This window comes from Opisthocomus hoazin, chromosome 1 (assembly GCF_030867145.1).
Source record: "Opisthocomus hoazin isolate bOpiHoa1 chromosome 1, bOpiHoa1.hap1, whole genome shotgun sequence".
Taxonomy (NCBI): Eukaryota; Metazoa; Chordata; class Aves; order Opisthocomiformes; family Opisthocomidae; genus Opisthocomus; species Opisthocomus hoazin.
In genome coordinates, this window is record NC_134414.1 from 22730099 (window position 1) to 23002283 (window position 272185).

Consider the following 272185-nt stretch of genomic DNA (forward strand, 5'->3'; position numbering starts at 1 on the left):
GTTTAGAGCAAACATGTAAAAACAGGCCAGTGTGGAATGGTACTTCCCCCAGTAGACTCTCTTGCTGTGAGCACCGAGAGATTAACTGAGCTACAATAGATCAAGTATGCATCATCATTTTAACTGTCCTTCTGGTCTAATGCATGGACCATAAAATGGACTGATCATATAGTAATACATTTATAATTCTGTAGAAAGTAATTTTTATTGTTAAATTATGGATTGTTTTCAAAAGTACTTCTTGCTTAATTTAAGTCTGTTATTTTATCATTTCATCAGGTGCTTTCCAATTCTTATATTACTTAGAAGGATTGAATAACCATGCCTGTCCATGTTCTTAGAAAAAACTCTATCCTATACTTCATTCTTCAGCAATATCCATCCTAAGAGTTATAGCCCATGTAAGCCTTTTCCTATGGAAATCTTTGCATATTTCTAATCACTCACAGCAATTTTTATCTCTACCTTCAAATGCAAAGAAGAAAAGTGTGTGCTCCTGTAAGTGATTTGGAGTAACTTTTCCTTATATGTGATTATCAACCTCAATTCTATGCTCAGCATTATACAACATACTAAAAAATAGCTTTGTCATCATTAAAAGTTACTAACCACATATTTCAATTATTATTCCAGAAAAAGAACTCAGAAAGATGGATAAGTACATGTAAGATGAAGCACCCAGCTATGCCAGCCAAGGTAAACAAAAAGACTTTCTGTTCATTATATTTTCTTGTATTTTGAAAGGAAGTGAAACTTAAAATACATATGTTTTTCTGGATTCAACAAAAGCTCTGAGTGTATTAATTCTTATATGCTGTACACATAGCAGCAACACTTTACACTTTCTCAAACAGCAGATGTGCACCCAAAACCACGAACAACACAAAGATCATTTCTGGGAACAGTAGGTACAAGAGGCATACAATCATAGCTTTCTCTGGGACCAAAAACATTGTGTTTCTCGGATTTCTAATATTATACCTTGCATAGAGAGTGATAGATTTAAAATTAAAACACCCACAGTCCAGAGAATGTGCCCCACTTGCTTAGCAGTCTCTTTAAACTCAATTCTCCATTTGTCATTGATTTCATTCCTTTTTCTTTACGCATGAATAACACAAAAACCTTAAGACATTGACTACATTCTAATAAAATGCTTAAATATATTTCCTAGAATAGGCAGAGTTAATTTGATAGTAATTACAACGCCAGGGACTGGAATGGCTGTGGCACAGGGTGGTAATCTTGTTCATTTTAAACAACATCACTTTTACTGGTAAAGTAACAGAATTCAGAATCAACTGCATGTGATATTTTTCATGGGTATTAGAACACCTAATAGTTGTCCAACTCCTTTGTCTACAGCTTTGGACAAAACACCACAAAACAACCAAAGCGGACAAGGGAGCTGATGATCAAGCAACTAACTAACTCAAGGTCATACAAGTGGAGGATTACAATTCATTTCATCAGTTTCAATATTCAAGCTCATAACCATCACACAAAGCCTTATTAACCATACGAATAATCCATACTCTCCTTTCATCAATACCCATTTTCAATGGATTATAATGAACTCTATCTAATAAACCCTCTAAATGCCTTCTTAAGAAATCAACTATTTTCTGTACATTGGTTATATTGGTTATAAAAGACAAAGAAGCTAGTGGTTTTGTCTTACAGAGAGGTCCAGTAAAGGACACTAAAGCTCAGCAGCCCAGTGAGATGCTGAGAGGCTTATACAGACAGACATGGTAAATCGTATTTTCAACAATCTGCTGTGAGGGGAATCTCTTTGCATATTTGCATCTTGAACTGATGAAACTTCGTTTACAGGAACTGAAAGAATACTGATGATCTTCTCACTTTCATGTCGCACAGGTGAGTTCAACAAATCTTCTAATAAATTTGGTTCTTAAAAAAATAAGATGATTTGTTGCTAGCACTCTTCATCATAGCACCAGATCACTGCATTTATCTCAGCAATCTCAGTGCTCAGAAAGACCCCAAAGGAGAACTGAGAGAAGAAATGTCTTCTTTCTCATTTCAGGTAAGGCGTTCTGGCTACATATAGCCATTGCTTACAAAGTTCAGTGGAGGTCATGAGCCAAATCTCCCTTCAGCGTGGTTTCAATATGTAATCTCTACAAACACAAGAAGAGACCATGCCTGTTTTCCAGACTCTTCCTAAGCCATTGCCTCCACCACCTCCCACTTGTGACTGGCAAATCATTTTCATCTTTGTCTTTGAATAATCAACACACTACAGCAAGGGATGTGCTTGCAATATGCTTATAACCGCCCTGGATTCAATTCGTTGGGACAGTAATACATGAAAAGATGACATTGCAAGCCTCAGTGTGCACCATAGTGCTTACCAAGGAGTCTGATTGCCCAGGTTGCCACGTCTCGACTCTATTGCAAACAAGCTCCATAAAACATAGCTGGAGTTGTTCTTTCCATGCATGAGCAGAAATATGGCAGTCAAAACTACACACAACCTTTGCAGCACAGTGTATTGTACTACTTTCTGCAGTACTCTGTTCCACAAACTCTGGAATCACTATTAATATAGTCTATCATCTCATTTGTTTTCTGAAAGCAGTGGCACAGAGAACCATTCTGTTTTTTTTACCTGGAGAGTTTGCAGTAATTCTGGACCACACAAGCATGTATGCAGTTGAAATATTTGCTTCCAAAAAGCACTGCTTAGGATTTTTCAGTGTTGGGTTCACATGTTATTCAAACGGCGTTATTCCTTAGGCTCTAACAAAGTCTCCTGAAGACTCTATGTACCTCTAGTATTTTTGAAGCTGTGTTTTAAAATTGTCTAAGCAATAAAGAATGAGCTCTAAGTTACATTATATGATAGGGTAAAAACAAATAACAAGCCCGGTCACCACCGTGTTCTTCTCAGCTATGTGTTTAGACCCTAAAAACCTAGAATTTTTTTCTCCCCGTTGTACTAACTAAACAATAACTTATGCTCCAATAATTTGGACTAGAAAGAATATGTCATGAAGAATTTCAGATGGAAATTTGGCTGTGAAACCAAGTTTCTTGAAGATTTTAAGAACAAAAGAGAAAGCGTGGTTTGCTTAGAGACAGAATTTCACCTTCAATGAGCCTAAGAGTGACTGATCTACAACATGCATTTTGGAAAGATTTCAACATCCTTTATACATGTCCATACACATAAATGCAATTGAAAGACCCCCAAACAAATGACAGTGACTACACAGACCCTCCAGTCAGACTCCGCAAGATACCGCAGTCTATTTGATACTTCTTTCTGCATTAAGGCCCAAATCTGTGCCTTGCTACAGACATTGAGTTTCAGAGGTTAAAAGCTGAAGTCAGAAAAAGATTTTCTGCTTGTTTAAGAAGTCTTTATTTCACTTATTCCTATTTATACTACGTGGTCAAGGTGCATCAGAGTCTTTTCAGTAGTAAATTAAAATTGGGAATACATGCTCAGCCTTGCTACTGGCTGCACCTGGAGAGATGGAGCTGCAACAGCCTCACCTCTGTCAGGCTCCCAAATTTGGCAGTTGAGCACAACAGACGAGGCTAACTCACAATCCAACCTCTGGCTGCTATTTCCCTACACGCTAAAAAAGACAGAATTTAAACAAAAAGTACTGTGCTATGCTCACAGTAAAAAAGATTGTAAGAGGAATTTTAAAGGATGAAAGCTTGATTCAAGCATTAAATGTGTCTTACAAAAATCACAATAACATTTTAAATTAAACACTTTTATACCTATGAATTTTCATGTCATTTTTTTACTATTAATATATGTAAAGACAGACTCAGCAAATTCTTACACTGTGCTTCACACAGAAAAAAGATTCTGCAGAGAAAAGAAAGTAGTGTGAGTTCAGCACCAATGCCATGGAAGTACCTAGAACCAAACTGTTCATCATTACATTTACAGATACTTTGTTGGTTTTAAGCAACACGGTGGATGAGAAAAAAGTATCTGGCCCACTTTGCAATTAATTTCATTCGCAGAAAATTAGATAACTAATAGCTACTGAATATAAGCACCCAGTAACCACTGCTGTGAGGACTTGCCCATGTAAGAACAGCCACTGACTGCATTGTTAAATGCAAGGATCCAAGGCTCTCGGTATGAATTACAAGTGAACTAAACAGTTACCCAACAGCAACCTATAGATCCAGCTCACCATATGGCTGCAGAAACACTAATGGTAAGACAGGGAAGGGTGAACACACACCTGGGACCAGAATAATGCAGGACCCACCCTTTCAGCAACAGCACAGGGTTAGATCAACCTTAATTGGTTACAAAAAGTCATTTTAAACACAGTATTAAACAAACATATTAACTGCAAGAGTAGACAATAACTTTTACTTGAATGACTGTTGTCAGATACTATAGTTGTAAAAATTAACTATTTATAATGATAGAAACTTCACTGAATACAAACTGTAATGTTAGAGCAGAAATTATGCACACTGCGTAATTCTAGAAATCACTAACATGTACGTCCTGGCTAACAAAGAAACTGATGATCTTGATATGTCTGATCCCTTTCATAGTAAAAATAACCTAAATCTGGGATACTTCGGAAAGATAATTATAAGTATTATGAGCCAGAATCTGTAGGTGTGAAGTTGAGATTAAGAACAACTGCCTCAGGTATCAGTGTCTCTCTGTTAGACAACCACAGCATTTTGAGCTTACTTGTCCAACTCATGTAAACCTTAGAAACCAGATAATGGAGTTGTTAATGTTACACAATCAGCATTTCATTGATGAAATCATATTTCCTATACATCTCCATATCCCCTACCTACACATTTTTGTGAATCGTTGCATTTGGTCTTGTCTCCAGTAACACAATGGGATCTCCTTCCTTCTCTAAACACATATGAGACCCTCACATCACATTTAGGGGAAAACTACTTTTCTACTTACCATGTAGTTACATGGCCATACTAGAGAAAAAATCCAATAGCAATTATATACCAAATAACCAAGACCACAGAATCACATAATGGTAGGGGTTGGAAGGGACCTCTGGGGATCATCTGGTCCAAACCCCCTCCCACAGCAGGGACACCTAGAAGAGGCTGCACAGGACCTTGTCCAGGTGAGTTTTGAATATCTCCAGAGAAGGAGAATCCACAACCTCCTTGGGCAACCAGTTCCAGTGCTCCATCACCCTCAGAGTAAAGAAGTTCTTCCACATGTTCAGCTGGAACTTCCTATGCTTCATTTTGTGCCCATTGCCCCTTGTCCTGTCACTGGGCACCACTGAAAAGAGTTTGGCCCCATCCTTCTGACACCCACCCTTAAGATATTTATAGGCATTTGTAATGTCCTCTGTCAGCTTTTGTAAGGTCCTCTCTCAGCTTTCTCTTCTTCAGGCTGAACAAGCCCAGTTCCCTCAGCCTCTCCTCGTAGGAGAGATGTTCCAGTCCCCTCATCATCCTTGTAGCCCTCCACTGGACTCTCTCCAGTAGCTCCTCATCTTTCTTGAAGTGGGGCCCCACTGTACTCCAGATGGGGCCTCGCTAGGGCAGAGTAGAGGGGAAGGAGAACCTCCCTCGACCTGCTGCCCACACTCCTCTTAATGCACCCCAGGATCCCATTGGCCTTCTTGCAGCCAGGGCACACTGCTGGCTTATGGTCAACTTGTCATCCACCAGCACTCCCAGATATACATTTGCAGAATCTATCATCTAAATGACAAAAAAAAAAAAAAAAAAAAAAAAAAAATCCCAAACAACAACAACAAAACACAAACACTGGCCAGTTTTAGTGCACTTAGTCATTAAATTTTGAAGCAGAAATTCTTGCTGAGAAAGGGCAAAATACAGACGATGAGAAAGGAGGATGTGTTTGAAGAAAGAACAACTGCTACATGCTGCTGGCTGGAAATACTATCTAGACAGTATATCTGTGTTTTCAACCTACATTTGACTATGATTTTTAAACGCAACTACATTTTTCACACCAAAGACAACAATCTGCTCAGTATTATTTTTCTAGCACAGCGTGCTTTCTGCAACAAAGCCAGCGAAGCGGCTGAGATCACACTTGTGTAAGGAGAAGCCATCAGGACGAGTGAGTCCACCCAGGGTTAATTCATGCTGCCATCTTCTGGTTACCAGTCAGAAACTTCGACTTTGACATTGCATTTTAAACACTACCGTATAAAATTAAGAAACATCAGTAATGTTCTCTGAGTAGCTAATAGCATAGACAGAAGGTGTTGGTTCTTTTCTGGAAAATCACTGTTCTCTTTTCTGAAATAAGAAACCAAGTTGCCAGTTTTGTCTTCAGATTTTCAGAGTCATACAAGTGAAAAATTGAAGAGGTGCAGTGTGTTTATTTATTGTTCTATGTACAGGCTGACAGAACTACAAACAAACATAATATATGCATGCCATATAATATGTATGTATACCTTTTATAATTCTTTGTAAAGGCATAGAGAACAGAATCTGTAGGCATATTTCTATGAATTTTGACAAATTCATAAGCAGAAAATGATAACGAGCATTTGTTGCTATTGTTCACTTATTTATTTAATGGAGCTAAAGCTGAAATAAAAGCAAGGATGAGCTGTCTCCTCACCGGAAAGCTAATTAGGCCTAATTAGTCTTCTCATGAAAGAGCTAGTTAGGCTACTTTTTAGACAATCTCATACACTCCTGGTTTAAAATTGCACTCAAACCCTTAACCAATGCAGACCCTCCAATCATTTCCCTTTCTCTGCTACATCCACAGCAGGTCTGCCATCATCCACCCTACACTTTAACCTTCAGCCTTTATTTACTATGTTCTTAAGTAATGTTTAGAAGAGTTCATTTTTAAGTGGAAATTAACATAGAATATGAAAGATAAGGACAAAATTTTGGGTGCACAAGCCTTTCCTCACCTTTGAAATAGATTTCCAAGGTGAAATACAAGTTGAGAAAACTTGTGAGATTTTAACTTCATTGCAAAAACTGGCTGGATAATCTGCAAGAAAAGACCACTGGTATTTACAGAGCAGGAGAAGGGAGTTTAGCTCTTATGGGACAGCAAGAGAGACGTTTAATGTGTTGCCTGTGGAGCATGGGCTAGCTGAAGACGGGACAACGATAAGGTGTCATAGAACCAGTGTCAAACTTGAGTCTGTAAGTTTTAATGCCAAGGAGAAATCAGAATTTCAGTTTCCAGCCATGTCTTTTGACAGGAGACTGGAAACTGCCTTTTTTGATTTTGTAGGGCTTCTTTGGAGTTTTTTTTCTCAAAAACATATTACTGGTAACTGGAAGTTATATTGCATGTGCAAGTTCAGCCTGGTACATACAGATTTTTATCCTCACTAACAGGCTTTCCTAGAAAATTTCTGTAGGCCGAACCACACCAAACAGAACTAGACTGGGCACAAAGCACAGCTGTAAGATTTGACAACAGATCTCCACCAGGATTATATACAAAGCCAGGTCTAATCAGGTCCTGGTTAACAATGAGGGTAACTTCTGGAAAGATCTGCCCCTCACAAACAAATCATGCACATTCAAGTGCAGATAAACGAAACCAATGCAAGCTTGCCTGATTTGGGTGTTTTACCAAAAAGTAGGCGAGGACTTAGCTCCATAGAACTGGCTAATTTTTGAACTCTACTGCTCCTTTCTCCATGTTTTCTTCCCCATTACTCCTGCAATTCTTCTTTTGTCCTTCCAGCAGGCAGGACTGCAGTGTTCTCCTGTGGCTCTTCTCTCAACAGTTACCGTTTGCCTTGGCCACACCACTCAAGTACTCCCTAGCGTTAAGAAACCCTAGAGTTTGTGTGAGCTTTCAAACTCTGCCCTGTTACAGAGTCAAAACACCAGCCTAACAAACACTTGGTACATTTAAAATGAAAGCTTTGGGCTACAACTGTTTTATTGTATGAATAGTGCAAAAATACCAATAACCTAGGTTTTGTTAGGAAGCTTGTCTCTTGGAAAGCTGGCCTAGTTCAAGTTTTAGGGCAAAAGCAGTATATTTTTAATTTTAAAATGTAACTGTATTTTACTAGAGGTGATTTAAACACAAGTCTGGAGAACATCATGCTAAATATGACAGCCAAAACAGGAGTGGTAACACTGCAAAAACATCTCTTACTTGTCCTGCAAACAACGAGAATGCATGTAGAATAAGGTAATCCCAAAGCATGGACTTAACAGCTTCTAGCGCAGCAAACACCCTACCTTCAAAAAACGGACCGGGGCTCTCGCGGCAAACGCGGGGCGGGACGAGGCCAGGCAGCGCCTCACCGCTACCGCCAGCCCCGCCGCGCCTGAGAGCGCCAACATGGCGGCAGAACCTGCCCGCGCGGGCCGCAGCAACCACCACCCTCACCCTCCCCCTCCCGCCTCGCCGCGATTGGCTGCGATGGGAAAAGGAGTGACGATGCGCTCGGTGATTGGTGGCTGGGGTAGCTGGCCTGGCGCGTGGTGGGTCCTACTGTGTGCTGTGGGGGCTGTTGTGTCTTCCCGTCCCGTCCCCGGCGGTCTCGGCTGGTCCCTGCTTCAGCCTCTTCGCCGGCAGCTTTGTGGCACCTGCAGCGGCCCCTGGTGCTGTGGGCACTGGCTCGGAGGAGAGAGCACCTCTCCCGTCGAGCAGGAGGGGGGGAATAAACAAAGAAAGGCTAGCTAGGAGGCCGTAAGGAAAGGAATCGGGGTCAGTATACGTGGTGGATCACGAACAGGGTGTGGGCCTACGGTATTGAGATACTGCAGAAAAGAAATAATCATATTGAGAATGTAAGATGAGGAAGGATGTTGGAAGACCAATAATGGTGTCTCCTGCGTTGTCTGGTAGTGGTCAGGTGAGGGGCGGAGTAGTGGGATCTGGTGGAGCAGCTGGATAGTGCAAAACAGGCCAGCATTTTGTGGCATTTGAAAGATCTGCTTTTGAAGGAATAAAAATAGGTGTATGTTTTCTACGAATTTTGTCTTCTTCATTTTACCCTTCACCGAGTGATGTAAGCTGTAGTGTTTGCTTGAGTGATGAAATGTGTACGTTGTAGAGAACTTGTCTTTTATTTTTGATGTGAAGTACCATCATGAGTAGAAAGCAAGAGTGCTCCTTGGTGGATGACAGTAATGAAGAGCTTTATAGAAGAAAGAAAAAAGCTATAAGGTATGTGTATTTTGAGATTACTCTAGTGGTTTTATTATTTTTATGTTCTGACAGTGTAATTACCAGGAAATAGCATTGAGGAAATGTAGAAAATAATGTTTGTATTCTGTAGTGTTACAAGTGAGTCCATTTTTATGTGTTATGTGTGTAAAATACACAGTTTGTGGGAAGTTTTAGCATTTGGAGTACAGGGAGAAAGACATTTTAAATGCATGTTTGGATGTTGTCAAATACTGAATTGCTAGGCTACCAATATCTTGTATTGATCTGTATGTATATTTTACAAGTGGATAAATCACTGTTGATCTATTCAGTGTATGTTTAGTTAAATAACTGTAGAATGGATGTGATGAAAATTGATTATGTAACGATGTATTAGTGCTGGTTCTAGTTACCTTAAATGCTGGTTCTGCATACTTAAAAGCTGTAGTACTACCTTCAGGGATGATCAATTCAGTATCATAGAGGTAAATTGCGTCTCCTCGAGCTAAAGAGGATAACAATTTTTGTGTGGGTGCTGTGTGTTTAATTAACTGCACCTTCTACATAATGTCTTTTTGTAAAAAGTGGGCAAGCTTTCTTCTAAGAGAGCTGGAAGTCAGAATTCATACTTAGTTGATATCCCTAATAATCTTAAACCTTTACTTTTACTTCTGAAGGCAGTGTCTTAAGATACTGGAAGAGTGTTTTACAGAACCAACTCAGAGAAACAGTGATTTGTGCCAGATGTCAAAAGGTAAGAGTGTGAAAGGTAAAGCTTTTGGATTTTGACTTTTATTTCCAGCAATTTTGTGGTGTGCGGTACTGGCTGTTAATTTTTATTTTTTTTTAAATACGGTCTGTTAAAGATGATAGATGGGCTGCCAGGTTTGATTAACGCATTGTTTATTTACTATATTTCCATTACGTAGCAAGAACAACCAATTCCTTTTACTTCCCCCCCTGCTGTTTTTCTTGCCGAAGCTGCTGTAAAGTTTGTTTTACAAGAAACCTCATTTTTTTTCTGTTTTTTTCTGCTTGAGTGTCCTTTTTCCAAGGGTTGTGAAATTATATGGAGTGTCTAGTATTTATGGATGCTTTGCGAAATAACTTTTTTTCTTATACGGTAGGTATGCATTTTGAATGTGTGTTTTCTTTTACCTCTTTGCCTTCTATTTCATGTGTTTATATTGTCCTGAATGTAGCAGCAACATAATACAGCTAATCATGCAGATAATACTCTAATAATTAAATGCAAGTAAGTTTTTTGTAATTCCTGGATAACTTCCATATCTATTTATCTGGACTTCCATTCCTAGCTTTCAAATTCTGTCATTACAAAAGTCAATGTCCAAATTCCTGTTGACTTCATGAATGCTACCTAGAAGACTACTCCGGTGATCACATCCTCCTGTTTGTCTCATTGATTAAGATGCCCTACAGTTAACAACATTGACATTCAAGTGTTTCCTATGCTTGATTTTACAGCATTGTACAGTGATGTGAAGGATGAAGACACTGATTTTTTTGGTTCCTCTTCTACAGAAGTAAGTTGATCTAAAGCTTTCTGTTCACTAGTCCCTGTGGTGGTCTGAAATAGTGATATGACAGGATCTTTTGCGTTTTCATCGAAAGTGATTAAAGCAAGCTCAGGTTCCCTCTGAGGTAAGGGCCTGCATTTTATAACCACCTGCTCTCCAGGAAGTCTTTGCTAGCATTTCTTGTTATGCAGTGTGGCTATGTAGTGTGCATCTGATCTCCAAAGTCTGGTTTTAGGAAGGTTTATTTTTATAGTTCTCGTTAGTGCCCAGTGCTGTCAACTCCATTCCACGCTCTCATCTGCACCTAATGTGCAAGAAGGCAACTGGTGCATGTGTGTGGTGTTTTTTGGGGGTGTTTTTGTGTTTTTTTTTTTTTTTTTTTTAAATCTCTTTAGCTCCCAAATAGAAGGACTTAAAAGACTTTTTTTTTTAAAAAAATCTACTTCACTTTGCACAGTAGTGCACAAGTTATGAATATATCTCTGCATATAAAAAAAATGCTCTGCTTGTGAGTTTTTTCTGTGTTACGACATGCAAATGCCATTTGTTTCACAGAAATCTATGTTTTGGACAAACATTAAGTGCTTTTATTAGTTTTAAATAATAAATATGCAACAGATGGGGTATGGCCATTCTGTTTTTTCTGTTATGAAATTCAGATTTAGCCTTTATTGCAAAATGCAAGTAAATCAAATCTTTGGAATTAAGCCCTGTCATTGAACTTTATTGAAAAAGTAAGTTGTAATCAGGTTCACTAACACAGTATGTTAGTAGGTTTGCATAATAGCGGGAAAAATACTAAAAGCAAATAGGAAATCAACATTCATTTTACTAGGAATGCTTTCCATTTACCACAAATATAAAGTAAGAAGCTGTTTTCTTAGATCTCTGGTTGCTCAATTCAACAGCACTTGCTTTGAAGCTTGGTGTCATTGAAATGGGGGTGGAGGGGCTACTGAAGGTGAGAACAGGCTTCTAGAACATTTTTTGCTAGGGCTTGGATTTCTCCCTGTATTAACTTGCTTTACTTTTTCCATCTGAATTTAGACCAAAACTGATTTTAAACTCGGGCTGTGCTGTGGCAACTCACAAAGGCTAGCAAGGTAAACCTTTATTAACTTAACTGGTTTTTGTGTCTAGATGCCAGACTGGGGGAGGATTTGAATGAGCAAGCATTTCCAGCCGTTTTTAATGTTTTTTGTTTTTTAATGTGTTATTTTAACTTTACTGATCTGTTCTCAGTATGGGTGTCTAGTACTGTGGGAACACAGCTTGCTTGACACTGGAGTACAAATAACATTTCACTGAAAGGCAACAAGAAAAAGATTGGTTTGGCTTGAAAATGTTTGGAACTGGAAGTTTTAAACACTGTGGTAACTCCCTGGTAAGGGTTTGGAGGGAGAGTAGAAAACTGCTGAAATGCCAGGCTGTGATAGGAAGGAGTGTCTCATTGAAGCACCTCCTTCCCCCCTCTCCCTGCTGCTCCCATTGTACCTTCTGCTTAGATAACCAGTCACAGCTATAAAGATTAGATGCCAGCAACGTTCCATGGTAGTGTCGTATCTAAATTACATTAACTTGCTTATATGCCTAGCCTGCGTGAACTGGAAAGAAGTCTTAAAGTGGGTGTCTTTCCCCCCACTGCCATTGCTGTGCACATTCATGTTGATACAAACAAGAATAGGTCCAAATAATTCTAACAGATCTATTATTCCCCACAATCCATGGGAAGCAGCAAACTGAGCACAGGAAGAACACCATAGTGCTTCCTTACTGTAATTAGGCTGGCTTATGCAGACTAGTTTTGTGAGAGTCTTGACATCTGTTGAGATCCATGCTTATGTGGCAGAAGAGCAGGGATGGGTGACTATACAACAGAACTTCAGAGCCTTCCTAACAGGTAGTCAGTCGATGGTTTTTGTATAATCCGTCATGTGTTCTAAAGATTTGAACAGCCTGATCAGTATGTGATGGGGTATCTGGAAGAAAATACTTGGGCAACAAATGAAAAATGAATTCTGGAATGTTAATAGTCATACATTTTACTCTGAGGATAAAAATCACTACCACCTACTAAGGTTTTGTTGAGCCTTGCCAAAATTATCAGATGAAAATCAGTTGCTAAAGAGGAATTTTATGATTATGCTAGTAGAAAGGAAAGTTTTTGAGAAATGAGGTATCTGTAGTATATCACAGTGTGAATTCTACTGTGTTAAAAATATATGTGTGTATGTATTTAATAACACTTTTTGAAGCTGTCAGATTGTGTCTAAAGTATTTGTGGGAGGTTTGATATTTTATTTCAAATATGTAGGTTTTTTTCCTTAAAGTTTTGATTTGCAGGCCCTTCAGTTGCAATACTGAAGAGAAAAATGTTCAGCACCCAGTTCCGTCAAGTGGTGGGCTGAAAGTCAAACCGGCTCTAGCTGCATCAGGAGACATGGTGTGTTAATGTGCATTTTCCTTATCTTCTCACTTGTTATTTTTGTATATGCATAGTTAATACTGCACTTCTTAAATCAGAAAAAACTTGCAGCCTTAATAGTTACATGCTATTGTTCCATCTTACCATGGAATTGATGTGCAGCTGCAGTGTTAATAAAATAACTTGACAAAATGAGTGCTTCTGAAACCCAACCGGATCATAGCTGAGGAGGGCTAGTGTATTCAGCTGGCTGTGAAACTGCATTTTGAATTTAGCCTTTCTTAAAAAACATTTGAGGCTTCACAATATTTGGGTGTGGGGCTTTTTTTAATTTCTTTTTAAATTCAAGACAGCTGCAAGGCTCATGCAATACAGCCTTAAAGTAGTCATTCAGGGCAACAAGATAGTTGGAAAAATGGATCTTTCTTGAAAGGTTAAGTTTTCTAACGAGGTCTTTTGTGCAGTTTTAGGCCAGGTGAACTAATGTTGTGGATACTTTAAGATGACAGGATAAAATGGAAATGGATGATACATCCTGTCCCAGTCTTGTTTTCTTCTATGGAGATTGTCCTCTACAGTTACTTTAAAGGATTCATAACTTGTAAATTCCTGTCTTGGCTTCTTGGCCAGTTTTGTTACAGTGCCCATTGAAGTTTAAAAATTGTTTTCTTCTCTGATCACTTTTTTGAAAAGTCTATTTGAAATAAAGCCATATCATGTTATCTTTAACTTCATTATATTACTGTTGACAAAATATTAAAGGAAATAGCCTGAGGTTATCTTTGAAGTATCTGGAGTTTGAGGTCATAAGTAATATTTTGGTGGTAGTCACCTCTTCTGTTGACAAAATATTTCCTTTTTTTGGGGAAAGTTGTTGAGAGTGAGCTCATGTGAAAAGTCACATTTATTGAGATCCTAGTCTAACTGCTACTTACTTTTGTTTCTTATGTTTTTTTCAGACTCCTTTATTTTGTGGTTAGTGATTACTAGATCTTTGTCAGTGTCATTTCTTACATTACTGAGTGTATCCATGTCTTTTGAGTTTTGGAAGGATTTTTATTACTGCATCATTGATCATAACAAGAACTATGAAGTAGAGAGGGAGCAATGTGATTCCATGACATCTTCACCTCTTGCATCTCTTTGCATCTGCTCAAAATACAGTGGGAATAGTTGCCGTAGGGAAGTGTTGCTAACACAGTTAACATCTGAGTCATAATAGGGGGAAGGTTTTCTTCCCTTTTTCTGCTCATGGGAAGGAGGCAGAATGGGTCTGAGATGTTCAGATACATTAATTAGAAGGTTGTTCTAGAGATGAAAGTGACAACAAATATATTGAATAAACTCTGTAATGATTCGTGTCACAGGTTTCTCCCAGATGGTGGGTAGGACTGCCTTTCACTTACATCAGTGTCTGGTCAGAGGCAGAACTGTTTCAGGGTTTTGAACTCTAAGCTTTCATTTTTCTCTTGTTTGTGTTCTCCTTAACACTAGTGAGGAACCCTTTAGAAACTGGAGATGTTTGCGTGTTAGTAAAGTTGCCTTTTGGCGAGGTGAACTGGTTGCCTAATAGTGACATAATTCCACAGCACCATCCCTGACTTCTTGGGGCATCCCCAGTTCATGATGTTCTCATTTTGCTTTTAGCAAGATACCAGTACTCCTAACGCTAGCTTCAGTAGTGCCAGTGACAAAATAAGACATTTCTGTATGTACACTTGCTTCTGTGCCAATTCACACGCAAGTATTTTATTCTCTTTTCTTGTATCAGAATAATACTGGGAGCTTATTACTTTTTTATAAACAAGTTTTGTTGCCCCAGATGATATTCCTAAATATTTTACTTTTTTCTAGGCTGCAGTACTCCCATTCTTCAATCTTGCATGCTTTCTTTCCTCTGTATTAGTAACTTTATTTTGCTTTTCTTTCATGTACTATTTTTTCACTTGGTTTTTGTGCATGTGTGCAAATAAATTGCATGTGTTTAACAAAAGAATTCAGAATCCATGTTTCTGAACTACTACAATGTTAATGTTCTTAGTGAAATTCAGGTGAGCTAAGTATTTTGGGCCTGTTTGCAGCTATAGAGCTGCTCCGAGCCTTACTGATCATCAGTCAGTCACATGAAGTGCCTCTGTCAAAATGGCAAAGAAGTATAGCCCATCTTGTCTTCTAGTCATACAAGCAACTTTGTTCATTGGCAAATGTTTCCTCAGGACAGCAAAACTATGGAAGATATTGATGAAGCTTTGTGCATAGCTATTTGCAATCTCAGCCACTTACATGATGCAGACGAGGTGGGTGAAAATAAGTTAAATAAATCATGAAATATTAAATCCTGTTCTTGCTTGAAGCTTTTTGTTACGAGCAGTCACACATTATCATGCTATTTAAACATGCTTTTACTGCCTCTTTTTTGGCATCTTGTCTGTCCTTCAAATATTTGTTCTCTTTCTGTGAATATAGAGCTTTAAACTCCAGACTATAGTGTGTAAAGGAGCACATGAGCCTATGCGTAACTTAAAAGTTACTAGGTCAATCCATATGTTTAGCAGAACAATATATAAGCCAATTTTTAAGTACTAAGCTTGTGTTTCAGTGGATCAGGGTAAAATTCAGCATTTGTTTTTGCTCTAGCAACTATGCTAACTCTCTAGTTTTCATGTGCCTCTTTCTGGATTTAAAGGTGAAAAAGAAATTATCTGGGCAACAGAAGTAACAATATTAACAGACAAAGCATGCAAAATATGTAAGTCAAGTAATGCAATTTGATATGGACAATATGAAATACAGGAAGACTGAAAATACTGGATAATGCTGTTAACAAGTTTTACTGAACAATCAATGGCAATTATTTTATTTAAGCTTTGACGCTTACTAATTGTGCTGTGGAAAAGCTTGCAGTTGTCTTTGCCGTTTATTTATATTTTACATGTATTCTAAGATACCTGGGCATATAAGTGTTTAATGTTCTAAAAGCTTAAGGAAATTCATTCTAGTAAGTGTGGCAAGAAGGTTTCTTACAACCTGTTTTCCATTCCTATTCTAACTTGTTTGTTGCAGTGGCTGATCTGTCAGTTAAGCAGTGTTATGTTAAATACTTAATTCGTATACTGATAGCATCTTGTAAAAACCTGCCCTTTCAGCCGCTCTGATATAGTAACATGCATATGACTGTGGTCTTCCAACAGCTATTCAACAAAGACTGAGAATTGTCAAAGCAGTGTTGCATTACTGAGGTGTTTTTCCATAGTCTCGTTGTTAAATGTAACTATAATGACAAAACTGATGCTTACCCAGACAAGGAATATTTTTCTCCTTTCTGCTCACAATGCATTTAAAAAAATGGTGGAAATCTGTGTGTGGTACTACATTAAAATGTCAAGTAAGGAAAGTGGGGCAGTGGGTCCAAGATCTATGTGTTTCTTGCTTCATAGACGTAAAGACTTAGCTGACGGGAAGATCCAGACAGTGTGAGCTGACTAGATGTTAGAGAAAACAAAGGGATTAATGAGCTATAATTGGTTTAAGTGTCATTCTTAAGTGGTTTAGTGTCACTTTCTACTGGAGTATTGATTGCTGTCTTAGTATTCATTGCTTCTGAATTTAAAAAAAAGACTAATGAAATAATAATAAATAATGAAATAACTGCATGTTTGTTCAATACTGAACAAAATAGATGCTGAAATACTTGGAATTGAAAGTGAAGCAGGAAGGAGACAAAGTTGCAGAAACTGCAGATAGAGCATTTGATGAACTTATTACTTCTCTCCTCTCAAGGTAGTAATTGATTTGTTGGATGGTGGGGGCTGAGTTTTTTATCAAGTTGTTTCTAGTTCAGATAAAAAAACCCTCTAAATAAAATTTCAGTCTTCCTCATAACGCTATTTCATAATACCTGTCTTTAATTTTTGTGCACTGTTTTTGCCCTTTCATGTTGGCATCTTGGAGCTGTTTTGCATGGTTGGAAAACACTGGTGTATACAGCCTCTGCTCTTTAAAAAAAAAAGAAAAAGCTTGGGATAGTTTTAATGACATTAGTTTTTTGAAATAGCTCATTTATGAGGTTTTTTTGATATTGATATTAGTGAATGATCAATTTAACAGCAAGAATAACTTTTTTAAAAATTGACTTTTTAATTGTACTCATCTGGAGTACTGTGTCCAGTTCTGGGCTCCCCAGTTCAAGAAGGATGAAGAGCTACTGGAGAGAGTCCAGCGGAGGGCTACAAGGATGGTGAGGGGACTGGAGCATCTCCACTACGAGGAGAGGTTGAGGGAACTGGGCTTGTTCAGCCTGAAGAAGAGAAGGCTGCGAGGGGACCTTATAAATGCCTACAAATATCTGAAGGGTGGGTGTCAGGAGGATGGGGCCAAGCTCTTTTCAGTGGTGCCCAGTGACAGGACAAGGGGTAATGGGCACAAACTGAGGCACAGGAAGTTCCGTCTGAACATGAGGAAGAACTTCTTCTCTCTGAGGGTGACGGAGCACTGGAACAGGCTGCCCAGGGAGGTTGTGGAGTCTCCTTCTCTGGAGATATTCAAGACCCGCCTGGACAAGGTCCTGTGCAGCCTGCTGTAGGTGACCCTGCTTCGGCGGGGGGGTTGGACTAGATGACCCACAGAGGTCCCTTCCAACCCCTACTATTCTGTGATTCTGTGATTCTGTGATTCTGTGACTTTCTGTGAATTTTCAAGCTGATAGAAGCCCAAGGGTGCTTTATTTCTTCATGTTCGAAAATACTTGTATCTTCAGATTTAGGAGGGAGGAGGGTGTGTCAAAGCTTAGGAGTCCAGAAGAACCTCTGAGGGGGGAATCTGATATCTCAGTAGGCTGAATTGTAAAATCTAACTGTTGAGTTTTTGGTTGCATGTGCATGGAAATATCAGGAGGCTTGAATGGAAGAGTGCTTTAAACATTTAATAAAAAAATACTTCTGTGAATGAAGTGGCTTTTCAGTGTGAACTCTTGTGGTTCCTCCTATTATTGAATGTGTTTTCCATGCTTTCTACTTCCCACTGTTTGAGGAAAATGATATTTCTGTGTGAGGCGTATCCACTTGGTATTGTGGTATAACTGGCAGTTGTATGTTATAGTAGAAGTTTGAATCTGTACATCTGAGATGCTTATTAAATTCTGAAAAGTAATGTTTTTAACACAGGAAAAGGAATTTGTGTGCAGAATTAGTGAAGAACATCAACAACTACAATGCTGGTGTTGCAAAAGCTAAACAAGTCGTTGAGGAGAAAGAAGAGTGTTTGATTGGTGCCATTAGGATTACAAAGGAATTAAAAATGACACCTTCTGTAAGAGCCTATTGTGATCTTGAGCAGGTAGCTATATTCTTGCACTGTGAAATAATTTATTTAACAAATACATTCAAATTTTGATAGAAAATTTCTCTGATCTGTTCTCCAATTTACCAACTTCAGTACTGAGATTTTTGCAGTAGTGTATTCTTGCCCCACTTCTACACGTGCACACAGAGTTTATGTTTGGTCTTGGTCACAAATTATGGTCTGGTGACTGATGTGAAGCAAAAAAGTTGATCCTTGCCTCGAAGAGCGTGCTATCTGAAACAGCAAAATGGAGGCGGTGGGGACAGGAAAACTGACACGGGACTGAACGGTGAAAGGGCAGTGTCTAAAGCGTTTCCCATACCAAAGCTCTCCAGCCTTCTCACTGACCTACTCCAGAATTAATAGCCATGCTCCCCTGATCCTTTTGGTCACAGACCTTTACTTCCATTCTTCCTCCCCATCATATCTGCAGTTTGTAGAAACATACGCTAGCTGCTGTGCTGTATCAGACCAAAGATGCATCTTGTGAAGTCTGCTGTCTCTGACAACAGAGAGGAAAATATGCTTGGAGGAAGAATCTGAGAACCTGGGCATTTAGTGAGCATAGGAAGTTGAAGGTTAAGGATTTTTAATCAGTAGGATGCATCACAAAGTGAAGATTATCTCATTGTGTCATAAGCTTGTGTAACAGTTCCTTGCATGTCTTCATAATGCTTGTGGCAGTGTGTGCGTGTGTGTGTACATATGTACATTATATGTATGTATTCATATGCAGTGCCAGTGAGTTCCATGTTTCAGTATTTAAAATGAGGTCTATATAAAATAGCTCTGTTCTTTCTAAATCTACTACCAAGTTACTTTATTTGGAGACTTTGTAGTCCATGTATTGAGAAAAATAATGAAAATCTGGTTTTGTCATTGTTCGAAGTGGTGTGATTTTTAGACTGTCATGTTCCTTGCATCCAGTTGTCACTCTCCATGCAAAGAAACTTAGCCTTTCTCATCTGACCCGTGAGAGAAGTCCGATCACTCCTTTTTTTTTCTGGCATTTGCCTCCATCTTGCCCAGTGTGACCTTTGGGTGCTGACACCCACCACTGTCCTCCCACAGGCCTACCTTCTTAGAAGTCCCCTTCGCAGGAGCTGTTCGTACAAAGGGAAAATCTAGCTCCTGCTTCTGTGTGCATGCTACCATTTACAAAGTCCCCAGCCATCAGGTCTTAGCAGTGTAAGAAGGCATAATTGAGAATTGGCTATTGGCTGTTAATGAGTAAACTCTTGGGCTTTTTTCTTTCTTCATCATTAAAGATGTCATGCACTGGCTTTGTCATGTTGTAAATAATAGATGCCTGTATAATCTGCTTTTTATATAATAGAAACTAAGACTGTACTTCTTAATTTCAGGTTCTTTATAATTTGAAGTTGCCAGTTGAGGCTGAGCTCTCAAGAGTGAATAGTTTGAAGGAAAAAATATCTCCAAGGTAAACGACTGGAGTGGGAGGTATATTGGGAGGTAAATGGATGCACTGGTTATCTTAGTTACAGAGACTGTTCATGTAACAGTTAAACAGCAGAAATCAAACTGCTTCACTTGCGTTTTACTGGAAAACTTCTAGTTCAGACGTATATGAACTCATCACTAACAATGCGCAGTAGCCTTCATCTGAGGCATCAGGGAGATACGCTGCTAGGTAAATGTATATGTACATTTAAAGAATTCCTGACAGACTTCTGCTACTTTTAAACTTCCTCTCCTTTTCTTAGAAAGAAATTGGGGAAGTAATGGATTACTTATTTTTTAAAAATGTATTTGTTTCTCACCTTTAAGGAACACTTAAATGCTTTTGGAACCACGGATGTCTAAGAAGAAATTTGTCAAAAATACCAGTTACCAAGTTGCCCTCACTGGAATTGGAAAATAGAATTTCTGTACCAGAAATGAGCAAGAAAGTGTGTCATAGCTGTGGTACAGCTGACCATGTGCAGCTTGGTCATAAGGCTGGTCAGACTACTGTAATCCTAGTGTATAAAAGCCACATTCAGGAGCAATGAAGGAGCGATATAACAAAGATGGTGTTAGGTTGGAACATCTTGAGGATTACATTATATTTTAGGACATGGAACGACTCGGGGGGATAGAGTGGTTGTGTGCCATCAGATTCTGAATCGCATAGAGGAATGAAGCCCAAAGCTGGCTACTTGCATGCAAAGTGTGAAAAATTGTCATAGAAACATTTAGGTTGGCAAAGGCGGTTAAGATCATCGAGTCTAACCGTGAAGTTAACCCTGCCAAATCCACCATTAAATATGTTGTGAAGCGCCATCCATACAAGTCTTAAATCGTAGAATGGTTTGGGTTGGGGGGACCTTTAAAGGTCATGTAGACCAACCCCCCCCGGCAGTGAGCAGGGACATCTTCAGCTCAATCAGGTTGCTCAGAGCCCTGTCCAGCCTGGCCTTGAATGTTTCCAGGGATTAGACGTCTAACACCTCTCTGGGCAACCTGTGGCAGTGTTTCACCACCCTCATTGTAAAGCATTTCTTCCTTATATCCAGTCTAAATCTACCCTCTTTTAGTTTAAAACCATTACCCCTTGTCCTATTGCAACAGGCCCTGTTAAAAAAAAAAATCTGTCCCCATCTTTCTTATAAGTACTTCATTTTATTAGTACTTTAAGTACTGGAAGGCTGCAGTGAGGTCTCCCTGGAGCCTTCTCGAGGCTGAACAGCCCCAACACTCTGAGCCAAATGACTCCAGGGATGATGACCCACTTCCCTGGGCAGCCCAGTTCCAATACTTGACAAAAATCATGATGATTCCTGTCATATGTCAGTTGAGTCGTTAGAATATGGATAAAGGAATCTTTAAAACCATCTTTTAGTAAAGTTAAAGACTTGGTAGGTAGGGCCTATTTTGAAGATAATGTCAGAGATGGATGATAATTTCAGAGAAGCCTGTGTAAGTGCGCAATGTCAAAACTCACAACCTAGAAGAAAGCTAAAAAATGACAAAATCAAATACATTTGTATTGGGAGACCTTTTAAAAAGTTGAACAAAACAGGGTAAAAAAAGAGATCTGATGAAGGATTAGCATAAAGGCCTTGCATGCTGGTGCCACTCCAAAATAATACCGAAGGTGAAAAAATCATAGCTGGGAGGTGCATAGGAGTTGACACACAACGAAGAGAAGATAGGTTCCTGAAGGAGGGGGGGGGGGGGGGGGGAAGAAGGGCTGTTCAATCCTGCTTACACTTCAGTTTTGGCAAATTGTTCGTTATAATGGACAGCAAAGCTAAGGATTTGATTGAATTAAGTTATATTTACAGTTCTGTAAAAGTACTTAGAAGATTTTGCTAGCTGTCATCGGCAAAGGAAACAGCTGTTTATTAGTGTAAAAACAGAACAAAAAGAATGTACATTTTGGACTTCAGTTACGATTTTGTTCTTCAGGACTGTTGGAGAGCATTTTTTCTCCATACAGAATAATTTATTGAACTAAAATGGGTATAGGTGTGAAAACTCAGTAAGTGAATTATGGAGTACTCTCTGCATGAGAAAGAGAGCGAGCAAAAGGCAAGAGTTTTGAATTCTGAATGTGAAGTTAAATGAGCAGCCAAATCTGTTGTTAATAGGAGTAAAAGAATGAAACTGGAGTAGGTAATTAAATGTCTTATTTTGCCCCTCCATGAATATTGTGCTGAAAAATACTATACATCTCAAACTGTCAGAGTGACTCAGGTATTCATGTCACCTTCTGTAATGTTTCTTCTCCCGAGATTCTTCCTGAACACTGAGGAGATAACACCTTTGTTAAAAAATTTGGGCAAGATTGAGTGGGGAACAACAGGGCAGTAAGTATTTTTTTAATAAAGAGGGTAGGTCCAGTAACTTACCTGTTCTTCTAATGGTTAAATATTTATTGGAGATTAAATTAAAAAAAAAAAACACCACCACAAGAACTGTTTATGCTTGTGGGTTTCTAAGAGTACAATGAAACAGAAGAAAACTTCAGATGCTGGTATTTCAGTCAGCATTCCAGTTAATCCAATTAGTGTTTCAGTTCTGACATTTCAGTTTTGCTTATGTTTCACTCAACTATATTTCACTGTATCACTTAAGTTATCGAGATTTTTTTGATGCTGAGTGCTTTTCAGCTTTTGCTGGCATTTAGTGATACAGTCATAGAATCATTTAGGTTGGAAAAGACCTTTAAGATCAAGTGCAACCTAACACTGCCAAGTCCACCACTAAACCATGTCCCTAAGCATCACATCTACACGTTCATTGTACACGTAGTAGAGATGTTTTGTCATTCCAGCATATGAAAATTGCTGCTTGTAAGTGCAAATAAATCTGTAAAATCAACAGCAAATGCTGAAATTTATAGTATTTCCATTTCATAGTCTAAATACTGATCATGTCATATGCCAAAAGAAATGACTGAAGATTAACTTGAACCAGAAAAAAAATGATTTTTGTTTTTAAAATCACAAATTGTTTTATTTTATTAGTCACCTTTATTTTTCTCCACAGTCTTTGACAAAAACTTGAGAAAGTGGAATGGAGTTGCCATTAGGGCTGTTGTAGTTAGCACTGGTTATGCTAAAAAAGGCTTATTGCATACTGTAATACTTGAAAATACTGCAGATTACAGTGAAGAGTAACTGTTCGTACAAAAGCAACTGACATGCCTTCTGTTTTTAATGTGAACTATCTATCACATTATTAACATTTTTTTCAAATAGTTTGCATTTCTACCTGTAGTGTCTCTTTGATCATTTAAGCAGGGGTAGCTCTTGTACTGAGCTGTGCCCGAGAATATGTGCCACTTCTGTGCCAGTCCTTTTAGTTTTCGGAAATCAAGGTACTGTTTTTGTTGTCTTGGTGTACCAGCTCTTAACAAGGTGTTTTTTTAACATAGTGATACATTCTTAATAAAACCTCTGCTTTGACTCATGCTTTTCTGAAAACAGGCTGAATTATATTAATTTCTTTCAAACTAAATGTTTTCCCAAATCTAGTGAAGATAATGGACAACACAATCTTATCCTTGATGACAAAGAAGAAATGCCAGGCTGTGATACTCAATCATCTGTAGAGAATATGTTTCCGGCACTTAGCAGAGAAAGTAAAGTAAAGGCTCTTGCGAATCAACGTGGTGTTCACAAAGAAGTGAAAAATACTCAAGTAGAAGAAACACTTCCTATGATATGTCATCATAGTGTTTCTGCTCTGCCCAAGTCTCCATCCAGCCCTGATGTCATAATAGAAGAAATATTTGAAGATGACCTGGAAAGTAAGTTGCTTAATACCTGACGCTTTCAATGTTCCATTGTCAAGCATGATGTTATTTATATGTTTTGTATTATGTTGTATATTTGTAGTTATACTGGGCTCTCATGAATTCTTTAATGACGTCTGTATTTCACTTTATATTCCTTTGAGCTATCATCGTTTCTTTTTTGTCCTTCTTCAGCTTAGCTTAGTGAAAACTTTCTCATAAGTCCTTTCCAAGAGGGGTCATAAGTTCCTGTGTCTGCCTGAATGAGTCTCTTTGTCTCTTAGTTATTACAGTCCTCATCAGAGTTTCTGACATTGGCTCCTGGAGGGTGCTTTTCTGGCAGTTCACTTGGATTCCCGAGTCTTTTCCTGGGGCATTGTCCTATGTTAACTGGCAATATCAGTTAGGTTCTTCAGCTTGTCAGGCTTTTCCTGGACTGTATTAGTAAGAGTGTAGCGAACAGGTCCAGAAAGTGATCCTTCCCTTCTGTTAGGCTCTTGTGAGACTGAATCTGGAGTACCATGTCTGGTTTTGGAACATGCAGTACTGAAAGTCACAATCTAGCAGAACCTACCAAGCTGGTGTCCAGGAGGGGCTCAGGGCTAGGGCTGAAGGTGTTAGGAACAAGTTGGAACATGGAAATTCCAGTTAGATAATAAAGGTAGAATAGATAGATATACCCAGCAGTGTGATTAAGATGCTTAACTTCAGTGTTCTGTGTCCACAACATACCTAGAAAATCCCTATGATCAGTAATGCTTGGGGAGGAGGAGGCAGAGGGTGGGGGTGGTATATGAGAGTGATTGTGGTAGCATATAACTGTGATCAAGGTGAAGTAAATTTCAGAGCTTGGGCATGACTGTCTAAAATAGCATATTCCAGAATCCCAGTGGATTTTACAAAACTTGTCAGAACAAAATTCCTTGAAACTGCAGTGTTATATGAGTTTTGCATGTCTTGACCCTGTGAATTTTGATGGTAGTTTTGTAATCTTGGAATTAGCATGTGGACTGGTCATGTGCATGTAGTCACTGTGTGTGCATTTGTTGCAGTCACATCAGATGCAAGAATTTTTGTCTTTGCAGTACCCTTACAATGTATGTAATTTCTCTTTACCGCGTTTGCTGCTTTACTACGTACATATAAATACTTAGCTGACGTAATTCACTGAACTTTTCTCCTAAAACAATAGAGTTTCCCGCAGAATATCATGCTGACAGACAGAGGAAGAAACTCTTCAAGAAGGAAACACCTTCTCAACACAAAGCTGGTTAGTGGTTTTCCTGTCTGGTAAATGGGTTAGTTTACTAGAAGGGACCCATCCTCTAAGCAGTCGGAGAAGACAATGGTATTTGTTGGAGAGTTGGACATGCAAGTTAGCATTCTAGCTGCGATCAGGAAAGTACTAGCAAGCAGATCTCCTGACCGTCCCTACTTAGCATGTATTTGCTCACGTGTAAGAGCAGACTTGGGGGACATGGATTGATTTCCTTCCAGGGAAAACTGGTCTGCGAGCTGCTTACAATGCAGATGTCATTCTTAGCACCAGCAGTTTTGCTCTGCAAAAATGCTTCCTGTTCTGCTCTCCTTGCTAACGTAAAGACTATACCATCTTTTAAGATTTGCCATAAAACCACTTAGTTGCAAGATGCAGTACAGGAAGTCCCAAGTAACTTTCAGAAACTCAGCGTTGGCAGTTTCTCAACACGTGGCAGATATGTGGCATAATGATACTAGTGCTTGCTGTGTGCCCTGGGACCCATTGCTTAGGCCAGTCGTTTATATACTGAATTTTGAACTGTTCTCTTGTTCTCCATCTGTGTTTGGTTTTCTGAAATGTGAGTGAACAGATAAATCTACAAAACAGAGTAATTTGAGGAAATAAGTTACTTCTTTCAAAAATTGTGTCGGCACAATTTGTGCAGTGCTTTGATCTTTGTTCATTGTTGAGTGTAAATGGTAATAAAAGATGAAGAGCAGAGATAGCAGTATTGGAAAAGAAAGAAACTGACCTAAGAAGTTGACAGAGGAAGAAGCAGATGTGGAAAATACTGCTGCAAAAAGGTGCGCCTTAATCTAGGACACCAGATAATATTAGCATAGAAAAAAGATGAAGGAAGTTGCATTTTTTTGTTTTGCTTGGTGTTTGTTTTTTCATTTGTTTGGTTCTTGATTTTTTATTTGTTGTTTTTTTTTAACCCCAGAGTCATACAAATGTGTGCTCCCCTGACAATTTCCTGTCCAGTAACCTGTGAATTCGCTAGGTGCTCTTAATGTGACTTGACAGAGTATCACAGAATCTGAGCATTTTAAGTCCATAACAAATTCTGTGGAAAAAGTAGTTACCAGAGAAATTCTCCTAATGCTCATACTGAAGTTAGTATAGTCTGTGCTCACCATTTATTAGACGTCAATTAATTCATATGGAGAGAGAAACACCTCACATTTATCACCATTGTGTGATGTTTGAGCTTTTCCAGACACTTAAGTTGGAGTATCTCTCACATATATACTAGGAGAACAACATCCTAAGAGATTAAATGATCATAGAGTTACTTGATGTGATTGTTTTTATCAGTAGTATGCTAAAATACACATTTTGTGCAATAGTGGATCTGTCTGGAGTATGGGAAACATAATTTAAAGTTTCATACAGGGAAACTCATTCTCCCCTGCTAGTAGGGTTAGTTGTCAGACAAATAATGTTTGATAAATTTTTCAAATCCTTTTCAGGCAGCTGTGGTTTGTTGGGATTTTCTGTTTGCATTTAGTTTAAGGAGCATTCTCAAGCAGCTTAAAGACATCTCTTCTGGATCTATCTAGCTCTAGTGATCCAGAACTGTCCCAGCTCCTTCTTTGTTTTTTGGCTGGAGGTATCAGCCTCTACTGATCTAGTGAAGTGGCTGTTGGTAGGTGCTTTTCCTGGTCTGGCTAAGACAGACTAGCTGACTCATCACATCATTGGAGATGGTGATCAAGGGTGATCCGAAAGAGTTAATGTACCTATAGCTGAAATCTTTCAAGTCATTCAGACCTTTTACTCAGATACCATCTTTCCTGCTGGAAATGTCCAGGAGTCATCTTGCATCTGTTGTGGACACTGCAGTTCCTAAAAACTTACAAGCACAGCCCTGCGTACATACTCAGAATGTTTCAGATGCCAGATTCTTTGTACCATGTTTTGCCCACAATCAGTTGTAGTTCAAAGATGGGCAGAGATGGCAGTGCTTTAGGGCGCTGCAAATCTGTTTGCTGTGCACTGATCAGTCATGCAGGTGGCATTGGATCTAGATGTTGTTATCCACTCTTTGCAGGAAGTTTTGTGGTGTAAAATACTCTTGTAGGAATTGAGTTGTGGCGCTTCTAAAACCTTCTGACCTATCCACTACCTTTGGTGAATAGCTTCAGCTTCAGCAAGAGAAACTTGCACTTTGGATCCCAAATCAGGGGAGGTACCTGCAGTACAAAGGATTTGGATGCTTAGTCAGAACTACTGTCTTACATAAGGTCATCTCCTGGGTAGCTTTAGGCCGTTCCCTGATCTTTATGCATTATGACTGAATAACTATACAGCAGTGCTTAGCATACCTGTTCTTAAGGGTACGAGTCTTAATCTCTCTAATTTGCTTTTTAGAAGCTTCCTCTCTCCCATAACATCCTCCTAGGGAAGCTCAGGAAGTGTGGGCTGGATGAGTGGTCAGTAAGGTGGATTGAGAACGACTGAATGGCAGAGCTCAGAGGGTTGTCATCAGCAGCGCTGAGTCTAGTTGGAGGCCTGTAACTAGTGTTATCCCCAAGGAGTCAGTACTTGGCCCAATCTTGTTTAACTTCTTCATCAATGACCTGGATGAAGAGTTAAAGTGTACCCTCAGCAAGTTTGCTGATGACACAAAACTGGGAGGAGTGGTGGATACACCAGAGGGCTGTACTGCCATTCAGCGAGACCTGGACAGGCTGGAGAGTTGGGCAGAGAGGAACCTGATGAAATTCAACCAAGGGCAAGTGTGCAGGGTCCTGCACCTGGGGAGGAACAACCCCATGCATCAGTATTGGGGCTGACCTGCTGGAGAGCAGCTCTGCGGAGAGGGACCTGGGAGTGCTGGTGGATGACAGGTTGGCCATGAGTCAGCAGTGTGCCCTTGTTGCCAAGAAGGCCAATGGGATCCTGGGGTGCATGAAGAGGAGTGTGGCCAGTAGGCTGAGGGAGGTTCTCCCTCTACTCTGCCCTAGTGGAGCCCCATCTGGAGTACTGTGTCCAGTGCTGGGCTCCCCAGTTCAAGAAAGATGAGCTGCTGGAGAGAGTCCAGAGGAGGGCTGCCAAGACGGTTAGGGGACTGGAGCATCTGTCCTACGAGGAAAGGCTGAGGGAGCTGGGCTTGTTTAGCCTGGAGAAGGCTGAGAGGGGACCTTATAAATGCCTGTAAATATCTTAAGGATGGATGTCAGGAGGATGGGACCAGACTCTTTTCAGTGGTGCACAGCGACACAAGACAAGGGGCAATGGGCACAGACTGAAGCAGAGGAAGTTCCAGCTGAACATGAGGAAGAGCTTCTTTACTCTGAGGGTGACGGAGCACTGGAACAGGCTGCCCAGAGATGTTGTAGATTCTCCTTCTCTGGAGATATTCAAGACCCACCTGGACAGAGTCCTGTGCAGCCTGCTCAAGGTGACCCAGCTTCGGCAGGGGGTTGGACTAAATGATGCCCAGAGGTCCCTTCCAACCCCTAACATTCTGTGATTCTCTGATGTCTCTGTTAAATAGAGGGAATGCATACTCTGAATTAGCTACTTAAATTCAGGTGACTGCTTTGTAAGCAGTGAGACAGCCTTTTGTTTGCAGGGTAGCTTAAGGGATGTAGTTGAAAAGAGCGGATTTAACCAGAAAGCAAACAGGTAACTAGTTTGAAACAATTGTGAGTAGACTTCTCAGTTTAAAAGCTATTTGCAGTAATGTTATCATGATTAATGCAACATAAACCTAATCATGTGCCTGATAAAATTGGTTGGAGTCACTTGGAGAGTGTTTGACGATATGTTTTATGTCTTACTTGGGTTCAGCAGAGCTAGTGTTCATAAGCCATGTTGTAAATCCATGCCACTTCTACATTCGGAGATACTCACAGAAGAAAGAAGCAGGGGTTTTGGAGAAGAAATTGGAAAACTTCTGTTGTAACGAGAGTTCATATGTCTTGCCTTCAGATGTTTTGGAACTAGGTAAATTATTAATTTCGAAAGGTCTGTGTTAGCTTAAAATACTGTCTTGCAGTATGTCTTCCTTAGTACAATATTCTCTTTTTTTTCTCCTCCCTTCTCCCACCCTTTACATAGTAAAGCAGTCCTTATATGTTCTGGAATCTACAGTTAATGGTTTTTGGGAAGCAATGTACACGTTGTTCAGTAAAGTAGACTTTAGTGAAATCATAGGAACAAAAACTGCAGAAGTAAAAAAGACTGTAGTTATTCTCAACCTCAACAAATTGAGTGCTTACAGTAACCAGCAGTTGAAACACCTGGCTGTAAACTTGTTTGCGAGTATAAGGTAGTAATTATTAACTGATAGTTCTTTTTCAGTATACTAATGTTAATGACTAGCCTTGTTCTTTCATTACTTCAGCATATCAGCTTTCTCTCATGCAAGCAACATTTCTTTCAAGTGGATAGATTTTTTTTTTTTAAAGTTTACTAACTGGGTAGAAACCATTCTGGAAGTAAAAACGAAAGACAGTAATGCATTGCTTCATCATTAAATTTATTTTCTAGCCATCGCATTGTCAATGTTACTTCTAGAAGGTGTTTAGAAAACTCATAAAAAGTATGTAATAGGCCTCAACTTCAGTGTTTTTTTGCAACTTTTACTAAGATGTGTAGAAAGCTTGCCAGAAATTACTTCCTAATAGAAGCCAATCACCTCCCACCCTTACAGGCATAGTGTAAATGCATGTGGGTAGAAAGCCTCCGGTGGCTATTGAGACAAGATTTTTAATTTGTGTCTTTGTTTTAGCAGTAGCTCTCTTATTGCCTGTGTGGAAGATAGGCAGCAATGAAACATTATGCAGAACTGTACTAATACTTCCAGTGTGAAATATCTACAAATACTGAATTTAGTCTGTCTTTTTTTCATTTCCTTCTTATAGGTGCTAGAATTTTTATTAAGAACAAGGAAACTGGAATGTGGTGCCGTGGAACCATCACTGAACTAATTCCCCGAAAAAGTAAAAATGTGAGGAAGCACTGTAGTCCAATAAAATACAAAGTTCGTGATACTGCACTGCTGGAAGTATTCCTCATTGATTTTGGGAGCTCTGTAGTTCTAATTTTGTCAGGGTATGTTTACAGAGAGGTTTTTATCTGCAATTGTTGTCCTTGACTATTGTTACTCAATAGGATCTCTATAAGGAATAAGTCCTCCATCAGCTTCACACAAGCAGATAACCAGACATCCATATGACACTAATGTTCTGTACGTATGTATTTCACACAGGAAAAGTGGCAGTGTATGTAAGTACACAAGTGTAGAAGCCTTCACACATTAAACTGTTTAATTTAGACTTGTATTGCAAAATAGAGCACGTGAGTCCTCAGTGTTAAAAAAAAAAAAAGGCATTTCATTGAGATTTTCTCAATTTATTTCAGTGACATGACATTATGCCAATTATTGCAATAATGACTTTTATGTTAAGTTTGGGGTTTGGTTTTGGGGGTTGTTTGGTGTTGGTGCTTTTTGCTTTTCTTCTAAGCTAGTACTGCATTTATTCCCATTGACAATAGATACATTCCTGCAGAAAGGCCTGAACCTGCTACTCTGCAAACGATTGAAACAGATGACATTTGTTTGTTTGTAAGGAAGCCTGATCGGTGTATTGAGGCAGAACTTGCAGCTGTTCCTCCTTTAGCAGTACGATGTTCATTGAAGGATGTTGTTCCCAAAAATGCAGTGAGTAAAAGGCTGTTTGTGCTATTTCAGGAGATTTTTTTTTCTGCCTGAGGCTTATATTAAAGAACTGTTGGAGTGAGTCGAGAGGAGGGCCACAGAGATGATCAGAGTAATGGAAAGGCTGAGAGAGTTGGGGTTGTTCAGCCTGGAGAAGAGAAGGCTGCAAGGAGACCTAATAGCAGCCTTTCAGTGCTTAAAGGGGGCCTGTAAGAAAGCTGGAGAGGGACTTTTTGCAAGGACATGTAGTTATAGGACGAGGGGTAATGCCTTTAAACTAAAAGAGGGTAAATTTAGATTAGACATAAGGGAGAAATTCTTCACTATGATGATAGTGAGGCACTGGCACACGTTGCCCAGAGAAGCTGTGGGTGTCCCATTCCTGGAAGTGTTCAAGGCCAGGCTGGATAGGGCTTGAGCAACCTGGTCTAGTGGAAGGTGCCTCTGCCCATGGCAGAGGGTTGGAACTACATGATCTTCAAGGTCCCTTCCAACACAAACCATTCTATGATAATTTACAGTGATCTGATTCCGGTATAGACAGAAGGAAACTTGAGAGAAATACAGGATACATTTCATTTTTAAAAGTTGTATCATCTCTTGCAAAAAGATGGATTGCATTCGTTTCACTGGAAAGGAAATGAGCTTATAGCAGTCTGTCTAAAAAAGCCTCTGGGTTTACAAATACGTATTCACATGGGCTTCTTCAACTACATCAGCAGCAGAAGGAAGGCTAGGGACAATATGGGGCCGCTGCTGAATGAGGCGGGTGTCCTGGTGACGGAGGGTGCAGAGAAGGCAGAGCTACTGAATGCCTTTTTTGCTTCAGTCTTCAGTACGAAGGCAGGCCCTCAGGAATCCGAGGCCCCAGAGGTAAGAGAAGCCTACAGAGAGGATGACTTTCCCTTGGTCGAGGAGGACTGTGTGAAGGATCGCTTAAGCGATCTGGACATCCAGAAATCCATGGGCCCCGATGGAATGCATCCACGAGTGCTGAGGGAGCTGGCGAATGTCATTGCTGAGCCACTCTCCATCATCTCTGAGAGGTCCTGGAGGACAGGAGAGGTGCCCGAGGACTGGAGAAAGGCCAATGTCACTCCAAAAAGGGCAAGAAGGAGGACCCAGGGAACTACAGGCCGGTCAGCCTCACCTCCATCCCAGGAAAGGTGATGGAGCAGCTTATCCTGGAGGTCATCAACAAGCAAGTGGAGGAAAAGAAGGTTATCAGGAGTAGTCAGCATGGATTCACCAAGGGGAAATCATGCATGACCAATCTGATAGCTTTCTACGATGGCATGACTGGCTGGGTAGATGAAGGGAGAGCCGTGGATGTTGTCTACCTCGACTTCAGCAAGGCTTTCGACACTGTCTCCCATAATATCCTCCTAGGGAAGCTGAGGAAGTGTGGGCTGGATGAGTGGTCGGTGAAGTGGATAGAGAACTGGCTGAATGGCAGAACTGAGAGGGTTGTCATCAGTGATGCTGAGTCTAGTTGGGAGGCCTGGAACCAGTGGTGTCCCCCAGGGGTCAGTACTGGGCCCAGTCTTAACTTCTTCATCAACGACCTGGGTGAAGAGTTGGAATGTACCCTCAGCAAGTTTGCTGATGACACCAAACTGGGAGGTGTGGTAGATACACCAGCAGGCTGTGCTGCCATTCAGCGTGACCTGGACAGGCTGGAAAGTTGGGCAGAGGGGGACCTGATGAGGTTCAACAAAGGCAAATGCAGGGTCCTGGACCTGGGGAGGAGCAACCCCATGCATCAGTACAAGCTTGGGGCTGACCTGCTGGAGAGCAGCTCTGTGGAGAGGGACCTGGGTGTCCTGGTGGACGACAGGTTAACCATGAGCCAGCAGTGTGCCCTGGCTGCCAAGAAGGCCAATGGGATCCTGGGGTGCATTAGGAGGAGTGTGGCCAGCAGGTCGAGGGAGGTTCTCCTTCCCCTCTACACTGCCCTAGTGAGACCTCATCTGGAGTACTCTGTCCAGTTCTGGGCTCCCCAGTTCAAGAAAGATGAAGAGCTACTGGAGAGAGTCCAGCGGAGGGCTACAAGGATGGTGAGGGGACTGGAACATCTCCCCTACGAGGAGAGGCTGAGGGAGCTGGGCTTGTTTAGCCTGAAGAAGAGAAGGCTGAGAGGGGACCTTATAAATGCTTACAAATATCTGAAGGGTGGGTGTCAGGAGGATGGGGCCAAACTCTTTTCAGTGGTGCCCAGCGACAGGACAAGGGGCAATGGGCACAAACTGAAGCAGAGGAAATTCCATCTGAACATGAGGAAGAAATTCTTCCCTCTGAGGGTGACAGAGCACTGGAACAGGCTGCCCAGGGAGGCTGTGAACTCTCCTCCTCTGGAGATATTCAAGACCTGCCTGGACAAGGTCCTGTGCAGCCTACTGTAGGTGACCCTGCTTTGGCAGGAGGGTTGAACTAGATGACCCACAGAGGTCCCTTCCAACCCCTACCATTTTGTGATTCTGTGATTTCAAGTTTGAATCTCACTGCTCTTACTCTAGACATGTTCTTTTGTCAAATGAAAAAACAAATTACAGAACTGATACTCTTACAGCTATCTAGTAACTTTGTGGAAGTAGTAAGTTTCAAAAATCATCAAACAGAGAAGAAGGGGCTTCAGAATTCTTACGAGAATCTTCTTCAGGGATTGTCCTTTGATACTTAAATTTTTTTGCCACCTATTGAAAAGTGCTATTTGTTCTGTTTCAGTACAACAACAAATCAAGTACGGTCAGCCTTTATTCTCTTAGAAAAAGGACATATATTGCAGCATGATTTTCTTCATTGTTCACTTATTTGTTAGGCTATCTTTATTTTTGCTACTTTCACTTGAGAATGAACTATGTCTAGTGTAGCTATGCACTTCTGACAGCATAGCAGCTGTTTGGTTTTGGGGTTTTTTAGCAGTCTGGTGGTGTCTGAAACAGCTGTAAATAGGAAAGATCTGGAACAGTTTTTACAGGGGTGGGTAAAATGCCTTCCTTGTGTATGCTTTCATTTTTTTCCACATCTAGAAAGCAGAGATTTGCAGTATCAAATGAGAAATTCATGAACTTGATCCAAGTGAAAAAGCCTTGACAGGTTTTTTCAAGGCAGATAAAACATCAAGAAGGATGTTGTGGAGAGGAGGAATGTATAAATTGACCAGCCTATGTTGTATGTTTGTATAAAGACACAAAAAGATAAGAGTAAACTTTCAGATGAATTGGGAGAGCAGAAATGTAAGTCATGAGATGAAACAGCATGTGACAGTTCAGGTTTATCATTCAGAAGAATCAGAGGAGGAGAAATATTGATTCTTTAAAAGAAACATGGTTGAAACTGCAGCCCTTTGATCTGACTTAGTTTTATACAGTTAAAAACACGAGTCCATCATAGAAGAATACTGTTTAGTGCAGTGCTGGCTATGGACTAGACAGTCTTAACAGTGTGGTCAGTATTTCATCTGTTCAGACGCATCTGTGCTCCCTTCTTTGCTTCTATTTTGTTTTTAATTACTATTTGTGTTTTTTGTTTTAAAATCCTGTGACATCTTCAGTAACTTTTTCTTTCTTCCTAACACAGAGTGAAGGTTGGGGAGAGGAAGCAAAGACAAAATTTTTAGGGATGGTAAATAATAAAGTTGTTTTGATGGCGATATTTGGAGAAGAGGATGGTGTTCTCATTGTGGATTTGAAAAAACCTCCATTTACTAAAATAAGTGATACCATGCCAGTGTCTCTCAAGGATACGTTAGCTTTTTTAGACTTGGCAAGGTACGTGTTTTCCTTTTAGTTTATGCATTCATGCTGTAAATGATAACAGCATAATATTTACAAAGTGAAGTTTACCAAGCAAGTTGGTTTTGCAGTGTTTGATATATAAATGTGTGATATATTAATCTTAGCAATATGTGTTTATTTCCTTTTTTCACCTTCACTGATAAGCGCTGTGGCATACTTTTTTGTGCTGGTCAGGGATTTTTTTTGGATAATGAACTTTATGTTACAAAATGATAAAATTTAAATTTCTGTACAAGTTTGAATAACGGGAGTGAGAGGAGATGGCCTTATTGTCTGCCAGGAACATAAAAACGTAGAGAAATCAGCCTTGTATCTGTTTGGTTTGGCTGGTAGGCAGTGACAGGCTAGTCAGCACGTATGAACCAGCCATGTCACGTGATGCATGTAGCGCGACGAGCAGGAGAAACGACGATAGGGCATAAGGGGGACCTTGATGTTGATGTTAGGACAGAGGAGAGCTGCTTTGGAGGGAGCAGTGCAAGAGGCAGGAGATGGAGAATATGAGCATTTTAGTGTTTGGGTACAGGGGTACAGTGTGAAAATCTGTAGGAAATTATATTTCATTTGGCTGCACACAAAGAAGAGTCTTTGTTCACATTTGAGCATAACTGGTTATGATGGTGAGAACAGTAGGAGATAATTTTTTACTGCATCTGTGTTCCTCGAGTGATAGCGTTTTCTCAGAAGTGAGGAAAAGGAAATCAAAAAGAAAATGGTTTTGTCAATGTAGTAGATTCTAGCCTTTCACTTTATTTTTTTAACAATTAAAATGTACGCTGCTGTATGGCAAATAACAAAATCTTTTTGGAGCCAGCTGCCATAAATCTTTCTTCAATTGTTACATATGTGATGGGAGAAGCATTAGAGAGAATTGACTGCACCAACCGCAAGAAGGAAAGCTCAAGCTATTCATACAGACATGAATCAAGTTATTTTTATAAGACCATTGTGCATTTTTCCTGGGAAACTTGACATTTGAATATAAAAGGGTTCCTCTCACTTAGTTTTGGCAGAATTTATTCCAAATTTCATTTTGTTTACCTTAGGTTCAGATCACAGCTTCCCCGTCAGTTAGAAAATAATACCGTCTTGCAGTATAGTCCACCTAAGATACCACAAGAAAGAGAAGAAGTCTGTGTTGTAGTTGGTCACATTAATAGTCCAAGTGATTTCTATCTCCAGCTGGTAAGTTTAGAAATAAGCTATATTTAAATAAAACTCTGAACAAACATTTTAATGTTGAGCCACTTGTAGTCCACATTAAATAAGCTACGATTTCCATCAACTTCTGTTGCTTGTTACCAGTTTTAGGATTCCTAGACTTAATAGATTGGATTAATTCCTACAATCCTAGATCAATCCTGGATTAATTCCAGGAATTCTTAGAATTCCAGGAAGTTAACATTTTCTTGTCAGTTTTGTTACATGAGTAATTCCTATGTGGGTATGTAGTGGTTTACTGTTTAGAGTGGTGATTGAACAAGGCAATATTCAGCAGTTGCTAGGCTCTTTAATTCATTTTACATGTTCATAACTACTGTTTAATTTGGGGGGGGGGGAGTCTAGGAGGTATGCTACTATAAAAAATATCCCTTAAAAGAGCAATAATAACATCTGAAAATAAAAAAAAAGAACGTCTGGTGTGTATGTATGTTTTGGTCTCTTATTTTAGAGTGAGAGCCTGGATTCGTTAGCTCTTACAAAGAAAATTCAGGAGGTGTATGAACATGAGCATGGGAAAAACTTGGAAATTGTCTGCCCACTTGAAGGCCAAGCCTGTATTGCAAAACAGAAAGATGGGAATTGGTGTAGAGCACAGATTATAGGTGAAGTATTGATTCTTTCACTCTAATGCTAGGTTGCAAAATCAGATGTGGTACTAGATCAGAGTCACACCCTGGATATGAATGGTAACAAACAGCTGTTATTTTTACTAAGCATTCTTGTACTAACAAGTAGGTTCATAAAGTCAGTAGTACTAATTTGTATTACATTCTTTGCTATTAATGGAGTGTTTTATAAATCTATTTTTTTTTAATCGAGAAACCATATACTTAATTTGCTATATATTATTGAAATTCTATAATAGAATTATTTTAATTTGTATTTCACTGTTACAGCTTGAACTACAGATTTGTCTTTTATAGCCAACCTCTAAAGTGTGACTAGTGTGGGTTAGTAATTCCTCATAGTAATTCCAAAGGGGGTGTACTTGTGCTGACTTCTGTGTTGCCTGTATAGGCAGTGTAGCATGTCTGTGTGCTGACAGGTCTACTTGGCATGTATTTAATATGCAAGTGTCTCATGAAGTGGTTAGCTGGAAGGTGACCAAAATGCTGTCATTTCAGGAACCTGAAAGAGCTGGCTCATAAAGAATATAGGTTTTGAATTGGGTTACAGAAAATTTGAAAATGTGATATTTTGTGATTATATGATGTGAATGTGGATTTTACTCTGAAATTCTGGTGCTTTAACCTGAATCAGGTAGTCATGTTTCATTTAATAACTTAGGTTGTTTTTCTTAAAGGGTTGCCAGGTCATCAAGAAGTTACAGTAAAATATGTTGACTTTGGCAACGTTGCTAACTTAACTCTCGAAGACATACGCAGAGTGAAAAAGGAGTTTCTGAGCTTTCCAGAAAAGGTAAATTAGTGCTTGCTTGCATTAAATACTCAAAATGAATACAATCTCAGTGGATGGAAAGGGAAAGATAGGATTGTTAGCATTCTGAAGTAAATATAAAGCAAGTTCCTTTTCACATGGCTTTGTAATGTGACTTATATAGTATGTTTTGGGTGCATATTGAAAATTCTTATTTTTTTATATATATTTCAGTTTTAAATGAAATCTAATGTTACCTTGCGGTGAGGAGGTGCATATACATAGTGTGTGTGTGTGTGTCTTTAGTTGATATACTTTCTTGTACTCCATACTAAGCTGAATGAATTTTTATGTTCTTTCGGTTTCAAGTAATGATCTAATAATGGTATTTTTAAAAAATGATATTTTTGTTTGGTTTATGCCATTTAAAGTTCGGTGTTTTCCTGACTTTAGGTATTGTAGGAGTTTTCCACTTCTGACAAGGAGAAACACTGAGTGGCAAAGGAAATGGCAAAGTATTTCTGTCAAATAAAAAACACACATAAGTAGAAAATTGCTCTTTTTCTTCAGCTGTTCATTCAATAGTTCTGGTTGCCAACCATACTGTATGTTGATAGGGATTTTTTGACCAGTTGTAGGCACCAGAAGTAGTGATTGTTGTAGCTGAGGTTGGCCAGCATCTTTTACTGAAAATAGGATTTAATATTTTATATTTTGAACAGGTGTTTCTGGGGAAAGTTTCAACCAAAATAATGGACCCTTTTTGACAGCAAGGGAGAGGAAACATTCTGAAAATGGCAAAATGGTCTTGGAGTTGCAATGTCTTAATGCTTCAGAGCAGCTAATGAATAAGGGTGTTGGGATTTTTGATGTATGTTATCCTGTCGCTCTAACTGATGGCTTGCTATTGACCAAATATAAATCCTCAGAGAAATTCGTTAAGGGTTTGTCAGCTCTTGAGGACATACCACTAGGCCTCCTCACTTTGATCAGAAAGCAGAAGGGGCTAAAGAGTTGTAAATACAGATGGGTGTATGACCACTAGGGAAAGATCTAAATAAACTTTTAACTCATCACTTGTTCTCAAATTTCAGCATTCTTATGCTTATGTAGGTTATGGTGAAACACTCTAGTAAGGTGTTTACGCTTGAAGTTTGCATAAGAAGTAATAGCTTTCTGTTGCTTTTAGTTTTAGTGCAAGTAATAGAAAGATCAGTAGGCTTGAGTCTGCTTATATGTTGGTATGGTTTCAAATCTTTTCCATGTAAAAAAGAATCATTTTTAAGGATTTAAAATTCTTTGAAATATGAATGAACACAAGATTGCAAAATCAAGCATTCAGAAGTGCGTTTGCTTGTGCAGCTTTATCCTGCTACAGGTGAGCATTGGTAAGTCTTCAAACACAATCACATAGTGCATTGCCTCAAATGTAAGTTGCTTGTTTAAGAGATTGGAATTAGGCTGTTACAAGAGAAGTTGGACTTTTTTCAGCCTGTTAATACAGTTTGCAGGCATTTTAATGAACTTAGGTGGTACAGAAATCTTGGCCAAGACTAGGATGAGCGGCGCTTAATGTAGCATTGGTTTTGTTGTCCACAGCCCTTTCTTTTAACGGTTATTTAACCTGTCTGTCAGTCTTATCTTAGTGTTCCTGACTGCCTGTATCCTAAGAATATCTGCACAAAACATGCTTACTTCTGTTGTCTTTATTTCCTTTCTCTCGTGTTTCCCCCACCAGTGTTACTCTTCTTTCTGTGCAGTAAACAAGGAGGAAACAATAACATTCACAGTTAATTTAAAATTGGGCCATAGTGTAGCCGCCAAAGTTTGCAGTAAAGATATTAAACAAAAATTCTTTTAATCAAAGTACTAAATCTAGTCTGATTTGCTGTATGGTTTGGGGGTTTTTTTATGTCTGCTAGTTAATACCTTTCAAAAATCGGGCAGGATTTTTCCGACGTAGGTACTGTGGTACTCTGGTGCTTCTGTGTTTAGTCCTTCAGACTTCTAATCTTCGATGCTTTGCGTCTGGGTTACTACATCACGATAAGCAAAACAGGATGAAGGCTATCACCTCTCTGCAGTAATCTTGTCTGATCTCTGCACCAATTCTATGCCTAACCATAAAGGGAGGAAAGGAGAAGTAAGCTCTTGCAGCGAGAAAGTATCTGAATTTGAGATTTATGCTCATCTGCTGTCAGGGCGAATGGGGGATAATCTTAAATCAAATAGTGGTGATGTGGAACCAGAAGCGAAGGTCACGCTGTCTTGCTGTCCTGCATGAGTGCAAAGTAAAGGCTGTGATTTGGCTGTAAGAAGATAGTCTTGATACATAATTTGTGTTATTTAGGCAATCAGGTGCAGGCTGGCTTGCATTGAACCTTGTAAAGGGGCAGATGAGTGGAAGAGAGAAGCCAAGAAAAGATTTGAAGAAATGACTGAAGATAAACTTATGCTGTGTTCAGTTGTTGGTAAGTTACCAAGAGTGTATTAATTGATACTTAAATATTACTGACTTGACTCAAATGTAGAAACATGCGTTTTTCATATTTTAAACAGTAATTATTTGAAATGTTTATGTTCATACTTGTGACAGATAGCCAAGACTGAGAGTATCTAAACATGAACTGAATGGAGGAGACATAACAGATACAGCTTCTGACAAAAGTTCTGGCTATGTCTTCTCTTACAGACGACACCAGCATTAAGTGATACAAAGTATCCTGGTGTATTAAGATAGTCTTGTTTCTTAAACCAGTAGCTATCGTTGACTCTTCCTGACTTTATTGGTAGCTGGGAGTGTGATTACTGCTGCTCTAAAATATTATGGGGGGGGGGGGGGGGGTTCAGATAACACATAAATGCCCTAGTAGGATTTTTCTTAAAACCATTATTGTTAATATGCAACTAGTTATTTTTCAGCACCTCTGGAATGGTGGTTTGGAAGTCATCTAATAAATGAAATTACATGTCATTTCTTTGTACAAAAATACTTTGTAATTACTGGTGTAGTTTAAGCTAGTTTTACAGATACGTGCAAAGCTAAGCCTCTACATATTGTTTGTGTTCAGGATCAATTATTTTTTAAATCAAATGTAATTCTACAAAATTCTGTCTTTTAATACCATTTCGTGTGCCTCCAAAACCATAGTCTTTACACTGCTACTGATTGGCATTAATTATGTATATATTATTCTTTCACAGAAATCTTAGATAATAACATCTTATCTGTTGAACTCTTGGACTCCTCTGCTGTTCATGACAGAAGCTTTAGTATTAACTGCCAGCTAGTTAAAGAACACCTAGCATCCTACATACCTGGGTAAATACACTATGCATAACTTAAAGTATTTGGCAATACTGATGTTATGTAACAAAATTACTGACTTTAGTATGTCACCTCCAGTGGCTGGTGTTTACCACATCTGTGATAAATTCATTACAAACCACTTTTGCCAACTGACATAAGTTACAGAGTGTAACTCTGCAGTTTGGCATAGTGGAATTCTCAAACTAAATCTTGACTAACATAACGTATTGAAATTGTAATTGATTTAAAAGTTGGAGATTAAATGTTTGCATCATACTTGTAGTGCACGTAAGTGCCAAATCTTCCCAAAATGGCTAACATTAAGGTTCCCACTCCCTTGTAGTAGGAAAAGAAACACCACTTTTGTGTGTTTTAACCTGCAGCTAAGGTAAATGATCTCTTAGAAAGGTCTGTTAGAAAAGAAATACTCAGATAACCAGCTATGACAGCAACAGAAGGAGTTGGGAAGCCTGCTGGGCGAGATGAGGCTGATAAGGAGATAACACTGCTGCATTTTATTTTGTTGGCTTTTAAAAAAGATAATCCGTGGGCTGTATTCATGAAAATCAATAATTACTCTCTAATTAATGTTTTTTGAATGCTAATGAAAACAAAAAGGTTGTTAAATAGAAAGTTTTGATTCCAAAAGGGAGTTCCTGAATTTGCTTTTTTTCAGGAGGAAGCAAATAAGTGGATATTCATCTCTTAGCTCAGAAATCTAACTAAATCCAAGTAACACTTGTCTTTTAATAGTCACAATGTTTAGTAAGATTTTTGTAAAGTTAAACAGCTTTATTTAAATCTGAACAGCTGAATTGTTTTGCCACTGTTACTAGGGTATTTTGTTGTGTTGCAGCTTAGATGCCTGCTTCCTGCCTGCAAACAAGTGGGTGTATTACTTTAATGTAAGTTGCTGTGTAACACTGATAACTTTACTAATGTGGATTTTTCTGGTCGCTCGCTCGCTCTACCTTCTTTAGTTGGACTGGGGAGAAGATAGCAGAAACTGGAGCACAAAAACTCATGGGTCAAAATAAAGACAGGTAAGTCACTTACCAAGTACTGTTGCGGGCAAAACAGACTTAATTTGAGTTAATTAAGGCCATACTAATTAGCATAAATATTTAATTACTGATTCAGGCATTGGGACACAAAAGACAAACATTTATAGCACCTACCCACCCCCTTTCCCAGGCTCAACTTGACCCCAAGCACCTCTCCTCACCCTGCTACACTGCAGTTCAACTCAGTCCCTTCAGGGAGGCAGTGGGCAGTGCAGGGCTTGAGGTCAGGACACCGCAGTTTCTTTCTGCTGCTCCTTCCTTCTAGCTCTTTTCTTCCTGTGATCCAGTGTGGCCCTCCACAGGCCTTAGTCACTTCAGTAGTGTGCCTCTTCTCCCACAAAGGACCTGCTACAGATCTTGGTATTGCCTGTGTTATTTCTCTTCTGTTCCTTTTTCTCTCTCCCTGGTGTTTTCTGCCCTTCAATAAATTAGAGGTGCCACCAGCTTCATTGAAGGGCTCAGCCATGTCCTGTGGAGGGTCTGTTGCAGAGATGGCTGAAACGGGCTGTGTCTGCCATGGGGCAGCACCTCGGCTCATCTCTCAGAGGTTGCTTCTTGCAGCCCCTCTCCCCAGCTCCCAGCACCTTACCATCTACAGCCAGTGCACCAGGTCTTTTAGTTGGAATGACGTTTCCATTTGATGAGAGGGCAAGGAGGTTGTATTGTGGAGGTTTGGGGGGGTTTTGGCTTGCTTTGTTTTCCAGCGTGCATAGATCTCTGGCCCTCCAGAGCTCGTTTGTCACACTTTTCACTGAATTTCCCATTTGTGAAGATCAATGTCTGCAAAAAAGCAAGAGACTGGTGAATAACTTAAACCTACTTTAGGTCATTTAGAGTCACTTTGGGATTATGATTACTTTTCTGTGTTTAATGCTGTGGAGGGATGCCCAGGCCAGCTCTGAACTAGTGCGAGACAGTATAAGCACGAGAGCACAGCGCTCCGCTGAAGCTGACTTGTTGACAAGCAGCCACTGGTAACCTTACTCTTGCATTGAAACAGGAAGTAGTCCATACAGAATTCCAGGAAGAAACCTTGGAATCTGAAATTCATTCCAAATTGATTTTTTCTTAGGGATCTGCAATGATTGTGCTATACTGGAGTTATTAGAGAAGGGGTTGTAAGATGTATAACATGTATTTCACTTGGGAGAACTCTCCATGGCAGATTGCCTCTGTGCGTCTCATAGATCAGACTAGTTGTACGTGAGTTAAGCGTGTTTGTTAGCTATGGTGTTCATTTCTTTCCTGGTTCTACAAGTTAGCTGTTTTATTCAGCAGTTTCGAAATACCTACATCGGGAAGGTTTGCATAAATAATTGTGTGGCGATACGTAGTGGATGATTCAGTATTTTATGGAATTTTCTTTTGGACAGAGCAGTTTGTTTCCTTTCCATGATGAAGAGGATCTCTGAAGACAGAGAAAAGTTTCTTCCTGAAGGCCCAGAAATGGCCAGCAGTTAAACTTATGCTTGCTGTCTCCCTTAGTCAGTGATGTTTACAAAAAGCCAGTTCTTTTGCATTAACAGGTTTTTTTTCAAGCTGCAATCTCTCACGTCTCTAGTTGGCACAGTTCGTGCAGGCTTGTAGTAAGCTGGGCTGTGGCTCAAAACACATACCAGCCAACTCTTGGTTGCTGTTGGGCTTTATTCTATCCAGTTCACACAATTTAAAGAAGTTTTCGTTGAGGTGTTACTATAATCGTACTTCATTCTCTACTTAGGAAAGTGCTAGCACGAGTTGTGTTGTATTTGTATCCTCAGGGAATGCTGGAAAGGTAAAATGTTTCACTAATGTTAATATTCTTCACTTCTGAAAGGAAAATTTACACTTCTTAAAAGTTGAATATTTCAGCTTTCACTCAGAGGCAGCACTGATTTCCAGAAGCATGATACTAGTAATTTGATGTATTTTAAGACAGACACAAACATTAACGTTTGGCAGCCAATCTGTGTCAGGCTTGTTTTTCTGCTGGCAGTCTATATTGCATAGTGCTTTCATCTGTCCATAGAATGTGCAAAGATACCTTCTGAAGGAGAATAAAAATAAATTGCTATAATGAGTGTTTCAGAAGCAGCATTCAGAAATGTTTTTGTCTTTTACTGGGGTGTTTTTCTGCTTTTCGAAGTTACTCATTGTTCTTCATGCTTCTTCATGTTGAATGATTCCTGTCATGTTGAACTGTGATTACTGAGTTCTTTTTCACTTTGTTTAAAATGTGTTTAAACTTTCCATTCTAATTACTTTATGCTCTTTACAGGTACACTGAAAGTACTGCTGTAAGGCCCAATGAAATATGGGATGATCCTCTAGAAGAAATTCCTGAAACTTCAGAAGCTTTAAGTCCTGTAGACCTGGAATCTGTGGATGAAGGAGATTACAAATCGCTTTGTAAGAAAGAGCTTCAAGTGAGAATTAGTCATGTTGTGTCTCCTAGTAAAATTTTTATACAGTGGCTGTCATCAGAAAGCGTACTGAAAAGGTACTAAAATTCAGAGAACTTCTGTTGAGTTAAGGCATTCTTATTACAAACTGGTGAAGTATAGTTTAGAAAAAACTATTGATGAAGATTGCATTTGGCTCTGGTTGACGTGTCTTGCTTTGTTGAGGAAAGTGTAGGAACCAAAGACAGATTGGCTCTATGTTGTGGCTTATTAAATATTTGTGATTCCAAATTAAGTACATGATCTAACTCCTATTTCAAATCAGTTTTAGTGTTGTAAGCTGTTGTTGTAAGTCTGATAAATGCAGCACTGTCCAGAAAGATTAAATCTTTCTGCTCGCTCCTTTCTCCTCCTCATTCCTTCTTTAGAAATCTTGTTAAACAATACCGATATCCTGAGCTATGGAACTTCAAGTTATTTCTTTCAGCGTGATTCTAATATGGTGTTAGGAAAGTTTGAAGGCAATTTCTAGACATAGCGTATCAACCTTCCTTTGATAGCTATTCAGGTAACATTTAGGTAGTAGTGTGTACTGTTTGAAGACCGTTAAATGCACATATGAGGGCTACGAGGATGGTGAGGGGACTGGAACATCTCTCCTACGAGGAGAGGCTGAGGGAGCTCGGCTTGTTCAGCCTGAAGAAGAGAAGGCTGCGAGGGGACTTTATAAATGCTTACAAATATCTGAAGGGTGGGTGTCAGGAAGATGGGGCCAAACTCTTTTCGGTAGTGCCCAGCAACAGGACAAGGTGCAATGGGCACAAACTGAAGCACAAGAAGTTCCGTCTGAACATGAGGAAGAACTTCTTCCCTCTGAGGGTGACGGAGCACTGGAACAGGCTGCCCAGGGAGGTGGTGAAGTCTCCTTCTCTGGAGATATTCAAGACCTGCCTGGACAAGGTCCTGTGCAACCTTCTGTAGGTGACCCTACTTCAACGGGAGCGTTGGACTAGATGACCCACAAGAGGTCCCTTCCAACCCGTACCATTCTGTGATTCTGTGATACCATTGCTTAGCGCAAGTTTCTTATTTTCTGCCTCTTTATTTCTTCTTTCATCTTTTTATCTTCTTGTCTGTAGCTACCTAGAGTCCCATTGGATTAGTCATGACACTAAATGAGTACCACACTCAAGTTGTTGAGAAAATATCTTTCAAGTGGTGCTATACCTATGGGTCAGGATCACTCAGATTAATTTTGTTCTGTAAGAAAACATGATGGTTTTAGAGAATTTTAATCGGACTGCTGTGTTTTGAAGCTCCGTTTCATGTATTTCTAACGTGTCATGAAAAAAACTACAATACTGTGTGTCTGTTACAAACAGTTACTAGAATTTTCCTGCATGCTAGTTAAGTGGTTATGGACCAGATAAACCCTTTATTCACTGGATAATATTTTACCACTAAGAAGTGGTCTTTTGAATGTTAGTTTACAGGAGAAGATGGCTGCCATCTACAAAGAATCCCAACCACAGTCTGTGAAGTGGGAAAGTAGTATGCACTGTGCTGTTTACGTACATGATTTGAAACAGTGGCAAAGAGCTGAGATAAGCAGGATTGTGTCTGAAACAAGCGCAGAGGTAAACCTGTTGCCATAAGAGGGCTCATACTTTCATTTCTCAAGTGTGTAAGCATTCACTGATTAAAATAATGTCAAATCTTTGCTTGTTACTTCTGTGTTAATATTTTCACATAAAGCCTCAAGTTTGAGTTACGTTGTACATTGCTGTGTCCTGGTTTCGACTGGGATAGAGTTAGATTCCCTCCCAGTAGCTGCTGTGTTTTGGGTTTAGTATGAGAAGAATGTTGATAACACTGATGTTTTGAGTTGTCGCTATGAAATCAAGGACTTTTTTCTGGTTTCTCATATTCAGCTAATGAGCAGGTGTACAAGAGCTGGCGGGGAGCCCAGCCAGGCAGCTAGCCCGAGCTAGCCGACAGAAATGTTCCATACTATGGGTGTCATGCTTGGCTTATTAATGGGGGTTGGCAGGGGGGCAGGAATTTGGCTCTTCTCGTTTTCATGGGTTCAAATCCTCTCTTGTCTGGGAGCTTGAACTTTTCTGGGAGTTTGGTCTTTTTCGTGAGTTTTGGAAATTCACAAAATCCCTCAGTTTGGGGTTCCATGAGCACTGCTCAGGGAAGGACTGCAAATTGGTCATCGGATGGTGAGAAAATTGTATGTAGTTTGCTTTGCATATGCATTATTATAATTGTTAGTATCAGTATTTGCTTTGTCTTATTAAACTGTGTGTATCTGAACCCATGAGTTTTACCTTTTGTCCATGTCCCCTCCCCATCCCACCTGCTGGGAAGGGGAGGGGTGAACGAGTGGCTGTTGGGTCCTAGTTGCCAGCTGCCACGTTAAACCACAGCATTCTGCTGACAAGATTACTGTCTCATCAAAGCTCAGGTGCCTTCAGCAGGGAACCTGGTAGTTGAAGAAGGCTCAGGAGGTTGATTTTGTGTGTGTTTACACTACATTTTGCAGCATAGCACGGATTCCCAAGCTATAGTCCAACAGTTTAGCTTAGATTCCAGAAGATGTGTGAATCCAGGGGTCACATTAATTCAAACTTCATGATCCTTGCTGAGAGATGGAGGCAACTGAACTGAGTGCAACACCACAGGAACACATGTAGTCATACTGTTGTTTGAACCTCACACTGATGGTGATGCACTGCTATGTAGGTGTAACATTTTCCACAGTAACTTCTGACACAGTGCTGTTTTAAACGTGTTTTGTCGCACTCATTTGAAAAGAATAAGGTGCATCAGAAGAGGCATTTTGTGAATAGATAACTACTTGACTCAAAAGTAAGAGTGGCTTTTTAATCATACAGATAATCCAGGACTGGATTACCATTGGTTCTCTCCACCATCATTAGATTATGCCCATGGGTCTTGCTAGTAAGAGGCAGAAGTGGGACTTTCTATACTTCTGGTTTGCATCATCTGCTTTCTGAGGCTAAGAGCTCTGAAACAGCTATTTAACCACTTCAGAATAAAAAGCAAGGGGTAGAGGGGAGCTATTTCAATGTTTCTAGGTTTAATAATTTAAATGCACTGTTTTAACTGAGGCATGGCAAAAGAAATATTCCAGTAACAGCCTCTGTAAATTTGTTTAACCCCCTTTGAGCACATTTGTGTGTTTTATTCTCTCAGTACGCTGTGGTAGTCATTTGTGTTGTGTGATGGAGTACTTCAGTGCAAAGGCCATTCGTTGAATCCTGGTAATGTTTGTTTGAGTTCTGTTTACTTATTCAGACATGCTTTGAATTATAATCTGCTACAGATAACACTAAGAAAGAGTTTTTTTCTGTTTCATTGTGTTTCTTGTCTGCAATAGGTAATACTTTATGATTCCGGTGCTGAAAAAACAGTGGATATCAGCTGTCTAAGAAAACTTGAAGAAAATGTGAAGATAATTAGGACATTAGCAATAGAATGTTCCCTGGCAGATATAAGGTAGCCTTTCCCCTTTTACTGAGTAGCACTGTTAGAAATGCAATAATGACATAACTTAATATTTTCTGGTATTAGCACTGACTGTCTAAGATTTGGATGTGGTTTGCTTTTTGAATAAAGAAGAAATGGGATGGTGGCTGTGATTTATAAAGGGTTTTTTTTCTAAGGGTTATGCTATATACCAGTAAAGAAAAAATCATGCTTTAGAAAGAAAGAATATTTATAGGATTAAATAGAAAATACTGGACAGATGATAGAGGTTTTTCTTATTTCACTGAATGCTTTAACTTGGCTCGGAATTTGAGATGAATCAGATCTCATGAAAATGTACAGGTGGTCTCTTTTTTCTAGACTGTAGATAAGAGAAAGAACTGGGGTATTCTCCTGGACATTTGTTTGTGTGCTGTCTATACTGTGAAGAAAAAATAATCATGTCTGTAATACCCATTACAAAGAATATAAAAAGCCTAATTTGAAGATGAAATATGGATTTTGTTTTGTTGTTAAGACAGATGCCATACCCTCGTTTTGAAGTTTTGGGGTTATATTTTTGAATTCTTCCCGTCTAATATATCCAGAGATGATGATGTTTCCTTTTCCTGTTGACTGTAATGGACGTTGTCTTTTTTCCCTGACAGTTCAGACAGTTTCAAAAAAATCAAAATCTCAGTAAAGGGAAGGGTTTGTGGTTAAGCTCAGGAGATACCAACGTCACTTATACTAAAGGACATTATAATTTGTTCTATGTTAGACCAACAGGTGGAAGCACACAGTGGACAGCAACAGTGTGTGAATGTTTATCCTATTACCTAACTGGAGCACAAGTGAAAGTAATCATACAGGTTTGTAAGCAAAACCAGCAGCATTTGTATAATTTCTGTGAGGTTGTCTGTTAATTTCATTTTTTCCTGAATGTTTTCACTTTTCAAAAAAGTCCTGAGTGGAACTTGCTTAGATTGCTGTTTGCTGTAGGGGAAAAGATGGGATTTCTTTTTTCTGCTTTTCATTGGTCACTGGAGCATTAGAGCAGTTTGGCTACCCAGTATGGAAACAACACAGTCTTAGATACATTTAGCTACTGAAGAATAATCATGTTTTTGGGATCACTAGGTGCTGACAGCTTTTATGGACAGATGAGCGAGATGCTCGTGTTCTTGATGAGAATAGTTTCAGCAGGTACTATATTAGTTTTCAAGCCTCAGAAACTGAAAGAATGAGTCCAGTGTTGTACGAACGTCATTAGTGACTGATTTCTTCCACTGTTAAAAAAGAAAATGAATTATTATGAGATTTTGATTTGTTTAGTGTCAGTTGGCAGCTGCCAGTGAGGTTTTTACAGTGTGTCTGGAAATAAAAGCATTGGTGAGCAAAGTTGTTCATGAGTGGATTTAAAGCTCCTGCTAGAGGAATGTAAATATTTGGCAGTTCATTCTAATATAACAGCTTAAGGAAAGAGCAAGGTTTTATTCTGTTACTCTTTTTTACTGTCGTGTTTAGAACAGTTGGTAAAATGATGGGAACTGTGACATGGATTAAATAAGTTTTGTGTCTTCTGATGTGGGCATCAGTTGTTCAATGACATCTGATTTTCTGTCAGTACAATGAAAAACATGTCTGTAGTTTAGAGCAAATGTATGTTGTAATATGTTGTCTAGCGCTCTCATTTTTTGCAGGAAAGTGATGGGGCTTGTGCATTGCCTGTGAAAATTCTTTGCAAAGATGAAACAGGACAATTGATTGATATTTCAGAACACCTTATTAAAAAGGGTCTGGCTTTTAGAAACAAAAGGTTTGGATACTTTTTTTATTCTTTCAGACCCTTGTATTCACAGGGTGGTAAGCTAATAAGTAAGACAAAAATTTGGATTGTTCTTTACAGCGTATATAGCAACAGAACTCCATCTTTAGTAAACTTATTTGAGTATAGCATTATTAATCGTATGCATTACACGTTTCAGATCTCTAAGTTGCTAGATGCAATTAACAGTATTTTAACAAGCATTTGCCATCTTTGTTTTTTTACTTCTATGATTTTATTCTTTTGCACTACTCAAGTTCTTTATCAGTTAATGTATTGATACAATTTGGTTGAATCTGCTAGCACTGATAAAGCTGGTGTGGCATGCTCAGTCTCCAAGGAGCACCTTGAAGTACAGTTTAAGCAAGAGAACACACAACTGGATGGTTGTAATTCCAAAACTGCATGTGTGAGAAACAGCGCTGCTCCAGAGGAAAACATCACTGTTTCAGAGAGTGAACAAAAATCATGCAAAACATATGAGTCATTGCCTCGTTCAGGAATGGATGAAATATATAAATCCCCAAGTATACCTGAAGCAAAAATTTTTCAAGCTGTAGTAAGTTATGTTGGACATGATGGAACTATTTATATAATACCAAAATCATCTGGTAAGATTGCATGGAAGAAAATATGTTTATGTCTATGAATCTGATAGCTCTGGTATATCAGAACATACCAGATATGTGTTCTAGTATAGAAGTTCTGTATCAGAACACAGTTCTGGAAGATTCCTATTGGGGAGGATTGCTGTTGGGAGGTGATGAGGCCTTTGGTGTGGGGGGAGAGGGGTGTGTGCCCATGCACCTGTTTCTCTGCGGCAGTGGGGAGAGGTCCTGCACCTTTGTGGCAGAGGAAACCCACATCCCCAGGAGCTGGCATCCTGTACTTAAACCCATCAGTCGGCTCTCCTGTCCTTCCACACTCCCAAGAAATCAAAAAACCCCAAGTGCTTGGATGGGCAGGTTACTTACCTTTCTTCTCTAGGCAGTATTGGGTAAAGCACCAAGTGATTATAGTGCTGAGATTGTGATACATGTTACTAATAATAATGAATAATGATTCTCAGAAGTTAGCCTGGTTCTCAAATATTACTGGATTTTTTTCCTTCAGTGTGAGCTCAGTACCCAGTTTCCTTGGGCTCTTCATTTGTACTGTGATAGATTCTGTATCTCTTAGTATTTTCTATTTGTACTATTTGAAAGCTGAACACTTTCATATGACAGATGGCAGTGTCAGTCTTCAGTACCATAATATTATATTGTGCTTTAGAGAAATGTTTCCGTATAAGAACTCTACAAATACATTTAACTATTAGACATATCATAAAACTTTGAAATTTAAAGTACAGTAACCCTACTTGCCCAAGACTCTATTATTCTTGCAGTTGTTGCTGTAAACTGTACCTATAGCCGAAAAGAGTCTTCTGGACACCTGTATTTATAGACATTTCTTCTCTGAGATTAGAATCCAGAATTACTAATGGCTTCACAACTGGAAATTCAGTTTACTTTTTGTTTTAAGTAGTAACTTGTTTGCATATACTAGATGTTGAACATACATATTATATCAGCATTGGAAAATAACTTTTTTGAGCAGCACGTGTATTTTCTGTTTATACACGTCTTCATATGAATCTGCTGGGTTTTAGTGATTGAAATAATTTTTGCTAATAGGTTATAATCTGGTTTGATTTTTTTTTTTCAATTCATTTCCCCCTCCCAGAAATTGAATTAAACAAATTGATGACTGAAATACAAAGTAACTTCAAATGCCTTGATCTTCTGGAACCCTACTGCTGGAAAAAGGGAGAAGCGTGTGTTGTAAGAGGAGCAGATACCATGTGGTATCGAGGTAAAGTTGTAGAACTCGGTGGTAGTGCTCTCCAGGTAAGTTTGATTATATGTTGTGTGTGTGTGAACATAGGCACGTGTATGTTCAAAAGCCAAATAATGTAATCCTCTAAAATAAATACATGATCACACCTTTTTTTGTTCTGCTGACCTGACTGTCCAGATGCTGCTTCTGCTTAAAGTGTGGTAACTGTCCTGATTTTTACATTTATGTTAAAGATTAATTGTATCTGCCTGTTTCAGTTGTCACAACTTTTCCCATAGTTTTTCTGGTGATGATAAATGTTCTTAAGTAAAAAGCTACTCTTGATCACCTGTAAGTAGTCCCCTTTAGGTTTTTTTTCTTCTTTTGTTGTTGTTACCATATGTGGAATGCTTTGAAAGTATTTAGGTTTAGCTTCCCCTCGTGCTGTCCCCACCCAAAAAGTAGTCGCTGTCTGTTTGTTTTGAATTCTTTCTGCTGCACAGGTATAGAGCTAGTTTTTCTAACTGGCAATTAATCTTACAGATTCTTGAGTCCACTCGTGCTTTTATAATGTACACTTGCAAGTCTGACACTATCCGTGTTCACAGTGTTTTCATTTCTTTCAGTTTTAAACTGATGTAGGTTATTCCACAATAAGTAGGATCTCTTGCAAGACGAGTTTAAAAACTGAACTTCTAATGTGACATACCAGTTTTCTAATTCTTGCCTTCATTTCCAGGTTGTCACATCACCTACTTACCAGTAAACCATTGTTTTATCCTCCAGAAAAGTGAATGCTGTAAATGAATGCTTTCTCTTACTAAACTTGACTTAGAAAACAGGAATTATTTCAGGAAAGCTTTTCTTTTCATACAGGTACAGTACATAGACCATGGCTGCATAGAGGGGATTCCTCGGTGTGATCTGTATCCAACTACATTGTATACTGGTATTCCTCCACTTTGCATACCATGTCAGCTCTACAAGACAATACCAGTGAGTAATCGTAAATTTGAAGATGGTTTAGTAGGTAGTTACTCAAATTGATACACTGTTTAGTCATACAAATGTTGAAACTAATTGCTGGTATTTTTTCTTCACTATGAGGATTCTGAGAATAGCTGATGAAGGTCATTTCTTCAGCAAGGCAGCCTTTTGTCAGGAAATTCCAGGTTGCTTTATGAAATGACCATGCTTCAAAAGCAGCTGTCATTGGAATTAAGTCTTTGTGAGACAGGACACTGCAGTAGTTGGCAGGATGATACTCTGGAGTGGTAGTTCATTTTGAATAGCAGCAGCAAGAAATAAGGCCTGGATTTCTTAATGCAAAATGGCCAGAAAATTGCAAATCTTCAGGTCCTGCAAAAGTGTTTCTATCATTCTGAACTTAGCTGTGTGGGAAACAATCTGTTACGCTAAACTAACACAAGTGAATTATTCTAGGGGGTTTTGTTAGTAAGTAATTGATATGTAAATGTCTTCATATATCACATCTTACTCAGATTTGAATAGTGCATTTAGTAAATGTGAATTACTGAAATGACTAGCTTACTTCTAAATTTATTTTTAAAGAAAACCTTTTTATTGCTGGAAGCAGTTCAACTGATAGATTAAGACAGGCAGGCTTATAAGCCTGCGGGTTGGGAGGCAAACAGATATTGCAGGGAATAAAAGAAGTATTTAAAGTATCCTGTGTTCTCTGTTGTCTGTTATATTCTCTTTGAGTGCAATTCTGTATCTTTGGGTTATGCTTTGAATAATTGTGCACACATACATTGTTAGGTATTTAGTAAAGGTTAGACTTGGCAAGTAGCATCTCTAAGCCACATCAAGATCTGAAAATTGCTGATTGGCTTTGTCACACAGTAAATTCTAGTGTATGAAATAGCAGATCATGTTTAAACTGTTGTAGACAAATCAAACTAATGATACGTGTTTTCAAATACGTTTTTCAATAATAGGCACGTATTACTATGTTACGAAGAGTAAGAGCATTACTTGTCAGCATTTTCATGTGTGTAGGTTTCTTTTCACGAAATAGGTTGGAAATGTTTGGCAGCAGGATGCAGTAGATTGCCTTCAAGAACTACTGACAAATGAAGAGGTTGAAATACATGTTCAGGTAGCTTAATTTATTCATAGATGTGGAGTGAGGCTTGCTTTTTGTTCTCTTTTTTTTTTTCCCCTTTAACTCGCATGAAGAATAATAGTTGAAGGGGTATAGCAGTAAATTTATTTCTTAAACAAAACAAAATCCAAAGCTAAAGTTATTTCTCCTATGGCTTTACCTTTATCATAGTTTCAGGCCTTAAATTTGTCCTTTAGAGGTATTAATATTTTTGGTCCTGTTGTATTCTGTGGTGTCATTCTGACAAGCAGTTTACTTACCAACAGCATAAATTCTTCTAAAATCAATTTTAAGCGATTACAGTTTGGCATAATTAAGTATGGACAGGCTTAAATTAATATATTAATGTTATAGGGAAACAATCTGTCTTTCTGAAAACCTGCAATTTCAGATGGTTTAATTTCTAATGATAAATTGTGAAAGAGAAGGGTTTGCTGTTAAGTGAGCAAACATGGGATAATGTTTCAGTGTCACACGGAGTAGTCAGTGCTGCCATTCCAAAGAGATACATTTCTATTTGTGTCATAACTGATGTTCCTAGCCATTGGTACTGGGTTTGCATCTTTGAGTGAGTATAGTGCATATAGGAAATGACAGGTGTGAATTTCCTGGTCGCTATTTCTAAAACCTCAGTCATGCTATTACTGTGACAATCTCATTTTGTCTTGTGTAAGTAGGAATTACCAGATAACCCATGGGGCAAATTGTCCATCAACTTGTATTTTGGTGGAATGTCGCTTTCTTCCTTCATGGCATACCAGAAGTACTGTGTTGCTGAAGATTGTGAGGATATACGAGAGCTGGTGAGATTTTTGTGTGTGTGTCTCTTGCTGTTATTATTCTGACATGGAAACGATTACTCAGTTGCTTGTGGTGACCTTTGGTGATTTGTTACTTCTTTTTATATACATTTTTCTTTTTATATTTCTGTACAGTTTTGTGATGTAAACAGCAGTAAGAATAAGTACACAGCTGTTGTGGTTTTGCCCCACACAACAGCTCTGTAGTGTGAAAAGTGTAGATACGTGTTGGTAAGATTGTATGGAATAGTAGATTGCCTAGAATTTGTTCTTGGACTCCTTAATGAAAAGAGATTTTTGCATTTCTGTATAAAGTCAAATTAGTTTTTGTGTTCCTCTAAAACTTTAAAAGGATGGGAATAGAGTAGTATTTTTATCACTTGACGGGATTAGTTAATCGTAGAAGCGTATCCAAGGATGGAAATATTCAAAAGTAATTTTAATAAAGTGTTTCAGCATAAACCTAATGATATCCAAGGGAGTTAGCAAGGTTCTTCATTCCAGGTGTCTGGGATATTCATCTGGTGTTGAAATTTTCACCAAAATTCATTGTCTTAACACAAAAAAATGAGATAAATAATTTCTCTGTATTTAATTTTTTTTCTTGAAATCTGAGGATCAGGTTTATTTAAATTACTAAGGCTTGGTTGTTGTGTTTTTCTCATAATTCTGTTTAAGCCTGCCAATGTATTTTTCTTTCCAACAAGAGTGGTGATCTTAGAGCAGTGAATCCCATTCTAGGTGTATGTGTACATATATGTGTGTTTATACACACTCACTTGCATGCTAACCTGTGTATGTAAGACCATTATACTGTGGTAGTTTTTGATTTGGCTTTTTGGAAGATGGGGTTGGTTTGTTTGTTTTTGTTTGTTTCGCTGCTGAGTAGCCAGATGTTGCCTTGTGCTCATATATTTAGGCATGGAGAGACTATGACCTTGCTTCATTTGACAGACAAGTTTTTAATCTCTTCATTCTGAGCTCAGGCTTAACTAACAAATTTTTAGAATTACTTTTTCTACAGCAGTTGACTACAGACCATTTCTTTTTGTTGTGGGCATAATGAAAACTCTTCATAAAGTAAATGTGTAAAAATACAATGTATTTTAGAGCAATTGTACCTTTTGTTATGTGTCATAATAAAGTACAAGAGAGAATAGGAGATGTATTTGTGACCTATGATGCAGCTGAGCTGTATGCTGTACATCTTTAAGATGGCATAATTTAATGCACCAAGCTTTCTTTTGTTGTGAACCAAATGAGTTGATGGCTGTAGAACTGAAATTGTAAAATACATGTTTCTAGAACATGGCACACTGGAGCATGCTATGCTACTGAGAAAATACGTATTTGTACATTGCAAACTCTGTTAGCTTTTTGAAGGAGTGATAATTCTGGTGGCTAAGGAGTTAAATTATCCTTTGCCTTTCTCTTAAGGCATAACTTGCTTTGGCAAACTGTAGTAACATTGGGCATGACATTCAGGTTAATCTGTGCAAATTAATTGCTATTATTTCAGTTTTTCTTTCTAAATATTTTCTCTTTTTGAAGGGAATTCCGTATTTAATGCATTTTTGAATTAATGGCAATCAAGTTAGCAAATCAGTATGTTAGGACCGTTTCAAATATATTTATATTTTAAAAGTGTTAATTAACTAGTTCTGTTGTGTTACCTTTTAGCTGAAACTTTCTGAAAAATCTAATAATGGTTGAAAGGAAATGTTGATTAATTTTTTTTTCATCAAGGACACACTGTTTACATTATTAGATAACTCCTTTGAACCAGAAATCATAGCAGAGCTAGTTTGCATTTTGTTACTAAATATGGTGCTTGAGTAAAGTCTGTTTTGGTCTAGGAGCTACTTGAAGGAGACTTTCCTGCTTTGTCGTCATACTTGTTGCCACCACTACCTGTTCCAGGAGATACCTTTCCTGTCAGAGTTACCCATTTGGTGTCCCCTAAGGAGGTATGTTTTGTAAACATCTCATATATGTTGCAGACAGGAAATGTTGTGGTCTCATCATGCTGATAAAAAGGAAATTGTGGCTAATGATTTTAGATAGTACAAAAAATTAATAGTAAGGTTGAAAAATGCTACTGAGTTACTGAAACAGGTAGTTGTGCAGTGCAACTATCTGAATTAACTTTAATGTGAAATACCCTCTTGGGTGGGGGCAGAGAAATAAATACTGACCATTTTCCTTCAAGAATTACAATACTGCAGTCTGGTACTTACCTTGTATGATAATAAAATAGGCCATTGGATTTTAACTTGGCAGAACAGTAATGATTTCTCTCTTCTTTATGCTCCAAAAATTAAATTACTGAAATGTTATACATTAACGTGAAGATTTTGTGGCTGTTACAGTTGTATTTTACTGTCTTTGGTCCATGATTGATAATTTATTTTTGTGTAAACCCACACAGCTTCACTCTAGTAGTGTCCCAGGCAAAAAGCAGAATATGATGTTCATTGATAAAATAAAAGATTCATATGTGGACTTTGAATGTTGAATGATGAAAAAAGGGAACAGGAAGCAGTGAGAAGCTGATCATGTTACAAAATCTAACATCATCTAACTGGATTCATTTACACTGAAGTGCTTGTGTTCATTGTTTTGCTAAATCTGTAAACCAAATACTAGAGTTTATAGTACTGAAGTGATTGCTTTAAATTCAGCTTCATGGTCGAATATAAATTCACCCCGCTAATTCACTTGAGTATACACATCTTCAAAAAAAGGTTGTATAGTGTACATATACAACTGTTTTAACTAAATACAAGATGGAAGTGTTCTGGTATCTTAGAAGAGGGGTTCTCTTAGATAGTGTATTCTGTTTCCGCTTACAGGAGAAACATTATAATGAATACTTTTTGCTTCATTTTGTGCAAATTATTTGAACTCTTGCTTTTGAACGTGGTATATAATCGTTGACACCAGAGCCTGCTCTGGACTCCTGTAGATTTAAGAAACATTTGCATGATGGGGTTGTGGCTTGATTATATTGTGTAAAAATTGGAAAATGAAAATTAATTTTCGTCCTGACTAGTGAAATATATTGCTGAGTTTAGAAAAAATAATAACCCACTGGTTAATTTGTTTGGACTGTCAGTAACGTAGCGTAATGTTCTGAAATGGCTCTGTATGTTTTTTAAATAAAGGCATTTCAGTTAGAAGCTGTTACGTACATTTTAATTCGCCTGTGCCTGTTGTTTAAACTTTTGTTTCCTTGACCTACAGCATTATACTGATAATCCAGTTGTAAATTGTGTGAATGGAATGTCTTTGCATAGCAAACAAAACATCATTTCAAAAGTTCTTTCAGTAACTTCAAAATTAATCTTTGGTTTGATATTATGAAATGAGATTATTTACCATGTAGCAGGAAGAAGGAATCTTAAGAATACAGCTGTGAAATCTTATATGGGTGTATTTGCTACTGTATGTGTTCTGTTCATTCTGTATTTTAACATTGAAATACAATGTGAATAAATGATGACTCTCTTCTGCCTTTGGAGAAAATTTTGCGTCGATATGAAATTATTCATAAATTGAGGAAAGAAGAAAAGGGAGCAAGGACATGCTGAACCTTTCAAAGACGGGAGCAAGTAATCTTCTAATAATCCTTGATCACTGATGGAATTTGGAGGTTCTAAGTCATCTGCAAAAGTTGTAATGTGAGAGCCTTTTCTTTGGCTAGGTATATATTTGTGTTGATCCTTCCAAGAACCTTATGAAGCAGTCTAGCACAGAGGGAGATGCCAACTGTGACTCAAAGTTGGAGAGCCTTGATGAAGCCCTGAAATGGTGCAATGAAAGTGTGGAGTCTCTTCCTCTTCTAACACACTTCCAAAAAGGTATATTAGGGTGTTTATTTTCCCTGTTGTTTAATGTGGATGTACAAAGCCTGAAATTATTTCTGAAGAATAGGAATAATTATATTTCTCTGTATCTTTAAATAAAACTTGGAGAGTAAGGAGTAACACTACATTATAATCATATACACTATAATCAGAAGTGTAAAAAAAAAAAGGAGGCTCAGGGGAGACCTCATTGCTCTCTACAACTACCTGAAAGGAGGTTGTAGCAAGGTGAGGGTCAGTCTGTTCTCCCAAGTAAGAAGTGACAGGATGAGAGGAAACGGCCGCAAGTTGTGCCAGGGGAGGTTTAGATTGGATATTAGGAAAGATTTCCTCACTGAAAGAGTTGTCAGGCATTGGAACAGGCTGCCCAGGGAGGTTGGTTGAGTGACCATCCCTGGAGGTATTTAAAAGGCCTGTAGAGGTGGTGCTTAGCAACATGGCTTAGTGGTGGAATTGGCAGTGTTAGGTTTACGGTTGGACTTGGTGGTCTTAAAGGTCTTTTCCAACCTAAATGATTCTTCTATTCTATAATCATGTTTTTACTTTTCATGAAATTGAGACGTCTGTGTTGTTCTGCTACACTGGAAAATGACAGAAAGAACTCAGACTTCTGACACCTGTTAAGGTGATGAACTGAGTTCAGTTGCATATGGCAAAAATAAAACTTTTCCCTTAAGGTGACTGTCACTGAAGCTGTAAGTGTGAAAATCTTGCTATTAAATATTCAAAAGGCACAAGTTATGCGCAGAAAGTCATGTTAGCAAGAGTTAGAAATTATGTGCCCTAAAGAGCATCACTTTAATTCTGGATTTCTCAGTTTGAGCAAAAGATGGGCTTTATTTCTCTTGTCCACTGCTGTTGGGCCTAAAATAACATAAAGTATGTGGGTCTAGAACTTTGTGAAGAAACCAGTTATTGCAAGTACTTGGTTCTGTCAACTAGTAGAATTCTGATTGAGATTTTAGGCAGTGTCTGCCTTGTGTCCTCCAGACTATTGTCTGTTCTCTTACAGATTAATCTGTTTACTAACTGAAATGTGCACATGAGTCAAAGTTGAAAAGTTTAAACGTTAAACAGTTTGGATCACTATCTTTACCAAGCAATTTTCTGTTAATTCTCATCATTGCTATGTGAGGTAGAGAAACTTGACTTTGCATACTGATGATTGTGAATTGGAGTTCAGAGAGGATGCATAGAACAACAGAGTAGCATGAATTAGAGAGGGAAGAAAAAATCTTAATCTTGGTCACGAAGTAAAAAGTATTTTCAAGTTCAGTTAGTTTGTACTGCACTGTGAATGTATTTTGGGGTGGTGGTGTTTTTTTTTTTTCTTTTTACAGAAATGCCTTGCCTTGTAGAATACCAGGATGGTTTATGGTATAGAGCAAAGCTCCTCTCTGTTGAAGAATTTCACCCCGTTAAGATCCTGGTTCAGTTCGTTGACTATGGTAGTTTTTTAGTTGTCCCAACAAGCAGGTAAATACAGATGAAAAAAACGCATGTAAAATGTGTGTATGTATGTATACACTTGTGTTACAAAATACGTACTTATAAAAAGTGTATGTATTTTTACATTTGTTACTATTTTTATAGATTACATATTTAGAATAATTTAGCATTAGATTTCAATTGGAGAGAAAGTTGGTTGGCTGGCTAAATAATTTTTGTCTGCGTGGTATGGGGTTGTGCACCTCCTTCTCTTTCTCAGCTTGGTCTGAGAAGCCCATTATTATACTACCACATTTCTCTGTTATCTTCAGGTTACTTAACCTGTGAAGTAGGCTCAAGTTTATAATCTGCATTTGCACCCAAGAAGCTTACACAAAACAGAGACTGCACCCTCCAGGTGTACAAACAAATCCTCTTATCCTGTGTGACTGAAATCTCCATAAAAGACAGCTGGGGAATAAGATACGGGAGTATCCGAGTGCGACATACCCCATGCTGCTTGTGTGGAAATTGGAAGTTCAGATCACTGTTCAGATCCCTGTTCTGCCTGGTGCTGAGCCGCTCTAGCAACTGCTCCTGTGCTGACACAGAGATCGCAGCTAACTGTCTCAAACACCCTAGGCTTTTAGGGTCCCCTAAGCTTGTCTGAATTTTCTCTCTTGAAGCACTTTCACTTCATATATATTGCTTAATCACGCTGACATGCTCTTGAGCTCATTGAGGAATCTACAGGTCCTTGCTGAAGATGAGTTGCAAAGGGGATTTGAACAGATTTCCTGCTTCATGGACTACTAGGGTCACGGGGGAGAGAGTGTGCATTTTATTTCAGGATTGCACTTCCTGCTCTGCTTCCCCACTCCCTTGCTTCTGGGATAGAAAGACAGAAGACTGGGGAGATGATAATATAAAACTAAGGTACCTCTTTCCAGTCGTGTGTCTAGAGCACATCCAGGCATGAAGCACTTTGGACCACAAAGGTCTGTGTTATTTTTCCAGACACACCAGATTTGGAGCCTGCATTGCGATGACTTGCCCTTGTGTTCCTGTGCTCAAAACTGCATTGGGCACTTGAGATTCCTCCCAGGCATTGTAACGGGGAGCCGGTGTGCGTGGTGGGCTAAGGGGTCTGTATGATACTGGCCTGCTTCTTGATAGTTGCTGTGCTGAAGTCTTCAGAAGGCCTAGCCCTTCCTGCTGAATTGTTTGGTCTGACACTGTATATTATTGCAGAACAGGGACTCTGATTCCAGTTTCCACACCGTAAATCTGCTGCATGAACCATTAAGCTATCCTTATGTCCATACTGACAGTTTAGTTTGACAGGTGGATTGTTGCAGGCAAACATTTCTCGTTTTTGTTCTAGATTGCGTCACATACCTTATCATCTGCTGAAGTATCCTGTTCAGGCAGTGCGAGCTGTGTTGGCTGGATTTAAACCTGCTCTATATGACAAAAACATGACAAGAATTCCTTGTTCCCCAGAATGGAGTGTGGAAGCATTGTGGGCTATGACTGAGTGCGTTGAAGGAAAACAGCTCCATGCCTCCGTACTTGTGAGAAACACTTTCTTTTTTTTCTCCTAGTTCTTGCTCAGCTTAAAATTCTTAGTAGCACTCAGTCTGCTTTCTATTTGTTTTACTGTGAACCCTCATAATTTAAAATTATGAATCATTTGCCATGAAAGAATGCTGATGAAGAGAGAAAATCACACAGTGCTCTTAATGCTGCAAACAAAAAGTTTGTGAGCAATCCTGTTATTTTAAAACCAGTTTCACTCACTTTATAACAAATATTTTTTGTATATTCATAGTTTTTAGGCAGTGAGTATAGCCAGGAAAATAACTTTCACTATTGGTTAGCTTGAGATTTAAATCTGTTATTGTCAAAACTCTGTTAACTTCTGGTTTTCAGGCTCTTTCACCAGAAGTCATTATTTATTTATATGAAGATGACAAAAGTCTGGTTCATATGAAACTGATAGAAATGGGACTTGCAGATTTGGATGAGTGACATGTAAGTACAGTGAACATGAACTACAAATTCATACTGTTGCAAAACTTTCAGAAGTCTTAAGCAAAGTCTAAACTGTCAGTAATGTTGACAACTAGAATTTACTTGTTTTAAAAAAAATCCCTTCTGTCCACACTTCCACTATTTAATAAAATGTTCTTAAAAAAATTTAATTTCTTTACATACACATTACTGAAACCCACAATATAGCTTTAAAGATTAACGGGTACTGAAACAAAGAGCCCTAAAGCAATATAACAGAGTTTTTGCTGCTAGTAACTGAAGAAGGTAACTTCATGTGTGGCAGTGCACTCTGCCCAGACAATCAAAATTAATTGTTTTTCTTCATTTTCAGCATTTGATCTCAGTGTCCCGTGCCAGTTGTTCTCAGACAGATCCATGATAACATATGGATGTCCATACATCTAGTCAAACATGGAGTATTTAAATTAAAAGTTTGCAGTATGCGTTGTCTACAGAGAATACTGGAGACTTGGATTTTCAAATTTCTTGCCCAACTCTGCTAAGTAGTCGTTTTCCCTCCCATTTAATAGGTGTTTCTCTAAGTGATGTTTATAGATAGACAGTGTTCCCAACACTTTCGAATGTTGAAGCAGTGGAACTATATATTCATATCTCAATCTCTTGACCTTAGAGCCTTAAGCATTGTTCTGTGATAGCCTTTTCATAAGAATAGATGGAATGAATGTGTAGCAGAAAATAGGTAAAAAGCTGATGATGGGAAGACTTGTTCTAGTGTCTTGTCAGAAGAGTTGGAGGGAAGATGATAGTTTTATTACTGTGATGTAACTCTTGTTTATGTTTCAGACATATTTGGTGACAGACTTCTTGAGTACCAGAGTCTGGAATCAGGAGTGAACAGTTGGGGGTGGGGGAGTGTTACTATCTGTTCTGGAACATGTTTGTGTTGCTGCTGTGGTTTCTGTTTTCACTCATGATGAGATGATGTGTTTTGGGTGTCCTTGCACCTCCTTCCTACTCCTGGAGCTGCACTGTTCATGTGAAAGTCTTGGAATAAACAGGAGCTTGCTCAGCATTCATCTGAAATCTTGATTTCCTTTACTGCTATAGCATGTAAGGTTTCTTTGGATGTCTTTGCTGTATTAGTGTAGTACATCCTTTACAGTTAAAGCTCAGCCCCTTAGTTTCCCCATAGAGAATTTTTTCTGGATTAGCAAGGAAAAAACACGCATGACAAAGAATCCACAACCTCTCTGGGCAACCAGTTTACCCTCACAGTAAAAAAGTGTTTCTTGATGTTTAGAGGGAAGCTCCTGTGTTTCAGTTTGTGCCCATGTTTGTGCACATACACACATACCCTTATTTTCCCCAAGATCACACAAAAGCATGACCTCAGTCCTATTACTCAGCTGTGCTGCAAGGGTAGCTTGCCTGTCTATACTAGCTGTGGAAGGATCCTTTCACAGTTTTAGTACATATTCTGGTATTAATCAGACATGGTATATGCTGTTGCAAATCATAGAATCATAGGTTAGAAAAGACCTCTAAGATCATCAAGCCCAACTATCAACCCAACACCACACAGTGAGTACCTTCTGCTGTGCAAGAGAATGAAATTTTTCAGCACCTACTACAATGAAGAGTAGATTGTTGCTTGCAGATACTGCAGAATTGTAGAAGAGAAATCAGCTTAAAAATGCCTGTTAGGTGGAAGAATTGGATGAGATGACCTTAGTTCATTTCTGGTGTTTCCCTCCACGTCTCTGTGTCGTTTGGAGAATTAACTTGTCCCTAGCCTTATGAATATAGAAGAGCAGTTTACAGAACCAGACTTTGAGGTCTGCTAATGCTGTTGCCTCCTAACTGTGAGACGAATTGAAAATAAGATCATGAGGGAAGAATAGCCTAAGGCTAACTGGAAAGTAATACTGCCATTTCTTTATTCTTAAGTCAAGCGGTAAGTGAACTGATAACCAGACTCTTTGAATCTATCTACCTGCTGTATTTCACCACAGGGGGAGTTCCAACAGCTCAACTCTTCACTTTGGATTAAAGAGTCTTTCTTCTTAGATGTCTAAAATAATGTAATCTGCAGCTGTTTGATGAATTTTTACTGACAGCTGAGGATTTAAAAATAAAACACCACCCTTTAAACTACACATGACAGAATACTGAATAAACTGCTACACAGAAGTAGAAATGGGAAAAAAAAATCAGAAAAAGCTCTGATGTATTAACACCAACTGAAAAATAAATTTATTTCAGGAAAACTATAAACAGTATATACACAACAAACTTAAAGGGGTTTCTTTTCTTGTTTACAGGAATGTACATTATTTTTGATGATGTGCTAACAATTCCAATAGTTTTGACATTACCTACAACTTAGTGTCCATGATAATATTACCATCCTTGTCTTTTACTCTTACTCTGCCAGAGACATACTTTGTTTCCTGCTGTCCATTCATGTAAACAGTCTTGACAGTACCATCTGGATACTCCCGTCTCTTGAACTGTGATGTGTGTAGTTCTCTCTGGCCATTATTGAACTCTATAGTTTTGCTTCCATCTCTGTATTAAATAAATGTATATAAGTATTAAAAAAAAAAAATCAATGTCAGAACTGTACATAGGCTTAAGCTTAATCTCAGAAAAAGCATTAAATACACAAGCCTAAATGAAGGAAGAACTTCAAAAACACAGTATTTGTGAAAAGCCTGTGTTGTTAAATATCATCCCAGCTGGCTGGTAGTCAAAAACCTGTTTCTGCAAAACTGACGTGACTTCTTTGTACCTGAGAGCCTCTACCACGCTTTCTCTGCACTAAACCTATTGCTGCAACATTCCAAAGTTTAAAACTTAATGTTTTGAGTCCTATCAGTTAGCTGTCAGACCTGCTTGCTACATCAACTATGTTCTCACATGTTCTCTAGAATTATGCACAAATCAGAAAAACCTCTCAGGCTAGGGTATGAGAAAATACACACAGGCACTCAGTCTTTATGTCTCCTCCAAGCTACAAAAAAAAAAAAATACCAAACAGTAACTACATGTTCACAGTACAGTATATTCAAATCTAGAAATAGATCTGTCACCACATACAGCCTCTACCAGTGAGCCCTAACTGCCCCTTTCCTGTCAACAGGCTAGGGCGCCTAAAAAGGTAATGCTTACCGCTGAATACGAACAATAGTACCATCTGGAAAGATACTTTCTTCTTGCCCATCCGTGAATAAGTTTTTAATAGTTTGATCAGGGAAGGTAATTTCTTTCTTGCCATCAGGATAATGCTTCTCTGAAATATATTTTGAGACAGTATGCTTATTATTACATAAATACAGGTATAGATACGGGCAGCAATTTTGAGTTTGTTGGGCTGGATGATTTCTTTACCTATTTGTCCATTTGAAAACTGCAAGACCTCTAAGCCATCAGAGTATGTAGTATGTGTAGTCTTAGCATCGGCATAATAATAAATCTGGAGAAAACAGTTCAGATTTAACATGACTAGTGAGAAATTTTAGATGTGCATAAATATTTATAGAAAAATGCAGAAGATGCAGGATACATACGACTGTTTGATCAGGCATAACCTGCTTCACATCCCCATTGAAGAAGGTTATAGTTAACGTCTTCCCATCAGAACCCACTTTTTTGCATGTCCCATTGGGGAAAAATATGAGGTGACAGCCATTTTTCAAGACCTTTTCAACCTAATGAATACATTACAGAGAGGTCAGTATTGAGCCATCACACTCATTCCTCTTTCACAACAGCTGTCTTGTGGAATTTCAGAGTGCAGAGCTCATTTTACCTTTCCATCAGGATAAGCAGTTTCTCTTTGTACCTCGTCACAGTCTGTATATGCCTGTCCAGAGGCTAGTGACACATGAGCTTCATTAGAAGAGGTGTCCTGAAGTGACAACAATAAGCATAAACTCAAGTTGACCATTGTCTTTATACAATTTTTTTTCCTTAGGTTCACAGGTATTTTAGGAAACAAGGAGCATCAGGGAAGGAAGACATAAACATAATGTGGGTTGTATGCAACTCCTAGTATAATTAAAGCGGTAAGACACTGAGACTCAGCAATAATTGGTTGTCTGTGGTCAGCTGTAGTCTGGATGTGGAGTTCAGTGGTGTGTTGTAGCATGGTGTTCAACTGCCTTAAGTCATCCATGTCAAGGTAATGAAACAACTGATAAAGTTTCATAAAGCCTGAATTCTATCCACAGCAATTAATGCAAGAATTGATTCAACTATTTAAAAGATTCTTGCATGGTTACCCTACATGGAGCATATAAACATCCATCTTTTTCCCCTCTCTCAAAAGGTAAAACATTTTTTGAAATTCAAGGAAGGAGGAGATTAATTTTCTTTCCTCAGCCAGAGTGTTGCAACTACTAGACACAGGTAAAACAGTCTGCATGGACTACTACATAGCCATTTTCTGCTATGACAATAAAATCGCAGTTGAAGAACATAAGGTGAGTCAACAGCTTGACCAATCACCCTCCAGATGACTCATCTAAGCACAAGTAACTATCTTTTACTTTAGGCTTTTTCCTCCCCCTTAAAAAAAAAAAAAAAAACAAAAAACAAATCAACACACAGGACTTACTACCATAGAAGTCCTAGAAGGATCTTCTAGTGCTGTCATTGCTTCAGAGTTGCTTCTGTCACTAGCGGGTCCTGATGCAGGTGTTGTAGCAAGTTTTCCTACTGAGACACATGTAATACAGTTAATTTGGACAGCTTAGTGTTATATATGAGGTCAAGCTGTACAGGACACCTACAATTCTTATTAAAAGAACCAGCATAAGCCAGCTGGCTCAGGTATGTCATTGCTTCATGTGTCAGCACAAAGCCACAACTGAAGAATCACTGCAACAGGTATAACACCTGCACTTTCTCTCCTATTTCATCACTGTAGATTTACAAAGGAATTTTCCACATGCACCCCTAGGGATCTAGACAACATTATTAGTCATGCTTATAATGAATAATAGACGACTAATATAACCTTTTAACAGGAATAGAGTAGCAGACTTTTCCCATGTCTTTCCTAGCAGGCCAGAAAGACTACCAAAATAAAACCAGCAAGGGCTTCAGTTCTGGAACATGCTCCTCTTAACAGATAACATGACGACAGCTTGAGCTGTCAGAGGTGTCAGAAAAGTACCCTCCAGTTACTTCCCATACGGGATTATTCATTAGGAAGGGGTATAGCTGCCAACAGCATTCACTCCTAACTCTGAACAAGGAACACCCCCGCTACAACATTGCTAGTATGATTACAGATCCCGGTAACAGAAAGTTCTGAGGAGACACGGCAGTTCCAATGCTATCACCACAGCCATCTAATAGACATCTACATCTTGGGGAACACCAACGAGTGCCATTTTGGATTACAGAATGCAGCTTCTGGTATGCTCCAGAGCACCAACCATGAAGAACAGAATGGTCTCATCACAGCTTTCTCCAGAATCTTACCCTGGGAGGTATTTATCCATGTGCTCAAGTCCATTACGACTATTCTCTGTCTACTTTTGATATGGTAATGCACTCTTTAATAAAAGCAAAAATTCAGATTAATTTTCTTTTAAAGAGTAGCAGAATTTTCTGATTAGACAAACATACCTTTTGCCTGTGAATAACTTTTGCCATTTATCTTGCTGCACTTCTGTACCGGAGGAAGCAAAGATGCAGTTTGACTTTTTGGGCCTCTATTTGGTAGGCACTAAAAGAAAGGAAGTTATTTGTGGTTTACATGACATTCATTCATAACTGTTTATACATCAGCAACAAAATTTATACACCATGACATGAAATTTACTAGAAGTTTTCTTCACAACTAGACATTTTTGAGATATAGTCAGCAGAAGGGCTTGTGTGACATAGCCCAAGCTATACTTTGGGACTGGCTACCAACAACAGAGAATGTTAATTTGGTGCAAGCAATCCAGAATAATAGTTACAGTTTCAACACTAACTATAACTGCTTTATAAATGTAACTGCTTTAGACAGTCGTGAACTGCCTGGTTTGCCTGGCTGATCCTGAAGGTGCGGAGGTTCACAGGTTAGATCCGATCTAAGATTTTTCTCTTATAATTGCTTAATTTTTAATTTCTAAGATTAGTTCCTCAACAGAATGGATGCTGCGCATTGTGAACATTCACATTTGGAGACAATGTGACATTAAGAAAAATATGTGTCTGCCACCACGACTGGAGTCTCAAGATCAGTAAACTAAAAGTAAACATCTAGGTTGTAGCTATTGGATTCCAGGTTTATGATCCAAAACTCAGAGTATTCACACAGATTAATTTAAAACACCAAGATTAATAACTTACAGATTCTGCTCTTTTTAGAGTTATCCCAGAATTTTCTATTTTCTTCTTGCTTCCAGCAGCTTCTACTTTCTTCCAGGCTTCTAGACGAAACCTCTCCATAATTTTGACTTCCTCTTTTAGCTCCGTATTCTCATTTACTAAAGCTTCTATTTGATCTTTCAGGCGTCGATGGGTTGTTGACCATTTCGCTTCTTTTCGTTTTAAATCTTCCTGTAACTCTACAATCTGCTGTTTTAAAGACTTAGGAAAATACATGTTTATAAAAGAGCTTTCATTTTTAATATATTAAAAGATTTTAATGTTCTAATAGAAATACAAGCACACAAAAAATGCACAAGAGTGGCAAAAAAATAAGATCAGCTTAATGGGGCAGAGAGTGAAAGGCAGAAGTTTTCTTTCCTGGAAGAGTTATTATTTATTTTACCAACTTTATAAACTCAGCTTCAGTCACTGGAGTTTAATACAACTTGTCTGTACATCTCATGTACCACACATACTGACAATAAAGGAGCAAACAGATCTTGTTTCTTACATCTCTGATACCTAAAGACCTACAAGTAATAACAAAATATAACTTTGAAAGTTGTGGAAGATTACTACATTTACTGTACAACAGTTACAGACAGAATAAAACTCAAGTACAGTTCTAGTTTCCACTTTGATCCACTACCATGAATAAAAACTTACAACTTAATTACAGTGGACTAGAAGAATAACATTTTCATACCTGAATTTCATCACGTTCTTTTTTATCTGGAATTGCTCTAGCTTCTGTGGTATATTTTTCAAAAACTTTACGCTCCTTTTGTAGTTTTTTAATTTCCTTTTTTTTATATTCTTCTATTTCAGCCAGTTCTTGGGCTTTCTGCTGTTGAAAGTCTGCAATTTCTTTCCTGTAATTATGAAACAAAGTTGTTGTTTTAGCCCAAAGCTACTTCAAATCTGGATTTTAAGGAAGAAAACAAAGACTCTGAATTTTGTGGTCATTGATTCCAACCCAGCAACTGTTACCCTGAGGAAGACTTACCTATAAATTATATTACTTATTTAAGGAGGTCACAAATTAAACATTAGCCTACAATGTGATGCTGTTTCCAAACAAAACAAAAGTGACTTTGGTAGGAATAGGTGTGCCACATTTAAGTCACTAGAGATAATTGTCTGCTCCGTATCTCACTTATAAGTCCTCCAGTTCAAATGAAACTACTCTGCAACCCAAAGGGAGAGCATCAATCATGTCAGCATGAAGATCAGTTTTGCAAGGCTAATTTAGAACTGTTGTCACTCAGAACAAAAGTATATAAATTCGCCCAAGTATAGTCTTTAAGTATATCATATTAAACTGACAGGGGTTCTTAATATTATGATCTGTGCAATAATTACAGTTTAATATATACATACAGCAACAACAAGTTTCTTGACCTATGTTTCCACTGTAATGGAAACACCAATTATTTACCTGTGCTGTTGGTAACTGGACATTATGATAGTCTGGAACATACTACGTAAGTGAATGCACCAAAATGTTTCCATTAAAAGTTACCTGATATTTGCCAAGGCACACTCTCTTTCTTCACGGAGTTTAGTTAAAGCTGTGTTTTCAGCTCTGAATCTCTCTATTTCAGTTTCCAATTCACTGAGTCTCCCTCTCAGTACCTGGGATGGAACAGTGTTTCCTGTCAAAGAACAGCCAGATGCAAGTTACCTAAGCAGCATCAATAAGACTGAAGTAAACAATTATCACACATCAGTTAAAAAAAAAAAAATCAAGTGATACTATTTTAGAGATAGTAGTAGCAAAAAAAAAAAGATAGTAATAGCAAAAAAAAAATTTCCACTATTCAAATAACACAGAAGTGACATTTTAAAGCACTCTGCACTGTTTTCTCAAGTACCTCAAATATTGAATATATCTATCACCTTTGTAGACCTAAATATATATTAGGACTTTGAATGTGAAGGTCTTCATGTCAAGCTAGAAAAATGAAATGAAATTACAAGGGCCAAGCATCAAACAGGAAAGCTGATGGTGGAAGTTTTTTCCAAGATGTATTCCCACCAAAGTCTGTTCACACCCATCACTGATGTGAAATCTGTTGCAGAGACCACAGAATGGTAGGGGTTGGAAGGGACCTCTGTGGGTCATCTGGTCCAAACCCCTACCAAAGCAGGGTCACCTACAGCAGGGTGCACAGGACCTTGTCCAGGTGGGTCTTGAATATCTCCAGAGAAGGAGACTCCACAACCTCCCTGGGCAACCTGTTCCAGTGCTCTGTCACCCTCAAAGTGAAGAAGTTCTTCCTCGTGTTCACATGGAACTTCCTATGCTTCATTTTGTGCCCACTGCCCCTAGTCCTGTCGCTGGGCACCACTGAAAAGAGTCTGGCCCCATCCTCTTGACACCCACCCTTGAGATATTTATAAGGTCCCCTCTCAGCCTACTCTTCTTCAGGCTAAACAAGCCCAGCTCCCTCAGCCTCTCCTTGTAGAAGAGATGCTCCAGTCCCCTCATCATCCTTGTAGCCCTCCGCTGGACTCTCTCCAGTAGCTCCTCATCTTGCTTGAAGTGGGGAGCCCAGACCGACAATAGGATTTGTGGGATTTTTTTGCCATCCTGGTTTCCCATTGAGTCACTACTTAACGCTCCCAGGGTTTTAATAGTCCACTTCTGCATATGCAAGAGGAGAGCCTAAACACTGATGTTGTAGTGTAAGTAGTTGCCTCATTCACCCTTAAACACTCTGAGATTTAGTAAGAAAACCCTACCCCTCTTCCTGCAAACATCAGCATCTTTAGATAACCCTACAAAATCAATTTGCAACAAAACAACACCCAGAAGTAGCAGCTTTCATATGAACTTCTCATAAAAACCTAAACAAAATCCTAAACGTTCTTTGGAGCAGGGTTTGAAATTATCTCCCCACCTTACAGAAAAGAGATTTAAATGCTAGGCTATGCCATCATGCTTTCACAGAACAACTGCATTTTTAATGATCTCACATAAAAGCTCCTGGTGAAGCTGATCCATTTACAGGCAGCCCTTCCCCAGACTGTAACCATAAGGTGAAAATCAACTTGGGCAAAGCAGAAGAACAAATCCACATTTCCCATATTCCATGTGAATTCTCTAGATACTATACTACTGTCAGAAAATACGGACAGGGCTGCCACCTCCTTATATTTCATAAGAGGAACAAGCTAACCTAATGGTGCATAGCATTACCCTATTGTGGTGTAAATGCACATTGTCACTGGAAAGGGAGGTACTACTTAGTTTTCAGCATGCCTTTGACACATTCTTTCATCTGGGAACAGTGATCAAGCAGCTCCAGATCAAATTAGTTCAATGAGCTGGTCTGACAGAAAACTAGCCTCCAGGAAAAAAAAAAAAAACACTAAAATAAAAAAAATAAATGAAGTTTTCACTGATCATACTGATCCTGCAAGCTGCTCAGGTGTTAGATCTGACATCAGACATGCAACCAGGAGAGGTGAAAGGTGAGAACAGGGCCATTCCCTGCAGCAGGAGTCTGTACTTACACCCTTTGGTATAATCTCAGGTTGTAGCTTAAGCATTAGAAAGACAGACTTGTAATATATGCCTTCTTCAATACTTCCTAACAGTTGCTGTTCTCTCACCTCCTGGCTCCTGTTCCACGTTTAATTTGATTTTGTGCTCCAAATGACAGCCTGCCTTCTGTTTTGGTTTCAGTGAAGGAAACAGTTTCATCATCAGGTCTGATACAGGAGGTCCATTTGAATCACTGTCCACTGCAGACTCTTTGCACATTTCATCTCCCCTCTTTAAGGCAACTTTTCTCTTTATTGCTTTATCTGGGACAGTTATATCATTCTTACTGGAAAAGTTCATTTGTAAAGGTATTTTAGAATATTTTTCAGGTAAATCACTGTTAACATAATTTTCATCAAGATCACTCCATGTTCTTTCATCATCAAACTCAAACTTACTCCTATTTATACAAGCCATGCTTCTCTGATGGTCTGAAGCTTTTCTGATCTTTTGCTTTGACCGTGCACTGCAATCTTTGTCTGACAAGCCAAGGTCAACATCTCCATTTTTGCTTTCTTTGCTGATGTCTGTAACAGAACCTCTACAATCAAGAAATTCTGGATCACTTTCTCTATGGCTGATAAAGGATGTCTTAGCATCTTCATTTTCATGCTTTAATGTGGTCTCAAATTCACTCTCAGAATCTGTAGTAGTATCACCATTGCCCTCACCCTTATCTTCATTTACAATCCATTGATTACTTTTTAAAGCAGGAGCTGCTGTCATGGAAGAAGCTGAAAATACTACACTGTCCGTTTTATTCAATGGATCCTTCATTGTGAAAGCTGTTCCTGAATTTGAGACAGTATGCGTACCTGCTCTATCATTTATATTTCCCTGTGTCATACACTCTGCCTTCTTATTTTTCTTATTCGTAAGTTCAACAGCCAGTGCCTTTACTTGCTGCTGTTTTGCCTTGATAGGGGTAGAAGACATTCTACGGCCTTTTGAAGTTTGCTGATCTTGATCCAAGATCCTTTGCACAAATGAGGAATTACTTGAGAAAGATATTTCATCTGCAGCTTGTTCAAGAAACAAAAATTCATCTAATTCTAGATTCTCTCTTTCTTTTTCCTTTTCCCAGTTTTCCAGCTTATTCTGAAATGAAACTTCAAAAGACAGTTCTGGATCTTTTACAGGGTGACCTATAGGACATTTAGAATTAGAAAAGGCACTGGCCAGCTCATGAGACAACTGAGGCTTTTCTGTGCCAGGTAATTTGTTTTCAATTTGGCCAGTATTAGGCTTCATAAATTCTACTATGTTCTCTTTATTTTTTATTTTGTTTTTAATTTCTGATGGGAAAGAATCTCTCATCTGTCCATCATGATTTTTTCCTGGTTGCATTCTTGTTTCTAACAGTGAGATATTTTTTCCACTGTGATTCCTGAGTACTGGGGTCTTCTGAATAGGACAATGTTTTGCTTTATCAGGGTAGTTATATTTTTTACATGGTGCAAAAGGGTTCTCAGAAACCAGTTCTTTGCCAGGAGGCATAGTTTTCTTCTGTGTTTGTGATCTGTCCACTTTAATAACATGTCTGTCATCTGAAGCCCTTTGTGGAAGGTTTGGGGTGTCTTCTCCAAGTTTTGTAATTTTAGATTTAGCATTAGTGAATCTTGTTAAGCCTTCTCCTCTTTTCAGGAAGGGTCGTTTGATCACTTGTTTTTGAATGGCTGATCCATTTGACTCCTGAAAAGGGGTAAGGAAAAGTGAAACACAAAGTATTAAAAAGCCCCTTACACAATTTGAAGATTCCTTCAAATAAACACCACATATGACTAGGAATTTATATAGTACATTTCTACTGGATTTCTAAAGACTTCTTAAACAAATGAAATGTTTGGGGCTTATTGTTTTATTTTTAAGAATGAATATTGCATTCAGTGTTAGCTTTCGATGCTAGAATCCTCCTTGTAGATTTCTAAAGCACCTATCACACCTTGGCACAATACATAAAGAACAAGAAAAAAAAATAAATAACCTGTAACTTCTGGGTTTGCTCCAGACGCTGTTGTTCTAGTTGTATCTGTTCTTCCAGGAATTCTTCAAATGTCTGTTTTTTCTCATGAATTGCAGCTTTAATGGGTCTAATGTAAATTAAAAAAAAAAAAAAAAATCAAGCCTTACATTTCTGTGTAAAATAACTGTGTTTAATGTCACTGCTATTCAAAGACCTAAGGTGTAATTACATAAAAGATGACAAATTATGAGGTACTTTGGTCATTAGGTGTCAAAAATAATCTGAGAAATGCATTGTAACACTAATTGTTTATTATTTGAGAAATGGTTTATCAAATCCTTGATATAGTTAATACACATATCTAAAAGATACTGTATGCAGGTTTTGCTGTTCCTTCTTTCACTGCTTTTCTCAATGACCCTTTCTTCTGCCCAGACCTCCAAACTTTCACTCGTATTTTAGTCATACTGCCAATTACTGCAGTATCACCTTCCCACTCAGTAATGCTACTAAGACATGTCCTTATCTCCCCCTTTGATACTCCTCCTCCTTCACAGCCTTGTACCGGGTCTGGCCGGGATGGAGCGAGCTTTCTTCGTGGCAGTCCATATGGTGCTGTGCTTTGGGTTTGTGACTAGAACAGCATTGATAACACACCAGTGTTTTAGCTATTACTGAACACTGCTCGCACATCAAAGCTCCCCCTCGCCCCAGCACGAAGGCTAGGGATGGGCAATAGGCTGAGAGGGGACACAGCCAGAACAGCTGACCCAAACTGACTACAGGGATATTCCATGCCATACAACATCATGTTCAGCAGTAAAAACTGGGGGCTTGGTCTTCCAAAAGTCACTGTTGCTCAGAGACCAAGTGGGCATCGGTCTCCTTGTGGGAGGTGAAGAGTGACAGCTTTTGCATCACTTGGGGTTTCCCTTCCACCCTTCCTTTTCTCATTAAACTGTTTCCATCTCAACCCACAATTTTTCTCGAGTTTGCTCCTCTGATACCCTTTCCCATTCTGCTCCTGGGGACAGAGTGAGCAAGCAACTGAGTTCCAGCTGCTGACTAGGCTCAACCCACCACAGCCTGGAACAAGTATTTCTTCTCTTTGTGATGACCCCACAGACAAGGCAGAGCTTTAAAACAAGGCCAGTTGCTACTTTTATTCTAATCAGCTCCATAAACAAAGCCTTTACCATACATGAGAATGTTTCTGCCACAGGCACCATGATTACTTCTTAGCCACGTATAGATATTTACAGAAATATAACTCCTGGCAATAAACTAGAAAGTCACAGCCTTACACTCCTCCTTCACATTACTACTTTCACCACATAACAGGTGATAGAAGGTTGTAGTAAATCAAATTTGGAACAGTAATTATAACTGCTTATGTACTAAGACTATACTAAAACATGCTTCTAAACTATCATTACCCTACGTTGCACACGCATCTTCAGCCAATCCACAACATCACATCTTTCACAGCATAAGCAATTTCAAGCCAGAGCCTCTCTTAGTACAGGTCTCCACAGTACCTACCAAAATTGAAACCTTGGTTGAGAAAGCTACAAAAACTGAAAGAATGTGATATTCTCAATCAGGACTCAGAATTCAACCAAACTTATGTTATTTGTTTGATAAAATTTAGAATAATAATGGTCTGAATTACCTTTCTTCTGTATTAGTCCATAAATCTTTTCCTTCACTGCAATTTTCAGAGAGATCTGCACTTTCCACACATAAAGGATCAATGTGATTATCTTCACTCTCCATTAGTATTTCCATCTTTTGTTCTGGACACCACATGTTTTTTCCTATGAAATTAACAGAAATTTTTTTTCCTCCACAACAAAAAATCAGTTTTCAGCTCATACTTTAAGCAGCATTCAGGTCAGATTAAAACCAGAAGTGAGCTTCATGGAAATGTGGTCTGAATTTCTACATAAAATAGTCCTAAGGTTTCCCCAAATTAATTTTTATTTGAATAAAGGATCATCCAATTATGTATTAAAAATTTTCTACAGACCTGAAATAACCCATTCTCGTTGTTCATCTTATTTTTAAGCCATAAATTAACAATAGCAAAGAACTGAACAAATTTGGATGTCTGCGGTACTGAAAAGCTCTCTCATCAAGCTTCTGTTTCCCATATATATATATATATGCATAGATTAAGATCAATTTATACTTTCACATCCTCTTAGACCATGCCCTCTGATTAAAGCTTTAAAGCTGGTATGAAGTATGATGAAATGCAATCTCACACCTTTTCCCCAAAACCTGTACAGGTTTTCAGCAACCTTATTAAATTCCTAGATTAAAATCAAAACCACTATTCCAGTCATAGCAGCATAGTAGTCATGCTGGTGCCAATGGTAAAACTGAGGAGGAAAGATAAAGAATTCCAGTGCACTGCTTCTGATGTACAAATAATTTTTAGTCATATGATGGGATCTCTTTGTCAACCCATCTTAACTCCTAAATCCAGTGCAGTTACTAATCCTCAGTAGAGCTAGTCTGAAGACATTCTGTATCCCTGAATAGATTATTTTCCATTTGCCATGTGAAAATGTGGGTACAGTTCAGCCCAAACAATTCAGCTACCCAATATCTGTCATTATTTGCTATTTTTGCAGTCTTTATCATATATACGCTTTATCAGCAAAGATTCTGATTTTTACCTAAAACAGAGAAGCATTTCATACAGACAGAAGAACTTGGATTTTTTCCTCATGCTACTTCTAATAAAATTCACATAGACATCAACAAGACGACTCTGAGGTCTGCAAGCTGTCCCTAAAGCAACACTTGTAGAAAATCTTCAAAATAAGTAGTAGAAAATGACGCTCAGTAACTACAAGGTGAAAAAAACCCACCACAAAGTTCTCTTTTTATAAATGACTAACCAGTAACATATTTGTCTTCCTCATTTTTCAAACAATTCTGTGTTTTCAGAGGCACACCCAGACCTTGTTTCTCACAGGCAGACACTCCCAAAGGACTGTTCTTCAAGGATGAGCCACATTCTTTGCTGTTCAGCTTTTGTAAGAAATCATTGTCTTGTGTATGTGGAGAAACAATTGGAGCATAAGCTCTGTCTTCAACGATATTCGGATACTCAGACGATGGTAACTGGTGTAAAGTTGTTAAGCCCGCTGAACGCCCAGGTCTTAGCTTTTGACTGTCAGCCATTAGAGTACAGCCTTGAAATTAAAAGAAAAAAAATGGCTGCGTCATTGTGTTTGTATTACAGCACTACTGTTCCACAGAAGAAAAGAAGTGGCACTGAAAGGCAAGATCGATCACCCAGTCTCCATCCTTATGTTACTGATCTACAATAAGTGATCAGGCAATCTTGATTTTGTTCTCCTAATGCTATGCACTAAATTCATTTTCTCAGGTAGGCAGAGTGAAAAAGAGATATTCACTCAAGTCAGGCTGGACTGATACTGCCAACAAAAGAAGATACTCCTGCTCAACTCTGAAAGCTTTTTTCAGTCCAGCACTTCCCCCTCCCTTTGCACACAGCAAACCAGACTGGAAAACTGACACAGGTTAGGAGTGTTTGTTTTTCAAGAGAGATCAGCTCCCTAGTCTAGTTCAGTTCATTACCTGAGCAAGTTTGTGCTGCATGAGCAAAGAAGGAGAGACCACTGCATTTGGATACAGCGATAGCTTAAAGCATTCAAAAACTATTCTGAGAAACAGCTCATCAGAAAGAAAAGCAACTGTTTGTTTTACTCTTTTATACCTAAAAAATGTTCTTTGAAACAAGGCCTTCCATCATAGCACCTACTGATCAAGTTACAAGTACAGCTGGCCTTCTATAAGAACAGGATAGTATTCCTTCTACAGTAGCACTCAACTTTCAGGCACCGAAGTGATGCAGCATTTATCTTTGACTAATCAAGTAGTTATAAAATGAAGAACACTGAATACACTTTCAGATTTTAACTGAAAACTGAGATTAAATTCTTCAGTTTACTCAAAGTACATCATGTGCTTGCTTTCTCAACTTACCAAGAACTGCTGTCTGGCCAGATACCATGCTAAGTAGCTTCTGCTGCTCTTCCATTAGCCTTTGAAGTTGCTCCATCTGTTGTTTCTTTAGCTGCTCCTGTTTCTGTTGTTGCAATTCCTTCAGCTTCTCAAACAAAAAAATAAATGTATCAGAGGCCAGGTTTACTTAACATGTACCACAGGATTAGTGTCAAGACAACAGGTATTTCTTGTTTTAAAGATATTCCATTAGGAAAGTGTAACATGAAGAAAATTAAGAATATGAAATGCTATGCTAAATAACATTTTTGTTTTTTTTTTTTAATCTATGAATGCCCATGCTATTTCCAATCTGCCCAATTAACAGTTCCGGTAGTCTTTAATCAACCAATCTGCAAACAATAGGAATCAGAACACTCATTTCTACTGCATGTGAAGAAAAAAAAAAAAAATTGAATTCTGCTCTTTTAACATTAACTTCTACTATACTATGTTTTCAATAAAATGTGAAATACTTCACAGTAATTAAAGCTTTAGAAAAAGTGCGTGGCTTGGGGTTTTTTTCCCCCCCTCTCCAAGATCTCGGTTACAATGAACAGTACTGATACAAAGGACCAAAAGAGGGAGAAAAGAGCATCAGAGAACATTAAGACTCATGAAGCTGCCTGAAAAAAATAATTAAAATACTGATTCAATTCAGTAATCCAGTCTTCATTTTCTTGCGCAGCAGGAGTCCCTAGCCCTGCCTCAAGACCAGCCCCGAGGGCCATATGAAGGCATCCTGCACCCTACCAAAGCACAGCAATGGGTGGTGGGCCTCCGTGCCCATCTCTGTATCTCCAACACATACATATGTGTCTAGTTCCAGCTCCTCCAAAGGAAAGACAGGTGCCCTGACGAAATCCTTCCACAGATTAACAACTGGACCACACCTTTGATCTAACAGGTAAGAAAAATTTCCCTTGAATTTCCTTAAAATTCCTGTGAAAACAGAAGTAAGGCACTATATGTGTGTAGAAGCTGAGCTAATGATCAATATCCAAAGATCACCTAAGTCTTAACTCCAACCCCTTCACTTAATTTATTAAAGAAATCATACTTCTACCTGTTCTAATAATATCCTCAGAAAACCAAACTGAAAAAAATCTCATACATCCAAAACTACATTCGTCACTACAGCCATCAGATTTATTATATTAGATTGTCAGTAACTTTCTAAAACAGATTTAACAATTCCTCTTAAGATAACATTAAACTAGCTAGTATCTGTCATTTAGCCACTGTTTGATAATGCTGACTATACTGAAAAAGTACATAAATATTTTCCTATCATGTAAAATACAGGTGAAAACTTTTATAGCACCAGATAAGTTGTGGAATTCTACTCTAGAGACTTACATGCACACACACTCCATTTGAGTGAACAGACAGGGATTTGTGCAGAGGTAGCTGCTAGCAGAGCCCACAAGGAGGTAACCAAGTTCTTAATCCTTAACAGCAAGATCTATTAAAGTGCCTCTGAACGCTTTCAGCTAACATAATTTACATTTAGTAATTGGGAAGAGCCACAAGCAAACGTATAACCCGCTATAGTGGATTAAATGACATGCTTGCATTGGAAAAAAAACAACAACATCATAGCGTTGTAATTCCTGGCCTTTTTGTCCCAATGTCTCTGATACTTCATCACACACAACACTAACATCTCTCTATCTAAACAGAACCCGGTATATGGGTGTACATACCTACTTTGAGAAGTAACAGCAGATGTTACTATAGATACAAGAACATACAGCTTCACCATGTTGTGAATATGTGTGAAGTACTACCACTGTAATGACCAGCACCTCATTTCCACAGCTTCAGGTGAAGAAACAACGGAACACTGTAAAACTCTGTGCACGTTTCCAGGTAAAAAGATTTTAAGAACAAATGCACTGCCACCAAATGCAATTTCATTTTAAACTGGAACCTGTGCCAGCAGGAAACAACAGAAGTTAGACTCTCAGTAATTGGACATCATGAGGAGGACACCAACTTCTACGAATGCGTAACTGTGACGTAGGACTTACTCTTTAAGCTCCCTGTGTTCTATATGTTGCAAAGATTTTTATTACTTCCAGGTATGACAAATCACATGCAGGAACAAAATAAACCTTAATGGATGTACATCAAGGAATTCTAGAACTTTTACCTGTTCAAGCTTTTGTAAGAGCGGATCGCTGCGATCGGATTTATTCCAACCATCCACTTCACCACGGACAAGGTCTGTTTTAGAGGTTTCTACGTTACATGCTGCTGCTGGAAAAGATGTTTCAGTGGTATATTGCTGAAGTGTACATGAGCTGCCAGACTCTTCACACAAGGAGTCATCACTTACAGAACAGTTGTCTGAAAGATGCAACACTTCAGCAGGGAAAGCTGTGATGTTTTCAGGTCCAGATAACAGATTTTCTTTGTTGATTTTCAAACCAGTAAAACTAGGATCTAATAAGACTCCAGCACGGGAACTATCGGACATCCAATGTGCAATGAAATTTTGTTCACTACTCAGATCTTCAACAGTGGGCATCTTGTAAGTTGTATTCCAATTTATTTGCTGATGTAGCATTAACATAACAATATTATGTTATGTAGTGTCAGGACAGTAAAACTTTCAAAGTTCCAGGTATTTGGTGTGGATGGTTACCTACTTTTAGCACCTAGAAATTAAACACATAAAAATAAGAGAGTAACTTTTTTTTTTTACTTGGGATTCTGTTATTGTAGATTTCTTATTTTGTTTATGAATACAGTAGGTTGGTTTTAAGTCCCAATCTACTTTTTGCCTGGGCAACAGTAACAATTTAGACAACTAATAACAAGCACTTTCTGTGCAGGAAGTCAACATAATCCAACTTTTAATCTTATTGTTTATATAAGTGCAGCTAATATTATCTCAGATGATATAAAGCTGTGTATAATATTCTCTTCAGTAGCACAGACCGGGATTCTGAATTTTCCGGTTCCTGCAACAAGAGTTGATTTGGGGAGCTGAGAGAGAGACTTCCCGCACAGGACCTTTACGTTAATGCAGTTTCAAATATGTCCACCTAAATACAAACATTTACTGCACATATTTCAATTATCTTTTTCGTGTCACTATCATGGCACTTATTATTTTCATGTCTTCCTTAGTTTCTCCCAACCAGCTTTCTTTAAATCCATCCAAAAAAAAAAACCTCAGAAGGCTGACAAAGTTTCAGTGAAAACCAAATCCCTACAAGCATCATAAAACACGAATAAATTCAGGTAGATAGAGGACCCGAGGCGGTTTCCTCACTTAGGAAGAAAAAGAGAACTGCTGCCGATGACAACGTGGCAGCCAGAGCCCGACCACTCCACCCTGGCACCTCGAACCAGTCCCAGGGCAGTCAGCTCTCTGCCTGCGCAGACGGTGTGTCCCGGGAACACGGAGGAACGACGGGGCCAGGGGACAAAGGGCAGACAACCACATCAGCCCAAGCTTCGGCAGTCCTGCTGACCAGGAATTAACTTCTTAAAGCCTCCTCCTTCCTGAGGAGCCACCTCTCACCTAATTCTCCCGCTGTGAAAAGGCTTACACTGTCAACCAAAGTTTGAAACCCTGACTAGGAGAAACAGCGAAATACCCTTAGAAAATCGGTTTATTTCAACTGCCTTCTGTTCTGAGACGCCACTGGAAGCTTCCCAGCGAGGCACAGGTTCCCGCACGGGCAGACTCAAGCCTGCGGGGTTCACACGCCCTTTCCCCCGTCGCCTTTCCGAGACCCTTTCGAGGCTGCCCGCCAGTCTGAAGCTTCCCCTATAGCCTACGGCAGCAGCACCTTCGTGCCGCCCGGAAGAGCCGGCAGGGCTGAAGCTGACCCGCCCGGGCCCCCGAGATCGCGGGCGGGGAGACGAGCACAGCCGCGCTGGGGAGCGCGGCTGTGCTCGTCTCCCCGCCCGCGACCTCGGGGGCCCGGGCCCGGCGCTATCCTTCCCCCACGGCCGCACCGCGACGCCCTCGCAGAGGACGACCCGACGGCGCCCGAAACACCCTCACCGCGACCGCTCCGACCCGCGGCCCCTCGCAGGCAGTCCGGGCACCGCTCCTCAGGCCCCGTCCGCAGCAACGCTCCGCTCAAGCGGCCACCCCGCTCCTTCTATTACAAACCTGCCGCCATCGCGCAGCCTCCCGGCGCCACCGACGGGGCGGCGCCCCGGCGCCGAGCATGCTGGGAGTTGTAGTCCCAAGCCGCCGCCCTCCTCGCCGGGCTGCGAGGAGGTGCTGTGGCGCTCGAACTACAGCTCCCGGGAGGAGCGGCGAAAAGGCCGTTGATGGGCGTCAACAGCGAAGCAGCTCGCCCTCAGTCGCTGCTGCCCCGGTTCCTGTCGGAGGGCATCAGGGGCGGGAAGAGGCGGCGGGTACCGAAGCGGAAGCAGCTGGGCCTGCCCCTCGCTCCTGAGGACGGCCCACGGGTGGAAGCGGCTCCCGGGTCCTCCCCGCGTCGCCGCTGGTGGCCCGTTTGGGAGAGGGGGTTTCGCTCCCGAAAGGCGGAAGGCCTCGCCGCGCGGTGCTCTTCAGCGGCTGTCGCGACACGGTGCGTGAGGAGGTTCCTGTCCAGGGAGCTGTCCGCAGGCCTTCCGGGGTGCGGCGTTTTCTGCGGGGGCGAGCCTTTGGGCATTTAGTGTGCTTTTATTGCGGCTGGTTACACCCTTTTAATCTTTAAATAGCTGCAGTGAGGGAGGAACGGGAAGACAAACGGCAGATGGCATCCGCTGGCTTTCTGGCGTTTTGTGCTTCAGGCATGTTCGGTCTCACCGAGCGAAATCGTTGTTGTTCTCTGAACTCCAGTAAGCGGCAGAGCGTCGTGCCTCAGCAACTTGTGGTGCGTCCCAGGCTGTGACCAGCTTCTGCAGCTGTCGTGGGCAGGTACAAAACCGAGATCTAGGCTGTGTAAACTCAGGGCAGCCCTCCCTTTCGGTTGACTGCTGCTCGTTTTAACTTCCGCGGTTACTTTCTGTAGTTTGCAGGACTCTTCGTGCTAAACTTTCCGTTCTCCTTCCTGCACGTTGGTTTTGCCCGTTATGAATATATTGTCTACGTGGTTGTCCTCAGACTGGATTCTGTGTTAACAGTGGGAAGCTACTGTGCTCAAAAGCACAAGGATCCTTTTTTAGTCCCTTTGATATCCTCGGTAGGAAAATACAAGTAGGGGTTTGTTTTCAGCTTACCTGCACACTGAAGTCCTTACAGGACTACAGACTGTTTGTGGTCTATTGTAGGATGATAAAAATTTTTTTTTGTCTCCCTCTCTGTGCTAAAAATAAAATCCATTGCTAATGATGGTGTTGAATTTGTGGTTTGATCATGAACTACAAGCTCATGTACATGTGTGAAATCCTTTTGAGGCTATTGGAGTCTTACAAATCTCCACCAGCATAAATTAAAATTGTAAGAATTAAGCCAGTGATAATTGTCAGCAGTTCCACTTTGCATAACTTCCTTATCTGTTGCTGCAACAGCACGGTATTCTGGTTATAAAAGTGTCTATCAGCATTTAATTCTCAACACACATATTAAATACAATGGTTTTCTATTTTAATTTTGGAAATTTTGCCATTCAAAAAGAGTAAAGCCAAACACTTCAGAAGTTTGATCCTCTAGGGAAATAAGAGAGGCTGCTATTCAGTGGTAGCATTCATTAGCAATGAAAGAGAATAAAATCTTCACTCAAGGGAGAGAAAAACTGCAGGGGACAGACTCTGAACAAGTTCTAACTGTTTTTCCTGCTCTCTGTCAGGTGTTTCAAAGTTCACCTGTGCTTCAGCAGTGACAATTTCCTCCTCCTCCTAAGTGCAGTGAGGGTTAGTGCTCCTTATTGTGCAATAGAGTGCACTTTTTGATTTGTTTGATGGGGGTTGCTGTCCCTTTAGGCATTTTACAGGGAGGTGTGAGTGTGTCCTAGCCCTTCCTACCTACAACGTCTGGGCTCTCCAGTTGTACCTCACGCCGCTGGAGAAGCAGGAAGATCCTTAGGGGAGGGCAGCTGCCTGAGCAGGTAAACAATATGGCTCCCTCAAAATCTAAAGAGAGGAGTGGGATCAGGGGTCATTTAATACCTCTCGTGCTGGGAACAGGGACGAGGGGTGTCTTTGCAGACAGGCTCAGAGGAGATGAATCCCTCAAGTTTAAGCATTCCTTTCTGCTTGCTGGCTGACCTACAGTTTATTTACAGAGCAGTTCTCAGAAGACTTTTTTTCTCAGTTCTTAGCAACTTGATTTCATAAGCAAATGTAAGATCAAATACTTTTGTGGAGTTTTGCACCACATGTAGCTACCAATTTCAGTTGCTTCCGGTGTTTTGTGGGTGTATAGGCATGATGCTTTCAGTTGGTTGTATGTATTTTGTTGCCTTCTAATAAACTTTTCGTTATGGCTATGCAAATAGAGTTTGTTATTTCCTGAGGTGACAACTTCTGGTGATACTTTAGCAGTATCCAGTATCCACTTTAGAGAATATATTGAGAAAACTAGTGCACACAGCGCTCTAGTGAAGAGGGAGGCAGTGTCCAGAGCTATAGTGTGGTTATTAAAAGAAAGCCTTTGGCAGTGGCATGTTTGCCCTTATACATGCCTCAAATTAATCTATCTCATTTGTGACAAGATTCAAAATAAAGTTGATAAAAGCAGCTTAAAATATGACTTTATACCACAAAGTAGAGCTGCTTAAAGGTACGGTTTCCCACAGAGCCGAGGTATAACAAGGCTGCACCATAAAAGATTTTTATCACCTGAGATAACTTAATATCTTGTGAAAACCCCTTGGTTAAAATACGGAGAGTTGTTTTTTCTGTGTGAGAGTACTTTTATGCCAAAAGCACTGCTAATGCCATGAAGTACAAGAGCCACATACTACAGGTATATCATGACCTCACACGCCCTTTGACCTGCTGTCCGCCTGCCCTAAATGCACAGTGTAACTGTTACAGAGTTGCCAGATCTATCAGACCTAGAGTGCAGCAGATGATTCGGGTCCTTCCTATAGATTACCTTTCTGAGATAAAATTAGACTGACGTGTATAAAATTGTGTCTGGTAATGTTGATTTTCCAGGTTTTCATGAAACCTCAAATTCAAATGAATTATGTTCCTCTCTCCTTGACTAACTACTTCTCTTTTTTTAGCCAGTAATTTAAGTTATTCCACAGTAGCTGGCCATCTGATTACTTTTTTATTGCACTGGAGAGCAACTTTACTTGCATACATTGAAAATCAAATAGGCCATAGAGTAAGAAATGTAGTATAGGTTGCATACTCTAAATCTCTCCATGAAATTACATCAGGCTAATGTGTTTTATTTTGCTTTGTTTTAATATGAAACCTTATCCTAATCATCTGCTCTCGACTTTGGTCCTTGATAAATTAATCAAACAATAATCTTGTATTAGATTGTGAAGTGCTTTTGTCAGTGCCATATAAACATTTCCTCTGCATTGTTACTGTCTCTTGGTTTATTCTCTTTCCACACTGTAGTGGAATCTTTCTGCAGTATTGATGTAAAGGTTTTGTTGACCTTGTAAAGGCTTTGGTGCAGTTTGACCAATGCTGATTTTTAAGCCTGAAGAACCTATTGGGTAATTAAATTATTTGGGTTTAGTTGTAAGAAAATAGTAAAGAAACTGTTCTAATAAATTGTATCCTGATTTGCACGTACATGAATACTAAATGCAAGCAAGTAGTTCAAACAGCATCTGCTTTCCTTTTTGCAGTCTTTAATGTAGGTGTTGTTTATTATTACTATTTTTTTATTATTTTATTTATTATTATTTTATTTGTTCTGCCTCATCCTGTGAGTCCAGGATGATTTTGGAGAGGTCAAGTATTCTAGAGTATCTGTTTTGTCCAGTTATCTCACAAATACAACTATTTGGTGTTAAGTCACTGTGGAAAATTTAAATCATCAAGTAGTTTTTCCAGAAATACAAACAGATAGAGTAGAAACAAAGTCCTTACCCTCAGCAAGTTTGCTGATGACGCAAAACTGGGAGGGGTGGCTGATACACCGGAAGGCTGTGCTGCCATTCAGCAAGATATGGACAGGCTGGAGACTTGGGCAGAGAGGAACCTGGTGAAGTTCAACAAGGGCAAGTGCAGGGTCCTGCACCTGGGGAGGAACAACCCCATGCACCAATACAGGCTCAGGGCTGACCTGCTGGGAAGCAGCTCTGTAGAGAGGGACCTGGGAGTGCTGGTGGATGACAAGTTGACCATGAGCCAGCAGTGTGCCCTGGCTGCCAAGAAAGCCAATGGGATCCTGGGGTGCATTAATAAGAATGTGGCCAGCAGGTTGAGAGAGGTTCTCCGTCCCCTCTACACTGCCCTAGTGAGGCCCCATCTAGAATACTGTGTCCAGTTCTGGGCTCCCCAGTTCAAGAAGGACAAGGAACTACTGGAGAGTGTCCAGCGGAGGGCTATGAGGATGGTGAGGGGACTGGAGCATCTCCCCTACGAGGAGAGGCTGAGGGAGCTGGGCTTGTTCAGCCTGAAGAAGAGAAGGCTGAGAGGGGACCTTATAAATACCTATAAATATCTGAAGGGTGGGTGTCAGGAGGATGGGGCCAGACTCTTTTCAGTGGTGCCCAGCGACAGGACAAGGGGCAATGGGCACAAACTGAAGCAGAGGAAGTTCCATCTGAACATGAGGAAGAACTTCTTCCCTCTGAGGGTGACGGAGCCCTGGAACAGGTTGCCCAGGGAGGTTGTGGAGTCTCCTTCTCTGGAGATATTCAAAACCTGCCTGAATGAGGTCCTGTGCAACCTGCTCAAGGTGACCCAGCTTTGGCAGGGCGGTTGTACTAAATGATCCCCAGAGGTCCCTTCCGACTCATACCATTCTGTGAGTCTGTGACACTGATACTAACCCTCTGGAAGAGATATGGACATGGTGTACTGAGATCCAAAGAAGCACTGGTGAAAAGAACTTATGACCTGAATATTTTGTTGTACAAGTGTATGTTCTCTTCATGCTCGTTGCTGTAGCATTAGTAGTGTATCTGCATTAGCAGTTTGGCTTGGAGCAGCGATGCAATTTTAAGCCAGATCTTTTGGTTGTTAAGAGCTGCCTTACATGAAGTTCTCAAAGTGGCTTTGAGGTGTACCCTCTGAATGTCTTCCAGAGAAAACTAAGTGGGGTGCTGTGCTTCAAATAAGCTTAGTGGGAACATTGGTTTTGGCTTCTGTCTGAACCCACCCAGTCATAATGCCCTCTAGCTCGCACTTAACACTCATTTACCACTGAAGGGCTCTGAAAGCCCATGACATGCTGAGGAGCTCATATGCTAGATAAAGAGCTCAGTGCTCTGTGTAGTGTTCTCATTTACGCTGTAGTTATTATTCTCATCAGTTATTTTAAAATACCTTTATACTCATAGTCATCCAGGAGAACAAATATACGTTGCTGATACATTTTAGTCACTTAAACCAGACCCTGCCATTGTATTTTTTTGTCATAAATTCTACTCCTGTTTAAATAAAACTTTACTAGCCTCTTATATCTTAGCATAGTTTGTCACAAATGACATGCAGCCAATTTTCATTCAAGTTATTTTACACACAGTTTAGGTTGACACTGCTGAGAACAGAAGCAGTTGCTCCACTTCCATCTCTCCCCTACCTCTCCTTTGCTTCCACTGCTACCCTATTCCTTCTTGTAAATCTTTGTTGTAGGCCAGAGAGTGAATTCAGTCAGAAAACAGATCTAGATTAAAACTAGCCTTTTGGGTTTTGGGGTTTTGTTGTTGAGGGTGGAGAGGTTTGCTGTGTTGGCTTTAATCTGGGTCAGTTCTTTTTACATGTTGTGGGATGGGTTTTTTTTATATTTATTATTTTTATATTATAAATCAGTGAGTGGAAGCATGAAAAGCAGTTTACGTTCTTGAAAAAAACAGTTATTTTATAATGGTACGGTGTGAAAGGGGAACTGAAAGAGAAGTTGTTCCAGTCTAAATTAAGATAATTCCACATTACTAACAGTGGGTATGAGCAGCAGGAGATCAGCACAAGAGTTTGGTGCTTAGTTCAAGCCACGACTGAAACTGTAGGTCATGCTGAATTTTCCACGCAATTAAAAAAAAAAAATTTAACAAAACTGATCAGGAGATATTCTGGGTAGATTTGATTGCCATGCTGATAAAATGGCATTTGTTTTAGAACTTCCTAGAGCTGCAAAGAATACATTTGGTGAGAGACTACTTAGGTGGACAGTGGGAATGAGTTTTCTCAGCCAAAAAAAAAAAAATTTTCTCTTTTAACAGGAGGAAACAATGGCAATCTTTGCAAACTGTGTGTTCTTTCTTAAAGTGAAATACTTGCCCATTCAGGAGAAGAACAGACTGAAAGCATCCATAAAAAATAATGGTGGAGTAATTAATTTTGTGCTTAATCACAAGGTAAGTTCCGGATTTATTTCTGATATCTCAGTAGGAAAATATTCAGTGATGCAAGTGTTGTAGAGTGTTAATCTTGCCTCATGTCGAGAAAGAAGAACTGTAGAGATTATGTCTCTATTCAATATTTAAACGGAAATATTCAGTTTACATTTTTAATGCATCTGGCTCTGTAGTACTGAAATGTCACATAAAAAATTAAGAGCAATATTCTCCCTCCACAAAAGAACCAGGGAGATTTTTTTCCTGGGTAAAATTGCCATGCTGTTTTTCTTCTCTCATCATCAGAGAAGGGAAACTGAATAAAGAGATGCATCACTAAACTGTGTTTTGGTTATGTTATTGTTAATGCAAGCATTTGATTACAGAGTAGGGAAAAGACGGTTGTAGAACTAGAAGTCTGTGATATTGCATTTTTTTATTTAATACAGTTTTTTATTTTTAATATATGTTGAACATGCAGCGTGGATAAATCAAGGAGCCTGTTTGCATGATATGCACAGCAGTGAAATCTGGGCTGTGTTTATGCTGGTACGTTACATGCCTGGCAATGCTCGCAGGGACTGTGGCCAGCTGGCATGGCTTGGCCCACACCTATACTAGTGAACTCTCGTGGTCCTCAGGACTGAGTGTTCCTATCCAAACTACCTAAAGGGAATGGTCGTGATGGTGTTCTGTCTCCTAAGCCATGCCTGGAAACTAGGAGGATGTGAGTTGGCAGAAGCTTGAAGTGTGCCAAGGAACATGCTAATGCCTTAGCAATAGGTATTCCCATGCCAGTGACAGGGAATTATCTAACATTATCTAACTTAGTAGTGAAGGCATAATACCTTGTTACTTCTGCCACATGGAAGTGACATTTTTGTCCTTCTTCCCATAGGTAGCAGTTAGGGCAAGCTCATAAATATTGCGATATTACTTACTTCTGATCCACCTTGGGGAGAAAGTAATGCATTGTATTATGATTTCAATTTTTTGGTTTCTCTATATAAGTTTTTTTAATTTTGAGAAGAATATGATTAAGTGAATTAATCAAATTAATTTAAAAGAATATATAAATATATAAACTAATACATAAATAAATATAGAGGTTAACTAAATAAAGAACCTTATGAGGTTCAACAAGGCCAAGTGCAAGAGTCCTGCACCTGGGTCGGGACAGCCCCCAGTATCAATACAGGCTGGGGAATGAAGGGATTGAGAGCAGCCCTGCCGAGAAGGACTTGGGGGTACTGGTGGATGAAAAGCTGGACATGAGCCACCAATGTGCGCTGGCAGCCCAGAAGGCCAGCCCTATCCTGGGCTGCATCAAGAGCAGCATGGCCAGCAGGTTGAGGGAGGGGATTCTGCCCTTCTGCTCCACTCTGGTGAGACCCCACCTGGAGTCCTGCGTTCAGCTCTGGGGCCCCCAGTACAGGAAAGACACCGACCTGTTGGAGTGGGTCCAGAGGAGGCCACAAAAATGATCCAAGGGCTGGAGCACCTCTGCTATGAGGAAAGACTGAGAGAATTGGGGCTGTTCAGCCTGGAGAAGAGAAGGCTCCGAGGAGACCTTATGGCAGCCTTTCGATGCTTAAAAGGCGGCTTACAAGGAAGATGGGGGCAAACTTTTTAGCAGGGCCTGTTGTGATAGGACAAGGGACAATGGTTTTAAACTAAGGGAGGGTAGATTTAGACTAGATAGAAGGAAGCAAATTTTTACAATGAGGGTGGTGAAACACTGGCACACGTTGCCCAGAGAGGTGTTAGATGCCCCATCCCTGGAAACATTGAAGGCCAGGTTGGACGGGGCTCTGAACAAGCTGATTGAGTTGAAGATGTCCCTGCTTACTGCAGGGGGAAGTTGGACTACGTGACCTTTAAAGGTTCCTTCCAGCCCAAACCATTCTGTGATTATGTGACTAATTTCTTCGTCTCACTCCTGTGTAAAGTTTCCTAATATAACTTTGGGTGAGTTACTTTAAATCCTACTGCTATATATAGCTCCCATAGGTGACTGTCATTTTACAAACAGCAAAAATTGTAGACATCGTCCTCAAGGTTCTGCAGTATAAATTGTGCATAACATAAGGTGTTGACATTAAAGGAAAATTAAAGGAGTGTGTGAAGAAAAGGAATATTGTGGGTACGTTATCATCTTGTTCAGAGGCCAGCAGTTTCCTGGTGACTCTGACAATGCACATATTTTTAGGAGAGAAAGTGAAGAACTGAAGAACAACATCAAGAGTATTCCAAAGGTGTGACAGATTTCTTTGTGCGGTGAATTCAGGAGTTTCCAACATGTGTTGACACATCTCTTCGTGGTGGCTGTGATCTTGTAAAGAAGCAATGGGTGGACAATAATGAAGGCTTACATTTATCCCATCAAACTGCTGATCTCCATATATGATTTAGATTAAAAAAAGGTCAAGGAAATTGCCTCATTAAAAACAATAAGCTTTAAAAAAGGTTTTGCTTAAAAAAATTTATTATTGAAAATAGCAAATTAACTAAGAGTTAATGCAGTACAAATTTCTATTAATTGAAATCTGTATTTTGAATCATCTTTATAAATATAGTGGGAAGAGAGATGTTTCGATACGTAAATTTTGTGAGCTCTAGGATGCTGAGAACAGCTAACAAGTGGTCAACCTGTTCAGGGTAAATCGTACCCAAGCTTCAGAATTTAACATTATGATTAAAGATTAAAAAGAACCTCAGAGCAGATCTGGGCTCAGTGCTGCTGTATCAGGGACGAGCTGTTGTTTTTTTAAAACTGTACTTTTGTCATATGGGACAAATAAAAGTATGTGCATTTGTCATCCTGTTTCCGAGTAAAATAGATCTAATTGCCTTCTGATGTAATAACCTTTCATTTATATGTGTCTGTCAGTTCTTGCATGCTTCATGTTAGCTGTTTGAGGTGCAGAATCCACTGCCTTTTACTTATGACCATTTTATTTGATATGAGTTCTCTAAACATTTTTAATTTCTCCTAACTATACCAGATGTTTTAACTTTCAGTGTATATATGATTCCAGGAAAACAATGTGTGATTCTTTATAAGGCTGCCAAAACATATAATGATTATTCAGCAGTCTGCCCAGCTTTTTTTTTTTTTTTTTTTAACTCTCTTACCTCAAATAGCTTTGAGTTTGTACCACGTTGACCACAACACAACTTGGTCCATTATTGGACCTCCTATGTGCTGCTAAAAGCTCTGCAGAACATTAGGCACCTGGTCACCTTCGTATCTTCGTAGTTACTGTAGAAAGGTGGACACACTCTGAAGATACCCATATTTTAGTGGAGCTGAACTGTCACCTGAAAGAGACCTGCTCTCTCTGTTGTCTATGGATGAAGTGCGGAGGTACCTTATTTCTAAATTAGATGTTTCAATTAAAATATGGTCCAAAAAGATTGAGTGTTCTTAAATGTTTCCTTTGGACTCTAGGATTGTACCAATATGAATTGCAAATAAACAGTATTTGGATTAATATCATAGTTATGTGTGCATAGCAACTGTAATTGTAACCTGTCTTTCAGAGTACACATGTTCTTGTGGATAATGCTGATGTCCTCAGCTGTCGTGATCTAAAAAATATTCAGAAGTATCAGCTCCCTGTTTTACGTGTGGATTTCGTTTGGAAATCAGTTCAAAGGGGGAAGCTTTTACAGATTGATGCATACAAGGTTAATAAATCACAAGACAACACTTCTGACCCGAGGTCAGCCAGACAGGGTAGGTGTATTTGACATAGTTTATTCATCTATCAGTAACTTTGGGAAAGAATGTTTTAGAAGATGAGTATTTAGAATCAGCTTTTAAGAAATCAACAACCGTGGAAACTGGCAATAATGTTGATTAAAAAAACAGAATTTTTTTGAAAAGAAATCCTAGTTCCATTCTGATTAGTCTTCCCATAGATTTTTTTTTCTTTTAATGAAACTTCAAATAAGACTTATGGTTGGAAATGTGGGTAAAATATTAAAAATAACAGAAAAGCTATTCCAATGACTGTGTTTATTTGGCTCCACTGGAAAAAAAATGACAGTAACCTGGAAGTTTTAGTTAATTTCAACAGAATGCAGGGGGTTTTCAGTGCCTTTGTATGAGGAAATGTTATGTTTTGAAGTCGAAATTATGAGAAAATAAGATAGCTAGAGAACATGGGCTAGAAATATTTCATGCAACGTAATTAAAATAGAAGAACTTCAAGCATTCCAATACATAACGTGATTCAGATGCAAATGACTATAACTCTGTGTAGAAGGAAAAAAGACAAATGTTTATTTTAATGCTGTGAGACAAGCCAAAGATCACGAAAAAGGGGTGCGAAAGATAATTCTATTTAATGTGTACAGGCAGCAAAAAATTATCATCCTGAAAGTTACTAGTGTTTCATTTCTCCTTTTTCTCTTCCTAGTAACTACACTTTTTGTTTCTTTTTACTTTTGCATCGCTTGGATTTTGCTAGGTTCTAGTCTTTAAGTATTTCTAAAAGTAATTACTTTTGACATAATACATTTTACTTTATGAACATTGTCATGTCATGAATTAGTACAATTTTCAGAACTATGTAAAAGATTAAGAATCAGGACCCCTGCATCGTATATTTGCTGTGTCATTGAGTCTGGTGGATAAATTTGGTTTTGCACAGCAGAGACCATGGGCATGCATGGCTGAAGCTGGGTAGATCCATTCAGTAGCAATCCTAAGAAGTTTTAAGATCAAAGTAAAACTACATTCATACACTATATCTATACGGCTTTAAAAAAAAAAGGCAAATCAAGCAACCGAACAAAAGCACGCAAAACCAATGTGAGCCGTGGAGGGATAGTTCTCAGGCTCTGTGGTCAAGTGCCACAGCGTAGCTCTCAGCTACATACCCTAATTCTTTCTCCTCTTCCTGTCACAGAAGTCAGGGTGGCAAAGTGCCTGGAGGGAATAAGCACTGGCATAGTCCAGGGCAGTACTAATTCTAGCAGTGAGGCAACTGCAGCAGTTGCCCTTCAACACTTGACTCCATATCCTGCCAGTATTCAGTATGGCTGAATAAAATGTGACCTTAGAAGCTGTCAACTTGTTTCAGTCTTTAAGAAATGTATGCATATTAAGTAGTAGTATTGTTTTTACCAACTATTTGTAAGTTGAATTGGAGAAACCAGATATTATACCAAGTACATATATGTTTTGATTGCAGATGTGGAAGACCTGTCATCTTCTGAAAATAAAAATGCCACAAAGAAAAATGAAAATAATGATTACAGCCTTACTGTTATTAAAGACAGTGAGAGCAGAATTAAGTCCGACATGGGGACTCCTAGGTAAAATAAAATTAAATTAAATTAAATCTGTATTTTGATACATCTGTGTTAATATCTTTGTAAATTAGAGGAAAAAAAAAAAAACAAAACAAGAAAGCCTATTTCCCACTCTGTTTCAGTGATGTCTGGAGATGGGTCTTACCATCTTAACAATGTAGTGGAAGATAAAATTCTTTCTTCATTTTCTGTGTTCTGTGTGTATGAATTTATAACAGTTTGGGGATTTTTTTAACGCTCAGATCTGACTGCGGAAATTGATTTTACGTTTTTCCATCTCAGTGTACACCTACAGTCCTGCTCCCTAATACATGCAAAGCTTGTAGCAGCTCAGGAGGCATTAGTATGGCTCAAGCTTTATGATTTTCTGGTTGGAGCTCTGTTTATCATGACAATTTTTTTCTTTTCTTTGTTCATATGGGTTTTTGCAATCCAGTCCATGTCATTGTTTTTAGAAGTGCTGAACATCTCTTTCTCTTAGGAAAATTCTTGAGGGAGCTGAAAATCAAGATAACAGAAACTGCTCTTAGCTGACAGGGAAATAGTATTGTTATAACTGTTTCTAATTACTGAGTTAAAGAAACAAAACCATCTCCAGCACTCTTAAATCTATTAACAAGATGCTGTTCAGTCGTAGGGTAGTCGTAGTCATTTAGTTACTCTGTGGGAATGTACTAGAAGTTACACTTGGTCTAAAAGTGCTAATGCTGAAGGATGTGACCACAAGTATATATCCTAATGTGAAACTCAGGAATAAGGGAGGAGTTAGCTTCAGACAGCACAGGTAGCTGACCAAGCTATAAAAAAGTTACATGTAACCAGGCAATGAAAATACGTTTGTTGTGTTGCTTCCATAGTTTTTCTAAAGAACGAAGTTTGAAATCTAGTCTTCAGGTTCACACTAGACATTCTGGCCTGTTAGTGCAGCAGCTTATCTGGGTGTTATTTAATTTCTCAAAACTTTTTTCATTGTTATTTTGCTGCTGAAAAATAGATTTGTCTTCTTATATTAGTTTTTACTTTAGCGTGATGTTGCAGCCTATTACAGTACAGTATTTACTGGGCATATTTGATTTTAATTACTCTGATTCCATTCCAGATTTTACAGTGAAAATGATCAAGATATTCCTTTTTTCCCCCAAGATTTTGAAGTTGCAAAATACAGTGTCCTTGAAAAAGTAAGCCCTTCTGTTACTGTGAGAGGATATAGGAGGATCAGTAGATGAATAAAAGGTTTACAGTTTTATACACATCAGCAGTAACTCTTTTATGTTATCATGTACTGCAATGCAAAGAGGAGTATTGAAAAGTACTTCAATGCTTTCTGTCTTTCAGTGCAGCCTAATTCTACTCAAATAAAACTTCTCTATTATCACTGTAGTTGTCTCGCCAAAGTATTGCAGTATAACAATATGTTTGCTTCTGACAAAATACATGTTGTCATGGGTGATATGTGTTAAATCTAATTTAAATTTTAAATATTTTTATTAAAAATCTTTCAAAACACAAAAATGGTGGAAATGTGCAGCAATCAGTACAGTGAAGCCCTGAGAGGGGCTTCTGCTTGTTACTGTGATACAAATAATGAATAATTCTACTTCTTTTCTTAGCCAGTCATAATGTGCAATTCTAAATGTGGTGAAAAAAGAAGTCAGACAAGGGGAAGTACTTGACGTAATATTATGTGAATGAAACATACTTAAGCAATAAATTGAGGGTTGGGGTCTTTATTTATCTCTCCATTTAGATTAACTCCAAGGAAAGCAAAGATTTTGTAGTTATTGAATTACAGTGTTCCGATGGTCGTTACAAGTTTCCATTTCGACTATACGCAAACTTCAGTGCATCAAATGGAACAAAGGTATGAACCACTCATTGACATTACCTGTTTGTTTCTTTATGCATGTTGAACGTACCTATTGCAGAGCAATTCAGATGCTTTTCATTCTTATTTGCATGCGAATCCTTAGATATAGATAATAGCGGGTCATTCTGTTAAACTTTATCATAAAAAGTTTGATTTATAGTTGGCTCCTCTACTCTGTGTGTTTGCTTACAACTTGCTCAAAAGAACTGTTTTGGGACTTGGCAGCAACACAGCATGGTCCTGGATGCACCTGCTTTATATACTCACATATATTTTCATGGAAATATCTCAACTGTGTAATGACATGTTGAAATGCTATAGTGAGTGATATTCTGGACATACTATTGAGACACAGCAAAGCTTGTCTTGAGGGCAGCCTAAATGCATTTCTCAGCATACAGGTCACGTGTGTGCTCTGGTATAGAACTTGCAGATTGTGTCATTGTGACATTAGATTTGAGTCAAAGGCGCTGTATCAGGGATGAATTTCAAATAGTTCAATTGATAGAACAAGTTATTCCAGCACACATATAGATGAGTCTGTCTTGCCACTGTGGGGTTTGTATATGGAGCCCTGTGCTTGTTCTTTGTGTCCCATGAACCCTCATGATAGCATTGCCTTGGTGGAAGCCTGTTAACCCAGAAGTTAAGTGTGGATTGCCAGCTGTTAGAGCAGTGTCTGACAAAATTGATTAAGTCTCTATAGAGTTTCTTTGACTAACTTTACTCTTTCAATTTACAGGATAATAAGCAATTAATAACTAATACTGCTGAAGAAATAAGAGAAAAGTACAAGACTTTTATTGCAGACCTGAAGAGCCAGGATTACATGCTCAGAGAAACTTTGCCACCAGAAGCAGAATCTTTAGCTTCTACAAAATTGCAAGAGGCTTGTACAATTTGCATGTTTACACTTTTCTGTCCTTTATGATTTGTTTTAGTTTTCAGTTTTCTGAATGTGGTAAACATTGCCTAGAATTTTTGTGAGAATGGATTGTCAGAATTATTCTGCACACTATACAGATGTCACTGGCTTAGTGTAGATCATATTGGATCAGTAACAGGACTCCCCCCAATGGCAATAGCAGTTGGATTCTTCTTAAAGTACTCTTCAGGAAATATTTTACTGCTGTGGTTGTAGGGTGACAGACATTTTTTTCCCATTTACTTTCTCACTGTACTTTATCTACTTATCTTTTCTACCATGGTTAGCTTCTATGTAGGGCACAACAGGCACACAGATTATATCCAGCAATGTTGAAAGGCCCACATATGTTCTCTAGTGATCTCAGAAGCTGTGTGGTTGATGTGGTATAAACAAGTAATGTAGAATGTCCAAAATTGTGTGAGAATTGTTTAATGGCATGAAGTTTGATAGCAGCTTCTGGAGTTGTAGAACAGTGAGAAGAAGCTCAAGTAAATGCTTGAACAATGTTCCTCAGAAGAAGATGAGAAAATCTGTTTTTGCAACTCATTTCTGTGTATGAATTGCACTGATTTTCATGGCCTTTCTGTTCTGTAGCTTTGCTGCTCCAATTTTCTTAGTTTCACAGGAATAATGTCTTTCCCACCAGAGCTTTCTGAACTAGAGATCTAGTGTGGTCTGTTAGCCATTTTGAACCATCTGTTCTTCTACCAATTGTGCAACAAAGGAAATGACTGGGATCTGCAGACTATTAGTCTGTCTACCTGTTAGTACAATGTATTGATAAAGATATCAAGCAAATCAATATCTGTCACCTCCAAGACTTTATGTCTCAGTTTTCAAGAGAGGTCATGGCCACCTGCCTGCTGTGCTCTCCACTTGAAGGAATTTATAAAAGCAAACCTTTCCTTCAGTTTGATGGGACTGAAGGAATTATACTAAGCATGAATGAGCATTGCACACAGCATTGTTTATGAGAGTAGGAAAATTTAATTATCTGTGTGCCAATTATCTTCACTGCCATGACTTGCATCTTTGTCTTTTCACTGAATTGTGTTTATTTTACTACAGTTACTTCTAGAAGAAGCCATCCATTCAAGTGCTGTATGTCAGGAAGTTAGTGATTTTGTGGAATTGATCTGGGCAGAAGCTATTGGCCACCTGGATAGTTTACTACTTGGATCAGTAAACAACATAAGCCTAAATGATGTAAGTTAATTTTTGTTACTCTATGAGGATGAATACGTAAATGCTGTTAGAAGTCAATTTTTCCCAGCAAACCCATATGTCGTGTTTCAGATTGGGATTGTTAGTTACACTTTTGGTACTCCTGCACTTCAACAAATCCATGCTTCAGAAATTTTGATCTGAAATTTTGCTTTAGAATCACAACACTAAAAACACGCTGTACTCCCTAAAGCAGATGGGTGTCTTTTCCATTTTATAGCGATTTACACAGTTCTTATGGGAGGATCCCTTCCACGAGATAAGTCATTTAAGAAGGCAGTCACAGAAGACAGTGCATAACAGCAAGTTGCTGTCTCCTGCCAGTATATTTCAACCATACTTCAGTCAGTCATTCTCTTGTAATGGAAGAATAGCTTTAATTATAGTCTCTGTCTGCATTATCAGATGACACGTGTAATTAACACACAGCTACTCTGTAAGGCCTTCAGATATTACAGCTGTTATTAAAAATAACTGCCTAGCCACTGCTTTGTTAACTCTGGCTCATTTATTCCCAGTTTCCCACATACCTCAATTATTTTGCTTTGCTCCATAGACTTTTGAGAGGTTAATGTTTATTCATGTAATTTAAGTTCATATCACTTAACAAACAGCCAACAAAATGGGTGTTTAAGACGTGTTTTGTCTCTCTTATCACTGAAGGCAAAACTACCTGAAGATTATGTTGGTTTTAAATTGGAATAGCTTTGCCAGTAGAAGGTCCCCAATTCTGGAATGACTTTGGCCTAATCTTATTACATAAAACTCACTTTTGATGCCCTTTAATTAATATATGGTAGAAGAATATTGCTTTCACTTTTTAATGTGGAAATAATACACATTTATGTAGGTTCTGGTGATTAAGTAGTACATTAGTAATATTGTATACGTGTACTCAGAGACAGTAGTGAGTGCATTGCATAAATCAGCAAAGACATAAAGGAAATGCTGTTTGTGGTAAATGTGTTTTATGAGGTGCAATTGTTTGGATATTTAGATTCCTAACATATTTCAGGTAGATGAAATTTGGTAAATATTTGATAAATAATATTCAATCATTGGTAGCTTTTGCAAGGGCTGAACCGTAGACCTAAAAGACTATCTCAATGCATCAGTCTGTAAGGATATGATAAAAATGTTTTCACTAACTCTTCCCACTTACAATTAATCTGCAAGAGAAATAATAAGTACAAAAAAAAATCTCTGGATTTTTGAAACACAATAATGAAGAAGTGGGTTGCTGATCAGGTAGATTAACCCTCCATTTTTTTCCTAAAGGCATTTGTGAGGCAGAGAACAGCCTTGGATCAATATTGAACTGCAGTAAGACGTTGCTATACAACCTCTAATGTCAACATTTTACTAGCTGTTGCCTGTGCCATTAGTAGGCATGGTGGTGTTGGGCAGATGATTGGACTTCAGCATCTTAGAGGTCTTTTCAAACCTGTGATTCTATATGATTCTGTGGTTTGTGTAAATTAAAAAGCATTTTGCCTTTTCCTCTTGCCTTGAGAAGACATAATAGTATATTCTGTGAAAAATTTCCAATTGAGAAGGAGTATACAGATACACAAAAATCTATAGCCTGTCTGTCTGGACAAACTGTCTAAAATTAATCATTACTTTCATTTCATCTGGAGGTTGCACTTTATAAATAGGACTTCTACTCTGCTTTGTGTATTTTAGGATAAACTAGTGCACTTAGAAATTTGGTAAGAAATTTGTTATCCTTTACTTTCTATTATTTCATCAATGCATTAAAGCTGACAGTATGAATCGGCAAGATGTTAAGGAGCATTATCTTTCAATCTGATTCATATTCTGTTTTATTTCAGAGAGGTTATTTTAATGTCTCTTAGTTCTGCTTCTGGTACTTTGCAAGTAGCCCAGTGAAAGGGAAAAGTAATATCCAGCTTTTAAGTAGTGCTTTCATATCCGACCTGCAAGAAAATATTTTGTGGATATTGCACTAACAGGAGTTAAAGTTTTATTTCAGTGTGGAATTAAATAATCCATTTCAATATTCATTGCTTTGTGCTCTTTCTGCAATTTTGCAATAATTTTCAGTTTAATAATCTCTTCTTTTAAAGGTGAGCAAAGCAGAAGGTATTTTACTCCAAGTAAAGAATGCACTGGATGAGGGAGCTGACAATGTGGCGCTACAAGAGATGATGATGGAATTCTATCGAGTTATACGTCACAAAGCTGAAATAGACTACGAAGTGTCCAAAAAGCTGTTATCTAGAAAACAGGACCTATGTCAGGTAACTTTTCCAGATTGCTAGTGAGCCCTGATCTGCACGATGCTACATCAGTTTTGAACATGCTCACTAGATAAATTGCCGGGATACTTTGCACAGCTAATCACAGGCTGTCAGTTCAAAAAAAAAATAATTTATTGGGATCTTATGGATAGAGTAACGCTCATGGGGGGAATTCAGTGTGTTGAACAGGAGGACCAGTTGCTGTCCATATGGTGACAGGAGTTTCCATTGCAGTCATTGTCGTGATGGCATCTTCAGCTGGATCAAATGAGAATCACGGAACTGCTGTTATTATCCAGCTGACCCTAGCAACTACTCCAGCATATGCCTAATCAGTTTCTGTTGATTATCTTAAACTATATACAAAATATATCTAAGCTATTTTAACTACATACAAAGACTGTTCTGCGTACCACTTCCTTTTCTGCATATGCAGGAACAGTTTATAGAGACTATTTAAAATTACCAATCTATGTACAATGTGATCTGTTCATACATCTATAGCACAAACTGCTGCTTGAGGGAGTTCCCTGGGCAGCCTGGATTGTTAGTGCAAGAAGTTAACGGATAAGATCTATCAGTTTGTGTAAGCACAGCTGCCCTGGACATCTCCAAGGACCTCCCCAACAGCTCCCCCTCAGCTCCTGTGACTTAATTAGTCAGTTCCTTCATTTTTAAGCTGGCTAGGAGTTCAGTCAATCGGGAGTTCAATTACTCTGCTGCAACTCAGTCCCTTGTTTCATCTTTGCAGAAACTAGCTGGGAACTTTTCAGCCTGCCAGGGGGATTGCCAATGAGATGTGCTGAGTCTGCACAGACACAGCGATTGCACCAGCAGCAAGGGCTGGCTGCTCCGTAAGGGCAAGCGGATGGGGCTGGGGGTGAAAGTGAGCAAGGGCAGGGCAGTTACACCACTGGCAGGGGCTCAGTCCCACGGTACCCACATAGGAAGAGCAGAGCAGGTGACAGTGACTGGTGGTGATAGTAGCCAGGGTCAGTCCAGATTGACTCCTCATTATGGCTTGTCTGGCAGGTCCAAGGTCGAACCAGGAACTCGAGTCCAGAGGATGTGGGTCAGAACCAGGGAAGTGGAGGCTGGATGCAGGCATATCGGCAACATAGCTCAGCCAGGAGACCAAGGGCAAGAGCCTAAGCTCAAAGGCATCTCTTGAGCAAAGGAAGGGCAGTTATCTGCTGAGTCTTCTCACAGCTCTCTTTCAGGGCTCTACAGCTGCTCTGCCAAAGCTGGCCCTGAGCCCAAGCAGCCAGGCCCTCTGGAGAGGTGAGAAGCAGTCAGGGGTCTGACAGCTATATCACTCTTGTAACTACAGAGAAAACTCAAATTTCCTCCTTGTATTGCGATTGTAATGTAAATTTCCTGGATTCTGCTAGAGATAGCTCTTTGCACTGGCAAAGGATATCCAGAAGTCAGTCTTCTGTAAGATATAAAATATAAAGGGAGGGGAGAGGTAAGGAGGCTCCTTACTCTTCTAAATGGAGAAGTGTTAATAGTGCCTTTAAATCTGGAAATCTTTTGATAATTAAAACCTTTTCATATTTCTGATATAACAAAAAATTCCTATGGCTCATAACGCTTTCCCACAGCTTAGTGAACTGTACAATCTTTTTTGAAGTTAGATGTCCTTCTTTCTCCTGCTCTGAGAAACTTACACGGGTGCCTTGTGCTACTGCCCTAGCTGGATACTGAAGTCAGGGACAATGTGATGGATTTTAACAAGTAAGGATCACCTCATAAGCAAAATCAAAATGGTAACCAAGCACAAATACTGGTTTGTGGAGTTGTTATGAGCAGACTCCGTCCAAAGCTTGGAGTTGTACAGTAGCAGTTTAATGCTATTTCTCAAATATGTTTGTCTTCTGAATTGTTTTCATGGCATGCTAGAGCTGTTTGCTCTTGTTCCAAACTGTATCTAACAAGTGGAAGTGATCTTTGAAGTATTCCATTTCATTGTTACTACACTGTAACTTTATATAATTAGTCTGGTTTGCATGTTTGCTTAATTAAAATGTATCAAGTATTCATAAATTTTTGTCTGTATTTTCTAGCTAATCAGAGACATGCTTAATATACATGAAACAAATATGTCAAGCCGAAACCCATCGTCTTTGGCCAAATACCGGGCCCTGAGGTGCAAGATTGAAGCTGTTGATTCAACGAGTCATGAATTTCTCAATGTTAAACAACAAGTGTTAAAAAACAATTACAAGTGAGTGTTTAGTAGTTACACAATTATTTCAGTAATATTCAAGGTATAGTGCACAGAATACCTCTAAAGAGGACTGAATTGTCAGGTTCTGTTACTGTGCAGTGTTGATTGCACTAATAGGATTGCAGAGCTGACATATTTGCCATAACCTATATATTGCTCAAGTATGTAGGGAGCACTGTGCCAGGAACACGTGAACTTCTGTTTGTCTGCAGCGAAGTTCAGTAGTTGACTTTCACTTGGCATTTTATCTAAATTTTTAAGTCATTTAAAATTCATAGAACAGTAGTTTATGTAACTCAATTCCACCTTACAGTTCTTTATGATAGAAACAATTGAGTAAAGTTTTGGGGAATTTGCTATTATGTGAACCCACAGGACTGCTCTTTGTAGACAGCAGTTGTCTATGTTAGGGCCTATAATATAAGTCATAAACTAACTAATTATAAGCACAGGGTTTTCCCCAAAGACTCTGTCTTTACTCTTACACAATAGATAAGCATAATGACATTGCAAGAACTGGAGCATATTTAGCCCCTTTCAGTCTCTGCATTTGCAATCTTAGTTTTTAATCTAAAAACAATTTTAAAAAACTTCAACTGCAGTAGAAGCATGCTGAAGGGTCAGGGTCCAAGTAAGGTTCTTAAAAAAAAAAAAAACAAACCAAAAAAACCCTTCATATAAAAAAGTTCATATAGCAACTTCGTAAATTAGGACATAATATATCTCTAGTCCTCAACAAAAGAAACCACACAGTTTGAGTAAAGTGTTCAAAATTACGGAAGAGGCTAGGTCCTATGTACCGATATTATTTTAGCATTTAGGAACTCAAAACTTGACTGAAACTTATTGAATCCTGAAAGTGTGTTTGGTTTGTAAATGGGTCTTTTTGGTTTTACTTTCCAGGTATTACCTGCTTTCAGTATCTAAATGTAAAATGGTGATCCTTAAGTCCTCTTCTCAGTTGCTTTGTAAATCCAGAGGTTCCTCACTGTGTGACAGTTAGGAATCCTAGAATCCTAAAATTATCTTCTGGGTATTTCATAGGGTATCACTATCTTTCCACTATTAAGCAACTCAGTCCTTAGTCCAGAGTCTGTCGTCTGAGGAAGTATATTCTGAGCCTGCATACACAGCAGACTGCTTAAGCAGAGGGAAGCTGGTGAGCACACTGTTCTCCACTCAGACCTTTACACAATAGTTAAGTAGAGCATTCAGCTGGCAAAGATAAAGGTAAGAAGAAATAAAGAGAGAATCTGAATCTTTTGTTTAGTGTCATCACAGGAAGGGAAGGACACGAATCTTCATGACAGCCCTGTCCAGTAAATTTTACTCCATGTAAAATGCATAAATCCTGATGGAGGTGTGATTGAAACCCAAGTTTTCGTCCTCTCAAGTGTATTTCTTAGTTGGGAAGTCTTTATTAATTGGGAGTTACTACTTCGAGACAGCCTAAACTGTGATGCTAAGATGTTTGTAGTTGAGCCAAGACAGTGAGGTCTCTGAGTATTCTCTGCAAAAGAATTTTTAGTACAAGATAAATTTGCTGGCAGTAATTGATATACTTACAGACTCTGAGCTAGTTAGAGTTATATGGGGCTTTGTGTGTCACGTCTTTGAATTTAGATCTTGAAATGTCAAATAAGGTAAGTTCATATGACTTTTAAGTGTGAAAACACAGTTTCGGTTTCTCCCTAAATGTCTGAACAGGTCTTGAACTTAGTCATTAAGTTTTTAGTGTCTGTGATGATTGTTCTCTTATATTATTTTCTTTAATAATTGCCACCCAAATTGCTAAAAAAAAAGTTGAACATTACTTTGAGATTCAGAATAAGACTTTCTCTTTTAGCAGTGTATTGATCTTAAAAGCACTTTCTAATGCAAGAGATCTGAAAGATGATTTAAAATTTCTTGCAGTGACTGTCCAGTGAGAATTTTACAAGTGTTTAGGGTTGGCAGAAGAAGTGAAACAGCAGAATTTGTGAGCAGTCTTGGCAACATTCGATCTCTATTCCATGCATCATCTGTGCGCAACTTCATGGGAATTCTTTCAAGGTAAAAATTTACATTCCGTTTTTGTGACATTTAGTCCGGCTTACCTATATTCTTAAATATATTTTTACTTTTAATTTTTTTATGAAGTGCTTCTGCATTATATTTAACCTAGTTTTTATGGTTATCATTTATATGAACATCCGTATACTTCTACAGACCTCTGGAAGGAAAATCAGTCTTTTGTAATGATAAATTTAATTACTCTCATAGTAGATTAGAATTGAGATGCAACTATTTGGATATGATGGTGAGGAGTGTGGTTTAAATCCAGATGAAAGATGACAAAATTGAGAGAGCAAGACAGCAATGGCTGTGTGGAAAATTAATTCTGTTTTAGGAAAGAATTGCATTGACGATGTCCTCCTTTCACTTCTATACATTATTTCCCCATGACTATTTTATTTGGCATATATTTAGATAATTTCCTGGAATAACAGAATATCTGGTTCTGTGATTGAATATCCTGGCTGCACTCAAGCATGGTAATAATGGTAAAATAATATAACCCCTAGTAGCCTGACATGTTTAAATCCTCATCACAGTGTGTATGCAGTGAATACCAGCCACTGAAAATTGAAGGATATTTTAAAAAACGTATCTGATACATAACACCGTTTGAATTTAAACACCTCAAAAGTCATACTAGCATTCTGTTTTCCTCATAGTGAAGATTTTAATTGTAAGTTATGAAACTGTTGAACTTAAATAAGTATTGTGTCTTTTTACATTCTTTATATATAAAATATTTTCCGTAGGCATCAATCAGTAGTAAATCAGATGTCTCATAAACAGTCTAAAGATGGTAGCTCTACACTTCATAGGTTTGCAAATCAAACACTGGAAAAGTTTCCAAGTATCCATTCCCCAGCATTCTACCTTTAAAATTCATACTTTATTTTTCTTAGATACAAAAATTTTGTAGAGCTTTTTTGAAATTAAATACAGCACGGTTGCTGAAAATGTAGAACTACTCATCTAATAACCAGAAAATTATTCGAATGTTTGGCAAGTAATCTGGAAAATGTGTTGGTTTTGTGCTAAATGAAGAAAAGTGAACAGTCTTTATTGCTTATGTAATCAGTGTCTTTGTAATTAATATGACTTTGGGATTCATTGTTTTATGAATAGACTTTATTTTCCTTGAGTGTTTATGGATGGTTTCTGTAAAGTGTATTTTGTTTTAATCCTCTGTGGTTCGTAATTGCACCATGTGTATTAGCACACATGCTAGATGCAAAAGTATTTTGTACTTCATTCATTGTGTGACCTTCTTTTTCTCTAGAGGACTTCTGATGCCAAAAGTGGTTGTTGAAGATCATGGCCTGGAAAGAACTGACATTGGAAATCTGGGCAGTGGCATTTACTTCAGTGATTCTGTTAGGTCTGAATAATGACAATATCTCTTTACTTTATCCTTTGTATGTGTATTCTTTTTACTGTTCAAATGAAGTAAATATAATTTAATTATAAAGTTTATTCCTGTCCATCTGTTCAGAAGTACTTGTGTGTCCTTAAACTCCTATGATGTTTACATTAATATAATTTTTAATAAAATGTGTATGATCTTTCTTTACATATAGTGCCAGTATTAAGTATTCTTCACCCAGTGAAATGGATGGAACCCGGCTCCTGGCAGTTTGTGATGTGGCACTTGGATACTGCTTAGATTTGTATGAACGAGATTATTCATTAAATAATGCACCATCAGGTTATGACAGTGTGCATGGAGTCCGTAAAACAGCAGATGTCTCTTCAGACTTTGAGGTACTGATCCTGCAGTACTGCACTCTTGAAAAGGCACCAGATTTTGCATTTATTGTAACACTGATATATAACAGAATGAATGTAACTGGCATTTCGATTCAGACACTAAATCAGTAGAGAGTAATGCATAAAATCACTTTTGTCTGTCTTGCAGCCTGTAAAGTGCATATAAAGCCTCTAAGCCTCTGAATTGCTATTTGTAAAGAATTATTGCAAGAAAATGATACTTAAAAGATAAGATGTAAATATTATATTTTATTCTGAGTCGTATATTTATCTGGTCTGTGATACTTAAATTGTTATTTGGAAGCTATATTCTACTTTGTATGAAATAAGAAATCACTGCCATGGAAGTTTCATTGTTTGGTAAATAAATCCAGCTAATAAAAAATCCCTCTCTTTATAGGTTGGTACTCTAAAGCAGGTATGATAGCTGTAGTGGCATGCTAACAGATACAGTTGCTCTCTAGATGTCCGTTGGTTTTTTACTTCTTTTGTTCTTAGATACTCTGAGGAATGATTGTTCTTTATGGATGAGAGGAAATACAAGGTGTATGGAGAATACAAAGTGAGAAGATAAGAAATGCAAGTGGTGGTTATACAGAGAGATTAGGGGAGTGAAAATAAAAGCTGTCAGATATTATGTTTCAAAAATCATGTGTCATTTAGGTTCACCTCTTAATCAATTTGCATTGTTTTAGGTATTATCTGCAGCTTTGTTTTTATTATAAAATACCTTTCTCTGTTTTTAACAGGATGATGAATTTGTTGTATATAGCACCTGTCAGGTTAAAATCAGATATGTTGTTAAGTTTTGCCTTGCTGAAGATGAAATAAAACGATTTCAGCCTGCAGTTGGGGCGGAACCGGAGCAAGATAACAATAAGCCAAAGTCACAATGTAATTTACAGCATGAGAGTAAGAAATGTTTTCTGTTTGTATATTGACTTGCTTCCAGAGTTTCCTAAATACTTATCAGAACCCTTTTTAGAGAACTTGTGTGAAGATAACGTAATAAAAAATAATTTGTAGTGTATTTGCGGAGGTTACCAAATTAGTGATTACCATGCGGCATCTGTGTAGCATCTGTTCAACAGATTTCTTATAGACATAATTACCAGCAGCAGTTGCAACTCCTCTTGCACAGTGTGTTTCTGGAGAAGCACAGGAAGCACTTGTGTGCATAAATGATCAGATGGTCTTTAAATAATTCAAATGCAAGGTTCTAAACAAAGACCTTGTAAGACCTTAAAGAACTATCATGAACTCATGATCCCTTAGACAGACAGCCTACAGCTCAGCAATACAACTCAAGTATTCATAACGGAAACTGAGTGTTACTCTTGTGTTATGAATTGCGTAAATAAACATGGGCCATTGATACAGGATTAATTTTCTTTCCCCAAGGTATATTTCAAAAAATATCTTTTTAATCTTTTGTAAACTCTTTGTTTAGGCTATGCATTACCAAGTGCAAATCTTTTGAATCCTGTAAAAACTGGTCTTCAGGACAGACTGGGAAATCCTGTCCCTCTGGAAGGTGTTTATATCAAGGGGAGGATAATAGACTTTGTAGCACAGGTAGAGTATGCTATTTATTGTCCTTTTCCGTAACTTAGCCCTGAAAAATTAATCTGTTTGTTAAACAGTGTTTTAGTCCTATATCATGACCTAAGTCTTTCTGCCCTACGTCAAAAATGCTATTTAGTGTGCAGTTAATTGGAAAAAAAAAAGTCAATTCAGTCTCTCAGTGAAGGAAAGTCCTGAAACTGAGCGGAAACAGGTTTTTATCCTTAGACATGTATAGTCAAACAAATGCCAAAAGCTCTGTGGACACTGAAAGGCTTGGCTTTATTTTTAAGTTTGTTTTCTGCCTATATGTAATTAAGTCACTATTGTAGAGAAACTTTGTGCAGTAGTGTACGCATTCTGTTCCCTTTAAACGACCTTCTTGGTGACCTGCTTGCCAGCTGAATTAAAAACCAGTGAGAAATACCTAGGATGATTAAAGGTTTGTGGAAGTGGTTTTGTGTTTTGGTTTTGGACAACCTAAATTAGCTGTCAAAAGTAAAATGTCAGTGAATGCAAAAGAACTTGCTATTCTAACCTGAAAATCAGCTAATAAAAGTTAGCTAAGTGTCGCAGAAAGAGTGGCGGACTTCACTCATGCGAGAGAAGCACCAATGTATTTTATTGATATAAGACAGTGAGTTATCAAAGTTCAGTGGTAAATGCAACAGTGGTTTACCAAGATTTGATGGCAAGGTACACTTGATTATTTACTGCATAGAGGACAGGGTCAGACAAAATTGTTGGGGAGACTCTCCCGTTGAGTCTTGAGGTTCAGAGAGGACCCTCTTGCATTCTAAACTCCTTCTCAGAGAGGAGTCTTGGTGCCACTGGATCCAGACTTAGTCCCAGACTTGGTCAACAGTTTATGTCTAAAGGATTACATATGCGCAATCAATCCCTTGTATCACTTAGCTAAGATTACGAATCTTTACATGGGAAGTAAACAGGAGAGCAGATGCAAGAAGAAATTCAGGTGCAATCTGCTACCTCAGAGACAGAAATTCTGTCATTAGAAGATGGATACTATACAGTTAAAAGCAACAGGCTCTTCCAAACATCCCTTTTAGTATATAGTAAAAATAGACCAATTTTTTTGTGGAGGTTTACTCTTCCTTGTTGTTTAGTCCTTACTAGCTTTAAGCTATTACAGACACACTGCAGTGGTTACTTCTTTTGTAGGCAGTAGCTTGACAGCTCCAACTCTGCCAGTATATCAGATAACCTTTACAAGGTCACAGTTTACTCTTCTTCTGGAAGAGATTTGATTAATGATTTAGAGATTAAAAGTTATTCAGCTCCTTGCATGCTTCTGGAGATACTATTTGTCAACCAATGATGAATGTTATACCTTAATTTCTACGGTACAAATAGAAGTCCCAGTTGTGGCGTACCTATTGACGTTTTGCAGCGCAGAGCAGTTATGCTGTTACACTTAAAGTACTGATGTTTTAATCACATTTTAACATTACAGTTAACACAAAAAATACTCATTTCAGGTAGTAATATTTCAGACCTACACCAATCAAAACAGTAAACCAATTGAAGCTACATATGTCTTTCCTTTGGATGATAAAGCTGCTGTTTGTGGATTTGAAGCTTTTATCAATGGAAAACACGTCATTGGAGAGGTAAAATCTTATTGTACTTTGCCTTTGGTGCAGCTCCTTCAATCTCAAGATCTGAAAGCACTTAATTAGCAATGAAGATGTGCAACACTAATTTTGATTTCTTTCATGTCCTTTGTTGTTACCACTTGACTAGATTTCAAGGTGATCATGTCATTTAAGAGAATGTTCGTTAAGCTTTTCTGTCTGTAGAGATGAAATGACTTATTTTGGAACAATCTTTCATAGGTTAAAGAAAAGAAACAAGCGCATAGGGAATATCGGAAAGCTATCAGTCAGGGTGATGGAGCTTATCTAATGGACCAAGATGCACCGGTATGTTGAATATTGTGGTTTAGTATCTACTTGAAAATTTTGCATTTCTCCCATTACAGATCGTTTGATGAATCATGTCTTTGTTGGGAAGCTCCTTTTTACTAAAACTTACTTGGACCGTAAATTTGATGATTTTTAAAAATAACTATTGTTTCTTTAAACATGTGCTGTGGCTTACATAAAACAAATATTTGTCTTTCAAGTGGTTTCCTTTTTTTTGTAAAGATTGATTTATTCAGTTACAACTCATCGTTTTTTGTCAGAAATTAAGGAATTATAGAAAGTTTGACATTTCATATTATAGTCCTATTTTTCCTTACACTTCGCCAAAACCAAATAGTAGTTTCTGTGTTAGCATTTAGTTTCAGTGTGCCTAAACATCAATTAAATTATTGTTTTGGAAAACATAGGCTTTAATGATGTCATTTGGCTAGTTTGTATTTTTTGTTTTTTAGGATATCTTTGTAATAAGTGTTGGAAACTTACCTCCAAATTCTACAGTTCTGATCAAAATCACCTATATCGCTGAACTGAGTTTTCAGCATGGTTGTATCACCTTTCATATGCCTGCTTCTGTGTCACCATGGCAACAGGAGAAAGCATTAAATGAAAACACGCAGGTTTGTTAAAATAGAATTTTAAAATCTCCTTGTTTTGAAGCAAAAGTTCTGCGCCTAGGGGACTGTAGTATCTCAAGAGGCTTCAGTAAGTTTATGATTGTTTTCATGTCTTCTCTTTTGTTAGAAGATAATTGTTTCTAACCGTTCTTGTCAGCAATGTGAACACAAACTTAGGAATGCTGTGATTGGTAGATGGCTCTAACTATCTCAGGATGTATTTGCTCCTGCCGGACTTAGAAAGCTGACTTGACTTGTCACATGTTAGATCTCATAGTTTATGTGCTGTTTCTGTGCTGCTGTTCCGCCTTTGGCTTGCAAGGATGTTGTATTATCTCCATCATGAAATAGCAGCCGAGTGCCTGCTGAACACTCAGCTATTATCCTTCTCTGCTTCAGGGACAACATTGCCCATCTGTGTGTTTGGATGCCCTTGATGGCTCCTGAATTCTCCATGTTGGAGGGGAGGTCATCTCTGTGTTTAAATGCTGGCAAAGAGCTAGAGGTGGTCCTTGCAGTCCTGGTCCCTGTGAGATTGTATAGCTGTATCATGTGTCTGACTGTTCAACAATCACGCCTTCTGCTTCAGAGCTGTATTACACTGTGTTCTGAAGTTCACTGTGTCCTTGGGAGAGAAACCTGTGCGGATTCATCTGAATTTTAGCTGCTGTGATGCTCAGATAACAAAGCTATATGATCAAGTGAAGTAAAGACGGTTCCATGCAATCCCAACTTAGTGATACAATAAGACAAATGAGCTCCAGGGTGATAAAAGTGTCAGGAATGGCATACAAATATTTCATAACTAGTGCAGTTAAAATATTTTTTTTTCTTTGTAGGATACAATAAAAAAGGTTTGCGTTAAACAACTAAAACCACAGAAGAAGTAAGTTGCTTTCATTAATATTGTTACCTGCTTTATTTTATTAGTACCTTAAAAGATTAAGTTAAAACATTTAATTTAAAATTTTTCTATTTATATGGAATATTTGATGGTAAGTTGCATTATCAAGTTTAATTTCATCTTTCACTCTAATCTGTTGTTATCCTTAGATAGGTAACGTCATAGGGGAATAACTTTTAATTCTTACCTTCTTTTTCTTCACTAAATACTTCCTTTTGATTCACAAACATTTCTGTTATTAAGGATTATATATAAATTCCCAAGTCACAAAATTTAATGAGACCACGATCTTCATTTTTTTTCAGTATCGCTGCACTTAACCTTTTTTTGCATTTGCATTTTAAATAAAACTTTTCAATTGTCTGAAACTGTGATGTTGCTGGTGAAGTAAGACTTCTTGGAAACTGAATATTATAATTTTATTCCCAGTAACATTTCTGCATATGGCTTTTCTCAACCAGAATAACAAGCAGTGCAGGTAATAGTAGCAGTAAATGTGTCAAAACTTAATGCTATTCATATTTCCATATTGAAAACCATGAAAAGTGCTTTTTTAAAAAGTTATATTTTTTAAAGTTATATTTAATCTTGAAATAGTGTTTCCTATTATTAACTTGCTTTTATTCAGTACAATTAGTACTGGTTAGTGAAAATACTGTACTGATTGGCTAAAGATTTGATGCTATTTCTGCCATATATCACGAATAAGTTAACAAGTTCATACACATTGTAGAATCATACACTCATAGAATGTTTTTGGTTGGAAGAGACCTTTAAAGATCACCTAGTCCAACCTCCCTGCCATTGGCAGGGACATCTTTCACTAGACCAGGTTGCTGAAAGCCCCGTCCAACCTGGCCTTGAACACTTGAACACCTTGACCTCTACACATCCAGTTGTAGAAAAAGTATTTTAAATAATACAGTTTAATTTCTAATGTTAAGGGAATATTCAAGTAGAAAATATGACTGAAAATTGGGAAACACTTAAGAATAGTTATTGCGTGAGGATGGAAATCAGGTATCTCTATGTCTTTCCAGCTTGAGGTTCTAGAGGGAACGGTACAAAGATGTCCAAGTTAGCTGCAAATTTGCCAATACTATATACATAACATAATAAGATTTTCTAGCTGCAGGCTGGTTCTCTCTGCAGATCCTTTCGGGCTGTGCATATGTATTGCATGTTTTATCCATAAGCGTCATAAGTATAATGGAGATACGGCTGTAAATAGAAAATAATTGCTCATATGATATGCAGAATATACACAGATTCATGGTACATTAATAATAATTGAGGTTAGGACTTGGAATAGTCAAGGACATTTATTAAAATGGGCCCATGTAACAAAAGTGCTGTAAGACTGACACATGCAAGGCTGCACATAGATGAAATGATTGCAGCCCTACGCATCTACTTTTTGGGAGATTACATCCTGGACTACAGCAACTACCTATAACCCAGGGTTTGTTGTGCACCCAGTGAGTCAACAACCTGGAATGAACAACTATTGTGATATTGTGTCAAAAATGGCTAATGCAGTCCTAAAATATACAAACCCATAAGTAGTGAAGACAGAAGAGTATTTTACTTTGTCAGGTGAGACTGAAATTGGCAAAATACCAGTCTGGAGGCCTTAAAAAAAATGAAGAGCAAACCAAAACATAAAAAAACCTCAAACCCAACAACAACAAAAAAAACAGCCTCAAGGCCACACACATTGACCTCTCTCTGCAGACTGAGAGGTGATTCCATGATGTTGTGTGGTATCTTGTGCCTTTTATCTTGTTTTGTAGGATTGCACCTATCAAATTGCTTTTTCATGTCATTACAGAAATAAAGTAATGAGCAAAGACTGGAAATTAAAGCTGAATAAGAAAAAAGTACATGAAGTTTTAGCAGTGAGGTTTGGAGCAGTGAGCCAGGGACAACGATGAACTTGCCTTCACTAAAATCCAGTTTGACTGCCTGTTATGAAGCTTTGCTTTAGAAAATAAAACATTAGGTTAAATGAAGAGATAATTGGCTAAAATGTTGTCATGTGCTATAGAGGAGATCAAGTCAAATGACCTCTTGATCTCTTCTAACCTTTTAAACTATGAATACACATAGTGAATCAGCATGGTTATTCTTTGGGTATCCTAGGGACAGAAATTTGTCTAAGTAGTTCAGTATTCTCCACTTTCATCCAAACAGTTAAAAAGGACAGGAAACATAGCTTGTTCTCACAGAGATGTCATGGCATGCAGATTATACATCATCTTCCTTGGAGTGCCGTTCAGGTTTTTCTTTTTCTTTTCTATTTGTTTAGTGGATTTTCTGTGGATATGTCTATTGAGATGCCATCTAGTATTGAACGCATACGTAGTTGGACACATAAACTTAAAATAAAGGTAAATTAATTTCACTGTAGCTATGCCTCTGCCTTGGCAGTTCTGCTGTGTATTTAAAATGGAACTTTTATACTAGAAAGCACTTGTGGTAGGTCTGTCTGGCTTTGTGCACTGTTCGTTCGGCAGACAGCTTGGTCCTCTGTTTCTCTTGGATGAAAATTTCTGTTGCGCTTGAAGCTTTTCTGTTTTGATTGTCTTCTTACCTAAAAATACATTCAGGAAAGTGAGTGCTGTTTTAAAGAATGTAATATGTAAATAGAAACAGTACCTTGTAAACTTTCTATCACCTTTTTGGCAAAAACCCTTGGGACTACCTATTAAATATGCTGTCGTCATTCCCTGTCCTTACAAAGTAAGTAATATTCACTGCATTGTTATTAAATTAATATTTAAGTGCCTATTTTTCCCTTTTTCTAGCAAACAGACTGCAAGGCTGTAATTAAGACTGTGGAGAACAGCTTCTTGGACATTAGTGGCTTTGTTCTAGATATCTGGATTTCTCAGATCTACCTACCTCGAATGTGGGTAGAGAAGCATCCCAACAAAATGAGTGAGGTACTGCATAACTTGCACTGTTCGTGAGGTAATACTGAATATGCTAAAACATAATAAAGAGGAATAATTTAGTTTTGATGGGTGAAAGATGAAGAGCAATTTCACACCATGTGCAGTGGTCAATTTGATCTGTTTTATTAAGCTGCGAATTCTCCAGAAATTAGTTTTCAGTTGCATAGAGTCTTGCTGCTTTTGTTTTGTCCTTTGCCTTGTAAGAAACTAAATGTCTCAACACAGTGTCCAACCATTTCTGTTAAAACACTTTTTTCTAACTGTTGTGCTGCTATTTATATTTCATAGAAATGTGACCACAGTGTTTGATACAGATGTTGCATTTGCAGCAGTGGAAATGAACAAATAAATCATGGCTGAGGCTGGGACTACGTAGCTTCAGAGTCATGCAATCGCTTTACTACTTCTACTAAGCAGAATTTTAAACCATTAAATTTGTAGGGCTGTATTTACAGCTTAGAAATATTTACAGACTCTGTCAGTGGTTTATTTTAAGGCATCTGGCCTTCCCAGGAGATTTTGCATTCTGTTGTAGTTATTACTGCTGCAGTGATTGTTCTCAAAAGCATTTGAATCTTTTCACTAATAAATGAAAAAGACATAGCTAATACTTCTAGCACTGTGGATCACCCAAAACCAGAATCCAGTCACAGAAGAGCTCATTATCACTGCTGGAAAACATTAATAAAAGGTTAGGTAGGAAAGGAAGGAACCTCTTTTAACTTCACCCGGAGTAACTCCTTGCCTGAGAAATACATTTAAAACTTAAAAGTGTATCTTAAAATGTGGGATTCAAGGTTATTAGAAGCTGTTTCTTTCTCCCACATTTTTTGTGAAGTCCCTGGCGCTTTTGGTTATTTTCAGTTTCTTTTTTAAATTTTTTTTTTCCTTAGGTAAGAATCAGTGCAGCAGAGGTGAAATGTAGAATCTTGGTGTTACCAATCTGCCAATGTAATGTTGAAATTTATTAAAATAGGTAAAATGACAGATAAGATTGTTTTCTTCCCGACAATGATGTCTTTTATTTTTCTTCCCTTTAATCATAGTTGCTCAGTTTAAATGTATTAGTTTAGGGATTTCTTTCTAATGATTGCAATAATACTGGTATACCCTCAAGGAAAGGAGCAAGGAGGAGATTCCCATTTGTGTTTCCAAACTGCAAACCTTTCCTTCCCTAACACTTTTTTCAAGCATTTCATTGTTCTGCTTTTGAAAACCTTTGTTTTTTATAGCACCTCTCTTCATAGCAAGGACAGTGTGCACTTCTGATTTGCATATTTTTTTAGTTCTAGTGCTTCTCACAAACTGATGGTGGCGGTGATTGTAAAAGGTGATCTCTGTGATTTTTTTTTTTTTTAACTTGTAGAAGAGAATCTATTGTTGTTTGCAGAAAAGTGAATCAGATAGGAATATGAAACCACAAAATTCCTTTTTCAGTTTTTCATGTGAGACCTGGGATATAGGTAAATGACAGGGAAGTTGCACTTTTCAGGCATTAAGAGTAAATGACATGTATTTGTTAAAACTTTGAAATATGGCTATATTCTGCTCTCATTCCATAATAAGAAAATTGGAGGTGCTTGGGTACATTTCTGATAAAATGGTATTTGTCCGCTGTGCTGATGATTTTGTTTCTCTCTCTGTAGGCTTGTATGCTTGTATTCCAACCGGAGTTTGAAACAGCACACGAAGAAGTGCATCTGTCCAGTGAAATTATTATTTTATTAGATTGCTCGAATTCTATGGCAGGTTCAGCTCTACACCAAGCAAAGCAGATTGCTTTACGTGCTTTGGAACTATTTTGTTTCAGACAAAGAGTGAACATAGTCAAATTTGGCACAAGTGAGTTTCTCTATTACCTTTTTACGTGAGAGCTACCTTTCACCTTCTTGCTATGGCTTAATTTTATGCACGTCATTACTGTCAAACCAGCATAATACACTGAACTGCAGCCAGGAACGTGTAACTGTGTGGAATATTTCTGCTGTGATATTCCAGTCATAAAACTTAAACTTGTGTTTCCATATTGTTGCTACATGCTTAATATTTTAATACTCTTAATGTCAATGTTTATTCACAGATTTCACAGAATTTTCTTCTTGTTCAATGAACATTGTAAATGATTTGGCATCACAGAAGGAGTTTATTACAGTAAGTAAATCACTTTGGTTGTATTCTAAAGAATGCTTCTTTGTATGCGATGCTTATAATTGCAAAACTCTGTTATGCAACTTTTCCTCTTTCTTTGTTTTTCTTTAGGCCAGCTTCGAAGATTTTTCTGTAGTTTAGTCTGTTTTCCCTAGTAACAAGCACAGCCACATCTGAATATTAATTCCAGTTTGGTTTTAAGTCATTACTTAAGTTGTTATTTTGAAGCTGAGCAGCTATCAGTGTTAGGACATTTTTCAATGTTTCCCCCTAAATTTATCTTTTGGAGTTTCATACCTCTCATTGCTGGCTCACAGCAGAAAGAGCGGAAATGATTGACTTCCTTCTGGAAATCTAGAATTTGTAAGTGAAAGCAGCACTTAGGCCAGAGGACTTTCAGTGAAAAGGAAGATGCTTTTGGTGCCAAAAGATCAGATGTAGCCTACTTAGGACAGCAGGTTTTGCTTAGTACTGTATCTTGTCAGTGCCAGAAGTTAGTAGGCTTCTCATCTGTAACTAAAGGTCCTTGATGCTAGATAATGCATAAGATTCTAACACAATGGATGTCTTGGATGTGAATAGTCCTTTTTAAATGGTAGCCCAGTGTTCAGCAGCAGTCAGGAAGGTAAACACTTACCTAGCTACATAAATCTGTATTGCTATGGCATCCTGAGTACTGTATGCGCTTCTGGTCACTGCACTTCAAAGAGACGAGCTAGAGAGACAAAAACCAAAGGTGGCCAGATGCATGGAAGACCTGCTGTACAAGGAGAGGATTTGTTCTCATTTTTTTTAACCTCTGTTGAATCCTTACGCAGTAATCTCTTTTCCAGGATAAACAGAGGAAAAGAGGAATAGGGGGATGATTACTTTCTGTGTCTCACCTCTTAAGGATCACAGGACACCCAGCAAAACAAGCAATCAGCAGTTATAAAGCAAAAACCAAACAGTCCTTTCCATGCATAATAAGTAGTGGAACTTTTTGTCATGCTTGATGTTGAGGCTAAACTGTAATTCAGTTCAGGAAGTGCAGTAGGCAAATTAAGAGCTCTCAGTAGCTTTTAGATGCAATAGTCTGGATGAAAACTCCAGTTCAATAAGTCCCCAAACCACTGATTACTGCAAGCTCTGAAAACAATATAGGAGTAGAACTGACCATTTTTCTTACCTGTTTTGCCTATGCCTTTTGCCTAAGCCAGAGAAAATACAGGACTAGATGGACCTTAAGCTCTGTCTTTAACAGTAATTATAAAGAGGAGGAAGAAATAAAGCTTAAGAATTAATTATTTATATTTGTAAACCAGGAGTCATATATAATGAAATAAAGGTTAAATTATACATTATATGCTATTTTAGGAAAAAAAAAATAAATTAAAACTAAATTGTAATACTTTACTTTTCAGTCTGCTACCGCGACATTGGGAAACACTGACTTATGGAAGACCTTACGTTACTTAAGTCTGCTATTTCCTTCTCAAGGATACCGTAACATTCTTCTTATATCAGATGGACACATTCAGAATGAGAGTGTGACCTTCCAGATTGTGAAAGATAATGTCCACCATACAAGGTTATTTACATGTGGTGTTGGGTAAGTACAATAAGTTAGGTAGCAATTGCATTTGTTTAAAATCACTGATAATTTATTTGAAGTGAGAGGTTAATAAACTGAGAACTGTCAGGTGCCTGAGTACTGTCTTAAATACATGTGTATGTTTAGAGTAAATGCAGAAATGTTTGTCTACCATTAAAAGTGGAATGGAAGATCTGTAAGGCATTTCAAAGGTAAGATGCCTACAATAACATTAATTCCATGTCCATGTAGTCTTACCTATTCATATCTTTCTTCGTTACAACTATACTATTTAAGAATATAATTGGAAAATACATCAGTTACATTTTGAAACTTTGCATTTCATGTTTTGATATAGTCTCATTTTAGTAGTGCAATTTCAGTGCAACATTAGTAGGTGTATAATTTTATTATTTAATTTTCATTTGCTTTGTAAGGTAATTACTTATAGACTTCTCAAAGATTAGAGGAACAGGAAAAACCTCACTGAAATTCATTTCAATGTAGTTTGACTGTTTTCAGTAACAATAAACTAGAAAGATATGTACATGACTGAAATACTTAAAAAAAAAAAAAAGGGAGGGGTTATAGTTAAATATTTCAGGTTGTGAGGCATAAATGGGAAAGGGTCAGGGAGGTGTTAGGTTCTTACCAGATCCTGGGAGGACTGGCAAGGATAAATCAAAATAAAGATCAGCGGTGAGGGTCACATTCTTCTAGGACTGTTTTTTTTTAATGACACTTTAACCATAGCTCCCGCAGTATTCCCCAGATCTCACAGCTGTGGGCCCTCGCCCAGCACTGGGCATGCACACCCTTTAGGCCCCGTACCAGACATCCCAGTGCTTTTCCAGAGTAATCATATGCTATGACTGTAATAGAATTTGCATCCACACACAATAAAGAAGATGGTATATGTCCATTAGCAGCACACTGACACCATTTTCAACACATTTACATTGCTGTTATGTTCATGTTCAGCATATTTACATTCATTGATTATGGGTTATTGATATGATGGACCCAGGCCAGGCGATGGATTGCCTCAGTGCTGGTAGTCTGAGAGGTTATGGCTTTTAATGGTTCCTCTAGAGCACTAACATTAATGTGCTGATGTGCAACAATCTGCTTTCAGTAGGCAGGATCTGTATTTAACGTGTTACATTGATAAAGTAATAATGGTGAAGAGGTGTAAAAGAGAAGTTCGCTCTGGTTCGTACTCTTGTGTAGACAAAGACGGTGTTTTCTAGAAGGCTGAATTAATAGAGAATAATACACCTGTTTTATCTGTGATCATTCTCTGCAGGTAAATGAAAAAAAAATTACTAAATAGTGCAAGATTTGTACTTTACAGAATTGTGCAAGGCAGCAAAATCTATAAAAATATTTTTAAAAGAGCAGTAAACTTTCAACCCAAGATACCTTGTGTTCTTAGCACAGATACAAGTGTACTATTTAATTTTGCCTTGAGGGCTTTTGGTGAGGATTCACTAGGTCAGTAAGACAGTGGTATGGTCCTGTTGAGGAATGAGTCTGCTTTCTGTCCAGCAAAGATTCAAGACATTCTGTGCTGTTTCTTGCCCAGAAGAATTCTCACCTGCTTAACTTTAATCCTCTATGAAGCTCTCATTGGTATATATAGCTGTGAAGTAGCTTCATAGTGGTCTGACTGTTGGTGAGCAGAGCCTGCTGTTCTGTCAGACTAATAAGTGTTACCATATCAGTTATATCCATGTTGTTCAGACAGTAACATTCCCTAGCTGACACTTGACTTAGCCATAAGATAGCTGTGTCCATGCTAAATAGCTCTGCTGAGATTAAGGTTAATTAGTTCAAGATCAGGCTCATTTTGATGCAATCTTATTGGTGTTTGAACCTAAGTTAATTTCTCTGCACAGCTCTGCACTGTGACATGTAAAAACTCGTGTACCTTGTAATTCCCTCAAATATTGTTAGGAAATCTCTAATACAGCAGCACAGTCATTGGCTCAGTTGCTTTCAGTTGGCCTGTCCCCTGAAAAAGGGATAGAATTTTTAAAATTCAGGTTCAAAAAGCTTTCAGTACTAATTAAATCACAGAATCACAGAATCACAGAATAGTAGGGGTTGGAAGGGACCTCTGTGGGTCATCTAGTCCAACCCCCCTGCCGAAGCAGGGTCACCTACAGCAGGCTGCACAGGATCTTGTCCAGGCGGGTCTTGAATATCTCCAGAGAAGGAGACTCCACAACCTCCCTGGGCAGCCTGTTCCAGTGCTCCGTCACCCTCAGAGGGAAGAAGTTCTTCCTCATGTTCAGACGGAACTTCCTGTGCCTCAGTTTGTGCCCATTTGTTTTAAAAACAAAATATTTAGAAAGAGCATCAGGTGAACAGTTTAATTCCATAATTACATAAAGAATTTTTTTTGTTAGTTCCACAGCAAATCGACACATGCTGAGATCTTTGTCCCAGTATGGTGCTGGAGCATTTGAATACTTTGACCAGAAATCAAAGTGTAACTGGGAGGCAAAGGTACATTTATAAATCTTGAATATATTCGGTATGTGATCATTGTCCGATATATCAATATCTGATACTGCATATCTTCAGTATCTGAAAATGAGAGTTACTGCTTTTCACGGCATCACATAGCTTTGCTATTACAATAAGATGGTTCAAGAAGCACTTGATACAAGGTGGAAGGAGAGATGCTTGTCTATTAAGCCTTCTTTTATTTTTAATATAAATTGATACCAAGTGAGAAAGAGAACTATTTGGTTTGAGTATGGCAAAGGTGCCTTATATTCAGCAGGAACACGTGTGCTATAGGAAGAGATATGAGAGCTGTAGACGACCCTTAGTTCTTTGATAAGGGAGGGAATTTGTCACTGCAGTTGCCCTACCTTCTCATTCAGATTGGTCACTGAATGTGTAAAAGAAAACAAGGAAGCCATGACTTATTTTATTTTTTCTATTGAGAGAGCTCCTGTACTTTTCTTGGTAAGTGTAATAACACCAACTTGGAAAAAGTTTAAGAAATTAGAAGCTATATAAATAATTATCCCTGAATGGAAAAATGGGGCTTTATTTCTGCCATAGGTCATAGTCCATCTACAACATTGTCCTACATACTCATCCTAGTGATGCCTGTAGCAATTGTATTCTGTAACTTTTGGCTGTTGATACATCTAGAAGTTTCAGGCAATGTAGGACCCCATGTGCAATGCTTTTCTGCTTCCCTGTTATGTGTCTACAGCACTATCCTATGCCTTGAATCTGATCCCTCTGGGAACAGTGATAGTAGAGAAGGTGCTGCAGCAAGGCTAGTATCTGGCATATTTTTTCCTGGGGGAATGGATGAAAGCATTGATTTATGCTCTTGCTATTCTGGCTGTCATTTGGCTGATATAGGCAGAACTATTCAGAGCTGGCTGTGGAGATGTGCAGAACTGTTGATAGTTCTCAAAGTTCACAGGCAGGCTATGGTGCTAAGTGTAGCAGGCCATATGCCCCAGCCTGTTTGGCAGCCCTGTGAATAGAAATTTTACTCTCAGATTTCAACTTTCACTTAAAAGAAGTATCATTATTACAGAAGCCAGTACAATAATGGCTAATTCTGCTTAGTACCTCCAAACATTAGACTCATTTTTACCAGTAATAGTAGGTGACTTATTTTAGTTGTTAAAAAAAAGAAATTAGTTCCATTCACTTGGGAAATGTGTTATTTTTTATCAAGAGATTTAAATTTTCCTTTGAAAGCCTACTAACAAACAGAGCTAATGTGTTTTGCTTCTTTACACAGATACAGAGCCAGGTATCTAGAATATTTTCTCCAGGATGCAGTTCAGTTTCTATTAAATGGCAACAGTTTAATACAGGTGCACCAGAGCCAATGCAGGCTCCTGCTCAAATACAGTCTTTATTTAACAATGAGAGACTTCTTGTCTATGGATTCATCCCTCACTGTACTCAGGTAAAGACTGGAATACACATGCACTGCTGGATAGAAATTCACATGTAAAACAATCTCAAAGGACATATATTGTATTATGTATTCTCTGTGCAGCATGCATTTAGCTTCTTTTTCTTTGCTAAATGTAATCAAGTTAGTATGTAATTGTCATTCTTAGTCTTCCTTCTAAGTAGTAGAGAGGAAAATTTACCTAATTTAATGTTCCTATCATTGTGCTTTGATAAATTCAGGATTCCTTTACTTGTGACTGTCCCCCTGTTGTAAGGATAAATATTTATAAACCTAGACATGCAGAGACTTAGAGATTTGAGTTATATTCAGGAGACAGAACAGCATGCACGTGTGCTGGTAACATAGCATGGGAGAGAAGGAAACAGTATTATTTTTTTTTCTTTTAGGCCACCTTAAAAGCAGTAATAAATGACGAAGAGCTACAGACCATGGTGTCAACTACTGAACTACAGAAGACGACAGGAACAGTGAGTTTGGCCAACATTATTTGTACATGCCATAGTGAGATAAGCTGCTTCTAACAACTACCTGCTGCTTCCTGCTCTTTTGAAGGAATTGAAACCCCTGTTTTGAGCAGCTCTTGCACTTTTATTTTTGCTTCTGATGTTTTAACACAGACCTTCAGTTTTCAGACTTTTAAAGGGAAACTTTTATGTAGAAATGTCACCTTTCTCTGTGCTTTCGAACACAAAACTTAAGCTTCTAAGAACAGGAAGCGCTGCTTCTTATTTTGGCAGCCTGTTTGGGCTCTAGCTTTATCCTTGGGCTGGCTGTTCTTCAGGTGACCTCTGTGAAGAAGCTGCTGCAGCATTCTTTTTCAAGTTGTAAATTATTCCTATGTGGAACATCTCATCGCTAGTCTGTTATCTCTAGAAATGTATGGAAAAAGAGACAGTAAAGCGTGACTAGCCCTTTCCTCTGCCTCAGTGACAATGAAATGGGGAGTCTTTATGCAGAGAAAAGCACAGCACCCATCTTGAAAAGGAAAACAAGCTAGAAAGAACCATTTATTAAATCTAACAGGAGTCTATACTTGAAAAATCAAAAGAATAGTCAACCTTCAGTAATAACTCTGATATGACTGTCAGCCCTTCCCCACTAAGGGAAGCTGATTTGTTTTCAAATAGAAATTACTTTGCTCCCTATTTAGTGTAATCTACTTTGAAAGCCACTGTTGTGGGTTGGTTTCCATGGACATGTTGGTTGTGTTGGTTTCCATAAGGACAGTTGATTTCCAGGGACATGCCCTTCTACAGGCAAATAAAATTGGCAAGCAGAAGCAATGTATTTGCTTGCCATAATGAATTTTTGCTTTTACAAAAATACCTGTGCTACAAATTCCAAGTGCAGTTAAAAAAAGAAAGTTTTGAAAGGTGTAAACTGAAATGGCAAAATGATTAAAAAAAGGGTCAAAATTAGAAAAAAAATATTAATGCTTGATGCTTTAGATGAACTCTGAGAATCCCTATTTGTTTCTTTTGCCAGTCTGCCTTAGCTCAAAAAGTAACTGCTTAAGAGGTTTTATGCAGAAGTGGCTCTCTTTGGCATCTATCATATTCTTCCAAAAATGAGCCAGTGGGAATGTTTTGGCAATTGGAACTGGAATACAGCTGCGCTTTACCACATTGTCCCCACAAAGCTCCCTCTTTTTGTTAGCTTGAACATACCGAAGAGACCAAAATTGTTTTTCTGTTCTATGAAATACTGATTTAGTTCAAAAAAGTAATTTCTGGTTAGTACAGTTCAGTATTTCCCTTTTCTGTGTACAACCCCTCAGAGGTCAAAAATTATATGATTATGGTGATATGATGATTTCTTTTAAAGTTGAACACACTAGACTTATTTTAATTTTCCGCAAAATTCTGTGTTTTTAAGGACAGGATCAATTTACCTAATTTCACCTATATAGATATTGTTTAAATCTGAGCTAGTTGTCCAGGCTCTGTTTACAGTCACTGGAGAAAACTGTATACATCCAGAAGGGACATTCTTCATACCTGTTTTAGTTAGCTGTTTCAAGTTGGGATTAATTGTCTGGGGGAGTTTTTCTGTTTGTTTGCGTGCTTGCTTTTTTTTTCCTCACCCTTGACTCTAGAGAGAATGTGCACAACGAGTAGACTTGCATATTTTTTAGTTAGCTAAATTAAGTGAAATAAAATGTACCTTAGGTGCAGGTTGTAATCGCTTTTCAAATGGAAAATTAGCTTGACCCTTCCTTAGAAAATGGGATTCTGTGTAAATATGGAAGCTAACTGCCTGAAGCTGGACCTCATAAATGAAGCGAAGAATTTAAAAAAAGTTACTACTCTTTTGTCATCAGTTTTATTTTCTTTCCAGGTGCTGCACAAACTCGCAGCAAAAGCTTTCATTAATGACTATGAAGATGGAATTCTTCATGAGAATGAAACAGAACATGAGGTTTGATAATCTGAAATAAAAAGTATATGTTTAAAATGCTAAATAGCAAACATTTCAGTGGAATAGAGAAGATTTTCTTGCTTGTTAAACATAACTAGAAGGTTGCAATCCTAATACCATTTTAAGGTTAAAGTCACCATATAGTAATATCTCCCCAGATAAGATTTTGAAAAATTTTGGGACAATCTTTTCTTCTTCCCCATTATCAGAATGTCCTCTGCTGGAATAATGTGTGCATATTTTTCCTAATCTGTACCCTGTCATTGTTGGCCATTGATGATTCTTCTTTTCCTGTAATATCTAATGTTTTAGTTTCGTGAAGGTCAATACATAATAGTCCAGCAAAAGTCTGTAGCTTTTGTAGAGGATATGGTGGAAGATAATGACCTGTGTTTTACAGATAGACAGACTTAATGATGTGAGGATCTGTTGAAAAAAAAGGCTTTTAGCTAGTTAAAAACCTACCATATCATCATCTTATTTGACACTTTAGACTAATTCTTATAAAATACAGCTTTGTCTTACACTAGAAGAAGGATAGAAACAAAAGACGAAACAACTAGACAAAATGCATGTTCCTGCCCAAAGCTGAGTGAGGGAGTAGAGAAAGTTAAAAGGGAGTAGACAGTTAGGCAGGCCAGTATATTCACATGAGCTCTTCCTTTTACATATCCCTATTTAGAGTGCGTAAGTGTGTTTTTAGGAATGTGTTCCATTTTGACATCAACATTTCTTTTAGCTGATCATGTTTTCTCTGCCTGTTTCTTTTGTTAATACTTAACAATCTAGATGAAGAAACAAATCTTGAAAAACATGATTATTCACCTCAGCTTGGAGAACTCAATTATAAGCCAGTTTACAAGCTTCATTGCAGTTGAGAAAAGGGTATGTTTTCTATATAATGTCTTTTTGCCATTAGCTTCTCTGTCAAAAGACTCTAAATTCTGTAACCTTGTACCTATCAAAACCAGTCTTCCTTTTGCTGAACAATGATAATCCTTTTACAACAGAGCTAAAACTATTATTTTTTACATTGTTTTGGTTTCTTCTGCAATATAGCAAGTTATTTGCTTTTCTGTCTCTTATATTGCTTGTCGTTACTTTACAGTCAAAGTTTGTCAATCTGTGTGTTCCTGTTGTGATTTGCTACAAGGGTGTGTAATTCCTGATAGTGCTGTGGGAGCCAGACAAGTCAAAGGAGAAGGCCAGATGACGAGTACTCTTCAATCCTTGGTGCATAAGCCACAGAACCCTTTCTCATAAAAAGTAAGAATGACGAACTATAGCAAACTGGCCACTCTAGCCATGGATTGCTGAAGTAATGGATTTTGTATTGGCTGAAGTCATTCTAGGGGAGTCCGTGTCAGGTGGAAGTCACAAGAGAAGCAAAACTTGAAAAATCTCTCTTTAATATTGAAGTAAACTATGGAACTTTTTCATTTGTTTTCGATATTAGAACAGTGGTAGGAGAAACAAAAGCTTTGCAGCAAATGGCAAGAAATACATATAAATGACAACCCTGAAATTCAAGGGTGAGTAAGAAGAGTTTTCAAATGGAAAGCTGTATCATGATAAGCAAGATGGTATCAGTTCGATTAATTATTAGATGGGGCACAGAGAATGGGAACTCATCTGACCAAACACATGTGTGTACATTTAGCAATAAATCAGTCACATTTGCATTCCTCTCATGGTCAATGGAAACAAATAGCTATTTCTAGAGCTTGATTAATCTCTTCCTTAACTTAAATACCTAAAACAGTTCAGATTAATTTTCTCAAGAGGTCTTTTTCTCAGCACTGATTGTAGGGGTTACATATAGCCACTGTTCCAGGTTCAAGGATCACCTCCTCCAAGCTCAAGAGCAGTCTATCCCAATGAACAGGAAGTCAGGCAAAAATGCCGGGAGGACTGGCATGGACAAAGATGAACAAGGAGCTCCTGGAAAAACTCAAACATAAAAAGGAAATATACTGACAGTGGAAGCAGGGCCAGGTAGCCTGGAAGGAATATAAAAAACCTATCTGAGCATGCAGAGACACCGTTAGGAAAGCTGAAGTCCTCATGGAGTTGAATCTGGCAAGGGATGTCAAAGACCACATGAAGGGCTTCTCTAAGTATGTAACTGGCAAAAGGAAGACTAGGGAAAATATAGGCCTGCTCCTGCATGGGGCAGGGGAACTGGTGACACATGACATGGAAAAGTCTGCAGTACTGAACGCCTTTGTTGCCTCAGCCTTTACTAGCAAGACCAAGCTTTGGAAATTCAAGGCCCCAGAGAGCAGGGGGGAAAGTTTAGAGCATTGAAGATGTACCCTTGGTGGAAGATGATCAGGTCATGGAATACTTAAGCGAACTGGACATACGTAAGTCCATGGGCCCTGGTGGGATGCATCCATGTCTGCAGAGAGAGCTGGCTGATGTCATTGCGAAGCCACTCTCAGAAACCTTTGAATGATCATGGCAATTGGGAGAATTGCCCAAAGACTGGAGGAAAGCCAATGTCACTCCAGTCTTCAAAAAGGGCAAGAAGGAGGACACAGGGAACTACAGGCTGGTCAGCCTCACCTTGATCCCTGGGAAGGTGGTGGAGCAGCTAATCCTGGAAGCCATTTCCAGGCACATGAAGGATAAGAAAGTCATCAGAAGTAGCCAACATGGATTCACCATGGGGAAGTCATGCTTGACCAACTTGATAAACTTTGAAGATGAAATGACTAACGTGGTAGATGAGGGGAGAGCAGTGGATATTGTCTATCTGGACTTCAGTAAGGCTCTTGACACTGTCTCCCAAATGATGCTCATACAGAAGCTGGTGAAGTATGGGCTGGATGAGCAGGCAGTGAGGTGGATTGAAAACTGGCTGAATGGCCAGGCCCAAAGGGTGGTGGTCAGTGGCAGGAAGTCTAGTTGGAGTCCAGAGGCTACCGATGTACTCCAGGGACCAATACTGGAGCCTGTCCTGTTCAAAATCTTCATTGGTATTCTGGATGATGGGTCAGAGTTGTACCTTCAGAAGCAAGTTTGCTAATGATACAAAACTGGGAAGAGTGGCTGATACACCAGAGGGTCATGCTGCCATCCAGAAGTACCTTGATAGGCTGGAGAAATGGACTGACAGGAACCTTGAGAAGTTCAAAAAGGAGAACTTTTACAGCTTTTTGCAGTATCCAAAACAGTTCTTTCATCATCACAATTTGCTATTTCATGTGGCATATTAAGTAAAAATAGGCCTGAATGAAGAATTTAATGGAGATGCTGGATAAAACAAGGATACCTTTTCCTATTTTTACTGTTTCGTCTTGGTGTCAACATTATCATGAAAAAAACAATACCAGTAGCATATGTACATTATAAGAGTAAGATTTTTCTGGAAATACTGCTTTTCTGAGTAACAACTCCAACATTTGCAATTAAAGATCAAAAGACAGACATGCATTCCAAAAATACCATCTGATTACAAAGCAACTATAAAATGGAATGCTGTGAGGTTACTAGAAATTCCCAGGTCAAGGACTACTTTTCAGAATAAGATAACTCAACTGGGTCAATTTAAATGTCTTTCTGTAATGCCACCTGAGTATTCCATCTGGTACATAACAGAAGCAATATTCAGAAGAAAAAATGTGTTGCAGGTTAGCAAGAGAACACCTGTGTGATTTTGTAAGCTACTTGTTTACGAAGGGTGTCAACAGATTATTATCTGTCATTCTGATTTTTATATATCTGTTTTTGCAGTTTTTCAGGAGATTCAGTTTCCCTTTGTCGATATGATGCCTTTCAGGAGAAACAAACTTCTAGAATGTTATATTTGAATTACAACTGCAAATATAAGAGCTGTAATCTCATTTCTAGTCTAGGATGACTTTTTTAACCCAGTGGAACAAAACAGGAACAGTGGAACAAAAGTGGAACTTTTTTGACCCAGGAACAAAACATTGCAGACATCTTAAAGCAAAAGCACCTAGACAACACAGTGCAGTGCCATGTAGAAATACCCAGATTACCCCATTCAGCTTGGCACTGTATTAGGCTGTGTAATTTGAAGTCTTAACATGATTTTTCAGAATGCAATGTATTTTAAGCACAACTATAATAATGCTTATGTTTGCTTTCCTTTAAAGGGTGGCAATAGGATTCTGACAAAAAAAACTGCCTAAGATTTGGATTTCTATTTGTTATGTGCATTTGAACAAATCATACATACAAATATACAATGACCACCTTTATATCTCATGTGACATTAGTTACTCACAATACACTGTCCCTCAATACAGTAAAAAATGTGAAGTTAAATTTACTGGGTATTTTTAATGTGCTGCGTTATCTGCTTATTGCCTGTTTTCAACACATCTCAAACTCACAAAGAAAAATGCACTGATTTTCTCATGCCAGGGAATTTTCAGATTCGTAACTGTGATGCATTTTAATTTAGGATGCTGATGAAACTTGTTCTGCTGATGCTCCAGACATCCTGGAAATCATAGCTGAAGAAGATGTAGATTTTTTACCTTACATGAACTGGGACCGAACATCAGTGGAATCTGGCTGCTTATTTTCAAAAGGAGCTGCCTTTGGTGGCCCGGTAACTACACTTACTGCTAACGTTTTTGGTGTATTATCCAGTTGTGGTGCCGCATTGTATGTGTAACCATATAGTAATTGTGAAATCTGTTCAATTTTTAATTATTTTGAATGTAATTAATATCACACAAGTATTGTGTGGAATTTTACTATAAACACCAAAATTTGGAGGAACTCGTTCCAAAAATAAAGTGCACTTAAAAAATATCATGAGTGCAGCAGAAGTTTTGAGAGAGAATATGATAATACAGACTTCTTCTCCCTCCCAGAAGAAACTAACACCTGTTAGAGCATTCTGTCATAACAATATGCTAGTGTAGACGAAGCTTTAAATTCGACTCTAAGAGACTGGGGGGAGGGAGGGGGATTTTCAAGGAAAATCAAGGCATTTGTCCATAACTAAGTCCCCACTAGCAGAGAGGCACAGCCAAAGCAGAGAGACTACTGGGAATGGGGAGAAGCAATACTGGAAGACGAGGACATATTGATAGCATGCAATGGGACAACTGGAATGAGGGGGGAGCAATGAGAGAAACTTGAACTAGTGAAATTGGATGTTTGTTAGTTACAGTAGCTCTCTCGTGACTTTGGAAACTAAAAGAGATGCCTGCATCAGTTAGCCAGCAGCTATAATTCTGTCAGTCTGTAAGGTCTTAACAGACTAAAGCTTTACATCAGTTGTGTCGGGGACTCAAGAAAATCATTATTTGTCTATTGAGTCATGTTGTGCATGACTATGACGTGCATTTAATGTAACTCAGGAACATCATCTCAGCCTGTAGTCTGTACTGTATGAAGACTGTGAGCTATTTAGAACGGTATCTGGTTGTGCGTTCTGTAACTTAGGTAAACTCATATAAAGCCATTCTCCTGATCCTTTGGCCCAAAAATTCCTAGGCAGAAGAGTACCAGACATCTACATTGGTGTATGGTGGCAGTATAGCCCAGGCTCACTAGTTTGTATGCAGCAGCTATTGGACCTCAGCTGGTATGTGTGCCAGAATTGCAGCACAAGCAGGATCCATGCTTCACTTTGTGTAGATCTGTCTTGTGTGTATGTACAGCAGTATGTTACAGTGGAACTTCCTTGGCTCATAATCATCATTATATTAACCATTTTTATCTTAATAATGTAAAATACCTTTCTGCTCATATTTTGTCACAGTCAAATTTTCCTCTGAGTGTCCCCAATGTAAGGTACAATAGGGGAAGATATTTTTAGTTTAACTGATACATTACTTTCATTCTGAACATATGCATGACAGTATAATGGTACGGCACACAATATAAGAAGAACTACTGTTTTGATTAAAACGAGAAAAGTATCTTACTAATTCTGGAATTATTTTGTTTCCTTGTCATTTTACTAAACAGGCATGTTTCACACAAGTAGACAGTGTTTGTTCACCTAATATCCTAAGTCAGAAAGAGGAACCTGAAAGCTTCCAGCTTCAACATGAAGAAGTTCCTGTTAGTCCAAAGAGCATCTCACCACAATGCGTGGCGCAGGGCTTTGAACTTGCAAGTAGTAGTTGGAGTCTCGAATCAAATTTCCATTTTGATAGAGAAATCACAAAGGAGATATCATTTGGAACAAAGTCACCTTCACCATCTAACCTTCTTCGGCTGGAAGCTGCTGAACCTGTCTCGTTATTTGGTTTTAAACCTAAACCAGGAGGAGGAATTGACCTGACTCAACAAAAATCACTTCAGACACCTGCATGTACAAAACCAGCTGTTTGTGTGAATATTCCTGAACCTGCTCCTCCTGCTCTCCCTCGCATTTCTTTTCAAGCAGCGGTGGGAGGCGTGAAACCAGTTTATTCTTCTTGTGGTGCTCCAATGCAGGGTGTAGGACTGTTTGGTTCAGCTATCCCTCTGTGCGGAAGTTCTGGGAAGACTGATGTTGAAAAACAAGTTATTCCCAAATTTCGTTTGTTTCAAGCTAATGGAAAAGAAGCATTGTCAGAGTCAAAGTGTAAGAAAAAGGCAAAAAAGGCAGTATTTAAGTGTGATGTTACAGCTCCTGAAGAAGGATTTGCTGAGAAGTTCGAGGTTGTGGTAAGTCTTCCATCAGTAGTCTTTTATATATAGGATGCTACATGTCATGTTGAAATCCAAACTGCATTCAGCTAATGAAAGCTGCCTTAAACATCTGCATTTCAAGGTTCATGGATGTACAGCCAAAAAAGAACATGGTAAGGCTGGTAATGAGGCTGCTTTCCAATTCAAGAAATCTGAACCTGAAATGCAGAAAGCATTCTTTTTGGTCGGTTGGGTTTTAGTTATGCATTCTCAAAGTGATAAATATTATATTCTGAATTCTTCACTTGTTCCTTACTACTCTAATAGGTGACTTTAAATGGAATTACTTTGTATCATGAAGTAGCTATATGGGCAGTGGTGGTAGAATAAGATTCTTAATGAACAGGAACAATCTTCCTCTTTTATGCCAACGCAGAAGATTCAGCAAAGTCTTCTGTTCTGTTCAGTAAACAGGAATGAAATTCCTGAGCTCCAAAATCAGGTGCAGTTCCCATCCTCTATTCATGCATTACCTAAAAATAAAATATGAGTAGAAGGAAACAGTATCTTCAGCCCTGCCCTGAAATAAACATTTTGTAAATGATTTTGTTTTCTTTGCTTTATAAACTGATTGTTGAAAGAGCATGATGACATCAAAGTCATGCTATTTTTTGTTCCTTTCATGGGTAATCCATCATGCCTAAGTATAAAATCAGAGCCAACAAGTGGTGGTAACATCTCCAGAGTCAAATTTTACTCTGGATTTGCCCAGTGTAAGGTACAACAAGGTAAGAATTTTTTATTTTAAATATTAGATTTTTATTCCCATTTTGAACATGCAAATGTCAGTATAATTACAATGTGCATAAGACATACAGTTCTGATTAAAAAGAGAAAAAATGTCTCACTAACTCTGGAATTATTTCATTCCTTGTAATTTTTCTAAACAAGAACTTTCTCCAGCTGTAGCTGATGTTTGTACAAATGTTTTCCTAAGTGGGAGAGAATGAACCTTTTTCAACCAGAAAAAGAGGTTTCTTTTTAAAAAGAGGAGTGGTTTTAAAATTTGAAATGCAATTACTTTGCATCATGATGTAGTAGCTGTATGGGTAATGGTGGTAAGATTCTTGCTGAACATTATCCTCTCCAGGAACAATCAAGGCACTGTATAACAACAAAGAAAGAAAAGAATCAACAGAGAATTGGGTTGGCTACTGTAAACTGGAAAGAACTTTTTGCGCTTCAAAATCAGGTACAATACCCATAGTCTATTTGTGCATTACTTAGAAATAAAATATAGGTAGAAGAAAAAAATATTTATAGTTTGATCTTGTCCTGAGATAGAGTAAAATACATTTATAAAACGTTCATAAACAGATTTTACAAGTGTATGATGACATCAGTCATGCTATTTTATTGCTTTCACGGGCAACTCAACAATGGATATATAAGAAACAGTATAAAATCAAGGCCAGCAAGTAGTAATACACCTCCAGAACCTTTTTACAGCCTCCATCAGTTTGCAGCTTGGGGACTTCCTGTGACAAGTATAAAAAGATATAGGGGAAGCTAAGTGGAAGAAGTGTGCAAATAATGCATATTATGCAAGAAAATAAAAAGTAGTCAGGTTTTAGAAGATTGGATTGAGAGATGGTGCAGCAAGAACCTCCCCTGGCCAGTGAGACCAATTGCTCGGGAAACTGAATGAGACTGCACTGTCCAAGAATCCTGCAGGTAGGAGTCAGAGCAGGTAATGTTTAGCTTTGTTGGTTTTGGTATGTTCTTGTGGTGGGAGAAGTCCCTGTTCCGCATAAAGCATCGCCAGTTTCATGAGCGTACCAACTGAAGGGGTGAAGTTGTGATCAACGATCAGATTGTGGGTGTCACAGTCAGTATCTATCAGTAATAAACAGAAGGAGGTTTTCAAGAGTATTATATGATCCAAGTGAAGAAGCCACCATGGGATGCCCTCAGTGGAGACTCCTGATGTTTACTGGCAGATTGGCCATTCAGCATGGTGGTATGTTGAATTCTCTTTTGCTGGGGGTACACTAGATCTAGTAAGCCTCCCAGGTGTACCAGCTTCGTGTTCCTATATGCCGCAGAGTCCACCTAGTATTTGCATCCTCCTGGCTCTTTTTTTTAAAGCAGTACTTCATTCTGTGTGTAATTAACTTTATGTATGAAGTTCGTATGCGAAAGTAGTAAAGTATAGCCAACCTCAGCATTAAGAAAAGATACGTATTTTTCCTATATTTTTGACAGGACACTTTTATCAAATTATTTCTGAATATTGAACCATTACAATATGCCACGTATACAATGGGGATTAGAGTAGTAAACTTGTGGCTGACTCTTGTGGGAATTAACTTCCAACGTGCAGTTCAAGACTTCTTTTTCAACAGAGTTGTCAATTGTTTAATTTTAAAAATAAAAGTTTCTCATGTTTTTTTACACTAATTAAACTTAATGTTCTGCAGATTTTCACTTTTTACTTAATTTGGATAATTACTATCTAAACATCCTTTAAAAATCATGTACTATCTTCTCAATTACCTTAAATGAATGGTTATAAATTTTTGTCTGCAGTTAAGAGTTTTCTAAGACATAAAGCTGCAAGAACAGATAGAGTTTCAGAAGTATTTGATGTTGAAAAACTTGAACATCCTGTTGAAAGCCTGTCTTCCATCTGACCTGAGGGTAGCAAACCATTTGGCAGATAATTTTAATCATGAGAGTTGTCTAATCTTTGGCAGGGAAAGTCAGATAAAATAGGATTGGTTTTGTTAATACTGCATTTAACAACATATATAGTAAACGTAATAATTGTAAAGAGACTTTCCATTCTCAGCAGAAGAGAGGGATCCTTTATTGTTTCTTTTGAGTAAGAGGAATACTTATTTTTCAGCACATTTAAAATTATTTTCAGAAGGAATTTGTCTGAAATAAATTTGAAAAGGCTAGTGGTATATCAAGGGTTTTTGAAGTTTAGTATTTGAATCACCTAAACTGATGATGTGGATTTCAGGTTTTGTGTTTGTGTAAGCTTATTTAAATTAATTCTCGTGTGTCTGTTTTGTTTTTGCCAAATACATTTGCAGTGTCCTGAACGTTTGGCTTATCCATATCTTCATTTATTCCGTAGGATGGCTCTTGGAATCTCAGTCCACAGTTGGGAGAATTCTTGAAATTTGATGTTGATAATTTAATTAACAATTTCCTTATTAGAAAAGGCATTCAATCACTTGGTAAATACTTTTCTGTCATTAAAAAGCAGTATATTATGTTACATTTCCTATCTGTATGCGTTATTACTCTGTATGTCTAGTGGAACTCTCAATAAGATATGCTCAGAATTTAAACGGAGCTCTTAAAGTTTTCAAAAGTGCCTGGTTTTAATACTACAGTTTTTTCTCAGCTTCTCTCACAATATAGTGTCCTGACTGCTAAGCACATCTCCTGGAGAAATGTGGGGAGGATGTGAGGTAGTTGAAATAGCAATAGAGGTTCTTTTATCTCAATTATTGTATCTGCTATATTAATATCTACTGAAGTAAAAAAGGGAGGGAAAGTCTCTCCTAGGAGAGAGGTAGAAATCACGTCTGCTTTTCACATTTCAAATAATATAAATAATATTTATATAATTCTTTCCCCCCACAGACACACTGTCTGCAGCATTCAGTATGCACTCTGCCTATAGACGGAGTCTTTGTCAATTGGTGCTCTTCGCTGGCAGCATATCAGAAAAAAAAGGGGGGGGGGGGGGAATTCCTTCTTTCTAAATTATTAGTGGGTGCAATGCTTCATCAAACGGCAAAAATCTTTCAAGTTTCACATTCTTGCATGTATTACAATCAAAGTAGATTAGAACCCAAGCAAATACAAACTGCAGAAATCCCAACAAAGCATTACCAAGTTTAAGTTTGAAAGACAGGAGCATGTTTGTCAAATCACTAATGTGAATACTCTTAATAGTAGTGATTGTATGGTGAAACAATTAAATAGCATTAGGACAACTGATGTTTTAAAGTGATATGGAGTACTTTGCAGAAAGTACCTTTTCTGTTGTCAGAAATCATTTAAATAGTAATACCACTTCACTTTTCTTCTTCCTTAGGCCCAAATGGAAAAGAAAAGCTGCTGCAGTTGATCGCTACTCTTCTTGTGCTACAGTTCATACGCTGCAGGAAGGAATTTAAAGGGATAGTTTTCAAAACACTGATGAAACTGGATGATTCATCTAATTCAAGGTGTGCTTTTAAATAAGATCTTATAATTTAATGTGGTAATATAACCCTTCTCAACATACAGAAGATTAATTTCATTATGGAGAGTTGATGACTATACTACAGGATATGGCTGTAGAAAAGGGAATGGAAAGTATTAATCATATTGGTGGCACATGGTTTCTTTTAAAAGCATGGATGGAGGAAGGAATACTTTGCAAAATATGATGCAAAAATTGAGAAGTATAGAAAGTAGTAAAAGTTATTTTATACTTCTTATTAGAATCATTGAATAATTCAGGTTGGATGTGACCTCTGGAGGTAGTATCTTCCTTAAAGCAGAGCCAACTCAGGTGTTGGAGAATTTTTTCAGGATCTTGCCCAGCTGAGTTTTAAATATCTTTACGGATGGAGATTCATGAACCTCAGCTTTTTTAAGGGCAACTTTTTCCAGTGTTTAATATAACTTATTTTAGAAATTAGGAAAAAATGCTGTTGGACTTTTCCTTCATGTAACTTGTGCCTGTTGGCCTGCACCTTATTTAGGGTTGTATTTGTGGCGTGGTGTTCTTCAAAAGCATACACCATAAAATGTTCTGGACAAGACTTCTGAAATGATTAGAGCAGATGATTCTTCATGGCACAACTTCCGCTCTTTCCTTTAGCTGTGGGGAACCCTGGTACTGGGTCATTCTGAACACACACCTCCCACACACACTTCTGTATGTCCCAGTGCTCCATTACCTTTTTAATATAGGGTCCCTGCATCTGGAAATTCCCTTTCTTTGGGAATGAAGTGAATAATTATCAGCTGGCAATTTTTTTGGTATAGAGGAAAGACAAATGTCTTAAAAGAAGCATGAAGGAATAGGCCTCCAGTGAATCTGGATTGCCCCAGCCGCCAGCAGATTCCTTGTGCCAAAATGGGAGGCTTTATACACTTCATACTTTACAGGGCATGTAGGAACAGGATAAAGAAACAGGAGAGCCCTGGAAATCTTCCTCCCTCTTTCGAGACTCCTTGACAGAGGGAAAAATTGGTTGTATAATTTTGGCTACTCTAGTCAGGAATACAAATAAAATTGCATTGACTGCTGGATGAAAGCCATTCTAACATATGTGAACGTACAAAGGAGGAGTCAAGTTTGCCTTCATGAAATGTGTAGTACTTCACTGCGGTGATTGGAATAGTGCAAATAAATGCAAGTAATGATTATGAGGCTACATACTTCCCATGTGGAAGAGTCCAAAAAGATAGGGTGACTCAGATGATGAAGTTTTCTGCATCAAATGATACTTTATACAGGCTGGATCACTGTACTGTAGAAAATTTTCTCTTTTAAATAATTACCGTTAGAAGAAATTATTTTCTTCTTGCTCCTTCATTTCTACACACAGTGGTGTTCACTGGGCTTTTGAGGCGATCAAGAAATCAATAGAGTGGGTAAGAAGAGCTGAGAAGCGATTTCCATCTATTTGCTATCGACTTGAACTTGGGAAAGACTGGGATTCTGCCACCAAGAAGATACTGGGTATCAAGTTTATCTAACGTCAGTTCTCTTTCTACTTACAATATTTAATCACATAATCCTTTAAGATACTAGCAGTTAGCTTTCCTTGCAGTTTTACATAAAATGTTTGAATTGAGAACATTTGATCTTATTACCGAATCATAATTCTTATAGTCACAGACTTAAAGTTACAGAAATAAGGGGTCTTATAGTTACTAAGTCTTGATTTTACATATATGTAGTATTTTACTTACCTGTAACTCTGTTAAAAATACATTTTCATTTGTTTTACATTAACCTCTGGTTCATTGCACATTATAAAAGTACTTTTATAATATCTTTGATTTCTCCTAAAACCTTATATACTTCCTTAATGGCACAGTAAAGAAAGCGTAATGTAGTAATTCAGTTAAATATGGCAGGAGGTGTTTTGACAGATACAGGAATGTGATCAACAAAGAACTAATAAATATCTGCTAACATATCAGTGTTTTCAGTTGGATGATTTTGTAATTCCTACAGTGTGCCTTGAAATGCAAACAGCAGAACAGTTATTTTTCTCTTGGGATGCTATTCTTGTTGGTCATAGGTCAATTTCTGAATACATCAGTCAGTTTGTTAGGAGGAGTAAGTTCTCTTTTTCCTGTGGTTACTCTGTATTCTGATTTTATTCTGATGAAAAACTGATTAGTTTTATTTTATACTGGACCAAACACTGAAGCCTTATAACAAAATCAGACTAAAAGTGATTTATTTTAATTTAATGGGCTTTTCACGGGTGTTTGAGTGAACACATTACCTCTTCTAAATTAAGGAGCTGCACAGAATCACATTTTGGTAGTTTGTGATGTGAGGAAATGTAGTTAGAGGCTTGGTACAACTGCTTGCACTGAGGCGGGATACAGTGTGTACAGAACATACTCTACGCTTGCTTGTCCAACCACTGAGAACATTCAGAAGCAGGAGATTCCACAGCCACTGTAGGTAATGTGTTACGCTGCCCTCGACAACGGAGAATGCTCCCTAGCAGCAACGGGAAAGTGTTGTAAGAGGTTACTAAAGAAAACTGTGGAGTCTCTTCCATAGATGTTTCTATGAGAATATAAGCAAATGTCTGCCAAAGGGTGGAGTAGATACACTTGATCTTGTAGAGGAGGTTGCTAAGAGGGATAGGCTGGGGTCCTTCTGCTTCCACCGTGCTCTGAATCCTTGTCATGTGTGTAAGATACTGGCTCTTTTTAGTAAACAATACAAAGGAAAGATTTGTACTACACTTTCTATTTGAGAGGAGCTGGGATACCAGTTTCTTAAAAGCAAGAAAGACTCCTTAACGCGGACAATGATAAACTAGCTTCTACATCTGCTGTGAAGTCTTTGCAGGGTCAAGTGCTGCATTACTAGGGTTACCTTAGAAAGGAAGTGCTGGCACAAATATAAATAAAAGAAATATTTTTTTTTCCCCTTTCACTGCAGTTAATTATTCAAATAGTTTGGTGTTTTCACTGTTGCAAGGACACATCCCGTGCGGGTATGCATGAGAAGCCCGAGCTTGGAGTGCTGTGTGTTCCTTAAGGAGTTGTGTCCGAGGCATCTAAACGCTCCCCCTCTCGCAGAGGCAGTTGAGTAAGCAAATACGGGGTGTGGTTTATTTGCTTTTCCTTACAAGATTGTCTTTCTTTCCTCCTGCACGTTACATGAAAAAAAAGGCGATCATTTGAACGTGCAAAATACTACGAAATTCAAAGTGGTTGTGTTTCCTCGTGCGAAACTCCGTCGTCCTGAGGGGTCGGCGTGCCCCTCCCCCGTGCGGTTCCCCACAGCCTCACCCGGCGGGGGGCGAGGAACGCCTTCGCACCGGGGCACTGGCCACGCTCTGGGCCGGACCCCCGTCCCCCGGCGGAAAGGTCAGCGGCGTCGGGGTGCCTCGGGGCGCCCCGGTAACCGCCGCCCTCCTCGGGAGGAGAGGGCCCGCTGAGGCGCCAGGCAGCCGGACCCCTCGCCCGGGGGCCGCGCAGCCTTCCCTCACGCTTTCCCCTCGAGGCAGGGGCCCCCGGGACAGCGCGCAGACGGGCGGCCCCACCGCTTTCATGGCTCTGCGGCGGGCGTCGGGCCGCAGGGCACGGCAGCGCGGCACCGCCCGCCCCGGGGCGCGCGCACCCTCCGCAACGCGGGCCCGCCAGGACCCCGCACCCCCCCCGACCCTGCCAGCGGGCCGCCGGGCTCAGGGCACGAGGGCCTCCGGGCGCGGGGCCCCGCCCCTGTGCGTCATGGGCTGGCGGGGCGCCGATTGGCTGCGGCCGCCGCCTCTCTCCCTCCTGGCCCGGCGGTGGATGTCGCAGCCGCTTTTCACCGTTGTCGTTTGAAATTCGGCCCAAAATGGCGGCGACGACCGGGAGCGGGGCTGAGGCGGCGGCGGCCAGGCTGGAGGGGGCGGAGGAAGAGGAGGATACGGCGGCCGCGGCGGAGGAGGATGAGGAGGACGGGGAGGAAGACAGCAGCGGGGCTGGCAAGGCGGCGGGAGCAGCCGGCGGGGAGGCCGGCGGCGGCGGCGGGGAGAGCGAGGAGGAGGAGGACGTGTTCGAGGTGGAGAAGATCCTTGACGTGAAGACCGAGGGGGTGAGCGCGCGGCGCTGCCGCCTGTCAGCGCGGCGCCCCGGGGCGGCGGGTCCCGGAGGGAGGGAAAGAGGAAGGGAGGGAGGCAGGCGGCGGGTCCCTGAGGGAGGGAGGCAGGGAGGCGGCGGGTCCCTGAGGGAGGGAGGGAGGGACGGAGGCAGGCGGCGGGTCCCGGAGGGAGGGAGCCAGGCAGGCAGGCAGGCAGGCGGCGAGTCCCTGAGGGAGGGAGGCAGGGAGGCAGGCAGGCGGCGGGTCCCGGAGGGAGGGAAGCAGGGAGGCAGGCAGGCGGCGAGTCCCTGAGGGAGGGAGGCAGGGAGGCAGGCAGGCGGCGGGTCCCGGAGGGAGGGAAGCAGGGAGGGAGGGAGGGCGGGCGGCGGCTGCGCCCGGCGGCGGCGGGGCTGGCGGGCGGCCCGGCCGCCCCCTGCCTGGGGCCGTTGGCCGCCCCGGGGTCGGGTTTCGGGCCGCTCCCCGAGGAGGTGCCCGGCGGCGCGGGGTCGGGAGCGGGCGGCAGGGCGGGCCCCGGCGCGCTCGGCTGCTCTTCCCTCGCTGTCTGTGCGCGCAGGCGGCGCAGGCAGAGGCTGCTGCTCGGGCAGATTTTCCTGCACGATTCTTTTATAGCTGGACGAGAACCATGCAAAAATAGTGGCTCCGTTGTAATTGTAACTTAAGCCACGTTGTGCGTAATTTTGTAAGTAAGCTTTTTGACTAAAGAGAATAAATCTAGGGTATCTTCACTAAGTTCGTTGGTTGTTTTTTATGTCTGCATTGTTAAACTACTTGCTCTTACGGGTGGATTGCAGTAGTGTTTTGATGTAAAGTGCTTGCAGAAATGGACAGGATCGAACATAACAGAGAACTTGGAGGTGGTTTCAAAGTATGTGTAGTGAGAGTCTGTTTACTGGCGTATAAAGTATATGAAGACCTCTTAAAATAACTTCCAGTTAAAAAAAAAACCCTAGCTATAGTGATTTTGGCTTTGTTTAGACAGAAGTATCATACCTTCTTTCTTTGGAAGCAGCCTAGACTGGTTGAAGTTTTTCTAAAAATTATTTTTTGTATTTGAGGTTTAGGAAATAAGACAGCTATTTTTTAGTCTGAAAATAAGGGGGTTTTTTAACCTAATTTTTATTTTTCATTTTATGTTTCAGTCAGGTACATGATAGTATAAAATTCTGCCTGTTCAGTGTAAAACATAAGGGTTTTGGAAACCTTAGGTTGGAGAACCTTCAGATCAAGAATTTCTTATGTATTTGTGATGCTGTTGTGAGTAGGCTCTATCTTGGCTGAAATAATCTTGATGGCTTAAGAATGTTATGCTTTAGAGGTAATACAGTATTTGCCTCTATGAAAGTAAGTGTTGGCTGAAATAATAAGTCAGGCTTCAAAACAAGAGCACTCCATTTCTTCTTTTTCCTTTTTTCCGCCCGCCCCCAAATGATGGAACTTAAAATCTGTATACTGGGGGCAGCGTGGGGAGTTGCACCACTCCACACACTTCTGAAGAATACCACAATACATCAAGTACCATCTCTTAGAAATGCCATTGACGTGCTAGTGAAAAGGTGTCTTATGCTCCTTCTTGCTGTCATCTTCCTCTGAGCAGGCCATTCTGCAGCAGGTTCTGAGCTGTATGCACTCGAGGTTTCCAGACCAGGTCAGTGCAGTTAGCTTTACTGTGTGCCTGTGCCTTACCCAGTATGTGTTGGCTGTGGCTTTGTAGCAGGGCTCCAATTGCATCTGGTCACCTTTCTGTTGCTCTTAAATGGGGGCCGTGCTCCTGTGCTTTGGAAGCACAGGGCAAGAGAGATACTCACTCTCAGGCCTAACTTCTGAAATGTCTGAAGAAAGCTGTGTGTTACGTTCAGTGGAGTATGTTTTACTTGGTCTGCTTCAGACCAGTGGTTCCTAGCTTGCGGTTTCCCAGGTCTGATGCAACATCCGAGCAGATACAGAGTCTGCCACTGTCCAGCACAGCACAAGGCCAGTCGGTGTGTTGCTGTGTCACAGCTGCAGAAGCAGGAGAGCTGGAGAGCACCGCACAGAGAAGCTCTTGTCATTCGCAGTCCTGGTGTTGCTGGAACTGGTAGTAGTGGTAGCAGGAGAGACAGCACTCCTAGGATGGGATTGGGCTGGTGAGTTAAACCTGCTGATAAATGAAACAGTGACGTGTCCTACCTAAGAGATCGAGCAATAACAGTCTGGGAATGTTTCCTCTTGGTACACCTAGAAGGCCTTTCATACTGCACTAAAACAACAGACTCCAACGCAAATTGTGGCATTGCCCTTTCCATAGGAGTTGGTTCTAGCCCATCACTGGTTCTCGCAGAAGCTACAGCACTATAAAAATGCTTGGAAGTGTTCCATTATTTGTAAGTGGTAGGAAAGAAATAACAACGTTGAGTAAAATAGTGTTGACGGGTGATTGTAAGGCTGTGAATGTATCTTTAGTATGATGATCAATCTCCTGTCTTTACTTCAGCTGCATTTTTGTGTCAGTCTCTACATGCTGGACGTAGAGACATTGAACAGCCAAATAGTTGTAAATTTGCATTAGACTTTATTTTATCCAGCTGTCTTAATTAATTAAAAAAGGACTCCTCACTCATTTTGTAGCTGAGTTACAAGGGTGTTGAACGGTAACTCTGCAGCTCACTGAAGTCCTGCATCTGAAATAGTGTGACCCTGTACCACCAGACAGGTGAGAGGCCAGCTGGCTAGGAAAAACATTTTTGCAAAAGGAGTTGGGGGTCCCTGCAGACGAGTGAGCTGAACAGGAGTCAGCAGTTCTTGCAGCAAAGAAGGCCAACAGCATCCAAGAGTGTAGCCAGCAGATCAGAGGAGATGCTTCTTCCTCTCTTCTGAGCACTGCTGAGACGCATCTGGAGTACTGTGTCAAATTCTGAGCTCCCCAGGACAGAAGAAACATGGACACACTGGGGTGAAGGGTTCTGAAGACAGTTTCGGGAGCTGGAGCACAGGAGACTGAGAGCAATTGGTTTGCTGTGCTTTGGGAAGAGAAGAATACAGGGTAATCATAGTGGTATCTCTAGCTATCTAATGGGAGGGTGCAGCGACGACAGTGTTAGATCCTTCTCAGAGGTGCACAGTGAAAGGATGAGATAGGCAGTGGACACAAGCTGGAACACAGGGAAATCTGGATAGATACAATTTGACTGGGCAGATTTCTGAGCAGCCGGGTCTAGTTGGTCCTGGTTTGAAGAGGGCATTTTACTTGTTAGTTCTGGAGATCCCTTATAAACTAAATTATTCTCTGACTGTAATAAGAAAGTTACTAGTCACTTACTTGATGAGTAATGGCATTAGAAGAAAGAAAGAGAGACAGGTGAGCACGATTTTGAAAACTAATTCCTGGATCAAGGGTGTATAGTTAAGTTAAATTATAAGAGGAGATGCATTACACTAATGAGTCTGAATAGAAGCTGTTTATTTATATGTCTGTGAAGCAAAATGTAGAAGATTGTAGGTAGAGTTGATTGTTAAGTTTAATGGCATATATACACTTGGTAAAAGGTTACTGGTGCTCAGGCAAAAAGGTAAATTTATGGATATTGATACATTTAATAGTAGGTCAGATGGCAGTTCTTTTGAAGCTTTTCTTCTCCAGTCTTGGTTAGCAGTGTAGGATGTTTTAGAGCACTATCAATCTATTTCTGAAAGAAAAAAATACTATTATTTTGCCTCTCCAAAGGTGTTTTCCTTAGTACATTTGCTAATACTTTTTTTTTATTTAGAAAATAAGTTCAGGAACAGCTATGTTGGCTGATATCCATTATTAGCTTTTTTTAATACGGGAAAAGGATTTTCCTAAGCTTGGTGCTAGCTTTTGTCATACGCCTGTTTAAAGAGACTGCAAGTTTAATCAATAAAGGTGGCCACATTGCTTTCATAGGATGTATCTCTGCTTTTCAGTTAAGTTTGATGCAGGAGGCCCTGAGTTGTCCCTTGTCAGGCTAGATCAGCAGCATGCTGAGTCCAAGCTAATCAGTCTTGCCTCTCAGCAAGAAAAAGAGTGCATCTTGAGAAAGGTAAGGGTTCAGACTACTGAATTTATTTAGGAGAAAAGCAAGAGATAATTTGGTGGAAAGCTTTTTTTTTTTTTTTTAGTGGTAGAAGACTTACTAATCTAGTGAAAAAACAAGATAGAGACTAAAAGGTGCAGTTTCATCCTATGATTACGTTAAACACTGTTGAAACAACTGGTCTAGGGCTTTCATACATAATCTTTTACTGAAATCTTTGTAACTACCTCCATTGAGATGCTCACACTCAGATTTTGCAAGGTTTTTTTCTGATTGTTGGTATTTCGGTTTATCAAAAGTGACATTGATTACAAACCTAACATAAGTTATAAATTCCAATATAAAACTAGGTGAATGGTGTTTCATGCATTATAAATTTTAAGGTTTTATATCATCTTCTTCGGCAAAGAAAAGCAATTCAAGCTTGAAATTTTTAGAGATGATATATTAAAACTTTTTAAAAAAATTAATTTCCTGTCAGAAAATCAATTTCAGTAGAATGACTTTGATTTGTACATTGTAGCAGTGATTCTGAACAGATTTTAGGTATTACAAATATTTTGGATAAAACCACTGCAACTACTGAAATATTTTACGATCTGCTTAGTTCAGTATGTGATACAGATGGAAATAATTCTGGGAATTCTTATGTCAACATTGGATTGAGCTCCCAGTATATTAATTTCTATACACAAAATTATATATCCACTGCTATGCTGAAGAATTGGGTAAATGATGCAATGCTCTGCTGTATTGTATTAGATGTTTGGTTTTTTTCTTACAGGGTAAAATTCTGTACAAAGTACGGTGGAAAGGATATACCTCTGATGACGATACCTGGGAACCAGAGGTTCATTTGGAAGACTGCAAAGAAGTGCTGCTTGAATTCAGAAAAAAAATTGTGGACAATAAGCCTAAACCTGTTAAAAAAGACATCCAGGTGTGTTTTGCCTTCCAGTGTCTTACACTGAAGACATATTCGCTATTTAGGCTCTGCCAGTGAGGGGAGGGGGCAGGGAATATGTTTGGGATATGGAATTAAGAAGACTTAAAGAATCTCTTTGAGCTAAAAGTGTTTTGTTTCGGGTGAAACTGAATATTGTTGCTGCTCTCTGGTTAGGGATTTTTTGTTAGCTGACAAGTTTACTTGTAGGCTGTAAGTCCATCTAAACTTTATTTCAATTTTTAATGGGACTATATAAATGATGTATCGTCATTTTAGTTTATTTTTGATGACATAAATAACCCTCTTTCCCTGCTCATGTATTTTTTTGTTGCTGAAGCTGGGCACTGCTCAATTCACCCTCCTGCTTAGTGTAGCAGGTAGGTGAATTTTTGTATGTTAACCATTAAATTTGGTAAGACAGGAATACTGAAAAATCAATTGCAAGAAGGCAGCATATGACTTTTATTTTCTTTTTTTAACTGCTCAGTGAGTTTCAAAATCAAGCATAAGAATCTTTTTTGAAAACTGGTACCCCACTTCTGGGAAACCTATAGGTAAATTTTACAAAATCAGGTTAATTGGGGGGTTTTTTGTGTCAGTTCAGATTTCATTTTGCTCTGAAATCTGGTTGCTGGATGTCTGTTTGGTTTACTTGGCTTGTTTATATGTTGATTATCATTTAAGCAGTTAGTAATTTAATTTAAGTCAGCTAGAATCCTACTTAGGAATTCTACAGTTTGGCAATGAGGAATGATGTTTGCAGTGTTTAAAAAGAAATTTCTTTTCCCAGGCGCCACCAATACCATTTTTGTATAGTTTACACTGATGTGATACAGTTTAATGGGGAAAGAAATCTTCTCTTTTTTTCCCTACTTTTAGAAACTGTCTCTAAATGATGATGTATTTGAAGCAGAATCTGACAGTGACTGGCAAAGTGAAACAAAAGATGATGTTTCACCAAAGAAGAAAAAGAAGAAGTCAAAAGATGGAGAGGATAGAAGTCCAGATGATCTGAAGAAGAAAAAGTCTAAGCCCGCAAAACTCAAAGAAAAACCCAGAACAGAATGTGAAAATTCCTCAGATACTTTAGTTTCAGATTCAAAACCAAAAAAAAGGACTTCAGACACCAAGGAGGATTCAAGGGACCCAAAGAAGCAAAGAAAAGAAGATATTAAAGAAACCAGGAAGAGGAAGGGAGAAGTTAAAGATTCAAAAATTAAATCTAAGGATTCTAAAGAAAATAAAAAATCACGGAAGGAGAAGCATGGAGATGTTCAGTTTGACTCAGAATCAAGTACTCTGGATGATGTATTTTCTCAAGGAACTGATAATGAAAATTCAGACTTAAGTTCTGAAAATAAAGACGATAAGCAAAAGGTAATGATTGGAGAAGGGAGACTGGAACAAGAAATTGCTGAAAAAGATTCCATTGCTGATAGGCATCTTGATGGATCAGCAAGTAATGAAGATGATAGTATTGATGTTAAGTTTAAAAGAAAGAAGAAGAAAATTCAGAAAGCTGAAGATTACAAGGAGGAAGGTAGAAAAGTGGAAACTCAAGATACCTGTTTAGAGAAGAAGAGCATGCACAAAAGGCAAAAAGGTCAAGAAAAAGTAAAAATAGTACCAGGAGAGTTGGAGAAAGTGCCACCTGCTCCTTCACCAGTGCTGATGGGTATGAAATTGAGCCCTGATGAAAGAGGGCGCAAGTCCACTGATTCAGCTGGGGAGGTAAGTAATGTTAAGGCATTGGGGTGAGGTCTGGGGATTAAATCAAACATCTTTGAGGTACCGATATATCCAAAGTAGCACTGTTCATGATGGCAAAGAGAAAAATAGAAATTGGAAAGTTAATGAGGTGGATGAAGCGAAAGAAAGGGCACTGCACAATGTATTAGGAGGGACTGAAAAATTTCTGGATTTTGAGCACTGTGAAGGAGGGACACTTCAGGAGAGGAGGGTGTCTTTAAATGTGAAAGTATGAATTTCTCCTGTTTTCTCTGTGTACTTAGAATGAAATTTGCTGTTCCTCCAACGTGTGCTGTCATTTTTAGCTTTGTTCCCCCCACCTTCAGCAGTTGCCTCAGTTTGACTTTTTTCTACTTGTGTGGTAAGGCATTCAGTCTTGAGCAGCTATCCATCTGACACTGCACAATGAAGTGCACTTTTGAGCTGAAACACATGCCTGGTCTCTCTCGAAAGCCAGCCACTCTGCTATACCTTATGTGCATTAGCACCTTCCTGAGAATGGTGATGTTGCTTCTAAACCCAGGTCTCCCAGATAATTAGGCAGCTGGCTTGTCTTGTTAGAATTCCTGGGATGCTTACAGAAAATGCTTGGTTTCGTGAGGTGGTTTCATATTAATTACAAATGCTGTACTTATTCTAAGAAATGAGCTAAGCAAATACTGGATGTTTATTTTTCCTTATTTAATACAGTAGTGTTTTAAGAAGAGCAGGATGGTAAAGGTAAAAGAAAGAAATAATGGAAAAAATAAAACAATATTTCTGGAATGTTTCTGAGCATATAATTTCTTTCAGCTACTTCAGACTGTTCTAATACAGTTGGCAGTTCATAAAACCTTGGTTGCTCAGAGAAGCTGCTTTCTGATTTGTAACAGGGTTGCAGCCAAAATGCGTTGATACTTACTGGATCATATCCCACTTCTTCTGAAGCCATAATTCCATGGTGGCAAGTTTCTTCTGTAGGTTCAGCTGTGGTCCTCTTAAGATTGTTGTATGGATGGAGTAGGCCACTGTAAACATCAGAAAGTTGATTTTAGGGTAGAGAATTACATGGCATAATCTCAGAGTATTGCTACATGAAATAGTGTTTTTGCAGGAACTTAGTGGTGAAAGCTCTTGTAAACAAGGTTAAGCACTTACTATGAGGTATAACCCAGTTTCAAAGTTATTTAATGAACTGAAATGGTATAGCCCTTTATTACTCAAGTATTTCCTCGTAGTTCAAGGCTGTAGCGTTCCTGGAAATACTCAGGGTCAGGTTGGACGGGGTTCTGAGCAACCTGATCTAGTTGAAGATGTCCCTGCTCCTTGCGGGGAGGTTAGACTAGATGACCTTTAAAGGTCCCTTCCAACCCCAACTGTTCTATGGCTCATAAGAGAGAGATATCGGTGATGACAATCAGATAACTCTTTGGAATTCTGTTTTATTTACCAGTATTACTAAAATTCTGTCACCCCAAGCGTGAGGAAATCAACAGCAGATGAAACTTGGTTTGCTTATGGCTCTTCAGCCAGCACTCTTACTAAGTTATCTGTACACCTTTGTCATGCTCATGCTCCAGGGTACCAGGGAAGGCATTCTTCTCTTTGCTTTTTTTAGTCTGAGGCTTAAACAATGTTTTCTGTAACTGGTTGGTTATTCTCCAGAGCAACTGTGGACTTACTATATGGGTGGGTTTGGTGGAGAGTTTTGGAGGTTTTCACTAAATCGTTGGCCCAAGCAGATCATTCTTCTCAAGTAAAATCAGTGCGTATGTTTCAGCTACCTGTCTTTCCTTGTGTAGGTCTGATTACAGAGCACTGTCAATTGATAATACAGTATTCTCTGTTTGGAGTCAGTTTGCATGCCAAACCATACTTTCATTCAATTTCCTCTAAAAATAAATATGCAGTGTACGTAGTGCACCTGATCAGTATTGGAAATCTGGAATAGAATTCAGTATTACTGATTTTAACAGCCCCTCTGTGTAGCAAATACCTGGTAATCCTTTTAATAAGTTACGGGTCTCCTCCTGAATGCTGAGTATCTGCTGGTTTTAACAGCTGTCTGTGCTACTGGTTAATCATGTCAGTGATCAAAAGCTGACTTGGGGGGGGGCAGGAAAGGTGATTAAATGTCTCTGCTCTGCTAACACATTATACACCAAGTTCATCTATTTTAATTGAAGTTTTTCTTATGTAAAAGAAATGGTAGCATGTGATAATAGATTCAGTCTGTAGTTCTTATGGGGACTTGTTTTGGGGCAGTTTTTCAGAAAGCCAGTGGTATTCCATGTACCAGGTTAGTGTCGGGCTGGTACAAAGCTGTGCTGAGGAGCCATGTTCCACCTACTCTGCAGTTTGGAATTTGCTGGCTGAGCAGAGAGAGATGATTACAGGAGGAGCAAGGCAACCTTTGGTGGAGGCGGTTGAGTTCGATTTTGGCAAATTTGATTATGTATCTACATCTACCGTAAATTTCTTCCATGATATTGGATATTGCTAAGCTCAGTCTTCTGTGTGGGTAGGATGGGTTTGGGTGGATTTTTCTGAGTGCCTTGTTTTTCACAAATTACTATTGCCATACCATCCTGTATGTGCAAATTGGAGAACCGTTCTATTCAAGTTCAATATTTGGAACAAATGGAAAAGTATCTGCACCTCATGCCATAAACCACCTTGCATGGCTGGGGTGCAGTAAAAGTCTCAGTTGAAGTTGTTTTATTTTGGAAATAACACCTCTTCTCTTACAGAAAAAACCTTCACAGACCTAACCCCTGACTCACCTGTTTAATTTTTTTTTTAAGAATGTCCACAACTCTCTTATATACAGGTTTCAGTAGTATTAATTTTAAACGTATTCTATCGCTGTAGTGGTGAAAGGAGTTTATTTTCCATTTTTTCACTACCACTTTAATTTGATCTGTGTTCTCAATATCAGGAGAAAGAAGTAAAGAAAATTGAAACAAAAGAAAAATCTCAAAAAAAAGAGTCTGAAAAAGAAGAAAAGAGCAGAAGAGAACAAAAGGGCCTAAAAAGTAAGTGCTAACTGCTTGCAAGAGAGAAGGGAAGGGCCCTTCAGGACTTTCTTTTCTTATTTCTGCAAGAAGTGGATATTGTATAGTTTTATAACACGCACCAGAAACAAGAATTTCTGCTTCTATTTTAGAAAGCAAAAGTTTGCTGTTTAATGGCTTTGTTAAAATATGCTTCATGAGAATGCTGTATGTACTTTCATGTGTGAAGCATTGAAATACATAGAAATCTATTAATGTTTTTCTAGACAAATCAAGATTTTTGCCCTTTTTCATTTAATAGTGTCAACTGTGCTGCTGGGGCATGTAGCGGTAGTCTTTTTTTAGAGGAATTCATCTGACTATTGGCTATTTCCAGAAGTGTTCTGATGGTACTATGAATACACACTTTCTAGGTTTAGAAAGACTAATAGAGTTCCCATCAAACAAACTTCTTGCCTCTTGCTTTAGCCACGATAATGGGTTATAGCGTACAGCCCTTCAAATACCACCAGAACTGGGTAATTTGATACATGAAGAAAAATGTCTAGGTTGTATTTCTATTCCTAGTAGTGTAATCGAGTATTAATGTTACTACTCTTCATCTCAGTAAAATTTGGAATGATTTTATTGAGGATAAATTCCCTCAATGGGAATGGTGATAAACCAAGGAGAACTGGGTAACTCCACCCTTGATAATCATGAATGGATACAGGAGGAGCTATGATGCTTCAAATAGCTGTTGCTAGAGAAACATCTTTCACTGAAGGTAGCATAGATGCTTACAGTGCTTAAGAAAAGTAATAAAAAACAGAATGATTAATTATTGTTCCTTATACAGCGTGTCCTTTGTTCATCACAGATACTGAACTATTTTTTCAAAGTAGTAATTTATGCATAATTAGAAACTACATTTCTTAAGATGGTACCATGTTGAAAGCAGTCAGAACTCAGACATGCCAGGGCAGCTGAAGATGAACTAGTTCTCCTCAATTTTTGGCTTATGTTGCTAAGCTTGCTTCTACGCTTCAGCAATGATGACCTTAGCAAAAGGTCTGTTCTCTTTCTGTAAATGGACTCTGGTCACTCACTTAAACTTTGTTATGTAATAGTCTTTAGTGGCTCAAGTAGTCACTCTTGGTAACTGTCTTAATATTCTAGGCTTTAAGGACATCAAAAGTGCATTGGGCTTGTTTAATGTAGCTTCAGAAGAAAAAAGTGAATATTGTGAGAATAACTGCAAAAGAGAAGAATCTTCGCTAGAATATAAATTCGTAGAAGAATTAAAATCAAAAGACAGCAAGGTGTACAAGGAAAGGAGGAACATAAGAAACGAAACAGACACATGGACTTACATTGCTGCAGAAGGTGATCGAGAAGTAGTGGATGTGTGTCAAATGGAGAACTCTGGTGAGCAGTAGAAACAAATGCAGGGGAAAGTTGAGCACTGGCAGTTAATATTTTCTCCATTCCTTCTTGCATCTTTTAGTGCTCCAATTCTTGTCTCCCCACGAGGCTGAAATGATGTTTTCTTTTGAAACTCGCCGATAACTTTTCACTGTGTTTCTGCTGTTACAATAGTGGAGAGTTCACCATCTTCTGTCACTTCAGCCTAACTTACTACAACAAATAACCAGTTTGTTTCAAGTAAAAGCATTTTGTGTCCATCTGTAACGTAACTTTCATTGTTTGGAACCATTCCATGCTGACTTCCAGAGCCCATTTGAATGAAAAGTAGTAGTATGTGAAGCTGCTGATCATTGAAGCCACGGCAAGCAGTGAATGATTTGGAAATTTACAAGTTACTTATTTGATGTTTTTTCTTCCATAAAATCAATTAAATCATAGATGGCAAGCAACAAGTCTTGAGTTTGGGTATGGACATGCAGTTAGAATGGCTGACGCTGGAAGACTTTCAGAAGCATCTTGATGGAGAGGATGAGAATCATGTCTCAACAGAACCAATACCAAGTAGTGAGTAGTTGCTGGGAGGAAGGGACATTTCTTATCTGGTGTTGCAAAGTTAAATATCCTATAACTGCATTGAATTTATTTTCTAGCTCTCCTGAGGGATGCTGTTAAAAGTGGAGATTATATGACAGTCAAGATGGCACTTTCTTCAAATGAGGAATATAATCTGGATCAAGAGGTAGTTTTTTTGCAGTAGAAGTACTGGGGGGAAAGAGTGCAAATTTGGATTGTTTGTAAAGTTTTCCTCTCTTGCTAGTAGCAGATTTCTGTCTCACCTTGGGAAAAACGCACAAGGTGAGAAAAAGGAGTACAGAATTTGAGGCTTCAGTATTTGTTCTCCATTTCCTCCATAGAACAAACAAAGTTTGGTGGGAGTGAAGAAGTTTGGTGGGAGTATCCCCATAGTTGGATTTGCAGCAGACTTGCCCGCTGAATTTAACTGAATATTAAATTTAGAACTTTACATGGTATAAGGAATAATGATGCCCATCAAGTCCAGTGGCTAAACTATGTAAAACAACTGTACATGCAAAAAAAAAAAAAGTAGTTCTGTTTGGCAGACGGGGACCACTTCTGTCCATGAATAATGAGTTTTCTACCAGTTCTTCATCAGCTGCGTTCTTTACTGGTTTTTCTTTCAAGAATCTATTTTCCTGTTAAATACTACTATAGTTCCATATTTGAGGATTAAAATAGGTGATATCGGTATTTTCACTGGTGATCCATGTAGCTGCATTATGTAACATTTTGAGAACTGTACATTATGCTAAGCCTTCTGTAGCGTAGTATAAAAGATGCCACATGAACTACTGAGGCGTGTGTTCTTTGAACTGTAGTGTCTGATGACAAATGCAAGACTGAGTGAGGAGACTGCCCACCCACAGAAGGCTCTTCCTACTTCCACTCTGATAAAATCCAAAACTAGCGTTGTGGTAGCAGCTGACTTGAGCCATTGTGTTTTTCCCCCAGTGGCTGCTGATTTCTCTTTTCACTGTCTTGCTGTCTTACCCACCCTCAAATACCTTGCTACCTTTCTTCCTCAGTCATTCTGGTTTTCCTTCTTCTGCTCCTCGGGATGGTACATGTTTTGCAGATAATGGAGCTCAGAGTGTGAGGCCTGTGGACAGGAGAAGTGGGAGGTGATAGTTTGTTGGTAGCTGGCAGCCATGCATGTGTGAGTTCTTCCAGGGAGGGGAATTGTTGTGAAACCTGTTGACACACTTGCAGTTTTTGTCTTGCGGCTTTGATTTATCTTAAAGTATTTGATTTTTTAAAATTTTTATGTTTTATTATGGCAATGATTCTTGTTGCAGGACTCAAATGGAATGACCCTACTAATGCTTGCTGCTGCTGGTGGGCACGATGACCTTCTCCGGGTCCTAATCAGGAAGGGAGCTAAAGTTAATGGTAGACAGAAAAATGGAACAACTGCATTGATATACGCAGCTGAAAAGGTTGGCTTGGTTATTGTCGTGTTTGTGGTTCTTGGCTCTTTTACTTATGTTTAAAAGTGGTACCCGATTTTTTTCACTTGGATGATGCCTAGAAAGTAATTAGCAGGATATGGCAGGATGACCTTAGCCGCGTAATTTTAGCGGCTGTGGTTGCTGTATTGTAAATAAATTCTGATTACAAACCCTACCCTGTATAGGGAATATCATAGGACTACCTAGAGGGAAAGTGAAGGCAGAAGATACCCCTGGATTTGTCAGTCATGGGGCTGAAGTTCTTGAGTTAGAATTCCTTGTTACGGTCTCTGGCTACACGGGATCTACACTTGGGAGACTTTAAGAGCAAATCTCTGATTAAGCAGGGTTTACTGTTTGAGAGTTGGGAGATGGACACTGGGCAAGCTCTTCTCAAACTGAGACCAACTAGACGAGGAAGTTAGAGGGTGTTTCATGGGTGCGCTCTTTTGCTCAGGGTGGGTCGTGTGTTTTCCCATGTACGGTAGATACAAGGCCAAAAGGGAGCTTGATTCCAGTTTGGTGATTAATGCAAACGTACTGTTTTCTTCCTGTGGTGTTTACTATTGCAAGATTTAGAAAAAAAAAAAAAATTGTAAATACTCATGACTGTCTACTTGCCTGAGTCTGAATTGCTCTTTATTAGCCATGGGAGAGAACAGCGTGTCATGCCTCATGCTCTGCATTTTGCTGATGGATTTTAAATAAATGTCACTTTATATTCCGAGACAAAACCAGAATATTTTCTGCTTATTTGTCTTGTGATCTGTTTTTTTTTTTCAGAATTTTCTAACAACAGTAGCTATTCTTCTGGAAGCTGGGGCTTATGTGAACATGCAGCAGAGCAGCGGTGAAACTGCTTTAATGAAGGTAAAGTTAATGTTTGTCCTAACACAGTTTAACAGTAAATACTTTTGGTAATCTAATAAAACAAAAGCATTTTTGTAGAGCTGATTTAGGGACTATGTACTGTATTTGAAATACAAATACTACTCTTAGTTACTCTAGGCAGTGGTTTAATCCATTTTTTTTAATGTACTGTTATATCTAAACAGTAAATGCAGATGCCATCAGCATACAGTGCTAAATGTGGCTCATCATCCTCTTCCATCGTTTGGCTCTTAAAACTGAGATCATGTGGTTGTCAACAGTAAGAGAAAAATTCCAGAAAGGAGAATGTGGCACTTGAATATTGCTGTGATTGACTTTTGTCATTTCATCACAGGACAGAAATAAAATAACCAGTTTGCAGTCTCCTTCCCCCAGCCTGTTCTGCACTGTTACTCCCTCCCATCACGAAGGAAATTTAAAAATTTTTTTTAAATTTTGTTTTCTAAGACCCTTAAAACAGTCTGTCCTCCTGTTAATATGTTTTTGTTTATATCAAATAATTTCACCAGAGTTCCCCTTCCTAATAAGCTTGCTGTATTTATATATAGGCTGTTTTGTATGCAGAAGAGGTTACAAAAGCTTTTTTGTCCAAGACAATGTGGTATTGTTCATCTTCTATCCTCTGCAAGGCTTAACAAGTGTGGGAAATTCACATTTTCTGTAAAGAAAATTATAACACACTTGTGGCCTCCTCAGCCACTTCAGTCCAAAATCTCTTCATAATTTGGCTGCCTCCATGAACCTCAGTTTTGACCTTCATTGTTTTTAAAGGTTTTATTAGTACTTGGTGCACAGCTGTACATACTTTCTAATTGGCAGCCTGCGGTGACTTACTCCAGTATTTGTTTTGCTGTGCAGATACAAAGAATAGGGTCTTCATTTCCAGTAACTTACTGGAACAAGTTTAGCCATGTGTGGATAAACATGTAGATGTGTTTATCAAGTCATTCTTATTTAACCTTGGGAGTAGGATCATACTTTTTAAAAGAGAGAGGGGAAAAAAAGCCTTGGCACGTAATTCCTTTCTCTGAGGTGCCGTGTGATTTTGGGGAGTTTTTTCTTTGGGAGGGCCAGGTGGATTAATTTATTTATTGAAGATTATGGATAGAAAGCACAGATGAAAGTTCAGAGCTGAGACAGATTTCAGAAGTTAACTTCTGAAAAGCCTCAGGAAGATAGAAATTTCTATCTCTGGTGCCTTTCCCTAATTTGTCCGAGTGAAGTTTTTGAAAACAAGCGACCGAGAGCATGTGTTTTCAAAGTAAAGCTTTCTTTAGACTTTCATGTACTTCTGGCAAATCTTCAGCTGACATGCCCTGAAATTCTTGATGTAAGTAACATTGAGCAGCCTTGGACACTTAGGCAGTTGCTAACAGTGATTGTTTAACATTTGGGGCAAATTCTGTTTACTGCACACCTGAAGTACCATTTGAACTGAGATTCTTAGAAACAGACACTTGGAAGTGTTACTTTAGTCATTCTGAGTACTTCTGCAGAAACCCAGGTAAGGAATTGCAGAAAAGTTTACAGTTGCTGAGCACCAGTAGATCAGATCCTTTCACAGAACTTTGAGGTTTGTTTTATCTATTTATTTAATTTTTTTCAAATTAAGTCCACCTGGTAATCCTGAGTGGTGCTGCTTCTGTGGGATCACATGTAGTGTTGCCTCAGTAAAGATAAGATATTTATGGAGTGTGATGCTGAGTTTTGAGTTGTGTTAGCATTCGCAGAGAAAATACTTAAACTTGTTTTCTGAATTGTAACTTAGTTTGTGTTTTAATTCATTTCTGCACTTCTGCTTACTTTGGTGTTATGCTCTGTTCTAAAGGGGAATTTGTCGTTGTTCTGTCTTCTCACTTTCTGCACAGGCTTGTAAAAGAGGGAATTCTGATATCGTGCGGCTCATGATTGAAAGCGGAGCAGACTGTAACATTTTGTCAAAGCATCAGAACAGTGCGCTGCATTTTGCTAAGCAGTGTAACAACGTATTGGTGTATGAGCAGCTCAAGAGTCATTTGGAAACGTGAGTAAACTGTACTTTGAAGTTTGTTCTGATCAAGTTTGCAATACTAGGCATGTCATAGTTTTGGTTGGAGTCAAGGCAAAGAGGGGGAGGTTTCAGGAAACAAAACAGATGTGATTTGGACAGAAAGCTAATTAATAAATCATGTGAAATGAAAATCATTTGAGCTAACAGAATTAGCAGCAGACACTTACTTAAACACTGAGTAAAAACATGGAAAGGAGGAGAAGGGAATTAACTAGAAGTGAAAGATTCCTCAAACTAGAAGTATAGCAATCGGGAGAACTAAAAAGCATATAAGCACTGAACAGTTGAATGTAAAGTCTTATTAGGGCATGCCGAATAAAATACCTTGCCAAAAAGCATAAAAAAATCAGAAGCAAACACCAAACCATGAAGCAAAAACCACCATGAAAAGTCAGTGCAGATAGCTAGGGTGGTGTTGCAGCCTTAAACGTTAGTTGTAAGATGGAGGTGCCAGGGATAAAGCTTTCGTGCCAGTAAATGATGGAAATTAGAATCTTCATCATGCAGCAGAATGACTGAAGGACAGCACAGTGTGTTGTGAAGGGTTCATGTCATATGGTTATGTAAAAATATACTGAGCTGCTGGGTGCGGGTGGTAAATGGAGACAAACGTAAAGAGCAAGCTCTGAAATAACCACTTGGGAGGAATACTTAATGTATCAGGGCAGAAAATCGTAACCCACAATCTCTAAACTTGGAGATGACTCGAGGAGGGTCTCAGAGCTTGTGCAGCAGGTGAGATGTTGCCATGAATGCATAGTTAGTGCTGGAAGAACACTCTCAGTGTAAGACCCTTTTATTGGTTTATAATGATTTTATGCTAATGATTTGTCTATATAATGTAAGACAGTCTGTCAGGTACTTTGTAGTCCAAGTTCATTCTCTTCTGTTTTAGTGTGTAGAAAGCCCTGCTGTTCTGTCTTTGATGTCTTGTGTTTCCCATCAGCTAACATCCTAAATCTGTCTTGACAGAAACTGCCTTGTAATGGTCACTGATACATGCTGTACTACTACCAATGTTCTTGCTCTATTTTAAATAGTTCTCTTTCCTTCAGAAACTTATTAAATACTAAATTTAAGCATGCTAAGTCTAAAAAGTAAGATCTGTAAGCAAACACTCCCGTATGATCATGGCAGCAGTGGTCACAGTGGAGGTTAGGGAGCCCTTCTGCAAGGCAGAGAAATTTGTGGAACATTTGCAAAGTGAAATGTCAGGTAAACAATGGTTTTGTGCAAACCAGTAAAATATAAATTAATAGATTTCCAGGGCAAGGTTGTATTTGCCTATAAATTCTAAAGAAACCCAGTTATGAAATTACAGAATCACAACAAGACAGAATCATTGAGGTTGGAAGGGACCTCTGGAGGTCATCTTCTCCAGCCCCGCTCAAGCAGGGCCACCTAGAACCAGTTTCCCAAGGTGCTGTCCACAGAGCTTTTGAGTATCTCCAAGGGTGGAGACCTCATAACCTCTCTGGGCAACCTGTGCCAGTACTCCATCCCCCTCACAGTAAAAATGCATTTCCTGATGTTCAGAGGGGACCTCCGGTGTTTTGGTTTGTGCCCATTGCCCCTTGTCCAGTCTCTGGGCACCACTGAGAAGAGGCTGGCTCCATCCTCTTTGCCTCCTCGTGTCAGGTGCTTATTGAGATATACACATTGATACTATCCCCTAGAGCCTTCTCTTCTCCTGGCAGAACAGCCCCAGCTATCTCAGCCTTTCCTGGTATGTCAGATGCTCTGTTGCCTTCATAATCTTTGTGGCCCTTCACTGGACCGTCTCCAGTATGTCCATGTCTCTCCTTCGTGAGCAGCCTGGGCCTGGACGCAGCACTCCAGGTGTGGTCTCACAGTGACAAGTAGAGGGGAAGGATCCCCTCCCTCGACCTGCTGACAGTGCTCTGCCTAATGCAGCCAAGGGTAGCATTGGCCGCCATTGCAGCAAGGGCCCGTTGCTGGCTCATGTTTAGCCTGGTGTCCACCAGGTCCTTTTCTGCCAAGCTGCTTTCCAGCTGGGTGACTCCCAGCATGTCCTGGTGCCTGGAGTTTGTCCCTCCCCAGGTGTAGGACTCTGTACTTCTCCTGATTGAACTCCATGAGGTTCCTGTCAGCACGTTTCTCCAGCCTGTTGAGGTCCTGCTGGATGGGAGCACAACCCTCTTAGTGCATCAGCCACACCTCCCAGTTTGGTCTCCTCTGCAGACTTGCCAGGGGTGCACTCTGCCCCATCATGGCTGAGGCCAACTGTATGAAGTTCAGCAAGGCCAAGTGCCGGGTCCTGCACCTGGGTCACAACAACCCCCTGCAACACTACAGGCTTGGGGAGGAGTGGCTGGAAAGCTGTCTGGTGGAAAAGGACCTTGGGGTGTTGGTCGACAGCCGGCTGAACATGAGCCAGCACTGTGCCCAGGTGGCCAAGAAGGCCAATGGCATCCTGGCTTGTATCAGGAATAGTGTGACCAGCAGGAGTAGGGAGGTGATAGTGCCCCTGTACTTGGCACTGGTGAGGCCACACCTGAGTACTGTGTTCAGTTTTGGGCCCCTCACTACAAGAAGGACATTGAGGTGCTGGAGCGTGTCCAGAGAGGGGCAACGAGGCTGGTGAAGGGTCTGGAGAACAAGTCTCATGAGGAGCGGCTGAAGGAACTGGGTCTGTTTAGTCTGGAGAAGAGGAGGCTGAGGGGGGACGTTCTTGCTCTCTACAGCTACCTGAAAGGAGGTTGTAGTGAGGCAGGTGTATGGTCTCTTCTCCCAGGTAACTAGCGATAGGATGAGAGGCAATGGCCACAAGTTGCATCAGGGGAGGTTTAGATTGGATATTAGGAAAAATTTCTTTAGTGAAAGAGTGGTCAGGCATTAGAACAGGCTGCCCAGGGAGGTGGTGGAGTCCCCATCCCTGGAGGCGTTCAAAAAACATATAGATGTGGCACTTCGGGATACGGTTTAGTAGGCGTGGTAGTGTTGGGGTGACGGTTGGACTTGATGAGCTTAGAGGGCTTTTCCAACCTATGATTCTATGAATTTATAATCATCCGGACTATTAATGAGATGTTAAACAGGACCAGACCCGGTATTGACCCTGGTGGTACACCAGTAGTGACTAGCTTCCAGCTAGACTATGTGCCACTGATTTTTGCTGAACTAATGTGTTATGGTCCGGTTTCGTACTGGGAGGAAAATACTGTGATGCCAGTATTTTTGATGCACTGTAGAGTTTGTCTGAGGTATTGTAGATCACAGCATCTAACTTCTGTCCTGAGCAGACAGAAGCTGTAAGTAATGTTTTCTTCTTATAGCAGGTTAAATGGGGGGGGGGGGGGAAGTGCTAAAAGCATAAAAACTAATAACTTTTCAAACATAGAAAACTGGTTAAAGTGAGCAGGGGTAGATGAAGTGGATAAATGGAATGCGCTGATTCTTCCCCAGGGAAGGAAATCATGACTTGTGAGTTCAGGTTTTGAAGGCAACAGCAAGCATGCAGATAGGAGTGATCTGGTACCTGCTGTTCAGTGTGGTGAAACTGTGTCACTCATTCACTGTTTGATGCCCTTTCCAGTTTGTTTTCTATTTAAAATACGCTACCTTCAATTCTGGCTGATCTGCGTAATGAGTTCTGGAAGATTTTGAACACTAATTTTAACATGATCATTAATTTTACCAGTGAAATGGCAGTTGAAATTAAATATTGATAAATTAAGTGTTCAAAATCTTCCAGAACTCATTGCATGGGATGTCCGTGGGGTATCGCTGTAGTAGTTTTAATTATATAGAGAGTAGCACAGCTCTTGCCAATTGAGGAAGCTTCTAGACTCATTAGCTGAAAACAGCAGTTCAGCGCTTCTTGGCAGTCAAAAAGGAAGATAATATAGGAGTAGTGGAGCTGAAAATAGTGTAAGCCCGTGGTGTCCAAACACCTTAAATAGCCATTCAGTTACCTTGTTCCAAAAACACATGAAGGAAAAAGGTAGAAGGAAAGTAAAGATGATCAGAGATGTGGAGTAGCATCTGTGAGGATGGACTGGGAGAAGTGATACACATCATCTTGGGACAGATGAAAAGGCGAAAATTTAAAACAAAATTGGAAAACAGCAACAAATAACCCGAAGCCATGAGGCTCAAGGGTGGGTGTCAGGAGGACGGGGCCAGACTCTTTTCAGTGGTGCCCAGCGACAGGACAAGGGGCAATGGGCACAGAATGAAGCATAGGAAGTTCTGTCTGAAGACGAGGAAGAACTTCTTCCCTCTGAGGGTGACGGAGCACTGGAACAGGCTGCCCAGGGAGGTTGTGGAGTCTCCTTCTGTGGAGATATTCAAGACCCACCTGGACAAGGTCCTGTGCAGCCTGCTGTAGGTGACCCTGCTTCGACAGGGGGGTTGGACTAGATGACCCACAGAGGTCCCTTCCAACCCCTACCATTCTGTGATTCTGTTTGAAATGGAGGAATGTTCTTGCACAGTAGAACTGAATTGCAGATCTCATTGTTGCAGAATGCTGTTTTCACAAATGCTTGGGATTTTAGAAGGAATTAAGTAGATCTAAGGAGAGGTGCGACTGGGCTGCAGTCTCTAGTTTTGGATGCCTTTAAATCAGGTGGCTGGAAGCTAGGATGGAGAGTGTACTGAAAAAAGACAACTCTTAAATTTCCCATATTTGATACGGCTTTGTCTAGCATCTGGAAACTAGATGACTAGATGGGTTTCTGGGCTTGCTTTGGTGTGGCAATTCTTGTGGTTTCTTTCCAGTGAAACACTGAAGTTTTAGATTCTGCAGATGGTGATCATGGGTAGCGTGGAGGGGAAGTGTGCTCAGAAAGGTCTAAAGCTGAGGGAGTTGGGACCTTTGCCTTGTGAAAGCGTTTAAAACCCATTCGTGTCAAAACAGCTTTCTGAAGAGGGTTACTTAGTAACCTGCTTGTAAAAGCACCAAATACTGTTAGTGTGGTCTCTCTCCTCAAGGCTAGGCTGCTCGCTTAAACTGACACACACACACCCCCAACCCAGAAACCAGACAGAAAAGTCCAGTCTGGGTATTTAATGGTAGTGTTGATCTCTTTCACTGCATTTTAGTAGAGTTAATTGGGAACTGTGTTTTTCCAATAGTGTTGTCAGTAAAATTATACAGTGACTTATTTATTTAGTTTCACATTGTACTTGCAGTCAGGTTGATAAATCGGCCACGCTGGGGAGGTGGTTGGCCATTTCTGTTTAGCCAGTAGGTGCATGCTGATGTTTTGGGGACATCTGTCTGCATAAAGAGCCTTCAAAATAATGTGGCTAGTTGGAATTTTTTTTTTTTTTTCATCTGCTGCAGTGCATTTGTCTCAGCATTTTACTTTTGTGGGCCCAACAGATGAATTTCACAAACAGCTCACTGATAAAATGTTTTAGTAACAATATATTGGGACTTGGGGTTCATCTGTGCATAAACGCTAGCGATGAAGACATTCACCCCTGAAAATGTGGAACCCAGGAAGGTAATCGGGAATCCAAAAAGGTGATCTGGAATCCTTTTGTGCATCAGCTCTCATTAAGCCTGTCTGGTAAAGTAGTTTTCCTGAGTGAAGTGCAGGCCTGCCTTGTTTGGTCTTTCAGGCTCTCAAGAGTAGCAGAAGATACCATCAGGGATTATTTTGAAGCTCGTCTTGCTTTGCTGGAGCCAGTCTTTCCAATCGCATGTCATCGTCTCTGTGAAGGGCCGGACTTTTCTACGGATTTTAACTACAAACCCCCACAAAATGTGCCAGAAGGTAGGGGTTGTGGTGTTGTGGTGGGGTTTTTGTTTGTTTCTTTTTCTTAAAAAAAAGAGTAGAACAGTACTTTAAAAAACTGCCTTGTAAGTATGTCTTAAAGTATCTTCTATGCAAAATTGGTTTTGTATGACATTATATTGCGGTACATTACATTAAGGATGCTCTCACTATTGAATACAGGGAAAGGAGCAGTGCTTTGATGCATTGTGGGTGGGGTTTGTGTGTATCTTTTTATTTTTTTAAGAGGTTTTTTTCCCTTATCACATACACAGCTGCTGTCTTCTGTCATGGGTCACGTTGACTTTGTGAGGGTTACATTAGCTAAGTGACAGGTAACATAGGAAAGGAATGGTTTACCTTAGAATTAATAATTTTGAAAAATCTTTAAGAGGGTATGTAGAAAATCTGGTAGTGGATCATCTTGTTTTGTAAACCGTACCTGACACACTGGAGTCTTGGAATACAGTCACAGCACTGTCACAACACAAACGCAGTCTAGAAATACAGTGAAAAAGCAGTCAACTCTGTTGTGCCCACAGACCCTTTGGAGAAGCTGGGAATCAAATTCCCAAGATACTTGGGAATGTTACTCAGTTCTTTCAGGAATCCAGATACCAATCTCTGATGCGTGGCTTAGCCGAGTCATTTTTGTTCCCCTTTTGAGTATATCAGAGAAATACCTACTGATACTGATTTTTCTTGAAATAATACATTAGTGTGACTGAAATACTACTTAAATTAAGATTGAAAGTGGTTGTGTCTGCCCAGTTTACTGGTTGTTATGAGTTGTAATAGAAGTATTCCAGTTTTCATTATAGGTATCCTTTATAGAATTAAGACACCTTATTTAAGTTTATGTATTAAAATGAGGCATTTATGAGTGTTGAACATTGTTGAATTTCAGTGCAGTTCACAAAGATCTGTAATTGCATGGGCTCGGTTGTCACAACCAGGAGAATGGACAGTCCAAACCACATTAAATTCCGTAACTCTCTTCAGGTAAACCTAAAACCAGAGAGTGAACTGTGCTGACGATTGCCGTATCCATTTTGCTTTCCTTTCCAATAGCCACGTAAAATCATTTCCGCTGCCAGAAGCTCTCAGCTTAGCAACCAGCTCAGTTGTGTTCTGTGCTGGGATCCACTGGCGTGGGAGATTGGATTTCTGCTTGTAGCTTTGAAACTCCATTAGTGTTTAATATATACCCTATAATATTTATATATATTTTTATACCTAACTGTCATCAAATGTTCAGTGTACGCAGTTGTTCTAAATAACGGAACTTATTTCAAATTCATGTGACTGAATTGCCTTCCCTTTCAGGATCTGGAATTCTTCTCTTTGTTTTTCATGCCAATTTCTTTGGTAAAGAAGTTGTTGCTCGGCTCTGTGGACCATGCAGTGTACAAGCTGTGGTTTTAAATGACAAATTTCAGCTCCCTGTATTTTTGGTAAATATTTTCGTATGACTGACTGTAAAACTGCCTTATAAGGCCTTCATGGAGCAGCCTGGGAAATCTTGGTGCCTTAATTTGCATTTTGAGTATTGTGATGAAGCTTTTCTTTTATCATGATAGGGTTAGTTTTTTTAAAAAAGAAACTGAACTCTTCTTTGTATATAGAGAGAACTACAAACCTTGCATATACTGGACTCAGTAAAAATTTATGCCTTAAGAGGCAGGGACATGGTGCTGGACAGCCTGCTGCTAGGTGGCCGTGCTTGAGCACCAGATGGTCCCTGGTGGGACCAGATGACCTCCAGAGGTCCCTTCCAGCCTCGCCCCTTCTGTAATGCCGTGGCCTCAGAACTGAGGGTTTGGGGAGGCAGGTGAGAATGTGGAATTCAAAGCTGTTTTCCCTCCTCAGATTCACCTAGCCTCTCAAACTTTTGACCCACGTTTGTTCTTAAATATAACTACTTAGCCTTGTTTTGACAACCTACCTCATATTTCCAATGATTAATTTCTATTTTTTGATTTATTTTTTTTTTTAATCTATTTACTGCATCACCATGCACACTTTTTGAAGTCCTCTTCTTCTCTGTGTGGTTGCCCCGAAGGTTCTCTTCAGTATCCACAACTTTCTTTCCAGAAATGCGTAGTTAAAATGTTGTGTTCTTCTAGTCCACTCGCGTAGCACTTTCAGGCATATCCTGCCATTAACTTTGTCCATTTTCTTTTTCCTTTTAGGATAGTCACTTTATTTATTCCTTCAACCCTACTGCAGGCCTTAACAGGCTTTTTATACGGTTGGCGGAAGCTCCTGCTGCCAAGGTACAAAATGCTCTCAAAATTAAATGTGTAGGTTAAGTTGTTGTACAGTAACTCCTCCGTAGCCTAAATGCTTCCTCGCTTTATGTTGCAAATGTGAAACTTAAGACTTCCCAGTTCCCCTCAGTTACAGCTCCATCCTGTGGCATTGCCAGAACTCAGGAACATTCCCGAGGGTGTGTGTTCTGTCAGAATTAAGCGGGTTTATGCTGCAGTCAGAATAATTCATACACCAGAATAAAGTAATGTTACAGCTAAACGTGTTCCCCATCTATCTTGTGAATTTAATGACCAGCAGATACATGGAGTGGCAGTGATTTTTTTGCATAGAGATGTGTTTGCTTCTGTGTTTAGGAGAACTGGGAGGTGTTTAATAGAATGTGCAGTCTGCTGTTAGGTAGCCTGTGTAGTCTGTTGTATTTTCCAAGTGGTTTGGGCAGTAGTCCCAGGGCACGTTGCCAGATGAACAACAGATCTTGTTCTGGCAGCAATTATTTTTATCTTTGGAAGATGTACCTGTAAATTTTCTAGATTTTCAGATTTAAAACTTATTGTGCCTTTTTTTTTTAAGGGACAAAATGAAACTGATACTCAGATACAAGTGTATGTGTATGTCTGGTTCAGATTTGGGACTAACTTCTCTGAACACCACCTAATGCAGCAGTGTTCCACTTGAGTCCTTTTCCAAGCCTTTCACATTTCAGTAGGGCTGCTGTAAACAGATTTTAGTAAACACAGATTGTAAATGCCGCCTTTTCTTTCTTAGTCACTAGCAATTGTATGCCTTTTCTCGTGCTTTCCTTCTGTCAGAAGAAGTGTTTAACACCGTAGGTGGATGTGAGCAATCTTTACCTGAAACCTCTGTTTACTTTTCTAGGTAAAGCTGCTAATCGGCGCCTACCGAGTGCAGTTGCAGTGACCTCACAGCTGCGGACATGAGTAGTGGACTGACACTTTCTTGGATTTACTTCCAATTCCTCTGTTTAGAGTCCGACAAAGCAGTTTGGAACTTTTTGGCACCGTACTCTTGAGTTCCCATCTCAGTGTCACTCGGTGGCAGTCACATAGTGTGTGTTGGCGAGCAGTTGGGTGTGCTGCACTGGTGGGACAGGGTTGTCAGCTTTTTTTACTTTGTACAGATGTAGATGTAAGTATTTGTGCCAATACAGATAATTCTGGTTTTCCTTAACTTGTGGAGTCCAGACTGCGTATTTCAGCTTTTCCACAATGTGGAATGGTGCATATAAGAACTATTTAAGGTAACTACATGAAATGTCTTTTTTAATAGAAAGATCTTTTCCATTTGTAAACTAAAATTTTCTACTTACTCTAACTGTACTGTTTCTATGTAAAATGCAGAACTGTCATATTCTTGGAGGCATGGGCAGAAGTTACATTTCGAAGTCACTGCGTTAGACATAACGTTGAATGGCTGAGGGCTGTGCTCTGACACTGTCTCCCGGCGAGCGGGCCGTGACGCTTGGCGTGGTTCCCTTCGAACAGACAGGCCGTTCGGTCTGCAGCTGCGAACAAAGGCATCTGAACGGGCGCAGTTCGTAGAGGATCGCGCTCAGATTCCTAGATGTAGCTGTGGTTTAAAACTACTTTCGTTTTAGAGAACCAACTGATAGTTTTACAGACATCTTAACTTTTGATTTCTTAGTCAAGTGACATATGGGAAAAGAAATACAAGCTGAAAATAGAAAACCAGAAAACTTGTAACTAACTACCTTAAATGTGCAAGCAGTGCTTTTTGTAGACAAGAAGATGAGTAGAGGATTTCAGGTGTTCTCAGCCTGACAGATGAGGACATGTATTGCCCTTTAATTCAGAAATTCACTTCCTCAGTGCAAAAAGCTGCTATCTTTTTTTTTGTTTTCCTATTTAAATGGCCTATTTTATCAGATGACAGTAGTTCTGTAATGGTCCTGTGCTCTAAAATACAAATTTAACACTTCTGTATAAAGTATGGTATATTTTTTTTGTAAATTAACCAACATCTTGAAAAGTAAAAAAAAAAAAAGGGGGGGGGGGGGGTGGAATCCTGATTGTGCCTTTGCTGTTCTGGTTGCCACATGCAGTTTACATACCACTACGTGCCTGTCTTACTAGAAAAACTATCGTGGGTAAATTCTTAATGTATTTGAGTGCTCACCATCAAAATGGTGCAGGTGTACTAAGTAGAACTGTGACTTATTAAGATGAAGTTCAATTAACCAGTTTTTAATTTTTGGTTCTTGAAAGTTTAAAACTTTTAATATTTAACGGATGCCAAAGGAGTAAGTAACAAAGCACACTATTTCAATTTTGTGGAATGTCACATTAAGCTGTATAGAACTAGCACAGCAAGGTGACATACAAATACTCAGTTCTGGTTTGATTTGGAATAGTTGCCTACCTTTTCGCAAGCAGTATTTGACGGGATGTGAACAAGTCTGGGTTTTGGCCAGACTTGGCAGCTCTGCCTCTCTGAGCCGTGTTGGACACCTCATTCTGCTGAGTGTGAACAGCACTGGCTGAGCACCAGGGGTGTCACTCCAGCGCTTGGGACAGGGTGCAGCTAGGTTTCTAGTCACTGTGCATAACCAGGGAAGGTGAATGAAAGAAGGGTTTGGTTCCTATGTGTCCCCTTCTGGGGGAGTGATGGTTTTCAGGAACCTGGCTGCCCCTCCCTCCCTTACTCCTGCACTGCATATGCAGCAGCGTGCTGCAGGCATGGTAAGCTCTCCACAGCACGTCAGGGGCAAGTGTTAGAGCTGTTCAAGCTGGGGAAGAATGTCCACATAATGTAGACGCTGTTTGGAAACTGTTGTGGAGTCTAACCTAAAAATAGCTAGTAGTGCTCCCAGAGTTCACGTAGCACGTAGTTTGTCAAAGGATGCCTTCTGGGGGTTGTTCTGTTTGGGGTTTGTTGCGGTTTTTTTCCTTGTGGCATTTGGGGGAGAGGGAGGAGTTCTGCAGGACATGGGAATAACAGTTGGGTCCATGATACTTTTATTAAGGGATGGAATTTGCAGCCATCTTTTAGTTGGCAATACAAATTCAGAATCCCTACTGAAGATGCATAAAAGGCATACGAAAAGATGTTCAAAGCTGGTTTTTGTCTGATTTTATTATACGGTTTTTATCATATTGCTAAGAAAAAGATTTTGGTGGACAAAGGACGAAGAGAAAGCAGCTACAATAAAAAATGATCCTCAGTCACAGTGGAGAAATACCTTTGAATACTTGCTCAGTTTCTTCTTGCTGCTATCTGTCAGCAGGGTTAAGCAGCTGCAGTTACTACAAACTGCAATGGCAATAAATTGTTGTGAAGCCGTGGATTCATCTTTCACTGCTCCATCATCAGCGCTGGTGTTCCTGGCTTCTTTCACAGGTACTGGAGGTTGCTAGGTGATGTAGCTGACTATCGCAGGTCTTCTGTGCTTTCTGCACCCATTTTTCAAAAATGAGATGTTTTTTGATCAGTCTGGATGGAAGAAAGCTGTTTTAATATATGGAAGACACAGGTAGTACTGAGTACAGCTGCCCTCTGAGCCAGCTAGGAGGGGTCAGCGTGCCCGAGGGCTGTCTGAAATCATAGAATCATTAAGGTTGGTAAAGACCTCTAAGATCATGAAGTCCAACCATCCACCCAACACCACCCTGCCTGATAAACCTGCTCATCTTCTAAATGCCTCCAGGGATGGTGCCTCCACCACCTCCCTGCGCAGCCTGTTCCAATGCCTGACCACTTTCACTAAAGAAATTTTTCCTAATGGCCATTGCCTCTCATCCTATTGCTAGTTACTTGGGAGGATACCAACACCTGCCTCACTACAGCTTCCCTTCAGGTAGTTGTAGAGAGCAATAAGGTCCCCCCTCAGCCTCCTCTTCTCCAGACTAAACAGACCCAGTTCCTTCAGCCGCTCCTCATGAGACTTGTTCTCCAGACCCCTCACCAGCCTTGTTGCCCTTCTCTGGGCATGCTCCAGCACCTCAATGTCCTTCTTGTAGTGAGGGGCCCAAAACTGAACACAGTACTCCAGGTGCGGCCTCACCAGTGCCCAGTACAGGGGCACCATCACCTCCCTGCTCCTGCTGGCCACACTATTCCTGATACAAGCCAGGATGCCATTGGCCTTCTTGGCCACCTGGGCACAGTGCTGGCTCATGTTCAGCCAGCTGTCAACCAACAGCCCAAGGTCCTTTTCTGCTGGGCAGCTTTCCAGCCATTCCTCCCCAAGCCTGTAGCATTTCACTTGGCCTTATTGAACCTCATACAGTTGGCCTCGGCCCATCGATCGAGCCTGTCCAGATCCCTCTGCAGAGCCTTCCTGCCCTCTGGCAGATCAAATGCTCTGCCTCTCTGTACCTGCTGCAGTTCCCTTCTCCCGCTCCCCCCGCCTTCCCCCACGCTGGAGCACAGCCAGCGTAAAATCCCTTTCCTTCAGGCCAGCCTGTCAGAGCAGCACCAGTCCAGCAGCATGGGGGCTGAGACAGTGTAGCTACAGGAATGCATCATGCAGGGTCTCTGGCTTTGCTGGCATCTCCTGCTGTAGCATGGAGCTGTAATGGCATCTTTTACCTTTTAAGAGTGCAAGAGAATAATAGCTTTTTTTTAAGCTACTGGTGCAGCATGGGTATGTGCTGCAAGCCCACCGCTGAATCCTGACACTTTAAAGTTCCTTGGCTTTTCTCTGTCCTACATACATGAGAGAAATATTTTTCAGATTCTGAACCTGTGTTACAATGTTTGAGTGAAGAGCAAAGAGAAGGGCTAGGGAAAAAATAGTAAAAGCAGAGAAAAGACAGCATGTAATACAAATTTGTCCTGCTAGCAGTAAGAACTTGGACTAGAAAAGGGTCTCAGAAAAATAAAATCTCAAACACTTCAAGTCTAGCAGCCAGGAGGAAGGAACCAGGCAGAAGCAGCTTCTTTTTGATTTCTCCACAGCAGTCTCAGCTGTTACGCGAGATAGCTACAACTGAGTATTTTTCAGGAATTTCTGTAGTACTTCCTCACAGTTCAAATCATGTAGGAACATTGGCACGGTCTCATTTATAGCAGATGGGCCAGACCTCGCTCCTCTCCTCTCCTGTGTGTGGCACTCATAAAAGGGTGGTGGGCAGAGCTCTGGCCTTTAAGACAACCACACCTGCACATGTGGGAGCTGAGGACACAGTCACCAGACCCTGCTCCACAACCAGATTCATCACAACCGCCTGGGCATGCTCCAGCAGCACAAACGCTTTCAGCCAGAGCTGGACACCCTGTGGTGACATCTTCAGCCTGCATCACAAACCCTCACTTTCTGACAAGAAGCCGCATTCCCTGGAGCTGTCACCTGCAGAGACTTCCAGTAGCCAGGTGGAGAGAATATGAATTTGGGGAAGAAAAGCCCTGTCACCCCTGCTACAGCAGTTGCACATCATGCACTGAACAGAGTCATCTCCCTGCCAAGCACAGTAACCACCAGAGCCCCAGCCTGCAGAGGCTGTGCTTACCTGTGGGTTTTTTGATTTTTTTTTTTTAAGACTTTAGCAAGCTGGGTGTGACATCCTGTCTGGAGAAGCTGGCATGGGAGATGCGCATTTGAAATCCCCCTTGCTTTCCTGGATCTGTCAGCTCTACTGTCTTGATACTCCTCAGTTCCCACTTCTGTATCCAGCAGGATGAGGGTGCCCAAACCGCAAGGGAACATCGCCCCACACACGCCCCAGACTGGCTCCCCCGCACTGACCCTTCCTGAGACAGGAGGGTTGCCAGGAGCTCCCAGTGGTTCCGCAGTGTGGGGAGACCAATTAAGTACAAGACGACAGTACTGACTTGGGCTTTTATTAGTGGTATGAAGCAACACTTCACAAGACTTCCTCACTGCTGTGCACCTCTAAGATGAGCCTGGCTTTATCTCCCCCGCCCCCTTGCATCACACAGCTGAAGTGAGAAGATTGCCTACCCGCTGACCTCCTGTTTTCCAGACTGAACAACGCCGCTGCCTGTCCCCATGGCTCCTGTGCTCTAGCCTCCTGATCATCTTGGTGGCCTCACTGGACTTGTTCCCATATGTACCTTGACCAGAACTGGTCGCAGCGCTCCAGCTGCAGTCTCAGAAGTGCCGAGCAGAGGAGAGATGGCTTTCCTCGCCCCTGGTTCAGCTGTGCTCTTCTAAGGCAGCCCGAGGTGAGGTTGGACTCCATCTGCGCCGGCCAGATCAGCGCCTGCAAAGCTGCTTCGCAACCCGCCCGTGCCCAGGCTGCACAACTGCATCAAGTTCTTCAGTGCCCACTGCAGGACTTCGCATTTGCCTTTTTCGGCTCCGTGAGGTTCCTGGCAGTCCCTCGATCCATGTTTGCTGCCTTGTCGATCTCAGGAAATAAACATCCTGTTATTCGCTGATTAACTTGAAACAGTTTTACAATAGATACAGAAACCCTGAAACGAAATAGTTCCACTGGTGATATATTAGTGTGGAATGTTAAAACCTCATTGTATCAAAATTCATGTTGCATTATTCATTTCAGTCATGGGTTTTGTTTTTCATCTTTTTATTCAGCTGCATGAAGACAGCAGGCATTCTTATCCTAACTTCCAACTCAAACTTACCTGCATGGACAGTGACATCGTACTGCAGCTTGACTCTCCCCCTTGACTAACACTTCCTACCCACCCTTGTCAGCTGTTGCTGGCTCATACGATATTCTCTAGGGTAACTAATACTTCTGTGCTCTTTTAAACTCTACTGCAACTTAAACACAATCCACACTTATTTTTTCTTTAAATATAAACCCCACCATTTTCCCATCTTTTCTCACATATTTTATTGCTTGAAAATATTTTCTTACTCATTTCATTTAACTCTAAAGCTGGTTTTCACAAGTCCAAAAGCAATCATGTAGCCAAGGAGCAGTCTTTCAGTGTAGCACGCACTCCTCAGTTACACATCAGAGCTGGACAACGTCAGCTTTACTACAGAGTGCTCGCCTTCGCTTCGCACTGGGTACCACCGCCTTCTCGCCAGAGGCTGAAGAGCATAACGTCACCACCGCTGTAACTCCTCTCCTCGTACGGAAGAGGCCTCTGGAACCTCGCAAGCAGACGCCGTATGCAGGTGGTTCTGATGCCTCTTTTCCAGTCTGGGTTGCTGGTGGGGGACACCTGCTCCGTGCTGGTCCCCTTCCCATCCGTTCTAACAGCCGTATGCCCTCGGGCCTCGCAGGGCAGACCCGTCTACAAGCAGAACAAACACAGCTTAAGTGAGGGTCATTGATTCATCCCTCTTCACAGATTTAGCTGCCATTTTATTGGATAACAGCATTATTCTTGTGCCCAAGAGCATCGAGAGCAATGAAGAAAAAAGGACAAAGGAAATGCCACATGACAAAAATCACAACCACTGTTAAGTGCTTTAATGAGTGACAACATGATTATATTCTCACCCCTGATGGTCCTGGTAATTCCAACTTGAAGAGCAGCATTTTGCACGTGATCACGGTATGGCAGAAAGCCACCTTCAGTTCTGAGGGTGCGCAGCCACCAGCGGCTTCCATTAAAACCTAATGCACTGGAGAACCATAAATATGAGTCAGGCTGAGGAGCTGCAAGAGACGCTCACGCAGTAACTGCCTCAAAAATGTACTTTCCAAGTACAGCACACTGCAAGACTCGCGTAGCAAGCTACCGAGCAGTGCACTAGCAAATACAATTGGATAAAGAGCTGGGAGATGCTACCGCTGTTCCCAGACAGCCCTTCCTTCCAAGAGGTTCTCCGGAATTCCCTCACTGCTCAGGACCCCCGGCAGCAGGCAGCCTGGCAGGACATTTTGACCTGCCTACGAATTAAATCGGAGCCCGGCACATTTTGTAGTGCAACAGAACTGTATGCAAACTTATTTCAGCGCCGGAGAAGGGAACGCGGTGACACACCAAGGCCAGCTCTCATCTCTGCTCAGCAACGAGTTGGCGAAGATCAAACCGAGCAGCTGGTTTTTTATGCGACTGATTTGGCTCACTCTCCCAGAGTCTTTTGCAGCATTTTCACAGTTGCTGTTGCGCACACTGCCCCAAATACAATGCAATCCACTCATGTTTTTATCCAATCTTCCCTCAATTTTAAACGCAATTTAATTAGGCCATTAGGCTTTGTCAGTCAGGTTCACGGTGCAATCCAAAGCGCACACACACAAGTGAGTAACAAAGAAAGAGAAGGAAAGGATTTTATCACTCCACTGAGACAAGGAGTTATTATTCAGCCAAAGAAACGCTTGTATCTCCGAGGAACCCTGGCCATCCGGCTCTTCCCTTCACAGGAAGGAAACTGGAAGTTGAGGACAGAAAAATCCTGAGGCGCCTGGGAAACCTGCCAGACGCCGAGGCTCCCGAATGGCTCACTCGAACAGGGGCAGTCTGGTACGTAAGGACAAGCACGGCGGCTGAAATCCCAGGAGCTACCTGGTCATGACAAAATGTCATCTGGATAGAAAAATCTCCTTTGAGTCAAACTTTGAAAAAATCAATCAAGTGTTTTTTCTGTTCCTACTTCTTTCCTGATAAAAGAGTTTTATCTGTATTGTCTTTTTTAGATTTTGTGAGTACGTGCTTGTAGCTTACTTATTTCCATAGCCTGGTGCATCTTACACATTACTGTGTGATTATATTATGATTTTATTGTGATTTTACTACAACTGGAAAATCATACAACGCTTTGCGTTGGAAAGGACATTAGCGGTCATCTAGCCCAACCCCCTGCAGTGAGCAGGGACACCTTCAACTCGATCAGATTGCTCAGAGCCCCGTCCAACCTGGCCTTGAATGTTTGCAGGGATGGGGCATCGACCACTTCTCTGGGCAACCTGTGCCAGTGCCTCACCACGCTCAGTGTAAAAGACTCCTTCCTTACAGCCAATCTAAACCTACCCTCCCTTAGTTTAAAGCCATTATTCCCTGCCCTACCGCAACAAGCCCTGCTGAAAATATTTTCCCCATCTTTCCTATAGGCCCCTTCAGGTACTGGAAGGCCGCAATAAGGTCTCCCCCCTCAGCCTTCTCTTCTCCAGGCTGAACAGCCCCAACTCTCTCAGCCTGTCCTTATAGCAGAGGTGCTCCAGCCCTCAGAGCATTTGCATGGCCCTCCTCTGGACCCACTCCAACAGGTCCATGTCCTTCTTGTGCTGGGGGCTCCAGAGACAGACGCAGGAATCCAGGTGAGGTCTCAACAGAGCGGAGCAGAGGGGCAGAATCCCCTCCCTCGACCTGCTGGCCACACTTCTCTTGATGCAGCCCAGGATACAGTTGGCCTTCTGGGCTGCCAGCGCACATTGGTGGCTCATGGCCACCTTTTCATCCATTGGTACCCCCAAGTCCTTCTTGGCAGGGCTGCTCTCAATCTCTTCATCTTCCAGCCTCTATTGATACCGGGGGCTGCCCTGACCCAGATGCAGAACCTTGCACTTGGCCTTCTTGAACCTCATGAGGTTCACACAGGCCCACTTCTCCAGCTTGTCCAGGTCCCTCTGGATGGCATTCTGTCCTTCTGGTGTGTCAACTGCACCACTCAGCTTGGCGTCATCTGCAAACTTGCTGAGGGTACACTCTATCTCATTGTGTCATTGACGAAAATATTAAACAGCACCGGTCCCAGTAAGGACCCTTGAGGGACACCAGTTGTCACCAGCATCTGTTTGGACATCAAACTGTTGACGACTACCCTCTGGCTGTGACCTTCCAACCAATTCTTTATCCAATGAACAGTCCACCTATCAAATCCGTGCATCTCTAATTCAGAGAGAAGGATGTTGTGAGGGAATGTGTCAAAGTCCAGACAGATCACATCCATAGCTCTTCCTTTGTCCACTGATCTAGTCACGCCATCAGAGAAAGCCACCGGGTTGGTCAGGCAAGACTCGCCCTTGGTGAAGCCATGCTGGCTGTCTCGAATCACCTCCCTGTCCTCCATGTGCCTTAGCATACTTTCTAGGAGGATCTGTCCCATGGCCTTCCCAGGCACAGAGGTGAAGCTGACAGGTAACAACAGGGACCTCCTTAACAAAGGGCAAGGAAAAACCACACGACAAGGTGCTTATCAGTTTTCCCACCTCCTCAGCTCCCCCCACTTCAATATTGAACAGGTAACAGGGTGCAGGCTGGGGAACACAAACTGAACACACATCACGTGCACTGGGCCCAATGGGAGGCAGCCCCCACTGCGGAAGGAGCTGGCTGCTGGCACTGCGAGGCCGCTCACCACTGCTGAAAGGGCATGGCAACTGGGAGAGGTGTGCAAGGACCAGGGCAAAGCAAAAGTCACTCCTACCTTCAAGGAAGGGCAGGAAGGAGGACGCAGGGAACTACAGGCCCTGGAAAGGTGATGGACCAACTACTCCTGGAAACCGTTTCCAGACACAGAAGGACAAGAAGGTAACTGAGAGTAGTCAGCATGGATTACAAAGGGCTCATTTGCAAATCCGTACAGATCCTAACCTGACAGCCTGCTGTGATGAGGTGATCAGTTCAGTGGATATGGGGAGAGCAGCAGAAATTGTCAACCTTGACTTCCGGAAGGCTTTTGACACTGTCTACCCTAATATCTTCATTGACAAGCAGATAAAGTACAGGCTCAGGAAGTGGACAATGAGGCGGACTGAAAAGTGGCTGAACAGCTGGGCCCAGAAGGTTGTGATCAACAGCACAAAGTCCAGCTGGAGGCCAGAAAGTAGCAGCGTGCCCCAGAAATCAGTACTGGGGCCAACACTGTTCAACATCTTCATTCATGCACTGGATGATGGGACAGAGAACACCCTCAGCAAGTCGGCCGGTGACACAAAGCTGCAAGGAGTGGCTGCTATGGCAGAGGGCTGTGCTGCCACCCAGAGGAACCTCGACAGGCTGGAGAAACAGCCAGCTGGCTGCAGAGCAGCTTTGCAAATAAGGTCCTGGTGAACACCAAGGCCAAGAAGCACAATGAGCAAAGAACGTGACCTGGCCACAAAGGCAGCCAACAGCATCCTGCACCGCGTTACAAAAAAAGTTGCCAGCAGATGGAGAGAGGTGATCCTTCCGCTCTGCTCAGCACTGGTGAGACATGTGGAGCGTTGTGTCCCGTGTTGGGCTGCCCTGTACAAGAGAGACATTGACATACTGGACTGACTTCAGTGAATGGAAGATGACTGAGGGACTCGAACATCTTTCATGTTACAAAAGGCTGAAAGAGCTGGGACTGTTCAGCCTGGAGAAGGCGGGGCAAAATCTTATGAATATTTATAAGCATCTGATGAGAAGGTATAAAGATGACAGAGTCTTCTCAGTGGTGCCCAGTGACAGGACCAGAGGCAATGGGCACAAACTGAAACACGGGAGGTTCCCTCTGAACATCAGGAAACACTTTTTCACTGTGGGGGTGACGAAGCACTGGTACAGGTTGCCCAGAAAGGTTCTGAGGCCTCCACTCCGTGGAGACCAAACCCAAACAGACAGGGTCCAGGTCAACCTGCTCTACCCGACATCCTGCTGTGAGCAGGAGCTTGGATTATATCATCTCCATAGTGCTCTTCCAGCCTCAGATATTCTGGGATTCTGTGGAAAGCTTGCCCCAGTTTCAGCTGCAGAAGTGAGAACAGAGTTAGCACTGCAGGGCTCAGGGGAGGAGACGTCATTTCCAGTAGCCAGGGTAACCACTGCACGCAGCACGTGACTGGGGAGACCGCAACACCAGGGAGGGGAGCAGGGCTCCAACTCTCCATCCGCAGCACGCACAAAGAAAACTTTTTCTTTGGAAAATCCTTTACAAAGCAGTGCTACCTAAGTGAAACATGCAATGAGGCACAGCAGGTAGAGAGTAAAAGGTAGAAAAAAAGGAGACAGAGCTTCTGCGGACAGTATGATAGGATTCTGCCTGTCTTGGGTAGAAATTTTGAACTATTTCAGTCTTGGGAATCAAAGACCACACAGGCAAATTTTAGTATTAGTTGTAACTCACAGTACAGTTTAAGATGCATTACTGCAGGAAGGTTTCTTCTCTCATGTTGCCCTCCTCATGCTTGTTACAGAACAACAAAGGACCCCATCGTTTTTACACTTCCCATGCAACCCTGAAGTTCTACCACTTACTTCCCACACTTAATTCATCAGCTGACTTGGAAATCAGTAAAAGGACCCCTCTAATGAGCAGTAAATCATACAGACTACAACTATAGAAGAATACTACTATAGAATCACAGAACCGTTTGGGTTGAAAGAGACCTTTGAAGATCATCTACAGTCCAAATCCCCTGCCACAGGGAGGGACATATTTTACAGGTCATTAATAAATAGCTCAATATATCTTGTTCTTTGTAGATCTAGTTCTCTATTTATTGTTAACACAACTATAGAGACAGCTCTGACTACATTTACCAGCCACACAAACACAGAGGAGAACTAACCCAAATCCCTCTTGCTTTAGCAGAGCTTGCACACCTCAGTCAAAGGCCATCAGTGTTTAAAATTATTTTTACTTTATAAAAGCAACTGATATTTTGGAGTTTCAGAACTATCAGGACTACCAAACCAAGCTGCATAAATCTCCCTGTAAAACCTTTGTATCTGTCAGTGCTGCAGGTGACACTACGCACCCTACGTGTCCGCAAACTGAACCCTGCCCCAGGTTTCACGGAGTGCATGGCCGCAGCCTCGCGGACCAAAGCCTACCGGCTAATCCCGAGGAGTGTTCCGAACCAGAAACTGCAACGCTGACCACACAAGCTGGATTCTGAGTGCAAGGTATCAGTAACCTCCAGTAGCTCAGACACGTGCAGCGCCATATTAATGGGGCATCACGGTTTCTGGATGTAAGATGCATTATGGCTAGCTGGATTCTGAGCTGTCGGCCAAGAGGCTTTGTACATACACTTGAAGTTCTTTAAAAACATGTTAACATACAAGAGGAATTATGCGAGGAATTGCATTATCTGAAGGAAAGTTTTAGTTGAAGTACAGAAGCAGATTACATTAAATTGCAACTGTGAACAAAAAGAGGGCTCCTAATTTCAGTAACTGCTGAATAAAGCCAAATATCCTAATACATACCTTGTATGAACACTTGGTTTAGGATTCCCTTTTGTATGCACAGGACAGCAGAAGGATTCTGCACAAGCCAGTCTTCATCTGCATTTTAAGATTTTAATAGTAACCTAAAAAAATAAACAGACAGTAACTAACTGCAACACTTCAAGCAAACTACAAAATACAGTAGCTTCACTTTTCAAATACCCGTAAGTATAATACAGAGAAATAAAACATAATAAAACTTCACATCACCAGAAAAAAAAATCCATTTATTCTCTACCCATTCTCACCCTTCAGTTGTTACTACACAGATGTCTCTAAAGATTTTAAATTTAATTTTACTACCTCAGCAGTTAAAAAACAGCTGTTCCAAGAACATTAACAAGTTCCTAAATTTGCATACTTCTGCTTGGAGTAGATTAAGTGCAGTTCTGCTCCAAAGAGCCCTAAGTCATTTCTCTTTGGAAGGTTTTTGACACACTCACTTTAAACACAATACGGTCTTCTTCTAGGCCTGCCAGTGCATGTGGCCAAAGTGACATTCCACCCTCCTCACTTCATTGCCACCACAATAATTAGGATCCCAGCACACAACACAGAGTTATTAACGACACCTGAGAACTAACTGCTCTCACTGTAGTTGCACTGAAGGTATGGAAGCACAAATAGTCTCCTCCCTGTGCGGTACAGCAATTTAAGAGATTCTTAAAAGGTGCAAAGCTATATACAAAAATGATACAACTGAATTACACTGGAGTAAAATGTTGTCCTACTTGATAGTAACATCTCAGAGCAGAGCTGCACACAAGTCTCATTAAAATACATTTCAATACTTAAAAGCATGAGAAATTGATGCAAAAGTTTAAGACTTATTTCAAAAATTCTGCAGTAGACCTGCCTGCATTTGCAGTAAGTACAGACATTTGCAGGAAGAACAGACAGCAAGTCAGAGTATAATTTTATTCCTGCTACATTTATTAATTCAAATTATTGAAAACATATTTTTGAAGGCCTAAATAATAACTGAAAGAGTTAGTAAGGGTGTTCACCCTGAACTCTGTGTGTCCTTTTCCAGAGTCCATACGCAAACCATTATCCAAAGTGCTGAAAACAACAGCTCCCTGCCCCAGTCATTCGGGCTTCAGAACAGCTCTCGCCCACACGCAGACACTCCCTCCTCCCCCGCCCCCAACGGAAACCCCCTCCCACAAATACCTCCGACTTAAAACAACGTGCGAGCACTGCCATGTTGGGTGGGTTTAAGACAATCCATTCCTCAGGCTGGGGAAGCAGACAGACATGCACCGCGGAGCCAAAAAGCCCCAAAGAAACCCCTGTGGGGAAGAAGACTGCTGGGAAAGCCCCCATTACAGCAGCACAAGGGGACGAAGAGCTCTGTAGGCTCTCACACACAACTTCTTAAAAACAATTTACCAACATCTTGAAGTCCTGCTTGATGACCAGAAAACTTAGTACACCCTGCACAGTGTTTGCTACAGAAGGAATGACTTTGGAAAGCCACAGACAGTTGGCACCTTTCAGACTAGCTTCGCTTCAGGAACGGCCCCAAAAAGCAATTCAGGAGTGACACAGGTGCAAACACAACCACAAACATTTACCGTAAAGGTAACATTTACCTTATCAGAGAGAGCTGCAAAAAGGCTGAGGCTAGCAGCTCAGAATAAATACAGTTTTAAAGTTGGCACAATGTATTGTCTGAATCCTATTAACAGTGCTGTTAATTCATCAGTTCTCCCATTTGCTTCCATCTTTCCCCTCCCCCGTGGTGCAGCTTGCTATATATCCAATTTCAGAAAATCCTGTTATCTATTCCATAACAGACATTCAGCAAAATGGACACTTTCTTCCTAAAGCAGATGCAACAGCACACAGCCTGCTAACGCTTTGTAACTAGAGCTATAATTTTGCAAGTGCTAGTATTCAAAATCATTTAGGAGGTCAAATACAAAAATGGCCATAGTGATGACTGTCAGCCTCGGGGACCAGGCTGGAATTGTCACCTGGACAAACATTAGTGTCCTGGGACATTACCTCCACATGGTGAATCTAGTCCAGCTATTGGTAAGTATGTACCCATCTTAAGGGGAAGCTACAATCACAAACTTCCCACCTTTCAGTCTGTATTTTAATATTATGAAACAAACATAATAATTAGGTTGTCTACCCCCCCCCCCCAATCTACAAAGAGCAAGGCTAAGACTTCCAAGGGCCTAACACAGTCTCTCCAGTTTCCCTAACACCCAGTGTATGTTACCTTCTTCTCCTTGGCCACACAGATTTACCGAAGAGAAAGCAGTGAGCCAGGTTCTTGGCAACTAGTAGTGACAGAACTGTAGCCAAATAAATCTGGTAGGTTTTTGAAGACAGCCCCTAAAACCAGCCAGTAAGACGATATGGTAGTGTTACAAATTAATCATTTACCATAACTCAAATACTCAAAGTGATTTGGGGGGGATTTTAAACAATCTGCCTCTGCACTACTACTTCAGGATTCTCTTTCTACAAGAAATTAAGATCATTCCAACCTTTCTACCCTACATAAATGCTACCGTTTATGATTAACAGTAATTACTTTGTTAGACCTGAATGTAACCTAGCAGCTAGTGCTGAAAAAGGGGGATTTGTAAGAGTGAGCAGGAACACAGCAAATAGTTTTTCAAAGTAACAGACTCTAAATCATCTTCATGCATACGATAAAGCTTTTCTTTAAATTAAAGCTCAAAGTGGATACGGTGCCAAGCAAAATGAATCTGCAGTTTTGTAAAAGGCTAACAGCATGATCAACACGCCTCTTCTGATAAGAACAGATGCATCACGCACAAACTGAGCGATACTGTGCATATACTGTGCCATTGTCAAGGAAAACTGAAAACCAGCTCCTCAGTACAGCCTGTCTCAAGTAGCACACACTCAGCGTAGCACAGTACTCCCCACTACCGTCTTTCCAGCACAGAACTGCTATGCCAGACAAGCTCCAAGCTGTCCCAGCACCATACCAGGCAGCAACAGCCACGACAATCTACAACACTGACAGACGTTTTATATTTACCTTGCACACTGGTACTAGGCAGCTTCAGTGGCTTGACTGACAGAACAGGTTGGGGTTTGTGTTATTTTTTTTAAAAAGGATTTTTGGTGACCTCTGTAACAAAGAGCTTCCCCCCACCCCCACCCCGTATTTCCCCCTTTATTTTATGTCTACTTTAAGAATTACCTAGCAACACAGAACAGCAGCCTGGGTAAATTTTGCCTTCCACTGAAATGGACCACAGGACATTTTGCACCAGCAGGCACAGGTATCATTCTGAGAGTAGCAGAGCCACTATCCATCACACAGAAAGGAAGAACTCCTCCAATGCCGAGCTGTTCTCAGGAAAACACACAATCCCTTGTGGCCACTTATTTGGGGTTTCCAAAGGGAACCCGAGATGATCCGCAGAGCTGTGTTCATGTTTGCATTTGTTCAGGTCTACCTATCAAAAGGTAACAGATAACAATGTTGACTGCCGACATACTAACAGAAGATACAGCGCTAGACATTTTTAAACGCTCAAGCAATCTTTTCCTTCCCATTCTTTTCTTAGTTTTTACTCAAGTCTGGCTAACCCGCTCACCTTAACCATGAGTAGCCCCTGCTGAGGACAAAAGCACACATTTGCAACAATAAAACCATCAGAGAGTAAACCAGTTGTCCCCTCGGCATCACTGCATGGCTGCCAGTGATTACAGGAGACAAACGGCAATATAACCTTTCCCAGCCCTATGTTCCCCAAATTCTCTCCTTAAGAGCACACACTTGCAGACAGCCAGAAGCAAGTAAGTATTTAGGGGAAAAGTGAACATTACCAAATCAAGGCTCAAAAGGAAAATTCCTAGAAAACGTTCCTAGAAAAAAGTTCCTAGAAACAAAAAGGTAAATATTACTTGAACTGAGCCAACAAGGCATTCAATTTCCTTGACAAGACTATTAAAAATATTTTACATAGAATTTCACAGCTTTCAATTTATAAGGTAGAAGGTATCTGAAGTTAGCATTTTAAGATGAATGAGGTAAGTGAGTATTCCTCTTCTGGAATCAGATTTCAAAAAAGAAAAAACAGTGGCAGTTAGTAGTGTCTAGGTAATACACCCACACCAGTGACAATACTACAATCAAGGGACATTTATTTTTCTGTTTTGTCTGGATTGCAAAACTTCACAAGTTAAACTTTCTTCGGCATCTGGGGAATGATCAGCATGTCTGAAAATATTTAAACAGAAAGGACAAAGATTTCATCTGCACAGCTTAAGCAAGGTCTGAATTTGAAGACACTGAAATTTGTAAGTACTTTCTGAATGTAATAAAAATTGTTCATTTGCAAGTCACTATGTTCCCAGATGTAAGACTGCATTTAATGCAAAAAGAGTATTTTTATTTTTTCTTGTAGAAAAGATAGCAACTCAATTCCCTGTTTTTGAATACGGCCCCGTCCCCTATATTGCTCACTAACACTCCCATGTCCAGTTGAGGAACCAACAGCACCAGAATAGCTGGCTGATCAGACTGATTTTTGTAATTATCCATTCTGTGTTTGTTGTCATTAACGCAGCAGCAATGTCTTCAGATGCTCAGATTTCTACTTTCCATGACTCTGTTCATGCTGAGCAGCTTGGAAAAACATCCGAGCAGCAGTGTCATGTTCTCCATTCTGAACTCACAGGCCCTGTTACACAGATGCGAAGCTCCTGAGCGTTTTGATACTCTACCTTGTCAGGAAACAGCTAAGAAGTACAAAACTGTTGAAGGAGCAAGAGAGTAACCTTTAACCCTCATCACCTCTTTCACCTAGAAATAATGACGTGTAGATGTGACTTTACCAATTAACAAAGAAAACTTAAGAATCCTGACAGATCAGAAGCATCGGAAAGCACTGCATCACTCAGCATTGGAAGTTACAGTTAGAATTTCATGAGCTTGTTTTATGTCAGGTTCTAGAAATTCTGAGTGAGTTCACTTATCACAGAAACTTACGGCTTGTTTATATACAGAGTTTGAAACAAATTTAGAAAAGTCTGCTGCACACCAGATATAGTTAAACCAGCACAGCTAGCATAGTGTTAAGTAGCAGCAGTATTGCTCTACTTGCGTTACACACTGTGCAAGCAAGTTTACAACTATGCGATGAGAGAACCTCTAAGAAAATTTTAGACAGTTAAGTAGCCAGGCATTTAGTATATTTACTAATATCAATTTAGTTTGATTTCAAAATAATTTTTTTAATTGCTTTAAAGTAGCAAAAATGTGTATAGGCAAAGCCTAAGAGAAAGTCTTATCAGATTTTACCGTTTTAAAACTAAGGGATATCAGCATAAACTTTGTATTATAGAAAAATACTTATATATAGTTGAGATGTGATGACCTCACTAGTTTGAGGATAATTTGGATCTTTCAAAAACTAGGGGGAAATCTCGTTTCAAGGGAAACTTCCTAAAATGTGCATAATCCAACTTTCTCCAATTTAAAAAACCCAGCACTCCTAAGGAATCACAAAACTCACCAATACACAGGGCATTTGCTTCTGGAGTGTTAGCAATGCTGCTTTACACAACTTCACACAACGCTCCCCACTCCCTCCTGTAGGACTCCTTACCTGTCATTTCTGCAGCAGGTGCCAAGTTAGGCCAGTGTCCTAACCTCCTCTTCCAAAATAATGGCAGCAGAATTGATTATCTTTGTGGGGCTAAAATCTCTGAAGCCATAAGACTGTGCTGGGGGAAAGGGCAGGACAAGCTGTGGTCGCATGGTCCTTATAAAGAGCAACAACTCAAGATTCACTCAGAGAGCTTTCATCTTTGAAGTGTTTCACTTGAAAACGTAAAATTTAACAATACTAAGCAATGCATAGATCTATATGAAATGAAACCTAGTAAGGAAGCATTCAAATACCTAAGCACATAGTAGGATTTTAATGTTAATTCAAATAAAGTTCAATAAAGTCAAAGCTTTACTTAGATGACAGAATCACAGAAGGGTTAATGTGGGACCTCTTCAGGTCATCTGGTCCAACCCCCTGCTCCAGCAGGGCCACCTACAGCTGGCTGCCCAGGACCTTGTCCAGACAGCTTTTGATATCTCCCAGTATGGAGGCTCCACAACCTCCCTGGGCAACCTGTGCCAGTGCTCCATCACCCTCACACTAAAAACATGTTTCCTGACATTCAGACACAGCCATCTGTGTTTCAGTTTGTGCCCACTGCCTCTCATCCTGTCAGAAGACTTGGTAATTCATTGTGAAATTAAGTAATTTCCTTCCTATGCTAACTCTGCTGGGTGGCAATTTTTATCTCTGATTACTTCATGACAAACACAGAACACCAACTTCTAACTTCCAATAATGCGGTATTTGGTAGAAAAAAAGAAAAATATTACATTAGATTTGAAATACAAAGGAAATGGAATTTGTATTTCAAGACAAAGACAACAGAACAGCATTAATAAACTGCAGGGTATCTGCATATGCTTCATCACATATCGGTCTACTGACTAATGACTTACCTGTTTACAAAAAAACCCACCATAAACCAATGCTGAAAAAAGGTACCATTTCTCATGCAAACTTGTGGGTTTTAGAGATGAAGGCATTTACCGGTCTGTTTCAATGCGACATAACTAGTCCTGGCAACAACCAAGCCTGCACTTGCCCAGTCTTAAGAAGATTACTGTTCAGACCTGGGCTAAAAGTTGTGCACCACACTACCAAAGAACCTGTGAACATTTCTAAGGCAGAATATGTGGTGAACTCAACCGCACAGAACTGATGTGCAGAGATTCTCTACTTGCTACGGTTGTACAAACCTCATTGTCTGGCAAGCTGGGGCTCAAACTTGCCTTTTTGTCCTTCACTTGGACAACTGGACATACTGCTGATGCTGCGCTAAGATTTACCTGAACTTTCTACTAACATTTTACTTTCCTTATTTTAGTAGAAGTGGCTACTATGTGTAAGATAAAGTTATTGTTCCTACCCAAAATGATATGGCTTTCCGAGTATCAAACACTAAAAAAAAGCATTAAGCCTTGGCTCTCACCTACGCAGAGGTAAGGAAGCACCTGCTAACATGTAATGAAGAGGACAGAAAAGCACAGTATTAGGAATAATTTCATCTCTGAGTAACAGATTTAACTATCTGGCATCTCAGTGTATGTTAGGAGTATTAAAATTAACCCTTCCACCATCTACCCCCGTTAAAAGACACTCCAGTAGGCTACAGCTTTCTTCACTTGAGAACAAAGTACAAAGGCCTTAATGACACAACTACATTTGCACAGGACTAAGCCAAAATCACCTGGTAAGAAATAGGGAACTTCCTCTTGTTATCATCTTACATACAAAGGCAGGCACTTGGCATCATACTCAAGACTAAAATATTTTTCAATCGAAGAGATTGACTGTTGGCGCTATTCTTCATCATGGTTCATTCAGATTTCAAACATGCAAGCTCATACGACAATTCTCACATTAAAAATATGCATTTAAAAATATGTTATCAAAACTCTGTCAAGTGACAAATTTGTAAATGTCAACAAATTAATGAGAAAATGGTTATGAACATAGACTAGAACATAAAAATTACTTCAATTACCTGTTTGTGACTTCTGATGTACACAAAAAATCAATTCTAAGACACTAGAAACACCATCTGCATAAGCAAGCAGCAGCTTCTCCAACGAAGTCCGAATTTCAACCCGAAGTTCTGCACACCGATGCATCAATTTCTTTGAAAGGTTAACAGAACATTTACCTGTTACCAGGTTCTTCCACTACTTTTTACGGACTGTCTTCAGAGCTCACAGTTTGATCTCCTATTCTGCTCAAAAATGGTTCTTGCTTCTCACAGCTTTATTTCCACCTTACTTCAAAACCTATTTCGGTCAACTTACTTTCATTTTGAGCTCTGCAAAATCTCACATCTGATCAGCATCTGATTACCAAGTATGCCCTCACGGGGTATATTTATGCATACATTTTGAATGATTCTAGTTTACACCATACTGCGTAAACTAAAATAAATGCAGATATCGAAATAGGTTAAAGGGGAACCTCAAAACCTGGAGTTAGACCCAGATCTTCACATCTTTATTACAAAATTAGGGTATCAGACTGAAGTAATCATCCAACAGATTTATTTTCTGTAACACACCTTGAATTATTGAAGGAATTCGTTGTTGACAGTACAAGTGTAACCGGTTTGTATTTTTTTTTGTGTGTGTATTTCTTCAGGCTCTACTCCAGCTTGCTCAGACCAATACCTCATTTGAGAATACCACATTTATAATTACAGGTAACATTTCAAAGTGCACTGCAATGACTGCAAAGGTGTAAACTAAGACGACTGTAGCTGGGAAGAGCAAATGTCGATTTAAGCGCTCCATGACTACACCACCCAACCCCCAGCTGCAGTAGCTGCCATTGCGCAACTGATATTTGCTAAGCAGAAGAGATGAAGACTTTGAAAAGCATCCTTGTAGCCATAAAGGAACTTGAGGCAGGTGAAGCAACTGCTGCACCCGAAGCGACCGAAGGCAGCAGCATACTCAAAGGACTGGGAAGGCTACGACAGTCGTGGAAGGCTATGACAGTCGTGGAGCTGTATGCGCACCCCATCAGCAGACAAGCTACCCCAGGTGCTGACTGTTCAACCACTCAGATCACCATGGCAAGATAATCACGTTCTTCATAAACTTAAATCCTCACAGTCCTATTCTTGTTTTGTCACCATCAAAGCAAAGATGACTTTTTCCTGCAATGAGAGGAGGACGAGATTTGGGCAGCATTTGTTTTTAAGCAGGAGCTCTCTAAACTCATGACAGAAGTCCTCTACTGGAAGCATCAATAAACGAAGTTACACTTATTTGAACTTCAGTCCTTTCCCAGCACAATTTTGTCTTGTATATTTAGCCTTTCCCTGCATGCCACTAATAAAGTTCCACCTCTGTTCCTTTAAGGTTATGTAAACAAAAGCTAACAACATGACAAAATGTAGCCAACTCTCCAATAACATTACTCTTCTCCGTAACTTAAACACAGGCTTTCAGACTTTTGTCCATTAAAGCATGTATTTTATTTACATGTTTACATTGAACTAGTTTAACTTATAGCAGAACTCTGAAACAACATTTAAGAACTTTAGATTAAGCGTATCAAGAGTCATATTCAAGCTTTTTAATTCTATAATAGCTTTCAAAATTCTAGAAGAAACTGAAAGATGAAGTCAAACCACATCTTCACGCTTTTCCATATTAATATCTCCCCATCTATAAATCCATGAAGAGCACTTATCTACTTTTAATTTTCCATATTAGTATTTCCACGCACCTATAAGTCAAGAAAAGGTACCTATCTTTTTTTTAAGCGCTCATGTATTCTGTCACTTAATTATTGTGTATTGATTTACACAAAAGAGAAAGTTTAAATTAAATTAATCCAGAATGAAATGTCCCCCCCCAAAAGAGCCATCAATCTTTTTTCAACAACACAACAGGTTAAGAATACATACATGATATTCATATACTAACAGCACACATACGGAGGTATGTAATGACTTGCCAAATCATATAAAGAACTGTTTTTACTGTTCTTCTGACACCTGATTCTTTCCTGTAACCCATTTACATCAAGTTTAGTATTATAACTCCCAAAATAAAGATTTATATAGCTCCTGTCTTCCACATCATCAGGAAAAGTTATAGCCTTTTAACAACAGAAGAAAACCTGGAATACAGAATAGGAAAGAAAGTCCTAAATGGAATGGATGAGGACACCCAGTGACCATCTTCAAAGACGAATGATTTGGCCCAATCCTATAGTCAGTGCACCACATTACTTCCTCGCATCACTTCTAAAGCTTTGCAGAAGCTTGCAGAATTATCACCATAATACTAGCAGGATGTTAGGGCTGAGTCACAATGTCCTCAATGTTAGACCAGTGAAAGATTCAGGGCTCAAACGCTTCACAAATACATACTATCTCTAGCAAAACAAAGTTTTCACATCTTTAAAAACACACCAGCTTCCTTGACACTGGACAGTTTTGAAGATACCAGATTTTCAAACAATTTTGATTACTTTTTTTTTTTCACAAGAATACAAAGACGTTTCTACATTACCAGTTTTCCCACCTAAGGCCTCAAGAATTAAACAACATATAATAATCAATCCCTTGTCCTCCCCCAAAAATCTAAATGAACACTTTCAAACCTGTGAGTATTTCTGCCAGTATTACAGCAATAAAGCAGAAATGCCAGTGTAGTATATCAAGGTTCTGGGCCCAGTATTTTAAAAATAGTATTTATTTCCCAAAAAGGATCAGACACCTGGGAAATTCAAGTTTACGGTTAACTGGAAGAAGAAAGACACGTGAAAGAATTCATTTTGCAAGAAGTAAGAATAATGCTCAAGATCAGCTTTTATCCAAGCAGGATTAAAGGCACAACATGTTTGGCTTGAATCACTTGAACTATCCTACTTTTTGATATTCATACTACATGACATCACCTCCAGTAAAGTGCATGTGCCTAATTGAACCACGTTTATTTTTGAGATGCTAACAATAAATTAACACTTATAAGCAGGTAAAATACGACAAATTATATTTCTAAGTCTTTAGAACATTTTGCACAATGGTTCCAATTTAAAGAGTAAAAAAGTGCATGCCCAGTAACATAATGCAACTGAAAACAGGAGCACGATTTCTCCACAGATTTTCATTTTCCCCTGACCCCCAGTGGACTGGCTTACTCTCATTCAATACAATTTTAAAAGTTTCACTTTAAATATTATGAAACTCAAACTGGGTTTTTTTACACGTTTACTACAACTTGGGGAGTTACAGTACTATTGGGAGTAAACATCAAGTCATTTGTGATTAATTTACTGTCTTGTACACATGCTCATGATTAAAATAATATTATCTATGGAAACAAAACTTTGGAATTTTTTTATCTTTAATACTCAAATGGCTCATAAGCAGGAAAAAAATATCGTCATAATCATGCAGGAAAGTATACCAAGTGATTTTATTCTCTTGTGCCAGGTGCCATTTTAGAAAAAGTAAGAGGCATCCAGGACTCCCATTTACTTTCCTAATAAACACCTTTTCAAGACTTGCTAGTTTTTCCCCATATGCAATTAAAAAAAACTTACTTTGCTTAAAACATGCACAGTGAATACAAAACAGAAAGCAATCTTAGCAATGAAAAATGGTCCTAAACAAGTTACACAATACTAAACAAATGCTCTAGTACCCCCTTCTACAGATATTTGCATTCAGCAGTGTGAATAAAATACGAAACTGTACACAACTGTGATACAAGAACGATGCTGAACATGCATTAAGTGGTATTATGAAAACTACACAAAGCATAACATAGAAACGATCAACGGGCACATATACCAAAATGGTTCTAAAAGCATAGCCATCCCAACTGCCAAGTTGACATAATTTTCACTCTTAAACCAGTAATTCAATATATGACGATTATTTTATACATTTTCTTTCAAAAATCTGAACATTTAATTCTTGAAATGTAATAACTGAATTCTTCACACACTAAGGCAGAAACTTTATTCGTACTATCTGGCACAGCTCTGCTTCTGAAAATGTCAGATATGGAACTGCTACTGATACAATGCTGGAAGTTCTAGAAGCACAATGCACCACATTGGAACAAAACTGAAGATGAACTACTGTTTCATTATTAAACTTTTCCTTCTGTGAGTTCTGGAAAAGGTTTTTGATTTGAAGACGACAAACTGGAGCTGCAGCTTACCTTTCCATGCTCCATCCCTTAAAAGTGGAACATTATATATGTAACAATGGAGTGCTATTGTATCAAAGAGTGAAGAATGTTAGCATTTTAAAAGACAATACTTCCCATCTTTGCAACTGCAGTTTACATATTTTCTTCCAAGAAAAACTACATGTGAATACTCTTGCTTCTCTAAAGCAACTGTGTATGTCATCTTTCCTGGAGAAATCATGAAGGACACTATTTTGCTTATTTTACTGGCTTGCATGTAACCTTCTTGGCAACTGCAGAAAGTGAACAGACAGATCAAACTCACATATAATTTGTCTCAACATATTAGTGTATGTTTTTTCTTCATCACTTCAAATACATGTCCTCTTGGGCCAACTACCACTATGAATAAAAAACACAACCATGCTATTCAGGCATCTAAAGCCCTAAACACATTTCTTACCTATTCATGCTAAGCGATGTACTTCTTAAAAGTACTGAAAAGTCATCCAAACTCACTTAGTAAGAACATATACAAAACTACGTTCTCTATGTGGCATGTAGATAAAGTACAAACTAACCTATATCCATACAGTTATGAATCGTCTTGCTCTACTGCCCACTCCTTCCACACTGAAATGAGCAGAACTGGTAATTTTCACTGGGTTTCTTTTATTCTGCTCACTGCATGGGCACAGGGCTGCAAGGGGAGCACAAAGCAGGCAGGAAGCAGGACCAAGCAGCAAGCAGGGCAAAGGGCTATTCTATCTGCAGCAATGCATGTATGGAATTATTTTAAAAATGCACACAAAGATTTCAAAATTTCCATTAGCATACAAATATTTAAAACATTGGTAAGCAGCTTGAAAGACCACTTCCAGCTGGCCATTCAAATACTGCATTCTACAGTACTGCAATAGCTGGTTTATGAAGGGTTTTTTCCAGCAATTTTATACTAGATAAACATATTTGAAGCTTAGTAAAAGCACTGCAGAATAAATCCTTTTATAGCAAGTAATGAACAGTAATGGAGCTGTTAAAAAGAGAAACACATTAAAATGCCTAAAGCATCAAGAACAAACAGCTGCAAAAAGAATTACAATAAATCCGTGTGGCTTCTACATCTTTTCAGATTTATTAAATTTTTATTACATTTCCGTTTCCAACTTGCTTAAGTGTATGTGGTTATTTAAAGTGGGAAAGCCTGTTCTGCTGGGGTGGGGTGTTGTTTTGGTGTTTGTTTTTTCTTTCAAATATTCACTGAGAATAAAATTACTTTCCCTTTCACATATATAAAAACTGATTACAGTGAAATTAAGGGAAAAAACTAACAAAAATACCTTAATCCTATCCCGTAACTGCTAATATTCACTGCTTTGTTTTCCTTTACACCATCTTCTGTTTAGTGCTTCTCTGGCTATGACACACAGGTGTCAGACTGGATTCTCACTGGCTTGATGAGAGGCTAACCATCTTAAAATCAGCTGATTCATACTTACGACGTGTACGCTGTACACAGTTGCCACAGAAATCAAGTCCTACAGAAAAATTTCATAACAGCAACACAGAATAAACATCTCCACCTGCAGTGACCCCACCCTACATCCCATGAATGTTAAAATTTTTAGAACATGAATTCTTTTCAGTTTTTCTAATATTCCTTGCCCATCCACACAACACTAAACTCAAAGTTTAAAAAAATCAAACATTAATGTAACTGGTATTTCCATGTTTTTGATTAGTTTGTGGTTTTCACATGTAACAAGCTTTTAAGTAATTTTTGTGAATCTGCTGTAGATATAAAATTAAACCACATTCCTCCTATTTTTATTATGTTACTTTATTCCCCCTCCCCCCATCTTTTTTCAATTTATCTACAGGACTCTTCACAGTTGTTCCTGTTCAAGATTCTATGCAATTTTTTTTTAACTGACAAATTAAAGGCAAGAACAGTATCTTTATTCTCACTGTGGTTCTTCCAAGTCAAGCAATCAACGTCCCGCATACAGTTAGCATGTAAATTCAACCAAATTATACAGTTATGCTTTACAGAAATTGATATAAAAGCACACTAGTAGAACTATCAACATTAGCTCTAGACAAACCATTTACAAAAAAAAAAAGAAAAACCTTATCAACATGCAGTAACACAGTGAAGTTCCTTTTGAATCTCATACCTCTTACTATGAGCACTTTGTCCTTTATTTGAGGGACCACATACAAATCCAGTGGTAAGTTTTTACCCACACTTGTAAAGATTTATTTTTTCTTTTAATGTGATTTGGGTATAAAATAATCATTATATGCAAGCAGTTTTTTAAAATGGTTTTACCTATAAGTATTCTATTCATATCTATGAATTTAAACTTTCCTGAATAGTTCCTTCAATTAGGAAAAAATGCTGTTCTGAAGTGCTTTTCTAAAGAAACCCATCTCTTACTGCTTTTAGAAGTCAGGCTGAAGTTATTAATACAAATACCTCCAAATTTCAATTATATTAATTGTCATAGTAGTTTAAGGAAGTTCAAGATGGAAAAGACCTATTAAATCTATTTCACTGAGAATGAACACATTGAGGGCTTGTTTCCATGCATTTAAAATCATCAAAAGTATTGTTTTCATGAAAACTTAACGTGCAGTTTATCTATTCTACAACTCGCATTACAGACATGGATAACTTAAATTTGGTAAATTTCAGTATTTCATGGATTACTGTGAAAACAAACTTGAAACGCCTACTGCTATGATTTTTAAAATATTTACAGAGAAAAACCAAAAACTATTAACAAGACAGATTTCTTCATGACAGCAAAGTGCCAAATTGCCGAGACCACCTAGTAAGACTGAGTATATTTTACAGTATATCCCAGAGGAAACAAAAAGCCAATCCAATACAAAAAATTACACCTGACATTAAGTATTGCAAGTTTTTAGTCACTCCTTCTATTAAGTTCTCACATATCATTGAATGGATTTAAAAAACAAATGCTTTTGGGATAATACAGTCCAACATTTGCCAATAAACTAGTACTGAACAGCTAGTAATCTAAAGAAGTAATGTCCAACCTCTGTATTTTCCACAGGCCATGCTCATTCCCTCCTCACTATTCAAGAATCAAGAACGCTTGGACTGATACTCCCTCAGGCTAGAAGTGACCTAACAGACCAAGGAAAGTACCAAACCCCAGGATGGTTCTGCATCTTAATGACAGCACAGTGCCCAAATTAATAAATTCAGGGCTCCTGAGAAGAAAACTAAATGGCATCTGAAATGTGCTCTCTCAAGCCCCCCAGTCTTGGCCCCAAGTGCAAGCTAAAAAGAGATGCTGGATGCAGGCTCTGTAAAACTGCCCATGGATACACACCACTAAGTCTCAGGAATGGGATTGAGAATCCATTCACATTTGCAGTCCAATGTAAACTGATCCCATGAGTTGCCACCCAGCCTTCCCTGCCAGTGCAATAGTTAAATTACAGTTTATTTTGATTTGTCTTCACTGAGAAGGGAAGAATTATGATCCAGCCTGTTATAGGAAAAATTATATATTAAGAAGCTAAAAATTAGTTTCCACGACATGCTTAAGTAAAATGAGCTTCATGCCATCAGAGCACACCACTCATTTGCTGAGCATCTCACCTCAAAGCATATTCTCCCTTCAAAAGGCCTATGAGGTTTTGTTTTTCACTTGAGAATCTTCCTTTAGATGAGTTATTTCAGCATTTTGAACCAAGTTATCTTGAGGTAAATTGTGATCATTTAACAATCAGTACTTCATAAAAGTCAACGCATTTGTATTTAGCATCTTTTAAAAGAATTTGTGATTATAGATTAAACTATTTTTCAACTAAAAAAATCTGGAATCGAAAGTGGAAAAGGGGAAAATTAGTTTGGTGTAACATTTTAAAATATGACAGCATACTTTAGATCAGAATGCTCCTCAATGAATGCATAATATAAAATCCTATTGGATTATGGCTAAAATTAAATTAATCTAAGAGCTCATATTGTCTTCTTGTCATTTATGCTAAACTTTTGTTCCAACAAGAGTCTCCAGTTTATCGTATCTTTATGTCCAATTGGATAAAATAGATGCGGACAATAAATAAAATAACTGGAGGTCAGGAATTTTCTTTCTAGGTAATCCACAGTAATTTATAAGTATCTTTCTTAGGAAACAAATACAGTTAAGTATCTGAATCGCCACCACACTTCCCAAGATATCAATGTGCTTTATCTAATGAGCACACTAGACAGAACTACAAAGAAATTAATTCACAACCAAAATGAATGTTATTAAGTGCCAAACAGCTCTGCTTCAAATGACTGAGGGGATAAATGCAAATACAGTTAGACAAGCTGGATTCTGGTCGTGGTGTGTTTTCTTTTACTTAAATGGAATAGTAAGGCTTTGCTATCTTTAAGTATTAAAATTATCTTGTCACATTGAAATTAAGCAGTTTAGACTCAAATCTCAGGAATAATGCAAAAACTCAGTGAGTACAACCAAAAGTAAGTGCATTGTAGTAGTCAATTTCATACCCTTTCCAAGCTTATTTGTTTTACCACAGCATACAGCAGAAAGAGTCAGAACATCACTGTCCTTTCTAGTCAAACAGACTAAAGACAGTTAAAACCTTAAGTATGCAGAAAAAATGATAAACTGATCAGCCAGATAAGCAACAAGAAAAACTGATCAATTCCAGCACACGGACAGTGTGAAGATGTTGCTTGGCCAGATCTGTATACCCTTTTCAGTAACCAAATTAGGACCATCCCTTTTCTAACAAAATTCTGTGTTTATCATATAGCTAGTCAGTTGCTACCACAGATGGCAAAACAAAAATCACTGCATTTACCATTGAGCTGTACACAACCAACAGAGCCAGGCAGCCCTAAGAAAGCTTTTGTTAAGAGCAGAATTTGGCAGCCTATCATCAGCTACAAAAGGAATTGTTCATGAAATCTTGAAGGTGTGCCCAAATTCACCATATCAGTATTTATTTTTTAGGACTTTAAGGCTTAGTTCATGCATATTTAAAAAGAGATTACACAACCTTCTGCAGTAAGGACAGCAGACAAATTCACTGCTACCATGCAGCAGAGCCATCCAACCTAAATGATTCTATGATTTTCTAAGGGTAGCTCACAACTGTCGGATGAAAATCACTAATATTAATTAAAATCAGCAATAACTTCAATAACTTTCAACTCTGCTTGCTAGAAAAAATGCAGTGCAACAAACACGCACTTAAAATAGCATGAGGCTGGCAAGGAAAGAATGAACCACTTTTAGCATACTTGGTATGTTTAATGTACTTTCGAAACATACACAGATACTACAAGGATGAGGGTGTAAATATCTGAACAAATACACAGGAGTTAGCCAAAAGGCCTGAATGACACAGCCTTTTCCTTTGAAAAACTGAGCAGACCTCTTGACTCTAGTTCAAGTTATATTTAAAACATGTTCCCTTTACAACTTTACAGTTTAGAATTATCAGTTCACACCTGTACTTTCTCAATCCCCATTAAAAAAATGTCATGTACAAGGACAGAAAAGATGAGACAGAAGTTATCTATTATTTAGACATCTTACTAGACATTGATGTAAACTGCATTTTTTTCAACCTAATGCAGTACACCAAAGCAGAGAGCTTAAGTGGTTGCCACAGGAAAACACTAGTTTACAGCTAGGAAAAAAACAGCAATTTTCCCAAATGCTGAGTTTTAGCAATAGTGTGCTAAGCAAAACCAGTTGCAGGTTTTTTTTGAAGAACAAATGCTGTAATGTGATACATGTATCAGATAGGTGAAAGAGTATTTTAGACTTCAAACCTAACTCACTATTGCATTACAACTCTAAAGTGTAGCATGTATCTCCAGCTGAGAAAAAAATGGCAACATCAAAGACAGTCTAGAGGAAAACGCTCAGTAGTTACAGATGTGACAAGTGAGGACCTACATATATGGTTGAGTTCTGAATTGTATGAAAACAATCTCTATCTTAAGCTGCATAACACTGGCAATTTAAACAACAGTGCACTTCAAAAATGCCAGCAATGTTGCAATTTTCCCATTATCCATTTGCTCACAATTCAATTCACCAAGACCATCCCTGCTATATTAAGAAGTAACATATACATGCTCTCTCTGCTGCCTGCATCCCATGCTTTGAGCTATATACATACCATTCCGATCTAATTAGAGCATCATGTTCTCACAAATCAGTTATCAATCAATTTAGTATCACTATTCACGCAGATAAATTTTAGCAATTTCTATTTCTGAAAACGCGACTGAAGTGATAAAAACAGAACACATATTTTACACCTATCTTGCACAGGAAAAAAGCAATAGCAAACAAAAATATCCTTGCTTACTTTCTTGCCAGGAATAGAATCAATAGGCCTTTTCCATCATCTTCCATGACTGACAAAATCTGAATCATAAGCTTCCTAACAACTTTATCATTACTTTTATCTTGACTCAATCAGCAAATCTAGACTGAGTTGTATTGGAAACAGGTATTTTTCAAATTCACCATTCTGTAAAACAGTTATCAGAAATACTCTTGTGCAATCCTTCTAAATGCATATTACTCTAAGTGAACAATTATTTTAACTGGAGAACATGTGTTTGCCTCCTAATTAAACAGTTAATCATTGGTAACAGAATTGATTCTATTCAAACCAACCACTGGGGGAAACATATAATGATGATTACACAGTGGAAGGCTTTAAATCAGCTTGCACAACTGTCTCCTTCCTTGCAATGGCAAGATACTTCAACGATCAGTAGAACACACAGATGTCACAACAATTTTTCTTCTATAGAAGTATGATTTAGGTAAACTAATTTGTATTATTATTAATAAAGCATACATATAGATTCCTTTTCCAAAGTTGTGTCCGTCCCCCCCACCCCCAGTTAAATCTTCCAATAATTTGAGTAACAGATATACTCTGTTGATAAGCCTATTGTGACTAAGTTTGCAAAGGGAGACTGAGTTACAAGGACATAGTATCCTTGAGAACACTTTGTTTAAAACTTGGAGCTCAAAGTCGAAACATACAAAAGCAGTTGCGATATAAATTGTTCACAGTATGTACTGCAACATGCAGTTTAACTAAACAGATTCACTGTTGAGAATGGAAATCCACACATAGTAGAAACTACATGAGAATGAAAATGATGCCACTTATAATTAAGCATAAAATTATTCTCACTCAGTAATAACATTCCCAAAATCCTTTCAAGTGATTTTTATATTTTATTGTGATCAGATAACTGCACGTTTTACAGCATAGTCACACATTGAATTTCGCTAGTCACAAACACATTGCCTTACACAATGATCTGCATCATTTCTGCTCTATACTACAAAGCCTATGACTGAATACAAAAAAAGTTTTACAAAAGAAACTGTTTTAAAGACTACAATAACAATAAAACCGTTTCCAGATAACAGCTAAAATTATAAAGGCATATCACTGTATATTTCTACTGGAATTTCTAAACAGTAAGGAATGAAGTAAGTTTTAGTATCTGCGACGCTTGTTAGGTCCTTCAAAGTTGCCCCCTGGGTTTCCTCTACCAAAGCCACCAGGTCCACCACTCACGGCACCTACACCACTCATTGGTGGCTGAGGAGTTTCAGAGCCCGTTCTACTAACCAGAGGTGAACCCATCTGTGATGGACCTCCTTGAGGGAATCTCTCATTATGCTAATACAAGTCCATTTGGAACATGCCAAATGTGAGTTACAATAAAAACCACAAGTGATGTTGTCATGAAGTTCAGCAGATAGTCCAGCAGAATCAGGATCACACATAGAGGGAAGAAAGGAGCAATTCAATTAGTTATTATGGAAAAAGAGCTGAAAATTAAAGAGTGCTAATGTTATGCTCCAATTTTGTAAAGTAAATACTTCAATTTTTAATTAAGACCAACTCTGGTACTGAATGTAAATTCATCCTTTGAAGCATATCTGAAGCAATACATATTCTCTATGTAACAGAAGAGACAGCACACAATTTTATACGTGAGCCCTCTTCTGCCTTACATACGAACTATAATGCTTCTCAAACAAATTAGACACAGAAATATTGTCAAACTAGGAAAAACAAAAACCAGCTTTTGTATTTCTGGAGACTTCGGGTTTATTCTTTCAATAGCAATATAACCTGAAGACTTAGACACACACATACCTGTGGATATTTCAGTCCATACTACCTGGAGTCAGTCTTTTGTATGGCACTTTAGGAATCTTTAGACTCTTAAAACCCAGTCGAAATAAACTGACACAACTAGTGACAAAATGCATAACTAGACTACACTTAGTTTAAAAAACCTTGATAGATATATATATATCTCTAAAGCTTAACCTGAAATATCAATATAAGATGAAAATGCAGTTAATGTTCCACATTTATTTTCCTTAGTTCTGTGCCTAATGTTAACCAAGGTGTATGTGCTTACAGATTTATTTGGCTATAGCAACTGAGACCTTAAACAGAAAACATGCATCTGAGCACTTAATAGTTCAGAATTTAAGCAAGTTTTTTTAAAATAGAACCCCACACGAAATTTAAAACATCAACCGAACATAACATAAACCATTAAAAACGTAGATACATGGTACAATCAGGTCTTGAAATCACTCATCATTCACCTGTTGAGAACAGTTACACTTTCAGAAGAAATTCCTTCTGCAGAGAGATCTACCTTACTGCCCAGGTATTCAGAGTCCAACAAGAACACTCAAGACTAGCACTTCATCTGTATGACCGAATCGGAGAAGAAATCTTCTGGAAGTCTAACTCCAGTAATATCAGTAGAGCTCAACAGTTTTGAAGTCTCCTAATTCATATCTATATTATTTAAAAACAGCATTATATCCATATAGATAAAAATATTTGCAACTTAGATCTTGGCTATATATACATGCATTTTTTAAAATTTGACACTGAATAAGAAAAAAGTTACTTCAACAACTGCATGAAGATCTACTACTGCCCCAAAGAACCTTAAAATCTGCAGCACTGGTTAAAAAATGTTAAAAGAATTATCTTTAACTCTTTTCATCTTGTTAGCAATCGACATGAATTTCAACAAATAGCTTATCACATACTCCTGATCATTTTTATCATTTGACTTCTGGACAAAAAGTTAAGTCCTCTTTCCAACAAGGACCACTCTGTCCAGCCAACAAGAAAACTGCAGTAATTAACCAGCTACAATACAGTATTGGGAGAAAAAAAGCTTTTTTTAAAATGTTGTGTTCAAAGATAATCTATTTCTCCAATTCTCCCCAAAAAAGACTTCAGAAGAACGTTAAATTTAATAAAAGAAAACTGTATTTCTGATCTATAAAGCATATTCTCCATTTCTCTAAGTGGAAACTGAAATTAACTCTTACAGTGTTTTAGCAGACAGTCCTCAAAGTATGTCTAAAGCGTCTTTCCAACAGCAGCAAAAATACAATAAGGCTATGTCCTTCTGTAGGGGCCTGCCCCCCAAATTAAAAACCTTGAAAGTCCAAAATGAAGGAAAAAAAGGTATCTAAATTGTCCTTCAGTAGTATGCAGAAGAAAATGGAAGTAAAAAAAAGTTTTTTTTAAAAACATGCATTTTGACGTGCCAGTATATTCACTACATTTCCATATCTGGAATGGCTTTTTGTAGAAAAACAACCATTTGAGATAGGTACTATGATTTACGATACCATGTTCTTTTCCTGACACCTCTTCTTAACTGTCTATATAATCACAAGAGAATGTTCCCAAGGTGACCAGTAACACTGTGGTCTTCAGCAAAAGCATCTCTGAAAACAGTATTCTGTGAAAAGCACCCCCACACACACCTTGTGAGACATGACACAAGTGATAAAATAAGCTGCTTCCTACAATGTGAAGTGAGATCCTTTCCTTCCAACTGGTAAAGACCAGACTCTTCACATATTTTTTTGCTCAACATCTCATTTTCCTCTAAGGAACAAAGGATTTTGTCCAAACTTCATTATACAGATTGCTCAATCGCAAACAGATACTGTTGAGAAGGCATATATAAAAAAAATACAGGTACAAAATGCTTCTGTGTTCCAATAAAGCTGTAACAGAATCACTGTTTATACTATATAGCCCTTTATATCACACCACCACTAGAACATTCCCAAATAATTACTTACAGAATAATACTGAAAAATACGTAAAAATCAGATTAAAAATTATATAGTTGTTTCTCTACATAAGGCATTACAGCTAGGAAAATTGACTGGCTACGAGAACACAGCAAAAATGGCTAGTGCTTTAACTGCATCCCAGTGGCATATCTGCTCTTGATAAAAAATTACAGATGTACACAAGACATTCTCTACCACTCTTGGCAACTGAGCAATATTATTTTTCCTGTATTGATGAGAGAGTTCTCCCTGACAACTGTTGGCATATTTATTTTCTAAATCATGTAACTATTGTCATAATCTCATGCTTTCAACACTGTTATAAATACAAAAAAACACTGAAGTTGCTTTAAAAAAATTAAATCGTTTACACAAAGATATCTTCACACTACATCCATTCCAACATTTAACTGTTCATCAAAAGCCCCAACAAGCTAATACACAGAATTTAGTTTCACAAAAGACAAAACAGCAAATGCCTAAATTTACAGATTACTTTGATATATTGTTCATTCTTCATTTCAAAGTGATTTCCTTCTACCAATGAGTTTTTCATGACAGGTCATACATGCAGTTTTGCCACAAATGCTGTACATTCTAATCTCAATTTAAAGTCTCGTTACTGATCAAAGAACTCACCCGGTTCCTAAGGGAAGTAGGATTTTCATAGTAGTATCAAATAAAGATTTCCCTTCTGTGTCAAATTATTTGCATGAACAAATTTTATCAATTACTTTTAACAGATTCGTAACATGTTCTTACTCAGTGTGAAAATACCTTTGGTAACAAAAAAGGGCCATGAGACATGACAGCTATTCAAAGTAATTAAATTTGTGATACGTTACCACTGTTCCATTATCTGGCATCATTGGTGTTCCCATATTTGCAGCTCCTTCTGGTCCCATGGAAGGACCAGGACCCATTGCAGGGCCAGGTAAAGTTCCTCTGTTGCTCATATTCATACCCATCATTGGAGGAGGGCCTTGGTTACCAGCAGGTGCTGGGCTAAACGCATCTATGCAAAACAATCTACACTTAGAGCTGTCCTATCTTAATTTTACAAGAATAAACAAACACTTTACATATTTAAAAAGCCAAATGTACAAGACTTCCAATACTTGAAATAAAAAAAAAATCATTCTTTGAGACTGTACATTTATCTCAATCATCTGCTTTTAAACAGATTTTCATTAATTCCTATTAATTTGCATTACATAATCTGCCTCGTGTATTTGAAAATCCTGAACTTTACAGCTAAATATAGCTGTATGGTTTCTGCGCAGGAACTGAAGTGTTCATACAGCATATATATATATATATATGCAGCATACACCACAAATTAGCAAAAATCTCAAGTGATTTTTCAGTAGTTGGCAGCTATAAGGCAATTTGGTTCTTAGAAGATCATAACATATTAGACACATATTTGCAAGAACTGTTCTACCAGTATTATATCAATTCTATATAGTGTTACGGTCTATTAGTCTAATGTCTAAAAGCAATATCAAAGATGGTATTAAACTTTACACTAATTACTTGTAATATGGCACAAATAAATCTTGCTATTAAATGTAATTTATTATGGTAAAAGTACAAGAAAACTAAGGGCAGTTTTGTTAGAACTGAAAGTGACAGAACAGTCTCCTCCAAAATTCTGATTCACAGTGAGAGGTAGAAGAAAAGCTTAAAATTGTCTTTTGAGGAGATCACTTAGCTAGTATATTGAGCTAGGAAACTCCACTCTGCCAGTACACACTAAAGTACTGAACAGGTAGGTAAAATTGCCTTCGTAACATTTTCTCATGTTGTTATAAGAAAGAAAAAAGTCTGATTATATAAATCATTTACATCTGCTACTATGCAATATCATCAGCTTTAAGACTGGTGGTGATGCTTTTTTTTTTCCCCACACAATGATAAACCACGCTTTTTTCCAGCCAAAATCATGCATCCAGATTTGACAATGGAAGACAACATGCCTTCGGAATCTAGCCCGTGTTTCAAGTCACGACAACATACACGAACATCAGGAAATCTGACGTTGCTAGACTAATAAACTTGTTATTTTTCTTCAAAAGATCAACCTCTCATCACAACTGTAACTTCTTTAGTAATGAATATATAAATGTACATCATTGTAAGCAGGTCATTTAGCACAGATACTGTACTATCACTACCTACAAGTACGCAAAACTGCATCTTTATTACCTGCTCTGAGCAGACATATCACAGCAGTCAGTGAAACCACTGCATCCAAAATACTGCTGCTAGAATTGCAGACCTGGGCTTGATAATACATGTTATGCCAACTGCAAGCTGCTTAGCAAAAACAATCTTTGCAACACAATAGCACACGTAAAGTGCTACACAAGTTTATCTGAAGTAACAGAGAAAAATCTTGTAATTTTGAAAAGCAGAACTCATTTGAGCTTAGTAATGAGAAACTTCCAAGACCTCCCCTATGACACTGAGCCAATACAAAAGTAAGCAGTCAGGTGCTTCCTACCTACCCACAAGCATGATTATTAGTTCATGCAGCAAGGTAGGATGACTGTGCTACACTTCAAGATAATTACATCTGAATATGCCCTAAAACTGTTATTTAGTGTCCATTCAGTGACTAAATATGGAAGGAAAAGGAGAAGTCTGAACTGCCAATATAAGGAAAAACCTTTATTTTCAGAGGCTAGAAGGACTCTGCAGGGCTATCATGACAGCAGTGCTTTGTGCTGGTAGTAGTGCCATTAACCACATGCAGCCAGCGCTCAATTATCTGTCCAGGTTCAGCAACAGATGGAAAGCAGTCCTAAGTGTTCAGGCCACAACACAGACACTGAAAAAATGTATTTTTCTGCAATCTGGAGGGCTGAAAAAGTACAGTCTAAGTGTCCAAACTGCACATGCCAAGGTCTGGCACAGCAGCAAAACCATACAGAGAGAGTTCCCCAATAAATCTTTTTCTTCCACATTGAGGAGTTTCAGCTGCACTTAGCATTACAGATCCAGTTAAGTGACATGACTGAGGCACACAGACCCTTCCCAGAACTTGTTTGCAGCAGAAAAAAAATGCAGAACTGCGCAGTCCCGCACAAGTCAGCCCAACACTAATTAAATCAATCACAGAGGTACTTTGCTTTCTATTAACATTATCATGCAGGTATTTCCACTACTGAAGATACTCCAGCTCCCTCCTGTATCACATGATGAAAAGTCACAAATGGCACTGGTAAAGGCCAGTTAAAAATAAAGTTAGAATTTCAACAGAAATGTTGAGAAAGGATGCTAACATCAACAATTAAAATGTCTGCTGCAGGGTTTTGGGATGTGGTTTTTTTTGGTTGTAGTGGTGGGTTGTTAACAGGCTGGGAAAAAAAAAACCAAACACTCTACAGTGAGCTAACCTAAAATTCAGATACTGTGGCAACAAACACTATCTTTACTATGGATATTTTTCCCTTTTTAAAACAGCAGCTCACTGTCACTATAACTTCTTTTGGAATTACACATTTATTTCTAAAAGCATTTGTATCAAGTTTAAAATCAAGTCATAGCACAAAGCTTATAAAGCAAGACTATGATAAATACCACTGTTAAGCATTACAACTTGACTAGAAAAGGGCTGTAAACTGATTGCTATACATATTTAAAATCGGTACATAAAAAGTGTATCTTGCAGATCTGGACAACTGGCACAGTATCAATATTTACAAAGTCTCCTGATTCAATGAAATTTTCACATAGACTGAAGTAATATGCAAAAGTACAACAATAACATGAAAAAATCTAGTTACCATTTATGCTTCAGCTCATTATTTGTAGATAATCTCACAATGTCTTCCTTTAGAATTTTTTTTAAAGCTCTTCATCTTCACTGAAAGGAAAACCCTATTCCTATTTTGCAGCTATAAATGTGTCTCAATTAGAAAATGCAAGGAAATGGTGAATAATGTATTTTAAAATCTGGGCTGAGCAGATTCATTAGTCTATAAATTCACACTACTCAAAAGGTCGAGCAATAATGTTTACCAAGTTTTGTACATATTTTCAAATTTAAAATACGTAACAATAGTGTTAGCTTTCCTTTAAATTATCATCTTAATTTATTTTAAATGACCATCAGGAAGCTTCCAAGAGATGTATATCAACAATTAATCTAGTTTAGTAAGATTTGGTTTTCTTATAAAGAAATATTCTATGTTTCAGTCTTGTTTAAAAGCAGATATACTGGATAAGTAAATTCCAAATTGTTTTAAGCCTAGATATAGAGAGCAAGCACCAATTATTAAGAATGTAATTTTTCTAGACTTCACAGTAAGTTTTTAGCAGTGATAGAATTTTAAGTAACAAAAATGAACTAAGAATATTTGCAAATACAGACTTGCAGTAAATTAGTAGAACACCAACCAAATCATTCATTAATCTTGTGTCAGGTACATCAACAAGAACTTACCAATTTTAAGCTCTACATAGTTTCACTGCATGCAATTACAGTCCCAACTTCCCTGAACAGGTAGGTAGTCCCTCCAAAAGAATTACCAGACACTTGCTGAACAGAAAACTACTCTTTTTTATCAAAAAATTTCTCAAGCATCACCTTTCCCTGCCTTTTTGTTTCTCTTAACTTGCACATCAAGTTTTTCTCCCACAGGCAGTCAAAACAATAACAAAGATATACTTTGGAGAAAAAAAAACCAGCTGTTTGGAACAAAAATTGTGAGGGGTTTTTATTTCCCAATACTGTTTACTCGTTTTTACTAGTAGTTGTCAGTAATTAATAGTGCTTGAGTAACATGTACAGTCCCAAAGAAAAAGAAATTTTACATGACAGAAGCCTTTTTCCTTCAGATCCCTACCTCCCATGTTTATTGCTCCACGAGGACCCATATCACCCATTCTCATTTCCTGTTCTCTCTGAAAGTAAACATAATTTTCATGGTCAACCTATCATTCTTAGAACTTAAAACATTCCAATTTACTCCATGAAAATAAAAATTTCCAAGTTTCAAAATTTTCCATTGATTACAAAAACGTACAAGGAACAAAGTTAACTATACTCCCGTTTTTATAAAGTCAAAGTAATAATAAATTCAATACAGCAATGCTGTACATTTTTGCATAATGCTAAAGGTTAAATATCACAAGTTTCACTTATCAGATGCAGTGAAGTTTCCAAGTAGTCATGTGATCAACTGCAAATTAATCTGTCTTACACATTGTTTTTCATTAATGAGAAGCATATTTACATTTTAACTGTAAATAAAGAGGTCTTATTACAGAATTGCCTAAAGGCCATGGTTCAGTAATACAGTCAATCTGGCTTCATGACTCAAAAACGCTTGTGTTGATTGGAAATCAAGCTCTGATGTGTTATATTATAGCACATAAACTAAATCTGCCAGTTCATCTCTCTTCAAATAGTTTTGACATAACTTGGTGGTGATACATATTTTGATAAATGATACCATGCTATTGCTATGTCAGTTCAGACACTGATCATCCTTTTGAAACCAGCATAAAATGTAGTATCAACATAAACTATGTAACTGCATTTAAAGTACACAGACAAATAACATGACAAACTGATCCAGATTCAGTTGATCACTCATCCAACAGCAAGAGTTCTGACATTACTGATCATGAACCACGGCCTGCTGTGAAATAATACTCAAAAGATAGTACCCAGAGTGGGAAAAATCATCACTTAGGGGAAAACAAAGTAAATCTATCACAGATAATTCCAAGGTATTTTAGTATTGTTGTTTACATCAAAAGGATGAAATAGAAACAAATTCACAGTACAAAATGAAACTAATGAAACAGACCAAAAATTTTTTCTCATAAATTTTCTGCAAGAATGTTAATGTATATTTCACAAGTGAACACACATGTGCTGAGAATAAGCATATGCAAAAAAAATTTACCTGATTCTGAAAATCATTTCACTTATGACTTAAGAGCGTAAGTTCAGATGCACTTTGAAAACAATTCCATATACTAGGAAACTGAACCAGCCTTGCTAAAATCAACCTTTAAAATTAAATGCTAACCAAGTCAAAATACATTCATAGTATTTTTAGTTTCACAACTCCTTTTCATTCAATCACATCCGGGTTGCCAAACACGAGTCTTCTATCTTCACACACTTAAAGCAGCAGACACCTCCATTTGACAGAACCGAGTCAGTTGTTTTGTAAAAACACCCTGGTTTGGGAAAATGTCGTAAGATACATGACAAAAGGCTCTCAGGTCAGTAACTGTTTCTTGTAACTCATGCTAACCTAGAAAATGTACTTAACATAGGAAAATTCTACACTATTTTCAAAAGAATATGGCTTAGTGTGGAGAAAAAGCGAGGCCTTGTAACTGAAGGACACAGGCAGGTTTTCAGGTCCAGCTATGAAAGGCCACTGACAAACACACTAAGGAGGACCTCTTCTGACCCTAGAACCAACGTTCAACTTTTATAACCGAACATCCAACTACTTTGTCAGACCTTTCACAGTAATGTCAACTGACATTTTAAATAAAATCAGCAGCCCTGTTAGAATCACTCATACCCATAAACTGATACCAATAAGATAGCCACAAAATCAGTATATAACATTGTTGATACTAGCCTGCTTTTACACCTCAGCCCTGACATGAAGAAGTGGAAGGAAAAGTGGTGTATCATCCCTAACATCAGTCTCTGGCCCAAGATGGTAGAAAAACACTGTGGCAATCAGTTTACATCAATCAGACTCTGCATGCACGCATGCCTGCATACATGCATGTGTGAAAACAAGACATGTTACAAACAGCTGTGAGATACTCTTCAGCTACAAGGGAAAGTACCAGATTTTCAATTACTGCACATACTTACTTGATGCATCTCAGGTTCAACTGCAAGCTGGGGTTTTTTTGTTTGTTTTTTTTGTTTTTGTTGGTTTAGGGGTTTTGTTTAATGTCAAATGTGCCATATAAGGCAGGGCTGAGTACAACATCATCTAGGTAACAATGTTAAGCACAGAGCAATAAAGCTGTACTAGTTACTAGAACTCGTTTTCTTTGCAAAGGACAGAGGCATTGGCAAGCTGTAACATACACTTTATTTAAAAAAAGCACACTACACATCCTCCTAGCAATAAGTCACTGTTTCTCAGCTTCAAATGCTACCAGTCTTCCGTTAACAAGAAGTACAAGGGAAGAGAGGGCCAGAACCTGCAGTTTTTGTTTTTTTAGTCTAGTCTAACCTTTGTAACAAAACCCAAGTAATTACTTGCCATTTTGTAGCTTTAACTTCGGTGTTGAATTATTACCATATAAAAAAACATTACAGCTATAGACTCAAGATCCATAAATGGGCCTTATGATCTCTGTTGCTTGTTAACCTACCAACATGCCTACAAGAACTATTATTATTCCTGCTGTTGCATGTTCACAACTTACCACGTTCTTTCACATTTTCAGCACAGGGAAATTATTCTGTACGGTTAACACAGAATTTGCAAATTTAGGATAAATCCCCTGTCAGAGAACATACTCAATTTCAAATGTTAACTGATAGCATGTATCATTAATGTAATTAAATGCTTGACATACTAACTATAAAAACACGTACTTAAATAATTTGTCGAAACCTGTATTTGCAGGAGTCCAGGTGATAATAAAAATTCAGTCCTATCCCACACAAATCACGTCCTAGACAGCTATTTACTATGTGAGCATAAACAAGCTACTGCAGGTAAGTTAGGTCAACGCAACATGGGTTTTGCTCAAAATACAACAGAGAAAGGAATACCAACACACAGTTAAGACAGAGCAGCTGAATCAGTGCTGGCTGATAGTCCAGCCCACCCAAGAGCTTAGTTCTTGGATACTCAAGCCCTTTGCAGAACATAACAATGATAGCGTTATCTTCTCAGAGCTTCTTTTCCTCGCTATGCAACTGCCCATTCTTCTGTTGAGTAGCAGCCTGCTTCAGCCCCTTACCTGAAGCCACCCGTAACTTCCCACAACAGGGAGTTAAAATCGAGCAGAGAGAGAGGAGGGCTTAACTTTTACTAGAGAAATGTGTGGGGAGGCGATTAAGAACCTCCGGAGTCGCCCGGTACCTGGGAAAACAACTTAAACTGTAAGAGAACAATAAAAACGGATAATGTGCAATTACAGGGAGAAAAGAAAGCCATAAGACAAAGAATGGGTAGTAAAGTGTAATTTAAGCTTTACGAAGATTTAAAAAAAAAAAAAATCTAAAACAAAAAAAAAAAGGAAGCAAACAAAGAATATGTTATTGTAAAACGACAATTCTTCACACAACTCAAAAGAAAGCTTTCCAAATTACTTCCGTTGCAGGACTCTTGTAAAATACTTCAGAATTCAGTAATGTAAACAAACCTCAAAGAGGTCTGATTCAAGTAATCTGCTTGTAGATAAAACTGCTATGATGGCAACTATAGCATTATACTTGCTAATTGCTTTAGATACAAGACTTAAAAATTGTATTTCCTCACAATTCCAACTCCTTTCAATGTCAACTGTAAAAATTAGATCTACACAAAAACACTGAATACACCCCGTTTTCAAATTACATACATATTGTACATTTAATACAGTACGGATTCTCCCCTTTTTAGAAGTATTAGAAACAAGATTTCTTGAGCATTTGAGGTATATCATGCCCCATGTTCTTACACCTCAATCACCATTGATACCAGTAGACTAAGTATACAGAGAACTGTCAAAAAGATCCTTCATGTTTTTAAAAATACATTAGTATATTTTCAAATTCACTCTATAAAACCATGAAACTAACAGTTTGGAAAATACACCTAAGAATTTATACAGGAGAAGGTATCAGATGCAACTCCATTCTCACACTGAAAATAAAAATACAAGTAGTTATAAAACTGGGGGTTTTTTAAACTGACAAATCAATACTACTTTCTTCCCCCAGAACAGGTCTTGCAATTGCAGCGGCCTGAAGAAAATACAAAATCTTGTCTCCAAATGATGCAATATTCACGATTACAAAACTGTCCAAAAAAAATGGAATAAATATGGCATGGAATATTTTAGAAAAGCAAAAAAAAAGTATCAACAAATATTAAGGTGACAGATCATAGAGTTTTCTTCAAATGTTTGTAGCCAGGAGATGTACTCCAAATTAACACAGGACTATTCACTCACCTTTCAGCTAAGGAATGGTGACCAAAATAACATGCTAAGACACAGCATCAAAAAAAAAAAAAGAACACTTATCCCATAAACTTAAACTTGAACATTAAAATCAGTAACTTTAATTAGCACTTTATCTCGATCACATGTGCAGAGCAAAATGTAATTCACTCAGCTGTTGATTCTCACCTGTTTTCATTAACACAGAAACAGAATTCTATTCTCTAGCAGAAGAGATTTGTATTTGTCAATATAGGTAAGACATTTCTGTACCTCTTTCTAGAAACTCATTACTCCCTTCTAGAGTGGTTTATTTCATTAAGGTCTTTCTAGAAAAGAAAAAATATTTCCAAAGGCCTCTCCAGGAGGCATAAATCCCTTACACAAAATTGTAATTTACTGAGAGAGACCTGTATTTTAAAACCATAAATCATCCAAGCAGTTAAAATTGCTAGTCTGGCAGTCAAAACAAGAATTTGGGGGATACTTTTGATTGAGCCTTATTTGTCTTTTCCTCAGAATATTCTACTATTTGAATCCAATTACTAGCTTACAGAAAGTTAAGCTGCCAGCAAAGAGTTAATGTAATAAAACCCTTCTCTTCCACCCACCACTCAACACCTTTCCCTCTGGTTTATCCAAGTTCCAGTATCCCAAACCAATTTATTTTACTGCATCACATCCAGTAATACTAAATAATTTTAAATGAAAAATACTGATCTTCTTTCAAAATCCAAGATTTCTGTGTGTTCCTAAGCACTGCAACCTAAACACAGAGCTAACCCCTCCACTGAGATGGGCATCATACCAGATGATTCCAGAGATCTCTTCCAGCCTAAACTACTTAGGAATTCTACAAACTGAATGACAGCTTTGGAAAAAAGTAAGCTCTCTTACCTCATACAAAAATTACACAAGCAAATACACTAAACTAGATAAAACTAAAGCAAATGTAGCCATGAAACATGTAGTATACAGAAAACTACACAGCCCTATTTTTAAATACAAAGTCTAATGACAATTTTCATCAGGTTTAACAGATGTCAGTAGGACATCATCTTTGAGAAAAACGTTCTAACTGGGCTAGAGCAGCTAGTAAAAGCCAATTCCCTCCTTGGTGACTCAAGTCATTAACAGAGTTGATTGAGATGACTCACTAAATTATAGCATTAAGAAAATATATACATTAAAAAAAATATCAGTAAAAACAGGAACACACATTGCACAAAATATATGCAGATGCATATATTCCACTAAATGCTACAAGTTGGAAAAACATTCCTAATGGTAGTAACAATGATAATTATAGTTGTTGACAAAAGAAATATTATTTCCCTTATCAAAAAAAGATATATTATTAGTCCTGTGCATTTCTTAAATGTTTCCATCATTCCAGTAATATTGTAAAGGAAGAATCAATGTTATTAAAACAGAGTAATTTCTTTTAAAACAAATTAACTGTAGATGTATAGGAATGTACTTGGGAAACACCCCCATGCACTACACCTTTGTTCTCTACTTTTTGTTTCGGGAACAAACAAGAAAGGTCTTCAACTTGAGTGAGGCCTTCCGTCCTTTCCCTTCTATACATCTTCTGGATAGCACTCTGTTGCTGAGGGCAGCCCTCAGCATCTAAACCCCACAGTAAAAACAAGCCAAAAATATTTACTATACTAAACTGAAGTTATTCTTTAAAAATACAAAACAATATTTTACCTCAAACAATGTTTTAAAATCACAGATGTTTTATAATATAATACTAAATTTATATTAATGTGCAAGACAGCTACCACAGCATATTAAAAATGTCTTAACTTGTAACAAATACTAGCATATTTTACACAGAATTAATAAAGAATTGGGTAGGATAGTACTCCATTATACAACTTCATTAACTTAGTACTGAAAAGCCTCGCAGTGAATCACCTAACACATTAACACTGGAAAAGACAGAAATGGATTGCACTTCTGTGAGAGAGAGAACATACACTCAACACTTCTATCTTACAGATTCAGAAGAAACAGAAACTGTTTTCAAAAAGAAAGTTACATATTTTCTCCATGTCACCTTTACTTTAATATCAGCTATTTCTGATCTTTACAAGGTGGAAGAGAGTTTAAGATCTTCCTTTGTTTAGGTAAATCTAGCTTCTACTTTCCAAAACATGCAAGTTGTTGGGGTTTTTTTTCGGAAGTACAGTGTTAAATAACTGTCATCTTCCCAGTATGCTTTGTTTTTTTAAGTCATCCTCCTACAGCTGGATGCAAAACCCAGTCTGAAGAAAAGCTGACTTCAACACATCAATCCTCACATGATGTTTAAGTCAGGTCTACACTGACAGTTTTGGAAACGAAAGCACTTTATTTGCACTAATATTACTCAAATTTAGGGGACATTTCACTGTCCAGCAAACACTATTTAATATGGAAGAGACAGCCACTAAGCTAATGTAAAAGTGCTAAGCCCACAGGCCACCAGGAGGCCCCTCAAAGTCAAGGAGACTGCAAGATCCCAGCAACTGCAACACATTTTTACTAAACACTGTAATGTAAACCTCATTGTATGTGTTAGCACTCCAAAAGACTGTCCTCTGTTGCAGCTGCAAAGTCTTGGTAATGCAAGCTCATTAGTATTGAAAACATACAAAAACGAACAATCGTTACATTATTACTATTTACAAAAGATATTGCTGAAAGTAATCTTTTTTCTTAAGACTATTTCAACATAAGTTTTCCTCAAAATCTAAGTCAAAGGACACCTGAGTACATTAATGTACTTGCTGTTCTTGCATCTTGGCCAAGGAAAACTATTTCCTATTTTGCTGTTTATAAGGGGCAACAGCCCACATGTTCTTCTTTCCTTTGTAATGCAGAAGAACCATTATCTTACCTACAAGATTTTACTTACATTTCAGGTGTCCTTTTCTTTTTTTTTAATCCAAAATGTTCTAGTTAATTCCACCTCTAAGCAAGCACACCTGTGATATCCTGTAGAACATGAGTACTCACACAACCAAAAAGTAAAACTGGACCATAAAATGTGTTCCGTTTTTATAACATGTTGACCAAAACACCACCACTGAAAGAGGAAAGTAAATTTTTCACAACACAAAAGACTGCCAAACACTCCTGCTATTCATCAACCTACATATGGCATACCGGGCTTGTTCCAGCCTGGAAATATGTTGCAGCTACTACTTCAAAATTAGCTAAAGAAAACTAAAAAATCTTCTAGAAACATACTGATGCAAGAAGGCAAGTTAAGAGCTGGCTAAAGTTCTTCCAAGAAAGAGTCAACTGAAAATGGCTAACACCTTAGAGTGAAACCTGTCTGCAGTAAAGAGTTACTCTCAGTAAACTGCTAACATTTTGGAAAAAAACAATTTTTGACAGTATTTAAGTTTGGGGTAGAAAGTATACTAGAATAGGAAAACAGTTCAAAATACTTGCAACTGTTCCATAATGGAGACACCTTCTCACTCCTATGTCATGAGAAGCAGAAAATCACCACTGCTCTGAACTAGGAATATAGAAAACAATCTAGAAAAGACAAATGAAATAAAAAATTATATGGAAAAAAATATGAATAATCATTACTGGTTTTCATCTCAGAACAACTGAACAAAAGAATACTTACTGTCTGAGCCAGAAAAGGTAATAGTATAAACTTTTTTTTTTAAAATACATTCATGAATAGACACTTCATCATGGAGACAACTGAGAATTAAGTCACTGATGTGGATGCAGAGATATTCACCTGTCTTCAATATCAAAAGCTGGCTAACACTACTACAGAAGTTGTCTACATGCCTACAGAGATTTTTCTGAACGTCTTCATCTAGTGACCTTAGACACTGAACTTGAGAATCGCAATATTTTACAGAAAATATCCAAAATTCTCAGTAACTTGAATAAAAGCACAAATAAATATACTTTCATTAGAAAGCTTATGTGCTTTTCAAAGACCTTTTGTCACATAAGCTACTGCAGCTTTGTTTTACACAGAGAACTCACACTTTCAGAATGCTTTATTACAGGCCAAAAATTCAAATGACAATCTAACTGGTTAACAAAAAAGAAAATAGTCTAAAATAAGCCAAGATTTACCATAGAACCTACTCTGTTGATTATAGAACTCTGCTGCATATTGAGATTTATCTCTTTTCTGCTTCATTATTTTGTCTTCTTGTTACTTGCTGCTTCTCTGAATTTTAATACTGCATTTAAAACACTGCATTAATATACAATTATTTCTTGAGGTTTTTTTCCCACCTCTCCCACTTCCATTTGTTATAATACAGTAAAACATTGTATATACAACATCTACAGAACAAAACTGACTAAAAAGGTTCCTCATTTTCTCACAACCTGTGGAAAATGTTATTAACTAGCCAAAAAATTAATGTGTACAGAAGGTAAAATCTGGCCTATAAACTGCATAAACAGTAGCTAGGAATAAAAGCTAAAGATTTTAATTCCATGCCTCTCTATTCAATCATCTTTATGTCACCTGTTCAGGTAAGGGAAAATCCTACCATATCCCCTCACTGTCTACAGCTATACAGATGAAGCACTCTCTGAAGGTGTAACTGCAAAGACAGATTTTTTTTCTTCCCAAAACGCCATCGCTGTTAACCATTTGAGAGCAAACAGGAACAGAGGTATTCTGTCAAAATTTCCCCCTGATCTAACAACTAACAATCAAAAGGAAGGTAAAATTCTGCTTCTCAAATATTTTAAGGTAAAATTCAGACATATTTTTTCACAAGACAAAGGTGCTTAGAGAAGGTAACCACTTTAACAGATCTGAAAATCCTTTTCTAAAAAAACTATGATATCTATATATTAACTCTCTCAATAGCAACTTCATCATTACAACATTCTGTCAATTAATTTGGTTCCAGAGTTATGAGCCACTTTAGATCCATGGAACCAATACATAAAAACACTTCTCCTATTCCTATTAGCTTCAATTTTTTGAATGACAGTAATAAAATTAAAAACATGAAATAAATACAGTTCAACAGCTGAACATAACACAAATACTTTTTTCATTTGTAATCAGTTTAAGGCACTTAACTGTTCACTTACCTGCAAAACAACTTTCTGAAAGCAATATCCACCATATCGCCAAGTTCACAATTGACACATGTAATGTAACTACACACACAATACATTCACATCTTCAGAGGCATATTAGAGAATTTTATGCTGCAGTTTATTCTGTTTTTCTTTTAGCTAAAGAAATGCCGTAAGACTAGCTAAGTATCAAAACAGACATTCATGGGAGCATGAAGGACACCTCACTTTCACAGAACAAGTTGCAAATTATTTCATTTAAGATGCACTCCACAATTCACACTGGTGGGTGTGGAGTTGAAGGGCTGTTTAACTGGTAATGAAGTCTGGGCTAACTGTACCATCATGCAGAAATACACTAAAATATTTAACTGAAAATTGGATGTTATAAAACAATGCTGCATTTTAGATTTCACAAATGTCAAATTTTCCTTGCACGGGAAATAAATCCATGCAAATATTAAACAAAAGTGAACACTGGACTGATTCAAAACGACAGTTCTCCCCAACTGTAAGATCAAGGATGAGATGAAGTGAAAGTCATCAACGCTTACTTAGCAGAAAAATTAACCTGCCAAGAATATCCTTTATCATGAACTACTTGCATAAAAATCTAACTTCTTAATCAGAACGTTGAACATAACATTGCAAAATCAACTTAAAACACTTTAAAAGCAGCATTAGTTATAGCCACAGTATATGAAATATGATTCTCTGCCAGACTTCTGTATTAGTAATTTTTCCTCACCACAAAGACATTACATATGCTGATCAAATTGTAACAAAGTCCAATTGTAGTTGCTATCCCAAAACTGATCTGAGTTACCAAGCAATTAGAATATGCCAAGTATTTGCCAAAAGGAAGCTAAAAGACAAAATTTTTCATCACTCCCGAGAGGTCCTGTAGGAGAAACTTCTAAGAAACATATGCAGTCTTTTATGCATGTTATGAATGTTGTTTACAATCAGAATAGTTCAATATTTAAGATTTCCCCAACAAAGTTCTGGCCTGTCCACACATACAGCAGTTAAACACACAAAACCTGAATAAAGAAGTTTCAATGAACCTTCCTGGCATGAAACGAGGCTCCACCGTTTTCCAGCTAGTACTTTTATACAATCTGGAGGCCATTTACTGTGAAACAGCAGCAAGATGAGGTAGACTTGAATGAAGAAAGATGCTTATCATTTGAATAAACAGAGTTCTGACAGAGGAAAACAATATACATTTTACCAGGCAATTCTAGTATTTTAATCAAAAGTTTAAAGAAACTGATCACATGAACAATTCCAAGTAGATTAAGAAAAACTGCTTTCCAGTCAAATACCCCAAGTCCAGTAACTCTTAAGCTACAGTGTCTGCTTTCATCAAAAGATACCTTACAAAAACTACTATTTTATTTATGTACTACAGACCCAAAGGTCAGAATCATGTTAGGGACACAATGGGCATCACAATGAATAGGAACAAACAAGAATAGTTGGTCCTTATCTAAAGGACATACAAGTTCCCCTACAGATAAACAAATGTTTAATAACTCAGAAAGGGCAGGGAGGAACTAACACAAAAATTATGTAAACAAACCAAATTTTAAAAGGATTATAAAAACCAGCACTATATACAGAAGAGAAACAAAGCCTGAAGAATCTAATTCTGACATTATATTGTCTTTTTCAGATCTTTTGTATTAATATATTCAGAAGAGACACTTACCAGCTAACCTGCCACCAGCGTATCAACAAAACTGCATTCAGCAACACTAGTAAAAGCAGCATGCTCCGTATGTCATGTACAGAACAAAACTCATACAAATACTTTTTCATTCTACACAATGCTAAGCTTAAATTAGTAAGCCATTAGCCACTGTAGGAAATGATAACAGGGACAGACTTTTTAGCAGGGCCTGTTGTGATAGGACAAGGGGTAATGGTTCTAAATGAAAAGAGGGTAGATTTAGACTGGATCTAAGAAAGAAATTTCTTACAATGAGGGTGGCGAGGCACTGGATCAGGTTGCCACGGGAGGTGGTAGATGCCCCATCCCTGGAAACATTCCAGGCCAGGTTGGGTGGGGCTCTGAGCAACCTGATCAAGTTGAAGAGGTCCCTGGTCTTTGGGGGGGGGGGGGGGGGGGGGGGGGGGGGGAAGTTGGACTAGATGAGCTTTAAAGCTACCTTCCAACCCACACTATTCTATGATAATGTTTGGGAAAAAACATCTTTAAATGGTAAACCTTAAATATACTTAACTGACTCTTTAAATGTTAGTTTCTATTAATCAAGATATTAAATTCCCCATCTGAACAAGTAAACAAGAGCTCTACAGAAACCTATCTCATCTTTCTTTCCAAAAGACACTACTTATTAAAAATGCTAAATCATCTAACAATAACACCTAATTTCTGGAAAATTAAGAGTGGAATCTAAAGAAAGACTTGATGGAAGATTTAACTACCCACAAGCATTAGCTCTGGTAGTAAGATAAACCTACCTGATGCCTCCCCTACAGAAAGGAGGCTTGTGAAATACTAATGAGAAAAACCCTAAATATTTTAATTAAAAAATAGCATTTAGTCTGGTATCAAAAGACAGGTAACCTCACTAAGAGAAGGTAATTTCTATGTCTCAATTTACTGCATTACCACTATTAAAACTTTCCACTCTGTGAGAGCTACTGAAGCAAAATGTTAGAGGCTAAGCAAAAGATCAGAGGCTTACTGCTTGCACTAAGAAAAAAACTACTCAGAAGACACTGCCTCTCGAGAAGGAAACCAGATGTATAAATAAGCTTTCCTCACACTAAACAACAGACCCATTAACAAGTTTACTCTCATCAAAAAATACTACTTCTAGAGAAATTTCACTTATTGCTTCTCAGGTGTTAATTCTTTTCTTTAAACATAGTCCCCTTGCATAAAGACAAACTTTTCTAAGCAGAGGAACTTATTTTAGCTGCAAGTCTCAATGCCACCAAGTAAGATCTCAGGATTTAGACTGGTGGATGAGTCCAAAACAGGTACCAAGTAGACAACTGAAACTGAAAGACAGTTTCTTCTTAGTCTGGGTAAATACGCGTACAAACTCCAAGTCAAACTTAACTCCAGTAGCTGAGGAAGAAAAAATGAAAATTATTAAGGCAAACAATTTTAGCTTCTTCAAAAGACGTAAGGCATTTATCAAATACTTACAATAGCAATGGATTTTTCTAAACTATTTATAAAAGCCTCATTCTTACTTGCCAGAAAATGGAAAACTGAAGAACTCGGTATTTGAGGAACTTAAGTTATGCAAGTAGGTTTTTGGGGTTTTTTTTAAACTTGTGAGCAGTAACGATTTTCAGAAATTACATTAAAAAACTGGAACATAGACTTAATTAAATTCGCTCTTTAATAGATGTTTTCTTTTTTATCTGTAAAACCCATGCAATAGGAGAAGCTAAGTACACAAATGGAGTACTCTATAAACAAGCACACCAGATGCATATGAAGTCTTTCCATTAATAATTGAACAAAAATGGCATCTGCTACATCTGAGGCCTCAAGAAACACCAACAAAGACTGACGTCATTTTGCCACTGCATACGAAGTATCTTTAGAAAAGTATTCTTTTAGTTTCTTAATTCATCAGTCTTACTGAAAGAAAGTTAAGTTATAAATAAAAACAGACAGTCTAAAGAACACAGTCAAAAAATTCTTTATCAACTACTGTAGAAGAGAACAAACCTGGGAATGCTTACACGCAGTACTGCAACATGTTAATTCATACTGGAGATTTATGCCTATTTGACAGCACATTATGAGACAAAAATTATTTATGGTCACTTGTTCTATTCGAAAGTTCACATGAAGTAAGTATTACTATATTCTAAAGCACTCTGTGCAAACATTAGAAGATGATGGTAACAAGAGTAAAAGATTTTAGTCTCCCAAATACTCATAACATAAGGAAAATTTATCACATTACCCTAAATATTCACAGTTCACACACACTGAAATAGTTACAACTTAAATGTAATATTGTAATGATTATTTGATCCATTGGTGCAAAACTACCTGAAGTAGCATCCTTGACACACAAAAACATAATCTAGAAAGTCAATTATGAACCATCCTAAAACGATCATGAAATAAACACAACCAAAAAATATCTTATTCCACAAATAGCTTCAGTTTATGTATACAAATACATAATATACTACAAAAAGATGGCTGAAGTTCTGCATTGATTTTTATGCAATGTCTTTTCATACTAAAAGCAGATATGACAGTTAAAACAGTTTTGATATCTGGCAGCGTAATCAAAGGCTGAAAATAATTTATTTAGTTTCTGAAATCTAGTGTTACTGCCAAAACTAAGACCATTCACAAACTTCATATTTATCTTGCGCAAAGGCCTAGCCTATGTTGCTTTATACATAGCAAGAAATTTGATCACCGAAGCAAAACCACTGCTAAGAAAGCAGGAATGGTTTGTCAGGTTCGGTATTTTTAGTTCTGCATTTAACGATTCCTTTCCCCAAGCCTGTTTTACCTTAAACAGCTTTTAAGGTGTCAAACACGAGCTACTTCTTTGACAAGTATGTATGGTGGATTGCAATAAGGAGGTAATTCCTCTCTCAAGCAAGCTCTACAGAACAGCTTTTATAAAGCATCTTGGCTTTATAGCAGTTTGTTAAGAAACAGAGTCTTTATTCATACAACCTTACAAAACTTCACCACCATCAACTTCATTAAGTATGCTATGCTGTTAAGATAAAACAACCAAAATTTATTATTAGTAGAAAACAGATCCAACTTGAAAAGATCCTGCAAAATTTGTATTAATTTATTTATTATTGGAAAACTGCCATAGCTTAAGTCTAATTTTGAATAACGTAGGAAACAATTCCGCATTCAGTGAGAATTCAAACTTCTTGTATAAGTGGGGCTTTTGAGTATAATGGAATCAAAGACAGAAAAAAAAATGTACTTCTATTCACTCAAGAGCCAAACAGCGCAAAAAAACTATTCCTGAATTACAGAAGTCCAAGGAAATCCAACTGATAGTCTTGTTTTAAAAATGCCTTCTACTTAACTTGCAAGTGGATATAGAAGTGAGGGATAAGCTATAACTCAAGAGGCTCAAAATAAGAAAGAAATGGGAAGCTATGTTTATAAACTGGTCCAAAGGAGGACAAAACTCTTAGAACAAAGACTAAATATGGGTCTGTGTTTTTTCCCATCAAGTTTCTGGCATTACTGAAGCTATGTACTTTGTTATTGCTTTGGGATGTGCTTTTTCACTCCCTTGTTCTTATCTGTCCTACAGCTTTTGATCCAAGTCCGCTACAGTCTCTGCTGTTGTAGCAATCTCCACTGCTTTAGCGGTTACCACTTTGTGTTGATACACAACGAACTTGAGCAGCAGAGCTTCTGTCTAAGAAAAATTAAAGGAAAGCAAAACAACACCTATAAATAATTCCTGAAAAGACTAGGAGATAAAAAAAGTTAAGTATTTAATATACAAAGTCTTACATGAAAGAACTGTAAGCATTCAGAAGTTGAAACTGATGAACTCACAAGAAACAGTTTCCTTGGACGAAAGAGGACAAGGACACCCCAAAATCTCAAATCTCTCTTTAAACCAGAAGAGCTGTGAGCTGCAGGCCAGTATCACAGCTACTGTTTCATTAAATACAATACCCACCTGACACTGTTTTGCAGTGTTACAACAGAATTAAATACGTGTACCATAAAACCAAAGACTACAACTCCTAAATATTTCAGTCTCTTTTATAGACACATGAAAACTATTTTAATACACTAAATCCAAATTAATCTCTTTTCACTATTCTACGTTGGTGACATAAGTAAAAGTAGATCCTGGAACCGGAATTATTTAGTATATAGGCTCTGACTGAGATTTAACAATGTAAATCTCTAAGCCATTCACAACTGGATAGTAACCATTGCACAGTCTGAATAATTAATGTATTACTAGCACTCAGAAGTACTGCATTATTTAAAAAAGTATTTGTGCTGCTGAAAAAATATTGCTTCCAATCACCACCAACAAGTTCCTATTTTAGCAAGGAATATGTATGCAAAATAAAAATTAGCAAAATATTATAGGAAAACAAGTCTCCTGATGAAGCTATCGTGAAATCAGAATGCATATAGATTGAGCTGTAACAGCGGATTTCAACCACCCAACTTTTAGGAAGAAAGGGAAAAACCCTAACCAATACTAAAGTGTTTATCAACAACTTACCTACTAGACAACATACAACTAGATTAATAAACTGTTTAGGCATCACTAGGCCTAATTTTTATCACTAAATCACTAAATTTTTAACGTACAACTTCACCATGAACAAGAATGCTTCAGGAAGAGAAATCCCCACACAGAAAATATTTTTTTTTCACCTGTAACCAAATCGAGTAACTGGTAATTGCATTCAAATTGATTACAAGACGTTTTTCAAAAATAGTTATACTGAATAATCAAAGTTTAACAAGTTAGGGAAAAGATACAGAAAGAAACTTTAAAACAGGAAAGCCTAATACTGCAGCCTTACATGACAGGTTCCAATTCTGGTTGTCATTGCACTTACCATTTATGTCCTTTTATACTGAACAGTAAAAAAGGATAGGATATAAGTGAAGGAAGCTTACTTTTCAAAGCTTTCAAGAAACAAAAACAAGGATTAGAAACAATTATTATTTTCCTTCTAAATACATGGTTGGCAGAAGACTTTAATATGTTATAAGGATTACGCCAAAAGAGTTTATCAAGACCTAATATGGTAAAAACTATTCACCAGTATCATAAAATGCAATTTTCACCAAGAAGCAACTTTTAAACTCTTAAAACAGAGAATAATTTTTTTTCAGTGCAATCCGAAATTAGAAGTAATTACCAGATGGAGTCTGTTCACAGTAAATAAGTATTAGTAAGAATTAATTAAAAAATTTAGTTGTATAAGAAATCCTACTAACTTCAAAAAAGATTGGATGTATCATTTCGCAATCTCCAAAAATGGTTTACAATCCTTCTGCCACAAAATGCAAAGGTTTTTTCAATTCCCATTCCAACTACACAACTATGTACAGTTGTCTAAAGACATTATAATGAACACCTATAAAATGACAGGCCACGCTCAGAGTTACATAGCTGCCCTTATTAGAAACAGTTGCTAAAGTAAATACATCACTTCCAATTGTTTCAATTCTTCATCTTTTAAAGTTCGAAGGACACTAAAAGTAAAATATTAGTCAACACATGACCAGAATACTAAAGACTAGTCTGAAGACTAGAGAACACATTTTTTTAATATTATACATGCCACTTCAACTTCACATGACATTAAAAAAACACCACCTGCACTATACATACCTTTATGTAACTTGTAACACTTTTGGTAGGGTTGTCCCTGCACAGATACATCTATATATTCTCGCAGTGTATTAACTGATTCCAGATGAACACAGTCCCAGTAATGCAACTCAGTGGGAAAGCTACACTCTTCCAAAGCATTCTTCCACCTTTACCTTTCCCTCCAAAAAACTCCACCATACAAACATTGCAAAAATTATGCATAGTGATTGAAATGCTTTCCATTTGAACCATTCCTCTCCCCTTCTTACGCTACATTTTTGCCATGTCCAGCACACTAACTTGCACAGTTTCTATTCACATTAAGAGTTCAGAATTTAAAGATGCAGACAGGCACGAGGATGGCCAAACTATGGCAAGCAATTCAAGCACAGAAGCCAAGTAACATTATCTCAAGGCAGTTACAATACAACAAGTAGAAGTTGCTGGGGCCAACGTTATCCAGTTTTCCCAGCACCCCAAGCTGCAGGATATAGGCCACAATCTCCTAACAGCAATGGAACCTGAGGCAGCTGCTGCCATCTCAAGTGTGTGGGATGGCTCCCCAGCTTCCCCTTTCTGCAGCTCTCTGCAAGTAGCATGGGTGTCTCAGATCAGCCACAGGAGGATTTTGACAGGTAGCTTATAGGGTCAGAAAGTCAGGCCACCCCAAAAGATGCTACGTGAAGACATTAAGGTGAAACGAAATTTCGTATTTAGCACTACAGAAGTCACAATCAATAAGTGCTATTTCTAAATCACGTCAGACAATTGTTATACACTATTTCACAAAATATGTTTAATAATATGTGAGAACACACTAAAGGACATTATGAGTTTTGAATTCTTGATCTTCATCACCCCAAGGACAAGATATGCTGAAAGCAGTTTTCTTTTACAGTGTGACCACATAGGGAAATCAATGTTTTGTTGTTTTCTGCTGCAAGTTTCTCAAAACTCAATCAGCAAAATTAACTGATAGCTGTTAGTAACATCAAAGTAACAGTTTTACTCCCTCCGCATCTTTATCAAAAACACTAAGGGAGAAAGGATGGGAAAAAAGATGTCCTGCTGCTAACACCATTATCTTTTATTTGCTTACTTCTCTTAGGATGTTTCAGAACACACATAACATTCTTCTCAACCCTACAGAAAATGTTACAGTATATAATGTGAAATAGCTATTTCCTCCACAAAACTCAAAATCAGAATGTAGCTGAGAAACGAGCAGTTTATGTATCAAGTTGCACCCGTAAACGGGAGCAAAATCCACTCCTGCAGACTACAGTTGTTATAATAATATAAAACAGCATTGTGTGGATCTCTTATTCATTGCTTCCTCGCTAAGAATAGGCGTAACAGTAAAAGGTATCCATCTGACATGAAACTAAAGCATTCACAATACAGGTTGTGCTCATGTATCTGCTTTGGTTGGTAAAAAAAAAAAAAAAACAAACCATACCCTTGACCAAAATAGATCATCATGAAAATTTAGAAGCTGACTTCTCTGATACCACCATTTTGTTAGTCCTGCAGGATAAGTCTTCACAGGCAGAACACACCTAAATTACTAATATAAACAATCTAGAAAATATAGCAGAGGACATTTTTTCCCCCCACTTTTATCTTTCAGTCTCCTTTAGTAAAGTTTTGAGGTTATCCTCATCTAATTCTACAGTAGGATCAAAGGGAAGAGTGATTTTAGGCTCCATATGAAGTTAACACCATCTATTTTGTTTCTGAAGTACATCCTTCTTCAAAACTTCAGCACAAACCAAAACAATTCAAACTAGCTTAAGAGCCTGAACTGGTTTAAAATTTAAACCTTCAGTCAGACTAGGGCTCCTCCTCATGGAAACATCATTTATTCCCATGACTGCTCACTTAGATAAATACTATTATTTTATTGGCAAAATTCATTTCCCTAATAAAAAAGACAAATTATTACCTGAACACTTTCACTTAACTGAAGCATTACATCACCAGCTTGCGGGAAAAATAACCGTGATGCCATTGTACAAGAGATTAACTGCACTACTAAATCTATACTGCTCCACTCAGAACAATGGAATACTGAAGGAAAAACAGTAAACAAGAAGGCAGTAGCTCAATAGCTAGTATATAAATAATAATAAATAACAATAAAAAATGAAAACACAATTTGGACTTTTGTCATAGACTTTTACTTACATTGTCCATGAAATTTGGCTTAAATCCTCCCTCCTGCTGTCGTCGTAATTCCTCCTGTTCCCTCTGGCGCAGCATCTCTTCTTCACGTCGTCGATGTTCTTCTTCATGTCTAGAATATTTTTCAAAAACTATGTCAATTTAGACTCTTGACCTTTTCTGACTTGTACTCAGTCTCAGGAGCTAAGATCAAGCATATAAACAAAACTGCTCATTCTTTTATTTTTTATATAGTGTAAGTCACTAATCTACTCCACCTGGGTTTGAGTATTACTGATGTTTAGGGGTTTTTTTAATTTTAATACAGGTAATTACAATACCAGTACATTCTATATCTGTTCTTCCAGCTACATACTGGTAAGTAGGTTAAAATACTCCAGTTTTTAAAAAATCACTATGGATTATAACATTTAATTACTGCCAAAAGACACATTTTTAACTCTGAGAGAAGTTTGTGTTTCAGGGTTTTTTTTTCCTCATCTACATTTCTTGTGATATTTAACATAAAAAGTATTAACTCAACCAACATGACCACCCAACCAACCAGTATGTTTATTTTCTTAAATTTTAGCAGAGGCAGTGAAAAGTGAAAATACCCCCCAAAACCTCATGTAAGACTATTAAATTTGCAATGCTACTATTCCACATGCAGCTCACCTGTCCATAAATCTTAGAAGCATGTTCGTATCTATTACAGCTATGCTTCTCACAAGGTTAAATATGAAACAAATTTATGTTATTTCTACACTATTTAGAAAGCTCAGAAACTTACAACAGAACTAGTATCACTGAAATAAATTTTAAAAATCAATAAATATCTGAAACCATTCTTTTATATTAGTATAACTGATCACTTTCCTGTTCAAGAACATGAACAGAAATATCACACATTATGCTTTTGAAAAGTAACTTTTTAGAAGCAGAAATATTTTCATTTGATATGAAAAGCAAGCGCTACAAGCTAGAGTATCTAAATTCATGTAGGCCTACAGCAGCTGCATGTCACACCTTTGCACAGTAGAAGACAAAATACCTCAACTGTATCTGCTTCCGTTTTTGAAGTTCTTGATTTCGAAGTTCTTCCAAACGCCTCAATTCCTCTTGACGTCGCATCAGATCTAACAAGATTAAAAAGTGTAATAAAGATAAAAGCTGCCAATCAACAACGTGGCAACACAAAAAACTGCTATTACTGTCAGATTACATTTTTAACACTCAATTTTTAAAGAAATTTCTTAACACTTTTAACTGGTTTCTTCCCATAAACCGAAGTCTAGTATATGAAAAAACACACTGGATCCACAGCTCACAGAAACAGAGAAGTACAGGACTGGCAAAGCATCTGAAGCAGGTTATGGAAACAGAAATCTGAAGTCCTCAAACAACAAAAAAAAAAAAAAAGGGAGAAAAAACTCTCAAGCTCTTAAATCACATCCTAGTTTTACACCTAGGGCAAGGCATCAATTTTCTCACAATTCTGTGTATTGCTGAAGTCACACTAGCAAGAAAACTAGTACAATATATTTGGGCTTATATTCTCCACTACCTACTGCAGATGACTGCATGGCACACATCAGAAGAACAAGTCATAGGAACTTCAGGCGCATGTAGTTTGAGCCTCCATATTTATCAAAAGACTCTGCTTATCACGATATACAAATGACTGATCTCTAACACTACCAGAAAAGAACAGCCACACCCTCTTAAAAAGCAGGACACAACTAACAGTAACTACTTTTGCTGCACTAGTTTCTGACCAGGAACATTACTGATTTCTGCCTGGAAATTCATGCTTTCTTCAATGAATATTAATTCCGTCTTTTGTTAGAAAGCAGTTGTTTGCCTTTTCTATCTTCATAGAATATTGGGCACGTGACATTATCTACAGACACCACAAGGAACATTCCACTTTACCTATTAAATGCTTTTCATGCTTCAATTCAACTACTCCACACCACTTCTCTATGCATCTCTTCACTACACTAATCATCTTTTTAGCTATGCATATCACTGTCCTCAAACTTGCATCAGTATATATTATTACAACTTAACCTTTAATATCCAGAAACAACTATAATGATCAGTACTATTCACCAAAAAATCATGTGTTCTCGAACAAAGCTGATCATCAGATTTTTTCTCTCGCAGCATCCTTATCAACATTAGGAGTCCTTTCTCCAGCACATTTTGCAGGCTTGCTTTTCCAATCTCTTCTGCAAAACTAATACATTTCAACACTTTAACAGAGTATTATTACACTAAAGATTCACTCAAATCAAAGTCCGAGGGCTGCATCTTTCCAACTGTGCTTGCCATAGAAGGCTTGGCCACTATTATGCTGACACTTCGGAAGCGCCACAAGCACATTTTTGTTTGTTTATTTTCTTATAACCTTCAGATTATTTCAGAGTACAAGTGCCATTTCTTCTTTTGAAGTTAGCCTCTAGGTTCTTTCATAGTATTACCAAGATCAAGAACTGGCCCATTCTATGCTCAATATTGTTCAGTGTGGGAAAAGATGTTTCCTTGTCAGTTCTTTGTTCTTTCAAATTTACGTAGCATTCCTTTTTTCTTCTGCTAGTAGACTGGCACACAATTTCCCACTCTCTATCATTAGTTGTTACAAATTTATCATTTAGCCCCCTTTATTCGTGAAGTCGTCTAGAGTCCTACTTTTCCCAGCGTCCTCTCAACTTTTTTCCACAGGACAGTTCTGAGTATTGCCTTTCGTGAAATTATTAGTATTTTGAAGTTCCACATACCAACTTATGATCCAGTACCATTTGACAATGTCAAAATCTTGGCATAAAGCCTTACTAGCCAGATGAAAATACACATCTAGAGGCTCGGGTTGTGCACAGAGCTATTCATATTAAAATATCTGCAATGATGGTAATTCTGGAATGACCTATGTTGGACACAGGCCCTTTCTCAGAATACAAAAAGCCTGCACTAAAGCAGCTGTGAAAAAGACAAAAAAGCATTACTGTTAGCTTCTGCACTTTTCCTTAATTTTATCCTCAAACCTCTGCAGAGCAGAGGGCAGAAGATGAAAGTGTGCTTTCACCTCACAAGTTAATCCTACAAGCAGGAATACCCAGTCCAAAAAGATTTTTAAGTTGTTTTAGCTGCTGCTTTTTCAGGTTCTGAAAATGGAAAACAAATGCCCAGCTTCCATATAACTGATAAAGAATGAAGCTTGTGGTTAAATTCAGTCACTTTTTCCAACATTTTCATAAACTATTTAACCACCATTATGAGAGAACATTTACAAAAGTCTGAAGCATACCACCAATATGTAGATCAGAAATATCACACCAATTTACTTACACAAGGAAGCAGGTATTCTGCTTTACAAATTACTTGACTCAATCTGTCAAAACATGACACTTGAAATTGAAAATTACACATATCAAAAGAACGAAGTCTACCTTCAGTATTAATACTACACCACAAAAACCCGAGTACTTAAGCCTACATGTTCTAGTTCAAGTCCTACTAGCTCTCATAAAGCAATTTCTGTAAAACCTTCACCTGCAGGAGTACATGGACTCCAGGAAGCTCACCCTTCCCCTTTTTTTTCAGCTCCTGACAATTAATATATTGCAGTTCACATTTCAGAATAACTTATTCAATACACCTTTAAATCTGTGGTTTGTGCATCTGCTATTAATTATACATTCTGATGCCTCAAAAGTTTCATTGCATCTCTCAAACTCTGTGATGCAAACTCCTTAATATAATTAATATTCTTGGCATGGTCTGAACTTTTACTCAGAGACACTGTTCAGACCAGCGAGATTTAGAATCACCTAATGTCTGAAAACAAATACAAATGAGAAAACCACCTTATTTTCATACACACTGAAGCAGGAGAGCTGACAAGATTAAAACAGAGGGAAAGATTACTAACCCCTAGAGCTTGGCAAATTAAACATCTGCAGGTGAATAAGCAGAAATCTAATTATCTGAAGAAAATTTCAAGTTATTTCGTACCAGAGAAGTACTCTGATAACCAAACAGGGAAGGAAAAAACCCTCCTCCCACACCAACAAAAAGCATGTTCCCTCACTGCAATATTAGCACCAAAAGCATTCATATTCTAGTGGCTCTTTAACAGAAGAAGTAATTAATTCCTCTTCCATACAAAAGTGAAGTTTAATAGATATTCAAATAAGGAATATGTTTTCCTTCAGTGTCCTTAAAAGAAACCCTAATATCCACAAAACATACCTAAGCTGCTCTCCTGTGTTTTCCCATAAAGACCTTTTCTTAAGAAACAGGCCACTGTCATCTTGTCTCAGTTTAAAACATGGTAAAGGCATGATAATTTCAGAAAAGGTAATCCCTAACCTTGCCTTCAAGTACATGAAACAGGTGAATAAATTCTAAAAAAAATTACAGAACTAGATCATTAGCTCTACCAAATACTAACAACTAGTTAAATCAGTGGTAAATTTATCCAACCTGTATTTTCAGCATTGAACCATCTTTACCAATATCAGTTAAACATATACACATAATTAAAAGCGTGTGTCTAATTGAAAAGGGGGGGCTGTACTGTGTATTACAGGCATTGTCATTATATCACATTAACATTCACATTCCTCACCTGTAAGATATACCTATGCTTACATGCAAACCAAATGCTTTAATATTTTTTGCTTGGAAAATAAACCAAGAAACAACTTGACAGTTGTCATTTCAGGTGCTGCAATAACTATTTGGCATTTCAAAACAGGTTTTTTATTTTATTACACTCTGTATTTTGGTACAAGATCTTATGTAAACAGTATGGTTTCACACTAAAAGCAAGCATGTCTATTTAGAAAAAAGAAGGCTAAATAAACTTTTTCCTTATTACAACTTTCATTTGCAGTAGATTTAAGAACACTACACAAAAAAACAAATATGCTCCTTTTAATCTCTTTTCCAGTTATGAAAATGTTTTAAAACACATTTTAAAAGAATGCATGTTTACATTCTATGTATCCAAGCACTTGGGTGCTTTAATTCCACCAACCTAGTGAATACTCTTGTCCGGCTCACATAGATATTTTCGACATGTCATTCAAGTCAGCATTAATAATTAAGATAAACCAGCCTCACACAGGGAAGTCGTAGTACCAGCAAACATGTCCTTCCTTAAGAGTAAGCATTAAGTAAAGCCAAGTAATTGCAGCAGACAGCTTGTGTAAGTTATCTGGGTTTAAGTTTTGAGATGCATCCACTACTTAGACTCTCAAGAAATTCAAAACCCTTCAAAACGACAAGCCACTCTTATTCAGCCTATCAAGCTAGTTATTGTACTGTCTTATAATCTAACCCTTAGGGATAAGATTTTTTTTACGTAGCCATGATGTCCCTTAAATTAAGATTTAAAGAAACACCACAAAACTTCCATGTTTCATTCATTCAACAAACATTGAAATCCTGTCCAACAGATCTGCAATATATTTAAACTTTATCCACCAAAATCTCACAATTTAGCAGTCATACAGAAGGCACTAAAATCAAGTAGTAGCTCAATAGTCCTGAACTGGAAAGCAGTGACTGCATGTCCACACCATTTTGAAGAAAACGTATTTTGGGGAGAAGACTAACAAGCAGAAAGTACCAGGTACTTGCCCTGCTACTGTCCTCTCTGCCCAACAAACACAAGCTCCACCCAGCTCCACTTTTAAAGATAGGGCTCGAAAACAATTGCTACAGGGCTTTCCCCAACTCCAACACTAGCAGAAGACAAGATGTCCAAACAATTGCAAAAGAGGAATACATGATCTTCAAATTTCAAGGACGGCTGAAATCCATGGCAACAGTGAGTCATTTTGAGTTGTTACACACATGTAATACTACACTCGCATCAGACTTAGGTGGGTTTTAGAGGAAAAAAAGAAGTAAAATTAGCTACTGAAATATTTAAAATCATACCAGAGGTGCACAGAACAGCCAAAAGAAGTACGAGCTATCATTTTTTTATTTTTTCCTGCACATGGCCCACAAACAGTACTTAGTCTTATCTAGTACCATAAGTAACATCAAAAACGGAAAATAATTTTGCTGATGTGTGTAAAGCTACCAATTTGTTTATATAAACTACCTACGCTACACAAATTTAAGCAGTGAAGAAAACAGACCTAGACAATCACCTCTTTCTCAGTTTCTTAATCCATCTCTGCAGATCATCAAGGAATGTCTAATGAGAAATATTACTTCCTTTTTCTCAGTTCAATGCATTTCATTAAATAGCATCTGGCAAAATCTTTACGTTTAACATACAGTTCTATGCTACATAAAGAAAAACTGTGACAAAACAAATTTGATACTAGTAGATTAACTGATTTTACCTTGCCGCATCAGCATTAGCTGATGCTCATGCCTAGCTGCTTCCATTTCTGCCTCTAGTTTCTCTTTGGCTTCTCTAATGTTCCTGTCAACCTGTTCACGCTGTTGCTTTTCCATCTCATCAAGAGCCTTCCACCGTGAAGCATACTCAAATTCAAATGTTCCAGGCTGAGCGAAACGTGGAGGCTGTTCTCTTTCCCTAATAAAAATTTGGCAGTTAAAATGCATGGAAGGACACATTTAGATTAACAGCTGTAAAAGCGAAAGAATTGATAAACAATCACTTTGAGTGTAGGTCTGACTTTGAATCAATTTATCAGATTACTATATTCTAAACCAGTCAAAGCCTAATTCAGCTAAGACAAGTAGTATGATCAATCATTCAAATAAAGATCTATTCAATTTATATAATTTTAAAATAGAAATTCATATTACTTCAGTACAAAATACTAAGATGCAACAGTAGATTAACTGTGTTCAGCATTCTAAAGCAGTCAATTCATAAAACCAGTTATTTAAATAAATATCAAAGCTTACTAGACAGCTCAGAACATTAGCTAGAACCTCTAAACATTGCCAATACACCTTTTATTTCATATTCTAACATTAATACTGTAACTAACAGTGACACATTTTTAAAAAGTGGTATTCTACATCCTTACTGGAATAAGCATTTTAGCTTCAAGCATCATGATTTCTAAATGGCAATCAAATTTCAATATTAAAAATCAATATTATAAGGTTCAGTGACATCTCTTTCACCTCATGATCAAGACTCACTTTCTCATGTCATGCTTAACAAAGTTTTATCTGAACCATGGAAGCTGCAAAGATTTACACTCCGTTGACTTAAACAGTTAAGGGGCTATTCACAGAACAAAACAAAAAAAAAAACCCTGTGGGTATCCCAATCTCTGCATGATTAGACCACACTCCTAATCTGTAAAAGACTACAGCTTGGCTGGCAACAAGCTCCAACTGACTTCAGTGTAGGCCAGGAGTCTACCTACTTTGGAAAATGCAAAGAACGTTAAATCAGCAAGTCGAGTCTGAATTTTACTATGATTAGAAACTCTTGGCAAGGTCCTGTTTAATCCTTTGACACAAAACAGCACAATATACAAAACCCTACTTTGTTACACAAACTCGAAAACAGAAATGAGTGTATATTTACCAAGCTAACTGAGAAACATAAATCATGTTTTATAAAACAAAGCTAAACACAACTTACTTGTGATACTGCTGTGTTTTTTGCATTAACTTCTCTGGGAGCCCATCTTCATCATCAAATTGTTCCATTGGTTCTACAACAACAGGTCGAGGTGTTCTGGAAGACGGTTTCAATTGAATAATCGAATCATAAATAAAGCAGTTAAAACTTATTTTAGTATTCTGAGGAAACACTTCAGAAACCTAACATACATTATCTATAATTCCTGTGTCTTTCAAATCCTTCTTAAATCGTAAAATTCTAATGAATTCTGATTTTTAAAATTACTTTGAAAATAATTGTTTCTACACCCAAAACCAGCTATTCTGTCTAGAAATCACAATTTACTTGATGTAGTTCTGTTTGCTATGAAGCATTTAAAGATTTTTTTTAAAATCTCAAAAACCTTCTACAAAGAATTATTAAATATTTAGGCAGGAACTACCTTTTTGTTTCATCAGTGAGGCAACATGGTTATAATGGGAAGGCACCAGACAAACCCAAAACAGAGCAACACAACCTATTTGTATTTCAGCAGAATATTAAAAGTTATTTTGAAAGTTACTCTACAAAACAGCTTGATAATCTGGCATTAATATTCCAATGATAATTAGAAAAAAACATTTCTGCTTAAGTTATTTAAAACCCATTATTTGAACAACCATACCCTCTCAGAATCCTAATTTAACTTTGAAAACACCTTCCTTCAGTTCTCATTATCTGAAGTAATCAGGGGCAAGTATTAACCAGTACTGCCAAGGACAGCAGTATAAGGATCCTGAACTGTGTAAAAAGCTCTCTGCACCAGTCTTGGGAGAACAGCCTACAGCACACACCTTAAAGAAGCAAGGAAAGAGCTAGAGACACTGTTTTCAAGACACCAGCGCTTATTTACTGTGTTCCACACCTTTATTTCACTTTGTAGATCTTTTCAAGGTAAAAACATCAACATATTTTAACAACATGGACAGCTGAGAAAGAAAACTTTATGCACCAAGTGCAGATTAAAAAGATGAAGTCTGGAATCACAGCACAACTCAGCAAGTGTTTCTTCTGACGTTATCTACATGGCAATTACTGGCAGTTCTGTTACTGAAATGCAACTCAACAGTGGTGTTAAGTCGATGATTTAAAACAATTTTAAATCTCTAAAATAACATTTCAAATGCCTAGTTTTGATATATTTAGCCCATAAATTGAAAGATTTCTTTTTTCTGATCAGGCAAAGACTTTCAGATAAAAATGTAAAATTTTAGATTCTGAAGCACATCAAAGCATCACGGCAGCAGATTCACGCTAACTGTCTTTGCAGCTACTTACTAGGGAACATGTCATCCACCTAAGCTACACGAAGATCAAGTGCTTTTTACTCACTCAGGCCATGGCTAGACTGTCATTTCAATGCAAAGAATCTACCCAGCTGGTAAAACAAGAATACCCCTCCCTCATATCCTAGCTTCTTTTTCCCCTAACATGTGTCTCACACCAACAGTATCACGTAACACTGGACTAGATTAGTTCCCTGGTTTGGCTCACTGTGCTTCCATTCAAATACTCATGCCAAGAAAACCCAGAGGTAAGAGCAAATTGCTGGTGCCTACTGATAACAGTGACGTACACAGATTGAATTTACTATTAGCCACCAGGTCAGTTCAGTGACACACAAGATTTATGAGATTATCATGAGAAGTTCCAGACCCTTTCCCCACGTGCAATCCCCTCCTGGCAACACATGCTTAAACCACCAAAAAGGAACCCAACAAAAAACAGCTGAATACTTTTCTGTTGTTTTAGCAAGCACAAGTGGCTTATGGAAGTACCACAAACAGTTCTCCAGCAGATAAATGATCAACAGCACAGCAAGGGTAGGAAGGGAAAAGTTCACCAACTTCACAGCAGCAAGCTTCCATGCTGTGGAACCACTGCCTTGCTTTCCCAAACGAGAATCAGTAAAATAAAAAAAAAATCCTGAATACCTATAATTTCAAACAGTCTTTTAGAAAGCATTTGAAAATGTCACTAGTCAATGTGTTAAAGCACAGTAGTTAACAACTCTCTTCAGCAAGTACAGAAATAACAGATGCAAGAGAGAAGTGCTGTCATTTTCAAGCTTGCTTGCCCTTGAAAGTTTGTTCCAGAGACTGCTGCCATAAACTTCTGCAGAATCTAATTCTTCATTAAAAAAAAAAAAAAAACAAAAAAAAACACACACACAAAAAAAAACATACTTCTGGACTTTCAAGGCACAAATAAAATTTCTGAGATAGAAATAAACACAGGAACACTTTCCTGAGTTTACAGAAATATCAGCAAAAGAAACAGGAATATTCTTTTGTCACATTGTTACTGGGATCAGGGAGAGTGCAACCAATGAAAATAAACTCTCACTAGAAGAAGCCCCACTGTATAGAGAAGGAAAAGCAAAATGTTGCTATCAGACTGTCATACGTTAAGCACAAGTCTTACAAACAGTAAGAAGAAAAAGATGGTTTTCCTCACAAAAAAAATCACAAGTATCTGAGGTATTCATGTAAAGTATCTCAATCTCTCACCTCATGGCTTCCATAATTTGGAAATAAAGTAAGACCCAGGGAACACCCATGAATGCAGTTTTCTTTCACATCAGAAATATATACTCACACAAGTTCAAACAAAAGCCTGTGAACTTACGTTGTTAGCAAGAATGCCCCATCACTGCATCTTTCTAGAGCTTTCCGTGCTGGAGGTTTTGCTGCAAACTCTACGAAACCTTTTCCTGTAGCTCTGCCACGATCATCTACTACAACAACAGCTCTTTCCACTGGCCCAAATTGAGAAAATGCTTGTTCCAGCAGCTCATTAGAAACAACGGGTGAAAGATTCTTGACTGTTAGGGCAGCTCCATGTGTAGCAAATCGAATTCGAAGTGGTCTGCTCTTCAGAATAGTACCATCAAGTTCTGCCTTTGCTATTTCAGCCAGTGTCCTGGATTCCTTTTTCAAGATATAAAATATTTTATATATTATATTTTCAAAGACAACATATCACTTCTGTGCCACTGCTCCCTTCCCTCCCCCCCCAAAACCAGCAGATTTTTCTTTTTCCTCAATTTCAGCACGTTCGCATCAGGCTTATTCAACTCCCCCGTCCAAAAAAAAAAAAAAGCTCCTGCCGACTGACTGCAAAATAATCTGCATTTGTCTCCCCTATGATTTATTCTAAAAAAATTACATCGGCGCAATTTTTTGTTGCACATTAGAGAACTTTAATTCTTATTATGATAGATAGGTTTGTGCTGCTTTGTAAAGGCTTTCACTAGAGGCGATAACTTGATGCTTTTTCATCTTTACCTACTTCTATGTTTATATTCTGTATCACTAGCTCCATATACTAAGTATTTTCAAATATTACACTACAGGATCTAAGGTGTTTTGGGTTTTTGGTTTGCTTTCAAATCAGCAAGAATATCACACTTGCTCATTACCACTACTGGATGAACTCTATGGATGTTCAATTTGAATTTCACGAACAAACCATGAAATTACCTTCCTTGCTCATGTATTCATTCCTCTCACATTTACGGGCGTTCTGTACCCACATCCATAACAGTCTGTATCAGTAATTGTCTTTTCTCTCATTTCAGAGATTTTCACCCAGTTTGATATCTGCAATCCCTTATATTTAAAGAAATTATTCTTTGCATTATAGCCATTTTCTCCACAGTTCAACTGACTAGCTAAATTGTTAAAAAATAATATATTCCCTAAACATAACAGAAAAGGGACGTTCAGATAAAAGCTACATCTGATCAAAACTGAGAAGAGACATGTAACAACACTTCCTCCAGAAAATCACTGTTTCAGGCCGGGGAATTCTGGGGGTAAAAAATGTATAGCAGAATGCCACAAGCACTTAATCTTTAAGATGACAACCAAAAAGAATAAAATCCTAACCAGCAAATATATAGAAAAATGGTAACTAGAGACACCCAAAGCACTCTAAAGCTATTCCCAGAATGATACAAATCAGTGCATTCTAAACATGGTGGTCTTTAAAACTAATCCTAAACTTCATAAACTATCATAAGCTTTTCACATTATTCCTTTTCTGCATGCTCAAACTGAGCATATTTTATGATCAACATATTGGAGATTTTATCCCTAAAAGTCTCGTCTTATCCAGACAGACGTAATTTAGACAATCCAACGTCCCACTTCGTTGCAATTCTGAAATTACATGTTGTTTTCACGATGTGTGAGCAGTGGTATTTCCTAAACAAAACTATTCAGTCTTTAAAACTGTGTTTTCGTAGACCAAACCTATACTCATAATGAACTGTACAGGCTGAAATTTGCTTCTGCACAAAGAAGGATTTTCTTCTAGTCCTGAAATACGATAAATTGTGCCAGTTAAATAAGGAAAATCTTTATACAGGTACCACACGAACAAAGCAGATGGCGCAACCACATCTTCCGTTCACGGAAGAGGCTGCAGGAGTGTCCGTGGTAGCAGCACGTAAACGGTGACCGGCGAAGCGGCCCTGAAACCGGCCCAGTACCGCGTTAGCGGGAGGGGAACCTGAATACGAGGGGCTGGGAAGGCTGCTCACAGTGCAGGCCTCCGGCTTGGAGATATAGAGGCAAACACGGGAGGGGGAGAAGGCAGAAGAAGCTGAGAGAACAGCGCTAGCAGCAAGGAGAAAGAGAGGGAATGAGGGGCGGCTACTGTGGGGTTTTTACACGCGCCCGACTAGGAAAGGCGGGGCGGGGGGGGGGGGGAAGGGACAGGAGTCTCCCGCATACAAAGGCAGCCCCTGGGTTGCGGGGCAGCCACAGCGGCTCACGCGAATCCTCACCAGGCGAATGAAGCCAAAGCCACGGTCCCGATTGATGAAGACCTCGCTCGGCTCCCCATAGCGCTCGAAGAGGCGCTTGAAGTCTTCCTCGGTGATATCAGTAGGCAGATTCCCCACGAACAGCCGGCAGCGCTGCGTGTAGCTCTTCTCGCCGGGTTTGAGAAAGCTTTTGATATCGATGGTGAACCCAACCTCCTGTTCTTCATCTCCACCTTCTTTGCTCGGCACCAGCGCCATGGCCGCCGCTCCCTCACTCTCCGTTTCTAGGCCCCGCAATCCCTTCAGGTTGCCGCCGCCGCCACCCCCCACCATGCCCAGCGGCGCCGCCGGGGAGCTATTCTCGATCCGCACTTGCTTCAAGTTCCTATTCGCTGCCATATTCAGGCCTCGCTCCTTTCTCGCTGGTTTTCTCGGGGAACGCGGATCCCCGGCCCAGCGGCCGCCGCCTCCGACCCTCAGCCGATTCAAAATGGCGCCGTCGCCAACCCCGACGAGTTGTAAAGTCCCTGAGGAGAGCCCCGCCCACCGCCGCCCGCACCACCTCCCCGCCACCGCCCCTGCCCCTGCCGGGCGCGGGGAGGGGTCTGCGCGTGCGCCGTCCTGCGCGGCCGCGGGGGCGCCGCGTCCCTGACCCGCGGCCGCAGACGCCGCCATATTGAATTGGAGACGTGGTCTCAGAGGCGTCCGTCCCCAGGCGGAAGAGCCTCTTGCTGGGGTCTCCCCTGAGGGAAGGGCGGGCAGCCCTGGTGGGTGGCTGCGGGAGAGGAAGGCAGGTGGCAGGCGGGAGGTGCTGAGGCGGCTGCAGGGGAGCGGGCCGGGAGGGAGGAGGCCCTGCAGACGGCGCGGGAAGAGTGCGCACTGAGTTCGGTGTGGGAGAGGAATCTGCGTAGAGAGAGGCGGCTCTTGTCCCTTAACCAGGGAGCAGGGTCGTGCCCAGTGCGCTGGAGCTGACAAGCGCACGGAGTCGAGATCCCGTTTCTGGCCTTTAATGCAGTTGTGTACAGAAAAGGGTGCGGGGTGGTAATTGGCCAAAACTAGCACCCCTTTTTGGAGAAGTTGTAGGCTTTTGTACAGGTTACAACAGGGAAGAAGGTGCTCATTGGTCAACTTTAAATAACATAACTGGTATATTCCTGCGCATGTTCTGATTGTTGATTAGTTCATTACACAGAGTTGGTACTACATCAGTATGTGAGGTCTTCTCTCAGGAGTGTGAATTTTACCACGCTAAATAGCCTTAGGTTTCCTTCGGTCAACCTTATCCCTTCTCCTCCGTCCCCCTGGTCGTCCTTGATGACATTAGCTCGCTCTTGTCATTCCTGTGTTATCTTGATGTGATGCATGTGTGCATGGTTTCTCAGACAAAGAGCTCATCAGTCTGCCTGCTGCCTCATAGAAAGCTTGGTGATTAGTTCTTGGCTCTTATGACCACAATAGTCTGAGTGCTTCTGGTGCCTGTGTAGCTTTGCACCACGCAGAGGAACTCCTGGACAACAGAGCAAGACTTCAGGAGAAAATAACTATTGTTTGTTTTATTAATACAACTATAGGACTGAAAAAGTGCAGACAATGTTATGTGGTTAGTAGTTACTTCAGCTAGTGCATGGCATTTACTGTTCTTTTGAAAAAGCAATGTCAAGCATGATATCCAAGAAAAAGTTAATTCTACGGCAGGCACGAATCCATTGCTCAGGGATTTCCCTGTCCATTGGGGAATATTTTAAGTTCCTCTGTCTTATTTTTCTGTCTGAGGCACAAGAAAGATCTCAGTCCCTTTCCTCCTGTCCCTGAGCTTGTACCAGGATCTGAAGAAAACATGAATTCTCAGGCAGCATGAATTACTTTATCAGCTCACCTGTTTCTGAAGCAGATTCGTGGGTGTAGGGCATTGAACTAAACCCAGATTTAAACCTCTGAAAATCAGGAAATACAGACAGTAGAGGAAAGATATCTACTCACAGCAAAGGCAGGAAGTTGGGCAGTGTAGGAACATGAGGGAGGTCAATTAGAATATGGGATCCCTAAAGCTTAATCATCTTCACTGTCCAAAGAGCTGTGGTTTGTATATTTAGGATTCGATAACAAGTGTTAAGGCAAAAAATGAACTGACTTAGAGCAAACCAATAGCTTTTTAAAGCCAGTAAACATGTAAAGGGAGTGAAATATATGTTAGAAACAATCTAACTATACATTGTAGAGCATGAAAGCTCAGTAGGTGGGAAAAGGGAGATGCGTAGTAGTCTCCTTGTTAAGTTATTGCCAGTGCTGTGCAAGAAAATTGCCATGGTTTTCAGATGCAGCTTTACAAATCAGGTTAGTAATAAAAGTTACAACCATATACAAACATTATTTCCTGTGTACTATAAAAAAGTCAATGGGAGGAGCAAGGAGTGTTTAAAAATTCTATCCTATTCTTACCTTTCCTTAGCTGTATCAACATCTGAATAGTAAATTATAGTCTGGTAAAACAGATCAATAAAATTCCAACTTCCAGAAACAAGAAAGTAATTAATATATCTGCAAAAAAAGAGAAATATATGTTTAATTTGCTCATACAGCCATAGCTTACCTTTATTAGTCAGACTCACGGTATAACCATAATACACATACTTGCACTGGTTTTGAACTTTTTTGAGCAGGAGCAATTTGCACATGCCCTACAGACAAACGTTTTAGGGTGATGTACAAAAAGAACCTGATACTTGCTGTGCTAAATCACTTCCTCACCTTCATTTACAATGTATTATTTCACATTTTACTCATTCGTCAGGACAATCCCAGACTGTTCATCTCCTACCTAACCCAGACTGATCATCTCCTACCTAACCCAGACTGATCATCTCCTACGTAACTGCCCAGAATCTTTGTGGCTCAATGATTGCTACACCTTGCCACTGACACCAGTTAGCAAAAAAACGTTTTGAAAGGAGATAAAATGGATCCCTTGAACTTCTTGTTCCAATGCTTTCCTTCTGTTATAAACATTCACTTAAATTTTTATGATTTACTAATTGCAACTCGTATCACAGGAGGAGTTCTGCTAGACTGTTCCAGCCACTCTCCGTAAGTTTGGTATTTAATACTTTGCATGTAGATGAACTACGTGAAAGTAATTTCAGAGGAGTGGGGGAATAGTAATTTGCTTTCACTCTGTAATTCTTGAGGGTTTTTTTCTCAAGTTTGAATTTACTCAAGTTGGCATTCAAAAGGCCATAACAGACAACCCTAATTTTGTACTGACAAAGTTTGGTTTGGCCTGGAATTTATTTTAAGACCTTAAAAAGGTCACAACTTCTTCTATTAGTAATATACTGCCCTTACATGTACTACCAGACTCCCTTCTCTGACTCATGTATAGCATTCCATTACGATCTTGCAAACAGTTGTGTACTTAAATTTAGTAGCATAAATACAATATTCTGCATGTGCGTGACTGTCTGTAGTACAATTACCATTCCCCTGAGGACAAGAACAGTTTAGTGGCAGAAAACAGGAGCAGAATTGTGAAAATCAGTATTTTTCATTTTGTCTGCTACAGAGAAAGGTTCTGTTTGGTGTATGCTAAAGTATTAACACTATCAAGAGATTTGGGTATATTTCCAAAACACACACCATCCAGCCCTGTGCTATATGAGACACAATCAGAAGCAACCGCTCAAGCTTTTATTTTTCTGTACTGCAGCATTACTTCCCTACCCAATATCAGGATCCTGCTGAAAATCGGGGAGGCACCAGACTTGCAAAAGAAAATCATGAGAGCTTTTTTGTGCTGCAGACTTGTAAGTGCTACGCATCTTGATCTGCAAATAAAAATCCCAAACTATTTGTATTTACGCTTGAACAACTTCAAAGTGATTCTGAGATAACAGCACTCCAGTGGTGACGGCTGTATTAGTGTTAAAGTCGGCTTCTCAACAGAGGTCGTTGTGGCTTACTGCTCAGCTCGTCTCTGGGCTCCCAGGTTTGTTTCTTTTTACTGCCTAGAGTCTGCAACAGTTAGGATCAGTACTTGTAACTCAAGCTACAGTGGTAGATCATGACAGAATATATTAGGGAGCACTTGAACTGAGAGGTAAATTAGGGCATGGAGGGGGATGCTCCATTTGGGAGGCGGAGAGAAACAAGGGAAAGCACAAAATTCTGCACTGAAAAAGTAGGGAATGCAGTAGGCAGTGGTTGATGGCCTGAGGCTGGGATCCTATTCAGAAGTGAGGCACAACTCTGTGCATGACCTGACAAAGGTGGGAGCTGCTGCTGCTCTTCATCTCCTGCCATTAAAGAAAGCATTTGCCTGTAGTATTACTCATGGCAATATCTGGACAAATTAAGCTTAGTAAGCTTAGGGTAGGTTTTGTTCACCAGTACTGAGCTTTTCTTACAAAGTTAAATTGGCTAAGAATATTAAAAACACTAGCTGTCATAGCTATGCCAGCAAGCCTGATGGTATAAATGTAACGGTGTGGAGAAAGAAGGGCTTAATGCAATCTGAAGAAGTGATGCATCACTTAGTGATTATCTGAGGATGACCTCATTATCGTACTACTCGAGCATTGCGAGTGCTTACGGGATAATGTCATTGCAGTGCCATCTGGTGACAAATACTGGAATTATCACTGGAACTTTATAATAGACTAAAGTGAAAATAAAGATATAAAACCGACAATAAAATTATCTTTCTGGTCCCTGATGGACAGGATGACTTGGATTTGCTATTTTTAAACCTGGTGGGCAAGCCTCCTTTCTCTGTTCTCCTCAATATTAGCATAATTCAACAAGATACATTCATTGTTTTTACATGGAGAGAAATGTGTATGAATCACATTTATAAAATAATCTGTAAAATCTAACCTAATATGGTTATTACCCCCAGGGATCCTGGGGTGCATCAAGAAGAGTGTGGCCAGCAGGACGAGGGAGGTTCTCCTTCCCCTCTACACTGCCCTGGTGAGGCCTCATCTGGAGTACTCTGTCCAGTTCTGGGCTCCCCGGTTCAAGAAAGATGAAGAGCTACTGGAGAGAGTCCAGCGGAGGGCTACGAGGATGGTGAGGGGACTGGAGCATCTCCCCTACGAGGAGAGGTTGAGGGAACTGGGCTTGTTCAGCCTGAAGAAGAGAAGGCTGCGAGGGGACCTTATAAATGCCTACAAATATCTGAAGGGTGGGTGTCAGGAGGATGGGGCCAAGCTCTTTTCAGTGGTGCCCAGTGACAGGACAAGGGGCAATGGGCACAAGCTGAGGCACAGGAAGTTCCGTCTGAACATGAGGAAGAACTTCTTCCCTCTGAGGGTGACGGAGCACTGGAACAGGCTGCCCAGGGAGGTTGTGGAGTCTCCTTCTCTGGAGATATTCAAGACCCGCCTGGACAAGATCCTGTGCAGCCTACTGTAGGTGACCCTGCTTCGGCAGGGGGGTTGGACTAGATGACCCACAGAGGTCCCTTCCAACCCCTACTATTCTGTGATTCTGTGATTCTGGTTAGTAGTCACCTATAAACATGCCATCTTAATAGATTTTTTATGTGAATAAAAAACAGTATTTCAGAATTACATGAGTATGAGAAGTCAATATTATTCTCTAAAACAACACTGGTCTCAAGGAAGCAAGGACTGAAAATACATGAAAATATATTTTTCTATGAAAGTGTACTTGTCAGATGGACACATGTTGGGGTTGATGTAGCTTGAGAGTTAGCATGACTAGGCCGCTTAAGCAAAACAGCATAACTGAACAGGCCGCTGGAAAAGACAGCTAAGAATAGCCATTGAGAAAGTTCTGATAGTGCACATGGTGTGGGTTAGCAAAAACAAGATGTGTTCAAGGACGTGGAGGCAGTCTGTTGCTATTGGTGTTAGTGCATAGTTACCAATTATAAGGGAATGTGGGGCGTGTGAACAGCGTGTGATTTATGTCTGTAGCCTATCCAGATAAGCGTAATCGCATGTACAAATATGGAAAATGTATATAACTGCACAAGCGGAGTAATAAGGGAACCGACTGTGCATCGTATCAATGTGTGTGAGAGTCGTTCCTGTCCTTGCATGGATGCTGAAACTCGGCAGACACATAGGCTCAACAAAAGTTACTTAACTTTTCCAAAGCTACTTTCCCCACTAAAATAACCAAAGCATACAACAGACTTCATTTTGAATATTTTTCAGCCTACTGTCTTTGCCTATTCTGTAGAAGAGTGACAGTTCACTACTAAGGCAAGCGGGAAGTTAAAGCCTTAAGCATTCACTAAATATATTCAGCCCTTAATTTATCTCTAAACAGTCATTCGGTGTGCTGCCAGCACATCAAGCAGTAGAGCTTCCTGACAGACAGTCCCTAGGATTAGGTTAGGAAGAAGCAGCAGTTTGTGTGGAACAAGTGAATGGGAGAGACCCAGAAGGGCTGAGCTCCTGCCGCTGAAAGAAAGCAGTGCCACAAATGTGTTTTACTCAGGCCATTTTCTTGTGAGCATTTTAACGCAAACTCGGGCAGTGGCAATTTGCCACCAAGCTTGGCAATTAGCCCGACCCAAATAGTCCACAGGACCCAGAGGCCTTCCTGTTTGCTCTTCTCGCTGCATGTATCTGTCCTTCTCTGGCCCCAGGAAGCCTCCCTCTTCCTCTGAAGTCCTACCGTGACACATGGCACGCAGACAAACTTTAACCAGTCTCTGATGCTTTAACCCTGATACCAGAGGATGAAAACTGCCCTACCAAATCACAGAACCGCCTGCTATTCTTCATCCCATACATTGCGCACCATGAAAAGGATTCACCACCAGTCTGTCTGTGGTTATGGTCTCTGCATGGCAGCTACCATCCAAATAACCACACACAAAGGTCATGGAAATAATCTTTGCAGTGCAACCACTCAAAATTGACCCATGACATTGATATAGTACTAGGTGCTTAAAAATACTAAACCCTGCACTCACATATTTTATTCCTCAGTACTTGTGACACCATTTATGATGCAGGAAGAATTTGTTGTTGGGATCACAGGAGTAAGGGAAGAGCACTGGTTTGAAGATGAGTAGGCTACCAACTGTTGAGGATGACCCCTGTTAACTTAACAGCATGGATCCTGATGCAGAGCTAACACCTCTCCCCTGCTCCATGGTGAATATATGTACAGGCTTTTAACAGCGTAATTTAAAAGTCTAAAGAGTCAGTAACATTACAGAGAGAACCAGCTGTCTTTTAAAGGCTTCAAGGGACGAGTCACTTGATGTCCAGTAGGATGTGGTAGATGGCCAATGGTTGGTTGTCTTTTACTCCAAATCATCTCTCTTACAATCTCTAGGAAAATATATTTCTTGCATTTGACTATTTGTATCTTCTCTGATAAAGCTAATGTCTTCTGCAAATTTTCTTACATGATTCATCTTTGTACAGTAATTTCTTCTTTTGATTTTTCTTTCAAATTGGGGCATAAGAATTTTTCTCTGTGAACTGACTTACTCCTCCACAATGCCACTGGGGCTGAAAATGTTCTGTAATCTGAACAATTTAAGAACTCTTGCAATAGACGGTGACTATGATCTGGAAAAGTAAGAGACATTTCTCTGTGGTCTTTATTTTTGCTTTCCAGGTCTAGGATTGGGTTTTGTGTTTGGCAAGGGAAGGAGTTTAAACTGAATTACGAATGTGTGAACTCATTTTTCAGTAGTTTATCTAATACTTTTACCTAAACCTCTTTGATTTCACTCGTATTTGTCAATCATTCTTACAGCTAGACAAGATTTATATTTATAAAAATATATATTTATATATATATATTTATATATTTATATTTATAATCTTTAAGCATTTTCTACAGGTCAAAATATTTTACCATCCTGAAAATTCAATAACTTAAAAATTTTACCTAATCAAAATTATGAAATAATGAACAAATTAGGTGACCCTGCTTTGGCAGGGAGGTTGGACTAGGTGATCCCCAGAGGTCCCTTCCAACCCCTACCATTCTGTGATTCTGTGATTCTGTGAAGTGAAACATGGTTTTGACACACTTTTTAATATTCAATTTCAATTTTATTTTATTTAATTATTTTTAGGGTAGGATGTGGTTTGTCTGTAGTGTAGCACACAGGAATTCAGGAACTGCCATAATAAAGAAACCTCAAAGCCCACTAATTCATTGTACTATCTTTGACAGGTAGTTGATGCCAAAAATTTAAGAGAAAAGTGCTGACCTGTCTAGGAAGTAGATGTAGGCAGTAGATATACAGTTTTATTGTAAAAAAAAAATCAACAAAAATAATGGAAGATGTGTAATACCAAAGTTGCTAAATTAAAATTGGTATCAGAAAATTAATCTTCATGTTATGTAATGTGGCATTAAGCTGTTTTCAACTTGCTGTATTTACTATTCAATATTTGTTAATTCAATTGTATGTCTAAAATTATACTGCACATAGATCAGATTTTAAACATTTTATGTTTTAATCATTTTTGCAGAACTCTGAGAATCTAAGTCTTGTGAGTGTGGCTATGCCTGGAAGCACCACTTAACACTGGTCTGCAAAGTCTCTGCTCTGTTCTTTCCCCTGACACTTCTTACTGTTCCTGTCTTATTTCTTACTGCGTTTTTTTTTAACACATTACTCAGCCGCTTACACAGCCACGTGTGAACGGGATGGGAGAACTAATCCAGCTAAAAGCATAAAGCGAAAGGGAGAAAAGGAGCAAGTGAAGGGTTGCTTAAGCAAGCATTGATAGCTAATAAATGTGGTATCACATTCCATCCCAGTCTCAAACAGCATCTGTTAGAGGCTTTACCTTCCCTGAGGGGAGGGAAGAAACACTCCCTAAAGTACCATCTCCTTCGATATCTGGAATTTGTAGGTATCCATCTGTGTGAGCATGACAAAGAATCTGTCCCTGTAACAACCGCACCTGAGGAATTTGAGGAGGAAGCATAGCAGATCCTGTTGCAGTTTAAAATTTTTCTATCCTTGTGTCAGCCATCTCTCGTCTAAGTCTTGCCAGCTTTCCGGTACACTGCTCATCAAAGCGGACTTGAGCTAAAATAGTAGGCTGAACTGGAGTAAATGAGACATGAGCAGATATTTCTTGCTCCCAGCTCTTATTTCGATTAAGGTAAAGTTATCTTGGCAAGGAGGTAGCTCAGCTACCAGGCAGGCATCTGAGAAATGTAACACACTGAATCGTGATAGTAAAATTAGCCATAAACTTTTAGCTTAGTGAAAACGTTAAATGTAGACCTACTTTTTTTTTTTTTTTTTCCCAAAGATCTACTCCATGTAATAGTCCAGCATAGCCCATTTTACCTCTTTTCAGATCAGAATAAAGAAGGCTACAGGCTCCCCAGTTAATCTCTCAAGCAAGCTTTAATCCCAAAATAAATGAAAAGGGCAGTTTAGCTCATTCAACAAACAAACACAATAAACTGCTCTACATGCCTGCAGGTCAGGCAGCCTTGCCGCGATAGCCTGGCCTCAAAGAAAACCTCTTGCACTTGAAGACAACCCTCCTGTAGCCAGGCAGCTCCTACTTCTGTTGGGATCCCATTTAAACCCAGTAGCAGGGAACTGTCGCCCTGAGCACTTCCCTGCACCAGTGAATTGATTAGTTACAGGGCAGAATAAGCTGCTCCCACAGGTCCTCGTGGTGCTACTTACACTGTATCAGAGTTACTGCAAGTCACTGGTTAAATCTGTAGCATAGCAAGATTGCTTCGTTGCCCAGCAATGAAGAAATCTGTTAGGAATTGTACTGTCTCATAGAAATTTAAGACATAATGTCGCATCTTGCCAGCTTCTAGATAAGACTACATATATAAGCTCATTTTTGGTTTTGTTTTTGGTTTTTTTTTCTGGTATGTTTTTCTCCATTAAAGACTGTAAAGGGAACTAAAGTAGGGATTCTGTTTGAATGTCAGACCAAGCAAAGGCAGATACTTCCTGTGAACACATTTAACACATCATCCTGTGACCCAGGGCAATTTATTTAAGTCAGTGTTTTCAAAAGCAGGTGACAAAAGCTAGAGGCCAAAATCAGGGCAAGCCGTAAGTACTTACTACCTCCTTCAAAAATAAGGCCATTCTTGTATAGGTGTCTATGGGACACACAGTCTACAAAGTCTTGATCTTCTTAGTATCTCAGTTTCTGCACTGCGGGAAGTATTTACTTGCTTCACAAGGGTAATGTAATGTAATATAAATTAACTTCTAAGCACTTTGAATCCTCAGATGAAAGGAACTCTTCAAGTATAAATTCCCAAGATTAATAGTGTATTATCACACACAGAATCTCAGCCATCCTATGGCAGAAATGTAAGAAAGACAAATCCCCAAAGAAAGTGATGTTCATTAGGAGTTCCAATTCTGAGAAAAATTGGGACACTGTGGTCATTTTTTTCATCAAGCAGAGGACTGAATGTACTTCTTGTAGGAACAGGGCTGGAAAGAATAAAAAAAATTAAAGCCGGATACCCCTACTACAACTCTGCAGTGTGATCACCTGATGCTCACAAAGAGGCATCCTCGATGCAACCTACATTGCCGTGTTCAATGTGCAAAGCAGCCCACATGCAAAACCAAAAACCTGCAGCATTTGCACGGTGGGATGCACACGTGCCTGAGCCTAGCTAGGGATGAATACCTCTGGAGCCCAGTGACATTCTGGTGTCCTGCAGTGTCCAAAATCCTGTGTCCAATTCCTTTGGACACAGTCAAACCAAACTGGAACTATACGGTCACAAAAAGTCACTAATTCGGCTTTTTGGAGATGAATTTATTTGGTGGATACTAAAGGGAGAACTGTGACCAGAACACTGGAGATACTTTTTCTCACACTAGCCCAATCCTGACACATTGCCTTGAGTGTGACTGGATGCAGAACACAATGAGAAGAGCCTCCTCAGACACAAGCACACACTTTCTCAGTCATGTCAGACTTCAGTGAAGACCTAAAATGGAGAGGCCAACTGCGTGTAGGGGGGTGAACAGACTGGCTGGGGTCCAGGTGTAAAGGGATACTGCTACCTCTGAGCAATGATATTTTCCTATATGGAAAATAGGTCTGGTGAGAGAAGGTTGCTTTATTTGGCTACCAATAACTTGATGACTTTTGCCTGAGCTCTCTGTGACAAAATTTTTTTCTTTCTCGGTATTTGTCATGGCTCAAAAGAAATTGAGAAATAATAATCTCCTTGTCTTTATTTTTACTATTGCTTTCTCACATGACCAGGTGGAATATTTATGTGATCTGGTCCTGGACTAGGTCACCCAAATTTGGCTGGTGGCCACACTCAGGCAAGGTACTACCATGCTTTTCAGTTTTGCACTGCATAGAATTTGAGCATAGGTAAAACTGGCCATAAAGACAGCTGCAAGACTGAATATCAAAAGCTAACAAAGAGAACTGGAGTCCTGTTAGGCAATTTTGAACCATCAAGATGCGTCCTTTCAGGAACTAAACATTAGCTTTGATTTGGTAATCAGTGGACTGACTAGACAATGATTGTCTACTTTGAATAAGAACAGCGAAAGAACCGTGAATAGTATGTTTGAATTAAGAGAAGCTAAGACAAAGGAGACTCTGCTATAATCAGAGACAAAGACCTGATGTTATGTATTACACATAGTTAAGCATTTGGTGAGTGCAACCATCACTTTGTTACACTGAGGCATGGCAAAAGGCATCTTTGCAACCTGCATTGCCATATGAATCATAGGAGGAAGCTGCAGATACAGGTCAATAATAGGGACAAAATGGAAAATAACTGGAAGGGTGGTGGCATCCAGCACACCTATCAAGACAGAGAAGTCTAGAACATGGATGATTGAAAACCAAATGCAACATAATCTGCCCTGACATGGAAGGAAAGAAGAAAAAAGGTGCACAATCAATGCAGGGAACCAGCGTGTGCCAACCTGCAAAGCAAATGCACTGAGAGGATGAAAGTCTTCATCTGACAGTGTGGCAACATCACCCTCCACTTCTTCCTCTTTCTGCTGTTAGTGGGAGATGCCCAAGACAGAGTGCTTGGAGGATGAGGAGACGGTTGGTCAAAATGCCAAAATACATTGGGGGCTGAAGCTATTATCTCTGGCTTGGGCTGTACACGAGTACCCTCCACCCCAGAAAGCAGTGAATGTTCCCATAAAAGACAGAAGGATTAACAGTATTAAAAGGAAAATATACTGCAATCAGGACAAAAATTGGAGGTATCAGAGTGGGCAGCAGAGTGAGCCTGGAGAAGGAGCTGGGCTACGCAGACAGCAACAGATCTAGCTGCACTTGCAATAAGGAGCCAGTTTGGTTTTCAAAGTGTGAATTACTTTCATGCTGTTACCCTGTGTATGCTACAAAACACACACATTTTTTGGTATGTATGTGGTGACTCTTTTATTCTACATCCGTACAGCCTTGCATAGCATCGCACATTTCTTACTCTAATCTCTTACCATCTTTTCAGTAAATGTGCTACCATAGGTTGTCTTTTAAAATACTTATTTAGCCCTGATGGCCTAATTCCTTTTTTAATTATTACTTTTTTTCTCGATAACGGGAAGCTGATCTGTCAGCAGAGGCTAGCACATAAAGTCGCCTGTGAGGAACCTCATGAATCCCTTCCACAACACCAGCGCCTCCCATTCCTCCCAGTGGGGCCGAGATCACAGGCTGATGTGCTTTTCTCCGCCACTTTTCGGCCCGCCGCCATTGCTCCCGACGGGCCGAGCTCCCGCCCGACGGCCCCGGCTCCAGCCGCCCTGGGAGGCCCAGCCTGCCCCCCGTCCCCCGGCCACAGCGCCGTTGCCGCTCTCAAAATGGAGGCCTGAGGGCAATGGCGGCTTCACTCCCGTTGAGAACTACGTGGCTTGGCCACCATTTTTAAATAGGGCATTCGCCGCGGCGCGGCCATCAGCTAAGAACAGCCCCCAGTGTAACACTGAAGGGGTGCAGTGCTTGAGGTGCCAGTGGCTGTCAACAGTGTAGGAATCTGCAGTATCCATGTCAGTTCCGAAAACTTTAGATACAATCAGTTTTAACTTCTAGGCTAAGTAATTGACTTACATAGTCCTATCACTGGCTTTGTACTCAAGAAGAGAGTGCTGACACCTTCAGAAGTATATTTTCTGTTTTTGATATATAGTAAATAGTTGGCTCTACACCAGTATGTCTGCTCATGCCTGGAAACATTGGGGCCAAGTGCTGTCTCGCAGCACGGGACCTTCTCTGCCCATGGGACTGAGCATCACTTACCTTGGTGGTGGCTTGGCTGAGATTGCCCAATGTATATTTACTCTTACAAGATACTTCTCCAACAGTCAATACATTTGAAAGACAGAATCATAGAATCATAGAATCATAGAATCATAGAAAGTTTTGGGTCGGAAGGGACCCCTAGAGGTCATCTAGTCCAACCCCCCCGCAGCGAGCAGGGACACCGCTAACTAGATCAGGTTGCTCAGAGCCCTGTCCGACCTGGTCTTGAATGTTTCCAGGGATGGGGCCTCCACGACCCCTCTGGGCAACCCGTTCCAGTGTTTCACCACCCTCATTGTAAAGAATTTCTTCCTTATATCTAGCCTAAACCTACCCTGTTTTGGTTTAAAACCATTACCCCTCATCCTGTCACTGCTGTCTCTACTAAAAAGATCGTCCCCATCTTTCCTACAGGCTCCCTTTAAGTACTGAAAGGCTGCAATCAGGTCTCCCCACAGCCTTCTCTTCTCCAGGCTGAACAAGCCCAACTGTCTCAGCCTGTCCTCATAGAAGAGATGCTCCAGCCCTTGGATCATTTTTGTAGCCCTAATAATAATGCCATTTTACTATTTCTTTTTCCATCTAGCCTTTCTTACAGGGAATGTTTACCATATCCTCAACAGAGGTGTTGCAGTCATCCTTGCCCATCTTTGCCTTGTCACACCCAGTATCTCGGTGGCTGTGGATATTCTGCTGTGACAAAGAGGTGGTGCATGTGGCTGTAAGGGCAGGTGTCCTGCAGGCAGCACTGCCTGGGGCAGCCTGCTCAGGTGTTCCTGGTGGGTCAGGCGGACGGCAAAAAAAATACTACCTGTCTTAGAAAAATTATCATAGCGCAAACTGATTTATAAGAAGGCAGAAGAAGAAATATACTAAATGTTCCTTAGAAATATTTATCCAAAAAGCTAATGGGAACTTCATGCTATCTTTTTTTTTTTTTTGAGATAGCCTCAAGCTAATTCTAAGTGTGGAGGACAAAAGCAACATGTGTGCTAGGGAAGCTAAGTGGAACGTTTTGGGTAGACATGTATATCCTCAACTAATTACTTTTTTCTGAAGTCTGAGTTGGATATTACATGAATATGCATGCTTTCTTTTACACAATTTCTAGAATTTAATTTCATTTAAAACTATAATTGCAATATATTTTACAGCAGATATTGATTGATGGAATCAATCTCATGGAACTCATTTTAAGCCCAATATTAATTAGTACATTAGGACTGTATAAAGTTAAACTGGACATACTTAAAATGTAAATACTTTGGAACAGGTATTAGAATGTTTATAAAGTCATTGACACAGTGGGACTAAGTGGTACTCTTAAGTGATACCACAGTGTAAAACATTACATGTAGTAGATCATTATACCATTGGGATTATCTGTAACCAATACAACTACTGCATATTGCATTGTAAGATCTTATAACTTATTAAACTAAATTTCATATTAATAAATACAGAAGGATGAGCATTCAGTTACACCCTCTTACGTCACTACACATAATACTGGTTAGAAATTGCTGCTTGTTAGTAAGACAGCAGTTGCCAGGATGTAGGCTGAAAAATGCTGGGTTTAATTTAAAATTTTATTGCCAGATTTCACACTTTATACTTAGCAAGAACTGTTTCTTGCCAAATGAACTTTCAGCAGACCATACTGTGCAAAATGGGTGATACTGTATTTAAAAAATACACATAAATCTGTGAACACAGACTGCAGTCCATCCAGACAGTGTGAATGTTTAACCTAGAGAAGAGCTGCCTGTGAGAAGCACTGTATTTACTGTTATAAAACATTCTTTGTGTATTTCAAAATCACTTCAGGGAAGCCTACCCCAGCACCCTCAGATGCGAGTCATGTGGAGAGTGTGATAAGAGTTTTGGTTAATCAAGAATTAAAAATATATACTCCATATTCTGGTGTGAATCTCTTCTCCCAACAGAAATCTTTGAGGATCAGACAAGCAAACAGCACAAAAAGGAAAACCAAGCACATTGTAGAAGAGTGGAAAAGGCTCACATCATACAGAGGACTGGAGTAAGGCCATCAAAGGCAACTAATATTCTTTTGCTAAACTTGTGGAAAGAGACAAAACTGTAAAACTTGCTCTCCAGCTAGCTTAAATGAATGGATGAATGGCACAGAGATATCAAGCTTGAATGAAGTCTCAGTGAAGAAATACCTTTACAGATGACATAGGTCTTCTTGATATGCAAAGTTATTTGATGTAGAATGACAGGAATTACAGTGAAAAGTGGTTCAGAGGTCATCACTACACAGCTAGTTGTGCTACACAGTGAAATAATGATGAAGGAAGAACATCCATCAGCCCGATCAGCTGCTGCTCTTGGAGCCTAGAGCTGCTGCCAGTTGAGGTTTTTATAGGAGTATGTGTTCTGCCTTTGCAGTTGTCTGCAGTCAGCAGGTTTAGAGATCTATGTGTATCTGTCTGGGAGCTGGTCACAAAACTACCAACGAAGATGCCCTAGGTATATGTACCTAGTATCCCAAATACCAGGTGTCCCAGATAATGTGGGCTTTAAAGCTGTGCATTCTTCTTAATTACAATTACAAATCCACTTCTGCTCACCTCCCAGAGACTGTTAAGGAGTGACCACAAAGTAGAAAGTAACTGTGGTTACTTAATTGGCTGTTAAGAGGCAGAATATTAAATGTTCATTTTCTCAGCGGAAACTGGGACAGGTCTCCCAATTTCCTGATTGATTCAATACAACTCATTGGTTTTTACTGTAATTAAATGTGTAACTCAATTAGTTCAATCTTACCTATAGAAACTGTGCTGCCACGGGGTTGTAGAACTGTTGTCAGCACTATTAAGCCTCCATCTAAATTCTGTCTTTAGTCCTGTATTGTTTTATTTCAGTAAATTTGACTTGAAAAGTTGGACGGACTAGTTCTGAATTCCAGATGGAGAAAAAAGTCCTGGTGCTGCGCAACATTGACATGTATAGAATTGTTTCAGTCCAAGATACTGAAGTCAGCTATAGCCACTATAATCTTAATAGCAAATACCTTGTAGAAACTGAATCTTAGGATCCTCTAGTTCAAAGGGATCTATTTCTACATTACCTTGCCTCCCACACTTAAAACACCTGGAAAAATAATGAATGGGATGTTTTACTTGAATAGAGGTTGTAATTAAATAAAACTGTATATAATTATGATGAGTGCAATAAGCATCCTGGTCATTTACTGGAATACTTCTCCTGATCAAGTGAAGCCTTAGGATGTGGTTCCAAATTTGTACATTCTGGATCACCTTTCAGTACAGATTTAATCTAGATCAAGCATGAATACAGCACTGCATTTCCATCACACTACCAGAGCACTTCATACAGTGTTTATACCTCTTTCATAGCGGCTACAAAAGATGAACACCCCCTCTCCTTACCTCTCCACTTAAATACAACTGAGTTCTAAATGACTGTGTTTAAAGACCTGAAGTCTTCATACATGATTCAAGTTATGATCAAATTGGTAAAACAGATTGTATTATTTTTCAGGGAAATAGAATACTAATGGGTTAAAACCTATTGCAGAAGGACAGATAAGGAAATAAGCAAAGACTTTTCATTGCTATGCGCTGCAGATGGTAGAGGAACATCTTGTGCTGAAGATCTTTGGACAAAGAATAATGGAAATATGTATGGGTGTTACCACTGTGAGAACTTATTACAGGCCTGTCAGCCTCACCTCCATCCCTGGAAAGGTGATGGAACAGCTCATTCTGGAGGTCATCTCTAAGCAAGTGGAGGAAAAGAAGGTTATCAGGAGTAATCAACATGGATTCACCAAGGGGAAATCATGCTTGACCAATCTGATAGCTTCCAGTGATGGCGTGACCAGCTGGGTAGATAAGGATTGGATCTACCTCGACTTCAGCAAGGCTTTTGACACTGTCTCCCATAACATCCTCATAGGGAAGCTTAGGAAGTGTGGGCTGGATGAGTGGTCAGTGAGGTGGATTGAGAACTGGCTGAAGGGCAGAGCTCAGAGGGTTGTCATCAGCGGCACAGAGTCTAGTTGGAGGCCTGTAACTAGTGGTGTCCCTCAGGGGTCAGTACTTGGCCCAGTCTTGTCCAACTTCTTCATCAATGACCTGGATGAAGGGACAGAGTGTACCCTCAGCAAGTTTGCTGATGACACAAAACGGGGAGGAGTGGTGGATACACCGGAAGGCTGTGCTGCCATTCAGTGAAGACCAGGACAGGCTGGAGAGTGGGTGCAGAGGAGCCTGATGAAATTCAACAAGGGCAAATGCAGGGTCCTGCACCTGGGGAGGAACAACTCCATGCACCAGTACAGACTAGGGGCTGACCTGCTGGAGTGCAGTTTTGCGGAGAGGGACCTGGGTGTCCTGGTGGACGACAAGTTGACCATAAGCCAGCAGTGTGCCCTTGCTGCCAAGAAGGCCAATGGTCTCCTGGGGTGCATTAAGAAGAATGTGGCCAGCAGGTCGAGGGAGGTTCTCCTCTCCCTCTACTCTGCCCTAGTGAGGCCCCATCTGGAGCACTGTGTCCAGTGCTGGGCTCACCAGTTCAAGAAAGATGAGGAACTACTGGAGAGTGTCCAGCGGAGGGCTACCAAGACGGTTAGGGGACTGGAGCATCTCTCCTATGAGGAAAGGCTGAGAAAGCTGGACTTGTTTAGCCTGAAGAAGAGAAGGCTGCGAGGGGACCTTATAAATGCTTATAAATATCTTAAGGGTGGGTGTCAGGAGGATGGGGCCAGACTCTTTTCAGTGGTGCCCAGCGACAGGACAAGGGGCAATGGGCACAAACTGAAGCATAGGAAGTTCCAACTGAACATGAGAAAGAACTTATTTGCTTTGAGGGTGACAGAGCACTGGAACAGGCTGCCCAGGGAGGTTGTGCATTCTCCTTCTGTGGATATATTCAAGACCCGCCTGGACAAGGTCCTGTGCAGCCTGATGTCGGTGACCCTGCTTTGGCAGGGGGGTTGGACTAGATGATCCACAGAGGTCCCTTCCAACCCCTATCATTCTGTGATTCTGTGATCAGCAAATCAAACGTTGTAACTACCTGTGGGCAAGTAGGTAAGTGATCCAGAGCAACTATTTGATAGTAATGGAGATTATTAATTATGCTTATTATTTGTTGGGAACAGAACACAATGGGACAGAGACTGTCCAGCAAGGTCCTACAATGCTCGGATGAAAACTTTTTGATGCAGCAGGGGAAAGCACCTTGAAGAAAGCTTCTACAAGATACATTTTTAACCAGCTGAGGAGCTGGTTGAAAATGGGAAGTTAGAAGAACATCTAGGAAGGAGGGACTAGGAAATAGGAATTCAAGATCTTTAGGAAAATAAGGTCAAGCAGAAATTGGAGACAAGTTGCCAGTTCCTGAAAAAAATAATTTACGTACACAAATATTTGTGAAAGAAATATTTGTGAAAGAAAGAAATAATTTATGAGCACTGTTTCATAGTGTAGGAAAGACAGTAAGTGTACAAAGAGACCAATCTGGGTAAACCGTGAGTTCTTCATTCTTCATAAACAACAAGGAAATGCAGAGAAAGTATAACATAAGTCAAACTACCAACGAAGAAATAAAAATATATAGCATAAGTATAGAGATACAAAAATTGGAGAGGGCAAGACACACAAAAAATAAAAACAAAAAAGGAGGCAGTGAGATATGACCATCAAGGAATAGTACATATATTTAACTATATTAGTAATAACACAAATATCAATGAAAGCATTAGCCCACTAATCAACACATAAGAAAGTTTTCATCAGATCTAACAGTTCAATAAACTTCATTTGCATCAGCTTCCACCACCAAGGTCAGCTGCAATCAGCAGAACAATGTCATAGTTCAAGGAGTAAGTATGCACCCTACAATGAGAAAGAAATGATTAGAAAATACTTTGAATGGTGTCTTCTCAAATTGTCTGAACCTGAGGAACCTCAGTCTAGGATACTGAAAGAACTGGATGAAGTAGTTAGCAGCTATCTTTGACAAACTGTGAAAAGTAATGAGAGATTAGAAAAGGGAGAACATTGTACTTATAGTTAAAAAGGGGGAAAAGGGAAACTGGGAGATCTAAACCAATCAGTCTAATGCACTTTCCTGTACAAATTTTGGAACAAACTACTTATAAGAACTAGAAAGAACAAAAGTTACAGCCAGCATAAAGCAATCATATTAAGCTAGTTTAATTGCTTCCTATGTGAGGTTAATGGGTCTTATAAAGGAAGAACCAGTTGATGTTTTGTATACTGACTTTAGTAATAGTTTTGATACTTAGGTATGTGAAAGTCTAATAAATAACCTAGAGAAACATGACCTAGATGAAACTACTGTAATGCAGAACTGTACTAATAGAGTCGTTATTGATTGTGCTCTGTCCAAGTTCAAAAGCGGAGAGCATATGGACTGGAGTCCTGCAGGGGCAGGGTCCAGTATTGTCCACTACTTCAAAAGGTATCTGAGCAGTTAAATAGAAAACCCAACTTTGCAGATGACACAAAAATTGGAGAAATTTTAACTATTTTTAGTCGGGATTAGAATTCAAAAGAGTAAATCAGAGAGATAACCTGGAGAAAAAAGGATACAACTCAACAGGGAAAAGTACAAGATTCTACCTTTGGGCAAAAATAATCAAATGTAGGATGGAGGACAATTAAATGCTCAGGATACAAAGAAGGACGTGGGACTCCTGGTGTGTTACCAACATACAATGGTGTTACCAAAAAAACCACCAATACTGGGATGGATAAACAGGAATACAGTCTACAAGACACAGAGAGTAATCCCACATTATCTGGCACTGGATACTCTTTAGCTGAAATACTGTGTCCAATTCTGGGCACTCAACAAAGTCGTACATCAATTAGCAAGTGTCCAGAGGAAAACATGAGAACAGCTAAAGCTGTAGAAAATATGGTCTGAAAGAAATTAGGACAGTAGTGTGGGGATATTTGTTCTGAAAAAGATATGAGATCTACCATAAGATTTCAAATAGATTAATTGGAAATATTTGGAGTAGGTAATATGCTGTGCTTCGTGTCCATTTTTACAAGGTAAGAAATAAATGGTCTTGATCTTCAAGAAAAATTCAAATTGGATGTTAGGGAAAACTTCTGAATGTTGAAGGTGTTGTGTTGGAATAAAATTCATGAGGTTGTAGAGATTGTTTAAAACCAAGCTAACTAAAGTTTTAAAGAGGAGGTCAGGAATGATAAAAATACAATTAATTTTGCATTGGGCTAAAGCGATGGACTACATGACCCTGAGAGATCCCTTTCAGCCTTAGCATTCCATCTCTTCTCCACCACCTAATTAGTTCTATGAGATTTTAGCCTACTGAAGCAGAGGACCAGTCTCTGTCCTAATTACTCCACTTTTCCAAATTGCCTCAGAAATCCCTTCTTTTGTTAGCAAGAAAACTGCTTGCTAAGGTGTTTTTAGCTGTGACTATTCAGTCATAATATTTATTTTCAGTATCCTTCTGCAGATTAAGGATTAGGACATCCTGGCGAGGTCTTAAATTAAGTCCTATAAACAATAATCCTAGAGTGTGTTTCTACAGACAGAAGATTATTGTGTTGTTAACTCACTTGAGCTAGCTAGCTTAATACCATACGGGAATGGAGCACAGATTGCTTGCTCAAATGGCTGAATGAATCATTTCACTAATTCATTCGTGGCAGGAGGGTGAGAAGCTGATGTGTCACTTTGATACCATTTCTTCAAAAAGCAGCTGGAACTCTTCATATGTGAACTGAGCCATTGTCACGGTCTGTTCACGGAATTCTTCTTCATGGGCCTTATTGCTTTCACTATTTCTAGTTCTTTGCATAGAATACTTAAGACTATTTTAGACTCCTTTTGCACCTAAAGATACAGCACCATGGTTGAAACTGAATTAATTATTCATTCTCCAATCAGTATCTGAAAAGTGCCAGAACATGTGTTTGATGTCCTGAAAAGGGCTGGTATGGCACACTGTCACATGTCACCTTCGGATCACTCGGTGGGCACAGACTGCTGCAGAGTAATTAGCCACTCCCAAAGGTGCATGACAGTTTCTTTTGTGTGTGTTGTGGCTGTCGTTCTCCTTGACTTTGTAATTTTTTTTTATTTGTGGAAGATACTACACTATGTCTGTAATGATGACTGTCATTTTTATCATTCCCAGTGATAAGTGTCCCTGGAATAACTGTTCTGGTCCTTCACACTATCTTTGGTATATTCTAAACTGTAATTTTAAGCAAATAAAGATGGAAGAAGTTGTTCACTTAAGCAAGTGCGTTTTCTCATTATAATACCGTATACGTTAGCCAGCGCTAGCACACTTTCGGTTTCATGTTGCATCTTTGTTTCCACAGGATTCAGTTTATGTCATACACAACAGATGAGCTGCTTCTAGTTGTGTGTCTTGATAGTCTTACCTGCCATCATTGATGGCAAATGCGAGAAGTTCAAATTACGCTGCTGGTTGTTACTTTTTATCTGTGTACCTTTATCAGCAAGTGTCCAAAAATGTTTGTTTCTCTAACTGGACATCTGCCATTCCAGGTATTCCTTTTTCTGATTACAAATCAGGGTAGAAGGTCCAAGTCACATCCCTCCTAGCTTCCCTCCCAGTCTCACATTAGCACGCCTGCTGAGGTTCATTCTTTCTATCATGTGAGGGATAAAAGAGGACACCTGGATCCAGCTACAGCTATAGGGTCTCCAACCCCGAAAACTAAGATTTGTAGATGTTACCTATAGGTGAAGTAAGTTGCTTTCCATAGCGATACTGGTGATATTTTTCTAGTTCTCATAACTGCTTATCAATGCAAACATGGTTGTGGTTGTTGTACAGAGGTAAGAGGTTTAGAGTTAAAAATATAAAAGCCTTCAGTATAATCTTAAGATATTTAAAAATACTGCTTATCTTGTCTCCAGAGGAGAATGACAAGTTATATGCAGACATATGTTATGAAAGAATCATTTAAGATTACCTAAATTTAATGACAACTGAAAATTTTGGTCTGCTGAGACCAACTCAATTTTTCTCTGCTGTGTAATGTTTCTTTTGAATTTAGCTGTTCTGTGCCAGTGTTAGACAATGGAGCTGCTGCAATGACTAAAATTCCCAGAAACAAACCTAAACAAATTGCACTATATAGTCAAAATTACTAAAGACAGCTTTTTGTTGATGGAATTAATCTTTATCAGTAGTATTGCCACAGTCCACAGTGGAAATTCTACTTTGTTTTCTTTGAAACCCTTCGCTCTTTTTGGTCTAGGACCATACTCAGCTGCAAAGTATATTTTGGAGCTGAGAGGTGCTGCTTCTCACTTGTGCCACTTAGAAATCCAAGCAGCATAAGTGCGCTAAGGGTTATATCCTGTGGTGTCCTGCAGTCTGATTGCTCTAGGAGTCACTTTCTGGGCTAATAGCTCTGTAGCTGATCACAGCAAGTCTTGGCAAGCTAGAAGCTGACCCAGAGCTTTGCCCCCTGTATTTAAAGGAGATCCACCCCATACATTTCATGTGCACTGGAATTCTTTGCTGTTCTTTGCATTTCAGTTGTAATTATGCTCCTGACTTTTGCTGTTGAGTCCTTACTGATATTCTTGAAATCTGCTTTCTGGTCCTATATTCTTTCTCCTCCCACTCCAGTAGTGGCACTTGCTTTTGACTGGATCACCCCAGCCCTCTGCATACACTAGAACTTTCTTTGGTTCTTTTTAGCTTTGTCAGTGGACACTCTTGACTGACTACTTAATTTGGTAAATCCTTTAAAATTTCTGGCTTCCAGGGTTCAGCATCGTCTTAGTTTACAGTGAAAACCTGTGGGTTTTGCTGTGGCTTATTTTGCATGGTCTACTGCTTGTTGAGAAATAGTAGGTGCAAATATTCTCAGCTATTAGAATAGACTAGACAGAATGGAATGGAACAAACTATTTCAGTTGGAAGGGACCTACAGCGATCATCTAGTCCAACTGCGTGACCACTTCAGGGCTGACCAAGAGTTAAAGCATGTTGTTAAGGACATTGTCCAAATGCCTCTTAAACACTGACAGGCTCGGGACATTGACCACGTCTCTAGGAAGCCTGTTCCAGTGTGTGACCACCCTCTCGGTCATCTGCTTCTTGATGACCAGTCTGAACCTCCTCTGGCACAGCTTTGCACCATTCTCACACGTCCTGTCAGTAGATCCCAGGGAGAAGAGCTCAGCGCCTCTCTCTCCATGTCCCCTCCTCAGGAAGCTGTGGAGAGCAATGAGGTCGCCCCTCGGCCTCCTTCTCTCTAAACAAGAAAAGCCGAAAGTCCTCAGCCTCTCCTCATAAGACATGCCTTCCCGCCCTTTCACCAGCGTTGTTGCCCTCCTCTGGGCATATTCAAGGACCTTTACATCATTCTCAAATTGTGGGGCCCAGCACTGCACACAGGGCTCAAGGTGAGGCTGCACCAACGCTGAACACAGCGGGACGATCCCCTCTTTTGACCGGCTGGTTGTGCTGTGTCTGATGCACCCCAGGGTGCGGTTTGCCCTCCGGGCTGCCAGGGCACGGGGCTGGCTCCTGTGGAGCCTGCTGCCAGCCAGCACCCCCAGGTCCCTTTCTGCAGGGCTGCTCTCCAGCCACTCCTCTCCCAGTTTATACTTGTGCCCGGCATTACTCCATCCTAGGTGCAGAATCTGGCATTTTGACTTGTTGTATTTCATGCTATTAATCCTAGCCCAATGCTCCAATCTATCTAGATCCCTGTGCAAGGCCTCTTGCCCCTCAAGAGAGTCAACAGCACCTCCCAGTTTGGCGTCATCGCCAAACTTGCTAACAGTGCATTCAACTCCTGCATTCAGATCGTTTATAAATATATTGAACAGCATTGGCCCTGGAATTGAACTCTGGGGAACACTGCTGGTGACTGGTCACCAGCCAGATGTAGCCCCATTCACTGCAACCCTTTGAGATCTTCCCTTCAGCCAGGTCTGCACCCAGCACACCATGAACCCACTCATCCCACAGTTGGACAACTTGTCCAGAAAGATTAAAACATATATTAATACATATATGGTTTAAAGTGATGTAAGTTCAAAATTTTTCTTATAACCACTTTCAGTATCCATTGGCTTGGGCTAGATAAATCTTGGAACAAGGCTTTTCAACAGCTAATAAGGAAAACAGATGTGATATTTTAGGCAAAGAGGGTTGATCTCAAGACAGTATTATTAACCTTGCGTATAAAATGAGAATTCTCCAAACGCTTAACTTTTACGTTTCTTTCTCTATAATGCAAAATATACTGATTAGCTTTGCTCCATATTCAAGCAATATTGCATTCCTGTGCTTAAAAGTCCTATGCTATGCAGAAAAATTCATAGCGATTTTTTCTAAAAGATTAGCTAATTCTGTTTTTCTCTGGAGTCTTTTTTTAAATGATGGTCGTAGTTGAATATTCCTCAATCATTTAGTAGAATAATCAAATAGCACATGATTCCTTCCCTTCATACCAAAGAAGCATACTCATGGTTCCCTGGGCCAATGCCAAGTGTACAAGACAACCACTACCTCTGGTAGGCAGTAGCTGGCATATGCCGGGGAATATTCAATACGTCAACTGTTAAGTGACAACTAGAAAATGAGAATGCTAAAACAGGAAAATGCAGCAGCATCTCTATATTTTTTTGTTTACATGAGTCATATTTAGTCTAAAATTTAAAAGTGAGCAATGCCCAAGAAACACCTGCTTTAGAGTTCCTAGAACTGAGGGAATTGGGAGAGGTAGGAATTCTGTGAAGCTTCTGAATCTTCCTCTGAGTCAGTGGAAAAAGGAAAATCAAAACACTTCCGACTTTTACTCCATATACTGAGAAATGTTTACTACTAAAGTGCACATCTTACAATATGGAAATGAAGGGTTTGCTTTTAATTTCATTTGCACCAGCCAAATTCCTGTTTATCTCACTGCTCCTTCTTCCAGTAAAATAGTTTCATTTTAATTCTGAAAGCATCAGATTGGATTTGTACATTTATTGTGATGGTGATACTCCCAGCAGTGGCAGGCTTCATACAAACTGCAACAAATTCTGAATGCACCCATTAATCCACACAAAAATGTCTGAATCAGAATATTTTCTCTAGCACATATAGACGTTGACAACAATGTAATTATTAATTTTAAATATCTATCAGAGTTTGTATCTAGGTAAATGTGAAGAAAATTAAGTCCCTTGCTGTTTGTTGCTGGAGGAAAATCAGAATTAAGAAATGCAACCCAATTCAGGAAGAATAACTGATGAACTATTATTAACTGTTCTTTGTAAATAAAACATGTTTTTCCTGCTATGCTTATCTTAGAATTTAATCATCCTTGAAACAAGATCTCTTACCAAAATGAGTAATTGCTACAAACAACAAAACCAACAACAAATAACAAAAATCTCTTTAGTGGAAAATGCAATACCTCTGTTTAGTTTCAGTGGCTTTCCCAACTTTAGGTATTGATTTGTTTCCTCCAGAACAAAAACTGATAATAAAGTCAGTTGTTTCTTGATGCAACCTCTCTTACTTCCAAAGAAATAAAAAGGTATATATTCTGAATAATATACAAACAAATTTATCTTTCTTTTGCAGCAGATGGGCAAGAAAGTGATTGTAACTCTTCCTTTCTCTCCAGTTCCTTGATGTGCCATCTACTGATGTATACTCACATCTAAATAAACTGTAACAATATACTCATCAGTCTTCTTTAGGAAAAAAAATACAATTGTGATTAAAACATTTCTAGTGATGAAGAATCCATATCAAAGCTTGATAAGTAGTTCCAGTGTAGCCTGTGCCTTTTTTTTTTTCTGTCTGACTTCAACATCTAGGCAATAAACAAGGAGCTCTAGTACTACCATATTTCCCGTGGGAGAAATCTTAGATAAAATTACGGTTTGTACAAAGCTAAAATCACCTGAGCTTCTCAGTACAATGGCGTCTCTCACTACAGATTGGCTTTGCTCTCTTCAGACATCCAAAAGTTCGGCATTTAGAATAAATAAGCATCAAGACTACCCTAAACAGTCAAGAGAGAAAAGTATGTGCAGAAATACTGTACCATCTACAGAGCAGTGCAGTTGTTGTGAGAGGAAAATCACATCGTAAGCCTCTCTTAGTTATTCTCCATAATTTTTCTCATTTATTTTGTCTATTTTTTCATGTTTTGGACCATATACTTCAGTACTGTTTCACAACTTTGCCAAGTACAGTTGTAATGTAACTTCCCTACAACTTATACATATTTTGTTCTTTATGTATTTAAGAATTATAACGGTCCTCTTGCCTACAAGACAGTGCTGAAGGATCATATTTCACTGTAACCCAGTTAGCACTGGCCAGGACAGAGCCACCTGGGCTCTTTTAAAGATAGTAAAATTTCTTCCCAACTGATGAGCTTGCATGTAGAAATATTAAAATGCCTGTTTCTTCCTTGCACTCTCTTACTAAATGATTATATCATTCTATGTGAGTGACATGCCCTCACAGATTATATTAATTAACTGGCTTATAGTCAGAAAATAAGGAAGACTCACAATTATGTTTTATAAATATATTACTGGATCACATCTTGGTATGTGCTGCTCCTGAATACAGTGGGAAGAGACTTTCTCATCCCTGACTTTTGGGTCCCAACAGAAGTTAAAGCAAGAGTTTCTCTAAATTACGCCACTGTAAGTTCTGCTGTTATTATCAGTGACCCATCAGGTATAGTGTAAGAAAACTTTGATACTAATTTCCTTCCCATTCCCAGATTGCATGAATTACATGGTTATATGAATTCCTGCTCTCCGATTCCCTAGTAGTCTGCTGATGGAGAGCTCTTCATAATGAGGATCTTCCACTAATTATGTCTATCCATTTTAAATTGTGTGTGTTGAAAAGTGACTTTGTAGAACAAAGATTCCAGCCTAGGATCTTTCCTCAGAGGTGTCTTCATAGTTGTACTTCTGTTCCATACTCTGTTTTACCAACAGAAGTAGAAATAGAGTCAAATACTCTGTTTGTTTAAATCAGTAAAATGTATCTGTTGACACTTTCCCGTTAAATTAAAGATCTATAAACTGCAGAGAGTTAAAAATTATGGCATTTGGCTTTGTCGTAAGAGGGTTTATAATAAAGTATATTTTAAGTTCAGATGAAGCTTTCTCCTGTAGGTTATCTGGTTCTAAGCTTCCTCTCTCACGTGTGACATCGAAGTTCTACCTCCTATTTGTCTAGCAACTAACTGGTATCTCACTTCTATCTGAGTAGAGGAACAAGCCACCTTTCTCAGTGGGTCATCTATTCTCTAGCAGAACAATGACTTTGGGCTGGTTGGGGTTGTTTTGACAATATGGTCAACGTTAGGTATCTTGAAATCCTGAATCTTTAAAATGTGGCACATGGGTAACTACATTATCCAAAAGCCATGGGGCAAAGGCCATAGAAATCCATAAATACCTCCTGTTTGTTCCAAAAGAAACCCTGAAACTTATGTATCAAGAAGTATCATCCATGGTAATACATGCAACCGGTTGTTTCCCACCTTTCTCCTTCCTGATTTCTATCCACTAACCTACATTTCGAAAGTTCTAAGCTGGAAGCAGAGAGAGTATTTGGGGAGGTATGACTCTATTTCTGTCTTCTGCTGTCCTCTAGATGTCCACCATTGGCCATTGCGAGAGATGGGATCCTGGGCTAAACAGACCTTTGGTTTGACTGCTTTTATGTTTCTATGTTCCTGTAAACCTGAAAATTCTCTGTTTGCACAAGTTAGTTTGTGATTGATTGAAAAATTCTTAGATTCCATCCATACTGATACACTCCAGTCTGAGGTGCAAGCTCTGTAATTGTTCCTGGACAGCTTGCTATAAGGACAAGAACTGAGAGCAGGGAAGCTCTGCTGGAATGTGGAAATGTGAGAAAATATGCTGGAGGGGGGATTGAATGATCACTGAGATAAGGAAAGGATGGGAGCTGGAAGAAGGTTTCAAAGAGATAGAGGGGCTGGGATATAAACCTCAGATGTGCCAGGATGTGCATCTTCAGACTGGAAGTTAGGACATATGCGAGAAAATGGAAGACTGAGAAACAGGCTGCAGGGCAGGTAGTGATGGAGAAGAAAAGCAAATGCATGGTCCTTTTGAGTGCAGATTCAGATCCGGGATTCCAAAGTTAGCTGGTAAAGAGACAACATAAAATATTAGTTTATCTCTCCCTAATGATTGAGCTGCACAGAATTCAAAGATGATAGTTTTCTCCTGCTTTTATTTGCTATTTAGCTCACATCACCAGAACTTGCTCCATAAACTCCTGAGTTTTTAACTTTTGGGATGAGCCCCAGGGATGTAAATTTGCTTCAACAAGATAGAGTTTCTGGTGGTTGTTTTTCTAGACTGCCTTTTAGGAAGTTACCTCCTAAAAGTAATTTGGAGAGTTTAGGGTTACAGAGACTAAAACATTCAAAAAGCAGAGAGCACCCAAACTCAAGCTACTTGGGAAAACTTAATTCAAACTCCTGGAACATACGTACTGTGGTACAGTCTTTGATTGATGAGATCACATACTGTTTTTACCACAGGCCATTCCTTCCTTTTGTACACAGGATACCTAGTGTTCAGAGTATGCAGTCATGAAGTGGCTTGTTGTTTGTATGACCCTTTCCTCATCTAGAACAAAAGCTACACAGTGCAGTGACCTAGGCAGAAGATTTCAAGAAGAAAAAGTTGGTTGTGTGTTTTGGACAGAAGAGTATCTCCTGAACAACTGGATTCTCTCCTTGTCTCATTTTAATGAATCATGCATGAGGCTGAAACTCATTTAATTCAGATTTGGGATAAGCAATGAGAAATACGTATTTTTCACTTCCTGGGTACTCTGCCTCATGCTCTGGAGACTTCTCAACTGCAAACGAAGTTGATGTTAGATGTGATTGACAAATGAAGTGTAAAAATAAATGCTATATCCTTGACAAACGTAGCCATCCAAAACAGACAGACAAAATAGCATATATTTTTGACACTAATATAATTGTACCTTAGTTCTCATTGTATAAAATGGGGGAAAATGGGCTAATGTTTGTGAGACTGTCATCTGCCAGTGATAGGTGTCAAACGAATCATGGAATCATAGAATATCCTGAGTTGGAAGGGACCCACAAGGACCATTGAGTCCAATTCCTGACTCCACAGAGGACAATCTGAAAGTTAAACCATGTATCTAAGAGCATTGTCCAAACACTTCTTAAATACCAGCAGACTTGGGGCCATGAGCACTTCCCTGAGGAGCTTGTTCCAGTGCTTGACCACCCTCTCAGCAAAGAACTTTTTCCTAATACCCAATCCGAACTTACCCTGACACAGCCTTAAGCTATTCACTTACGTCCCATCACTGGACACCAGACAGAAGAGATCAGCGCATGCGTCTCTGCTCCCCCTCACGAGGAACAGCAATGAGGTCATGCCTCAGTCTCCTCTTCTCTGAGCTGAACAAACTTAGTATCCTCAGCCACTCCTCATAAGTCATGCCCTGTACTCCCTTCACCATCTTTGTTGCCCTCCTTTGGACACACTATAATATTTTTATACCCTTCTTATCTTGTGGGACCCAAAACTGTGCACAGTACGCAGGGTGAGGCCATACCAATGCTGAGTGTAGTGGGACAATCACTTCTTTTGTCCAGTTAGCTGTACTGTGCCTAATGCACCCCGGGATACAGCTGGCCCTTTTGGCTGCCAGGACACATTATTGACTCACATTGATCTTACCATCAACCAAAACCCCCAGATCTCTTTCTGCAGGGCTGTGCTTGCACTCCAGGCTCTTGTCCCCCAGTATATAGGTGCATCCAGGATTACACCATCCCAAGGCAAATTATTTAGAGCACGGAAAGGTGTTTCTTAAAAAAAGCATGAACTGAATACCCTAACATAGGGATAAAACAAAATGTTGAAGGGTATCCATGAATGTCCCCAGAGAGGTTGTGGAGTCTCCTTCTCTGGAGATATTAAAAACCCACCTGGATATACTCCTGTGTAGTCTGCTCTAGGTGAACCTGCTTTGGCAGGAGGATTGGACTAGATGATCCCCAGAGGTCTCTTCCAACCCCGAACATTCTGTGATTCTGTCAATGATGTCATTCACCTTATATGATGAAAGAGACAGAGGTGATATTAAAAAGGAGTATTAGTGCAATTTGGGAATATGACATAATGCATACGCTTTGGGCACAAACTGAGGCACAGGAAGTTCCGTCTGAACATGAGGAGGAACTTCTTCCCTCTGAGGGTGACGGAGCACTGGAACAGGCTGCCCAGGGCGGTTGTGGAGTCTCCTTCTCTGGAGATATTCAAGACCCGCCTGGACAAGGTCCTGTGCAGCCTGCTGTAGGTGACCCTGCTTCGGCAGGGGGGTTGGACTGGATGACCCACAGAGGTCCCTTCCAACCCCTACTATTCTGTGATTCTGTGATTCTGTGAAATGTACATTGCCAATTAATAACTAGTTTAAGAGGTGTAAAGCATAGGAGCAGGTCTGAAGGTGAGACCACAGGGTGAGGATTCTTGAGTCTGACTCAGCATAAGCTGACAAACTGGGAGAAGGAGCTACCTGTTGAGCTGAACGTAGGCAGTGAGACTCAATGATAGGAGACAGCAGCTCCTGGGAGTGGAGAGTATGGGAGGCATTTCTCAAAAGCCATGTCATGCAGTGGCTGCGGTTTTCACAGCTGGCTTTTTAGAACTGAAGTTGCACAGGCATGTAGGGAATTTTGCATTTCCTAACCTATAAGAATTTGACTTTGAAAACTTACTATTGCTTCTATTACTTGTTCGTATAGAAATGTTGATTTATAGTGGAGAGCACAAGAACAGTTTACAACAAAATGAAGTGTCTGTGAAAGGTTATAATTTTAGAGTGAGAGTAAGGGATTGAAGGGAAGGTACCTTAGGAGACACTGGAAAGTTAAAAGGGAATGATGGACCTTTGGAGGAAGACAGCAGTAAAGAGAAGACCACAACAGACTCAGAATTGGGGGTGGGAGGTGCACAAGTGAGGGGACTGAACATGAGGATCAAGCACTGGTTAATGCAACAAACAAGGAAGAAATATTTTGGGTATGTCAAAAAGAGGCTGCAATAGGATGACAGATGTTTAAAGAACAAGAATTTTAGTTTCCTGGACGCAAGTGAAAGTCTCATTTTGCAGTCATTCTAAAGGAAGAAATGGTAAGGTCAGTAAGGAGTCTTATGAGAGTCTCATCACACAATCTTGTCTTTGTGGAAAGTAGGGTTGGATCCCTGCCATTTGCAAGGCTCTGTGCAGCACATATTTTGAGTCTCATGGCAAGGTAGGAACTGTGCTGTGCTGTTCAGAGTACTCTCCCATCCACCTTATAGTTCAGTGAAGCCCTGGTGGAAAGATCCTGTAGTAAATTTCCTGACTGTGTCCTGCCCTAAGTAATTTTTCCAAATGGCCTTTTAGCATATAAACCAGTAAATTCAATCTGAAGGTGCTGATGACTATGGCACAGTCCTCATCCCACAGGAAAGGACAAAGTTGCCTAAAAAAGCAACTCTGTTCATTGCTAGAACTGGGTCAGACACTTTGAATGAAACTGAAGAAAAATGGCTTTGCTTTGAAAATGAAAAGGTTTGAAAAAAATTACCACTTTTTCCAGGTTTTGTCTATGAAACATGTGTCAAAATATTGTCAAAAGTATCATCAGAGTAATTTGCAGTATGGGAATCTTCTTATAACTTTCAATAATTTGGTTTTTAAATTCAATTTCCTGCAAGAAATTTCTTAAAGAATGTTTTAAAAACTGACCAAGTTTAAGCCTTATGAAATAGAATTCATTTCACAATTTCATATTTTGCAGCTTTTTTTTTTCCTCTCAGCCAGCTCTAAACAATGCTAGTAACCAATCAAAAACTACGTTGTTTGGATCTTACTGAGACAAAGCAGAAGCCAGATCACCAGTCAGAAACTACTCTTTCCTTTTCATATACGTAGCATCGCTTTTATTCAGGCTAGCAGTGCAGTTTCACAAATAGGACACACATTTTTCCCCTGTGCTTCCCACTGCATCCCCTCATCTGGCACTATCACTTGTCTGGTTGCACATGCAGCGAGATCAATGTGTTGGTCCAACTGAAGATCATCCAATTTTTATCCACATGAATGCTCACATCAGCATAGAAAGGTGACAGAAATGTATAGCCAGTCACTGAGCAGAGGACAGGACCGCTACTTTTGGCAGCAGCTTTATCATGCAGCAACTTGCCCGTGGTGAAACCACACACTAAACTTCATGGAGCCTGACCTTATCTAAGCTCCTCAGTTTGAGAAATACAGGGAAAATAAAGGAATATCAGATGCCAGATTTAATGGAAAGAACAGAGTTGAAGGTTCCTGTATACTGAAGCCCCTTCTTTCAACACCGTTCTTACAGACGCCTGCAGGAGATCTTCAACCTGTAAGTAGAAAGATCTTGTTTAGGAGGAGACTAGAAAAGGTTTGGTTTAGGAAATCCGGTACTTGATGGATATTTGTGATCAAACAGTTTTTGAGATCCACTAATGAAAACCTAGAAAGAAACTGGATTTTGAAAGAATAATGGATTTTCTTTATATATACAAATACATACACAGATGCGGCTCCAAAGACAGGTTACGGTACGATGAGAAGCTAGGTTCATGCAACAACACCCTCCTGCTGAAATGGAATCATTCTGTCCTCCTTCAGGCTGCACCCTCTTCAGTGCTACCCCTGTGGGGGCTTCGGTACCTGTTCAACGCCTAAGTCACTTCAACTCACTAAGGTGGCAAAAAGCTATTTGCTTTTTTTTCTCCTTAATTGGTTTAGTAGGTTGGAGAACAAATGTTATTAATGGTGGCAGGGCCCCAAATATAGCTGAATGTCATAGCTGACAGCTTTTCTCAGCAAAATGTCACTAAACCAACATGAAATGATGCTATTTTAGACTTGGACTTCTAGTTTGAGGACAGTATAGAAAACCTAGTTGTAGAAAATTACCCTAAAGTTGATTTGGTGTAAATTGCATGGAAAAAAACCAAAAGCAGGTCTGTATCTAAGCCTCTTGATTTCATAAGGCAAATTTTGGTAAACGAGTCAATCAAGTCAACTGAACTGAGGTAGTCAGGAGTTTGAAATGGAAATGATTTGCTGCTTCTTCAAGGGGCAGGTGCTCACACAGTGCATAAAAAGGATAATGAGAATAAGTAGAGAGCTTTCAAGGAAAGAGGGACTGACTAGCAAAAAAGCTTTGCTACACATCGAGAAGTACAGAGATAAGATGGTATTTTCCAGAGCAGAATGAGGGAAATGGCAGCAGGTAGTACCAAAGAAGAGAGTGTCTGCTAGTAGATTTCTTAGGCAGTTATTCTTGGGATTGACCTGGTTATTTGGCAAACAAGAGAAAATAAGCTTATTGCATTGGCTAGTTTCATAAAATTAGGTAGCATCATCAACACAGCTGCAGTGGGTTGTCATACGGAAGAACAATTAATTACCTTGATGACTGAACTAATGGAAACAAACCAAACTGCTATAATACAAGATGCAAAGTCGTGCACTTGGAGGCTAATAAAAATTTTGCTCCTAACAGAGAACTTTCCCAGTAAATGAGTGCTGTAGAAAAGAACATAGGTACTACTACAATAGATGGTGGTTGTGCAAAAAGGCAACTGCGCACCCAAGACTGTGATATTTCATGGAGATATGGAAATACTAATGTACTGTACAATGTAGTCATCCAATTTAAATAGAATATTACAGGAATCTGAACCCACATTCAAGACAGATGAGTTCAGACTGGGACAGGTGGCAATAAAGGCTAATAGAATGACCAGGTGAATAAAGATCTGTTGAGCAAGAAGAGACTAAAAGATCTTTGTTTAGTCTAGCAAAAGGAAGGCTGAGAGGGAATATGATTACTGTCTATAAATATATCAGGGGTAAGCACCAGGGAGGGAGATGAGCTATTTAAGCCAAAGGACGAATACTGGCACAAAAGCAAATGGATTCTTGAATAAATTTAGCCTGGAAATTAGAAGAAGGTTTCTAACCACCAAAACAACGAAGTTCTGGAGCAGATTTGCAACAGCAGTAGGGGGTAAACATATCAAACTACCATTAAGATGGAGCTTGAAAAGTTTCTGGAAGGGATTATATGACAGTTTCCTCTAATAGCAAGAAACTGGACTCAGTGACCTAGGGAGTCTCTTCTAGTCTTAAAGTCCTATATTCTGTTTTGCACTGTCATTTCTTCTCCATAAAGACAAGAGATTTATCCAACTAAAATCCTCAAATGTTTAGAAACTAATAAAAATATTTTGCAAGTAAAATTGATTATTGTAAACTTACTGCAAGTGATTTCAGAATAACTATTTACTGGATATTACATTCTTAGTCTTCACTGTATTGGAATGTCTTCCGCGGGGAGGCTGCCCAGTTTAGAGCAGAAGTTATTCTTTACTTTTTCAAATCTGAAATATGGGATGTGGCATAAAGGTCATTTAAAGACATATTTTATCATGCAATGAACAGTAATCTTACAGGGTAGTGTATATTTTCTCATTATTTGACCTTTTGAAAGATCACTGTTGGTTAAATAAGCTGCAAATTAAACAGCTGAATGCAATTTATTTATAGATACATATTGATTTGTTTATAAATATTATTAAAAGTATATGTAGCTCAACAACCATAATGAAAATCACAGGTAATGTCTTGTAGAAAACATTTTTTTTCAATTTTTTTATAGTATGGGTTCTGTTATGTACAGTACAAACATATACACATATGGTATCTTTTCATTAAGAGCTTTAGTCTATAAAGAATAGCTGCAATGCCTAATAAAACTCAAAAATTGGAACACCAGTAGAGGGGAATGTTATACAATAAAACCAAAATGATCAAGGTGTTACTGATCATAGGTGTTTTAAGATTCTACTTTTTTTGTTTGGTTTTGTTTTTTCAATCTTTTTCCTTCCACTACTATTTCTTGAACTTGTGTTGGGCAACCAATTAGTAGACCAGAATTCAATTATGCCATGACCATGAAAACACGGTATGTTCCATCAACCAATACAGTTTGTCCACATCTTTCTTCTTTGTGATGGCAAAGGGGGATTGAGGCTAAACAGACAAAGAAGGGAGATTGAGGACAGAAAAGAAAGAAAAATATTGGCAGACACGGTAGGGGAAGAAAGTGGAGAAAAGAGTAAGATAAAGAGGATAAATAAAACTGCAAGGCAGAGATGACAAAGTTTTTGGGGCAAGGCAGTATAGAAGTCAACAATGACATGCAAGAAATTTTGAGGTCACGTACTTTACAAAGGATTGCACTCCATTTGCACTTCCACAGGTGTTGGTAATGCACAGACATTTCTATAAACATAAGTTTTATTTGCATTCCAAACACAACTTTTTTCCAAGCCAATCTTCAAATCAGTTGTAGTAAGATGTGTTCTAAAGGGTTTCATGAACCTCTACTTTCCAAGTGTTACATATATGAAGTAGTGAAAGACATCTTGTTGAAGTATTTCCTCTTCATTCCTCAGAACTCTGTTCTAGACACACAGACAATTAGACTGATGTAAACCTAAACAGTGTTCAGGCTGAAGAAGTCCTTCAGTCAAAGGAATATGTTTCCTTCTAATTCTGGAACAAATGCCACTATTCTTTATCATAGATAAATATTGCTGATAGCAGGAGATAGGTTTAAACTATGTTCATTCTGTTCCTACAGTATGCTATGCATTGGTTGAAGGCTGGCTTGGTAGTGTTCTTAAGATTCCTGCTCAAACATAAACTCTTTAAAATACATCAGATTACTCCTTCTCAGTTCAAATACAGTTGACTGCTTTTTGAGACAATTTTAATCCATGACAGATAGAAGGATGTCACTGTCCTTGTAAGTCATTGAGGACAGAAAAGGTTATTTTTAAGGTTACTGTTGGTTCAGGTTTGTTGAATTTATCTCCTGCCAGTCAATAAGTTTGACATTTTTCAGTGAAGTTGCTGACATCAACCCCATCCATGAAAGCAGTGGTGTGGAGCCTATAAATACATCCATTTCAGATCTCTGGTGTTCATGAAGAGATTGTACTGCTTAGTGTTTGAGCTGATGCTAACTCTTTCAAACCATAAAAAAGAATTACTCGATCTGGAGTATCCTTAAAAAAAATCTGAATTATACATGGTTTTACAGATGAAGAGGAATTTACATAGGTGTCTGAACATTTCCTCCTTTCTCCACATTAGTTGAAAAAATAATGGAGAAAAAAATGGTGGTTTTCATTATTTTTGTCTACAATTGAACATATGAATTGAAAAAAACGGTTACACGTCTATAGGGGGACAAGGGTTCTCTGGAGTTAGACTTTTATATATAAATATATTTCAGTACAGTTCCAAAATTGCAAGTAAAACCATTAAAATTTCTGTTTGAACTGTATAATCTAAAACATTAATGAAAATGGTCTACTGCAACATTGCTACATAAAAGTCCTAGATAACACTGTCAGGTAACGTCTATTGCTAGGGCAGTGCTAAGAGGAAGGTGCTCTTTGGTTAGTTTTTTAATGAGTGACAGATTTCACTTAATGTGTTCTAAATTAGAAAACCACTTGTTTTCTACCATCCGTCCCTGGATGCATCGAACCTCTCAAAAACAGGTGCTTAAGTCCTCTTGAATTTCTTACTGAACTTCATCAGAACTCAGTTATGGATAAGCACTGTTGTAGAACCAAAGACGTCTTCCTGACATGTGTGACTGGAAAGGTTGGAAAATACATAATGTAGACGATGACTTTATGTGGTTTTGACTTTTACCAACCTAGAATATATTCAAGGCTAAATAATGGAAATGGTCAGGAGCTAGCTGACCTGATGGAGCATATGAGATTCAGTGTTGACATTTCAACAGCTGTCTGGTTACTGTGAACATGATCAGCTGGACGCTGCGATGCTGTAAAACAAAATTTAAGAATTTAGAGGGCAACTTTTGAGGAAACCTTCAAAACGGCTGGTGATTCATCTCCATGGCACTTTCTTCCTTGGCAGTGGTTGTGTTAGAGCTGTTTCGCCATCAGCTCACCTTTCTTGAAGGCACGAGCGACGGTGGCGCAAGCTGCCACCAGCCTGAGGTAACTCTCTCCCCCCACACCAGGTACCGCTTCCAAGCTTCATCTGATGGCTCTGATGGTGTGAAAAAAACCCACATTAATTCTCATCAACAATGTACAGTGACAGTGTTGGAGAAGCTTTTGGCTCGAGTCGTTGACTGGAGCACGTCTCTCGGGGGGGGGGACCCCTTAGGAAGGCATTAGATGTATTGCCACGACAATGGAAGACAGAAAATTTCTGGTCTCTCCAACACTTAAAAATGATTAACCAAAGAGACATCGAGGGCGGTGGAGGAAGGAGCAGCCAGGCTGCCCCCCGGGCCGATCCCAGCCGCGGGCTGCAAATGGCGGCATCGGCCCGGCCCCGGCCCCCGCGCGGGGAAGAGGCGCGCTGCGGGGGCCGCCGCTCCGCGTGGCGGGCGCGAAGCGGCGCCGCCGGAGGAGGCAGGGGCGGGCGCCCGCGCGCTCGCTCTCCCTCTCCTGGGCAGGGGAGGATGAGGGAGCGGGGCAGAGCGGGAGCGGCGCGCGAGGCGGGAGGATGGGCTCCCCAGGTCCTCGAAGGAGCGGGCGTTGGGTGCCATGGCCAGCGCGGGGGAAGGAGCCGCGCAAGGGAAGTGCGCATCCTCCATTTTGGCGGAGGGCGGGCGGCGAGTTTGGCTCCCGCCGCCTGGCCGCCGTCGCCGCCCGGAGCACTGCTCCCCACCCCGCGGCACCGCCGGGGGCAACCCGGCTCCTCTTCCTGCGGGGAGCCGGGCAAAGGCGCTTCAAATGGACGCCCCGCTGCGCCTCACGTTGGTTCGAACTGGTCCCAAGCTCCCCGCAGCAGCTTCCGACAAAATGGAGGACGTCACCACTGCCACCACCACCACCACCACCACCAGCTCCTCCAGGAGCCATGTCGGCGGCTGACATGGCGCCCTTCCCCGCCGCGGGTGGGGGCAGGAGGGCGTCCGAGGACGAGGGCGGCGAGCAGGCGCCGCTCGGCGGGGCAGGCTGCGGGGGCGCGGGCGAGGCGCCCTCCCTAGGGTACGCGCGCTCCCTCCTTCTCCCCTTGGGGAGCGCTTCCATTATCCACGCTCTGTCCCTCATGGAAATGGCCCCAGGTTCAAAGCCCCGCTGAGGGAAGGAGCGAGGCTGCACCTCTCGGAGGGCCACCGAGGGGCCCTGCCAGCCCCATGGCCGGGCGGCGGAGAGGGGACAGGCGAGCCCACGCCAGGAGCCGTGGCGCCCAGCGGGACCGAGCGCAAGGCTGGGATGGGCAGCGCAACCTCTCCGCCTGCGGCCGGCCCGGAGCGGCGCGGCGCGACCAGGCGGCGGCGCAAACTTCTGCAAGTTGCG

At 39.2% G+C, this 272185-nt stretch overlaps 5 protein-coding genes across 28 annotated transcripts; 3 read left to right on the forward strand and 2 right to left on the reverse strand.

Annotated features, from left to right (window-relative positions):
- The first annotated feature begins 9074 nt into the window (after positions 1–9074).
- RNF17 (ring finger protein 17) lies at positions 9075–77840 on the forward strand. Its single transcript, XM_075418579.1, is given in 37 exon segments — positions 9075–9151; positions 9811–9887; positions 10619–10677; positions 11719–11774; positions 13015–13114; positions 15313–15393; positions 16776–16876; positions 18259–18430; positions 19801–19877; positions 22174–22248; positions 23419–23693; positions 24871–24963; positions 28738–28893; positions 29814–30003; positions 30448–30613; positions 34190–34380; positions 35454–35592; positions 36080–36233; positions 36935–37050; positions 39359–39479; positions 40213–40330; positions 43640–43861; positions 45250–45400; positions 47170–47288; positions 48040–48130; positions 48962–49077; positions 49390–49697; positions 50812–50975; positions 51781–51900; positions 52946–53026; positions 53710–53835; positions 55689–55799; positions 57536–57692; positions 59039–59174; positions 60511–60700; positions 61059–61160; positions 77757–77840. Coding segments are annotated over 36 exon segments (4785 nt in total). The 3' UTR covers positions 61158–61160; positions 77757–77840.
- Positions 63424–81251, reverse strand: CPAP (centrosome assembly and centriole elongation protein). 13 transcript variants are annotated; one of them, XM_075418652.1, is made up of 17 exons: positions 81204–81251; positions 79224–79731; positions 77051–77174; positions 76000–76233; positions 74700–74844; positions 73049–73154; positions 71133–72756; positions 69037–69169; positions 68221–68386; positions 67494–67733; positions 66780–66879; positions 65761–65858; positions 64954–65052; positions 64712–64852; positions 64533–64617; positions 64314–64434; positions 63424–63710 (listed from the first exon to the last, which is right to left on the reverse strand). In XM_075418652.1, the coding sequence occupies exons 2-17, from the start codon at positions 79644–79646 to the stop codon at positions 63518–63520; spliced, it is 4032 nt and encodes a 1343-aa protein (XP_075274767.1). In that variant the 5' UTR covers positions 79647–79731; positions 81204–81251; the 3' UTR covers positions 63424–63517. The 13 variants fall into 13 exon arrangements, with proteins under 13 accessions (XP_075274767.1, XP_075274773.1, XP_075274758.1 ...); XM_075418658.1 differs by having other exon boundaries at positions 65764–65861; XM_075418643.1 differs by having other exon boundaries at positions 65761–65861.
- A 139-nt stretch (positions 81252–81390) lies between these two features.
- Positions 81391–136033, forward strand: PARP4 (poly(ADP-ribose) polymerase family member 4). Of its 2 annotated transcripts, XM_075418717.1 has the most exons (36): positions 81391–81630; positions 81764–81962; positions 87346–87480; positions 91003–91198; positions 92661–92784; positions 93881–93959; positions 94529–94642; positions 95391–95537; positions 96645–96782; positions 98891–99064; positions 101131–101291; positions 103209–103346; positions 104629–104727; positions 104927–105110; positions 105866–106028; positions 106567–106691; positions 108179–108310; positions 108536–108622; positions 109078–109242; positions 110079–110125; positions 112452–112533; positions 112951–113088; positions 114747–114942; positions 115181–115251; positions 116652–116839; positions 119233–119332; positions 120603–120773; positions 121172–121252; positions 123123–123203; positions 123993–124088; positions 127639–127788; positions 129162–129848; positions 130963–131064; positions 132958–133060; positions 133930–134062; positions 135437–136033. In XM_075418717.1, the coding sequence occupies exons 3-36, from the start codon at positions 87355–87357 to the stop codon at positions 135585–135587; spliced, it is 4929 nt and encodes a 1642-aa protein (XP_075274832.1). In that variant the 5' UTR covers positions 81391–81630; positions 81764–81962; positions 87346–87354; the 3' UTR covers positions 135588–136033. The 2 variants fall into 2 exon arrangements, with proteins under 2 accessions (XP_075274832.1, XP_075274822.1); XM_075418707.1 differs by lacking the exon at positions 81764–81962.
- A 1813-nt stretch (positions 136034–137846) lies between these two features.
- On the forward strand, positions 137847–165283 carry MPHOSPH8 (M-phase phosphoprotein 8). Of its 5 annotated transcripts, XR_012763717.1 has the most exons (15): positions 137855–138165; positions 142987–143142; positions 144028–144879; positions 147815–147911; positions 149049–149297; positions 149736–149861; positions 149948–150036; positions 151172–151312; positions 152108–152194; positions 154084–154238; positions 159858–160012; positions 161339–161466; positions 162205–162288; positions 163163–163544; positions 163645–165283. XR_012763717.1 is itself a non-coding variant. In XM_075418760.1 (14 exons), exons 1-14 carry the CDS (start codon positions 137926–137928, stop codon positions 163202–163204), a joined length of 2601 nt encoding a protein of 866 aa, XP_075274875.1. In that variant the 5' UTR covers positions 137848–137925; the 3' UTR covers positions 163205–165283. The 5 variants fall into 5 exon arrangements, 4 of the variants coding, with proteins under 4 accessions (XP_075274886.1, XP_075274875.1, XP_075274853.1 ...); XM_075418760.1 differs by having other exon boundaries at positions 137848–138165; positions 163163–165283; XM_075418738.1 differs by having other exon boundaries at positions 149049–149255; positions 163163–165283.
- Positions 165284–165447: 164 nt separating this feature from the next.
- Positions 165448–233951, reverse strand: PSPC1 (paraspeckle component 1). Of its 7 annotated transcripts, none has more exons than XR_012763721.1 (10): positions 233451–233951; positions 231287–231588; positions 228638–228733; positions 227409–227605; positions 222095–222179; positions 221065–221173; positions 175328–175431; positions 169705–169829; positions 168338–169495; positions 165448–165754 (listed from the first exon to the last, which is right to left on the reverse strand). XR_012763721.1 is itself a non-coding variant. In XM_075418788.1 (9 exons), exons 1-9 carry the CDS (start codon positions 233826–233828, stop codon positions 194646–194648), a joined length of 1581 nt encoding a protein of 526 aa, XP_075274903.1. In that variant the 5' UTR covers positions 233829–233951; the 3' UTR covers positions 194365–194645. The 7 variants fall into 7 exon arrangements, 1 of the variants encoding a protein (XP_075274903.1); XR_012763720.1 differs by having other exon boundaries at positions 168233–169495; XR_012763719.1 differs by having other exon boundaries at positions 168225–169495.
- Positions 233952–272185: the final 38234 nt, after the last annotated feature.

What these genes read in the sequence shown, in the direction of transcription:
- PARP4 (XM_075418717.1), top strand. Translation starts at nt 87,355, where the DNA reads ATGGCAATCTTTGCAAACTGTGTGTTCTTTCTTAAAGTGAAATACTTG. An exon ending in CATTAAATGAAAACACGCAG is followed by an intron (nt 109,243 to 110,078) that starts GTTTGTTAAAAT and finishes TTTTCTTTGTAG; the next exon opens with GATACAATAAAAAAGGTTTG. An exon ending in GATGATTCATCTAATTCAAG is followed by an intron (nt 134,063 to 135,436) that starts GTGTGCTTTTAA and finishes TTCTACACACAG; the next exon opens with TGGTGTTCACTGGGCTTTTG.
- CPAP (XM_075418587.1), bottom strand. Translation starts at nt 79,646, where the DNA reads ATGTTAATGCTACATCAGCAAATAAATTGGAATACAACTTACAAGATG. An exon ending in AAGTTATTCACAGGCAAAAG is followed by an intron (nt 65,862 to 66,779) that starts GTATGTTTGTCT and finishes CATGTGTCTCAG; the next exon opens with TAGGAAAACTTGCTACAACA. An exon ending in ACTATTGTTCGTATTCAGCG is followed by an intron (nt 63,711 to 64,313) that starts GTAAGCATTACC and finishes TATTTAATACAG; the next exon opens with AGATGGAAGCAAAACTATAG.
- MPHOSPH8 (XM_075418760.1), top strand. Translation starts at nt 137,926, where the DNA reads ATGGCGGCGACGACCGGGAGCGGGGCTGAGGCGGCGGCGGCCAGGCTG. An exon ending in AACAGAACCAATACCAAGTA is followed by an intron (nt 149,862 to 149,947) that starts GTGAGTAGTTGC and finishes TTTATTTTCTAG; the next exon opens with CTCTCCTGAGGGATGCTGTT. An exon ending in CTCAAGAGTCATTTGGAAAC is followed by an intron (nt 154,239 to 159,857) that starts GTGAGTAAACTG and finishes TTGGTCTTTCAG; the next exon opens with GCTCTCAAGAGTAGCAGAAG.
- PSPC1 (XM_075418788.1), bottom strand. Translation starts at nt 233,828, where the DNA reads ATGGCAGCGAATAGGAACTTGAAGCAAGTGCGGATCGAGAATAGCTCC. An exon ending in GGGGCATTCTTGCTAACAAC is followed by an intron (nt 228,734 to 231,286) that starts GTAAGTTCACAG and finishes ACCGTCTTCCAG; the next exon opens with AACACCTCGACCTGTTGTTG. An exon ending in CGGAAGCAGATACAGTTGAG is followed by an intron (nt 221,174 to 222,094) that starts GTATTTTGTCTT and finishes AAAATATTCTAG; the next exon opens with ACATGAAGAAGAACATCGAC.